This window comes from Hyperolius riggenbachi, chromosome 12, assembly GCF_040937935.1.
Source record: "Hyperolius riggenbachi isolate aHypRig1 chromosome 12, aHypRig1.pri, whole genome shotgun sequence".
Lineage (NCBI taxonomy): Eukaryota > Metazoa > Chordata > Amphibia > Anura > Hyperoliidae > Hyperolius > Hyperolius riggenbachi.
Window position 1 is genome coordinate 99143180 of NC_090657.1, and position 237196 is coordinate 99380375.

Consider the following 237196-nt stretch of genomic DNA (forward strand, 5'->3'; position numbering starts at 1 on the left):
TCCGTATCGGCGGGCATTTCTAAGTCGGGAATTCCCTGCCTTTGCCGTATAAGACGCAGGGACTTTTTCCCCCTATTTTTTGGGGAGAAAAAGTGCGTCTTATACGGCGAAAAATACGGTATGTTTATCTACCAGGGACAGATTATTATTATTATGTAGTTTTTATATATCTTCTGCAGCGCTTTACAGAGTATATATAGTCGTGTCACAAACTGTCTGTCAGAAGAGTTCACAGTCTAAAGGTAGCCATACACTGGTCGATTTGCCATCAGATTCGACCAACACATAGATCCCTCTCTGATCGAATCTGATCAGAGAGGGATCGTATGGCTGCCTGTACAGCAAACAGATTGTGAACCGATTTCAGCCTCAAACCGATCACAATCTGTGGTGGTGCTGCCGCCACTCCCCCCGCCCGCATGTCCACATACATTACCTGCTCCGGCCGGCGCGACTCCAGTCCGCTGTCTTCTCCGCTCTGGTCTGGTCTCCGGGTCCGGCATCCGACTTCTTCCTGCCCGGCAGGAAGTTTAAACAGTAGAGCGCCCTCTACTGTTTAAACTTCCTGCCGGGCTGGAAGAAGTGAAGCATGCCGGACCCGGAGACCAGACCAGAGCGGAGACGGAGCAGCAGTGACCGGGGTGAGTCGTGCCGGCGGAGCAGGTAATGTATTGCCACTCTATTGCATCGGTCGTCAGGCACTCGAACGCCGCTAGCGACGCGCACCCTACTCGCGGGCGATCGACGGTAATTTCCCGCACGGAGCGATCGACGGGATCGATCTATTTCGGGACGAAATAGATCGAAATTTAGCGTGTAGCGTGAACGATGTGACAGCAGATTCGATCCCAGTGATCGAATCTGCTGTCGATCGGCGGGGAATCGGCCTAGTGTATGGCCAGCTTAATCCCTACCATACTTAAATGTCCATTGTATTCTAGGGCCAATTATAGAGGAAGCCAATTAACTTATCTGTATGTTTTTAGGATGTGGAAGGAAACCAGAGTGCCCGGGGGAAACACACACAGACAGGGGAAGCGCATACAAACTCCTTGCAGATCGTGCCCTGGCTGGAATTTGAATCAGGGATCCAGTGCTGCAAGTCCAGAGTGCTATCCACTATGCCACCAACAGCAATAAATAAAACCTTATGTAGGCTGTAAATGTAAAGCGTTGGAACCCTCATCAGTATTTCTGTAGAGGTTTTCCCCTCTTATTTTCAGGGGGATGTCTTATTTTGCCCTGAACAACATTCAACATTTATTCAAATATAGAAACATCATCACAACTCTCCAAACCCTGAATCCCACCATGAATTTCTTGTAAGGCTAGCCACCAGGGGGGTCTTAGTGGGACGATGCCTTGTGATGTGATGTCAGTCGCAATTTAAAATTACAATGCAACGCACCAAAAAGTTGCAATGTACATTAACGCTGCATTACCATTGCATACAGTTGATACGGTGAAGCATACAGGCAATGAAAAGTATGCTTCTCTGTATCTGTTAACATCTGTGTTTAGAGGTTACCATAACACAACAGTTACAACGCAACGTTAACGTCACACTGTGAACGTTGTATAACCTTAACATTGGAGTGCGGTAAACTGTGTTAGAAGACTTTATTAACGCAGGACATTAACGCCCCACTGTGAACGTAGCCTTACTCTTATTTACTTTTTCTATGTGCAACAATCTATATTTACCGAGAGTCTAGCACTTGCCAACCCTTATTGTTTTGGGTCTTGTGGGGTCTTTTGAGTGTGATTCATTTGGGGGCTGGCTGATGGTGTAATGGTTAAGGGCTCTGCCTCTGACACAGGAGACCAGGGTTCAAATCCCGGCTCTGCCTGTTCAGTAAACCAGCACTAATTCAGTAGGAGACCTTTGGCAAGTCTCCCTTACACTGCTACTGCCAATAGAGCGCGCCCTAGTGGCTGCTGCTCTGCTCTGGCGCTTTGAGTCTGCAAGGAGAAAAGCGCAATATAAATGACGAGGAGAGTTGAGCCAACTAACAGACCAAAAAACTATTATGTATAAAAAAATATATAAAAACTTTTATTGGTAATCAAATACAGACTAGATGTGGCCCGAACAGTTCACCCGCGAACGGGAACCGGCTAACTTCCGTGGTTCGCGATCGTGGAGAACCGCAAACTTTTTGGGAAGTTTGGTCCACCCCTATACTACATAATTAGGGTCAACTTTGACCCTCTACATCACAGTCAGCAGGCACATTGTAGCCAATCAGGCTACACTCCCTCATGGAGCCCCCCCCCCCCTTATAAAAGGCAGGCAGCGTCAGGCATTTCACTTACTCGTGTGCCTGCAGTAATTAGAGAAGGGAGAGCTGCTGCAGAGAGAGCTATAGGGAAAGCTTAGTTAGGCTCTTGTAGGCTTGTTAGCTTGCTCCTTGCTGATTCTTATTGCTAAAAAAGCACCCCTCAACAGCTCTTTTGAGAGCTAATCTTGTTCTTGTGATCTATTTTTTTTTGTATGTGGCCCACTTGCATTATATACAGCCCTATCAGTCATTTGCAAATTTAACACAGAACACCTCATCTTCCGCAGCCACCAGTGCTACTCCAAGTAACACATCTGCTACATTTGACACTTCGAAGCAGTTATTTGGTGGGGAAATCACTGATTCACAGCCATTATTGTTACAACAAGATGAAGGCGCTAAGCAAGTTACACCACCTCATATTTCTGAGTTAGGCGACACTATGGACGTAAGGTGTGAGGAAGAAGATGATGAAGTACCTGCTGTTGGTGCAGTTTATGAGGTGTCTGAGGCAAGCGAAGCTGGGGAGGATGATTATGATGATTATGATGATACAAATGCCACGTGGGTTCCTAAGAGACAAGATGACCAAAGGGACAGTTCAGAGGGGGTGTCAGAGAGGAGTAGGAGGAGCCAAGCTCCTGAAAGAAGCAGGGGGGGCTTGTCGTCAGAAACAGCTGGTGGCAGTGTCTGGTGCCATGTATTGCCACCTATGGACAGCCAGCCAACATGCCCTTCAAGTCAGCTGCTGATGCCACCATAGTGCCCACACCCCAGGGTGGCTCAGCGGTGTGGACATTTTTTTGTGTGTATGCCAAAGATCAGAGCAATGCCATCTGTACTCTCTGCCACCAAAAATTGAGCCGTGGAAAGGCCAACACCCATGTAGGGACAACTGCCTTACGAAGGCACATGCAAAAAAGGCACAAACTGCAATGGGAAGACCACCTGAGCAAAAGTAGCACACAAAAGCAAAGCCACCCTCCTTCTCCTCTTCCTCCTTCAGGTGCATCATCTTCAGCCGCTTTCTCCCTTGCACCTTCAGAATCACAGCCAACCTCCTCCACTCCGCCTCTCACCTTGAGCGGCTCCTGCTCTTCTGCCCACAGCAGCAGCCAGGTGTCCATGAGGGAAATCTTTGAGCGGAAGAAGCTAATGTCTGCCAGTCACCCCCTTGCCCGGCGTCTGACAGCTGGCTTGGCGGAACTGTTATCTCGCCAGCTGTTACCATGCCAGCTGGTGGACTCTGAGGCCTTCCGAAAATTTGTGGCCATTGGGACACCGCAGTGGAAGATACCAGGCCACAATTATTTCTCAAAAAAGGCGATACCCAAACTGTACCGTGAAGTAGAAAGGCAAGTGGTGTCATCTCTGGCACAAAGCGTTGGGTCAAGGGTCCATCTGACCACGGATGCCTGGTCTGCCAATCACGGTCAGGGCAGGTACCGATGGCAAGCGGAGAGTACGTGGCTGTGCAGCAGACCTAATTGTGACACCGCCATGGCTTGTTGTAGGCAGGCCTGCTGCCACCTCCTCTCTTCTCCTTCTCCTCCTACTCCTCCTGCTACATCCTCTTCGCTGTCGTTGTCCTCCTCCTTCTTGTCTGAGTGGCAGCGCAACTCTACTGGTGCTGCGATCTCCTCTCCAGCTACACAGCCCCAGCTCCCCAGGGCCTATGCTGCATGCCAGGTACGACGGTGTCATGCCATCTTAGACATGTCTTGCCTCAAAGCGGAGAGTCACACTGGAGCAGCTCTCCTGGCGGCTCTGAACAAACAGGTGGATAAGTGGCTGACCCCGCACCAACTGAAGATCGGCAACGTGGTGTATGACAACGGCAGCAATCTCATTTCGGCTTTGAATTTGGGAAATTTGACACATGTACCCTAGATGGCACATGTGCTCAATCTCGTAATCCACAGATTTTTATGGTTAAGTACTCAGGCTTACAGGACGTCCTGAAGCAGGCCAGGAAGTTGTGTTGGCATTTCAGGCAGGCTTACACGGCCATGGCACGCTTGGCCGATATTCAGCAGAGAAACAACTTGAGGCGTTTGATTTGCGATAGTCCAACTTGCTGGAATTCGACCCTCCTGCTGTTAGACCGCTTGCTACAACAGGAGAAAGCCATCACCCAGTATCTCTGCAACTACAGTAGAAGGACATGCTCTGGGGAGATGAGGATGTTCTGGCCGAAGAACTGGACACTCATGCGAAATGCCTGCAGGCTCATGCGGCGGTTTGAGGAGGTGACAAACATGGTGAGTCGCAGAGAAGGCACCATCAGCAACAGGATCCCGTATGCCTTCTTCCTGGAGCGTGCCGTGCGTAGAGTGGTGGATCAAGCTGTGGATGAGCGTGAACAGGAACAGTTACAGGAGGAAAAGTTGTGGGATCAATTCTCATCAGAACCAGATGTTTCCTCAACACCTGCGGCAGCACAGAGGGGGGAGGAGAAGCAGGAGGAGGAAGAGTCATGTGGGGAAGAGGAGTCAGATGATGAGGTGTGAGCAGGGCCGGCCCGCTCATGAGGCGGGGTGAAACTTTTGCCTCAGGCGGCAAATTTCCAGGGGCGGCACCCGCCCGTCCGTGGGTGCGGGGAGCCGGCCCGCCGAGCTGGAGGGGTAGCTGGCAGGACGGGGGTATTGGGCCAGCGGCGGGGAGGGGGGTCGGACCCCCCCTCCCTCGCCTGGGTCCCCCGTCCTCCGCTCCCCTCCAGCCTAAATAGACACAGCCGTATATGTAAGAGGCACGGGCGGGGAGACACTCACCTCCTCCTCGCTCCAGCGTGCGCTCCACTGACATCACTTCCTGCAACGCTGCAGGAAGTGATGTCAGTGGAGCGCATGCTGGGAAGAGGTGAGTGTCCTCCCCGCCCGTGCCTCTTACATATACGGCTGCGTCTATTTAGGCTGGAGGGGAGCGGAGGACGGGGGACCCAGGCGAGGGAGGGAGCCGCTGGCCCAATACCCCCGTCCTGCCAGCTACCCCTCCAGCTCGGCGGCCCCCCACAGCGGCCTCCCCCCCCCCCCCCCCCGAGGGGGGGGGAGGGGCGGCGGTGGCAAATTTTTTAAAAAAATTTGCCTCAGGCGGCAAAAAGTCTAGGGCCGGCCCTGGGTGTGAGAGAACGCGGAAAAGCCGCCGCGTGTACTGACAGCAAGGCGGCTGATTCCGCGTCCAACGCGGCGGTTTGCACGCGGAAGCTTGCATCTAGTGACATGGCAGAACGCGGAAAAGCCGCCGCACATACTGACAGCAAGGCGGCTGGCTCCACGTCCAGCGCGGCGTTTTGCACGCAGCAGCGTGCAGCTAGTGTGGCTGAGCCTGTTAGTTCACACAGGTTTAGGAATACGCGCACGCGCGCTGAAAGGCAGGACTTTTATGATGGCCAAGGAGATTTCAGCTGACCAGGCCGGTCAGCTGACCTCAGAGCTGGTAACCATTGGTTGATCACTTCAGGGTGGCACCAGAGAGCACTGCGCTATATATGGTTACTGCTGGCCACTCTCAAGTTGTCTGCCGTTGCGATCACTACGTGGAAGCACTCAGACCTTAGTCAGATCCAAAAGTGTGTTTGAACCAGGAGGAACTGGGAATTCACACTGAGCCAGATTACTTGTGTTATTATTCTGTTATTCTTCAGACCAGTTCCAGGGTGTAGCGACCACGGACCTCACACCCAAGACTAGGAAACTTGTACTATCATTCTGTTATACTTCAGACTAGTTCCAGGGTGTAGAGACCACGGACCTCACACCCAAGACTAGGGAACTTGCATTATCATTCTGTTATACTTCAGACTAGTTCCAGGGTGTAGAGACCACGGACCTCACACCCAAGACTAGGGAACTTGCATTATCATTCTGTTATACTTCAGACTAGTTCCAGGGTGTAGAGACCACGGACCTCACACCCAAGACTAGGGAACTTGCATTATCATTCTGTTATACATCAGACTAGTTCCAGGGTGTAGAGACCACGGACCTCACACCCAAGACTAGGCATTGTTTGTTATTTGTTATGACCTGTTGCTTTCCTGACTATCCCTCTGCTTTCTGATTCGGTACCACGCATATCTGATATCACGTTGCCAAACCCTGCCTGACTTGGATACCGAATCAGCCTTCTGTCTTTGTACTTTATCTGTCTGTGTGTTGCCGACCTGGCTTGCCCGACCTCGAGAGCTATCTCTCTCCACTTAAGAGATAGTCTCCAAGATCAGTCAGTGACATCCACCTTCAGGTGTCACTCACTCTCTGGTCCTTCCTACCTTCAGCCTGACTCCACCCCTTGGAGAGTCTCAGGCTGCTGGGAGGTTTCTGTACCCTCCATAGCAGTATCTTCTGTACTGCTTAGGGTCACCTGTTCATCAGGTGGGTTGCTCAAAGTCATACTGTTACACCAAACACTCACCATATATATATATCTAGAGGTGTCCAGAGGTTAGCGCTATATCTGTATTATTGGTGATTCTGCAGATCACCAATAATCAGATTCTCTCTGTGTGTTGACACCGATCGTTACAGAATGGTAGACCAAACCCAAATGGACGCACTCAACAGCCGTCTGGATGCACTCACCACCTCGGTGGAAAATTTCATCCGAGTGCTGGACGATCATCAGATCCAGATCAATGCCTTGTCTGGGTCTGCACAAACCTTACAGACGGCTGTGGATACAGTGCAATCTCCTCTTAGCACAGACATACGCATGTCTGTACCTGAAAGGTTTTTCGGTCATAAATCTGAGTTTCAGAACTTCAGAAATCGAGTGTTATCGTACTTTGAGTTGAGACCTAATTCTTCAGGAACGGTAGCACAAAGAATTACGTTTATTAAGACTCTATTGTCAGGGGATTCCCAGACCTGGGCATATAATCTCCAGCAAGGGAATGAGGCTCTAGCCTCGGTTGAGGCATTTTTTAAAGCCATGGCTATAATTTTTGATGATCCGGACATTGCCTCTACCGCTGAGCGGAAGCTCAAGACTTTGTGGCAGGGCAGGGATCCGGTGGAAGTTTACGCAGCTGAGTTTAGAAAATGGGCAGTTTCAGCTAGATGGGTCTCATTTGCGCTCCTAGACTGTTTTTTATCAGGACTGTCAGATGCGGTCTCAGAGATAATGCTAAGTCATCCTGAGACGAAGTCTGTCGATGAGGCCATATCTTTGGCCATCAGGGTTGATCGTCGCTTACGTTACCAAAGGCAGACTCGGGGTAGGAACAATGTGAGATATGTGTCCTACATTGCACCTCCATCTGTTTCATCTCCACCCGCTTTGCCTCCACCAGAACCAATGCAGATTGGTCGATCGAGATTGTCTTGGGTGGAACGGAGGCGCAGAGAAACAGAGCAGCTCTGTCTATGCTGTGCAGAGGGGGGTCATAAAGTGCAGAATTGTCCCAAGAAGTCGGGAAACGCTGCCGCCTAGATGTAGTCAGAGGTAATACCATAGGCGCGCAGTCATTACCTCTAGATGATAAACATTTGCTCCTCCCTTGTACTATATCTTGGAAGGATAAGACAGAGACCACTGAAGCCTTCATTGACTCTGGCTCAGCAGCCAACTTTATGGATTATGAATTTGTTACGAAATTGGGAATTCCAATTTCCCCATTGAAGCAACCGATTCTGGTCACTGCAGTGGATGCCTCCCCCCTGCAGAGTAACCACCCTCTGTCTCAAACCCCTGAGTTAAGGGTTACGGTAGGGGTGTTACATAGAGAGAATTTGCAGTTTCTGGTGTTGCGAATGACAACCTCCACGATCATTCTTGGTATGCCATGGTTACAACTTCACTCGCCTCAGATCAATTGGGCTACAGGTCAGCTAATGAGCTGGTCTACCCATTGTTATCATCATTGTCTAGAGAAGGTAACCTTGGGTGAAACCAAGATTCACATGGAGGGATTACCAGATCAGTATTCAGAATTTGCGGACGTGTTTTGTCCTAAGTCAGCCGATAAACTTCCTCCCCACTGTCCTTTTGATTGCCCCATTGATCTCAGGTCTGGTTGTATGCCCCCTAGAGGTCATCTCTATAATCTGTCTGGGCCAGAGAAATTAGCCATGCAAGAATACATCCGAGAAAATCTAGCTAAGGGTTTTATTCGTCCTTCTCGGTCTCCAGCAGGGGCCGGGTTCTTTTTTGTGAAAAAGATGGATGGAGGCCTCCGTCCATGCATTGATTATCGGGGTTTAAATAAAATTACAGTAAAGAATCGTTATCCCCTGCCCTTGATAGATGATTTGTTTACCCAGGTCACCAGTGCTAAGATTTTCTCGAAACTGGATTTAAGGGGTGCATACAATCTTGTGCGTATCAGGGACGGTGATGAATGGAAGACGGCCTTTAACATGCCCGATGGGCATTACGAGTACCTAGTGATGCCCTTCGGGTTGTGTAACGCCCCGGCCGTCTTCCAAGAGTTGATTAATGAGGTGTTCAGAGAGGTATTGGGCAAATTCGTCTTGGTGTACTTAGACGACATACTCATTTTCTCGTCCAACCTCTCAGAACACAGAAAGCATGTTAAGTTTGTGTTGCGAAAATTAAGACAAAATATGCTGTATGCTAAATTGGAGGAGTGCATTTTCGAAGTGACCTCTGTCGCCTTTCTGGGGTACATAATTTCGACCTCTGGCCTCTCTATGGACCCTGGGAAAGTTTCAGCTGTCTTGGAGTGGCCCCAACCTGTAGGACTGAAAGCTCTCCAGAGATTCCTGGGGTTCGCCAACTACTATAGGAGGTTCATAAAGGGGTACTCTACGGTGATTTCACCTCTCACCAGTCTCACCAAAAAAGGGGCAGACACTCCCCACTGGTCCCCTGAGGCCCATGCTGCTTTCTCCACCCTGAAGAAACTGTTCTGTTCTGCACCCATACTGAGACATGTTGACATCTCATTTCCCTTTATCGTGGAGGTAGATGCCTCAGAGGTAGGAGTAGGGGCAGTGCTGTCTCAGCGTTCCGGTTTGCAGGGAAAACTGCATCCTTGTGCCTATTTCTCCCGTAGGTTTTCACCCGCAGAGAAAAACTACGATATAGGCAATAGGGAACTTCTAGCCATCAAATTGGCCTTTGAGGAATGGCGACATTGGCTAGAAGGGGCAGAACATACCATTACGGTTTACACTGACCATAAGAATTTGGAGTACATTGAAGGCGCTAAGAGACTTAGCCCCCGACAGGCCCGGTGGTCATTATTTTTCTTGAGATTCAGATTTGTAATCACGTATACCCTTGGTAGTAAGAACATCAAGGCTGATGCCTTATCCAGATGTTTTGAGCCCGAGACAGCACAGCCCTCAGACCCAGAAACCATTGTTCCTCAAAAGATGGTTCTGGCAGCCACTGAGACCTGGAAAGACTGGTCAGTCACGCTGGGTCCGTTCCAACAAGATGTACCAGAGGGGAAGCCTGAGGGAGTCATGTTTGTACCATTGCCTTTTCGCTTACAAATATTGCAGCTGAGCTGTTACATTCCCACAAGAATGCTGGGCATCCTGGGGCCACCAGAACTCAAAATCTCATTGCTAGATGTGCTTGGTGGCCATTATTGGCAACTGACTGCAAGGAGTATGTGAGGGAAAGTGCAGTGTGTGCTAGGAGCAAACCCTCCCGTCAGGCACCTGTTGGAACATTGCAGCCTCTGCCAGTCCCGAGTGAACCATGGACTCATTTGTCCATGGATTTTGTGGGCGAGCTCCCAAGGTCTGAGGGCATGACGGTCATTTGGGTGGTAGTCGATCAATTCAGTAAGATGGCCCATTTTGTCCCCCTGAAAGGACTCCCCTCGGCCCAGGAATTGGCCGATCTCTTCATCCAGCATGTTTTCCGACTGCATGGCATTCCAGAAAATATAGTGTCAGATCGGGGAGTCCAATTTGTTTCCTAGTTTTGGAGGGCATTCTGCCATCAGTTAGACAAGGAACTTTCTTTCTCATCAGGCTACCACCCACAGACCAATGGCCAGACCGAAAGAACGAACCAGTCTCTGGAACAATTTCTGAGGTGTTATGTTGCAGATGCACAAACCGACTGGGTCAAATTTTTGCTGTTTGCAGAATTTGCACACAACAAGCTGAAGAGTTCCTCCTCAGGACTTTCCCCATTTCAGGTGGTGACGGGAAGGTTACCTAAGTTCACCCCATTGCCAGTGGCTTCTACCCCGTTTCCAGCACTGGAGAACTGGCAGAAGTCTTTGAAACAGATTTGGGGAATGGTTGAAAGAAATCTGGGGAGGGCTTTTCAGAACCAGAAAAAACAGGCTGACAAGAGATGTTCCATTGAATGGGATTTTTTTCCAGGAGACTTGGTCTGGGTGTCCACTCGACATTTGGCTCTAAAGCAACTGTCACCCAAGTTAGGTCCTAGATTTGTAGGTCCTTTTCCAGTAACCAGGAAAATCAATAATGTCACTTATGCCATTGATCTCCCTGCCAGCATGCGAGGTGTGAGATCATTTCATGTGTCCTTGCTCAAGCCGGCAGTGCATGTGGATTCCTCTCCCCCCTCCCTGTGTTGATTGATGACCAACCTGAGTATGAAATTGAGAAGATTCTGGACTCACGGCTTGTGCAGAACTCCGTGCATTATTTGGTTCACTGGAAGGGGTATGGCATAGAGGAAAGAACTTGGGTGCCAGACTGTCGTATGCACGCAGAGGAGTTGAAAAAGGAATTCCATAACTTGCATCCTGAAAGCCGGGTAGGAGATGTCCGGAGTCCACTCCTCAGGGGGGGGGGGGGGGTACTGTGAGAGAACGCGGAAAAGCCGCCGTGTGTACTGACAGTCCAACGCGGCGGTTTGCACGCGGAAGCGTGCATCTAGTGACATGGCAGAACGCGGAAAAGCCGCCGCATGTACTGACAGCAAGGCAGCTGGTTCCGTGTCCAGCGCGCCGGTTTGCACGCAGCAGCGTGAAGCTAGTGTGGCTGAGCCTGTTAGTTCACACAGGTTTAGGAATACGCGCGCGCTGAAAGGCAGAACTTTAATGATGGCCAAGGAGGGATCAGCTGACCAGGCCGGTCAGCTGACCTCAGAGCTGGTAACCATTGGTTGATCACTTCAGGGTGGCACCAGAGAGCACTGCCCTATATATGGTTACTGCTGGCCACTCTCACGTTGTCTGCCGTTGCAATCGCTACGTGGAAGCACTCAGACCTTAGTCAGATCCAAAAGTGTGTTTGAACCAGGAGGAACTGGGAATTCACACTGAGCCAGATTACTTGTGTTATTATTTTGTTATTCTTCAGACTAGTTCCAGGGTGTAGAGACCACGGACCTCACACCCAAGACTAGTGAACTTGTATTATCATTCTGTTATACTTCAGACTAGTTCCAGGGTGTAGAGACCACGTACCTCACACCCAAGACTAGGGAACTTGTATTATCATTCTGTTATACATCAGACTAGTTCCAGGGTGTAGAGACCACGGACCTTACACCCAAGACTAGGCATTGTTTGTTATTTGTTATGACCTGTTGCTTTCCTGACTATCCCTCTGCTTTCTGATTCGGTACCACGCATATCTGATATCACGTTGCCAAACCCTGCCTGACTTGGATAGCGAATCAGCCTTCTGTCTTTGTACTTTATCTGTCTGTGTGTTGCCGACCTGGCTAGCCCGACCTCGGGAGCTATCTCTCTCCACTTAAGAGATAGTCTCCAAGATCAGTCAGTGACATCCACCTTCAGGTGTCACTCACTCTCTGGTCCTTCCTACCTTCAGCCTGACTCCACCCCTTGGAGAGTCTCAGGCTGCTGGAAGGTTTCTGTACCCTCCATAGCAGTATCTTCTGTACTGCTTAGGGTCACCTGTTCATCAGGTGGGTTGCTCAAAGTCATACTGTTACATCAAACACTTACCATATATATATATATATATATATATATATATATATATATATATGTATATATATATATATATATATATGTATATAGTGGTGTCCAGAGGTTAGCGCTATATCTGTATTATTGGTGATTCTGCAGATCATCCATAATCAGGTATAGATCTGTATTCTTGGTGATACTGCAGATCACCAATAATCAGATTCTCTCTGTGTGTTTACACCGATCGTTACATGAGGAAGGTAGGTTTTTGGTTTTTTTTAGGAGGAGGCAGCAGAACAAACAACCGCAGCAGGCGTCGCAGCAGGTTTGTGCTGCTCAACGCTCCGGTGGTATTGTTCGTGGCTGGGAGGAGGAGGAGAACTTACCTGATGTCACTGAGGAAGAGCAAGAGGAGATGGATAGTACGTCTGGATCCAACTTTGTGCAGATGGCGTCTTTCATGCTGTCCAGCCTGTTGAGGGACCCCCGTATAAAAAAACCTCACCTTTATCAAAATAAATGAGGCATGGATCCCGGAGGGTTACTGCCCGCCGGAAGACTAAGTCAGTCCCACACACAGCATCTCTCCCTGCACGCCGTGTGAATGGATGCCTGCCCCAAGACTAAGTCGGTCCCTACACAGCATCTCTGCCTGCAGGCCACTTGACTGCCACCACCAACAGGGTCCACCAGGACTCCAGGCGGATTCCAGAATTTTTAAGGCCGCTGCTATAATAATTTTTCTGGTGCGTGTACATGCCTGCCTAATTTTTCTGGCTGCACTGCAGCTGCAACAACAAAACAAAAGGCATGTACATATGTCAATTCCCCTTCGTGATCGTTACCTTGCCGTGGTGAAGGGGCTTGCGTATCACAATGACGCAATGACCGCCGGCTATATGAGTGCGTTGGGGGGAACACCTGACCCAAGAAGATAGATAATAAGGTCGTTGCTTCATTGTGGACAGACCAAATTCGATCACTGTTGTTCTGTCATTCAGCTACCTCAGTCCGACCATATGGGCTTAAAACTGCTATCGCCTGCACTCTGGCCATCGTGCGCACCAGTCCAGCACGGCCGTCACCAGGGGTGAGCCTGGGGTGCCTGGCACCTGGGTGCAAGATTTTCTCTGGCGCCTATGGGAGTGGTTAAATTAACCGCGCCCAACCACATAACCACACCCATGTCCTGCCTAATCACACCCACACCTTCCACCTCTTTACGCATGCGTGTGATACCCCATTCCTACCCCTCTTCCATGGGCTTGCTCCTGGCTGGCTTTGGCTGCCTGCAAGTCTGCTAGTCTCTGGACTGACTCAGGCTGAGAGGCTCTGCGAGTGCGATGCAGTCACACATGCGTATTTATGGCTGCCTGCGGCCACCCTACTCTCGCTCGCTGTCGTCGGCTCCTCCCCCCCGCCAAGCCCAAGCGTGAGGTGGGCTGCCTGTATCTTTCCCGTTGCGCCGCGCAGCCTGCCAGTGTTGCCAACCTTTCACGTTATTTTTTACTGACAAATACCTAAAACTTTACTGACAAAAGATTATTTTTACTGACAAAATTTCCCCACTGAATGCACATAAGAGACTGCTTTTCCCCATGTAAATGCACATAACAAGAGACTGCTTTTCACCAGCAAATGCACATAACAAGAGACTGCTTTTCCCCATGTAAATGCACATAACAAGAGACTGCTTTTCACCAGCAAATGCACATAACAAGAGACTGCTTTTCACTAGCAAATGCACATAACAAGAGACTGCTTTTCACCAGCAAATGCACATAATAAGACAGCTTTTCACCAGCAAATGCACATAATAAGACAGCTTTTCACCAGCAAATGCACATAATAAGACAGCTTTTCACCAGCAAATGCACATAATAAGACAGCTTTTCACCAGCAAATGCACATAATGACAAACAGCCAGTGTCCCCAGAATATATAGCCAGGGGGTATATGTGCCCAGGATATGTAGCCAGGGGGTATATGTGCCCAGGATATGTAGCCAGGGGGTATATGTGCCCAGGATATGTAGCCAGACAGTGTTCTCCCCAGAATTTTTTTCCAGCTGGGTGGCATGAAAAAGTAGCCGGGTGGGTTGAGATGAAAATGCAGGGCAACTCTGCTTACAGCATAGGAGGATGTGAGGAGGTGAGCTGATGACAGCTGGGTGGTCACCAAATCTAGCCGGGTGGAGCACCCGGCTAAAAGAGCCTGGGGAGAACACTGGCCAGAGGACCTATGTGCCCAGGATATGTAGCCAGAGGACCTATGTGCCCAGGATATGTAGCCAGAGGACCTATGTGCCCAGGATATGTAGCCAGAGGACCTATGTGCCCAGGATATGTAGCCAGAGGACCTATGTGCCCAGGATATGTAGCCAGGGGACCTATGTGCCCAGGATATGTAGCCAGGGGACCTATGTGCCCAGGATATGTAGCCAGGGGACCTATGTGCCCAGGATATGTAGCCAGGGGACCTATGTGCCCAGGATATGTAGCCAGAGGACCTATGTGCCCAGGATATGTAGCCAGAGGACCTATGTGCCCAGGATATGTAGCCAGAGGACCTATGTGCCCAGGATATGTAGCCAGAGGACCTATGTGCCCAGGATATGTAGCCAGGGGACCTATGTGCCCAGGATATGTAGCCAGGGGACCTATGTGCCCAGAATATGTAGCCAGGGGACCTATGTGCCCAGGATATGTAGCCAGGGGACCTATGTGCCCAGGATATGTAGCCAGGGGACCTATGTGCCCAGGATATGTAGCCAGGGGACCTATGTGCCCAGGATATGTAGCCAGGGGACCTATGTGCCCAGGATATGTAGCCAGGGGACCTATGTGCCCAGGATATGTAGCCAGGGGACCTATGTGCCCAGGATATGTAGCCAGGGGACCTATGTGCCCAGGATATGTAGCCAGGGGACCTATGTGCCCAGGATATGTAGCCAGGGGACCTATGTGCCCAGGATATGTAGCCAGGGGACCTATGTGCCCAGGATATGTAGCCAGGGGACCTATGTGCCCGGGATATGTAGCCAGGGGGTCTATGTGCCCGGGATATGTAGCCAGGGGGTCTATGTGCCCGGGATATGTAGCCAGGGGGTCTATGTGCCCGGGATATGTAGCCAGGGGGTCTATGTGCCCGGGATATGTAGCCAGGGGGTCTATGTGCCCGGGATATGTAGCCAGGGGGTATTTTTGCCCGGGATATGTAGCCAGGGGGTATTTTTGCCCGGGATATGTAGCCAGGGGGTATATGTGTCCGGGATATGTAGCCAAGGGGTATATGTGCCCGGGATATGTAGCCAGGGGGTGATATGTGCCCAGGATATGTAGCCAGGGGTTATATGTGCCCGGGATATGTAGCCAGGGGGTATATGTGCCCAGGATATTTAGCCAGGGGGTGATATGTGCCCAGGATATGTAGCCAGGGGGTAATATGTGCCCAGGATATGTAGCCAGGGGGTAATATGTGCCCAGGCTATATATATAGCCAGGGGGTATATGTGATCAGTATATGTAGCCAGGGGGTATATGTGATCAGTATATGTGACCAGTATATGTAGCCAGGGTGTATAGGGTCCTCGTTTAGGTAGTGAGTGAGAGGAGCGCACCCAACCCTCCCCTCCCGCCGCCGCTGCTGCCGCTCCCCCCTCACCTTGAAGCAGCTTCAGACCTCAATCAGCGGGCGACCCGACCAGTGAGAAGGCGCCGGAGTCCGGACGCACCCGCTCTATATGCGGAAGTGATGTCACTTCCGCATATCAGTGCGGCGTGCTAGGTCCTAGCGCCCGCCCGCCTGATCGAGGTCTGACGCGGCGGCTAGAGAGAGGGAGGGAGGGAGCGAGGGAGCGAGCGCCGGCGGCCACAGGGGGAGAGCAGCGGCCGGGCGGCGCCTCTCAGAGGCAGGCGCCTGGGTGCCTTGCACCCGCCCAGGCTCGGCCCTGGCCGTCACTACACAAACAGCTGTTTGCAGTGCGTTACACAGTGAGTTTGGTCTGTCAGTGTGAAGCAGTACACTAATTACACTCCCTGATTGATGTATACACATGCAAGATGTTTTAAAGCACTTTAGACTTCAAATTTAGCAATAAAATGTGATTTCTGCCCTTAAAACGCTGCTGTGCGTCAAATTCTGATTTTTCCCAGGGAATTTTGGCTTTTTTCTCACTCCGCCATGTCCCCCTCCAGGTGTTAGACCCCTTGAAACATCTTTTCCATTACTGTTGTGGCCAGCATAAATGTTTCTAGTTTTCAAAGTTCGCCTTCCCATTAAAGAGACTCCGTAACAAAAATTGCATACTGTTTTTTATCATCCTACAAGTTCCAAAAGCTATTCTAATGTGTTCTGGCTTACTGCAGCTCTTTCTACTATCACAGTCTCTGTAATAAATCAATGTATCTTTCCCCTGTCAGACTTGTCGGCCTGTGTCTGGAAGGCTGCCAAGTTCTTCAGTGTTGTGGTTCTGCTATGAACTCCCCCTTCCAGGCCCCTCTATGCACACTGCCTGTGTATTATTTAGATTAGGGCAGCTTCTCTCTTCTCTCTTATCTTTTACAAGCTGGATAAATCGTCCTCTGAGCTGGCTGGGCTTTCACATACTGAGGAAATTCAGACAAGGGCAAAGCTGTTTGCAGGAAGAAAAGAGCAGCCTGAAACTTCAGTGCATAAGAGATGCAGGGGGAAAGAAACACACAATGATCTCTTGAGATTCAAAAGGAATGCTGTATACAGCCTGCTTGTGTATGGATGTATTTTCTATGTGTGGACATACTGTACATCAACCTACTTCCTGTTTTAGTGGCCATTTTGTTTGTTTATAAACAAACTTTTTAAAACTGTTTTTAACCACTTTTAATGCGGCGAGGAGCGGCAAAATTGTGACAGAGGGTAATAGGAGATGTCCCCTAACGCACTGGTATGTTTACTTTTGTGCGATTTTAACAATACAGATTCTCTTTAAAGTCTATTGCAGTTCACGGAAGTTTGCATGTTCGTGAACTTTTGCAGAAGTTCGCATTCGCGATCCGCGAACCGAAAAATCGGAGGTTCGGGCCATCTCTAATACAGACAAACAATTAAAAAATGTGTGTTGCTAGGTGGCCACCGAACACCCAAACTGGCGCTGTCACAAGCATACCAGCACAGCCTAATACATAAATAACAATGGATACCAACAGAAAGCGTTGAAAGTGTTGATTTACAGGCTTGAAATGTCCAATCAGCCTGTGTGACCTAATGTCAAAATGACAATTAATTTAAAACACTGCGCCACAGTTATAAAGGGAATGTCAATTTGTTCACCAGTCCCTGGGATCTCTGCAGAAAGTCCAGAATAGGATACAATGATTTAAAAGGGCTGCTGCGCTCTCCGGACCTAAAATAAAATCAAACTCCACATAGGGTAATAACGTTCAGAGTATTCCAAAAATTCCAATAGCAATGACATTATTATTGACTTCAGTAGAAACCGGTGCATAAACAGAACCTCTGTGCCTGTAATCTCACTCAGTGATCACTCAGTGCCAGTCCCCAAGGAAATATATGCCTAAAGGCTCACCAGATGCTGCCCACCTCCGCTTGCAGGTGGAAACAACGCTTAGATTACACACACACACACACACACACACACACACACACACACACACACACACACACACACACACACACACACACACACACACACACACACACACACACACACACACACACACACACACACACACACACACACACACACACACACACACACACACACACACACACACACACACACACACACACACACACACACACACACACACACACTATGTACCTGATGCCTAACCCCATTTCTCTGCACAATCTACCTGTCTGTGTCTGATGCCTAGCCTTAAAGGAGTTATCAGGCTTTTTTTCTTTTATGAAAATAAATGCTACTTACCCGGGGCTCGTCCAGCCCCAAGCTCCCAGCACGTCCCTCACCGCAGCTCTGCAGTCAGCTGTTCGCTGCCGTTGCCTCCCAGCCCCTGGCGATGACGTCAGGCCGACTGCGCCTGTGCGATCAGATGTGTCAATCACCGCCACATGGACCAGAGCGTACTGTGCAGACGCAGAACTACGTTCCCCCTCAGGCCAGGGTCAGAATGGGGATGATTATCACACAAAAAAAACCTCAGAGGGCACTGGCCTGGGCAGAGAATTGAATTTGACAGCAGTAGCAGGCAGGCAGCAAAGTGTGAGTAACTCAGTGACAAGAAGGGAGAAGAAGTACAGAAACAAAATGTAAAAAAACCACCTTCTCCTCTGGCGACCTGGACCCGACCTCCTCTATCCTCCTGTCTCCTCAGTCCTACACCTCCTCCTCCTCCACAGCAGCAAGCAGCTATAGGTGGCATCTCCGACTCCCAGCACCCCCGAGTGTCCGACTCCTCCAGCCAGGACAGCCAGCCACTCGTAGCCGCAGCTCCAGGCCCCCAGCCCCCCCAGCACAGAAAGCTGAAGAGTGATACAGCTCACTCCGACGACACCTTAGACACAGCAGCACAGGGGAGGACTGTGTCCGACTCCTCCAGCCAGGCCAGCCACACGTAGCTGCAGCTCCAGGCCCTCAGCCCCCCAGCACAGAAAGCTGAAGAGTGAGACAGCTCACTCCGATGACACCGCAGGCCCAGCAGCACGTTGCGGGCGGCAATGGCTCCAGGCGGGGGGGGCGGAGTCAAGCTATTTGTGACCTAAGCTATTTGTGTCCTTGTGTCGCTCACATACACCACAGGCGCAGCCACGCACAAGGGCACACCACAGCCGGCCGCCTCAGCCCCTTCTCTGATTGGATACTTCAACTTGCCGGGAAATATCGTGCAAGGTTGCGATCTCCACTGCGAACCTGTCACCTGTGGTATGTCTGCGGCCATTGCGTACAGCAGCGGCTGGCCCTAATTACTTAAGATTTGGGCGGCCCGGGGGGCAATTGCCCCCCGTCCCCCTGGGCCAGTCCTCCCCTGTTACTCACCATGCTCTCTGCATTCCACTGATGAGATCTCCCTTCAGTCTTGGGCACCTCTAGCTACTTAATACTGAGTTTCCGCTAGCTACCTAATACTTGGGGTACCTCTAGCTACTTAATATTTAGGATACTTCTGGCTACCTAATACTAAGCGGCATCAGTGGCTACCTATGACGGGCAAGGGAAATAAGGGAGAAGTGACAGCTGGCCAATCCAGCACACCTGCGGTGCGGTTTAGTGGCAGTTAGTAGGTCCTTGGAGAATAAAGTATAAGGTGCCAGGACATCTGTGCCTATAGGCTCCTGTGAGGTAAATCTGGGCCTGTAAGCACTGAAGAAGTTACTCTGTAGGAGAGGTGTGTCTTCAAGAACAGGAAAAGGTGTTCAGTTTAACCACCTCGGGACCACACAGCTCTGACCACTTCATTCCTGTGATGACTCTCTGGACTCAAAGTACTCAGCAGCCACATCTGTCCATGTGAGAAGCACTGTACACCATCTGCCCCTCCTCCTTTTCTCACTTAGCCAATTACTGAGGATTCAGCATCCTCAGTGATTGGCTAATAAGGTAAGGGAGTCAGGGCACACATTTTACATTGTTATTGTTCAGCACTGTTAGAAGTGTCTCCAGACCTCAGTAGCTCTTAAAGAGGAAATGCAGTAAAAATAACATAATGAAAAAAGTGCTTAATTCTTACAATAATTATTTATAAATGATTTAGTCAGTCTTTGCCCATTGTACAATCTTTCCTCTCCCTGATTTACATTCTGACATTTATCACATGGAGACATTTTTACTGCTTGCAGGTGATATCTGTGGAAGGAAATGCTGCTTTTTTTCGCATTTGGAAACAACTGTTATTTCCCACAATGCAACAAGGCTGCCACAGTGTGTTGTCAGTACCTAGGTGCTGACATCACACTGTGGGGGGTGGGGGGGGGTTTCACCATATTATCAGCCACACTGAGCTCCTTGATGATCTACTTGAGAAAAAGGTAAAGCTTTGTTGTGGGAAATGGGGTATCAGCTACTGATTGGGATGAAGTTCAATCCTTGGTTACAGTTCCTCTTTAACTCAGTGCTTTAACCACCCTGGCGTTCTATTAAGATCGCCAGGGCGGCTGCGGGAGGTTTTTTTTTTATAAAAAAAATCTATTACATGCAGCCAACTTTCAGTTTCAGAAAGCCCACTAGAGGGCACTCCTGCCACGTACTTCTGATCGCCTCCGGCGATCAGAAGTAACAAGAAGGGCCGCGATGAGCCTGACGTCAGCCGCCTCCGATCCAGCCCTTAGCGCTGGCCGGAACTGATTGGTCCGGCTGCGCAGGGCTCGGGCGGCTGGGGGGACCCTCTTTCGCCACTGCTCGCGGCGGATCGCCGCAGAGCGTCGGCGATCAGGTAGCACACGCGGCTGGCAAAGTGCCGGCTGCGTGTGCACCTTTTTATTTGAAGCAAATCGGCCCAGCAGGGCCTGAGCGGCACCCTCCGGCGGTAATGGACGAGCTGAGCTCGTCCATACTGCTAAGGAGGTTAAAGGATACCCGAAGTGACATGTGACATTTTCTGCTAGGAAAGTGTTTTATAGTTGGAATTTCAGTGAGGGTCACACTGTAGTCACTTCCTGTCTGAGTTAGGACTGAGTGAGCCACTTACATACAGTGGGTTGCAAAAGTATTCAACCCCCTTGAAGTTTTCCACATTTTGTCACATTACTGCCACAAACATGCATCAATTTTATTGGAATTCCACGTGAAAGACCAATACAAAGTGGTGTACATGTGAGAAGTGGAACGGAAATCATACATCATTCCAAACATTCTTTACAAATAAATAACTGCAAGGTGGGGTGTGTGTAATTATTCGGCCCCCTGAGTCAATACTTTGTAGAACCACCTTTTGCTGCAATTACAGCTGCCAGTCTTTTAGGGTATGTCTCTACCAGCTTTGCACATCTAGAGACTGAAATCCTTGCCCATTCTTCTTTGCAAAACAGCTCCAGCTCAGTCAGATTAGATGGACAGCATTTGTGAACAGCAGTTTTCAGATCTTGCCACAGATTCTCAATTGGATTTAGATCTGGACTTTGACTGGGCCATTCTAACACATAGATATGTTTTGTTTTAAGCCATTCCATTGTTGCCCTGGCTTTATGTTTAGGGTCATTGTCCTGCTGGAAGGTGAACCTCCGCCCTAGTCTCATGTCTTTTGCAGTCTCCAAGAGGTTTTCTTCCAAGTTTGCCCTGTATTTGGCTCCATCCATCTTCCCATCAACTCTGACCAGCTTCCCTGTCCCTGCTGAAGAGATGCACCCCCCCTCCCCCCGAGCATGATGCTGCCACCACCATATTTGACAGTGGGGATGGTGTGTTCAGAGTGATGTGCAGTGTTAGTTTTCCGCCACACATAGTGTTTTGCATTTTGGCCAAAAAGTTCCATTTTGGTCTCATCTGAACAGAGCAACTTCTTCCACATGGTTGCTGTGTCCCCCACATGGCTTGTGGCAAACTGCAAACGGGACTTCTTATGCTTTCTGTTAACAATGCCTTTCTTCTTGCCACTCTTCCATAAAGGCCAACTTTGTACAGTGCATGACTAATAGTTGTCCTATGGACAGAGTCTCCCACCTGAGCTGTAGATCTCTGCAGCTCATCCAGAGTCACCATGGGCCTCTTGACTGCATTTCTGATCAGTGCTCTCCTTGTTCGGCCTGTGAGTTTAGGTGGATGGCCTTGTCTTGGTAGGGTTACAGTTTTACAGTTGTGCCATACTCCTTCCATTTCTGAATGATCGCTTGAACAGTGCTCCGTGGGATGTTCAAGGCTTTGGAAATCATTTTGCAGCCTAAACCTTTAAATTTCTCAATAACCTGATCCCTGACCTGTCTTGTGTGTTCTTTGGACTTCACGGTGTTGTTGCTCCCAATATTCTCTTAGACATCCTTTGAGGCCCTCACAGAGCAGCTGTATTTGTACAGACATTAGATTACACACAGGTGCACTCTATTTAGTCATTAGCACTCATCAGGCAATGTCTATAGGCAACTGACTGCACTCAGATCAAAGGGGGCCAAATAATTATGCACACACCACTTTGCAGTTATTTATTTGTAAAAAATGTTTGAAATCATGTATGATTTTCGTTCCACTTCTCATGGGTACACCACTTTGTGTTGGTCTTTCATGTGGAATTCCAATAAAATTGATTCATGTTTGTGGCAGTAATATGACAAAATGTGGAAAACTTCAAGGGGGCCGAATACTTTTGCAACCCACTGTACCTGATATTTAACTCTTTCAGAGAGAGGAACAAAAAAAGAAACACAGCATACTTATTTGTGTGCTAGGCACTGTACATACCCATGTCTATCTCATCATGTCACTTGTCACTTGGGGTATCCTTTAAAACATCCTGCCTAAGATATGATGGGTTATAGAGCATGAATAGTGAGCCTTCACTAGGGTGGCCATCCGTCCGGATTTAGGCCGGACAGTCCGGATTTTGGAGTGCTTGTCCTCCGGCGCAAGGCAAGGAAGGACGGCCAGATGTCCTCCTTTTTGGACGCTGGGCTGTATGGAGGAGGGAAAGAGTGCAGAGAAGAGGGAGCGGTGGGCACAGTGGGAAAAGGGGGACATATCCCCCCCCCTCTCCTCACCTTTGGGCTCCCCCTTCCTCGCTCTACCCTCTAGAACTAAAGTTTTGGGGTGGCTGGCAGCGGGTGGGACTTACCTTGCCTCGCTCCAAGCGCTGCGTAGTGATGTCCAGTCCATGAGTCATTTGATCCTGTTCTTTCCTGTGAGTTTAATGATCCGACTCATCCACTGAACCGAATCAGTTCAGTGGATGAGACAGGAACTGCAGCTAAACACTGTGTGCAGCTGTAGTTCCTGTCTCATCCACTGAACTGATTCGGTTCAGTGGATGAGTCGGATCATTAAACTCACAGGAAAGAACAGGCTCAAATGACTCATGAACCGGACATCACTACTGCTTCGCCTTGGAAGGAGGCAGAGGTAAGTCCCTCCCGCTGCCAGCCACCCCAAAACTTTAGTTCTAGAGGGGAGAGCGAGGAAGGGGAGCCCAAAGGTGAGGAAAGGGTGGGGAGATGTCCCCCCTTTCACCTACCGCTCGCCTCTCCTGCGGGGGGGGGGGGGGGGGGGGGGCGACACCTGGCTAACTATTCTGGGGACACCTACAGACCTGGCTAACTATATTTGGGACACTCATAGACCTGGCTAAATATACTGGGGACACCTATAGACTTGGCTATATATACTGGGAACACTATACACCTGGCTATCTGTACTGGAGACACCTATACACTTGGCTAACTATTCTGAGGGAACCTAAAGACATGGCTACATATACTGGGGACACCTATAGACCTGCCTAACTATTCTGGGGACACCTATAGACCTGCCTAACTATTCTGGGGACACCTCAAAACCTGGCCATCTGTACCGGAGACATCTATAGACCTGGCTAACTACTCTGGGTACACCGTACACCCAAAGACCTGGCTACCTATTCTGGGGACATTATACACCTGGCTACCTATTCTGGGGGCAACTATACTCATGGCTACTTATACTGGGGACACCTATAGACCTGGCTACCTATGCTGGGGGTACCTATTTTGGGGTAACTGCTGTCAGATTATCTGTATTTATGGGGAACCGCTGTTAACAGATAAAGTGTATTTTGGGGAACCGCTGTCAGATTATACAATACAATACAATACAATAACATTTCTATAGCGCTTTTCTCCCATAGGACTCAAAGCGCTTAGGCTCTCTCAGATTCAGTAATTAGTAGGATGAAGTATTCACACAACAAAAGTTATATTTCTGCAAATGCCAAACTGAACAGGTGGGTTTTCAGTCTGGATTTAAACACGTCCAGGGATGGAGCTGTCCTGATCTGTTGAGGTAAGGAGTTCCAAAACGTAGGGGCAGCATGACAGAAGGCTCTGGGACCAAAAGTTTCCAAGTGGACTCTGGGTATGACTAGATTATTAGAACCTGTTGATCTGAGAATGCGGGGATTGCTACGCAGCTGCAACATATCTTTCATGTATCCAGGGCCTAAATTATTCAGGGATTTAAATGTCAGTAGGCCGATCTTGAATAGGACCCTCCATTCTATAGGTAGCCAGTGAAGGGAGTGCAGGACTGGCATTATGTGGCAGTGACGGGGTTGGTTGGTTAGCAGTCTGGCAGCAGTATTCTGTATCAGCTGTAGTCGGTACAAGACCTTTTTTGGAAGGCCAGTGTAGAGAGCATTGCAGTAGTCCAGTCGGGATGTGATGAAGGCGTGGACTAAGGTTGGCAGATCTTCTGGGGGTATGAGGTGCTTGATTTTTGCAATGTTCTTCAGGTGAAAATAGGATGATTTCACCACAGCAGAGATTTGAGTTCTGAAGTTTAAATCCCAATCAATTAGAACTCCCAGGCTACGCACATGATCAGAGCTGCGCAGATCCGTGCCTCCTATTCCCAGTGGTGAAGACTGCAAGTTAAGTTGTTTTGTTATCATGCTCTGCCCTCCTATCAGAAGGACTTCAGTTTTGTCTGCATTTAGTTTCAGCCAGTTGTCATTCATCCATTGCTGTAGTTCACGTAAGCAGGCGTTTATAGTTAGAGTTGGGTCTGTCACACCAGGCTTGAAGGAAAGATATAGTTGAGTGTCGTCTGCATAGCAGTGGTATGTCAGGCCATGTTTTTGGATTAGTTTTCCCAGCGGTAACATGTAAATCGTGAAAAGCAGGGGAGAGAGGATTGAGCCCTGGGGCACCCCATACCTAAGTGATACAGGGGTGGACAGGAAGGGCCCCATAGACACTTTGTGGGTTCTGCCACTCAAGAAGGATTGGAACCACTGAAGAACTATGCCATCAATGCCGCAGTATTCCTGTAGCCTGTTTATCAAGATGTCATGGTCAACTGTATCAAAGGCTGCAGAAAGGTCTAGCAGTATGAGGATGGAGCACTCTCCTCTGTCTCTTGCCATGAGCAGGTGGTTGCATATTTGGATGAGGGCCGTTTCAGTGCTGTGGTGTTTCCTGAAGCCAGACTGGAATGGGTCATAACTGTTGTTTTGTAGGATTTTGGCTTCTAGCTGGAGGTAAACAGCTTTTTCAATTAGCTTGCCCAGAAAGGGAAGGTTAGAGACAGGTCTGTAGCTGGTCATTGCATCTGGGTCCAGGGAGGGTTTTTTGAGGAGAGGCCTGATAATTGCTTCCTTCAGTAAAGCAGGAAATATCCCTGATTTTAAGGAACAGTTATGTATGTTAGGGGCATGGCTGCTGCCAGATTTTGCGTATTTTGGGGAACTGCTGCCAGATTGTGTATGTTTGGGGGACCACTACTGCCAGATTACATGTATTTTGGGTGTTATGTGTATTTTGGGTGATCCGCTGCCAGGTTTCGCGTATTTTGGGGAACTGGTTCCAGATTATGTGTATGTTGGGGGGAACTGCTGCTGCCCCATTGTCTATTTTGGAGGAACCACTGCTATATTATTTGTATTTGGAGGAACTTCTACCAGATTACGTGTCTTTTTGGTGAAATGCTGTCAGATTACATCTATTTTTGGGGGCTACACTATGGCAGAGCTCAAACTTCCTCGGCAGACCATTTACACCACTGCTAAGGTCATGTATATTTGGCCCCACCCACGACTACGCCCACTTTATGCTTGACCATGCCCACTTTTGGCACGCTCAGTATGATGTCCTCCTTTTCAGGGTGTGATGTCCTCCTTTTTGGGGTTCTGCAAGTGGCCACCCTAGCCTTCACCACTAGTGAGCTCTCTAGGCACAGGCTAAGATGGACCAGAAATGTCCCTGCCTATCACCCATTCAAAATTCCTCATATACTGTATTATTGAGCCACAAGCACGTATCAATTCCACTCAGGCCATAGTGGAAACAAAGCATTGTCTGATAATAGTCAATATTATATATTCAATGTACATGTCAATTTGATCAGCTCAATGTAACACATTTAAACTCAGAATAATACACAAAAACATTAAAATTATTAACAAAATACATTACATTTTGTTAACAAAAATAACTAATTTATGGATATGATATACTTTTGATATAGTTTTGTTGAGATCTGAATTATGTTTAATATTTGCACCCTCACTACCTGTATGTGATTTCAGAAAATATAATTTTCCTGACAGTATTGTTTGCTGCATTGATCGGATTGGACATAAATATGTGACAGCAATTTTAAGTTTTGTTTATTGTTAACTTGTTGATTAAATAAAACAAACTCATATAACACACAGGCCTAATGCTGGGCATACACGGTTTGTTTCTGCCACTCGATTCTCCCGTTCAACCGTTTCGCCGCTCAATTCTGCAGTCGATTCTCTTATCTTCCAATCGTTTTTCTTATCTTTTTCCATACGCTTCTATCACAAATCAATCGCCAAAACAACTGAACGGGAGATCGGACATGTCGTAAATTATCTATTGAGCCATCTGTCTGGCTCAAAAACGAACCGTGTATTCCAAGCATCATATATCCTCTCCTATAACAATATACTTTTAGATCTCCTCTCCTGTAGTACGTCCAGGTATGGTCTCCTTAATTATAGTGCCAGCTATGTTGCAGATGTTCAGCAGAGGCTGTTGATCAATGTGCACCATGTTTTAGGTGTGTCTATTAACACAGACACACACCAGCAATTACCGTAATTATTTAATTATGAAAACTGAATCTATATATAATAAAATAATAACATAAGCAGAGGGGCAAGGCTGGCGCAAGTTTGCTGGCACAAATCCTGAGGCTAGTGATGCATCTGTACAGAGTCGGCACTGCATTATCGCCCAAGGGATTGATTACTGATCCGTGCTGGCTGCCTCGATGTGTATAAAGGTGGCCACTAACGCCAACCCAATTCCCATTGAAAAATCGTTTGAGTGATCGGATAATTCAGATCGGGAAAAAATCGTTCACTACACCATCAACGAACCAATCTTTGCTTCCCATGTATCATAACCAACAAGAAAATCCCAATTTGGGTTTGACAAAAATCCAATCGGATGACTATTTTTATAATTGTTCATCATTGATTGTGCCCATCAAAGGAGATTATTTACAACCAATCCGATCAGAATCTCTGATCGATTGAGCGATTTTTCGCTAGAAATTGGACCGGTAGTGACCACCTTAAGACTATACTAAACATACTATTTCTGTTTTTACCTGTAAAAATGTTCCTCTTCTTAATCCAGCCAAACCTGTGTTGAAATCAGTATTAAAGGCTTGTTAGATTTGCAGCTCTGTTCGGTCTCTCTGCTTCACTCTGTACACACGTGAACTAAAAATGTTTATTGAAAAAAGATCAATGACAGATGATAATACATGAGAAAATGTTGCCTAACGACCTCAAAAGATATCAACGAGAGACGTTTGTTTCAATCTGCCAAATTCATCCATAAGGTGTGTATGAGATAGTCAGATATTACTTCACGTTTGTGTGCACAGCACAAGGAAGTAAATGGATTACAAAAGCATTTCTCTTGTCTTTTGTATCAACTTTGCTTGTGTGCAAAATTGTTAGAGCCATGCCCATTTCTAGGGTCGGCCAGGGCGGGACATCCCCTAGGGCGCAACTGGATATACATTATACAGTGGGTTGCAAAAGTATTCGGCCCCCTTGAAGTTTTCCACATTTTGTCATATTACTGCTACAAACATGAATGAATTTTATTGGAATTCCACATGAAAGACCAACACAAAGTGGTGTACCCATGAGAAGTGGAACGAAAATCATACATGATTCCAAACATTTTTTTTACAAATAAATAACTGCAAAGTGGTGTGTGCATAATTATTCGGCCCCCTTTGATCTGAGTGCAGTCAGTTGCCTATAGACATTGCCTGATGAGTGCTAATGACTAAATAGAGTGCACCTGTGTGTAATCTAATGTTAGTACAAATACAGCTGCTCTGTGAGGGCCTCAAAGGTTGTCTAAGAGAATATTGGGAGCAACAACACCGTGAAGTCCAAAGAACACACAAGACAGGTCAGGGATCAAGTTATTGAGAAATTTAAAGCAGGCTTAGGCTACAAAAAGATTTCCAAAGCCTTGAGCATCCCACAGAGCACTGTTCAAGCAATCATTCAGAAATGGAAGGAGTATGGCACAACTGTAACCCTACCAAGACAAGGCCATCCACCTAAACTCACAGGCCAAACAAGGAGAGCGCTGATCAGAAATGCAGTCAAGAGGCCCATGGTGACTCTGGACGAGCAGCAGAGATCTACAGCTCAGGTGGGAGACTCTGTCCATAGGACAACTATTAGTCATGCACTGTACAAAGTTGGCCTTTATGAAAGAGTGGCAAGAAAAAAGGCATTGTTAACAGAAAGCATATGAAGTCCCGTTTGCAGTTTGCCACAAGCCATGTGGGAGACACAGCAACCATGTGGAAGAAGGTGCTCTGGTCAGATGAGACCAAAATGGAACTTTTTGGCCAAAATGCAAAACGCTATGTGAGGCAGAAAACTAACACTGCACATCACTCTGAACACACCATCCCCACGGTCAAATATGGTGGTGGCAGCATCATGCTCGGGGGGTTGCATCTCTTCAGCAGGGACAGGGAAGCTGGTCAGAATTGATGGGAAGATGGATGGAGCCAAATACAGGGCAAACTTGGAAGAAAACCTCTTGGAGACTGCAAAAGACTTGAGACTGGGGCGAAGGTTCACCTTCCAGCAGGACAATGACCCTAAACATAAAGCCAGGGCAACAATGGAATGGTTTAAAACAAAACATATCCATGTGTTAGAATGGCCCAGTCAAAGTCCAGATCTAAATCCAATCGAGAATCTGTGGCAAGATCTGAAAACTGCTGTTCACAAATGCTGTCCATCTAATCTGACTGAGCTGGAGCTGTTTTGCAAAGAAGAATGGGCAAGGATTTCAGTCTCTAGATGTGCAAAGCTGGTAGAGACATAACCTAAAAGACTGGCAGCTGTAATTGCAGCAAAAGGTGGTTCTACAAAGTATTGACTCATGGGGACGAATAATTACGCACACCCCACTTTGCAGTTATTTATTTGTAAAAAATGTTTGGAATGATGTATGATTTTCGATCCACTTCTCACATGTACACCACATAGTATCGGTCTTTCACATGGAATTCCAATAAAATTGATGCATGTTTGTGGCAGTAATGTGACAAAATGTGGAAAACTTCAAGGGGGCCGAATACTTTTGCAACCCACTGTACATATATATATTTACACACACAAGCACACAATCTGGGTGTAATGCTGGGGGGTCATACTTTCTGACCACCCAGTGCAACAAGGCTAAGAGCTGGATAAAAGAAGCGGTTACACAGGCTTCCCAGAGCAACTGCAGATCTGGGCTTCCGATATCGCTACAAATAAAACACAATGGCAGCGCAGTGCGATGTTGCGCTGCCTTAGTTTGCACTGTACTGCCTTAGCGATAGCAAGTATATAGACAGGTACAAGACAGGACTATAGATTGGAGCGTAACTAGTAGCAACCGCAGCTCACAGTCATGTCCACAGAAGCAGAGCAAGCAGGCAGAGCTGGGACAAGGTCCTCCAGCACCCAAGGCTGAGACCCCAAAGTGCTCCCCTCCATCCCTGCCACCCCAGCCATCACACACTGATTGCTATTAGACTAAGAGGTGCCACAGGGCCCACAACCTCCCCAACACCTTAATATGTAGTTATCTGGCTTGCAGTCACTGCCATGTATCCCCTTTTCTTATTTCTTTCAACTTCAAACACAATTAGGAATGACAGCTGAATTAATTCTGCGCCCCCTCTTACACTGCGCCCTGAGGCTGGAGCCTCTCCAGCCTATGCCTCGGCCCGGCCATGCAAGCAGGATAACAACAGTCACCAGCAAGCATCCACCCAGGCAAGACTACAGGATAGAACGTAACTAATAGCAACTGCAGCCTATAATTACGTTCCCAGAAACTAGAGTAGCAGGAATACTACAGTCACCAATGTGGCGATGGCAGAATCCAAGCTATCTGGATAATGGACTTCACTGATCCACCGCGGATGCATCGAACGTCCATCAAGCATGGAACTAGGCAATACACAATAATAAGAAAAATAATAAACCGCTCAACTAACGGATAAATATATATTAGCAAGTCTGCATATATCTATCAAGAACTAGCTAAAGCACAAGTAATAAGGTCGCATAGAACTACAATAACAGAACTATACAGAGTAACAAGGTGCCCAGCAGATCAGCGAACTGACCACTATGACGGGCGGGGTATGAAATGGGAGGCAGAATTTTATGCTGGCATCAGCCAATGGATGCAGGTATGCAAATCTCCACACAGCTGAATGGCAATCACTCAATCTTGAGATGGCTTGATTACCATTTTGCTAGCTGGCTGTGAATGCAAAGGACCCCCATAAGAAATACATGCAGTATTATGTAACAACATGCATGCAGGAAATTGGTGGAATGATGACAGCATCCTGAGCTGCCCAGAACTGCAGAGCGATTGCAAATGACAATGAGACCCATTGCAAATGCACAACCGAATGCAAGCAGATAATTCAGAACTGTCCGTTTGCAGCTCCACTGCAACGGACAGAATATGCTACAGGTGGGATCCTTACACTGGGTCTCCAAAAGAGGCACAAATCAGAATCCTCCCACAAATTCTGCTTCAATGTGACATTTTAAAGATGTGTACTGCAGATAATGTAATGAAAAAAAAAATAGGTATTCAAAATGTTCTGCCTAACAAACAGGAAAAGTACTTGCAGAAGATTCACGACCTTGATCATGACCTCGTTCGGTCATCTGACTGACATCAAAAGTAGCAGATTCCTTGTTATTATTATTTTTAGTATAATCTTACAGTTCTGTCAAGATTTTGTCAGAAATTAAATACATCAGTTGCTGTCAGTTACAACTGAAAAAATAACTAATGAGCAAGGTAATGTCCATGTTTCCTTTTCAAAGTGGAGGATGGAGAATTCCATTGATCAGAGTGGACAAACAGGATGCAGCAGAGCAGAAATAGATTGAGGAGTAGACTACACAGGAGGTAAGTATGATGTGTGTATGTTTATTTGGCATTTTAATTTTCAGCTCAGGGTTGCTTTAACGGTCCCTCAGAGGGGGCTCACAATCTAATCCCTACCACAGTCATATTTCTATGTATGGACCGTGTAGTGTTTGTATGTATCGCATAGTGGATGTATCTTGTTTAGACCTAATTAGACACTGGTGATGCAGTCACAATAACAATGCACTCCTAATACATACATTTCCTGGAAAATTATTATACACTTACTACACTTAGTGCTGACTCACACTTCCAAATCAGTTAAAAAGCAACTAAAGCAATCATGAAGTGAATTATTTAAGAAAGTTACAAACAAAGTAGGAAGCTTCTGAGTAGTCCAGATGCTTCCTGGATTCAGTTACATGCCACCAAACCAGCATTGAATCCCTTTATACCTATTCAACCCAGTAGGTTGAAAAGGTTTCTTCCGGCCGCAAACAATGCACAAGCACTTCCCCATACTGGGCATGTGCAGACTGCACTCACACATGCCCAGTGCCTGGTACAAGCCTTGATGCACCAATGTGCTGAGAGGTAGCTCACCATCCTGGGGCTAGGCGACTATCACTGCCCCTAGAGCATTAATGGGTGGGCTGGATGGGACTGCTCATGTTCATCCAGCTCTCTGTGTTCCTTTGGTGGGCTGGTGAGTGTCGAGGGAGCATAGAGAGCTGGATTGGCAGTCCCATTTGAAGCGATGATGTCAGCACAGCTGGCGAGGATAGACAGGATGGCGAGCACAGGTAGGATGGACAAGGAAAGAGGAGCAGAGGTGGTCAGGGAATGAGGGCCACAGGAAGACTTGCCTTGACAGTTGGTGAACTCGCATGCGCCTTGGGATTTGCAGGTTTGGCGAACGATGGAGAGCCCAAACTTTTGCACCAATAGGCAGAGATGGATTAAGATATGATTGGGCTCTAGTCAAGGTAGTAAATTTTGAGCCCCTTAGTGGTCCTTTTTTTTGGTAAGCTGAAGTGGAGAGTGGTCAGAAGAGGTGGCCGATGGGCCCTTTGACACCCACTAGGCCTCAGGCACCTGCTTAGGTTGCCTGGATGATCCTGCTTTGCCTATAGGCTACCAAGATGTACATTTGGCCCCGCCCAGTGCAGTTATGCTCTAATATCAGAATAAGAATCAGAATCATGTTTATTTTGCCAAGTACAACAAAAGTTGTACCCGGAACTGATTTTAGCACAAGCAGGGTCGGAGATGGTACAGTAACAGAAAGGTGCACACAGTGGATACAGTAGATATTACAGAGTTTATACAGTGCTTACAGGTACATACAGATACATATAGTAGGTGCAGACATATACCTACAGTAGGTACATTGCATATACAGGCATAGAATAAAGGCATAGATAGGAGATTACATAAAATTTGGACCCAGGAGAAGGACCAGGGGGTTGATCTGCTGCCATCTAGGCACTCAAAACGCTTCTGCAGCGATATTTTGAATCAGATTCCCCCCCCATTATGACCTGGGAAAAAGAGAGAGATAGGAAAGACAGTAACCCGAGAGAGGCAAGCACAGCTGAAGTGAAAGGGGCATGACTGGGTGGGCCCTGGGATGGACTGAACAGTCACAATTCTGCTCAGGTGTGAAGTAAATGTGGAGTGCCTGAGGGGATACCTTCCCCCAGGCATTATAAGCAAGGAGCAGGAGAGCTGCTCTCTCTTTTCTGCCTGAATAGGATACAGCAAAACTCTCCTCACTGGAGCTCGAGACTGGTGAATGTTTCAACCCCCCCCTCCCCTGCAGGCCCAGCTAGCAGCTAGTGTTGGGCGAACATCTAGATGTTCGGGTTCGGGCCGAACAGGCCGAACATGGCCGCGATGTTCGGGTGTTCGACCCGAACTCCGAACATAATGGAAGTCAATGGGGACCCGAACTTTTGTGCTTTGTAAAGCCTCCTTACATGCTACATACCCCAAATTTACAGGGTATGTGCACCTTGGGAGTGGGTACAAGAGGAAAAAATTTTTAGCAAAAAGAGCTTATAGTTTTTGAGAAAATCGATTTTAAAGTTTCAAAGGGAAAACTGTCTTTTAAATGCGGGAAATGTCTGTTTTCTTTGCACAGGTAACATGCTTTTTGTCGGCATGCAGTCATAAATGTAATACATATAAGAGGTTCCAGGAAAAGGGACCGGTAACGCTAACCCAGCAGCAGCACACGTGATGGAACAGGAGGAGGGTGGCGCAGGAGGAGAAGGCCACGCTTTGTGAGACACAACAACCCAGGCCTTGCATGAGGACAAGAAGCGTGCGGATAGCATGCTTTGTACCACCATGCAGTCATAAATGTAATAAAGATAAGTGGTTCAATAAACAGGGACCACGCGGCAACGCTAACCCAGCAGCAGCAGACGTGATGGAACAGGAGGAGGCGCAGGAGGAGAAGGCCACGCTTTGTGAGACACAACAACCCAGGCCTTGCATGAGGACAAGAAGCGTGCGGATAGCATGCTTTGTACCGCCATGCAGTCATAAATGTAATAAAGATAAGTGGTTCAATAAACAGGGACCACGCGGCAACGCTAACCCAGCAGCAGCAGACGTGATGGAACAGGAGGAGGCGCAGGAGGAGAAGGCCACGTTTTGTGAGACACAACAACCCAGGCCTTGCATGAGGTACCGCCATGCAGTCATAAATGTAATAAAGATAAGTGGTTCAATAAACAGGGACCACGCGGCAACGCTAACCCAGCAGCAGCAGACGTGATGGAACAGGAGGAGGCGCAGGAGGAGAAGGCCACGCTTTGTGAGACACAACAACCCAGGCCTTGCATGAGGTACCGCCATGCAGTCATAAATGTAATAAAGATAAGTGGTTCAATAAACAGGGACCACGCGGCAACGCTAACCCAGCAGCAGCAGACGTGATGGAACAGGAGGAGGCGCAGGAGGAGAAGGCCACGCTTTGTGAGACACAACAACCCAGGCCTTGCATGAGGTACCGCCATGCAGTCATAAATGTAATAAAGATAAGTGGTTCAATAAACAGGGACCACGCGGCAACGCTAACCCAGCAGCAGCAGACGTGATGGAACAGGAGGAGGCGCAGGAGGAGAAGGCCACGCTTTGTGAGACACAACAACCCAGGCCTTGCATGAGGACAAGAAGCGTGCGGATAGCATGCTTTGTACCGCCATGCAGTCATAAATGTAATAAAGATAAGTGGTTCAATAAACAGGGACCACGCGGCAACGCTAACCCAGCAGCAGAAGACGTGATGGAACAGGAGGAGGCGCAGGAGGAGAAGGCCACGCTTTGTGAGACACAACAACCCAGGCCTTGCATGAGGACAAGAAGCGTGCGGATAGCATGCTTTGTACCGCCATGCAGTCATAAATGTAATAAAGATAAGAGGTTCCATAAACAGGGACCGGCAACGCTAACCCAGCAGCAGCAGCAGCACACGTGATGGAACAGGAGCAGGCGCAGGAGGAGAAGGCCATGCTTTTTGAGACACAACAACCCAGGCCTTGCATGAGGACAAAAAGCGTGCGGATATAGCAGCAATGCTTTTTGCCGCCATGCAGTCATAAATGTAATACAGATGAGAGGTTCAATAAACAGGGACCGGAAACGCTACACCATCCCAGATGTTCATTGGTCATGTTACTTGGTTGGGGTCCTGGAGTGTTGCGTAGTCATTTCCAATCCAGGATTGATTCATTTTAATTTGAGTCAGACGGTCTGCATTTTCTGTGGAGAGGCGGATACGCCGATCTGTGACGATGCCTCCGGCAGCACTGAAACAGAGTTCCGACATAACGCTGGCTGCCGGGCAAGCCAGCACCTCTATTGCGTACATTGCCAGTTCGTGCCAGGTGTCTAGCTTCGATACCCAATAGTTGAAGGGTGCAGATGGATTGTTCGACACAGCTACGTCATCTGACATGTAGTCCTTGACCATCTTCTCCAGGCGATCGGTGTTGGAGGTGGATCTGCACGCTTGCTGTTCAGTGGGCTGCTGCTGCATGGGTGTCAGAAAATTTTCCCACTCCAAGGACACTGCCGATACCATTCCCTTTTGGGCACTAGCTGCGGCTTGCGTTGTTTGCTGCCCTCCTCGTCGTCCTGGGTTTGCGGAAGTCAGTCTGTCGGCGTACAACTGGCTAGAGGAGGGGGAGGATGTCAATCTCCTCTCTAAAGTCTCCACAAGGGCCTGCTGGTATTCCTCCATTTTGACCTGTCTGACTCTTTCTTCAAGCAGTTTTGGAACATTGTGTTTGTACCGTGGATCCAGAAGGGTATAAACCCAGTAATTGGTGTTGTCCAGAATGCGCACAATGCGTGGGTCGCGTTCAATGTAGTCTAGCATGAATTGAGCCATGTGTGCCAGAGTCCTACCAGAATCCTCATCATCCTCTTGTGAGCGTTGTGATAGTTGTTGTGATGCATCATAGTCGTCACCTTCCTCCTGGTCTGCTTCTGCTGACCATTCGCGCTGAATTGTGGAAGTCCAACGTGCACCGCTCTGGCCCTCGTCAGTGGTGGTATGAAATTCCTGCTCCAACTCCAGCTGTTCCTCCTCCTCTTCTTCGTCATAGCTGCTGGGGCCAGCGTTCCCTGAGGCGGATGGCCTGATGTTGGTACCATCACGCTGATCGTTTTCTCCTTCAGATTCCCCCAGTTGCATCATGACAGCTGTTTCCTTGATTTTCAACATTGACCTCTTCAGTAAACACAGCAGTGGTATGGTAATGCTGACTGAAGAGTTGTCACTGCTCACAAGCAACGTGGATTGCTCAAAATTTTGGAGGACTTGGCAGAGGTCCAACATGTTGGCCCAATCGGATCCACAGAAGCTTGGCAGCTGTCCGGATGCGCCTCGGTACTGCGCCGTCATGTACTGGACCACTGCACTCTTCTGCTCACAAAAGCGTGCTAGCATGTGCAGCGTAGAATTCCAGTGCGTAGGGACATCACACAGCAAGCGATGGTGGGGGAGATTGAAGCGCTCCTGCATCTTGGCGAGTGCCCCCGAAGCAGTACTGGAATTTCTACAATGTTTGGCCACTCGACGCACCTTCAACAGAAGATCGGCCACGCCTGGGTATGTCCTCAGGAACCGCTGAACTACTAGGTTCATCACGTGCGCCAGGCAAGGGATGTGTGTCAGCTTAGCCAACCTTAAAGCGCGAATGAGATTACTCCCATTATCACACACAACCATGCCCGGTTTCAGGTCCAGCGGTGCCAGCCACAAATCCGTCTGTTCCTTTATTCCCTTCCAAATTTCCTCCCCTGTGTGCTGCTTATCCCCAAGGCAGATCAGCTTCAGCAACGCTTGCTGACGCATGCCAACAGCTGTGCTGCACTGCTTCCACGATCCTACTGCTGCTGGGTTAGCGTTTCCGGATGAGGTACAGCTTTGAGATGCGTTGGAGGAGAAGGAGTCAGAGAGGTAGGTGCTGCTGTTGTTATCCAGTGGGAGGGACGGCGGTGCAGCTGTTTGCGGCGTGGGCAACACCCGCGCCGTAGCAGGTGAGGAATCGCTGCCAGGCTCCACAAGGTTCACCCAGTGCGCGGTAAGGGAGATGTATCGACCCTGTCCGAACGCACTCGTCCAAGTGTCAGTGGTGAGGTGAACCTTGCAGGCAACGGCATTCTTCAAGCTTCGGGTTATTTTGCTGACCACGTGCTCATGCAACTCAGGCACTGCAGAGCGCGCAAAGTGGTAGCGGCTGGGAACCACGTAACGTGGGATGGCCACTGACATCATACCCTTGAAGCTGTTTGTCTCCACCACTCGATATGGCAGCATTTCGCAAGCCAGAAGCTTGGCTATGCTGGCTGTTACTGCTACGGCCCGGGGGTCATTTGCTGGCAATTTCCTCTTGCGCTCAAACATCTCCGACACAGACAACTGAACCGTAGCGCTGCACACGGAAGGGCTGTTGGTTGTTGTGTTTGATGAACACTGGGAGACCTCAAGAGCACTACTCCGGAAAGTGACAGTGTCAGCGTCGTCTGGTGTTTGTGAATGTTGTGAACCACGCAATGGCTGGGCTACTGCTGCTGCTGAGGCGGGTCTGGTGGTGAGTCTGGTGAACCCAAGGGAGGCAGTGTTGCTGGTACCCTGTCCTGCCGCGTTTGCCCACAGAGTGGGATGTTTGGATAGCATATGGCGGCTCATGCTGGTGGTGGAGAGGTTGTTAATACTTTTCCCCCTGCTCAGGCGGGTCTTGCACACCTTGCAAATCGCCATGGTAACATCCTCAGTGCAGTCTTCAAAGAAAGCCCAGACTTTGGAGCACCTGCCTCCTTGCTGGCGATTTCTGTTTGCTCCTCTTTTGCCTCTCACTTGAACTTCCACGCTTGTGGTGCCTGAAATTGCGCGCCGCCTACCTTGTGGCACAAGGCGAACTCGTGCAGCAGTGGGTTCTTCAACAGACTCATCTGTGCTGCTGCTACGACGGCGATGTTCTCGTTCAGAAACAAAATCTGGGTCTATGTCCACATTGTCCATACCCTCCTCTTCCATCTCCTCAAACTCGTCATATGTCATTGTGGGGGGCCGCCGCCGTGGAGTAGAGCTCCCCAGAACAACCTCTGCGCAGCTCACTCCAACGTCGTCTTCCAGATCTTGTCGGCCGACCTCCTGCAATTGCAACCCCTCCTGCCCAACTTGCTCTGGGATTTGGGTTTCCGAGTCCTCCTCGGACTCGCCTTGTATTTCAGTGCGCGGTGCATTTCCCACAGTTAATGGTTGTGAATCCGGGCACAACATTTCTGGCTGTTCCTCCATTGACCTTTGAAAGGTGGAAGTTTGTTGGGCTGGGAATAGCTCCTGCGAATACCCCATTGTGTCCTGAGGTAATTTATCGGACTGGTTATCTGGCAGTTGTGTGCGTGGTGTCGCTGCCGGTTGTGTCAGCTTTGTGCCCACTGGCTCCTTGTAACTGGCTGAGGACTCGGACCTCGTGCGTGATGTGCTGGTGCTGCTTAACACACTGCTGGACGCTTGAGAGGTCATCCAAGTAATTATCTGGTCCTGTTCTTTTGGATCTGTGAGGGTTGTTGTCCTGGACAACATGGGCGGTATTGAGTGGGTTTTCTTGGGTGCTCCCCTGTGGCCTGTACGTGAACCGTCAGGGGAAACACCTCTTCCCTTGCCCCTTCCTCTTTCACCGGATTTCTTCCTCATTTCACTTATCCTTACAGTACACGCTGACTGGCAGCAGTACAGTGGCAGTACAGAAATGCTATACAGTACCACTATTCCCAGCAGCGACACAGAGCACAATGCTATACAGTGGCGGGTGAGCGGTGTACCACTATTCCCAGCAGCGACACAGAGCACAATGCTATACAGTGGCAGGTGAGCGGTGTACTACTGTTCCCAGGCCCAGCAGACACAGAGTGGAAGTAAACACAATGCTATATAGTCTGGCTGAGCGGTGTACACAGAGTGGCAGTACACACAATGCTATATAGTCTGGCTGAGCGGTGTACACAGAGTGGCAGTACACACAATGCTATATAGTCTGGCTGAGCCGTGTACACAGAGTGTCAGTAAACAATGCTATATATAGCGTGGCTGAGCGAGGTACACAGTGGCAGTACACACAATGCTATATAGTCTGGCTGAGCGGTGTACACACAGTGTCAGTAAACAATGGTATATAGTCTGGCTGAGCGGTGTACACAGAGTGTCAGTAAACAATGGTATATAGTCTGGCTGAGCGGTGTACACAGAGTGGCAGTACACACAATGCTATATAGTCTGGCTGAGCGGTGTACACAGAGTGGCAGTACACACAATGCTATATAGTCTGGCTGAGCGGTGTACACAGAGTGGCAGTACACACAATGCTATATAGTCTGGCTGAGCGGTGTACACAGAGTGGCAGTACACACAATGATATATAGTCTGGCTGAGCCGTGTACACAGAGTGGCAGTACACACAATGCTATATAGTCTGGCTGACCCGTGTACACAGAGTGTCAGTAAACAATGCTATATATAGCGTGGCTGAGCGAGGTACACAGTGGCAGTACACACAATGCTATATAGTCAGGCTGAGCCGTGTACACAGAGTGTCAGTAAACAATGGTATATAGTCTGGCTGAGCGGTGTACACAGAGTGTCAGTAAACAATGGTATATAGTCTGGCTGAGCGGTGTACACAGAGTGGCAGTAAACACAATGCTATATATAGCGTGGCTGAGCGAGGTGCACAGTGGCAGTACACACAATGCTATATAGTCAGGCTAAGCCGTGTACACAGAGTGTCAGAAAACACAATGCTATATATAGCGTGGCTGAGCGAGGTGCACAGTGGCAGTACACACAATGCTATATAGTCAGGCTGAGCCGTGTACACAGAGTGTCAGTAAACAATGGTATATAGTCTGGCTGAGCGGTGTACACAGAGTGTCAGTAAACAATGGTATATAGTCTGGCTGAGCGGTGTACACAGAGTGGCAGTAAACACAATGCTATATATAGCGTGGCTGAGCGAGGTGCACAGTGGCAGTACACACAATGCTATATAGTCAGGCTGAGCCGTGTACACAGAGTGTCAGTAAACAATGGTATATAGTCTGGCTGAGCGGTGTACACAGAGTGTCAGTAAACAATGGTATATAGTCTGGCTGAGCGGTGTACACAGAGTGGCAGTAAACACAATGCTATATATAGCGTGGCTGAGCGAGGTGCACAGTGGCAGTACACACAATGCTATATAGTCAGGCTAAGCCGTGTACACAGAGTGTCAGAAAACACAATGCTATATATAGCGTGGCTGAGCGAGGTGCGCAGTGGCAGTACACACAATGCTATATAGTCAGGCTGAGCCGTGTACACAAAGTGTCAGTAAACAATGGTATATAGTCTGGCTGAGCGGTGTACACAGAGTGTCAGTAAACAATGGTATATAGTCTGGCTGAGCGGTGTACACAGAGTGGCAGTAAACACAATGCTATATATAGCGTGGCTGAGCGAGGTGCACAGTGGCAGTACACACAATGCTATATAGTCAGGCTAAGCCGTGTACACAGAGTGTCAGAAAACACAATGCTATATATAGCATGGCTGAGCGAGGTGCACAGTGGCAGTACACACAATGCTATATAGTCAGGCTAAGCCGTGTACACAGAGTGTCAGAAAACACAATGCTATATATAGCGTGGCTGAGCGAGGTGCACAGTGGCAGTACACACAATGCTATATAGCCAGGCTAAGCCGTGTACACAGAGTGTCAGAAAACACAATGCTATATATAGCGTGGCTGAGCGAGGTACACAGTGGCAGTAAACAATGCTATATATATAGTGTGGCTGAGCGAGCGGTGTACTACTGTTCCCAGCAGCGATACACAATGACTGGGGGGGACCCTGGCTAGCGTGGCTGGAGAGCGAACTACCCTGCCTGCCTACAATTTCTAAAACACTGCGCCACAGGTCATACAGTAATTTACCGCTTCACATATACAGATAATGGGCTCGCTGCACAAAAGTCCAATGGTAGGATAATATATTTCAAAGATTGTTGCTGCGCTCTCCACTCCTGTAAGATAAAACAAACTCCACATAGAGCAGTAACGTTCAGATTTTTTGCATTAATCCAGCACCCACAGTCACCAGTGATTTGTGCTCCAGGTGATTTGTCAGCCTGTCTCCCTCACCCCTCTCGCTATATGCTCACCAGAATTTCCTCAAAAATGAGCCTTGATTACAATGCTGTATCCAGATCCAGTTATCTCTAGACAAATGAGAGGAGCTCCACATAGGGTAATATAGTTCAGACAGTAGCATAATCAAAATACTTTAAAACAGCGTGCTCATGTGTCAACACCCAGAAACAAGTGCTGCTTCACCACAATCCATGCCACACTTCTCACCAGATGTAGCCCACCTTTCTTATCACAGGTGGAAACTGCACTTCCTATAGTTGTCACTCAATCAAGAATCGATCCTCAGTAGTTGAAAAAAGGCCTCTCAAAGGTCCTTCATTTATTGACTGTTAAAAATTTGCTCCATAAAAACATAAAAGAAAAGACAATCGCATATAGCGTATTACCATTGACAGTATCTGTATGCGCATAAGCAATCTCACTTACGCCTTCAGTAGTATATCTCGCTCATCAAATACAGTTGGCTGTCCAATGCCCATCCGCCTGGCGTCCGGGTGCGTGTAACTGTGTCCGCGCTGCCCTATTCCGCCTTCCTCATCAGCCGCAGGGTTCCGTCTCGTGTGCTACAAAGTTGACCGGCCGGTCCGCGCACTTCCTGGTGCCTTGCGACGTCACCGTGTAGTCCCGCCCGACGCGCGTTTCGTCCTCAACGCCAGACTCATCAGGGGCTCCGCCTACTATCGTACGACGTCACTCTACATAGTCCCTGCCGCCTCCTGATTGGAGGATCTCCGCCGTTTTGCTGGATGGGCATTGTTTACAAAATAAAATCTATCCCACAGAATTACATCCTCCTATCCTCTATTGGCCACATTGTTTCCATATATATTCAAGATTTAACCTCAGTTCACTCACTGCCGTGACATATCCATACTTCACCTTGTGACGCTTATTAATATTGTAAGTGTCTATATGCTCCATAGCCTACATGTTCATAGCCATATGGGCCACAGTGCGCCCTCTTGTGACAAAAGCGGAAAACTAACAATAATCATCTTACATTCTATTTTGTGTCCCTATTCAAACCATCCCCTTTATTATTTACTCTATGGTGACCAGTTTTCTGCTTAGTCACCTATAGTTATAAATATGTGTCAATCCCTCTATTGCTTTTATCTTAGTGTTCCATAGTGACCTATATTGATGCCTATATCTTATGTTAATATATTTGCAATACTTATGCACAACTGATTCAGCATATTCTGGCAATACATCAGTGTTTCTCTATTTACTAGTGACCATCCTCCCCACTTAATTTTATATGTTGCTCGTACAAGTGTGTCCTAATATTTTGACATGTTCCAATCCTTATTTTTATATTTATGTGGGGTTATTTAAACAATCCATTGTGTCTTCCAATTAATACTGGTACTCACTTATCCTCTGGTGACCCCTATTTTTCATTCCAGTGTTTAACTTATTGATATGCCCCCTCCCGTGGTAATTTCATTCCTCCATGAGTTTTCTCATATATACTACTCAGCCTTATATGTGTCCCAACATTAGTAAAGTGCTTTGTGCAAAAAATATATTAATATTTGAGTGCTATCTTGAATCCTCACAGTGCTTGTCTCAAACCTAAAACTAAACAATATTATTTGTGTTACCTTCAACTTTACCCCTTTCCCTTTAGGCTCATTAATATTTATAAGATTGCCCATGCCACTTATTCCACTATACCCCTATTCCTTTATGTCACACCAGTGGGTGTCGCCTTTAATCATTGGCAATATGGCAGTTCAGGTCAAATTCAATATTAAGCCCCTGTGGGCTCATGGTTCTCAAATTGAAAATCCATTTACCCTCTGCCTTAGATATTTCTTTGGTCAAATCTGATCCTCTCCATTTTTTCACATATTTTTCCAGGGCCATAAATTTCAGACCTCTTGGATCCCTATTATGATATACCTTAAAGTGCTTCGACACACTGTGGCTTTCTAGGCCTTTCTTGATGTTATTTACATGTTCCCTAACCCGTTTAAAAAATTCTCTAGTAGTTCTTCCTATATATTCCAACCCGCAGGGGCACCACAATATGTAGACTACCCCCTTGGTTCTACAAGTAATACATTGTTGGATCTTGTGTATCCTCCCTGTGTTTCTTGATGTAAACTGCTGCCCCCTTACTGATTGGGCTTCCCTACATCCCAGGCAGCTCCTGCATGGGAAAAAACCCGTCTGCCCCAGCATATCACTAATTGCTGTTCTGGGCGGCTCTAGGCAACTTGTAACCAAGGTGGATTTGAGTGTCGGGGCTAAAATAAGGATTGGAACATGTCAAAATATTAGGACACACTTGTACGAGCAACATATAAAATTAAGTGGGGAGGATGGTCACTAGTAAATAGAGAAACACTGATGTATTGCCAGAATATGCTGAATCAGTTGTGCATAAGTATTGCAAATATATTAACATAAGATATAGGCATCAATATAGGTCACTATGGAACACTAAGATAAAAGCAATAGAGGGATTGACACATATTTATAACTATAGGTGACTAAGCAGAAAACTGGTCACCATAGAGTAAATAATAAAGGGGATGGTTTGAATAGGGACACAAAATAGAATGTAAGATGATTATTGTTAGTTTTCCGCTTTTGTCACAAGAGGGCGCACTGTGGCCCATATGGCTATGAACATGTAGGCTATGGAGCATATAGACACTTACAATATTAATAAGCGTCACAAGGTGAAGTATGGATATGTCACGGCAGTGAGTGAACTGAGGTTAAATCTTGAATATATATGGAAACAATGTGGCCAATAGAGGATAGGAGGATGTAATTCTGTGGGATAGATTTTATTTTGTAAACAATGCCCATCCAGCAATACGGCGGAGATCCTCCAATCAGGAGGCGGCAGGGACTATGTAGAGTGACGTCGTACGATAGTAGGCGGAGCCCCTGATGAGTCTGGCGTTGAGGACGAAACGCGCGTCGGGCGGGACTACACGGTGACGTCGCAAGGCACCAGGAAGTGCGCGGACCGGCCGGTCAACTTTGTAGCACACGAGACGGAACCCTGCGGCTGATGAGGAAGGCGGAATAGGGCAGCGCGGACACAGTTACACGCACCCGGACGCCAGGCGGATGGGCATTGGACAGCCAACTGTATTTGATGAGCGAGATATACTACTGAAGGCGTAAGTGAGATTGCTTATGCGCATACAGATACTGTCAATGGTAATACGCTATATGCGATTGTCTTTTCTTTTATGTTTTTATGGAGCAAATTTTTAACAGTCAATAAATGAAGGACCTTTGAGAGGCCTTTTTTCAACTACTGAGGATCGATTCTTGATTGAGTGACAACTATAGGAAGTGCAGTTTCCACCTGTGATAAGAAAGGTGGGCTACATCTGGTGAGAAGTGTGGCATGGATTGTGGTGAAGCAGCACTTGTTTCTGGGTGTTGACACATGAGCACGCTGTTTTAAAGTATTTTGATTGTGCTACTGTCTGAACTATATTACCCTATGTGGAGCTCCTCTCATTTGTCTAGAGATAACTGGATCTGGATACAGCATTGTAATCAAGGCTCATTTTTGAGGAAATTCTGGTGAGCATATAGCGAGAGGGGTGAGGGAGACAGGCTGACAAATCACCTGGAGCACAAATCACTGGTGACTGTGGGTGCTGGATTAATGCAAAAAATCTGAACGTTACTGCTCTATGTGGAGTTTGTTTTATCTTACAGGAGTGGAGAGCGCAGCAACAATCTTTGAAATATATTACCCTGCCTGCCTACCCAAAGCTAAACCCACAGAGAAATGGCGGAGATATGATGTGGTTCGGGTATTTATTTACCCGAACCACGTGACCGTTCGGCCAATCAGAGCGCGTTCGGGCCCGAACCACGTGACCCGTTCGGCCAATCACAGCGCTAGCCGAACGTTCGGGGAACGTTCGGCCATGCGCTCTTAGTTCGGCCATGTGGCCGAACGGTTTGGCCGAGCACCGTCAGGTGTTCGGCCGAACTCGAACATCACCCGAACAGGGTGATGTTCTGCAGAACCCGAACAGTGGCGAACACTGTTCGCCCAACACTACTAGCAGCCCTGCCAGCCTCTCCCCTGCGCCCAGGCTCTGATACCACAAATACCCCAGCTCAAGCAACCCCCTTTAGCTTTCCTCTCCACGTCCATCCCCCCATCCCCCCCTGGGCCAGGCCTGACTCCAGGCCCCACCAGCTAGGCCCCATTCCTTAATCCACAGGCCCCAACATCCAGCTACCTCTGGACTAGGCCTGATTCCAGGTCCCTCCATCCAGGTCCCCATCGCTTCCATTCACCCGCCCGGCCCCTTTACCCCAATTTCCCCAGCCCCAAGGGCCCTTCAGTCTTTTCCCCCACATCCATACCTCCCCTGGGCACAGGCCCAGCACCAGGTCCCACCAGCAAGGCCCCATTCCTTGCCCTCCGGCCCATGCATTCTCCCGCCCCATCAGCTTCCCCTGCCTCCCATCCATCCATTCTTCCTTCCCGGGGCGGATAGGCTGCAACCACCACCCTGCCTACCTCTGTCCTCAGGCCCAAAGCCCCCGAGCGACCTTGAAGCGGCAAGTCCGAATGCAGTGGCGGGTCCGTGACAATGCCGGCCTGGACGACATCGAAACCAGAAGTACACACCGTGCTTGGTGAACGGAGTAAGGCATTTTATGCTAAGAGTGCATAGTGCTGGTTATGATATATGGGTGCCATGGAGGCACAATGGTTTCTGGGTCATTAAACTAGATGGCTCTAGGGTGGGTCATCGACTGGTTAATGGCACCATGGTCGTCACTGGCAAGGTGCAGTGGCGCAAAGTTTAATGGGTGCCACTGGCGTGGGTCAGTGGCACAAGGTTTTAGCGCAAGCCGGGTGGGTGGTACTGGAGAGGAAAGGCATTGTCACGGAACCTGGCAGAGCGCGGTTACACAAGTTAATTTTAATATTGTTGTTTAATGCATGATTGATTACATTGTTTTGGTTTGTAATGTTTCAAATCTGTATTAAAGCTGTGGCCTTTAAAGTCCAATTGGGTGTCACGGCTTTATTTCAGGTAAATGGTAGGTCCGTCCTGTATGGGCCCTGCCCGGTCAAGAGAGAGAGAGAAGAGAGAGAGAGAGAAAGTGAAAGGAACAGTGAAGTGAGTCCCCTTGGAATCTGATGTAACCTGGCTGGTTAGTGTGCTGGTCCTGCCTTTACCCCCTTGGCTGCATGTAGGGAGTCCAGGATCATGTGCATGGGTCTAGCCATGGGCGAGCAGGGCGAATTGCTTGGGCCCTCCTGAGTACAGACCGCAAGCCTCTACTCAACACACTAATTACATGCCCTAAACATGTGCATAACCTCATACTGTATGTGTGAAGAAGCCAGTAATTGGTGGACAAAGTAGAGGGTAAACAGTCACCCTGGAACAAAAAAACACAGAGACACCAGGAGCCCAAATGGTACGTCACAAATGATAGAAGAAACAAAAAATATGAACACAGGGTACTCAAAAAGGGAGGTTGTAAGGGGGCAACCAACCACTGCAGGCAGTTGAAGATAAACAAACTTGGGGGTCCAGGCTAGCCGGAGATGGTCGCACTAAACATTAGTATTCAGCAGAGACACTTCTTGCTGTATACCAACCAATAAATATTTATCCAATTGACAAATCAACAATAATTCTACTTAAGTCTGTTGGGATCCTCAGAAAGACCAAAAGAGGGTCCAGAGGACATGGAAAAGGATGTTCTTCACTGCAGAACCAAAATAATTATGTGACAAAAGCTACAGAGTACACCCAGGCAACAACCTTAATAGCTCCATCACAATCCAGCAGAGATGACAGCCACACATCTGTTCCCTCCTGGAGTCCTCAATCACAGACCTCAGATCCCAGGGTAGCACCATCAAGGCTGTTCTATGTAACATCAGATCGCTAAACAACAAAACAACAATCATACATGATCTAATAGAGTCTTCTGATCTGGCCTGCCTGACTGAAACCTGGCTTTCTGAACCAGTTGGCCCAACCCTGGAGGCCGCCCTGCCAACAAACTATTCTGTGATACACTGCAACAGGAAATAATGCAGGGGTAGAGGGGTTGCACTTTGCTTTAGATCAGCTTTGAAAATCAGACCACTTACTGTAGGACCTACCAACTCGTTTGAATGCTTGGGGGCACAACTTTCAGCCGAGAAAAACATAAACATATTGCTGATCTACTCAGTGCTCACCAGGAAAGGACCCGGCCTTCCTTAAAGGGATACTGTAGGGGGTCGGGGGAAAATGAGTTGAACTTACCCGGGGCTTCTAATAGTCCCCCGCAGACATCCTGTGTTGGCGCAGCCATTCACCGATGCTCCGGCCCCGCCTCCAGTTCACTTCTGGAATTTCTGACTTTAAAGTCAGAAAACCACTGCGCCTGCACGCCCGTGTCCTCGCTCCCGCTGATGTCACCAGGAGTGTACTGCGCAGACACAGACCATACTGGGCCTGCGCTGTGCGCTCTTGATGACATCAGCGGGATCGAGGACACGGCAACGCAGGTGCAGTGGTTTTTAGACTTTAAAGTCTGAAATTCCAGAAGTGAACCAGAGGCGGAGCCGGAGCATCGGTGAGTGGCTGCGCCAACACAGGATGCATGCGGGAGACCGTTAGAAGCCCCGGGTAAGTTCAACTCATTTTCCCCTGACCCCCTACAGTATTCCTTTAAGGAACTTGTAGATCTCCTATGCAACTCTAACACTGGAACACCCCAGATGGATTGTTCTTGGAGAATTCAATATATGGGTGGATGACCCCCTCTCACAATTAGGAACAGAGCTACCTTGTGCTATAAATAAACTGGGCTTCTCCCAAGCAATCAGCTCTGCCACTCACAAGAAAGGTCACACTCTGGACCTTATATTTCATACTGGACTGTCAATACCCAGTGTGGAAATTAATCCTGTTGCCTGGTCAGACCATCACACTATCCACTTCTCCCTCTCAATACCAGCTGTCAAACACCAGTTCAAGAATCAAATAAAATATTGCCGCTTAAAAGGGCTAACACCACAACATATCCGAGATAACCTCAGCTTTGACAAATTGACTGACTCCAGCTCGGACCCTGATACACTGGTGTTTAAATACAACAAATGTGTGTCCTCCACCTTTGAGACCATTGCTCCTCTGCACACCAAATATCTTACTCCACATCATCATGCACAGTGGTTTGATAGCTCTATAAAAGAGCTGAAAAGACAAGGCCGAAAGCTTGAAAGACTGTGGCGCAAATCTCAGTCCCCAGGAGACAAACATGCGTTAATCCTCCACTTGAAGAACTACCAAAAGGTAATCACTGAGAAAAAGTCATCCTTTTTATCACATGAAAAATACAGAACACCAACACCAGTTTAGCTGCACTCATAAGAGTGAATGGTTCTATCTTATGAGTGCAGCTAAACTGGTGTTGGTGTTCTGTATTTTGGGTGGTTTATTATTACCAGTGCTAGCACCTGGGAGGTTTGATATATATTGTTGAGCATTTGTACATATTTTTTTATCACATGAGATAGCAAATGCAGTTAACAAACCAGCCCAACTGTTCCACACAGTGGAAAAACTCTGCAACCCGGCATGTCAAAAACGTAATATCCAGTCTTCAAAGGACCTCTGTGACCAATTTGCCTATTTCTTCTCAGACAAAGTCTCCGCTATAAGGTCCGCCATCTAACTTACCGCATCTGAGCCTAATATAGCGCCAAAGATCATTAGCATAGACCACGTAACACCTTGGGTAAACTTCAAAGAAATTGATGAAGAAGCCATATCAAGCATACTCCTTCACCTCCGCCAAACTCCCTGCGACCTGGATACTGGCCCAACACAGTTCATGTTGAACTGCCCTGACCTGTTTTTACCGGTATTCCTCAGGGATATTTCCTGTTTTACTGAAGGAAGCAATCATCAGGCCTCTCCTCAAAAAACCCTCCCTGGACCCAGATGCAATGACCAGCTACGACCTGTCTCTAACCTTCCCTTTCTGGGTAAGCTAATTGAAAAAGCCGTATACCTCCAGCTAGAAGCCAAAATCCTACAAAATAACAGTTATGACCCATTCCAGTCTGGCTTTAGGAAACATCACAGCACTGAAACTGCCCTCATCCAAATATGCAACCACCTACTCATGGCAAGAGACAGAGGAGAGTGCTCCATCCTGATACTGCTAGACCTTTCTGCAGCCTTTGATACAGTTGACCATGCCATCTTGATAAACAGGCTACAGGAATACTGCAGCATTGATGGCATTGTTCTTCAGTGGTTCCAATCCTTCTTGAGTAGCAGAACCCAAAAAGTGTCTATGGGGCCCTTCCTGTCCACCTCTGTACCACTTAAGTATTGGGTGCCCCAAGGCTCAATCCTTTCTCCCCTGCTTTTCACGATTTACATGTTACCGCTTGGAAAACTAATTCAAAAACATGGCGTGACATACCAATGCTATGCGGACGTCACCCAACTATATATTTCCTTCAAGCCTGGTGTGACAGACCCAACTCCAACTATAAACACCTGCTTACGTGAACTACAGCAATGGATGAGTGACAACTGGCTGATACTAAATGCAGACAAAACTGAAGTCCTTCTGATCGGAGGGCAGAGCATGATAACAAAATAACTTAACTTGCAGTCTTCACCACTTGGAATAGGAGGCACGGATCTACACAGCTCTGATCATGTGTGTAGCCTGGGAGTTCTAATTGATGGGAATTTAAACTTCAGAACTCACATCTCTGCTGTGGTGAAATCATCCTATTTTCACCTGAAGAACATTGCAAAAATCAAGCACCTCATCCCCCCAGAAGATCTACCAACCTTAGTTCATGCTTTCATTAGCTCCCGACTGGACTACTGCAATTCTCTCTACACTGGCCTTCCAAAAAAGGACTTGTACCGCCTACAGCTGATACAGAATACTGCTACCAGACTATTAACCAACCAACCCCATCACTGCCACATAACACCAGTCCTGCAATTCCTTCACTGGCTACCTATAGAATGGAGGGTCCTATTCAAGATCGGCCTACTGACATTTAAATCACAAAATAATCTGGGCCCTGGATACATGAAAGAAATGTTGCAGCTGCGTAGCAATCCCAGATCCACAGGTTCTAATAATCTAGTCATACCCAGAGTCCACTTGGAAACTTTTGGTCCCATAGCCTTCTGTCATGCTGCTCCTACGTTTTGGAACTCCTTACCTCAACAGATCAGGATAGCTCCATCTCTGGACGTGTTTAAATCCAGACTGAAAACCCACCTGTTCAGTTTGGCATTTGCAGAAATATAACTTTTGTTGTGTGAATACTTCATCCTACTACGAACTAATGAATCTGAGAGAGCCTAAGCGCTTTGCGTCCTATGGGAGAAAAGCGCTATAGAAATGTTATTGTATTGTATTGTACTTTTTGAGAAAAAGGCCCTAGAGGCCAATAAACGGGATCCAAGAGTATCCCCTACCCTGAGCCCGGGAAGGGGGGTATACAATGCACAACAAGATAAAAAGGCATCAAGAAAATTATAAAATGAATTAAAAACAATACATTCAGCTCTTAACACAGTGAGGGCCCTTTTCCACCAGCGCGTTTGCGCTGGCTGAATCGCAAAAACGCAAACCGCTAGCGATTTTACAATCGCTATGGTTTGCTTTTTAACATAGGAATCGCGGTAGGTCATTTCCACTACCGCGATTCGTTTTTGCCGGGAACGCGAACGCGCAGCGGAGCGATATTTGCTGCGATTTTGCTATGCAGTGCATAGCATAGCAAAATCGCGGGTGCGAACGTCGGGGAATCGCCGGTAATTGCGATTCAGCAATCGCTAGCGTTCAGCGTGAACGCTAGCGATTGCTAGTGGAAAAGGGCCCTCAGGCACTTGATTTGGCCTGAGGAAGTGGGCAGAGACCCACAAAACGCATTGTCAGTGCTATTAAAGTTAATTTTATATGAATTTGTCTCCATTATATTGAATTTTTCTCCTAAGGCCAAATCAAGTGCCACACTGTGTTAAGAACCGAAGTTTGAGTGCTCAAACTTTGTCTCTTAACACAGTGAGGCACTTGATTTGGCCTGAGGAAGTGGGCAGAGACCCACGAAACGCGTTGCCAGTGCTATTAAAGTTCATTTTATATGAAATTGTCTCCATTGAGCTAAGCCACCTAAAACTTTATTTATTTTATTGTTTAATTGTTTGTGTAATTCATTTTATCATTCCCTGGGCGCCTTTTTATCCTGCTGTGTCAGTAATTGGGGAAACATGTTACGTATGTCACCTGATGTCACAGAGCCAATACCCCATGCCTCCGCCCACTTCCTGGTGTGCCCTGAGTTTGGGGTTTTGCTCCAGACGCGAAAGCATTGCTTGCTGCTAGCCTTACCGATGCTGGCGCCAGATGCTGTCTTTGCCAGACCAAAGCAATGATGTTCAGGATTGAATAATTATGGTGGCATAAGTACCGTCACTGCTGGATGTAATTGGACTATATGGGCACAGGAGGTTATGCACATGATTAGTGTATGTAATTAATGTGGTGTTCAGAGGCGTGCATATCAGCACACAGGGTTGATCTATAAGTTTGCCTGGCTGTGTTTAAAGTGCATGAGTCACTTGACCCTGAGGGCCCTTTTCAACGAGCAGTTGCTAGGCAATGAAAACACTGTGGATCTCTCACATCTGCTTGCTGCTGCCTGGCAACTGCTTGCTGCTGCCTTGTAACCGCTCACTGGGCGCACAGTTCAGCCGCCTGTAGAATAGAGCCCTTAAGAAAAAAAACAAAAAATGGTACCTACACAGTTTTAAAGGATGCCAGAGCTTTGGTACAAAGGAAAGACTCTGGTACAAAGTGAAGCTGTACTGGATGGGGGGGTCATAATCAAATACTCACCGTGCCTCCCTTTCCCCTCCATCTCCCTCAAACTGTGCCGAGCATGTGCAGTATGTCCAATTGGCTCCCCTGTGGCCGCGTAGTGATGTCACAGGACCACCTATGTCGCCTAGGATAACGGGACTGACCAGAGGAGAACGTCAGGGGACAGGGGAACGGGAGGCGCGGTATTTGATTATGCCCTCCTACCCAGTACAGCTTTGCTTTTTACCTTTTTATCCTTTAAAGTGTACATGAGATGGCAAAAAAGAAAAAGATTTTATACTCACCCTAGGCTTTCTCTAGCCCCATGAGCACCGATATGTCCCTTGCCGGCCTCCCGAGTGCCTCAGTTCAGCCACAATCAGTCCCAGAATCTGGCTCAGTCGCACCAATCGGCTCTTCTGCGCATGCCCGGCATTTCCTAGGATGGTATTAGTGCTGACTTATGCAGCTGTCAGTACTTTTAATTGATTTTAACTCTAGAGGATATATTTGTAGTATTGCAGTGTATTTGTATTGATGGCAAATAAATTATGTAGATGTAATTATTTAAGGCTGTATTTGTAGAACAGTATAATCTTGTTGTAGTAAACTCCAAGGGACTAGGAAAACTGGTGTACTACTATATCAAAAATTGTCCTAGAAATGGCCCAGTATGCCCTGGTATATTCTCCAATTGGAGGTACAGTAGAAGCACTTGCACATTTGGTGGACTGCAAAGTTAGGTATACTTTAGGGTTGCATAGCCAGGCTGGACAAATCACTGGTACAGGCTCCTTAAAAACTGCAACCATCACTGAAAAGAGGCAACCACTTGCTTCCTGTGGATGGCTCCGCTTCCTCTGTGGGTGGGACTTGCAGGATGTGTCCTGGAAAACTTTATTCACACACTTGAACAAATCATGAAGCCTATCTTTAAAATGCAGCCAATCATGATACCTCCACTGACTGGACTTAGCACTCTCCTTCCCACTTTCCTTAGTTTTGCAGTGAGTAGGCCTGCTCTGATCTGCACTACACTGAAAGTAGCCTGTACTGCACACCGCTTGCTACCAGAAGGGTCATCGCTAACAAGGGAAGAGATACCCTGGAGTGTGTACAATTTTGTGGGAGGACTGTGATGATACTTTTATCAGTGACTGCAAAGTGGAAGTGGTAACACTGCATTCTCTTTTGTTTATATTTACATTATTCCTCATTTTACCCCAGCTGCTTATTTTATACAGTTCTGTATATCCAGCACTGGTACCATTCTTCTTGTCTTACAAATGTTATTAAGCATCAGCTTACTTGCAACCAGCCTGAAGAGAGCAGCCAATCATGGGTTTCACGCTGACATATGCTGCATGCACCACCCACTGTTTACTATATCCAAAGTCAGCATTGTGTGGGGGCCCAAAAACACGTTTAATATAACAGAAGATTTATTATATTAGAGTTTACTATACCAGGCGTTGCTCACATAGACTTATAATGGAGATTGGCAAGGACCTGGAGTGGAAGTTTACTATACCCAAATGTTTACTATATCAGAGTTATTATAACAAGATTACACTGTATTAATGTACAGTCCTGGACAAAACTTTTGAGACTGTCAAAAATATTGGAAATTAGAAAAGTTGGTGCTTAGGTTTTTATAATAACAATTTGCATATACTCCAGAAAGTTATGAAGAGTGTTCAAATTAATTGCATAGTTCTTCTTTGCCATGAAAATTAACTGAATCAAAAAAAACAAAAAACCTTTCCACTGCATATCATTGCTGTCATTAAAGGACCTGCTGAGATAATTTCAGTAATTGTCTTGTTAACTCAGGTGAGATTGTTGACTAGCACAAGGCTGGAGATCATTATGTCAAGCTGATTGCTTTAGAATGGCAGACTTGACATGTTAAAAGGAAGGTGATGCTTGAAATCATTAATCTTCCATTGTTAACCATGGTGACCAGCAAAGAAACGCATGCAGCCATCATTGCGTTGCATAAAAATGGCTTCACAGGCAAGGATATTGTGGCTACCAAGATTGCACCAAAATCAACAATTTATAGGATCATCAAGAACTTCAAGGAAATTCAATTCTTGTTAAGAAGGCTTCGGGGCGTCCAAGAAAGTCCAGTAAGCGCCAGGATCGTCTCCTAAAGAAGATTAAGCTGCGGGATCGGAGTGCAACCAGTGCAGAGGTTGCTCAGGAATGGCAGCAGGTAGGTGTGAGCGCATCTGCACACACAGTGAGGCGAAGACTTTTGGAAGATGGCCTGGTGTCAAGAAGGGCAGCAAAGAAGCCACTTCTCTCCCAAAAAAAACATCAGGGACAGATTGATCTCCTGCAGAAAGTATGGTGAATGGACTACTGAGGACTGGGACAAAGTCATATTCTCGGATGAAGCCCCTTTCCAATTGTTTCTGAAAAAGGCTCATTAGGAAAAGAAAAGGTGAGCGCTCCTGTGTCATGCCAACAGTAAAGCATCCTGAGACCATTCATGTGTGGGGTTGCTTCTCATCCAAGGGAGTGGGCTCACTCACAATTTTGCCAAAAAACACAGTCATGAATAAAGAATGGTACCAAAACACCCTCCAACAGCAACTTCTTCCAACAATCCAACAACAGTTTGGTGAAGAACAATGCATTTTTCAGCACGATGGAGCCATATCATAAGGCAAAAGTGATAACTAAGTGGCTCGGGGACCAAAACGTTGACATTTTGGGTCCTTGGCCTGGAAACTCCCCAGATCTTAATCCCATTGAGAACTTGTGGCCATCCCTCAAGAGGCGGGTGGACAAACAAAAACCAACTCATTCTAAGAAACTCAAAGAAGTGATTATGAAAGAATGGGTTGCTATCAGTCAGGATTTGGCCCAGAAGTTGATTGAGAGCATGCCCAATCGAATTTCAGAGGTCCTGAAAAGGAAGGGCCAACACTGCAAATACTGATTCTTTGCATAAATCTCATGTAATTGTCAATAAAAGCCTTTGAAACGTATGAAGTGCTTATAATTATATTTCAGTACATCACATAAACAACTGAAACAAAGATCTTAAAGCAGTTTATCAGCAAACTTTGTGAAAACTCATATTTCTGATAGTCTCAAAACTTTTGGCCAGGACTGTATTTGTAAATTGGTCGATATCTTATATGGTGTTTTTTGATCATTTCAGCTTGATTGGGTAGTGTAAGGCCCCATTCACACTTGCGGTTCGAGTCCGCAAGTGTCCGGGTGCCGCAAAGAAACCGTACGGGTCTCTGCGGTGGCCACAAGGCGGCACAAGTTGCGGATCCGGAATGTATCAGTTCCGGCTACAATAAAGTAGCCAAAATTAGATACTAGAGATGTGGCGAACATCTCCAAATCCCTGGGGCTCTTACTACTTCGCACTGACCCGGAGTAGTACGCCTGCGCTGCCCGGTGGAGTGCGTTCTAGATCGCGCTCCTGTTGCCGGGCACTTTCTGCGCGTGTGCGTGACGTCATGAATGACGTCACGCTCATGCGCAGAGAATGCCCGGCAACAGGAGCGCGATCTAGGACGCGCTCAGCCGGGCAGTGCAGGCGTACTACTCCGGGTCAGTGCGACCCGGAAGTAGTAAGAGCTCCAGAGATGTTCGCCGGGCGAACAGTTCGCCACATCTCTGCTAGATACTTTGCAGTGCCAGAAAGGCACCGCAAGCATGGGGAATACCGGCGTGTATTCCGGGCCCCCCAAGTGGCATAGGACCGGTGCTGGAAGCATCCGGTCCTATTGCCAGTGAGGTGAGAAACATCCGTTTCTCATTGCACAGCATGGGCCGCATGTTCAGGTCAGGATCCGGCCCGGGTCCGCAGCCGCACCGGGACGGACTGAAGAATAGCGCATGTTGGAAAAAAAGACAGATCGTCCTGGAGCTGCGTTCCCGGATCGGATCCGGACGGCGCACCAGTGTGAATGGATACATTGATTAACAATGTATCCATTCACCATCCGCTGTGTACGGAGCGTTCCGGGTCCGGGGAAGCCGGACCTGGAACGCTAATGTGAACCGGGCCTTACATACATATGAAGCACAGTAGGAGCTGGCAAATAAACATGTCAACGTTTGCTAACTCTCTAATGCTGGGAATACACCATACATTTTTACCCCCGATAGATGTGTTCCATAAATAATTTCCGACATGTCCGATATTCCACCTGATCGTTTTTTGGCTCGATTTCTCAAATTCATGGAAAAAGATAAGAAAAACAAGCAGAAGATAAGAGAATAGAGCACAGAATCGAGTGAAAAAACGTATCGTGTACCCAGCATAAGATGAATGAAGCTGTTGCTAATAGTAACAAAGGCCCCAGCTCTAAGCAACTATTTATTCCTGTTGCAAGGTGGGATTTTCAAGAATATATTGTAGCAACAGTACTCTAATCAGGCACACAAAATACTGTCACCATGGCTGCAACGAAAAGCAATTTGAGCTTTCTGTTAGTTTAATATGCTGCAGTTAAATCGGAAAATTGATACTTACCTTCCGTAATTTTCCTTTCCTGGATCAAACGATGGCGGCATACCTATGGGTATTGGCTCCGCCCCCGAATCCTGATAGGACAGATCACCTATAAGTTTTCCAGAACCACCCCCCTCCAGCCATTCTGGTGAATATCAGTCCTCGAATGGACAAGAGGGAGGGATTCGTATGCCGATATCGTTTGATCCAGGAAAGGAAAATTACGGAAGGTAAGTATCAATTTTCCGATTTCCTGGACCAAACATGGCGGCATACCTATGGGATATAACAAATCACACTTGAGGGAGGGAATTCTGCAACAAATTAACACTTTATTCATACTGACAAAAACAGCTCTCCCAAAGTCAACAGATGACAAGGAAGCAGGATCAACATGATAATGTTTTAGAAACGTATTTACAGAGGACCATCCTGCCGCTTTACAAATAGATTCTACAGACACCTTTGAAAAATAGGCCCAGGAAGCAGACATGCCCCTGGTGGAATGGGCACGAACTTCATTTGGAACAGGTAGTTTCTTCAGAATATAAGCTTTCTGAATAGCCTTAACCAGCCAAGAGGCAATAGTCATGGAAGTCACCGATCTTCCCTTCCTAGGACCCCTAAAGTTAATGAACAGGTGCTCTAAATCTCTGAACGGAGCTGTAGCCTCCAAATACACCCTAATAGATTGGCCTACATCTAAGGGATGACAGACCCCATCAGACAAAAGGGTAGGTAGGGAAAGTTCCTGGTTTATGTGGAACATTGAGGCCACCTTTGGTATATAATGAAAAACTGGCCTAATAATAACCCTGTCCTGGAAAAATTCCAATAGGTTGCTGGAGCAACCGAGAGCTTGGAGATCTGATACTCTCTTTCCAAATGCCATAGCGGTTAAGAAGACTGTTCTCAGCGTTAACTCTTCCAAGGATAAGGCTTGCAGAGGGAAGAAAGGCGGTGAAGACATGACCTCCAACACCAAAGAAAGATCCCACTTTGGAAAGAAAGGCTTCCTGGGAGGACGGATTTTCAGAATTGCCTGGATAAACTGCATCACCAAAGGGTGAGTAGCCCATCGATGACCTGTTAATGCTGACAGGGCAGAAACTTGCACTTTTATTGCCGCCACACTAAGGCCTTTTTCCACTCCTGTTTGAAGGAAATCAAGGATGTGCTGGACTTCCGGATTCATGCTATCAAATCCTACTCCTAGTGCGTAACCCACAAACTTTTCCCAAATACGGTAGTAGGTGGAGTTTGTGGAAGGTTTTCTTGCCTTCAGCAGGGTTTCAATTACTTGGCTGGAACACCCGATGTCTGCATACCTCTTCCTCTCAACCTCCAGGCCGCTAAACTCAGCTCTTTGATTCTCGGATGTAGGAGATTCCCCTGAGACAGAAGGTTGTGATTCGTTGGTAACCTGATTGGATCTTCCAAGCTGAGAAAGGTTGCCAGGGCAAACCACGGCCTCCGGGGCCAGAAGGGAAGGATAGCGATGATCGTGCATGACTCTCTGCACAGCCTCTGAAGGAATCTCGGAATGAGAGGAAACGGAGGGAAGGCGTATCCTAGTGTGAAGTCCCATGACTGAACCAGACAGTCCACTCCCGCTGCAGAGAGATGATGAAACCGGGAGAAGAACTTCTGGACCTTCTTGTTCTGCCGCGAAGCCCATAAATCTATTTGTGGCTGACCCCACCTCTTGGTTATCTTGAAAAAGATCTTCTTGTCCAAGGACCACTCGTGGGGATCCGCAAATTTCCTGCTCAGATGATCCACCAAAGTATTCTGCTCCCCCGACAAATAGGTTGCTGACAGGTCTGACAAGTTTCTTATCGCCCAGGTCATGAGATGGGTAGTCTCCTGGAGGAGGGACCGACTCCTTGTCCCCCCCTGCCGTCTGATATAGGCCACTGCTGTTACATTGTCTGTCCTCAGCATTACTGATTTCCCATAGACCAGGTGCTGAAAGGCCTTCAATGCCATGAATGCCGCTCTTAATTCCAGAAGATAGGAAGGTACCCCTCCTGTACAGACCTCCATCTGTCCTGTACATGGATACCGTTGCAATGGGCTCCCCAGCCCCTGATACTGGCATCCGTTGTAATCACTACTGGAGGATCCATCTGAATTTGACGATAATTTCTCAAATTCTGCTCCTTGGTCCACCAGAGGAGGGACTTCTTTACCTCTAGAGGCAGGAAAAACCTCTGACTCAGGTTCTTCTTGTTCCAGTGATTTAGGAAGAAGCTCTGGAACCTCCTGAGAAACCAGTGGGCCCACTTCACCATTGGTATTACCGATGACATAGTCCCCAACAGACTTAGACAGTACTTTGCTGATACACTTGAGACCTGTAGAATCTTCCGAACTTTGTTCTGGATCGCCCATACCTTCTGTTCTGGTAAGCAAATTTGGTTCTGAACTGTCCGGAACCTTGCTCCTAGAAATACTACGTCCTGGGAAGGCAAAAGTTGGCTCTTCTTGGTGTTGACCAGCCAACCCAGATGCCGGAGTAAATTGAGTAAGATCTCTTGATGTTGTAACAAGCTCTGGTAATCCTGGTGGAGCAAGGATTTCGTCCAGGTAGTGATAAATTCTCAATCCCTGGACCCTCAGATACGCAATCACTGGAAGCAGTATCTTGGTGAAGGTTCTCAGCGCTGTAGACAGGCCGAAGGGTAGGCACCGGAACTGGTAGCATCTTCCTTCCACTGAGAATCTGAGGAACCTCTGGAACTCTTTCCTTATGGGGATGTGCAGATAGGCATCTGATAAATCCACAGTTGACATCCAGTCTCCCACCAGTATCATAGATGTTATTGACTGTAAGGACTCCATTTTGAAGTGTTTCACTCTTATATGCTTGTTCAGGAACTTTAGATCGAGAACTGGCCTCCAGCCTCCTGAAGACTTTTTTTTACCAAGAATAGTGGAGAAAAGATTCCCTCCTGACTTTCCTTGGATGAAATGGGAACAATAGCTTCCTCCCTTAATAATGTCTGCACGAAATCCATCAGGACCAAATATCGCTCTTTGTCCTGAGGAATCCTTGTGGATGTGAACCTGAAGTGAGGAGGCCTTCTGCTGAACTTCCAGGCGTGTCCTTCTTTTAGGGTGTTCACTACCCAAGGGTCTTTGATTATTCCCACCCAAGACTTCCAGTAAAGGTGCAGCCTGGCTCCCACTTGGAAATCTTGAGTGGACGTCCCATCAAAAACGCTTTTGACCTTGATGGGCATCGGACGAGGCCTTGTTCTTCAGATTCCTCGCAAAGGTGGCCTGGGTGCCCTTCCAGTTTCTGTTAAACTGCCTATTTGGTCTGTAAGATCTTGATTGTTGAAATCTGTTACCAGGATTCCTTTTAGGCACCTGTTGCCTAAATGGTCTCTGTTTCCGGTCCTGTGGAATCAGACCTGACTTCCCGCCTGTCACCTTCGAGATTGCATTATCCATCTGAGGGCCGAACAGGTATGCTCCATCGAAAGGAATCTTGCACCAGTTTGCTTTGGAAGCTGAATCCGCTGACCATGGTTTTAGCCAGAGAGCCCTTCTGGCTGTCACACTGTATAACATCGACCTTGCCGCAGACTTGATGACATCGATTGCTGCCTCACCCATAAAGTCTCCAGTCAACTTCAGTTCCTCTAGTGCTTTAATTATTTCCTGCTTGTCTGCACCTGAATCCAAGGCCGACTCAATGTTGTCCACCCAAACACGGGTAGCCTTTGCTAAAGAGGTTAAAGCGACAGCTGGTTCGCACACGGCTCCTGCCGCTAGGAAAGCTTTCTGGACATCTATGTCAATCTTCCTATCTGATGGTTCTTTGAAGGCTATAGCATCTTCCATAGGCAGCGTAACATGCTTAGCCAATCTGATGATTGAGGCGTCTACCACTGGCGCAGAATCCAAAATCTTTGGATCCTCTTGTCTTAATGGGTACAGTTTCGAGAATCTGTTATTAAGTGATGCCTTCTGCTCCACCTTGCTCCATTCTTTCATGATCACCTCCTTAATGATCTTCATAAAAGGGAAAGCTTTTGGCTGCTGCTCCAGGTGTGGATAATATCTATCCGGTTCCTGAGCAGAACTTTCCTCTTCCTGCCAGTCAATGGCTGATTTTATAGCGGACAAGAAGGCTGGAACTAGGGTGAAGTTAAAACCTCCCTGTGACCCTTCCTCCTGAGAGAGGGGGTCCTCTACTACAGCCTGAGGTACTGCAGCTGCCGCGGCTGTGGAGGCATCATTCTTTGAAAGGTCTCCTGGACTGCCTGTTGAATAAAGTCCAGGACCTGCTGATTGTCAGTGTCTCTATCTCTCCCTAATTCTGTAAAACAAGACTGACAGACCCTCTTATCAGGCATAGCCGGCTGCGTACATGACCAGCACTGGTTCTGAGTTGGCCTCTGAAATGGCTCAAGGGCATCTGATTCTGGAGAAATATTCCAGTCTTTACGAGCCCTTTTCGGGGATCTGTAGTCATAACGTCCCCTCTCTCTGTATGGAGAATAACGGCTCCGTTCAGGTGACCGCCTTCTTTTATTATTATTATTATTATTTATTGTATTTATAAAGCGCCAACATCTTACGCAGCGCTGCACAATAGATAAATGGGTTAACATACAGGTAGAACATACGGAAACTCACAACAAAACAAGATCATGCAAATGATTTGATAACAATACAGTGTCATAGGTCAAAATAGAGACTGTTCGAGTCTACAAGAGGGGTGGTTGCGAGTAAGATTGCATAATCAAGCTGGATACGTTAGGGAGGAGGGCCCTGCCGGAGGCTTACAATCTAAAGGGTGGGGTGGAGACAATAGGTGTGTCTTTTGAGAGGGGGTCTAACAGAACATATTATGGTGCTGGTGTAGGGGGGTATGCGAGCGTGAAGAGGTGAGTCTTGAGAGCTTGTTTGAAGGAATTAAAGGTGGGGGCGAGTCTGACGGCTGGTGGGAGAGAGTTCCAGAGAGTAGGGGCGGCCCTGGTGAAGTCCTGCAATCGTGCGTGTGACTGAGTTATGCGTGGTGCGACTAGGCGCAGGTCATTGGAGGATCGGAGGGGGCGGGCTGGTATGTGCCTGTGGACCAGATCAGAGATGTAGGTTGGGCAGGTCTTGTGCACTGATTTGTAGGCAAAGCACAGGTTTTTGAAATTGATCCTAGAGTCCCTGGAATGTCTTTGCCTAGATCTCGATCTGGAGCGGTAATCCCTTCTCCTTGAGGAATCTCTGTAATGCCTTCTGCTTCTCCGGCTCCTGCTCCGAGACCTGCTCCTTCGATCTCTAGAAGACTTCTTTCTTTTAGCTGATCTGTTGCGGCAACGATGGCTCCTGCTTCTATCCCTTGATCGTGATCGCGACTGTCGGGTCTTAGATGGGGAACGGTTCTTGGGCACCGCTTGATGACTTCCTCCTTCCCCCGGACTGTGTAAACATGAACAAAACATATATATGTATGTTCCAATTTCCTCCCCATAAATCAATAATCAAGGGGGAACTGCACTCTTTTAAAACACTTTCCCAGAGGAACCCTGTGCCAGGATATTAACACTTAACACCCTTGTGTGTAAAATAGAAAGACTGCATTTAGCAGTCTATACCTCTCAATGACCACCTCCTCTGCATGCCCAACAGCATCCATCTCTCTGTTTAAGAGAAAGGATCAGGCATATTACAACCAGACTGACACAAAGCAGGCAAATAAAATCCATCAAGCAATGTCACCCGCTCTTTACCTTTGTCCAGAAGACCGGTGACCGATTGAATCCACAGGCCGGGTGCCAGAAGTATCTCCCACACGAGAATCTGTAGCCAAGGCTCCAGGAACGTTACCCGCAGCTCACCGCAGCTCCTCCGCGCAGAGACGCCAGGAACAGCGTGCAGCCATTGGCTTGCGCTTCCTGAACGTCCATATGCAGACGCTCGGCCAATCAGAGCGCAGTGACACCAAATCTCGCCTCTCGCGAGACTCTACGTCACTATGCGCGCACAGAGGGGTCAGGCGGCGCCATCACTGAACAGGGCAAGCTGCACCTCCCAGCCGACTTGCTGGTACACACAGAGGACGCCATTAAACCCTGTTTAAGGGTACAGGACGATCCTCTAAAGTGGGAGAGGCTGAACCCGCTGCACAGGTAAGATTAAGCAACCTAAAAGGAAAATAAATGAATAGAAGAAAAAAACAAAACTTTAGAAAACAAATACAGGTGAAACTGTCCATTCGAGGACAGAAAAAAGAATGGCTGGAGGGGGGTGGTTCTGGAAAACTTATAGGTGATCTGTCCTATCAGGATTCGGGGGCGGAGCCAATACCCATAGGTATGCCGCCATGTTTGGTCCAGGAAATCGGAAAATTGATTCAATTGAAAATTGATAAAAGGTGGGATATTCAAGAATATATTGTAGCAACAGTACTCTAATCAGGCACACAAAATACTGTCACCATGGCTGCAACGAAAAGCAATTTGAGCTTTCTGTTAGTTTATTATGCTGCTGTTAAATTGCAATATGACTAGTCTTGAGCACATTTTTTTTTACATCCGACCATGTCAGCTTTGTAACAAAAGTAGTTTTCTTTTTTAAGAATACTTACAGATGGAATTTTGGCAACTGTCAGTATATTGTCATCAGCACAGACAACTTTCTCCATGAAGAGCCAGTGTCTAGGTATTTATAGTATTGGGTAATTAATTAGGGAAAGCCATATTCATTCGAGAGACTTCTTATTTAGAATTATAATATTAATTTCTAATGAATATATTGTACACTTTATATGTGTTCCGTGTGCACTTTATATGTGTCCGGTATTTTTTACCGAAATCCACCAAACTGTCTCCATTCGAAACTGTGTCATTCGTTTGGAATCTATGGAACAAGAAAGCAACGAACGCAGTTGGGGTCAGAAGAACAGCGCGTGTGCTTTTGTGTTGCCTTTTCGCTGCTTTCAGCCTCGCGTGCGCAGTCGCCGCTCTGGCAGACCAACGCGCGTGCGCAGAGTACGGGGAACCATGGTGGCGCTCATGCCCAGTGGAAACCTTCGTGCAGAGTGTGCGAAGGATAGGGGCGCATGCGCAGTGTGCCCGGCAGGTCGGCCGCCCGGCCCCGGGGAGAGCGGCGGCTCCATGGGAGGATGAAGGAGATGGTTGGAGGTTGTTGCGTGTGCTCGGATGAGAGGGGCTGGGCCGAGAACCCGCTGGTCTACTGTGACGGGCACGGGTGCAATGTGGCCGTGCACCAAGGTGGGGGAACTCGTTCTGGGGGAGGGGCAAATGTTGACAGAAGGGGAGGTGGATAAGCACCCGTGGGGCAACTGTTTTGGGGAATGGAAGGGGCGCTAGAGAATGACAGTGAGGGCATCTGTAGGGCAACTCTGCACAGGGGGCATCGGGGAGGTCGTTTGGTTATTGTGATAATGTATGTGTTCAGGTTACTTCTATGTTCTATTTGTCTTGTGTCCTGCTGTGAACTGTCACCTTTCTTCCTGATGGTGACAAGTGTCCAGCAGGAATTGCAATTGCCAGTAGCTTTACCTCTCCAGGTGGCGAAGCTTTGTTTTTTAATGTCCTTCATAAACAAACCTAGCGTGTGACTGAGTCGGTGCTTATCAGTTTCTATTCTTTTGTGCATTTAGGTAAACAAAGTTGCATGTCAAAGGGAGAATAATTTAGTTTGCAAAATTCATTTATATGTATTGCTAGAACTGATGCCAAATATTGTTTGTGCTTGTTTACGTTTAACTACATATAAAAGAGCCATACCGTAACTTAGGGTTTATTGTTTTTTCAAATGTTAATTACTTTTTTTTTTAATAATTTGAAGCTCAAAAAATAAATACATAAACAGATTACAGATCTACACATGGCTGTCCATGTACATCCAATACTGGGATGCAAGTCAGAGGTTGTGCCCCCACCTGGGCCCTTAGATCTGAGGGACCCACATTTACCCCTTCCTCTGATCGCTGTTGTAGCTTTGTATTGCTGCTGTAGTAGTAATGATTACCACTGGATGCACTTTGAATGTTGGTTATCCTTAACAAATCATTCCTTTTATACTGCTCTCATAGTGGCTGTTCTTAAAGAGAACCCGAGGTGGGTTTGAAGAATATTATATGCATACAGAGGCTGGATCTGCCTATACAGCCCAGCCTCTGTTGCTATCCCAAAACCCCCTAAGGTCCCCCTGCACTCTGCAATCCCTCATAAAGCACAGCCACGCTGCTGACAAACAGCTTGTCAGAGCTGGCTGTGTTTATCTCTATAGTGTCAGTCTGCTGCTCTCCCCGCCTCCTGCAGAACTCCCCTCCCTGCTGATTGGAGAGAAGGGACGGGGGCAGGGACCGGAGCTATGCAGGAGGCGGGGGAGCAGTTGAGACTGACATTACAGATGTAAACACAGCCTCACAGCAATGCTGTGATTTATGAGGGATTGCAGAGTGCAGGGGGACCTTAGTGGGGTTTGGAATAGCAACAGAGGCTGGGCTGTATAGGCAGATCCAGCCTCTGTATGCAGATAACATTCTTTAACACACACCTCGGGTTCTCTTTAAAAAGCTGGATTTAGTGGACAGCGGCTGTCCTTGGAAAGCTGGTTTTAGTGGTATCATGTGATTATTATGCATACATGTAGGATGGGGTTTCTGGACAATTTTGTGGGCTAGTATGTTGAGATGAGCCATTAAAAGAGTCCATAAGGAACAGTTCTCCACAGCAATATCTACATTTTGAAGCATTGAATCAGGATGACACCATTTATTGGCTAACATACAGTGGCTTGCAAAAGTATTCGGCCCCCTTGAAGTTTTCCACATTTTGTCACATTACTGCCACAAACATGAATACATTTTATTGAAATTCCACGTGAAAGACCAATACAAAGTGGTGTACACGTGAGAAGTGGAACGAAAATCATACATGATTCCAAACATTTTTTTACAAATAAATAACTGCAAAGTGGGGTGTGCATAATTATTCGGCCCCCTGAGTCAATACTTTGTAGAACCATCTTTTGCTGCAATTACAGCTGCCAGTCTTTTAGGGTATGTCTCTACCAGCTTTGCACATCTAGAGACTAAAATCCTTACCCATTTTTCTTTGCAAAACAGCTCCAGCTCAGTCAGATTAGATGGACAGCGTTTGTGAACAGCAGTTTTCAGATCTTGCCACAAATTCTCGATTGGATTTAGATCTGGACTTTGACTGGGCCATTCTAACACATGGATATGTTTTGTTTTAAACCATTCCATTGTTGCCCTGGCTTTATGTTTAGGGTCGTTGTCCTGTTGGAAGGTGAACCTCCGCCCCACTCTGAAGTCTTTTGCAGACTCCAAGAGGTTTTCTTCCAAGATTGCCCTGTATTTGGCTCCATCCATCTTCCCATCAACTCTAACCAGCTTCCCTGTCCCTGCTGAAGAGAAGCACCCCCAGAGCATGATGCTGCCACCACCATATTTGACAGTGGGGATAGTGTGTTCAGAGTGATGTGCAGTGTTAGTTTTCCGTCACACATAGCGTTTTGCATTTTAGCCAAAAAGTTCAATTTTGGTCTCATCTGACTAGAGCACCTTCTTCCACATGTTTTCTTTGTCCCCCACATGGCTTCTGGCAAACTACAAACCGGGCCTCTTATGCTTTTCTGTTAACAATGGCTTTCTTCTTGCCATTCTTCCATAAAGGCCCACTTTATGCAGTGCACAACTAATAGTTTTCCTATGGACAGATACCCTCACCTGAGCTGTAGATCTCTGCAGCTCGTCCAGAGTCACCATGGGCCTCTTGACTGCATTTCTGATCAGCGCTCTCCTTGTTCGGCCTGTGAGTTTAGGTGGACGGCCTTGTCTTGGTAGGTTTACAATTGTGCCATACTCCTTCCATTTCTGAATGATCGCTTGAACAGTGCTCCATGGGATGTTCAAGGCTTTGGAAATATTTTTGTAGCCTAAGCCTCCTTTAAATTTCTCAATAACTTGATCCCTGACCTGTCTGGTGTGTTCTTTGGACTACATGGTGTTGTTGCTCCCAATATTCTCTTAGACAAGCTCTGAGGCCCTCACAGAGCAGCTGTATGTGTACTGACATTAGATTCCACACAGGTGCACTCTATTTAGTCATTAGCACTCATCAGGCAATGTCTATGGGCAACTGACTGCACTCAGATCAAAGGGGGCTGAATAATTATGCACACGCCACTTTGTAGTTATTCATTTGTAAAAAATGTTTGGAATCCTGTATGATTTTCGTTCCACTTCTCACATGTACACCACTTTGTACTGGTCGTTCACATGGAATTCCAATAAAATTGATTAATGTTTATAGTAGTAATATGACAAAATGTGGAAAACTTCAAGGGGGCCGAATACTTTTGCAACCCACTGTAAGTTAGGCAATAAATGGTATTACCCTGATTCAAAACATATTGCTTTTACTGGGTCAGCTGGATAGGATACTGCTGTACTGGTAAAGGTGCAAATACACGTTGGATTTTTGCAAAGGACGGACCATTTGGACTTTAAATCGGGCGTGTGTATGGTCGGTTGCTCACCTGATAAGACTGCATTTGAACGATCCGCCAAGTGGATCCGTCAAAACCAGTCTTATCAGGTGAATGACCGACTGTACACACGCCCGATTTGACGTTCAAACGCTCGTTGGCAAAAATCTGACGTGTATATGCCCCTTAAGGCTATTGCCTTTGATGTAGAATTTGTGCCTTTGACCAGGCTCAAGCCAATATGCTAAACAGCTGTGTATGAGCAAGGCTCCCTAATGATCCTGGTTGCCCGTGTAGTGCGCCTGAAGCGCTTTGAGTCCACCAGTAGGAATGCGCAATATTCAGTGTCTTGTCTACTGATTGCTAACACAGTACAATACTTCTAATTTTCCAAATGCTTTAGGCATATTAGGCGGTAGTCTACTTTAGGGGACCCAGCAAGAAACCTCATAGGGAAATTCTGCTAACATGACTGGGTGGACAGCACCCTCTCAAACTGCTAGGTTTCTAATAGGTTATAGTAAACTACACCCACAGTATTCAGCCAATAACAACGCTTCCTGCTGTAGAGGGTGCAATGATTGGAGAACTCTGAGGTTTCCTGCTGGGCCCCCTAAAGTAGACTAATGCCCATATTATTACTACAACCTATCTGAAACCTAGTAGTTTGAGAGGGTGCTGCCCATCCAATCACGTTAGGGGAATTTCTGTGTGGACTTTCTCTCTGGCTCATCTCAATTATACTAGTGCCTAGTTTTGTGGTAACAGTACATCAGAGTATTATTGCCAAGGTTGCAATATAGTGCAAGTTGATCTTACAACAGTATTAGTTTTTGAAAATATTAAAAAATGACAACTGAGTTTCTATTTAAATTGTGAAGCTTTTATATACTTTGATCAGTGGCATAATGATAGTTCATTTGGCAAATACAGGATGTTTTTTGTGTGGAATTTTGTACAGTGTTAAATTTATTTCAATGATAAGTTGCATGTTGTTATTAAAATTGTAATATGCAGGGGTTGTCTTATCAAGACAGGTGCTAAAAACTGATAAGTGCTCCATGTAGTATGCTTATCCAATGTTCCACTGCCACCATTAGTAGGTGTTATGTAGTGCGTTGGGTTGTCAGAGTCCTTTGGATCAAATTGCACCGAATGCACTCTGGCGCATAAACTTACAATTGCAGTGTGATACTGCACATTAAAGTGCCTCTCTTACATCACTCCGTAACACCCCGCTGCGACCGTAGACTAAAGGTGGCCACACACGACACAATAAAATGATCCAATTTTACAGCAATTCGGCAATTCGATAAACAATTGGTTGCACAGAGAATTTGAAAGGTTTTTTTGTTTTTTGTTTTGTTTTTATTCGTTCGAGAAATCTGATTGAATTTCCAGTTTTTCTTCAATAAACGATCACGAGTGTTGGATTTTTCTCATCAATTTTATGAAAATTGAGTCATGTAGGATAGATTGTCAGTTTCTTGGTGTACAGACTTTTTTCAGAGTTTTCAATCATTTTTTTTTTTACAATTGGGGAAATATTTAACAAATGTATTCGGTGCATTGGTCAGATTTTTAAAATGTCACAATCAGTAAGAAAAATTGATTGCAATTCTGGAACTGAAAAGATATTTAAAAAATTGTATGGTGTGTGTGGCCACCTTAAGACCTAGTACACAGGAATCACTCCCTATCCAATGAACATTCTAATCAAGTGATTGAATTGTCAAATAATTTGGAAGGAAACCTTGTGCTGACTGTTCAGAAATAATGATAAACAATTGTGTAATCTGTTGTTTATCCATTTAATTGTGGTAAGATATTGCTTGTTTACATATCATGCCCTAACTTTCTGCAAATGATAGATGAATATAGTGAGACAGGAGCAGGGAATCTGCTAGAACCTCCTGTGGACAGCTCATCGGAGCCATCACACGTTTTGAGTGTTGTTATGGCATTCCTACCTCATTGAGACATTGGGGTTGATTCATTAATAACAATGCGCTGGAACAGTGCAAGTTATTTCCACTTTCTCGCAGGGCTGTGGAGTCGGTACAAAAATCATCAGTTTATGAAACTACCGACTCCAGGTACCCAAAATGGCTCAGACTCCTTAGTCTACCTTACCAGGGCTGTGGATTTGGTACAAAAATCGTCCGACTCTGACTCCTCACTTTATGAAATCACAGACTCCGACTCCGGGTACCCAAAATTGCTCCGACTCCAACTCCGACTCCACAGCCCTGCTTTCTCGCTCTAATACACTAGCGTGACTTAATGACCCACGCTTGCACGACACGCGCTAGTGGCAGCGCAGTGTGTGTAATTAAGCAACGGCCGCTGCTTACAAAAGCCGTGTGGTAGTGATGCATCGCTACCGCGATACTTCACTAGCGTGGCCACTACTTTGTTAATTAACCTCCCTGGCGTTCAGTTTCTGCTGGATTTCTGTGCAAAAATGTGTCCAGTTAATAACCATTTTCCTGTAACTTACTTTTGTGTCAATCAAGGGTCTAGTATATATTTTGAGTTTAATAAAAGCTTGAAACACAAAATCTAAACTGAATGTCAAAATTACTCCCAAAAATCTCTCATCATAAACACTTCCAAGCTGCAGCTGCTTAACCTGCACGAACGTCTCTCTCTAATGGAATCTGATTAGAGAGAGATAGATCTGCCAGCTGCCCATACACCACAGGCTGATTCCTGATCGATTGCAGCATGAAATGTCACAGGAATTGGCAGAGCTCCCTGCATCTGCCCCTGCTGCCCTCCTAGTGTATAAATGTACCCCCCTGTGTGTGCATTTATACATTGCCTGTTCTGCATCGGCCACCGCGTGATACCCAATCCGTCTTCAGAATTGTATTTGCGCTGTGGTATTTAGCTCCCCAGTATAGGTATCCAGGTATAGGTACCCGCAATATAGATATTCAGGTATAGGTGCTCCCAATATAGGTAGCCAGATATAGGTGCTTGCAGTATACATAGCCAGGTATAGGTGCCCGCTGTATAGCTAGTCAGGTATAGGTGCCCACTGTATAGCCAGGTGTAGGTGCCCGCTGTATAGCTAGTCAGGTATAGGTGCCCACTGTATAGCCAGGTGTAGGTGCCCGCTGTATAGCTAGCTAGGTGTACGTGCCTGCTGTATAGCTAGCCAGGTACAGGGTGCCTACAGTAGCCAGGTAAAGCTGCCCCAGTATTGCCAGATATAGTTGTCCCAGTATGCCTCCCCCAGGTGCCTCCAGTGTAAAGGCAGCTATAGCTGCCTCAGTATAGGTGTCTCGAGTATAACCAGATGGCTTTATTGCTGCATAATCAAATGTTCCAACATTTCGAGACAACGGCTGGTCTCTTCTTGAAGGACAAAATGCCAAAAAGGTCTGCAAATAACACAAAACCAACAACGAGTCACCTAGAACCAGAAAAATAAACAATAAAAGCACCAAGAACAGATAAGCTCCATAACAGTGGTGGTGATATTCTGCATGCTAACAACTGCGCTATACTGTACACATGTAATCAAAGGTCATAATCTAAAATCCCCAAGTAGTGTGGGTGATGATCCTGTGGTGTGGGCTATACCCTCTAGTGTGCACCGCTTTCCCCACTTCACCTTCCACTATATAGTGAATCTTGATTGATAGCAGAGATCTAGCCTATAAAAACCCAAAAAAGTAGGCAATGAGCGTTCCTATAGATCTATGATGACAGGTCCACTTTTAAAATTGCAGTCATTTTAACTGGGGTGAAGATAAACTCGCATGCTGACAGGCTGCAGATGGAGGTAAGCGTCACAGATGGAGAGTTGTCCTTATATATTTAGAGAATTGTACAAATCCTATTAGATATTTAGAGTAATGTCTTAGCATACAATTTCATTGTAGTAAAAGACCAAATTGCTTTGTTGTGTGATTGTTTTGATTGTGCATTATGTGCTGGCATATGGTGTGCTGTAATGCTGCAAGAGGTGACAGAACCGGTGTGGTTAGCACGTGCTGCTGTCTGTGACATGCGGATGTGGCGTCCTTATAATAGAGCTATAGTTGGCAGGAAACCAGGCTATAAAGAAAGGATATGTCTTGAGGTTATAGTTGCATCTGCTTCGACATAATTCCCGTGTTACGACTGGAAACATCACTAGAAAAAAATGCAGCTTTGACTAAGGTAAAACCACACACAAGATGTGTACCGAAAATGTGTTGAATGTCTGCGTTTATTACATATAAAACCCTTTTAAGTGAATTTGACACCAAGAAGAATGTGATTAAAAATGCACCATTTCATTAACAGACACTCAGGGTGAGACATATGAAGGCTATCATATTTATTTCCTTTTAAACAATACCAGTTTCCTGACATCTGCTGATCTTTCCGGTCAGTAATGTCTGATTTTTTTTTTATCAGAAACACCTGATCTGCATGCTTGTCCAGGGTGTATGGCTATCAGTATTAAAGGAAGAGGATCAGCATGACAGCCAGGCAATGTGCATTGTTTAAAAATAAATGTCAGCCTCTATATGTCTCTCAACTCGGGTTCCCTTAGGAATGTGTAAGGGGCTACAGAGGAGCTTGCTAGGTAAACTGTTACTCTGGGTGCTTCATGTCCTACCCCATGGAGCCATATTAATACATGTCATGCACTGATGAGGATCAACCAATCTGAAACAGTCTATATGCATGTTGGATTATTGTGGCTCTGTATAATTGACAATCTGACTTATTTTATTATGTATTTATTTATTTATTGTGTTTATAAAGCGCCAACGTATTATGCAGCGCAGGCAATTAGTTTAGCTTACAGACAATATTTAGGGGTGACATACATCAATATGACAATACAGGAATACAAGAAAACCAGATCACACAGCACAGTATGAGTATTAGGTGATGCTTAGTCAGTCACTGGAGGGAGCATGGATATTAGGCAAGCTAGGTTCACTCAAATGCATAGCATGGGTGCACAGTAATGGAGGTGCATGATCAGGTAGGACACAAAAGGAGGAGGACCCTGCCCAAAGGCTTACAATCTAGAGGGAGAGGTAGGGACACGAAAGGTAGGGACCAGAGTTCAGCTGCGGGTTTAGAGCACTTGTGAGGGGTGGTAGGCCAGAGTGAAAAACCGAAAAATTGTATACTTACCTTCCGTAATTTTCCTTTCCTGGATCAAACGATGGCGGCATACCTATGGGTATAGGCTCCGCCCCCGAACCCTGATAGGACAGTTCACTAATAAATCTTTGGAACCCACCCCCTCCAGCCATTCTGGTGAAAATCAGTCCTCGAATGGAGAAGAGGGAGGGATTCGTATGCCGCCATCGTTTGATCCAGGAAAGGAAAATTACGGAAGGTAAGTATACAATTTTCCGGTTTCCTGGACCAAACATGGCGGCATACCTATGGGATGTAACAAATCAAACAAGAGGGAGGGAATTATGCAAACAAACGAAATTTTATTCATACAGCAAGAACTGCTCTCCCAAAATCGACTGAAGTCAGAGAGGCAGGATCAACATGGTAGTCATTCATAAACGTATGTACAGATGACCAACTAGCTGCTTTACATATAGATTCGATAGACACTTTTGCAAAACACGCCCAGGAGGCAGACATGCCCCTGGTAGAATGTGCATGTATCTCACTTGGAACTGGCAAACCCTTTAAGGTATACCACTTTTTTATAAGCTTGACTAGCCAAGAGGAAATAGTTCTGGCAGAGACCTTTTGACCCTTTCTGGGACCCTGACAGTTCACAAACAGGTGGTCCGAGCTCCTAAAAGATTCTGAAGCACTTAGGTAGGCCCTGATGGACTGACCAACGTCCAGAGGGTGGCAGATACCTTTCGACAGGAAATTAGGTAAAACTAATTCTTGATTAACACGAAAAGAGGAGGCCACTTTTGGGATGAACTGCAGTACTGGTCTGATGACCACCCTATCTGGAAAAAATTCCAACAAATTGCCTGAACAGCCTAGAGCTTGAAGGTCTGAGACCCTTTTCCCTGAAGCTATTGCTGTGAGAAAGACTGCCTTTAACGATAGATTCTCCAAAGAGGCATTCTCCAATGGATAGAAGGGAGGTGAAGACAGAACTTCCAGGACCAAAGGGAGATCCCACTTGGGAAAGAACGGTTTTCTCGGAGGCCTCATTTTGAACACTGCTTGCACAAACTGAACTACAAGAGGGTGCGTTGCCCATCGATCTCCCGTCAGGGCAGATAATGCTGACACCTGCACCTTTACTGCCGAAACACTCAGGCCCTTTTCCACTCCTGACTGCAGGAAGTCCAATATATGCTGTATTGCTGGAGATAAAACACTAAAACCTTTCTCAGAGGCAAATGCTGCAAACTTCTCCCAGATTCTATAATAAGTAGAATTAGTTGAGGCCTTCCTTGCCTTCAAGAGTGTCTCCACCACTCCGCTTGAGCATCCTAAATCTAAATACCTTTTCCTTTCAGTCTCCATGCAGTTAAACTGAGCTTGTCTGCCCCCAGATGAAGTAGATTCCCTTGCGACAGGAGGTTGTGATCTGCTGGTAGCATCATTGGTTCTTCCAGACTCAATAATATCTCTAGGGAAAACCACGGTCTCCTGGGCCAGTATGGTAGAATAGCGATGATCATGCATGATTCCTTGTAAAGTCTTTGGAGGAACCTGGAAATCAGGGGAAAGGGAGGGAACGCGTAACCCAGGGCGAAGTACCACCTCTGTACCAGACAATCTACTCCCTCTGCCTCTGGATGATACTGGCGTGAGAAGAACCTCTCCACTTTCCTGTTCTGGTAGGAAGCCCACAGATCTATCTGGGGCTTTCCCCACCTCTTGGTAATCTGAAGAAACACTCTCTTGTTCAGAGCCCATTCGTGTGGGTCCGCAAAACGTCTGCTTAGGTGATCCGCCAGAGCATTCTTCTTCCCCGGAAGATAAGAGGCGGTCAAACTGGTTAAGTTCTTCTGTGCCCATAACATCAGACACTCTGTTTCCTGCAGAAGGGAATAACTTCTTGTTCCCCCCTGCCTTCTGATGTGTGCTACTGCCGTCACGTTGTCTATCTGCAACAATACCGATTTGCCGTAGATCAGGTGCCGAAAGGCTTTTAATGCCAAGAAGGCTGCCCTGAGTTCTAGGAGATTTGAAGGCACCCCTGTCTGTCTTGAACTCCATCTGTTCTGACAACGGAACCTTCCACGATGAGCTTCCCAACCTGTCAAACTTGCATCGGTTGTGATCACTATCGGAATATCCGGCAGAATCTGCAGGCTGTTCCTCAAATTCTCCTCTTTGGTCCACCAATAGAGGGACTTTCTGACTTCCAATGGCAACCTCAGTAACTGGAGCAGGGACACCTTGTTCCAACAAGTTAGAAAGAAGTACTGAAACCCCCTCAGGTGCCAATGAGCCCATCTCACCATAGAAATCGTAGAGGATAGAGTTCCCAACAGACTCAGACATTCTTTGGCCAATAACTGAGCAGCTGCCAATACTCTGCAAACTTTTTGCTGGATCGACACCACCTTCTGGTCTGGTAGACAGACTTGGTTTTTTCGGGTTAGGAATCTTGCCCCCAAAAATACCATGTCCTGGGAGGGAAAAAGCTGACTTTTCTTGAAGTTGATTACCCATCCTAGACTCTGTAGACATTGTAGCAACAACTTCTGATGCTGGAGCAACGTTTCCCTGTTCTGGTGTAACAGCAGTATGTCGTCCAGATAGTGGTAAACTTTTAGGCCTTGTACTCTCAGAAAGGCTATTGCCGGCAGGAGGATCTTTGTGAAGGTCCTTGGGGCTGTTGACAGCCCAAAGGGAAGACACCTGAACTGATAATGGTCCTCGTCTATGCAAAATCTGAGAAACTTCTGGTAATCTTCTCTTATTGGAACGTGCAGGTAGGCATCTGCGAGGTCTATTGTGGACATCCAGTCGCCCACAGCCACCATAGGAAAGATAGACTGGAGAGACTCCATTTTGAAGTGTTTTATTCCTATGAAGTTGTTCAAGAACTTCAAATCCAGAACAGGCCTCCAGCCTCCTGACGCCTTTGGAACTAGGAAAAGAGGCGAGTAGATTCCGGTGAAGCGTTCCTTGCTTGGAACCGGGATGACTGCTTTCTCTCTTATCAGTGATTGAACATATTCTCTCAGAGAAGACGACTTGCTTCTGCCCAGAGGAATTTTGGTCGTGACAACCCTGCTCTGTGGAGGCTTTCTGCTGAATCTCCAGAAATGTCCTCTCCTTAGGGTCCTGATCACCCAGGGATCCTTGATTCTTCCCACCCAAGACCTCCAGAAGAGCTGAAGTCTGGCTCCCACTGGCTGATCCTGAGTGGACGTCCCATCAAAAACGCTTCTGGCCTTGTTGGGAATCAGAAGAGACCTTAGCCTTATTTCCCTTCAAAAAGGATGACTGGGTACCTCTCCAGTTTTATCCGAACTGTCTTCCCGGCCTGTAAGACTTTGCCTGCTGATATCTGTTACCAAAGTTCCTCCTTGAAGATTGCTGTCTAGGAGGCCTTTGTCTTCTATCCTGCGGGATTAATCCCGATTTTCCTCCCGTGACTTTGGATATAGCGGTATCCATCTGTGGTCCAAAGAGATGAGTCCCATCAAAGGGAATCTTGCACCAGTTAGATTTTGAGGCTTGATCCGCTGACCATGGTCTTAACCATAAAGCCCTCTTTGTAGTGATGTTCCATAACATTGCTCTAGCCGATGATCTGATCACATCAATAGCGGCTTCTCCCATGAAATCCCCTGCCAATTTTAACTCATCTAGGGCCTTAATTATTTCCTGCTTGTCTGTACCGTCGTTTAATGCAGTCTCAATGTTTTCTACCCATACTCTGGTAGCTTTGGCTAGAGAATTCAGGGCTACCGCCGGCCTGCAGGCTGCTCCTGCTGCCAGGAAGGCTTTTTTAATATCTGTATCCATCTTCCTCTCCATTGGATCTTTGAAAGCTATTGCGTTTTCCATTGGAAGAGTAACATGCTTAGCCAGGCGCATAACAGAAGCTTTTACAACTGGGGCTGAATCAAACAAGGTCAGGTCTTCCTGGCCCAATGGATACAATTTATTAAATCTGTTACTTAAGGATGGTTTCTGTTCCACCTTATTCCATTCATTTAATACCACATCCTTTATGACTTTAATCAATGGAAAGACCTGAGGCCTTTGGTCCAAGTGCGGATAATATTTATCTGGCTCTTGAGACGTATCATCCTTATCTTGCCAATCTATTGCCGATTTTATGGCTGTTAGAAAAGCCGGAACCAAGGCAAAGTCAAAGCCGATAGGAGGTGCATCCGGCTGGGGAGCCGAATCGGCTGCCGGAACCTGAGGAGCTGCTGAGGTTCCCGGTAACTTGGACGCCATACTCTGAAAGGTCTCCTGTACCGCTTGCTGAATGAATGCCAGCACCTGTTGGTTGTCAGAATCCTTCTCTCTGCCAAGCTCCAGAAAACAAGCCTCACAGACTTTCTTTTCTGGTAAAGCCGGTCTAGCGCAGGACCAACACTGGGCTTGAACAGGTCTTTGGAAAGGGGTAACCCCATCCGAGACAGGGGAAGCAGACCAGTCTCTGCGAGATCCCCTCGGGGCCCTATAACCGTAATAGTCTTTATCAGAATAATGTCTGTAAGAATAAGATGGGGAACGCCTTCTTCTGTCCTGCCTATGAGCGGACCTGGATCTTCTATACTGGCGCCTGGGAGATCGCCTTCTTGAAGAGTCCCCATAATATCTATTAGGGCTTCTACTGCGAGAACGACTTCTGTAGTAATAATCTCTTGAAGATCGTCTCTTAGATGCAGCCTTGTCCCTTTTCTCTTTAGACTTTGTACGAGAATTCCTCTTGCTGGAAGAAGGCAACCGCTCATCTTGCGCCTGCGCACTTCCTCCTTCCCCCGGACTGTGGAGACATAAATTAAAGATATGTTCCACTAAGAAAAATTATCCACTTCAAATAGAAGGGAAAGACAGCACTCTTTTTAGAACCAGGGGAAAAAAAAAAGGGGAACCCTGTGCAGGGGAGGTGTAAAATATAAAGTACTACACCCTAGGTGACCAGATCAGAAAAGGCTGCATTTAGCAACCTGTTACCTGTCTTCGATCACCTCCTCAATCTCCACCACTTGCCCAGAAGCTTCCATCTCTATTTAAGAGAACATAAAGCATTGGCTCCATTACTACACATACAACATGTCGTGGGTGCATGAATGCATTGCAAAAGCACCACTCATACCTGGTCCCAGCGATATTCAAGAATATAGCCTCCGGCCACCGCTCCAGACACCTGCTTCCTGAGCCTGTGGCACAGCCAGCCACACAGCAAAGCGGTCCCAGCGCTAAAAAACGCCACCCACCGCTGCACGAGCCGACAAACAGCTTCCTTCTCCGCTACTGGCCGCTCTTTTTACTTCCTGGTGACGTCACCCCGTTGTGCGACTCTCTCCCGGCCAATCGGCGCTGCCTGTGCGAAGTCTCGCGATATGCGAGACTTCACTCGATCTCCTCCTGCGCCCGGACAACTGTAGCGGCGGCAAGTCTTTTAGAATGGGAGGATCTCCCAGATCACTAGTGGGGAGAGAGGACGCTCGTATGTCCTATTTAAGGACCTGAGCGGAGCGCAATGCGGGAGAGGCTGAACCCGCAACCACCTGCACAGGTACCTATAGAGGCAATATGCAAAATAGAAAAAAAGAAAAAATATAAAAGAAAAAAATATCAGTGAACCTGTCTGTTCGAGGACAGAAAAAAAGAATGGCTGGAGGGGGTGGGTTCCAAAGATTTATTAGTGAACTGTCCTATCAGGGTTCGGGGGCGGAGCCTATACCCATAGGTATGCCGCCATGTTTGGTCCAGGAAGGTGAGTTTTGAGGGCCTTCTTGAAGATGTTGAAGGAAGGGGCTGCCCTAATGGGTGGAGGTAGGAAGTTCCATAGTGTTGGAGCAGCTCTTGAGAAGTCCTGGAGGCGTGCATGGGACTGGGTGATGCAGGGGGCGGGAGACATATCATTGCATTCTGGTGGATCTGGAGGTGTGGTTAGCTTACAGGGACAACAAACGTGATTTGCATATTCAGCAGTGAAGCATTGAGACCTCATATGTTCACTCCAATCTCAATTATCGCAAATACCTTCTGTTTTAAAAAGGCAAACTTTTGTCTTGGGTTACCTGTAAAGGACACCCGAGGTGAAAATAATTAAATAAACAATTGTATCTATCCTCCTTCTTTTAAATATGACTTTTTAAGATACTCCATAGTTTTATTTTATATTTAAATCTATTTTTTAAGTTTTTTTACTGTTTTATCTCAATGACACATTCATTGAACTATGCCAGAGCTAAAAATCTATGAACTGTTGACCCCTTGTATCTCTTTCCTGCTCTCAAGGCCATTTTGTGCTAGGAAAGTGTTTTTATAGTTGTAATTTCCTATCGGTGAGGGTCACCCTGTAGTCTGACCCAGACAGGAACTGCACCTTACATACCTGTTGTTTAAAACTCTTTCAGGCACAGTAAGAAAAAAAGGAACACAGCCTTATTTGTGTGCCAGGCACTGTACATACACATCTATGTCATCATGTCACATGTCACCTCAGGTATCTTTTAAAGGGGACCAAAAGTGTAATAAAAGTGGGCATTTAAACTTACCTGGGGATTCTTCCAACCCCATGAGTTCCTCCTGGTTGCTTGGCGTCGTTCCATGATGCTCCATTCATCTGTTGTCCCCCTCTGAATGCTGTATGCGCGGCCGCGTGCCTCCTCCATTGCGCCTCTGTAGCTGGGAGCATTTTGCTCTTGCGCAATAAATAGAAATCCAGTGACCGAGGAGGCATGCAGCTGAGGCCACCCATGCACAGTGGCCTGTGAATGGCCAAGTCAGCCAGTGTATGGAGGGGAACAGCGTAAGTTAAAATGCAAATTGCCTGGCTGTCCTGCCGATGCCTTTTTGCTATAGACCCCGAACAAGCATGCAGATCAGGTTAACACTCGTTCAAAATGGAGGCGGCAGATTAGGATAAAATAGTTAAAAACTGTTTAAAAAGGGAGGAAGTGCCACAAGTAGACACACACGGTCAGTTTTCACTGAAAAAGATTTTATTCAAAATAGACTCCAAAGTAATAGCAATGCGTTTCACGGGCAACATCCCGCTTCATCAGGCAGTGTAAGGAGCTTGTAAAGATCCAGCCAGGTATGAGCGCCTCCGGAGGCGGGAGGCGCTCATACCTGGCTGGATCTTGTATAACCTTGTTACGTCTGTCATTCTTGTATCATTGTATATATTTATTGTCCAGTGCTGCGTAAGATGTTACGCAGCGTAAGATGTTAGCGCTTTATAAATACAATAAATAATAATACTACATTCAAACTGCACTTTTTTAAAGTCGCTACCAAAATCGCAGGAAAACGCTCATGAAATACAAAACGCTAATTAAAAACGCTAGCGATTTGCAATTTGTAGTGGGTTCCAGGCCTGAGTGTTACCTATTATCTTTGATCCGAATCTCTTTTGTGAGTCGAATCATCAAAATGAGTGATTCGGATCGCAAAGGGGGCGGGGCCAGGAGCGGCACGCCCCCTCTCAGCGGACAGCGGGGTCCTGGAAGCAGAGCAGAGATGGATCGCTCAGTTGGAGGGGAGCCAGCCTTGCAGGGACAGGTAGATCAGAGAGAGGGGACATCGGTGCCACTGCCAGATATGTGTAGAGCACACATACTGGCTATAATGTGCTGCTCATTATAGGCTGCCTGTTCCTGTACAGTGAACAAATGGAAAACTTTTGGCTCAGAAGCACAGCTCAGTAACTTTGTAGACAGCGTGCTGGGCTAGGACAGGGCAGGCACTGTGATTGCAGGGCAATATGATCCTCCTGCACTGCTCTAAACAGCTGCACTTCACTTCTCGGAATGCTTTGGGGAATGCTTTCTTTCACTGTGCGACGTTTGCATTCAAAGTATACAGATGAACATATAGGTGAAATATATGTAAAGCATATGACTGCAGCATGTGGGTATTGTGTGCAAACAAACATTTCTGCTCTCTGCCCGTCCCTCCTCCCTTCTCTGTCCACTCCCTGCCCGTCTCTGTCCACCATCCCCCCTTCTCTGTGTGTCCACCCCCCTCCCCTTCTCTGTCCACCGCAGGGAAAGTCCTGTCCTGCTAGTCATTTCACCCCCGAATGCTTCCCCAGTAAAATGATCCGAGATTCGGATCAAAGATCCGGATCTTTTCAATGATCCGATTCGAATCATCCGAATCATTGAAAAGATCCGGACTTCCCAGAAGAGGAAAACACGCTGAAGTAGAGACCTTGTTATTACGTCCCCACATGGATGTACTGCCCACCTGTCTCACCAGTACACCTGTGTCATTATAATTACATTGTGGACCTGATAAAGAGATCTCTGCTTTAATGGCCTGACTTTTTGATTTCTTATCAAAGTGATAACTTCTAGGAAGTGTACATGTGTAGTTACAGCTGTAGTTCATTTTGGAATGGTAATATTAAACCCCATTTCTTAGGGCCAGTTCACACTGGCACTTAAAGAGACTCTGAAGCAAGTCAAAATCCATGTTTTTAACTTTTATTTATGTTAAGCATCCCCGCGGCAGAACGAGGGCTCTGCCTCAATCAGGAAGCGTGCCCCGCAATTAGACAAGGGAATCAACACCATGTTCTGTTATCTATGCAAATGAGGCAGTAAAAAGAAAATGAAATAGGTCAAACCCTTTTATCTGGCTAAGGAAAAAATGCTGATAAGGTTTTAGTACTGAAAAGTTCACAATGTCATTACTTCTGTTTATTTTATAGCTTGGTGAAGATGTTTTTACATCTAAAGGCCCATACACACGCTCAACCAAACCACCTTATTGTCCTCAAATTTTGGTTTGTTAAGCCCCATTTACGACATACAATTTTTTGTCCGCTTCGATTTGATTCAATTTGCCATTGTTTTGCAATGACAAACTGAATCGAATCCCGATCGGACATGTCGGATTGAATCGAATTAATAAATCTAATCGAATCGGACAAAAAATTGTATGGTGTGGATGGGGCTTTAGACAACAATCAGGGTTGTGTACGAGTGGAAAACCACTAGATGAGCAACTGATAACAGCCAGTTTACCCGTTGCAACCGGTCAATCAACTCACATGACTGTTGCGCTGATATTGTGCATTTGGCTACATGTGTACTAGTCTTTTGAGCAACGTGCTCTTGTTTTGAATGCGGGCATGTCGTGCAGTTCGTCGTTTTGCTTGCACGAGCAGTATGTAAAGTTGAGTTGGTCATTTAGTTGGTTGGTGCATGGAAAATACAAGTTGTGTAAAAGATATCTCGTGGAGCTGCAGAGCGCCCTCAGTAGGCAGTGTCAGTGTTAGGGAGTCTTGCCCCAGGACTCCTTACTTAATAGGTGCTGGTTTACTAAACAGGAAGAGCTGAGATTCAAACCTAGGTCTCCTGTGTCAGAGACAGAACCTTTAACCATTACACTATCCAACCAGTCCTGGAGTGGATACCCGTGCGTACGTACGTATACTCCTTATGCCTCAAAACTCTTTTCCCCAAAACTCTGATATCCTTTAAATTGACTTCAGGATTGCTTTATCTCATACGTTTATTTTCAGTTCAGGTTTGCTTTCATTGGAAATTAAATAAAAACAACAACAATTTTTAGATAAGATCATTGCAGTAAGTTTATCTTAATTAAGTTTTTTCAGTGCTTCTCTGTGTCATTATTTTATCTACTCCTTTTTGGCGGAAATAGCTTAGGAAGTACGCCCTGGTGTGTTAGCTTATATCAGGTACTTGATCTATTGTCAGCATATAACAGGAGCACATCCTGTATCGAGTCTTTCAAGCACTCCCTTTCTGCTTTGACTCGATAGACATATATAAGAGCAGTTCTGTATAATTCGGTCACTTTCATCAAATCTGCCATAAAGTTTGTCAATCAAAAACTTGGTTGGAGATGGTGGTAATTTAAACTGAAAAGGATGTGTGGTGCTGGATTGATGGCCACACAGTTTTGTACTGCACTGAAATCTAATCACGATCAGGGCTGGAACCCCCTAGAGCGCTTTTTTGAGTATTTAGGGAGCGCTTTAAATTGCTAGTGATTTCTCTAAATCAGGGGTACCCACCCTTTTTCGGCTCGCGAGCTACTTTAAAATGTGCAGAGTCCAGAAGATCTACCAACATTTAGGTAGCTAGGTATAGGTGCCTTCAGTATAGGTAGATAGGTATAGGGGCCTGAAGTATAGATAGCTAGGTATAGGGGCCTGAAGTATAGGTAGCCAGGTATATTATAGTTAGGTATAGGTGCCTTCAATACTGATAGCTAGGTGTAGGGGCCCTCAGTATAGTTAGCCAGGTATAGTGTAGTTAGGTATAGGTGCCTTCAGTACAGATAGCTAGGTGTAGGGGCCTTCAGTATAGTTAGCCAGGTATAGTGTAGATAGGTATAGGTGCCTTCAGTACAGATAGCTAGGTGTAGGGGCCTTCAGTATAGGTAGCCAGGTATTGTGTAGTTAGGTATAGGTGCCTTCAGTACAGATAGCTAGGTGTAGGGGCCTTCAGTATAGTTAGCCAGGTATAGTGTAGCTAGGTGTAGGGGCCTTCAGTATAGTTAGCCAGGTATAGTGTAGTTAGGTGTAGGGGCCTTCAATTTAGTTAGCCAGGTATAGTGTAGTTAGGTGTAGGGGCCTTCAGTATAGGTAGCCAGGTATTGTGTAGTTAGGTATAGGTGCCTTCTGTAGAGATAGCTAGGTGTAGGGGCCTTCAGTATAGTTAGCCAGGTATAGTGTAGTTAGGTGTAGGGGCCTTCAGTATAGGTAGCCAGGTATAGTGTAGTTAGGTGTAGGTGCCTTCAGTTGGTCAGCAGGCTGCAAAATCGCTAGCTGCATGGGCACCTTTATAGGGTGACAGTACTTAAAACGTAGGAGAAGATTTTTAACTTACAGCAGCCACTCTTGTTGAAAACATTTGCTCCACTTTATTTGAATCAGCCTCAGTTATCAGAAGATAACACTTTAACATTTCTATACACAAACATTAAACACTCACTGAGCACTTAGAAATTCTATACCAATACTGCATCGGGCCTCGCTTTGCCCTCAAATCTGCCTCAGTTCCTCATGTCATGGATTCCACAAGTCTAGTGAATGTTGACGTGATTGCATCACACTATTTGTGCAGGTATGTCAGGTGCCCTTTTGTACTACAAATCCCAAAGCGCCGGCAGTCTAGACTTGTGTGCTGTTTATTCGCGGACCTAAACCCAGGACTACCTCTCTGCTCTAAATGAAAAGCAACATCATAATATCCTATACAGAAAAACATTTCTTTGTTACCGTTTACAGATCTCCTCAGAGATGGTGCTGAACTGTTACTTCCTGGTTTGCTGGGAGCACATGCAGGGTTAAAGAGGAATGCGAGAGAAAGGAGGGGAGACTGTTGCACTCACATGTATTACACAAATGGGAGCAGGGAAATCAAATGCCAAAAGTTCAAGAGATACCCAAGGAAGTCCCGCTGCACCAAATGGTGGGGTAAAATAGAAAATCTTTTATTCTTTAATCCATCATCAGTGTTACAAATAAAAGCTCACGCATATCGGAGCAATAGGTGGCTCCTCAATCATAGCTAACAAATGCATGTGTTACACAGATTTTATAGTGTGTGTGGCCACACCCCTAAGGGTGTCATTCTTGGCCTTAAAGAGACATACATTGTGATTTATAAAAATGGTATGCACCACTACAATACATATGAAAATCCATTTAAAAACACATAAAAAACTGCATCAAATTATAGCAAACCGTTAATCACAATAGCTCTGTCAGGACACCTGATAGCTTACAGAGTAAATAACTACCTTTAGAATAGAGGTAAGGGAGAAAGGAAAGGAAGGGGCAGGCCAAAAGCAGGTTTTTGAAGAGTTTACTAGATAATTGGTCTGTTAGACAAAAATCTGTAATCAAGGGAAGTAGTTCCTTGGCAACCTATGAGAAGGGGAGAGGGAGAGGGGAGGTCTGTAATAGACAAGAGAGGAAGGAACATTGTTTGTTATTTATCATAGAACGTATTAAGATCCAGTCTGGGATTGAGTCCCAAAGGAGAACGTGTCCCCAATTTCCAGATCCAGAAAGCCTCTTGTTTTAATAGCCTTCTATATAAATCCCCTCCCCTTAAAGAGTATGTTACCCTTTCAATGCCTTGGAACCTAAACCCTGACATGTTGCTTGAATGGACATGGAAAAAATGTTTGGAAACACTAGACGCACTAGTAATGTAAGCAGCATTCCTTAGACATCTCCCGGCACCATTGTAGTGCTCCGAGATTCTCTGGTGAAGGGGGCGAGTGGTACAGCCCACATATTGTATCCCACACTCCACACAAGTGATCAGGTAAACAACATTATAGGTTTGGCAGTTAATATACTGCCTAATATCATAGCTGTTATGTCTGGAAAGTGAGATAATTTCACGTGTTTGGCTGTGAACACTACAGTACCTACAGGTGTTATAACCACACCTGTAGGAGCCCTTATGTGTTAGCCAGGTAGGTCTAGGTTTGTCTTGACTCCGAAACAGACTAGGAGATACACTAGTGCCCAGTGTAGGGGCACGTCGTGAAGAAAAGCCACAGCCTTCTGCTAAAACAGCATGAAGTTTGGGATCCGAATGAAGGACAGGCAAGTATTTTTTGATAATATTAACAATTTGGTTATATTCCAGACTGTATGAGGTAACAAAATGTATACCTTTGTTGTGTTGCCTGTCCCTATGACCAGAGCAAGGAGATCTGTTCTTGTTTTATGCAACACCTGATCTCTTGCTCTTCTGATATGATCTCCGCGGTACCCTCGATCAAGAAGTCTCGATTGTACCAGATCCAACTCTTGCTGTAATTTAGCAGGATCAGAGCAGTTCCTTGCTGCTCTGATCATCTCGCCATATGGAATGGATTTTAGTGTATGTTTGGGATGGCAGCTCATTGCTAGAAGCAGTGAGTTGCCTGCACATTCCTTTCTAAATGTTCTATACTGCATCCTCCGCGATGTAGCCTGGCCACTCAAAGTAAGATCCAAATAGTTGATTTCTGTGGCACTATGGGACATCGTGAAGGATAGGTTCAGGTCATTGTTGTTACAGTATGTTAAAAACTTAGGTAGTTCTTCTTCGGGGCCTCTCCACACTAGCAGAAGATCATCTATATATCTAGCATACCAAAATAAAGAGTCAGAAAAGGGGTTGTACTTTTCAAAGATGCAGAGCTCCTCCCACCATCCCATATACAAGTTTGCAAGGGATGGGGAGAACGTTGCTCCCATAGAAGCTCCGCATCTTTGGAGGTAGTACACCCCGTCAAACATAAAGTAATTATGGCTAAGAAGATGATCTACTGCCAGGAGGAGAAAATCACAGATGGTGGATATAAATGACCCATATATTCTAATGTTAAAATCTAGAGCTTTAAGGGCTAGTTTGTGAGGAATAGAGGAATATAAAGAGGCTACATCCATTGTGACCCAAATAAAAGATGTCTCCCATTGTAGGGATTCCAAGCTCAACAATAGGTGTGTCGTATCACGCAAAAAACTGAAAGACAACACAGCAATGGTTGGAGGCACCCGTCCACCCACTGTCCAAGACGCTTTCCCAAGGAACCGATACTGGCCACAATGGGGCAGCCCTTAGGAGGAACCTCAGATTTATGGACCTTGGGTATATGATGGAAAATGGGTATGACGGGCGCCTCCACCAGAAGATAGTCCCTCTCTTTTTCACTGAAAATTCCCAGTGAGACTCCTAAATTAAGGAGTTGTTGAAGCTCAGTCTTAAAACGACAAGTAGGGTCACCAGGTAGGACCTCAAAGGTGGTAACATCCTCTAACTGGCGCAATGCTTCTTTTTTGTAGGCAGCCGAGTCTAGGACCACTACAGCCCCTCCTTTATCTGCATTGCGAATGACTATCGCTTTATTGTTCTGGAGGGAGTGCAGTGCCTCCTGCTCCTGCCGTGTTAAATCGGAGACTGCCCTATTAGCCTTTTTTACTCGCATAAGTTCTTTTTCCACCAAATCTTGGAAGGTGTCCACGATCGGTGTTTTAGCTTGGATGGGATAGAAGCGGGGATTGGAGGTGGCCACGGGACCCGGAGCCGCCCTGGAGACTGGGCCATCACTCTTGCTGGACAGATGTTCCAACACGAGGATGGTAGAGGCCTCCTGGAATGGAGGAATCTGCCCAATCTCCGAGGCGAGAAAAGATGAGGGCCCCGGGGCCACCCCACGCCCACACTCCACAGCATCCAAGTCCTCCATTTCCAGGAAGTGTTTCCTCACCATCAGATTCCTAACAAATTTGTTGACATCCAGCATAGTGCTGAAAATGTCAAAGTGGTGCGATGGTGCATAGGATACACCCCTGGTGAGTAGAGAAATTTGGGCCCGGGAAAGCTCTATGCTGGACAAGCTAATGACATTAGAAACAGCCAAGGAATTAGCTATCTTCCGTTTCCTATGGCCTACCCTCCTAGTCCTTCTCCCCCCCTCTTTTTGTGTTATCGATTGCCTTTCTTTGGTTGCTGGTAGTAAGTCGGCTGTCCTGGAGGGGTTTCCTGTGCAGTCCATCCACGCTGGTTTCCCCCCAACCCCCCTGTTTTGGGGGTGCCAGTGAAAAAGAGAGGGACTATCTTCTGGTGGAGGCGCCCGTCGCACCCATTTTCCATCCAGTGGGTGGACGGGTGCCTCCAACCATTGCTGTGTCGTCTTTCGTGTTTTTGCGTTATACGACACACCTATTGTTGAGCTTGGAATCCCTACAATGGGAGACATCTTTTATTTGGGTCACAATGGATGTAGCTTCTTTATATTCTTCTATTCCTCACAAACTAGCCCTTAAAGCTCTAGATTTTCACATTAGAAAATATGTGACCACAGGAACATGGCGCCGTGAGAGGCAGCCAGGGACACATCGGCTCCCGGCAATTCTTAGATTTTAGATTAGTTTTTAGTTTTAGTTTAGTTCTTAGCCATAGTTTTTAGGTAAGCTAAGCTCAGGCTATCTTAGCCTACCACAATCTCTCGCAGCCACCGGGATCCAGGGCACCCACTCCAGACGACATCCTGCCACCGCTGCCCTCTCTGACCGGCTGAATGCTTGGTGGGGGCGCACGGAGCGAGAGGCCGACCAACCCCAGTCTGGATGACGCGGCCAGTCCCTCCGCTCCCGTTCACTCTGACGCCGGAGGACTGTCTCTCCACAGCGCACAGCGGACCCAGCTGCCGACACTGTGTTCCTGTCCTCAGGAGACCACCACCGACTAGCCGCGGCCCTGCAGGCACCGGAGACCTCACTGACGCCGCAAGATCGTCTCTACACAGTGCAGAGGAGATCCAGCTGCCGGCATCGTGATCCTGCCATCAGGAGACCACCCACCGACGTCCTGCACCGGAGACCTGGGAAAACCCTGCAGCCCACCGCCGACCCCGGAGCGATACACCGCTGCTGCCAGGGGACCACCCACAAACTTTCCCCAGTCCTCCACCGGAGGCTGACGCTGCGACCAAACAAAAACTTCTCCTGCGGCTTAGCCCAGCGGTCTGCAGCCCAGTCTTGCCAGCTTGCCCCCTGCTCCCCTGGAACTCCACCAGCGATCTATCCTTCCACGTGGCTGGCACGTGGCTCGCTGCGGCCTACCGTCTGCACAGTAGCAGCCACCACCACAGGAGCAGCGTGTGTAAGGAATCCCAAGATTGCTGTCCCACAGCACAGGCCGGCACTGCAACCCCCGATTCTGCCTCTCTTAACTGCTGGAGCAGAAGCATGTGAGTAAGGCTATTGCCAATCTGTATTTAGTAGTTCTGCTGAAGCTGCTTGACATACGCGGATGCTCCTTAACCGCATGCCACAAACTGCTTGCTCCTGCTTTCCCACAAAAGAACTTTCTCACACTAGCTCCCAGCCTGCTATATGAACTGTAGTGTGCTCTCTATATCTGTGTTGTAGTGTGCTCTCTATATCTGTGCCTCTGATGCCCCCACCCGAATACTGTGTTCAGGTTCACCCACATTCTATGTTCAGGTCGCAACCTGTTGCAAGTGCCCCAAAACACCTGATGGCCAGTCCCATACCCCCTGCCTCTCATGGCACCATCTCCCACACCAGAGCAGAGCTCCTGAAATGGGAGACACAGGCTCAGGTACTGCCAATTTGGGACACAGTTCGGTCCCAGATCGACAAATGGTTCAACACGAGCAGATTTCGGCCTAGGGGTAGGAGGGCGGGGGCTCAGGTTAGACTTAAAAGGAAGGGCCTGCGGTTCCCTATCCCAGCCATTCTATTAGCAAATGTCCGCTCCTTCCAGAATAAGCTGGACGAACTGCTCCTACTACTTGGGAGCAAACCCTCGATCGAGGGCAACTCCCCGGTCCTCTGCTTCACTGAGACCTGGCTAAACGACAACATCCCGGACAACTCCCTCAACCTACCGAGCTTCAGTCTCTTCCGAGCAAACCGTGACCCCGCTCTCTCGGGGAAAAGTAAGGGTGGCGGAATCTGCTTTTACATCAACGGCGCTTGGTGCTCAAACACAACCATCCTGCACAAAAGCTGCTCTCCAGATGCCGAGATCCTTCTTATCAACTGCAGGCCTCAGTACTCACCAAGAGAGTTCACCTCCTATGTCCTGGCAGGCGTCTACATCCCCCCGGATGCGGACACCAAGATCGCCCTGCGTACACTCAGCGACACCATATTAGTGTGGGAGATTTCTCTCCCGGACTCCCTCTTCATCATCTTAGGAGACTTTAACAGGGCAAACCTTCGCCAGGAGCTGCCTCGGTACAAGCAACACATCACCTGCCCCACCAGGAACCAAAACACCTTGGACCACTGCTACACGGTCCTTAAAGATGCGTACAAGGCTACTCGCCGGGCTGCCCTAGGCAACTCCGACCACTGCATAATCCACCTGATCCCCACATACAGAAGGCTTCTTCAATCCTCCAAGCCGACTGTTAGGACTGTTAAAAAGTGGACTGAGGAGGCCAAGGGTCAACTACAAGCCTGCTTTGACAGCACGGACTGGTCGGTCCTGGAGGCTCCCTGCCTAGATGAATGGACGGAGAATGTCTCCTCCTATATCCGCTTCTGTGAGGAGGCATGCATCCCAACAACGAACATCAAAGTCTTCCCAAACAATAAACCTTGGTTCAATGGCAGGCTACGCCACCTACGGAAAATCAAAGAGGAAGCACACAAAACCGGCACCCCAGAGGAGTTCAGAGAGGCCAGGAACTCCTTGAACCGAGAGCTGAAGGTGGCCAAGCGGGACTACTCAAACAAACTAAGACAGGACCTTCAGTCCAACAACACACGGGAAGTCTGGAAAGGCCTTAGGGCAGCCACAAATTTCAAGCCCCCTCCCCAACACACACTTCCTAGCATTGCGCTAGCCGAGGAGCTCAACAAATTCTACTGCAGGTTCGAGCACCTACCCACCCACTCTGAGGACCTAGCAATCTCACCCCCACCTGAGGAGCCTCCTGCCACACCTCCCCAAGCTGCCACTGCCCTCCAAGCACCGGTAACTATCCGGGAGGCTGATGTACTACTGTACCTCCAGAAGCTCAACACTAGAAAGTCTCCGGGCCCGGACGGCATATCCTCAACCTGCCTGAAAAACTGTGCAAGCCAGCTGGCCCCGATCCTAACCTCTATTTTCAGCAAATCCCTGACAGTGAGCAAGGTCCCTTCCTGCTTCAAGAAAGCGAATATCATTCCGGTCCCCAAGAAGCCAGGTGTCTCGGATCTAAACAATTACAGACCGGTTGCCTTAACCTCAATCATCATGAAAACCTTCGAAAGACTGGTTCTCCCCTATCTGAAGGGGTACACCGTCACCAAAACAGATCCCCTGCAATTTGCATACAGGCCCAACCGGTCCGTTGAGGACGCTATCAACATCAGTCTAGCACACGTCATGAAACATCTGGATAAACCCAACTCCTACGCCAGGATACTGCTCCTGGATTTCAGCTCCGCTTTCAATACCATCTGTCCGGCCATCCTGTATGACAACCTAGTACGACTTGGTGTTGACCCTAATCTGTGCGCCTGGATCAAGGATTTCCTTACGAACAGGTCGCAGTTAGTCAGGATCGGCGGCTGCTCTTCCAGTGCTAGAATCACCAACACCGGTGCCCCGCAAGGATGTGTGCTGTCCCCGATTCTCTTTTCACTGTACACGAACAGCTGTACCTCATCCGCTGACTCTGTCAAGGTCATCAAGTTTGCGGATGACACCACCATACTAGGTCTCATAGATGAAAACGATGAGCACGAATATCGCAAGGAGATTGAGCGGATCCTCAGGTGGTGCAAGGAAAACAAACTTGTATTAAATACGGCAAAAACTGTGGAGCTAATTGTAGACTTTAGAAGGAACGCTCCGCCTCCCAGTCCGGTCTTCATTGATGGTACGGAGGTCTCAAGAGTACACAGCGCACGGTTCCTTGGTACCACCATCACGGATAACCTGAAGTGGGATGCGAACTCCTCCGTAATTCAAAGGAAAGCCCAGCAGAGGCTGTTCTTTCTCAGGCAGCTGAAGAAGTTCGGGATGTCGCAGGAGCTAATGATCAGCTTCTACTCTGCCACCATCGAGTCTGTCCTTTGCTCCTCCATCATTGTCTGGTACTCCGGGGCTAATGCAAGGGACAAACACAAACTCCAAAGGGTGATCAGTGCTGCTGAGAAGATCATCGGGTCACCCCTGCCACCCCTGGACATCCTTCAATCATCAAGAATGAGGTCCAGGGCAAACAAGATCACTCAAGACCCCTCCCACGCAGGCAGTTGCTTCTTCGCCCCCCTTCCTCTAGGTCACTGTTATAGGTCCATCCTCACCAAAACCATGAGGCATAAAAACACCTTCTTTCCCCAAGCGGTTGCCCTACTTAATTCATGCACTCTCCCAACCGACATCCCCTAATCTTCCTCGGCCACCCCCGTGCGGAACACGAGCACGGAAAGAACAGTCTCCGGCTGGCCATGCTGTACCACATGTCATCGTTCAAATGTCTGTTTGCATAAGAATAGACCTGCTCAACTGAACTAAGTGTTAAATTGAAGTCAGGGTGTCTCTGTAGCTAAGATCTGTACCATGTGCTGTTGCCACTGCTGCTATTGACTGTCAAACTGCTGTAGTGTCTATGTAGATATTATCTGTACCATGTTGATGTTGCTAAGCCAATTGCCGTTGTGTCCACAAAAAATTCCGGGTGCGGCTCCTGCCGTACTTGGCGAATAAAGTTGATTCTGATTCTGATTCTGATGGGTCATTTACATCCACCGTCTGTGATTTTCTCCTCCTGGCAGTAGATAATCTTCTTAGCCATAATTACTTTGTTTGACGGGGTGTACTACCTCCAAAGATGCGGAGCTTCTATGGGAGCCAAGTTCTCCCCATCCCTTGCAAACTTGTATATGGGATGGTGGGAGGAGCTCTGCATCTTTGGAGAGTACAACCCCTTTTCTGACTCTTTATTTTGGTATGCTAGATATATAGATGATCTGCTGCTAGTGTGAAGAGGCCCCGAAGAACTACTTACGTTTTTAACATACTGTAACAACAATGACCTGAACCTATCCTTCATGATGTCCCATAGTGCCACAGAAATCAACTATTTGGATCTTACTTTGAGTGGCCAGGCTACATCGCGGAGGATGCAGTATAGAACATTTAGAAAGGAATGTGCAGGCAACTCACTGCTTCTAGCAACGAGCTGCCATCCCAGACATACACTAAAATCCATTCCATATGGCGAGATGATCAGAGCAGCAAGGAACTACTCTGATCCTGCTAAATTACAGCAAGAGTTGGATCTGATACAATCGAGACTTCTTGATCGAGGGTACCGCGGAGATCATATCAGAAGAGCAAGAGATCAGGTGTTGCATAAAACAAGAACAGATCTCCTTGCTCCTGGATCCGGTCGTAGGGACAGGCAACACAACAATGGTATACATTTTGTTACCTCATACAGTCTGGAATATAACCAAATTGTTAATATTATCAAAAAATACTTGCCTGTCCTTCATTCGGATCCCAAACTTCATGCTGTTTTAGCAGAAGGCTGTGGCTTTTCTTCACGACGTGCCCCTACACTGGGCACTAGTCTATCTCCTAGTCTGTTTCAGAGTCAAGACAAACCTAGACCTACCTGGCTAACACATAAGGGCTCCTACAGGTGTGGTTATAACACCTGTAGGTACTGTAGTGTTCACAGCCAAACACGTGAAATTATCCAACTTTCCAGACATAACAGCTATGATATTCGGCAGTATATTAACTGCCAAACCTATAATGTTGTTTACCTGATCACTTGTGTGGAGTGTGGGATACAATATGTGGGCTGTACCACTCGCCCCCTTCGCCAGAGAATCTCGGAGCACTACAATGGTGCCGGGAGATGTCTAAGGAATGCTGCTTACATGACTAGTGCGTCTAGTGTTTCCAAACATTTTTTCCATGTCCATTCAGGCAACATGTCAGGGTTTAAGTTCCAAGGCGTAAAAGAGGAACTTCAGCCTAAACAAACATACTGTCATTAAGTTACATTAGTTATGTTAACTAAAATAGATAGGTGATATAATCTTTTACCCACCCTATTTTAAAAGAACAGGCAAAGGTTTGTGATTTCATGAGGGTAGCCATCTTTTTGGTTGAAAGGAGGTGACAGAGAGCATGAGACACAGTTCCAACTGTCCTGTGTCCTGATCACCTCTCCCAGCTGCTAGGCAACCAAAACAACAACATCAGAAATCCCGTCATGCTTTGCACAGCATCAGGGGAAAAATGCCTGTGCAGTTTTCTTTGATGGGGCGGAGCTTAGCTTCTAAGCATCTAAAAATTAGGCTTGGGCATGAAAAATAAAGTTCTGATGCTGTGAACCTGTTAAAGAAACAACAAGCCTTTTCAGTGCTGCTGAGTAGATTTTTAGTCTGGAGGTTCACTTTAAGGTTCATACACACCTACCAACTATCTGTCTAACTATCTGACAATTGTGGCGCATAAAAGATCGCTGTTGAGCATGTGACTGGGGCTTAACAGGCAAGTTTGGCAGATAATTGGATAGATAGTTGGTAGGTGTGTATGAACCTTTATGCACCACAATTGTCAAACAGCTTTTGTTGTGAAACAAGTTGGAACAACTAAAAAAGTATTTTTTTAATAGTATATAGCTATAGTTCAAAAAGCTGATAAGAAGTCAATCCAACTGTTAGATTGACGTCTTATCAGTCTTATTAGTTGTGTGAACAATAGCAAGGAACTTTTTTTGTTTCACAACAAAAGTTGTTTGATAATTGTGCTGCATAAAAGACCGCTGTTGAGCGTGTGTATGGGGCACTACAGTGAAAAATTGTAAAATTTAAAATATGTGCAAACATAGACAAATAAGAAGTAACTTTTTTCCAGAGTAAAATGAGCCATAAATTACTTTTCTACTATGTTGCTGTCACTTACAGTAGGTTGTAGAAATCTGACAGAAGTGACAGGTTTTGAACTAGTCCATCTCTTCATAGGGGATTCTCAGCAAGGCTTTTATTCTTTATAAAGATATTCCCTAAAAAGGATTCATACAAAGATGCTGGTCGGCTTCCCTGCTCCCTACACAGTTTTTTGGCAGTTGGACAGAGTAACTGCAATTCACTAAGTGCTTTTGAAAATAAATATATCCCTGAGAATCCCCTATAAAGAGACGGACTAGTCCAAAACCTGTCGCTTCTGTCAGATTTCTACTACCTACTGTAAGTGACAGCAACATAGTAGAAAAGTAATTTATGGCTCATTTTACTCTGGAAAAAAATGTACTTCTTATTTGTATATTTTAGTACATATTTTAAATTTTACAGTTTTTCGCTGTAGTGCCCCTATAAGTTTAGGTCCTCTTAAACCTGCCATTGGTGAGCTTCAGCAAAAAATGGAGGTGATTTACACCAGGCTATGTTTCTTTCAGTCTATAACTATCCAGTGTTTATTAGCCTGTGCCCACTGCAGCCTTAGCTTTCCATTCATGCCTGACAGGAGTGGATTCCAACGTAGTTTGATGCCATGGGTTTGTTGGAATTTAGGCATCATTTATCTGGGTGGACTGCAAAGAAGCTGTTGCTCAGGACAACCTTCAGAATTGTATTTAGTGTCTGAAACCTTTTTGTTTAGCTGAGCAACAGTTTAATTTTAGCCTCAGTTTTCTGAGCGGATCAGCCCGCTTGTCCATTCTTTTGCAAATCTCATCTGTTAGTAAAAAGTGTATGTATAGCTTTGTGTGAAAGCCTGAGTTAATTATTATATATTTTTTTTTTTTAGTGTAAGTAAGTTTGCATTAATTAGCAGTGTTAACAGGTTTCTGTGCACTGCAAGTCTGGGATTGAAAATTCCTGCCTGGCAGCATCTAGTTCTCACTGCAAGAAAAGCGGAAGTTTCCTCACCAGCACAAAGCAGACCACCTAAACTAGCCCACCCCCTCCCACTGCAACTCTACAGCTCGGCGGTTTCTGCCTGCTAATTTAATTTTTCTTTTTTATAAGCACAATGGGGAGAGTGTGAACGAAGTAATGCTTTTTTATACACAATGCAAGGTGTAATTAGACAAGGATTGATGATGAGTCTGGTGAACTTAAAGAGACTCTGTAACATGAAAAAGATCCCCTGGGGGGGTACTCACCTCGGGTGGGGGAAGCCTCCGGATCCTAATGAGGCTTCCCACGCCGTCCTCTGTCCCACGGGGGTCTCGCTGCAGCCCTCTGAACAGCCGGCGACAGGCCCGACTGTAATTTCAATATTTACCTTTGCTGGCTCCAGCGGGGGCGCTGTGGCTGCTTTCCTCTCCGAACTACACGGAAATACCCGATCTCAGTCGGATCCGCTCTACTGCACAGGCGCCGGAAACTTGCGCCTGCGCAGTAGAGCAGACCCGACGGCGATCGGGTATTTCCGTGTAGTTTGGAGCCGACAGCCGTCAGAGCGCCTGCGCAGGAGCCAGGAAGGTAAATATTACGTCACGGCTGCACGGAGGGCTGCAGCGAGACCCCCGTGGGACAGAGGACGGCGTGGGAAGCCTCATTAGGATCCGGAGGCTTCCCCCACCCGAGGTGAGTACCCCCCAGGGGATTTTTTGAGGTTACAGATCCTCTTTAAGCTGTAGTGCTGGCCACAAAGCGTTAATTTGTCAGCAGCATGGAGGAGCTGAGTGGGTTCAGGCGAACTTCTCTGTGTTCATTGAAAGGCTGGCTGGTGCCATCTCCCATTTCCTCCCTGAATATTTAGTATGGGTGTTGGGATAGAATGCTGGCCACAAAGAGTTAATCTGTCAGCAGCATGGAGGAGCTGAGTGGGTTCAGGCGAACTTCTCTGTGTTCAGTGAAAGGTTGGCTGGTGCCATCTCCCATTTCCTCCCTGAATATTTAGTATGGGTGTTGGAATAGAATGCGAGTTGGGCCATTAACGCCTAAACAAGGTTCATCAGATAGGACGTCAACTCTGCTCACAGAGCTACTAGGTAATAAAGTGTCATGCAAAAATGATTAATGTGCAATGAAGAACACATTTTGCATCCAAAATCATGTTATAGTCCACAACATGTGTATTAAACATTGAGCTAAGACTTTAATGTGGCAAATTCTCTGCAGTTTTGTAATGCTTCGACTTCTCCTTGCAGCATGCTATGGGATTGTGCAGGTGCCCACAGGACCATGGTTCTGCCGAAAGTGTGAGTCGCAGGAGCGAGCCGCCAGGGTGGTAAGTGTGTTTTGTGTTTGTGTTCATGAATATATCTATCCCAGCCTGCATTGCTTGGTGTTCTTGTTTTGTGGCTTGTGCAATATTGTACCCAGCGCAGTGCCATCTGTTGTAGCGTACTGCAGATGGTGTGCAATCTGAAAGTACATACATTGGTCAATAGAGTTTCATAAATTATAGCTGACACTTGAGCTGTGTGTTATCACATAGTAATGTGCATTTGTATGCATATCACATGTTAGTGTACCGTATATACTCGCATATAAGCCGACCCGCATATAAGCCGACCCCCCAACTTTTCCATGGAAAAACAGGGGAAAATGATTGACCCCCATATAAGCCGGGGGTAGGAAATGCTGGATTGGTGCAGGCCGCGTAATCCCCCCAGTGTGTCCCAGTATAGCTAGTATAGTGCCCAGTATGGGTATGTAGTGCCCCAGTATAGCTAGTATAGTGCCCAGTTTAGCTAGTATAGTGCCCAGTTTAGCCAGTATAGTGCCCCAGTATGGCTAGTATAGTGCCCAGTTTAGCTAGTATAGTGCCCAGTTTAGCCAGTATAGTGCCCAGTTTAGGTAGGTAGTGCCCCAGTATAGCTAGTATAGTGCCCAGTATAGCTAGTATAGTGCCCAGTATAGCTAGTATAGTGCCCCAGTATAGCTAGTAGAGTGCCTCAGTATAGCTAGTAGAGTGCCCCAGTATAGCTAGTATAGTGCCCCAGTATAGCTAGTATAGTGCCCCAGTATAGCCAGTATAGTGCCCCAGTATAGTGCCCCAGTATAGCTAGTAAAGTGCCCAGTTTAGCTAGTATAGTTCCCAGTATAGCTAGTATAGTGCCCAGTATAGGTAGGTAGTGCCCCAGTATAGGTAGGTAGTGCCCCAGTATAGCTAGTAAAGTGCCCAGGTTAGCTAGTATAATGCCCAGTATAGCTAGTATAGTTCCCAGTATAGCTAGTATAGTGCCCAGTATAGGTAGGTAGTGCCCCAGTATAGCTAGTAAAGTGCCCAGGTTAGCTAGTATAGTGCCCAGTTTAGCTAGTATAGTACCTAGTATAGGTAGGTAGTGCCCCAGTATAGCTAGTATAGTACCTAGTATAGTGCCCCAGTATAGCTAGTATAGTGCCCAGTTTAGCTAATATAGTGCCCAGTTTAGGTAGGTAGTGCCCCAGTATAGCTAGTATAGTACCCAGTGTAGGTAGGTAGTGGCCGGTATAGTGCCCTGCTCCCCCGCTGCTATTACCTGCAGCGGCTTCCTCGTCCCCGGCGGCGCTTCCTCTTCCCCGCTCTCATGCCTCTATGAAGAAATCACAGCAGCGCGCCCGGCGCTGCTGCTCTGATGATGCAGGGGGCAGGAAAGAGCGCGGCTCCCTGTAGCGGCGATCTGCATCGCCGTTACCATGGGAACCGCTCTTTCCTGCCCCCTGCATCATCAGAGCAGCAGCGCCGGGCGCGCTGCTGTGATTTCTTCATAGAGGCATGAGAGCGGGGAAGAGGAAGCGCCGCCGGGGACGAGGAAGCCGCTGCCAAAACAAGTAATAGCAGCGGCGGCGGCGGCGGGGGGAGCGGGCAGGGGGGAGCGGGGACCACGGACCACCAGGGAAGACTCGCATACAAGCCGACCCCCCAACTTTTGACCCCCTTTTTGGGGGTCAAAAATTCGGCTTGTATGCGAGTATATACGGTAAGTCTACGGGCAATGTACATTAAAGCTCATATGAACAACACAGAAACACATTGTAGTGCATGGAATATAATAAAGCATGTAAAAGCGTGTGCATTTTTCTATCCTCTTAAAATGTTTTAGTGTGAACAAGGTGCTCTTGAACTGTGATTGTCTTTGTGTTTTTTGTTCTGAACGATGATTAGTGACATACCTTTAAGGTGGCCATACACTGGCCCGATTTGCGGCAGTTTCGACAGCAGATTCGATCACTGGGATCGAATCTGCTGCCAATCGTTCGCGCAACACGCACCCGCCGATCCGATTTCCTCCCGAAATCGGATCGGTCCGTCGATCGCGCCGTGCGGGAAATTACCCTCGATCGCCCGCGGGTAGGGAGCGCGTCGCTAGCGGCGGCCGATCCGATCAGGTATACATTACCTGAGGCTGGCTCCCGGGCATCCCGTCCGTCACTGCTCCCGTCATGGCACCTCCGGCATCCTCGTATAACTTCCGCTGTCATGCCAGTGACAGCGGAAGTACAACTAGAGGGCGCTCTATTTGAACTTCCGCTGTCACTGGTGTGATAGCTTAAGTTCTATGCGGATGCCGGAGCCGGAGGTGCCACATGACAGGGACATCACGCCCGGGAGCCAGCCTCAGGTAATGTATACCGGCGGGGGGAGCGGCGGCAGCACCACCACAACAGATTGTGATCGGTTTCAGGCTGAAATCGATTCACAATCTGTTTGCAGGAAAGGCAGCCATACGATCCCTCTCTGATCAGATTCGATCAGATAGGGATCTGTCAGCTGGTCGATCTGATGGCACATCGACCAGTGTATGGCTGCCTTTACATTGCCTCTGTGAAGTCGCATTCCTCAGATAATCTTACATCTTGTTGTAAATTGACAGCAGTGGCTAACCCTCTGAATCTTCTTCCTTACCTTCTGTCATCCTCTAATATCAACATTTTTATATCAGAGAAATTTAAAGGGAACCTAAACTGAGAGGGATATGGATGTTTCCTTTTAAACAATGGCCTCAATTCACTTACCTTATCTCCAGTCTTTAATAATGTTTCTGAGCTGTTTCTAGAGTTATCAAAATGCTGATAAGGCATGTAGTATTCTCTAAACAATGTACCAGGCTCAGGCAAACCTGAAGTTAACTCTTCTGTATTTGAGTTAAGGAGAGATCTCTAAAGTTAACGTTTCAATCCTCAAAATAACTACAGAATTCTAAAGTTAAAGACAGTTTGTTAATTAGCTGCATGTGAAAATAATTATAGAGGAGGTAACGTAAGGACTGAAGTGATAAGATAACTCTCTACACCTTAATAAGGCAGGCTTCTTTAGTGAATTAACACTGAAAATACCAATCGAAGTGCACTGGTGGTAAGTTTTCTCTTGCCTTATCACCCGCATGATCTTAGTGAATTGAGGCCAATATCAGTTGCTTGTCAGTCCTGCTGATCTCCTTGGCTGCAGTAGTGGCTGAATCACACACCTGAAACAAGCATGCAGCTAATCCACTCTGACTTCAGAGCACCTGATCTGCATGCTTGTTGAGGGGCTGTGGCTAAACGTATTACAGACACAGGATCAGCAGGAGAGTCCGGCAACTGGCATTGTTTATGGCATAAAAGGAAAAAAACATATCCTTCTTCTCAGTTTAGGTTCCATTTAAGATAAACCCTTTGAATGACTTGCCTGGGAAGATCTTTCTGGGAATGGTCAGTGGATTTTAAGGGAACAATCCTTGTACAGACGCACTGCTTGGCAGATTGTTCTTTGCCATGGAAAAGAGAGGGGAGGACAAGCAATAGGTGTCCACCTGTGGGATTTACAATAGAGGAGCAATAGACAATGGTCATGGGTGATCCAACGCTGTAGGGGGTAAAATAATTAATAACAACGCGCTGTGAAGTATCGCGGTAGCGTTACATCACTACCGCACGGCTATTGTAAGCAGCGTCTGTATTTTAGTTACGTGCTCTACACTGCCACTAGGGTGCGTCGCGTGCAAGCAGGGGTCATTAAGTCGTGCTAATATATTAGAGAAAGGGAAAATAACTAGCGCTATTCCAGCACATTATTATTAATGAATCAACCCCTAGATTTCTTATGATCTTTTTACAAAGGATCTTTCTGGCTGACAGTTGGTGGACAAAAATCTAGTGAATTAGCTAGTTAGCTTTAGAAATGAACAGTCAAATGCATAGAATGTAATTTATTAGACTTTACAGAAAGCAAGATTGCAGCCATGATAAAACACACAACACGTTCTGCAGCTTTTTCTGGTGATGTCACGTGACAATGTGCGCAAGTAGAACAATGCTATTTAGGTATAACAGACATCAGATCAAGTGAAGGAAAATATTTAGTTCAGGGTTTAAAGTAGAAGTCTGGGCACAGAATCCAAATACAGCCTGTGGGGCAAAAGCATGAATCTAACCTCTCCAGTGAGTGTGGCTTTTTCCCCCGAGTCCTCTACATTGATCAGGACTCACTTTTATCTCAAACGTTATGTACCCACAGGGGCTGTGCAGGCTGCCACCTCCAAAATGTGCACTAAAAACTCTCTCCTTTTGGGCACCTACACTAATGGCTGTTAATGAGAGCCACCTTGATTAAAAGGGTGGCTCTCAACAAAACTCATTGGAGTGTGTAAGGGGCTACAAAGGACCAAAAAGCCCTCTTACTAAAATGTTAATCAAAACTTAAGTTTACCTTCTTAAAACAGAAGGTAGCAGTGATGCATCGTGGGAGACCTCATATGCTCACTTCAACCTGAATTTTCGCAAGTACCTTCTGTTTTAAGAAGACAAACTTATGTTTTGCTTTTTTTTTTTTAAGGACAGTAAGGAAACAGTGCTGTTGATATATTGCTTGCCTCCTCTAGCCATCCTAAGGCTAAGTACCCTCTAGAAATCGCATGGCTTTTAAATTGAAAAAGCACTGTGTGCAGCAATTTTTAGAAGTTTAGCATTTGCGATTTGCAGATTTTGACGTGCTGTACAGTAAACTGTACAGCGCTTCCAATTAGTGATTTGTCCTTTTAAATAAAGTTTTACATACTCACTGAGTGTCCCAATATCCAGCTTCCGTTCATAGTCCTGGCCCCCAGCAGAAGAGGTCATAGGTGCTTCTCTAGGACTAATTAGAGAAGTGTCTGTGACCTCTTCTGCTAGGGGGTAGGGCTACGTGTGGAAGCCAGACGTCGGGACACTCGGTAAGTATAAAAAACCTTATAGACAAAACGTTTGGGCCCTGTCACTGCATCCCCCAGCTTTGTGGAAAAAAAGTGCATCTTATAGTCTGAAAAAAATGGTAGAATAATGTGTTAACAAGAGTATAGATGTAAAAGCGGAGAGCTGGGACTCTGCACAGTCACCTCTCACTGAGTTTATACAGAAACAAGGATGTTGGTTCAGTAATATGTGACACAAAGGTTGCTTCAAGTGTGGTGTGTGCTGCTGTGTTTGTTGCCAGCATATGTTGGTCAAAGATAATTTTTGTCACGAGGGATTAGGGAAAATTTTAGTGTCAACCAATACAGGCACTGCAGTAGTAATTATATAAAATATTTGGAGGCATCCGGTATGTGGCACAAAGAGCTCACAGATTGAAAGACAGCAAGGGGACAGAACAATTTGAAATTCTAATGTAGCAAAACATTTTTATGGTATGCTTGTTTCTACTGTTACCCTTTCTGAAATGTCATGTGAGTATGAGTATAATGAGATCCTGTCAAACAGTTGCCGTGGCCAAGTTTCCCCTTTGGTGTGTACAAGGCTTTAGGGCCTGTACACACTGCTGCGCTTTTCAAATCGCATGCGCTTTTTAATCGCAAGGTCTTCTGAAAAATAATGAAAATCGTGAAGACCTGTACACACTGCTGCGATGCGCTTTTCCTATTCTCATGAAGGCTTGCGATTTTAAAAATCGCATGCGATTTTAAAAGCGCAGCAGTGTGCACAGGCCCTTAGAAGTTAGTTCAGTGTTTTTTGAGATTTTTGATGCTGTATGTTTAGTTTTACTATTATGTTTCTATTAAACATGCATGCCTGTTTATCAGGGCTGTGGAGTCAGAGTTGGAGTTGGGGTAATTTTGGGTAACTGGAATCTGAGTTGGAGTCAGTGGTTTCACGAACTAAGGAGTCAGTCAGATGATTTTTGTACATAATCCATAGCCCTGATAAGTATTATACTAAGGAGTCAGAGTCGAGGAGTCTGAGTCAGAGTCATTTTGGGTACCTGGAGTCGAAGTTGGTGGTTTCATAAACTCGTCGGATGATTTTTGTACCAACTCCACAGCCCTGCTGTTTTTTAGGCACTCACATTTGAGGTGGAGTTACTCTTACTTTGACATTGAAAATTCTGTAAAGTCATTCCATGACCAAAGTTTTTGTTCACGCTAGAAGGTTCTGGGTTGAGGCGGGCAGACAAGGTCGATTTGCATAATCCTGCATCAACTGAGCATTACAGCCATGGCTAAAATTGTTGGCACCCCAGAATTTTTGCCAGAAAATCAAGTGATTCTCACATAAAAGTATTGCAGTAACACGTTTCGCTATACGTGTTTATTCCCTTTGTGTATTGGAACAAAACAAAAAAGGGAGGGAAAAAGAAAATTGGACAGAATGTCACAAAAAACACCAAAAAAGGGCTGGACAAAAGTATTGACACCCTTAACTTAATATTTGGTTGCACTCCCTGTGGAAAAAATAACTGAAATCAGACGCTTCTTACAACCATCAATAAGCTTCTTACACCTCTCACCCAGAATTTTGGACCACTCCTCCTTTATAAACTGCTCCAGGTCTCCCTTATTGGAAGGGAGTCTTTTCCCAACAGCAATTTTAAGATCTTTCCACAGGTGTCGATGGGATTTAGATCTGGACTCATTGCTGGCCACTTCAGAACTCTCCAGCGCTTTGTTGCCATCCATTTCTGGGTGCTTTTTGATGTATGCTTGAGGTCATTGTCCTGCGGGAAGACCCAAGATCTCTGTATCAAACCCAGCTTTCTGACACTGGGCTCTTCAGTGGGACCCAAAATCATTTGGTAATCCTTAGATTTCATGCACACATTCAAGGCAACCAGTGCCAGAGGCAGCAAAACACCCCCAAAACATAATTGAACCTCTGACATATTTCACTGTAGGTACTGTGTTCTTTTCTTTGTAGGCATCATTCTATTTTCAGTAAACAGTAGAATGATGTGCTTCACCAAAAGGCTCTATCTTGGTCTCATCTGTCCACAAGATAGTTTCCCAGAAGGATTTTGGCTTACTCAAGTACATTTTGGCAAACTGTAGTCTTGCTTTTTTTTAATGTCTCTTTGTCAGCAGTAGGGTCCTCCTGGGTCTCCTGCCATAGCGCTTAAATTCATTTAAATGTTGACGGATAGTTCACACTGACGCTGATGCTCCCTGAGCCTGCAGGACAGCTTGAATTTCCTTGGAACTTGTTTGGGGCTGCTTTGCATTGCAACCTTTCATCAGTTTTTCTCTTCTGTCCACTCTGAGGGAGAGAAGCTACACTGCCATGGGTTGCAAACTTCTTGATAATGTTGCCCAGTGTGGACAAGGCAAATCTACATCTCAGGAGATGGACTTGTTACCCTGAGGTTGTTGATATTTTTCCACAATTTTGGTTCTCAAGTCCTCAGACAGTTCTCGTCTCCTCTTTCTGTTGTCCATGCTTAGTGTGGCACACAGACACACAATGCAAAGACTAAGTGAACGTATCTCCTCTTTATCTGTTGCAGGTGTGATTTTTAAATTGCTCACACCTTTTACTTGCCCCAGGTGAGTTTAAAGGAGCATCACATGTTTGAAATAATCGTATTTATCCACAATTTTGAAAGGGTGCCAATCATTTTGTCCAGCCCATTTTTGGAGTTTTGTGTGACATTATGTCCAATTTGCTTTCCCCTCCCCTTTTTTGTTTAGTTCCAATACACACAAAGGGAATTAATAAGTGGTATAAGTGTGAATAAATAAATATAAGTGTTACTGCAATACTTTTCTGTGAAAAAATACTTTATTTTCTGGAAAAAGGTCTGGGGTGCAATTTCAGCCATTACTGTATTTGTATCTCATTGTATTGTATTTTAGTATACAGGTAGTCCCGACTTACGAACGCCTGACTAACGAACGACCCGCCGATACGAATGGCATGGATTCTCTGTTTCCATGGGAACAAGTCAAAAAAGTAGTTTTTTGGCTTGTTCCCATAGTTTTTGAGAAAATCGATTAAAAAAAAATAATCAAAGAAAAAATGGCTTTTAAACTTGTATAAACAGGCAGAGGTGACACAGAGGGGGACACTGGAGGCACAGGGGGGCACAGAGGAGGTACAGGGGACAGAGATGGCACAATGTTCCGACTTAAGAACAGATTCAGGTTAAGAACGAACCTACAGTCCCTATCTCGTTCGTTAACCGAGGACTACCTGTATTACAATAGTGTAATAATTTTACTGTGTATGTGCTTTTATGTGTTTAAACAAGTGCATTTCAGTGTTAATTTAGCACATGTAACTATTGTCAACTCCTGTACCAATTCTACATTTATTATAAAACTTCTGTTGCTCATGAAATCAAGTAATTTGATATATTATTACATGTGGATATAGTACGTAGAGTAGACAACAACAGCATTGGCACTGCAGTGCCTAAAGGAAGTGGGGATCCAGTAGTTTAGGGATGTTCACCTAGATCAGCTACATGCCCGGCTTCAGTGTGCTCTGGCCATATAGGTAGTGAATTGTGGTAAAGGACAGGAATGGAGGTTGGCACTTCTGCTATGAGAGGAATATGGAGGCTGCCAAATTTATTTACTTTTAGTTTCCTGGCAGACCTGCTGATCTATTTGGCTGTAGTTGTGCCTGAATAACACCAGGAACAAGCATGCAGCTAATCCAGTGGAATGTTATGCAATGGCCAAGTCCATCACCTGACCTGAATCCGACTGAGCATGCATTTCACTTGCTGAAGACAAAGATGATGGGAAAATGCCCCAAGAACAAGCAGGAACTGAATATACAACTTAATGGACTGAAAACGATTTGCAACCAAGTATTAAAAAGTGAAAGCTTGATTTATGATTATTATTCTGTCCCATTACTTTTGGTCCTTTAACAAGTGGGAGGCACATATGCAAACTGTTTTAATCCCCACACCGTTCACCTGATTTGGATGTAAATACCCTCAAATTAAAGCTGACAACCTGCACACCATGTTTGTTTCATTTCAAATCCAGTGTGGTTGTGTATAGAGCCAAAAATGCTAGAATTGTGTCAATCTCCCAGTAACTATGGACCTGACTGTAACTACAGTCAGTTGTGTAGTCACGTGTGTGGCCAGGGATCAGCCTGGTGCATCACTTCGTCCGAGAGCATTGTTCTTCTCACTCACCTGGCTCACACCTGTTCTTACACCCCCTCCATTACGTTAGCCCTCTACCCCCGCATAGTGACATGTCTATACAGCATCACCCTTGCAATGTCTCTCAAGGGATCAGGTTCCGATCCCTGCTGGGCAACATGCCTTGTACTTGTGTACAACGCTCAAGTGAGGCCTCTCTAATCCACAAGGTCAAACCATTTTGCTTCTACAGTTTGGCCACTTGACTTCTCCAACAAAAGGAGCAATATAAGAATATTTTTTTAAGACTGAAAGGAGGAGTGGCACTGCCTACTCTAGCTCTGGAAGTCTGTTAAAGAGGTTCCTGAACAGGTTATTTTAATTAGGTATTTTACAACATTTAACCAAGGCGCTCACCTGAAATACAACTTATTAAAGGGGCACTACAGCGAAAAACTGTAACATTTAAAATATGTTCAAACATATACAAATAAGTACATTTTTTCCAGAGTAAAATGAGCCATGAATTACTTTTCTCCAAATTTGCTGTCACTTACAGTAGGCAGTAGAAATCTGACAGAAGTGACAGGTTTTGGACTAGTCCATCTCTTCATAGGGGATTCTCAGCAAGGCTTTTATTTTTTATAAAGATATTCCCAAAAAAGGATTGAAACAGTGATGCTGGCCAGCTTCCATGCTCCCTACACAGTTTTTTGGCAGTTGGACAGAGCAACTGCCATTCACTAAGTGCTTTTGAAAATAAATATATCCCTGAGAATCCCATATAAAGAGATGGACTAGTCCAAAACCTGTCACTTCTGTCAGATTTCTACTACCTACTGTAAGTGACAGCAACATAGGAGAAAAGTAATTTATGGCTCATTTTACTCTGGAAAAAATGTACTTCTTATTTGTATATGTTTGCACATATTTTAAATTTTACAGTTGTGTCACTTAATGCCAACACAGGACTACAGACAACATGTGCGTTTAAAGTTGCTCTTTAAAGTTCTTCAAACACTGAAAAGGATTTTGATTTAGAATCAACTTTATTACCTCTTTAATTACACTTGCCACTAGTTCTTTATATTTGTACTGTGGGCTCTATATTACAAGAAATTCCAATAGCTACTACGCCTGTTGCCAAGCAGAAAATCTTATGCGCCCATAAATTTGAACAGGTTACCTCCAAATATGTTACATTGCTATGTATGAGGAACCTTCTAGCTTCTCCAGAATCCCTGTGGTGGTACTGCAGAAATAAGCGGAATTCTGCTCCTGAGATTGTAAATAAGCACTTCATGTAACGTATGGAGAATATGAGGGCTTACAAACAAACATGGGCTTTCTTTATTTTTAAACGCTGGCACTCTGACACGTGTTTCTTGGCAGAAGGGTCTGTCTACATGACGTGCATGAAGAAAAGAAGCTAATGCTTCTGTTCATCCTTTCTTGATTCCTTCTAAAGCTGCTCTGGCAAGGGCCAGCCTCTCTCCTGCCAGCATGCTTTCTAAGCTTCCCATCCATTCTGCATGTCACCGCCACTTGTTTCCTCACAGGATGGAGTAGAACAAAATGGAAAACCCTGAAATCAGGGCCGAGAAATGTGCAGCACAAGCTACCCTTCTTTAGCAGCTGGATAAATGAAAGGAAAATTCCACATCCAATATTAAATTGTTATAAATAGTACATCCTTGATGCACAAATCTTTGGACTCAAACTTTGGCCTCAATTCACTGAGATCATGCTGGAGATAATAAGGCAAGAGAAAACTTGCCACCACACAGCGAGAGAGTCATCTTATCTCTTCATTCCTTAAGTTACCTCCTCCGTAGTTAAAGGGACTCCGAGCAGTGCAGAAACTATGGAAAGATGCATATCATTTTAAAGCTCTCTTTCTCCTCTCCCAATGATATATAAACCGCCGCCCTACGCCTTTTAGTTTTCGCTATTTTCGCGATTAAAATTGCCGCGGCCGCAATTTCAATCGTGAAAATAGAGAAAACTAAAAGGTGTTGGGCGACGATTTAGGTGTCGCCAGAAAGAGGAGAAAGAGAGCTTTAAAATGACTAAAAGGCGTAGGGCGGAGGTTTATATATCATTGGAAAGAGGAGAAAGAGAGCTTTAAAATGATATGCATCTTTCCATAGTTTCTGCACTGCTCGGAGTCCCTTTAAGTTACCTCCTCTGTAGTTATTTTCACACGCAGTTAATTAACAGCCTGTCTAGAATGCTGGAGTTATGAAGAGTTAACTTTAGGTTTGCCTGAGGTGAAATGTTTCCTGAATACTACATGCCTTATCACCATGGTGATAACTATAGAAATGTTATTAAAGACAGGAGATAAGCTTAGTGAATTGAGGCCTTTGACACGCCTAACTCCCAGTTTCAGGTAGAAGCATTGTGCCTCTGTTTTTGTGGAAGCAGAATAATTGAGCTGAAATAGGCCTGGTGCACACCAAAAACCGCTAGCAGATCCGCAAAATGCTAGCAGATTTTGAAATGCTTTTTCTTATTTTTATGTAGCCAGAGCCGGCCTTTGGGGGTGGCAAGTGGGGCAATCGCCCCAGGCCCCGCGTCTGAGGAGGCCCCGCACCCTCTGCAGTGCTGGGGAGAGCGGGCAAAACTCACGTGTCTCCGATGCTCCAGCTACCATCTATTTCCTCTCCCAGCATTTGTGTATTGGTAACAGTGCCCCCTATGATGACGTGACCGCATGTCACCACAGGAGGGCACTGTTACCAATACACAGATGCGATGCTGGGTGAGGAAATAGATGGTAGCTGGAGCATCGGAGACACGTGAGTTTTTGCTCTCCCCAGCACTGCAGCCACCTTGCTATCTAACCTGTACTGCGGGGCACCTACCTATCTAATCTATACTGCAGGGCATCTACCTATCTAATCTATACTGCAGGGCATCTACCTATAATATAATCTATACTGCAGGAACCTACCTATAATATAATCTATACTGCAGGGCACCTACCTATAGAATCTATACTACAGGCTGGCACCTATCTAACATATACTGCAGGCACCTATCTAATCTATACTGCAGGGCATCTACCTATAATATAATCTATACTGCAGGGCATCTACCTCTAATATAATCTATACTGCAGGGCATCTACCTATAATATAATCTATACTGCAGGGCACCTACCTATATAATCTATACTACAGGATGGCACCTATCTAATCTATACTGCAGGCTGGCACCTATCTAATCTATACTGCAGGCTGGCACCTATCTAATCTATACTGCAGGCTGGCACCTATCTAATCTATACTGCAGGCTGGCACCTATCTAATCTATACTGCAGGCACCTATCTAACCTATACTGCAGGTTGGCACCTATCTAATCTATACTGCAGGCTGGCACCTACTGTATCTAACCTATACTGCAGGCACCTATTTAACCTATACTGCAGGCTGGCACCTATCTAATCTATACTGCAGGCACCTATCTAATCTATAGTGCAGGCTCCTACCTATCTAATCTATACTGCAGGCACCTATCTAACCTATACTGCGGGCACCTATATATCTAATCTATACTGCAGGCACCTATCTATTCTATACTGCAGGCACCTATCTAATCTATACTGCAGCCACCTTCCTATCTAACCTATACTGCAGGCACCTACCTATCTAATCTATACTGCAGGCACTTACCTATTTAATCTATACTACAGCCACCTTCCTATCTAATCTATACTGCAGGCTGGCACCTATCTAATCTATAGTGCAGGCTGGCACCTATCTATCTAATCTATACTGCAGGCACCTATCTAATCTGTACTGCAGGGCACTACCCTACCTACTCTATACTGCAGGCACCTATCTAATCTATACTGCGGGGTACCTACCTAACTAATCTATACTGCAGGCACCTTCCTATCTAATCTGTACTACAGGGCACCTACCTACCTATCTAATCTGTACTGCAGGGCACCTACCTGTCTAATCTATATTGCAGGGCACCTATCTATCTAATCTATACGGCAGGCACCTATCTAATATATACTGCGGGGTACCTACCTAACTAATCTATACTGCAGGCACCTTCCTATCTAATCTGTACTGCAGGGTACCTACCTACCTATCTAATCTGTAATGCAGGGCACCTACCTGTCTAATCTATACTGCAGGCACCTATCTAATCTATACTGCAGGGCACCTACCTATCTAATCTATACTTCGGGGCACCTACCTATCTAACCTATACTGGAGGCACCTACCTATCTAACCTATACAGAGTGTGGGCTTCCACAACATGTGTATCCACAGCATATATCTCTAGGCCCGCATATGACCTTTGCCCCAGGCCCCGCGTACTCTAAGGCCACCTCTGATGTAGCGTTTCAGCTAGCATTTTGCGGTTTTGGGAAGCGTTTTTGATGTAGTAGATTTCATGTATTGTTACAGTAAAGCTGTTACTGAACAGCTACTGTAACAAAAAACGCCTGGCAAACCGCTCTGAAGTGCCGTTTTTCAGAGCGGTTTGCGTTTTCCTATACTTAACATTGAGGCAGAAACGCATCCGCAATCCAAAATCTGCAGCAGCCCGCTAGTATGCGTTTCTGCAAAACGCCTCCCGCTCTGGTGTGCATCAGCCCATTGAAATACATTACCCTAGCGGATCCGCACCCGCAAGCGGATCGCAAACAGAACCGCTCTGGTGTGCACTAGGCCATAATGTTTGCCATTGATTTCATTATTTAGGCCTGAACTGTATGCATTGCGTTCTCAACAAAACTAGCATTGGCATTTTAAAGCACGCATGAACTGAAAGGGATATGGAGGCTGCCATATTTATTTCCTTTTAAACAATACAAATTGCTCGGCTGTCCTGCTGAGCCTCGTCCTCTAATATTTTTAGCCATAGGTCCTACAAGCATGTTAATCAGGTGTTTTTGGCTGGATTACTGCATGTTTGTTTCAGGTGTGTGATTCAGACACTATTGCAGTTCAGGCATCCTTTAACCACTTCCCAACTGAGGGGTTTTACCCCTTCAGCATCCGAGCAATGTTCACCTTTCAGTTCTCCTTACATTCATTCGCCTATAGCTTTATCATTACTTATCACAATAAAATGAACTATATCTTGTTTTTTTCACCACCAATTAGGCTTTCTTTAGGTGGGACACTATGCCAAGAATTATTTTATTCTAAATGTGTTTTAATGGGAAAATAGGAAAACATTTGGAAAAAAAACATTATTTTTCAGTTTTCCGCCATTATAGTTTTTAAATAATGCATGCTACTGTAGTTAAAATTCATGAAATGTATTTGCCCATTTGTACCGGTTATAAACCAGTTAAAATTATGTCCCTATCACAATGTTTGGCGCCAATATTTTATTTGGAAATAAAGGTGCATTTTTTTCAGTTTTGCGTCCATCACTATTTACAAGCCAATAGTTTATAAAGTAACAGTGTTGTACCCTCCTGACATAAATATTTAAAAAGTCCAGTCCCTAAGGTAACTATTTATGTATTTTTTTATTGTAATTTTTTTTTTTTTAATTACAAAAAAAATTAATTGGGGAGTGTGGGAGGTAATGAGTTAATTTTTTTGTGTAAAAGTAGTCTATTTGTATGTGAAAAATGATTTAGGGTGTAGTTTTACTATTTGGCCACAAGATGGCAACAGTAACTTTTTGTTTAATGCGACCTCCAAGCGTCCTTCCGGACGCTTGGAGGAAGTACTAGGAGGCTGAGAGAGTTTTCTTTTTTTTCACAATGATCGTGCTGCTTAGAGGAAAAGCAGCGGATCATTGCGGGGCTTAGATCAACGAACGGGAATGGATTTTCCCGTTCATTGATCTCCGGGTGAGCGGCCGGCGGTGTGATTATGAGCGGGAGTGCGAGCGGGAGCGCGGACAGCAGCGGCGGGGGGTGCGTATATCTACGCTCCGGGCGGGGAACTGAAGTCCAAAGGAGCGTAGATATACTGTACCTGGGCGGCGAAGTGGTTAAGGGTGAGAGCGATTATAGTGTAAATAAATTGTTAAAGTAACATTAGCTTGCCTTACACTTTTTAGATAAGGCTGCATAACTCTTAAACCATTCACAGCTTTAATAGAGTTATCTAATTTGAGAAAAAAATGCACTGCTTTTGACCTCAGTTGGCAGAACTTGCTGTGCTGTAAATTCTTAGAATGCTTTGATCTCTCTCTACTAACAGAAAATATACAAAATGAAATCAGAAGTCCAATCTGTTATTGTCTCACACTGCACCCTAGTGACAAGTGGACATAAATACACACTACAGCAGTACTAATTAGAAGCAAGGAAATGTAACAAATAAGAAATAAAAACATATCCTAAAATAAATTGGCCTGGAGCACTTGCAAGCCTCTAAATAAATTGGCTGCCAAAGGGTTAATTGTTGGTAGGCAGATTGGAAATTCTCCCAGCAATGCCAGTAGTTTTCTGCAGATAAGCCGACACATCCCACCACTGCTCCACCTGCTAAGGATTAGTATACACAGCCAATCAGATTTAGTGTATGAAGTGGTTTCCAGTTTTTTTCGTAACTCTCACCAGAATAGGTACCGGTAAATAGAGAATGCCTTAATTAAAAATAAAACCGTAAGAACATTATCAAAATCGCCAGAGCATTCTCTATACAGAGCTAATCCTAATTTGGGTCTGGAAATGTCCAGAATCTTCCACAGAACCCCACATTCATTTTATCTCCCTCCGCATTGGTTGCAGCCTACTCATGAGCTATATGAACAGATGTCAAGGGTTTCTCTATCTCAAAGGTAAGAGGAAAAAAATATAGCATCAACACTCTACATTTTTGTCCCCATTTGCTTCAGATGAAAGTCTGATTTGCGCTATACCTTCACAGACACGCAATGGCAAAAAAAAAATCCTAATCCCGGTTTATAGAGCCTCTATGTCCCTGAGGCTGTAAGAGCCAGGCAATACATTTTGATGGAATGATGCTATACTCCTGAGAAGCTCAATAAAATGTGCCCAGCCTCTGACCCCAGGTACTGGGATTGTAAGGAACAAAGAGGCATCGTCCATTTATTCTGGAGTTGCCCAGCTCGAACCCCCTTTTGGAGATCGGTGAAGGAATTTATATCAAAACTTACAAGCCTGAATATCTCCACAGACTGTGCATATTACCTTTTCCACAAAGTGCTTTGAAAATATGAGAAATCCCTTAGTAAACATATAATACATGTGGCACGGATGTTAATAGTCCGACATTTAAAGATCACCCATGTGCCTACTACTATCACAGAGTAGTGGCCCGATCTACAGAATACACAACAGATGGAACAATTGATACAATCTACACATAATCGATAAGAACAGCTTATGTATAAATGGTTTATCTGATATGAATTCATAGAATCTGATGAGTAGAAAAACCTGAACCAAGCCTCACTATCTACAGCCACCTTTTTTGTTTGCTACTTTCTCGTCATTTACTTTAAAGTTTATGCAGTCCCTCCCCTGGGATAGCTCTCACCCCATCATAACCATCTTCCACCAATATCCCACCCACAGGACCACCTTCTCCTATCCTACTTATCCCCATCTCTATCTCATTAATATGGTTTTGGAAATTCGGAAATGCAACAGTACCTTCTAGAGTTCTCCCTCAGGTATTATTCCTTACATGCCATCTTTATAGATGCTGGCTCATACATATGTTTTGAGTTGTTCCCTTCTGAATTGCTAAATCCTGCTGAATACCATAATGCACATAATCATAGGGGGACATCCATTCAATAAACTATTTCAAAAAAACTCAAACTACATGTTGGATTGCCAATTTTGCCTTTGTCGGAATTGTTAATTACAGTATTTCCTTCTGTTTTGAAGAAGGTTTTACTGAAACCCCCTTTTGCTATTCGAGAAATGAATGATTTTCTCTCCAGACTTTGCATTATTCCCTCAGTTTCCCTAAACTACCACAATTACAAAAGTAAAAGATAAAGCAGTAAAATCTTAAAATACCAAGACAACTTTACAATGAAGTCTGGTGCTAAAATCTCTAATGCCAACATGAACAGAAGTGGGTGCCAACACCACCTGGGGGTAAGATTATTCTGACAGCTGCAGGAGTTTGGCACAAGGGGGTTTGACGATGTGGAGGTTTGTCACACAATGTATTCTTTTGACATGCACTGCCAAGCATTTCCACTGCATCATACCTTGATGCTGTCACAATGCAGAGCAATAAGGTTATGCTGCTTTTAAATACTTATAAAGTACAGTCTGTCACAGGAAGGTACAAATGGAAGTACTGTACATATTACGAAGATACCTTCAAGACCATTTTGAAATATGTCAGAAGCAACACAAAATTGCATACTAGCCCTTATGGAGAATTTTTATGTATTTAAGGTCTATAATTTCCCGGATCTGATCTTTTGCCTTTCTTAAATAATGGGAAAACGTGGGCGCTACGTCAATCTATTGGAACCCTGCCCGTTGAAACAGTCACAAAAGATAAGATAAAGAAAGACAGACCATCATGACACTGTAAAGTGTAGGTCTTTCCTACAGAGAAGTTGCAAAAAAAAAGTCAATGTGCCAGTGCGTACAGTCTCCTTTTCCATCAAAAGACACTCAGAAACTGGGGGAACCTCTGGCAGGAAGAGATCTAGTAGACTCAAAACTACAACAGCATCAGAAGACAAGTTTCTTAGAGTCAATAGCTTATGTGATAGGCGGCTCACAGAAGCACAACTTCAAGCACAGCTTAATAGTTATGACAGTAACCAAGTGTCACTTTCAACTGCGAAGAGAAGACTTTGAGATGCAGGTTTTACAGGTTGAGTTGTAGCAAAAAAGCGGCACCAATGGACTACTAAAAACTGGAAAAAGGTGTTGTTGACTGATGAATCAAAAACATAAAGAAATCATGCAGGATATTTGTATGCCATCAAGTAGGCAAAAGGTTGGTTCCTCAGTGTGTGACATCAACTGTCAAATGTAGAAGAGGAAGCGTGATGGTCTGAGACTATTTTGCTGGATCCAGGGTCGGTGACTAGTACAGACCAAAATCGCTACCACGGCATTCAGCAGCAGCGTCCACGGCAGCTTGGTGCAGGTCTTTTTGGCATAGGGTGAGCCGAATGATTGCTCACACTGCTGCCGCACAAATTCGGGGTGGCGCTAAATGCTATCCCCCATCCGAATGGTAGCAACTCAGGAGAAGTAATTCAGGGTCTGGCAATCACCAGATCCCCAAAGCATGGACTATAGCATTACTGCTATACACATGGATTCCATGATTTCTTTATCTTAAATTCTGTATTTGTTCTTTTTTAGAGGCGCATGTTGAAGCATCTATGTATAAAGGCGCATCATTAGTCAGTGAAAACAGAGTAAGTTGTTATGTTTACCAATGTCTGCATCACCTGGAAATGACATTTGACACTGCTGTAGTGCTACTAGAGTTCAGAAGACCATACAAGTAGCAAGACTAGAAGACAGCGCCAGCTCATTCTACATCAAATGCAGCAATGTTCAGACAACACAAATAAGCTGTTTAGTCTCCCATGTTCATTGAAACTATCAGTGAAAGTTCAGCCAATTACATGCGTTGTTGTGTGGTGTGTCTGCATTTTTGTACTGTACACCAGTAATGTCGGTACTAGCACAACCTGATCAATTAAACCCCCTGCTCAGACACGTTTTCTTCATATGAATTTAACTACACCTTGAGGTCCACGATGTCCCTGTGTGTCAGTAAATGATGGCTGTCAGTTCAAGTCAGAGGTAGCAATGAGCCACAAACGCCATCACTAGAGGTACAATCAAGGGGTTGAACTAAATGAAACTAAACACTTAAAACAGTCCCTACGTGTTTCACCTCTTGCAGGGGCATTGTCGGTGATCATCTAATAACCGAGCTAGTGCCAAAGTGCTATACAGAACATCCAAGTGCAATCAAATATTAGACAAACGTATAGTCTCCTCACATAAGCTCCTGAAAAAGCTTCATGATAAAGCTTTACCCGATGAAGCACTGTATTTTATCCTCAGTAATCTTCATCTCCCTGCTCACCTTACTCCCCTATTCAGTCTGAAACCATGCTTCCTGATATGCTATTGGTGCAGCGAGTACTGTACTTGCACCTTTCTTTATTGCTTTAAATGACAGTTTATTTTTTTGCAGAGCCTTTTCATGCATAGTTAAAATAACCTTAAGTTAAATGCTAATTAATAAAAACTGTGCTTGAACTGTGGTGTTAAACAATGAGTGTTTTTATAAATAACCTTGCCAATAAAATTCCTCCTGAGGCATCATCCCTTGACTCTAATTGCCTTGACATGTGAAGGAAATTATTATTATTATATTCTGGGCCTTGCCATTAGAGCGAAAAACAGAAAAGCGACCTCTAGAGGGCAGCTTGAAGGGAGTGACTTATAGCTCATATAAGTATGCTTTGCTCTGGCTGCCAGGCTCCCATCACAGTATTTAAAGTGGACCTGAACTCAGAACTCCTCTCTGCTCTAAAAGATACACAACAGCATAATAACCTTTAGGCTTCTTGCACACAGGGACGTTACAGGCGCACGTTGGTGTAGCCTGTAATGCTCCCCCAACGCACAGCAATGTAACACAAGTGGGCTGTTCACACTGCCCACGTTGCGTTACATTGTAACGCAGCAAAGTGCTGCATGCTGTGCGTTCTACGCGGCTAAGCCGCGTTAGACTGTTTGCACATGCTCAGTCATGTTGGGGAGGAGGGGAGAGCGGCCGGGCGCATGGCTAATTAATATTCACTGCACTCAGTGACGTGCAGTGTTTACTTCCTGGAGTGGCCGCTCTGTGCGGCGATTGGCCGGGCGGGACCACGTTATGCTGCATGCGTTCAAGAGTACGCATCACGGACGCCGAGTGAGCTGCACAACGCGGCTCACTCTGACGTCCACAGCAGAGAGCACCAGGCGTTGCGTTAGGGGCACGTTATGTGCCCTATAACGTCCCCTAAACGCAACGTCCTGGTGTGTAACTAGCCTTAAACAAAAAACATTTCTTTGTTACAGCTGATACAAATCCTAAAATAAATCTGAATTGTTTCTCTTTCTTGATTCATGGAAGCAGACATATTGTTTACAGACTGTGCTTTCAAATAGGGCTTATCTGCCATAGGCAGTCATGTGACACGGGGAGGATCAAATTACAAGTTGTGATTAGACACAAATGAGGGGGAATTAAACAGGCTAAACTCTCTAAATACATTCAGGGACGTTTTTCTTCTGTCCTTTGCAAGAGTTCAGGTGCACTTGAACAGTCTGCTGCACTTAGGTGGCAAGGTAGCCTGGGAAAGAGGGCTAAGGAGGCAAAACAAGATATGTGTAAATATAGTTGTCATTTAACATAGAAAAAAATTGGCAAAGAAAACTATTTGCTGACTTATGTAAAGAAAGCTAAATTTACTATAGACACATAGCAGAGCTATAATGGAGCGAATGTTAACCTTTTCACTTCTTTAATAGCCGTTACTCGATATCGCAGCAAGTTAACTAAACTAGCCTTTCCTTCTTGTTTACAGAGATGTGAGCTTTGCCCGCATAAGGAAGGGGCACTTAAGAGAACAGACAATGGTGGTAAGTTAAAGAAATTTATGTAATTATACTGTATACACCTTATGGTAAATGAAAAACTTACTGATTAAATGTAATACACTCCACAAGATCCGCACCGTCAAATATCCATCTTTATTAATCCATTAAAAGGTTAAAAGCTGTGTAGGTAAATATAAGGTGATGCACAGGCGTTTCGGGCCGTCTCAGTCCTTTCTCAAACCATCACAGACCCACACATGTGTAGGTAAGTATAAGGTGACACACAGGCGTTTCGGGCTGTCTCAGTCCTTTCTCAAACCATCACAGACTCATGTGGGTCTGTGATGGTTTGAGAAAGGACTGAGACAGCCCGAAACACCTGTGCGTCACCTTATACTTACCTACACATGTGTGGGTCTGTGATGGTTTGAGAAAGGACTGAGACAGCCCGAAACGCCTGTGCGTCACCTTATACTTACCTACACAGCTTTTAACTTTTTAATGGATTAATAAAGATGGATATTTGACGGTGCGGATCTTGTGGAGTGTTTGCAAGCACTTGTTACTCCAGAGTTGATCTCTGCACGTCTGACCACCATTGGTGCGGTAGCATTTACTACAAAGTGATTAAATGTAATAGTAAACCGAATGCTGTGGAAAATGTTTATATGTATATATATATATATATATATACAGTACAGACCAAAAGTTTGGACACATCTTCTCATCCAAAGAGTTTTCTTTATTTTCATGACTATGAACATTGTAGATTCACACTGAAAGCATCCAAACTATGAATTAAAGGGACACTTAAGTCAAACAAAAAAAATGAGTTTTACTCACCTAGGGCTTCCAATAGCCCCCTGCAGCTGTCCGGTGCCCTCGCCGTCTCCCTCCGATCCTCCTGGCCCCGCCGGCAGCCACTTCCTGTTTTGGTGACAGGAGCTGACAGGCTGGGGACGCGAGTGATTCTTCGCATTCCCAGACACATTAGCACCCTCTATGCTGCTATATGGTATATGATATATGCTATAGTAGCATAGATGGCGCTATTGTGGCCAGGTACGCGAAGAATCACTCGCGTCCCCAGCCTGTCAGCTCCTGTAACCGAAACAGGAAGTGGCTGCCGGCGGGGCCAGGAGGATCGGAGGGAGACGGCGAGGGCACCGGACAGTTGCAGCGGGCTATTGGAAGCCCCAGGTGAGTAAGGGCTGGTTCAGACGGACGCTTGCAGAGCGTTTACTGCCAGCATTCGGGGCTTGGCGTTAAATGCTCCCATTCAAGTGAATGGGAGAGTTTGTACCAAGCTTTTACGTGCATTTGCACGAACGCGGCGTTCGGGTCCCGATTTTTACTGGCGTTCAAAGAGCCCCTGGAAGCTACATGTTGCTTCCAGGGGCGATTAACCGCGACGGGTAATGTCCCCCTAGGGGAAGAAAAAATGTGACCGCATCCCAACGCAACGCGAACGCTGCTGAAAGCATGAACGCATTGCCGCCGCAATGCCAACGAACGCGACTCCTCCAAACGTCCGTCTGAACCAGCCCTAAAACTCATTTTTTTTGTTTGACTTAAGTGTCCCTTTAACACATGTGGAAGAATAGTACATAACCAAAAAGTGTGAAACAACTGAAAATATGTCATATTCTAGGTTCTTCAAAGTAGCCACCCTTTGCTTTGATTACTGCTTTGCACACTCTTGGCATTCTCTTGATGAGCTTCAAGAGGTAGTCACCTGAAATGGTTTTCAAGATAATAAGACGATGCACAAAAGGCATTATTGTGGAAAAACATTTCTCAGCTTTTATTTACATTTGAGCAAAAAGTGTAATGTCCAAAATGATGCATACCCTTCTCAATAATCAATAGAAAAGCCTTTACTGGCTATTACAGCAATCAAACGCTTCCTATAATTGCAGACCAGCTTTTTGCATGTCTCCACAGATATTTTTTCCCATTCATCTCTAGCAATGAGCTCCAAATCTTTCAGGTTGGAGGGTCTTCTTGCCATCACCCTGATCTTTAGCTCCCTCCACATATTGTTGTTGTTGTCTGCTAACCATTTCTTCACCACTTTTGCTCTGTGTTTTGGGTCATTGTTATGCTGAAATGTCCACTGGTGCCCAAGGCCAAGTTTCTCTGCAGACTGCCTGATCGAGAATCCTCATGTATTGCCCTTTTTTTCATGGTGCCATTTACTTTGATTAGGTTCCTTGGTCCATTGGCTGAAAAACTTCCCCTAAAGCATTAGGTTCCCACCACCATGTTTGATGCGGGAGGGGGGTTCTTTGGGTTGAAGGCTTCTCCTTTTTTAAGCCAAATGAAGGAAACATCATTGTGACCAAACAATGCAATTTTTGTTTCATCTGACCAAAACACAGAAGACCAGGAGTCTTCTTCTTTGTCCAGATGAGCATTTGCAAAGGCCAAGCAAGCTTCTGTGTGCCATATCTGGAGAAGTGGTGTCCTCCTTGGTCTGCATCCATGGAACCCAGCAGTGTGCAGTGTCCGTTGGATTGTCTGTCTTGAGACATTGCCACCAGCAGAGCCCAGATTCACCAGGATGGCCTTGGTGGTGATCCTTGGATTCTTTTTCACCTCTCACTATACTCCTGGCCAGCACAGGTGTCACTTTTGGCTTCCGACCACGTCCTCTGAGATTTTCCACAGTGCGGAACATCTTGTATTTTTTAAATAATACTTTGCACTGTAGCCACTGGAACTTGAAAACATTTAGAAATGGCCTTGTAGCCCTTTTCCTGCAGCCACAATATGCAGCCGCAGGTCCTCACTGAGCTCCTTTGTCTTAGACGTGACTGCCCACAAACCAACTGTAGAGAGCTGATGTTTTTCACTTGTTGATTTAAAACAGCTGTTCCCAATAAATCAGGGTAAGTAAGATGCTTTAGAACAGCTTGGACTATTTGGAATGGTATAGAACTTTGGATTTCCCACAGACTGTGACAGATTATGAAGGGTATGAATAATTTTGAACTGGACACTTTTTGCTCAAATGTAAATAAAAGCTGAGAAATGTTTTTCTTCCACAATAATGCCTCTTGTACATCGTCTTATTATCTTTTGGGAGACACCTATGTCATTTCCCTTCAAAAAATTACTTGCAGGTTGAATAAAGGTAACTTTAAGTAAAAATTTGTTAGGGGTATAAGTAATTATGGGCAGCACTGTGTATATATTTATATGTAATATGTGTGTGTGTGTGTGTACACGTGTTTCTGTCTGCTTATGCCTTGAGAAAGGGGACCCTCTGGGCCCCCGAAATGGTTGTCGGTGGTGACGGTAGATGTTATGTTAATGTGTGTGAAGGTACAATATAGGCTTAATATTAATCTCTATCAAGTCTGAGTGCGGTCCCCATGATTGTTTGGATTACTTAGCCATCGGGATCCTGCACCAGCATCCACTAACTAAAGGAGTGCGGCCCTTTCGATTAGGTCCTTAGACCAGACTCGTTATCTAAAATCATGCATCCAGATCTGTACCATTACCTGCACAGTGAGATACTTTCATCATTCATCTGCCAACCTTTTTCATTTTTGATGGCCTTCTAATATTCACTTTAGGCAATTTTCATTCACATATACATCTCTTTGGCACATTGTGGTATCTGATCTTAATATCTGGAAATATTGTCTTCCCTTCTATCTAACTTTTGTCTTCATTAACTTCATCTATGGAATATGCACTTTAATGTATATTTAATACTGTACATGTACTGTCACCTTAACACAGATGCACCTTATCTGGCTGATTTTATGATGTGAATCATATATATTTATATTATTTAAAAGGTATTTGTATATTTGGATGTTTTTGCTCGCATTGATTAAGTGCTACACCAATCATTTATAATATGCGTACATACATATGCATATGTGTGTCTGCTGTACTTGAGTGTAGCACTAGACTTATTTTGAATCAATGAGAAGCAATCTTTATAGTATCATTTTGGTTCCATTGACTCAGTATTGCACCATTTCCCATGTAGCGTACATGCATGTGTTTGTGATACTTGTGGTGCAATACCAGATTCATTTGAGTCAATGAGAATTATCAGTTTGAGATCAGGTCTATTTGACTAATTGATTTAATTAATTTGTCTCTATTGGACCAGTGCCACACCAACAGCTTACAAGCTTGCATGCGTGCACATTGGTTTGCATATTGCGCAAAAGGTGGATCAGCGCAACACCAGGCCGCCTCCGAATGGCCTCCATCAGAGATGCGCTGAGCCCCCCCCAGGAACTACAAACGCACCTTGAACCCAAACAGAAGCTCTGCATATACACCAAAAGCATGGCTGTTAAGTAGGAGCAGCTGACCAAAAACAAATTACATTAGTACATAGCAAGGAAATGAGCAGCGCTACTTAAAAACAGACTAGTGCCTACCTGCAAAAGAGTGCAAGCCCCACTTGTGGGGTCGAATACACACCGAGCATACACATGACCTGTCTACCACTAGAGGAGGATGTTGGTTTCCATTAACAGCTTGCATGCAACCTATTAAGTACTCGTCCCTCCCACTGCGAAGAAGTCAATCCTCCATGGGAGGGGCCTAACACTAACTAAATCCTAACCTATGTATATGCATAGCCTGGGTGCGGCTAATCAAATAAAATCAAAAATTGAAAATTGCGCAAAAGGTGGATCAGCGCAACACCAGGCCACCTTTTTGGTCAGCTGCTCCCACTTAACAGCCATGCTTTTGGTGTATATGCAGAGCTTCTGTTTGGGTTCAAGGTGCGTTTGTAGTTCCTGGGGGGGGCTCAGCGCATCTCTGATGGAGGCCATTCGGAGGCGGCCTGGTGTTGCGCTGATCCACCTTTTGCGCAATTTTCAATTTTTGATTTTATTTGATTAGCCGCACCCAGGCTATGCATATACATAGGTTAGGATTTAGTTAGTGTTAGGCCCCTCCCATGGAGGATTGACTTCGCAGTGGGAGGGACGAGTACTTAATAGGTTGCATGCAAGCTGTTAATGGAAACCAACATCCTCCTCTAGTGGTAGACAGGTCATGTGTATGCTCGGTGTGTATTCGACCCCACAAGTGGGGCTTGCACTCTTTTGCAGGTAGGCACTAGTCTGTTTTTAAGTAGCGCTGCTCATTTCCTTGCTATGTACATTGGTTTGCATGCCTGCAAAAACTCATGGTGTGACACCATATTTGATTGGCCCAATAGGAGGTATACCGTATTTCGCGCCGTATAAGACGCTCCGGAATATAAGACGCACCTAGGTTTAGAGGCCAAAAACCAAGAAAAAAAACAAAAAACTAAACCTGGTGCATCCATATTTCAGGAGCACCTTGTACATGACCTCCTGGCCTCCCCCAAATGGTGTCCTCATGTGTCCTGCTGTCTGCCCCCAGTGTGCTGCTGTCTGCCCCCAGCTGTCTGCCCCCATGGTCCTGCTGTCTGCCCCCAGCTGTCTGCCCCATGTGTCTGCCCCCATGGTCTTGCTGTGTGCCCCCATGGTCTTGCTGTGTGCCCCCATGGTCCTGCTGTGTGCCCCCACGGTCCTCCTGTGTGCCCCCATGGTCCTCCTGTGTGCCCCCATGGTCCTGCTGTGTGCCCCCATGGTCCTGCTGTGTGCCCCCATGGTCCTGCTGTGTGCCCCCATGGTCCTGCTGTGTGCCCCCATGGTCCTGCTGTGTGCCCCCATGGTCCTGCTGTGTGCCCCCATGGTCCTGCTGTGTGCCCCCATGGTCCTGCTGTGTGCCCCCATGGTCCTCCTGTGTGCCCCCATGGTCCTCCTGTGTGCCCCCATGGTCCTCCTGTGTGCCCCCATGGTCCTCCTGTGTGCCCCCATGGTCCTCCTGTGTGCCCCCATGGTCCTGCTGTGTACCCCCATGGTCCTGCTGTGTGCCCCCATGGTCCTGCTGTGTGCCCCCATGGTCCTGCTGTGTGTCCCCATGGTCCTGCTGTGTGTCCCCATGGTCCTGCTGTGTGCCCCCATGGTCCTGCTGTGTGCCCCCATGGTCCTGCTGTGTGCCCCCATGGTCCTCCTGTGTGCCCCCGTGGTCCTGCTGTGTGCCCCCATGGTCCTGCTGTGTGCCCCCATGGTCCTCCTGTGTGCCCCCGTGGTCCTGCTGTTTGCCCCCAGTGACCTGCTGTGTGCCCCATGGTCCTCCTGTGTGCCCCCATGGTCCTCCTGTGTGCCCCCATGGCCCTGCTCTCTGCCCCCCATGTGTCTGCTCTCTGCCCCCCATGTGTCTGCTCTCTGCCCCCCATGTGTCTGCTCTCTGCCCCCCATGTGTCTGCTCTCTGCCCCCCATGTGTCTGCTCTCTGCCCCCCATGTGTCTGCTCTCTGCCCCCCATGTGTCTGCTCTCTGCCCCCCATGTGTCTGCTCTCTGCCCCCCATGTGTCTGCTCTCTGCCCCCCATGTGTCTGCTCTCTGCCCCCCATGTGTCTGCTCTCTGCCCCCCATGTGTCCGCTCTCTGCCCCCCATGTGTCCGCTCTCTGCCCCCCATGTCTCCGCTCTCTGCCCCCCATGTGTCCGCACTCTGCCCCCATGTGTCCGCTCTCTGCCCCCCATGTGTCCGCACTCTGCCCCCATGTGTCCGCACTCTGCCCCCATGTGTCCGCTCTCTGCCCCCCCCCCCACCCCCGGGTTGCCTGGTGTCCTCGGTCCCCCCTGCGTGTCCTCGGGTCGGGCCTCCCTGTGTGAGAAATAGCAGCGCTTACCTTCTCCATCTTGCCCGCGGCGATTGAAGAGATCCGGCTTCAGTGGGCGGCTTTCTCCAGTGCCGGCTTGTAATGACGCGTCATTACAAGCCGGCACTAGAGGAAACCGCCCACTGAAGCCAGATGTCTTCAATCACTGCGGGCAAGATGGAGAAGGTAAGCGCTGCTGTTTCTCACCCAGGGGGGACCCGAGGACACGCAGGGGGGACCCGAGGTGTGGGTAGAGGGAAGCGGGGAGGAAGGAGACGGCCACCGCAGCACCACAGGCAGGGAATCCCCGACGGCGGGTCGCGGTTCATATCGGCGGGCGTTCGGAAGTCGGGGATTCCCTGCCTTTGCCGTATAAGACGCAGGGACTTTTTCTCCCCATTTTTTGGGGAGAAAAAGTGCGTCTTATACGGCGAAAAGTACGGTATATTATATTTACAGTGCTTATCATTTATATAATTGGTATTAGGGATAGTTGGAGCCTGGGAGGCCATGCCTCATCGTTGTTTTAATTGTTTTTAACCAGTGATTGTTGGTCAATAAAGATTTTGTTACAAATGTATTCAGCGCAATAATTCGATTTTTTGATAATAAGACAAGGGGAGGTTGCTTTGCTCCCTGCTATTTTTGTGTCTAGTAATTAAAACAGGTCTATGACCTCTACTTCCCTATTTATTTCTATTCTATTCTAGTGGATCCGAGATGAACTTTTACTCATTGCATAGTTGTGTTCCTTTCCTATTGTTTATAGGGCATTCCTCAAGCCAAATACTTTTTTGTTTTTGTTTTAATTACTAACTAAACAAGCCACGCCCACAGGTTTTCAGAGAGCCAAGGCACTTTCAGACAGTAGCAAGGGCTCATGGGAGCTCAGTCTGGGCCGGAGGAGGGGGAGGTATTACTAGCCAGAGATTTCAGAGGCAGAGGGGGGGAGGAGGGGGATGAGGTTTTTTTGCTCAAGATGCAGATAAGCCTGCCTCTGTGTAATGTTTACAAACAACATGGCTGCTGTCATTGTATCACAGGAAGAAATAATCATATTCTATTAAAGCTGTTTGCAGCTAGATTTGCTGTTTAAACTATCTAAACTTTAGATAAGATATATAGACAAGTTGCTTGCTATAGTTAGTTTTTCATCTCGGAGCCGCTTTAAGAATAGGGCTCAACCCATAACGGTTGTATCCCTACTAGCTCAATTGTTAGAGTTGAAGAGCTATGGGAGTAGTCACAAGTTTGGCACTATGTGTACGGTGCTGCGGGTATGCAGTTGAATGGGCTGGATGCAGGACTTTATCCAGCTACTTGACGTGCGATACAGGTCCTAAGTGATGTGAGCAGGCAGTTTTGCACCTCACACTGTTTGACTGCCATTGAGCTTCTGAATTTGTAAAGCAGTGGGAAAGACAAGTGGCAGTTATATAAAAGGCGCATGGTAAAATTAGCTTCAGTTAGTGGTAGTAGAATATCAAGAATTTTACCAACACTCTCTTATCCATTGTAGTAGAATATTAGTAATTTTAATGATGTTCTACTTTCACCCTCTGAACCACAATTCCCACTTGAACCATCTGCTATCTATGCCTAGATCTAACTACCCCCATTTACTCCCAACCCTAACCACACCTACATTTACTCCTAACCCTTACCCTCCACTATCTATGTCTAACACTAACCTCCCTCTATCTATGCCTAACACTAACCACCTGTACCTACTCCTAACTGTTAAAAGCCACAAAATATGGACAGTATTACCTGCTATACAAACTCTTGCTACAAATAGCGGGTTCCAGGAAGGTTTGGGCACTGCCATAGGCATCTGTTAATAGCTGCAGCTATAAAAATGGGTGCCTATGTCGGTGCCCAAACTACCCCGGCACCTCCAGTGCCCAAATTTTTTGCTTTGCATCTGCTTGGTTCGGCTTTGCATGTCTAAAACAGCTGAACAGAATTATGAGTGATTATTGGAACTGGGTTCTTCTTAATAATTCTTTCAGGTTGGGCCCATGTGGTGTGTGCATTGTACATCCCAGAGGTTCAGTTTGCGAATGTCCTGACCATGGAGCCAATTGTCCTGCAGTATGTTCCTCATGACCGATTCAACAAGGTAACATTTTATTATAACTTTCTCCTTTACAAAATGTCACTTTACCCAATGATCCCTCCAGCCTGACTGTGGTTACCGTAATTCCACAGACCTGCTATATCTGTGAAGACCAGGGACGCGAGAGCAGGGCTGCTTCCGGGGCTTGTATGACCTGTAATCGGCACGGTTGTCGGCAGGCATTTCATGTGACATGGTAGGTGATCCATACAGCCAGTTTTACTGAAAATAAGAAAGCAGGTCAAAGCAGTTATACCATATAGCCTAGGCTGTGGATTTGGGTTGATCTCTGTAATCCCTGACTTGGGAGTGCCTAAGGAGCTTGCGGCCCTGGGCACTTACCCAGTGGAAGATCCGGCCATGAGACATTATCCTTCTTTCATTCATTTGTGAGTTAGTGATTTGGAGCAATTATAAAGCTAGTGAAGAGTCAGGACATTGAACTTATATCTTGTCCCATGTCCGTATAATGAATGTTTAACCTTTTGGTACCGTACAGCTCTGGCCCTTTAACCCTCCTGGCAGTTAAATTTTTCTGCCAAATAGGCAGAAATCCTTTTTTTTTTTTCTTTCTTTTTTTTGTTTTTGTTTCATGTAAAGCTACCAGAGTGGTAGCTACATGAAACACCACTAGAGGGCGCATGTGTCCCTCTAGTGCGATCGTCGCCGGCATCAATAGCAAACAGGGGAACGCGTATATAACGCTCTTCCGCCGCTGTGTACGGGCGATCGCCGCAGAGCGGCGGCGAACAGGCTGTACGCGCGGCTAGCAAAGTGCTAGCTGCGCGTACAGCACTTTAAATGGGCAAAATCGCCCCACCAGGGGCTGAGATCTCTTCCTGCGTGGCATAGCCCGAGCTCAGCTCGGGCTTACAGCCAGGAAGGTTAAGTACCAGAGCTGTCCTTTCCCTTTTGTGCCTTGTGATTACTGTGATTGGCTCACAGTAATCACAGGGTATAGGGGCCAATGACCGAGATGCGAAAGCTCTGCTGTCACTGAGACAGGTTTTATTCAGGCACTACAGCGGCAGGGCTGCCAAACAGCTGGTATTGCTTAAAATAAAATAAATATGGCAGCCATCATATACCTCTCACTTCAGTTGTCCTTTAAATATGAACTTTTAACCCAGGATTGAACTTCATCCTAATAAGTAGGCGATACCCCCTTTCTCATGAGAAATCTTTACCTTTCTTTAAATAGATTATCTGTATGGTTGATATTTTGGTGAAACCCCTCCCAAAGTGTGATGTCAGGGCCATGGCCCTGACAGTTTGCTGCCTGTGAACCTCATTGCATTGTGGGAAATAACATATGTTTCCAACTGCCAAGCAAGCATTCTCTCCCTCTGTGCATAGAACTCTCAGTAAATAAACATTCCACATGTAATACATTTCAGAATGTAAATTGGGGTGTGTAAACATTTGGGCAAACACGAAAGTAAATAATTTATAATTGAATATTATAAAATATAATCAATTTTATTAAGTATGCTATTTTCACTACAGTTCTATAAGAAATGTAAATTTGTCAGCCTTAATTTGCCTTCATACTTGAAAAAGTGTGGCTGAGGAGAGATTTGGAGAAACAATTTTCAGAGCCATATTATAGATAGATGAGAGACAGTGGTTGGGAGAAACTTATACTTGGTGCATGCTAGAACCAATGATGCTACATTTAAAGGGAATCTGAAGTGAAAATAAAATTATGATATAATGATTTGTATGTGTAGTACAGCTAAGAAATAGAACATTAGTAGCACAGATGTGAGTCTCATATTGTTTTCCATACAGGAAGAGTTAAGAAACTTCACTTGTTATCTATGCAAAAGAGCTTTCCTGAGCTCCACGACCCAACTTGAGTTGGCTACAGTTCTGTTTTCTGAAACACTTATCTTATACTGTCTCTTACTTGTTCTTGTTTTTTTTAAAGTGGAACTGTAGATATGTTTTAAAGACACTGTTTCACTTACCTGGGGCTTCTGCAAGCCCCCAGCAGTTGTCCTGTCCTGCGCCGGTCCTCCACGAGCCTCTGTTTTCCCGCCGCCAGCTACTTTTGGTTACACCGCCAGGCTACTGCGCCTGCACGGCTCTGGCCACGAGTTTCCTTTCTTTGCGTTCCTCGCCATTACAGAGGGGAACACGAAGAAAAGATACGCTTGGCAGGGCTGCGCTGGCCTCGACTTACAAGTCGAGGAACGGAGCGGCGGCGGGAGGAGAACGGAGACTTGTGGAGAACCGGCGCGGGACAGGACGGCTGCTGGGGGCTTGCAGAAGCCCCAGGTAAGTGAAACAGTGTCTTTAAAACGTATCTACAGTTCCGCTTTAAGGTTTTCCTGCCAGGAAGTTCAAAGGGTTATTAGCTCTGCTCTGTTTCATCATTTAAATTACAGAGTGTAATTTGTAAACTGCAAATATTAGAGAATGATGCAGTGTTATAAAAAAAAAAGCTATGTACTTGAAAATAAAAACTAGACTCTTTTATTTGCTACTAATGTTCTATTAATTATCCGTTCTACACATACAATTCATTATCTCATAAGTTGTTTTTTTTTTTTTTTTTGCTTCAGTGTCACTTTAAATGTCTTAGGGGTCGTTTGGCTAACCAATCAGATGTCACCTTTTATTTTTTATTTTTTGATTAGAGATATGACCTTGAATCTGATTGTCATGGTGAGCAAAATAAATGTTTTTGCCAGATTTTACAATGCTCCCTTATTATCCGCGTTTCCTTTCTACCTATCTTAGCGCTCAAATGGCTGGCTTGCTGTGTGAGGAGGAGGCTCAGGAGGTGGACAATGTTAAATATATTGGATACTGCAAGTACCACTTCAGCAAGATGGTGAGAGATCCACAGGTATGACAGCCCCTTACTCCATAGGGCTCTTATGTGTCATTTCTATTGTGCCACTAATACTTCTTTGTCTATCCCAAGTACTTTTGCTGTGCTCATGGCTAATATTTTGGTCTTTAGCATCAAATCTACAATCATTCTAATATGTGTACATGAAAACATGACAAATCGTGTCCTTATCTTTCCTCCTCACGGTTATTTGTGACCGTCTTCTCTCTTCCTTAGAAAGTCTCCCGCCTCCCTTGCCCTATCCTCCCAGGCCGCTGCAGTAGGTCAGACTCTCCTTCTGTGGAGAAACCTCTCCTTTTCCGAGAGCGGCAGAAAAAGGTTTGTACTACCTTGATTTTTTACAAATTTCGCAGTTGTTTTACAAATTTCGCATCTTTTCTTGTAAGAAAATGTGTTCTTCTTCTAGAGTCATAAGGACAGAGAGCGTGTTCGGCATAGGAAGCACCGTGACTCACCCAGTCACATAACTGCACCTCCACTGCTGCCCATCTCTGTAGAGAAGGTATAGGCATTCCTTTTCCTGAAATGTTCATAGTCCCTGGCTTACATCCAGAAGTGTGTTCTTAAAGCAAACCTGAAGTGAAAAAAAAATTGTGATATAATGAATTGTATGCGTAGTACGGATAATGAATAGAACAATAGTAGCAAAGAAAAGTCTCTTATTTTTAATTTCAGTTATGTACTGTAGCTTTTTTTTTTCTTTTTTAACAACATTGCATCATTCTGTCTTATTTTTAGTTAACAAACCACACAATAAACCATAAAACAGATCAGAGCTAATGACCCTTTAAACTTTCCTGCAGTATTACTTTATCTTAAGCTGTATCTCACTGTTTCTTGGTTGTTTAAGTGCTTCAGAAAACAGGACTGTATTTGACCCAAGGTTGGTGGAAGAATTCAGAGAAGCTCTTTTGCATAGATAACAAATTAAGTTTCTTAACTCTTCCTGTGCTGGAAAATAAGACTCCTTTATTTGCTACTAATATTCTATTTCTTAGTTAAACTACATATATAATTTGTCTCATAAGTTTATTTTCCCTTCAGATTTGCTTTAAAACAGACCTAAAGTGTAAAAATAAATTCCACTCAGCACAGTCAAGAGAAGTTGTAATAGAGTAGCATGAATAAATGTTTAAAAACTGACCTTTTGTGCCAGAAAATGCTGGTTTTGTGGTTTGACCACGCCCCCTCCTGGAAAGCTGCCAGGACAGTTTTCTGCCCTTGTGAAGGCTTCTTTAGAAATTGTGCCACAGGAGGGCAGAAAGTAGCTCTTACAGCAGCCCAGTTGTGTCATGGTCTACTCTAGTCAATCAAAGAAGGAGGTGGAGAAGACGAAAAGAGTACTGCCAACCACAGTTTTCACAGTGACAGATGCAATGCTTCAATCAAGCATAATTCACAAATCACGTGTTGGGTGTGGGAACGGTCATAGTAAGTGTCATTTCATTTGAATAAGATTTTTTTTTTAAAGTGTCTTATTCATTTTGAAATTTACACTTTAGGTCCACTTTAAAGGAGAACTTAACCCATCGTTGTATGAGGGCATCTGTGGAGGTGCATGCTGTTATAAGACTGTTACCCTCCTCCTTGCATGCCTTCTTTTATTTCCATTAAGAAAATTCTAGTGTGTAATGTCTCATATCTGCGTATCACTCTTCTACTCTCACCTGGCTGCCGCACTTCCTCTTTAAGATATTGAGGTGCGTATGTCTAACTTTATGCCTGATTGTCTTTTAAACTGGTCGTTTGAACGACTTAAAATGCAAACAACAAGTCGTTCTAACATTCTGTACACACTGACCAACAAAGCAGCTGATATCCTAATGTATATGTCGTTTAACCAACTTGATAATGGACAATGAACTGGATAGAACAATAGACTAGATTAAACGACTAATCAAATAACTGTATGTTTGAACGTCTATTAGTTGGACACAAACAACTAGAAGTCGTTTGTACACATGTATGGACATGTCAGTCGCTTGAACGACAGTTGGTCCAACTGATCCGCCAAGCGGATCGGGCAAACCGGCTGTTATTAGTTGCTCGACACACATCCAAATTGTCGTGCAAACGTCAAGTCGGATGGAAAATCAGGACGTGTGTACCAACCTTTAGACTGGTGAGCAAAAATCCCATAGACACCTTTGATGCCTCAAAGAGAAAGGGTAATCGCCAAAATAAGCAGGGCAGGGCAATGAGCACAAAGATTTGCTAAATGAGAATACCAAGAAGGCATTCTGGGAGGTGACTATCATTGTCATACCTGCACACACCTCTGTCCTGTCATACGACCATGGGTAGTGTTTCTCCTTTAATCTGTCTCAGTGGCTGACATATAAAGCACATTTAAAAAAAGGTGTACTTCAAACATAGATAATTGAAATCTGACACAAATTGCATCCTGATCAGATATAAGACCGCCTTCATCTTGCTATAGTTTACAAAGGTTTCTCTTCCACAGCAATCTCTCTGTACTGATGATCTTTACACAGGTACTGCTGCATTCCACCAGCTACTCCATGCATCTTCCTCTCTGTGGTCAGGTGTAATAGCTTCTCTCTGCTTATCTAAAGCCCGGCAGACACCTTCAATTTTGATTGGCCAATCACTGACCAATTTTACTTCCATGTAATATGAGAGTTTACTAAACAATCTGCTCATAGTATTTAATCACTTCAAACCTCCTCCACTCAGGGGTAAAAATGGGCATGCACATGTGTGTGCCGGCAAAATGGACATCTATTAAACATCCTATTTGCACTAATTAGTGCACAAATAGGACATATTAAAATGTCCATTTTGCCTTAAAGCACTACTGCGCCTATGCAGTCTGTTCCACGTGGCGGTGATTGACAGTGCCGCTCGTGCAGGCGCAGTACAGGTTGACCTGGAGGTCGGCCTGACGTCATCGCCGGGGACCGGGAGGAAGCTGCAGCGAACGGCTGCGTGCAGAGCTGCGGCGAGGGACATGCTGGGAGCTTTGGGCTGCAGGAAGCCCTGGGTAAGTAGCGATTATTTTGTTCATTTTTGCTTGATAACTCCTTTAACGAGATCCTGTAATGGAAAAAAGTCCCTTGCCTCTGGATTCTAACGAGGCTTCCCCCGTCCTCTTTTGTCTCACGGTGGCAGCGCTAGAAGTCCTTGAATGGCGGCCATGTAAATATTTACCGTCCTGGCTCCAGCGCAGGTGCAGTAGCGGCTCTCCGATGGGATCAGGTGGAAATATCCGATCCCAGTTGGGTCCACTCTACTGCGCAGGTGACTTAAGCGGACCCAACTGGGATCGGCTATTTCCTCCTGATCCCATCGGTGAGCCGCTACTGCGCCTGCACTGGAGCTGGGGAAGGTAAATATTGAGTTTCTTTAAAAGCAAATCTAAACAGAAAAAAAAAGTCAAAATAAACATACACAGGTCATACTTGCCTCGCGTGTAGTCTGCTCATCAGTCTCTTTCTCCTCTCCCGCAACCTGTTTGTCCACAGTGATTAATGGAATTCTCTGTCCTCCATTTTAAAAATGGCAGTGACCACATAACAGCTTCCGGGTCAGCACTCTGTTTTAGGACCACTATCGCAAAAATCATAAAATTTAAGATACATGTATAAATAAGAAGTGGGTTTCTTCCAGTGTAAAATGAGTCCTAAATTACTTTTCTCCTATGTTGCTGTCACTTATAGTAGGTAGTAGAAATCTGACAGAACTGACAGGTTCTGGACTAGCCCATCTCCTAATCGGGGGTTCTCAGGGTGTTCTTTATTTTCGAAAACATTTTGTGAATGGCAGTTGCTCTGTCCAACTGCCAAAAAGGTGTGCAGTGAGTCTGGCTAGCATCTTTGTATAAATCCTTTTCAGGGAATGTCTTTTTAATCCTACTAATATAATAAATGGGAAAGTTCGGATGTTTAGATGTTTGGATGTTTGTTACTCGATCACGCAAAAATAGCTGAACGGATTTGAATGAAATTTGGCACACACAGTACATTACCTGGAATAAAGTATAGGATACTTTTTATTCCCATAACCAAAAAGGGGGCGGAGACAAATACAAATTTCACTGCAAAATGTAAACTGCAGCCATTCTTACACTGTTAATGGTAGGGTTCTCAAACTTTGCACAGTTGGTCTCCGGGTGACTGGGATTAATCAGAAAGGTGGGTGGAGTCTATAAAAGCCAATCAAAATTAACCTATTGATTTTCAAGGGAAATATTTACATTGCTGCCATTCTTGCACTGTTAATGGCACAAGCCTCAAACCTGGTACAGTTGATCATTGGGTGACTAGGGTTCAATTTCAGAAAGGGGGTGGAGCCACAAACAGCCAATTAGATTTGTTTCATTTCAATGCAAATTATTGATGCCAAACACCGCAAAGATCACAAACTTGGTAATTGATTAATTGTGCGTTAGGGTTAGAAAAGTGGGCACAGCCAAAATCAGCCAAATACATAAGCGGGCAACGCCGGGTCATAAGTGGGCGGAGACAAATACAAATTTTACTAGGAAAATGTAAACTGCAGCCATTCTTACACTGTTAATGGTAGGGTTCTCAAACTTTGCACAGTTGGTTACTGGGTGACTGGGGTTAATATTCAGAAAAGTGGTTGGAGCCTACAAAAGGCAATCAAAAATTACCTATTGATTTTCAAGGGGAATATTTACATTGCTGCCATTTTTGCACTGTTAATGGCACAAGCCTCAAACCTGGTACAGTTGATCATTGCGTGACCGGGGTTTACATTAATAAAACAGGGTGGAGCCACACACAGCCAATCTGATTTGTTTCATTTTAATGCAGGTTATTGATGCCAAAGACCGCAAAGCTCACAAACTTGGTCATTGAGTAATTGATTAATTGTGTGTTAGGGTTAGGAAAAGTGGGCGCAGCCAGCACCTGCAAAATACATAAAAGGGCAATGCCGGGTCATAACTGGGTGGAGACAAATGCAATTTTCACTGAGAAAATGTAAACTGCAGCAATTCTTACACTTTTAATGGTAGGGTTCTCAAACTTTGCACAATTGGTCACTGGGTGACTGGGATTAATATTTAGAGAAGTGGGTGGAGCCTACAAAAGCCAATCAAAATTCACCTATTGATTTTCAAGGGGAATATGTAATTGCTACCATTCTTGCACTGTTAATGGCACAAGCCTTAAACCTGGTACAGTTGGTCATTGGGTGACTGAGGTTTAAATTCGGACAAAGGGGTGGAGCCACAAACAGCCAATCAGATTTGTTTAATCTCAATGGAAATTATTGATGCCAAAGACCGCAAAGCTCACAAACTTGGTTGAGTAATTGTGTGTTAGTGTTACAAATAGTAGGCGGAGCCAACACCAGCCAAATACATACCTGAACAATGTTAGGAAATAAGTGGGTGGAGAAAAATACAAATTTAATTGCGCAAATGTAAACTGCAGCCATTCTTACACTGTTAATGGTAGGGTTCTCAAACTTTGCAAAGTTGGTCACTGGGTAACTGGGATTAATATTCAGAAAAGTGGGTGGAGCCTATAAAAGCCAATCAAAATCCACCTATTGATTTTAAAGGGGAATATTTAATTGCTGCCATTCTTGCACTGTTAATCACCTGTACCTGGTACAGTTGGCCATTGGGTGATTGGGGTTCAAATTCAGAAAAGGGGTGGAGCCACATCCAATCAGATTAATTTTATTTCATTGCAAATTATTGATGCCAAAGACCGCAAAGCTCACATACTTGGTCATTTAAGTAATTGTATGTTAGGGTTAGGAAAAGTGGGCAGAGCCAACACTAGCCAAATACACACCCGGGCAACGCCGGGCGTCCAGCTAGTAAAGAATAAAGGCCATATTGCGAATCCCCCATGAAGAGATTGACTAAACGTCAAACATCGCTGGACATCGTCCATAGCATCAGGTTAGGCGACCGTAAAATATTGGAAAAATGTACCAATATTTTACCATATTAATTACATGCAGCCTAATAGTAGAATATTAGTAATTTTACATGTATGCATTAAAACTTTCAATAATTTCAAATTAGTGCTCCCCCTTCACATAGGACAAGATGCTGTCTAAACCCTAACCACAATGCTTTGGGCTTGCTGCACCTCGAAAAATAGTGTTACATGCACTTCTAATAGAAATTAAAAACAGTTTGCTAGAGGGCGCTTCCCTGTCCAAATATATGTATATAAAGTCTCTCATAACTGGACAAACTGGGTCCCTTACTTCTTTCTTATTCCAGCTACAGTATACTGTACAAAAAAATCATCCTGCTCACTATACTAGAGGGCAGGACAATTGGTCAGATAGGAGCTGGAGGAGATGTCCTCATTTTAAATTGTCTAAGCGCTTTTGCTGTTGTTTGTCAGTAGATTTCTCTTATATTTTAATAAAAGTGATTGTTTTACACTAAGAAGGCGTGCTTAGTCCATAGATACACGCTCTGATGGTGGTTTAAGGAGCATTGCTGTTACGAGCTGACTGGAAGACGCCTGTATTGAGTACCTACTACCCGCAAATACCAAACGATTGCTGCTGTCTGTGAGCAGCTACCTCGGAGGGTGATTGTGGGACTGTCGGTGGTACACAGAGGCAGTGCAGGGGATGTGCAGAAAGCTCCGCAGTGATATTGTCTTATTTCTTCTGAGGTCACCTTTGAAGAGTACTGATAATAATCTGGATGTGATGGTGATCGTATTGGGAGATTACTAGCTCTGTGGGTTGAGGTAACATAAGGGCCAGGTGAGCGTGCCATTCAGGTGGCGCAGTGTTCTCCCCAGAAATATTTTGTAGCCGGGTGGCACGAAAAAGTAGCCGGGTGGGGAAGTAAGGTCACGCTGGGTGCTGCTGGGTGAGAAAGTAAGAAAACGCTGGAGAGGGAGGGTCACACTAGATGAGGAGATGTCTAGATCATGCTGGGTGCTGGTTTGGGGGAAGGGGGGGCGGGATAACTTGTTTGAGAAACAAAAATCACATTGCCAGCGCTTCCAAAATGCTCTGTATGTATGATATTTTCATACAAATTGCAACTGTATTTTCATACAAATTGCAACTGTAGTGTGAATGCTTCCACAGGGCAACTTTGTCATAGTACTTCTCTTTGCTGGCATTCAGTAAAGCTCTGGACATTCCCTGAAAAGCACCCCAGTGTGAATGGGGCCTTAGTGCCATAGCCCCCATCATCACATATTTGACCAGGCATCATTAACCACTCCCAGCATGCAATGTATGTAACTCCTGCTGCTGTATAGGAGCAGACGAGTGCTGACTAAAATCACACAGGCAGGTGACAATTATGGTGAGAACTCCAGAGAAGACTGTAAAAACCATGCTAGTTAAGCACAATGATTTAGTATTCTGGCTGAACTGGATGGCTGTAAATCTTCTGTTCAACCTGAAACTGTAACTGCTGAGAAAAGACAAGTGAAACATGCTGTACTGAACGTTTTGCCATTCATTTGCCCATACTGAAAGCTGGATATCTCAGTGATTTAACTGAAAACTTTGGGGTCAGTTTGTGATAAAGTGCAGGAAAACAGGAGGCAGAGTGAATGCAGCACCAGGTTCAGGTTACAGAGCCTGTAAACAGCTTGTTATCTGTATTACCAGTAGAAAAAAGAAAATGTGTTGATGTGTTAATCAGCCAGTATTTGATGTTTCTGGACATTGCAGGGAGAGGAGGAGAGTCTGTGCACTGTAGTAGCTGGGGGATGGGGTGACTCACCAACAGGAGAGCAATAGAGCTACACATTCTATTCTGTGCCTGGACTGCAGCTGAAAGCTCCCCCGGTCTGACTGGCTCATCTCTGCTCTGTACTAGGAGCTTTCCCCGCCCCTCCACGCTGCTGATAGGAAGGAGCTGAGGAGGAGGAGGGCGGAGATGTCTCTACATTCCGAGCTGTGCCTAGTGATTCAAAACTCTGTGGCACTGTGCAGAAGAATGATTCAAAATTCTGTGCAGAGGAATGATTAAAAACTGCAAGAAGTTGTGAATCATTCCTCTGCACGGGGTTTTGAGTCTCTGCTGTAGATGGAGCCTAATCACAGCAGCCGGGCGGGAACAGAGACCCAGGTGGGCGCTCCGCCCGGCTAATAGGCTCTGGGGAGAACACTGTGGCGGTTGTGGATGAGGTCACGTGGTGAGGGCTGGTGATCCATTAACTAAACACAACAGGTGGACCACTGCAAAGCAGAGGGTTTTGGCGCACACGGCACTCACTGCCGCAGTAATGCGTGCGTATGTGTCCACTGAGTTGGATTTCCTCCTTCCCTGGTGACAGGATTAAGGGGCCCATACACCTAACGATTTTCCCGCCGATATACAGCAGATTCGATCACTGTGATCGAATCTGCTGTGAAATCGTTGCGCAAACGCTGACAGAACGATCGATGTCCGTCCGAAATCAATCGTTCCCGTCGATTCCCATCGATCTGTCCATGCAGAAGATTTTTCCTGATCGCCGGCGGGTCGGGAGTGCGTCGATAGACTAGGGCCAGTGCAGTGTCAGGGGAGAGTCATAAGTTGAGACACCAGAATATCTGCAGGCATCCTGCAGCTCACTGCACCGCACTCTTTCTTTCCCTGCTACAGTTGACTTTGGATGTAGCAGCAGCGTGTGTACAGAGCATGGAGCAGCTCTGGGGAACTTAACAGAGTCAGGTATGAGCACAGCCCTGTGCCCTGCTGTGTGAATGCTTCACTTTCCCCTTCATTACTAATGTCGGCTGTCCTCATTATTATTTGTATCCAAACTGCTCCTGATCGATCCCGTTGTCAGTCGGATGGGAAATTGCATTATGTGCACCCAGCATGATGTTCCACCATATTATTATACTGTCTTGTGCGTGGCTTTCAGGAATTCCCCCCTTGAAAATCCGGGGCTTGCCCCTGCTCTCCGCTGTCTTCTTCTCCGCGCTCGGCTCAGAGGTCGGCTGGCTTCACTGAACTTCCTGTCCCGGCAGGAAGTTTAAACAGTAGAGCGGCCTCTACTGTTCCCCAGACAGGAAGTTCAGTAAAGCCAGCCGGACTCTGAGCCCAGCACGGAGAAGAAGACAGCGGAGACCGGGGGACACGTGCCGGCGGAGCAGGTAATGTATAGCTGGGGGGGGGGGGGCATTTGTTGGTCGATCTGATGGCAAATCGACCAATGTATGGCTACCTTTAGACAAACTGTGCCAACCGGACTTTGTTTTTTTTCTTTGTTTTTTGGAGGTACTCCATGAATACAATGTAACTGGATTAAGAAGAAGAAGCACAGGACCTGGTTTCTCCAGTTCCGAGAGACCTATATATATATATATATATATATATATATATATATATATATATATATATATATATATATATGGACAGGGATGTGCGCTCTATTGAACTGTTATGATGCTTTAAAACTTGTTTAGTCTAAAGGTGCGTACACACGCACTACATCCGCCAACGACGTGTCAGTCAGACCCTCCCAATGGGCGGGCGTTCAGCCGTCAGTGGCACGAGTGTACGTGCTGTCGGCGAACTGAGCGGATCGGGGCAGCACGGTGGCGTAGCGGTTAGTGCTCCCGCCTTGCAGCGCTGGGTCCCCAGTTCATATCCCAGCCAGGGCACCATCTGCAAGGAGTTTGTATGTTCTCCCCGTGTCTGTGTGGGTTTCCTCCGGGTACTCCGGTTTCCTGTCACATCCCAAAAACATACAGATAAGTTAATTGGCTCACCCCTAAATTGGCCCTAGACTACAGTACTTACACTACATAATACATACATACACATATGATAATGGTAGGGATTAGATTGTGAGCTCCTTTGAGGGACAGTTAGTGACAATACAACAATACAAGATATATATATATATATATATATATATATATATATATATATATATATATATATACTGTACAGCGCTGCTTAAGATGTCAGCGCTATATAAATACTAAAAAATAATAATAGAAATAATAATAATCGTTTAGAAACGGCCTTATCAGTCTGCCGACAGCACGTACACACGTGCTGCTACTGTCGTCTGAACGTCCGCCCAGCGGGATGGTCTGACGGACACGTCGTTGGTGGATGTAGTGCGTGTGTACACACCTTAAAGAGAACCTGTACTGAGTAAAAATATTTTAAATAAACACATGAGGTAACTTCAAATGAGCATTACATAGTTACCTTGCCATCAGTTCCTTTCAGAAGCTCACCATTTTCTTCTGACAATAATCCCTTCCAGTTCTGACAATATTTTGTCAGATCTGAAATATATCAGTTGCTGTCAATAAGATATCAGTTGCTGTCAGTTATAGCTGAGAGGAAAACTGATGTACCAGGTAATGTCCATGTTTCCCTATGGCTCAAGTGGGCGATGTTACAGTTTAACTGTGTGCTGACCAGAAAGCTGTTATGGGTAATGGCCATTTATAAAATGGAGGACGGAAAATTCCCTTGATCACAGTGAACAAACAGGACGCGGGAGAGGAGAAAGACACTGAGGAGTAGACTACATGGAAGGTAAGTATGACTTGTGTTTGCTTATTTTTACTTTTAATTTTGAGTTCAGGTTTTCTTTAAGAAGTGGGGATAGTGCAAGTTCAAAAGGTGCTTATCCGAAGACATGACAACAAAAGTTGTTTAGGTGACACCGTTAATGACAAACTGTACAATATTTCTTTGCAAGTTTTCGAAACTTTAAGTTTCTTCTTCAGGCATGTTTCAGAACTGCATCAGAACCATACCATGGTGCAAAGGTGCTTAGTTTGAGAAGTGGGGAACATTAAATACTATAGGAAAGGGAGAGGACAGTGACCAGAGTTGATTAGTAGATTAAACATCAAATGAGTGCTTTATTTATTTATTTATTTTTTGTTGGAGTCTGTTATATGTCTCCTGTAATCCCCTGCACAGCGGTATGTACTGAGGAGGCGGATAGGATCAGGCAACACATTTTGTTATCAGCTCTGATAAAATCTCCAACTGAGCATTCAGTCTAGCTTTGCCCCAGAATGATTATAGCTGAGTCAATCTTCTGTGATGTCTTTTCAAGCCCAACCCCGTCCCCTCCTATATCTGCTTTCCTGCTGCGAGGATACATAGCAGGAAATCAGAGCCACAAGGGGGCAGGCTTGGGCTTGAATAGACATCACAGAAGACTGACTCAGCTATAATCATTCGGGGCAAAGCTAGACTGAATGCTTATTCGGAGATTTTATCAGAGCTATTAACAAGAAGACTGAGCAGTGAAGGATGAAACAAAAAGCAGAGTAGGTGTTTACTGTCATGTTCCCATTGACATATATATGGTAAAATACATGAGGGTGCTTCCTCTCTGGTTCTCTTTAAAGAGAATCTGTATTGTTAAAATCGCACAAAAAGTAAACATACCAGTGCGTTAGGGGACATCTCCTATTACCCTCTGTCACAATTTCGCCACTCCTCGCCGCATTAAAAGTGGTTAAAAACAGTTTTAAAAAGTTTGTTTATAAACAAACAAAATGGCCACCAAAACAGGAAGTAGGTTGATGTACAGTATGTCCACACATAGAAAATACATCCATACACAAGCAGGCTGTATACACCCTTCCTTTTAAATCTCAAGAGATCATTTGTGTGTTTCTTTCCCCCTGCAGCTATCTTCCACTGAAGTTTCAGGCTGCTCTTTTCTTCCTGCAAACAGCTTTGCCCTTGTCTGAATTTCCTCAGTATGTGAAAGCCCAGCCAGCTCAGAGGACGATTTATCCAGCTTGTAAAAGATAAGAGAGAAGCTGCTCTAATCTAAATAATACACAGGCAGTGTGCACAGAGGGGCCTGGAGGGCGGAGTTCATAGCAGAACCACAACACTGAAGAACTTGGCAGCCTTCCAGACACAGGCCGACAAGTCTGACAGGGGAAAGATACATTGATTTATTACAGAGACTGTGATAGTAGAAAGTGCTGTAGTAAGCCAGAACACATTAGAATAGCTTTTGGAACTTGTAGGATGATAAAAAAGAGGATGCAATTTTTGTTACGGAGTCTCTTTAAGGTTTCATCAACAGGTAGCACTGTTGCTGGGAACAGTCCAATTAGCATATTCTGACCTTATGGTGTATGACAGGATTTTTGCCCTGGGCATTCCAGAAATATCAGTAATGTGAGATATTCTGAACAGTCAGTAAAAATCAGCATTATGCTGATGAGCTTATTACTATACCTCTCCTCCAGTTTGGAATCTCATAGCTGGAATAGCTGGACTAAATTGCAAATCCTTTTGCATTTGACATGCTTAAGACACACATACTACTGTTTGGCAGGAAATCACTTACACCGAATGAATAAAGTTTATTCTAAATAACCATGGCCTAGTGGGCATTGGGCTATGTACTGTTAGGTCCATAAATATTTTGACAGAGACACCTTTTCTCTAATTTTGTCTAGAAAAAAGTTGTGTCTGTTCAAATATTTATGGAACTATCTGTTAGTGTTGAATGAAACGGTACTCAAGCTTTTTGGGTTTCTTGTAATATCGACCTGCCTATGGTTTGACTTGTGTAGGATATTGGCATGAGAGATTGACCTATTAAATGGTTCTTGGATTGATTGTTAACTAGACACCCTATGATCTACCTGAATGCAGTATAGCTTTACCTTGCAGAATGTGAGTCCAGTAACTGAGACAATAGTAGAAGAGGCATTCAAAGGAATACAAATAATTAAAGGACAGAAAAGAGGATCACCTAAATAGATGCTCTGTTACCACAAATTGTGCAGACTTTATTGTGAACGGCTACAGTAAAGTCTGCATGCTGTCTGCAATTGTGGTCACAGAATGTCATTGGCAGTATCGATTGATTTTTTTATCGATTTGATTTTTTTTATGAGCTGTATTCCGTTTTTACTACTGTGTGTTCACTGCTTGGCTTAAAGCGGAACTGAACTCTTGCACAGGAGACAAGGAAACACAGAGAAATCCATCCTATTTATTTATTAATTGTATTTATAAAGCGCCAACATATTATGCAGCGCTGGACCCTATGTGTGTTTATAGAGAACAGCTTGTCTAAGGGCTGGTTCAGACGGACGTTTGGAGGCGTCGTCGCGTTCAGCAGCGTTCGTGTGCGTTTGGATGCGGTCGCGTTTTTTCTTCCCCTAGGGGGACATTAGCCGTCGCGGTTAACCTCCCCTGGAAGCTACATGTAGCTTCCAGGGGCTCCTTGAACGCCAGGGAAAATCGGGACCCGAACGCTGCGTTTGTGCAAACGCGCATAAAAGCTTGGTACAAACGCTCCCATTCACTTGAATGGGAGCGTTTAACACCAAGCCCTGAACGCTGGCTGTAAACGCTCTGCAAGCGTCCGTCTGAACCAGCCCTAATTCTCCTTTATCAGCAAGTAATGAGCCAGTGTAATTTGAGCTGTCAGCTGTCGAATTCTGACCTATCATGTAAACACAGGAGGTTAACAAAGGAGGTTAATTCTTTCTGTGCTCCCAAGAAACCAGGAAGTCACCACTCTGCAGAATCTCAGTAGGAGTTCTGTAGGCTGTAACAAGGAAATATTTTTCTTTAACCACTTCAGGTTCCAGGTTTTTACCCCTTAAGGTTCCCGACAATTTTGACATATTAGCTGTGTCGCTTTTGATACAGCAATAACTAATTACCAATGTCATCACAGTGATACATTGTATTTTTCAGGACATGCTAGGCTTTCTTATGGTAATATTTTTTTCAAGAATTATTTTATTTCACTGGCAATTTGTCAAGAAAAATTAGATGTAAACGCAAAAATTACACATTTTTTCATGTTTCCCCCTTCCTAACGTTTACATGACAAGTGCCACCTTTTTAAAACATCTCAAAATACATTATTTGGCTCATCCTGGTTAAAACAATACCATACTAGTCGGGCATGTAGCACTATTATCAGCCTGTGCGCCTGTAACAAGTGCATGCAATTGCTAGGGCGCACAGTTTGGGGACCCCAGTGTTGAATAGATGCATTGCAAGGCAACAACATTTCAGTGCATCTATGCAGCGTTGGGTCCCCGAGCTGTCGCCATAGTGATCACACTTCTTTGTCTTGTGGTCAGAAATAACACTATGTTGATATAAAACTTGTATTAAACCTCTTACACTAACAAACTTAATTTTGTTTACATATGACACCCGCCCCAGGCCCTGCGTACTCTAAGGCCGCCTCTGCTGGCAGCTCCCAAGTAGTACTTGCTCTAATCTTTGCATTATGACCTCAGTTATCCTTTAAAACCTCCCCTACCAAAAAAAAAAAACTAAAGGCAAATTCTGAAAGCAGTCATGTGTAAAGAATTAGTATGGCTATTGGATGTTAAATTTTCAAATTAAAAAAAAACAAAACTTTTTTGAGCAGCTGTGCACTATATTGCCTAAGACGTATTTTACCTGTTATGTACTGTTAATCAGTCCCGCCTCCTCAAACAGATTAATGGTTTTCACTACAATGCATACACAGCTATTGAGGCATTCAGTGAACTTTATGCTTGGTTGCACCTAATTTACCCACCAAACAGCTGTATTCAGAAAGCGGAGAAATCAGATAGTACTGCAGTTCTACACATTTGGCCCAAGGTGTTCCGTCCACAACAGCGCTTCCACACTCTTTATATTCATGTATCCTCACGGTTGCTGTTAGAATTTCTTCTGTTGAGTCCTGGGTTTTTATTGGACTGTGAAGACTAGTATAGGACGATGTAAACTGCAGGTAACAGTACTGGAGTTCATGTGTATCTTGCACAGGAAGTGATGTTGAGTTTTGTACAGTTGGATTGGAGTTTATGTGAGATGCAAATGATACTCAGTGAAATTCTGTATTACTTTGGTTCCATGCAGCATGAGAGCAGCATAGACAGCTCAGTGGTCGCGAGGTCAGACATTAAAGGAAAGAAGCAGTCCGGTCACCGAGGTCGCAAGACAGGAAGTGGGAAAAATGCCTCCGGAACTGGCAGCACCTCTTCCACAGGTATGTCACTGTGACGGATTTACCTCCAGCAAATTGGCCTCCACAGACAGATCTGTTGTGTGGATGTTGCACATTTCTGTGTCCTTTCGTGTGAATAACAGTTGCTCATTAGTCATAGACACTGTTAAACATAAAAAGTCTGTGACCAGTGCTGTGGTAGAAATTCTTCGTTTCTGATTGGCTTGTTAAAGGACCACTATCACGAAAAATTAAAAATTTGAATTACATGTAAACACATACAAATAAGAAGTACATTTCTTCCAGAGTAAAAATGATCTATGAAGGTTTTTTCTCCTATGTCACTTACAGTAGGTAGTAGAAATCTGACAGAACTGACAGGTTTTGGACTAGCCCATCTCCTCATGTTTTTAAATTTTTTTATTTCACAGCACTAGTGAATGGCAATTGCTCAGACCAACTCCAAAAAATAGTGTGCAAACAGATGGGGGGTGGGGCAGGCGGCATCTTTGTATAGCTCCCTTCGAGGGATTGCTTTTGTAAAAAATAAACAAAATACTAAAAATCACCCATGAGGAGACTGCCTAGTCTGAAGCCAGGAGTAAGATTGTTTGCCAGTTAATGGATGCATGATGCACTATCATAGCCATTACAGACCTGATATAGTGGTAAACACCATGTAACATGTTGCCTGAGTTCTTTATACATTTTTTTTTTTTACTTATTGGTATTGTCCCCTCTTTAGAGGTAAGTTATACTTAGTAACTTGTCTGGGTAATTTGTATATATAATTGATAGATGCTATAGAGTGATTTAGGTGCCTTCTTTTTCAATCTTAAAAAAAAATCATTCATTAACATTTTTCCCAATATACAATTCCCCCCTTTTGTTTAATGTCTCCCCTTCCCTATAAAACATAGGAATATGTTTCAACAAAGGCAAGTAAGCAGGGTGAGTTCACTCTGAGGTGGCCATACTCCTGTCAGTTTTTATTTTTAGACCAGCAGACCTAAGCCCATTACAATAACGGGCTCTAGGCCTCCCTCACAACCCCCCTCCCCTCCTGCCCCAGTCACCGCCACCATCCACCGCATGTCAGTGCGCATGCATGCCTAGCTCCCCGACGCATGCTCGACCATGCACAGCCGCGCTCCTTCTGCACCCGTCGTCCTCTCACATGCGCAGTAGCGCAAAGGCACGGACACAGGGACAGGAAAGGACGCAGGGACACAAGGGGTTTAATTTATAGGATTCAATAAAATAATGAAATTATCAAAATTATTATAATCTAAGGGTCATCATTTTATTTAATTTCATTTATTATTTATAAAAAGTATTGGCATCTCAAAGGATTAATTGACGTAGTAATTGAGGGTCTCTGCTGACCAAGCTAGTATTTAAGCACAGAAAGTTCCATTATGATGAGATGTAAAAAAAATACAAAAATGCTTTTGGGAAATCTACTAACAGTATTATTTTTACTGATGATTATTCTTCATCATCCTCGGTCTGTGTTACAGCGTACCTGAAATGGGTAAAAATGAAAAAAAAAATATACATGCCTGGGGCTTCCTTCCGTCCCCTTTAGGTCAATGGCTCCCTCGCCGTCCTCCTGCCGCCTCCAATCCTCTGATAGCTTGCCTGGTAAGTCCTTGGTCTGTGTTACAGCATACCTGAGATGGGTAAAAAAAAAAATATACATGCCTGGGGCTTCCTTCTGTCCCCTTTAGGTCAATGGCTCCCTCGCCGTCCTCCTCTGCCGCCTCCAATCCTCTGATAGCTTGCCTGGTAAGTCCTGTAGTCGCAGTATTCAATGCATGTACGGCCTGGCCGTGCGTGCACCCGTCTGCCGTGCTCCCTCCAACGGGAGCAGTATGAGGACACACGTGGCTAGATTGCACATGCACCGACTCACCCTGACTGGTGGATTTACTCTGCAGGCTATCGGAGGATCAAGGTGGCCCTGGAGGATGGCTAGGGAGCCATCAGCCTGAAGGGGGCTGCAGGAAGCCTCAGGTATGTATAATTTTTTACATTTACACGTACACTTTAACACAGACCGAGGACTAAGAATAATCATCAGTAAAAATATTACTATTAGTAAATTTCCCACATGCTTTTTGTATTTTTTTTATATTTGATGGGTATACTACAGTGGAATTTCTGTGCTTAAATACTCAGGTCAGCAGAGATCCTCAAGGGAGACCTCCCTGCTGGACTTCTCAGATGATATAAGAAGCCAGTAGATGATACTTATACCTGAGATATCAAAAATGTTTCACCATTTTACAATATTGGACTGTTTAAATCCCCTGGGGGTGGAAATAGTGTATTTTTTCTCACTAGATCTTTTACTGCAGGTAGTGTTTCGTCTCCTCCTGATCTGGTCACTTTCCCAAAATTGGAAGAACAAGAAGAAGAGGAGGAGGAGGAGGAAGAAGAGGATGATAATGATGATGCAGGGAGAACCTCAAGGCCAACATCGTCGTCTCCTCCAGAACTTACTTTCTCCAGCTTCGGTTCTATCATGCGTTTCTCCACTGATCCCTCAGCTCACACCCGACCATGGGACCCCACTCCATCTGAAGCCAGAACACAGAAGTGGAGCAGGGATGCTACAGAGCCACCACGGGATAAGAAGCATAAAGGCAGCAGGAAAAGCAGACATGGTCCTGGAAGACCTCGAGGGAGCAAGAACAACCCTCCACATAGCATTGCTTCCACCACATTAACGATTCCTCCGCGGCATTACACACACCAATCTACCCTACATAGTGTCAGCATGGAGTCGCCCCTTTTATCCTCAGGTAATTATTCAGGTAACACATCTTTCTGTGTCCAGTTGGTGGCTATTCACCACTCTGGTTATTTGTTATCATTCATTTGATTTACAGAGTACCATCGTCTTCTGTGGTACTTCACAATTAAAGGAAACCTGTAGTGTTCATAATACAAAAACAGTTTATGTAGATAAACCAGTGTAACACACAGAACACATGGTGAAATCTACATAAGGATGATCTAGTGAGGTATATTCAGCAACCTTCAGGGCTGTAGATTATTAGCGAACATAAGTCATCTTGTAAACCTGTTCTAGATCAATTAATAGTTGTCTGCCGTTAGGTTCTATCAAACCATAGCAAGGGTTCCTGAAAGGTTAGTGAACTCATGGCTGTACGGTGGATTGCATGCATTGCACAACCATTCCTTTAATAACCTTTCTGCAACTCTTGCTACAGTCTAGTGTGATTTAGGTGAGAATTGCAATCCTTTGTCACCAAAAAGGAGACAGTTCATAGGATCACATCTGCAGACTGGAGAACCCTTTAAAAATCAAAGAGAAAGCCCTTCTCATGCAAGATTGCGGGCTACATCTAAGTACAGCTGTTAATAAAGTGAAACTCAGAGTCATAAATTGTGCCCGCTGTAAGGATATGTGGGGGCGATGAGGATATGTATGGTAATATTCAGAACATGGTGACCATTTTGACTGGTACCTGATGTAGCATCCATTTTAACCCTGGCTTCAAGTGAAATTCATTTTGTTCATTTTCTGTCGGCTGTGTGGGTGAAATACTATCTTATATGTGTATGTCTGTTAGAGACAGTCTGGATGCTGTCTTTGAAACCTGCCACCTGTAAATGTTAAATCTGCATCTCTCTGTAAAGGACTGTGAATCTCATTTGAATAGACCAGCTAAGTTCAATAGCCCACAGACACCTAGACATTGTATGAAGTAGGAAGCAATCTGAATAGGCTGCCGGATTTATTTGAGACACCTCAGGATGTCAGGAAGCTCTTCGCATAATCTGTCTTGTAAAGTTAGATATGTTGGTAGATGGGGGAAATTTATATTTAATATAAATGAAAACCATTTCCCCCAAATGTGCTTGCATACCCTCAAGGGATATGTCAGAGCATAAAAGCCCTGTGCTGCGACTCAGTAAGCGTCTTTTCCTGAAGGTAGCTCTTGAGCTAGAGAAGTCCCTGATTTCTGATCACGTTAGATCAGAATTGTTATAGCACCAATGGTCACAAAATGATGTGCAAGGATCCACTCTGAAACACCGAGTGTCAGCAGTAATTTCTCAAGATCCGCACCATCTAGAAGTCCATCGACTGGATGACTTGCTCAGCTTCTGTTTGATTAATCACTGCAAGCTAGGTGTAACATAGGTGTGCACTTCTCATTGGCTTATAAGCAGCCTGCAGGCTTTATAAAGCAGCAGAGAACTGTTTGGGAGTGAGTTTCTCCATTTGTGTAACTAAAAATGGAGGATAGTGCACAAAGCGAGGACAAGACCAAAGCTAGAAAAGCATATGATTGGTACAAAAATCTTCACTTTATTATATCAAAAGGGATAAAAATCGGTAACTGGATGTTCTCCATTTGTGTGTTTGGTAAGTTTTAGAGCAGTTGGAGACAGGCCTTGGGGGTGGCAGCTCCAAGGGATTGGCTGCGCTCACATATGGTGTTAGATGCTGGTTCTGGGGCCCCGGGCAGTGAGAGTTCCCGGGGCCCCGGGCTGGCTCATGCACCATTGTTTTTAATTTCATCTTTATTCAAGTATCAAAATCCTAAAAACATGATAAAACAGCGTGGGAAAATGGCATATGACGCCTTTCTCAAATCATCATAGACCCACAGGTCTCATCTTTATTTGATAAGCTATTCTTCTGAGTACTGAGCAGAGCTTTACATCTTCTAGTGAGAAACTGCAGTGTAATTGTGTTACAAGTTGAGGGCCTGATTGTGTGCTCGGATTGTTAATCGATACTGTGTGAGATTGCATTGTGTGTGTGTTGCGGTCTCATACTAAAGCCTGTGGCTGACCCAAAATATGTAAAACGCCAGCCTGAGTGCAAGCAGCTCGACAGCAGAGTAGGAATTGTCATAGTGTTTAGCCAGTATCGTTGCGGACGACCACTAGTGGTGTCTGAGTCTTGCAGAGTGTTGTTGAGGGCCGACAGCTTTGTGTTCGCTTGAATAAGGCTGCTCCCCCTCTCAATTTTGGGTCAAAACCCCTGGAGGAACTGTCTCTGCAGGCTTGCCGAGGGGCCGGTTCCTGACACCTGCTACGTTATTCCTTGATAAGCTGATCCCATTGGCTAATTGTCACCATCTCTAGTCATGTGATATTTTTTGACAGAATTTAAACACCTGTCCAGTGGCTGTTTGCCAATGGGAGCACATAATGATGGAGTAAGGACAATTTACCACTCAGGCATGGATCCCACTCTGTAAACGGTTGTGCAGGTTCACCTATAAAATGGCTTTCAATCATTTTATCAAATGGGAGAGCTGGAAATTTTTTAATTTTAATTAATTAAGGCAATTTTTATTTAGTCGCTTTAGATTCGTTTGCTGTGGTTTTAACATCAATAGTTTAAGACTAATAAACAAAAAACTATTCATGCCTGGCTAGTACAGGTCCCCTGTACCTCCTCTGTGTCTCCAGTGTCCCCCTCAGTGTCACCTCTGCCCCCTTACCTGCTTATACAAGTTTAAGAGCTATTTTTTCTTTGAATGTTTTCCATTCAATTTTCTCAAAGACTAGTCCAGTTTGAAAAAAATATATATATTTTTGACTTATTCCCACAGAATCAAAGAATCCATGCTCGTTCGTATCGGCGGGTTGTTCGTAAGTCGGCGTTCGTAAGTTGTTGACTACCTGTAGGGATTTAAACACCAAAAAGTATTGTTACTAGGGAAAATCGTAAACCTGACAGCAGATTCTGCTCTGATGCAGTCCAGTCTGAGGAAAATCACATGGCCAGCTCAGCAGCCAGATAAAATTCTGGTGCATACAAATATCTGGAAAGTGGCTACTGTTATTAAAATAAGAGATATGTCTACACTAATATGTAGTAAGGATACTTTGTGGATTGCGGACTGAAAAAGATGGCGTCTTTACAATATGCAGCTCATAAGGCCACATTCACAGTGACCATTGTGTTCGCTGTGACAGAAGTAACGCAACGGGAATGCGGCGCCGCACGTTACCTGCGCTTTGACTTTCATACAGTGATACAGTCAATAAAAAGTGTTTCGCTGTTAATGCACGTTTTGTGGTAGTGCACTGCATGTTAACTCATGCATTGCGTTACCATGTCACATACCATTGTACCGCAACGTACCAGCCGCACTGTTAACGTTGCTTAAGTTGTGCATTGCAGCATGGCATACCGCACCGCAACGTACCACTGTGACCAGTGACCTAGATCCTATTCACATGTACATACTTGTAAACTGAATGTTATCCCAATAAGTTCATACTGACTTTTACTTGGAAGCAGGAAATTTGTGCGCATCCAGCTAATGGGCAATTTGGGCACTGCTATTGCCACTAATACATAAATATAGACTGTTGGGCATCAGAAGCAGAAATTTGGGCACGGGAGGTGCCAGATAAACAGTGAGCACCAAGGCCGCCTAGCATAAAGCGGGCATCGGGGCCACCCACCTGAATTTTTTCATTTATAGAAATTCCAGCCCCAATTTTTCCTTTATAAAAATGTTTCATTTATAAACATTTTTCATTTATGAAATGTATCGTCTTTGCATATTTCATATTAGCGGGGGCAGTTGAGGTTAGGTGTCAGTAGGGAGGGGGTAAGGTTAGGTGTCAGGAAAGGGGGTTTAAGGCTAGGCATCAGATAGGGGAGTTTTAAGGTTATGCGTGGGGGTTGGGTTAGGGTTAGCCGGCATCGGCGGTGGGTGGCTAGGGTTAGGCGTCAGAGGGGAGAGAGTTCTGTGTGAGAGTAGTTTTAGGTTTAGCTGTAGTAAAATATCTGTAACATTTACTATTGTAATTGCCACTATAAATAGTAGCATATCGGTGTTACTGATATTCGATCGGCTATTACAGTGGTATGCGAAAGTTTGGGCAACCTTGTTAATCGTCATGATTTTCCTGTATAAATCGGTTGTTACGAAAAATACTTCAGTTAAATATATCATACTAGTCTACCTAAGCCCGTTAAAAAACAGGCTCTAGGTAGTGATACTACCGCCACTGCATGTTAGTGCGCATGCTCACACCCGTCTGCCATGCACACGCCCGCCCTGCTCCCTGGCCCATCCTCCTGTCTCAACGGAGGATGAAGCAGGGACAGTTAGGTTTTATTATAGAGGATAGGAGACACACACAGTGATATTTGATAAGTGAAATGAAGTTTATTAGATTTACAGAAAGTGTGCAATAATTGTTTAAACAAAATTAGGCAGGTGCATAAATGTGGGCACCACAAAAAAGAAATGAAATCAATATTTAGTAGATCCTCCTTTTGCAAAAATTACAGCCTTTAAACGCTTCCTGTAGGTTCCAATGAGAGTCTGGATTCTAGTTGCATGAATGCGTTAGTGGATTTTGAGCAGTGTTTAGGGTCGTTGTATTGTTGAAAGGTCCAGCCCCGGCGCAGCTTCAACTTTGTCACTGATTCCTGGACATTGGTCTCCAGAATCTGCTGATACTGAGTGGAATCCATGCGTCCCTCAACTTTGACAAGATTTCCCATCCCTGCACTGGCCACACATAGCCCAAAAGCATGATGGAACCACCACCATATTTTTCTGCAAGTAGCAGGGGTTTTTCTTGGAATACATATTCAACTTCAGCCAAGCGCTTCCTTTATATTATGTGGCAGTCCACTACACCTCCACCAGGATCACCCTGTGAGATCCAAACTCACCAACTGCAGTGGGCCATATATTATAGTGGCCTTGCACGCCTTTGGGGGTATTAGCAGGCTCCCCTCGCCCTCGAACTCTCTTCTTCTTAAAACACCATCAACTTCTCCTCAGTAGTCAGCAGCATACAGATTTCACAAGATTTTACCTCAATGATAATAAAACGCCTTCATTGCACAGCTTGTTTGAATACACTGTACTTTAGTATGATATTACACTCATGTTTTGCGGGGTTTTGTCTCAGGCTATTGGAGTTTCTAATGGGCTCCCCCCTCCCCCCCCCTGCGGCCTCCCGGGCTGACTGCCGTTATGTTGGTATCCAGGGTGTGAGCTCGCTTCCACCGCCGCCAGCCTCCCTCCGCTACACGCGACTCTCCTTCCGCATGTGGCTCCTCCTTAGCGGAGGGAGGCTGGTGGCGGTGGAGGCGAGTTCACACCCTGAATACCAACTTAACTGCGGTCAGCGAGGGAGCCTGCTAATACCCCAAAGGCGTGTAAGGCCACTATAATATATGGCCCACGCAGTTGGTGAGTTTGGATCTCACAGGGTGATCCTGGTGGAGGTGTAGTGGACTGCCACATAATATAAAGGAAGCGCTTGGCTGATGTTGAATATGTATTATTGGAGGAAATGACTAATTCCTAGGAACAGCAGCACACCTTGGGACTCTTGTGCTGGGCCTTTTGTCCTAATATTGAGGACTCTATTTTTTATAAAATATACAGACCATATTGGCCAGACTATTTGATCATAGTGATTTGTATACATATTTTCCCTCTTTTTACATCATATTGATACAATTGTATTCTAAGCGCTGTGTGTTTGTTGCATATAATGTTTTTCTTGGAATGCTGTCTTGATTTTCCTCCATGCATAACTCCCCTTGTTACGCCCAAATAACTCAATTTTAGTTCCATCAGTCCACAGCACCTTATTCGAAAATAAAGCTGGCTTGTCCAAATATGCTTTAGCATGCCTGAAGTGGCTCTGTTTGTGCTGTGGGCGGAGAAAAGGCTTCCTCTGCATACAGCACCTCCTTGTGTAAAGTCTGCTGAATGGTTGAATGATGCACAGTGACTCCATCTGCAGCAAGATGATGTTGTAGGTCTTTGGTGCTGGTCTGTGGGTTGACTCTGACTCTTCTCACCAGTTGTCACTTCTATCTATCTATCTGAGATTTTTCTTGGTCTGCTACTTCCAGCTTTAACTTGAACTGAGCCTGTGGTCTTCCATTTCCTCAATATGTTCCTAAATGTGGAAACAGACAGCTGAAATCTCTGAGACCGCTTTCTGTATGCTTCCTCTAAACCATGATGGTGAACAGTCTTTGTCTTCAGGTCATTTGAGAGTTTTTTTGAGACCCCCATGTTGCTACTCTTCAGAGAAAATTAAAAGAGGAGGGAAACTTACAATTGACCCCCTTAAATACTCTTTCTCATAATTGGATTCACCTGTGTATGTAGGTCAGTGGTCACTGAGCTTACCAAGCCAATTCAAATAATTAGTTCTAAAGGTTTTGGAATGAATAAAATGACAACAGTGCCCAAATGTATGCACCTGCCTAATTTTAGTTAAACAATTATTGCACAATTTCTGTAAATCCAATAAACTTCATTTCACTTCTCAAATATCACTGTGTGTGTCTCCTATATGATATATTTACTGACATTTTTTATCGTAACAACCAACGATTTATACAGGAAAATCATGACGATTAACTAAGGTTGCCCAAACTTTCACATCCCACTGTATGTGGCGCCCATATTTCCTTGCACCTCTTTTTCACACACCCCTTTTATTTCTATTCTTCACTGATATTTTGTTCCTTTCTCCTTTAGGTATTTACACCAGTAATAAAGACCCGATCTCTGTAAGAACGGCGTGCAGCACTCCACTCCCTTCCAGCATCATGTCTCACCAGACCTCCCTCCCTCCATACAGCAGAGCTGGTTCCATAACAGCATCTTCCACAGCCTCCACCACACAGGTCCGAGCTAGCTGGGAAGAAGGATGCCTGTATTGGCAGACTTGTGTTTATTCATATATTTAAATAAGATGAGATACAGCAGTGACTGAGAAAAGTATGGAAAACCATCTAAAGCAATTATATTTCATGTTTTTATGTTGCTGTGGTCAGCAGAATTGTCATTGGTTGCTATGGGAAAATGCACTTTCATCATGAAAAGAAGCAGCAGCTGGGCACTAGCATTCCACGTGCATCAAAAGAAACTTTAATAAATCCGGCTATAAATCATCACAGGTAACTTGCATCACATATACCTACAGTTCCTACCTGATCTTGCACGGAGCCTCTGAGGATGCTCAAATAGAGCGAAACGGTCGCCAGGCTAGCCACTGCTCCCACTTCACCCCACAGCCAAGCAAGATCGGGGTAGGAACTGCATGTATCTGTGATGCAAGTTACCTGTGATGATTTATAGCTGGATTTATTAAAGTTTCTTTTGATACACGTGGAATGCTAGTGCTGAACTACTGCTTCTTTTCATTATGACTATGTTAAGTGTTACTTCTGAGTTCTGAGCACACATTGGGAACATGGTGACTATACCCGATCGGGTCCTCCAGAAATACATTGAACTATCCCATTTTGAATGCACTAGTGATTGTAGTGCCTGTTGCTGTTTCTTGATAGCTAATGGAAAATGCACTTTGCCTATTGTCATAGTGTTCTGCTCTGCTCTATTAATTAAGGTAGATTATAGTTCTGTTCTTAGTCCAGTCTATTCCAAAGAGGATTTCAGCAGCGCACATCAGTGTGCAGTACGCAAGGACATCATGCAGAGCACAGACAGCACTCTCTGATGGGCACATTAATGTGCTGTGCAGTAGTGTGCTCTGATCATACACTGCTGCAAGCATTTCTGTGCACAGTGCAGTGTTATCCCATTTAATGTAACTGAATGAGCACAGTGCTGCAACACAGGTGCCATGTGTTTCTGTAAAACTGCCACATGTGTTTTAGAGCAATGTTAAAGTGTGCCCAGGGCCTTAAAAAAAATCTGAGGTGGGCTTTATAGCTGTATTTATACTTACCTGCAGCTTCTTCCAGCCCCATGAAGTGCGTTGGGTCCCTCTCCGTTCCCTTGCAAATCCTCCCGGGAATCCGGCCAGCTACGCTCTAATGCGCATGCTCGGCTGCGCGCACAACCCCCATCGCGCTCCCACAGCCGGGAACGTTCTGCACTTGTGCAGTAGTACTGCGCAGGCGCATAACTCTCCCATGTATGGGAGCACAACGGGGTGCGCACGCCCAAGCTGTGCATGCACAGAAGCACGCGAGAACAGAGAGGCTGAAGAGGGATCCCACGCACCTCATGGGGCTTGAGGATGCCCCAGGTAAGTATAAATATAGTTATAAAGCCCAATTTAGGTACCCTTAAGAAAACCTATATAAAGTTATGAGAAACGAAACAGAAAGTAATGCCTGTACTTTTAATATGAAAATATGGTTACATACACATAGTTATATAAAACTTCTTATAACTGCTTCCTTCTTTTTATACCAGTGTTGATACAGGGCCTACCTGCAATGTCTTTTTTTTACTACTTGTTCTTTGCTTTGCAAAAATGACAATATGGGTGGCTCATCTTGGAGTTGTCACCCATCTATCCTGAAACCGTCACCGCTTTCCAGTTCCCTTTAATATTAATTTTATCTGACTGGGAGCCAGTGTGCATGCCTATTACTATTCAGAATCTATTTAATATAACACTCCATGGCATCCCAGTTGCTACAGTTTCAGTTGGGAGTTCAGTCACTAGACAACAAAGTGACATGTAAGATGCAGTAGACTCTTCCTGCAGGTGGCTAGCTGTTATTATTCTTCTTAGCTGCTCAAAGCATCATGTCTGTTGTTTCCTTTAGGACACCTAACTATCCAATTTATTGCCGGAAATCTGTGGACTTCAAGCTTCAAGTGTACTTATGTAAATTTTGCTGGGCTGGTTAGAAGGAGTTCATGCTTCTTCACAAAAGGGTTTTCTAACCATGCTCACATTTGATAAAGGTAGTGACTTTTTTTTGTAAAGTCAAAGCCATGAAATGAGAATTGAGATTCTTGAGTGGGACTTAAATAAGACTGTAGGGTAACTCTCACTAATTACTAATTACAGGCCATAAATCTGTTGCATTATAGAAAACTACTTCTGTGTGCAGGTAATAGATAAAAAAAAAGTCAACAGTTTAGGATGGGCGCTTTAAAACATTAAAAGATGGTGCCATTCAGCTGAGGCATTAAAAGCATTAAACTTACATTTTTAGCTTTTAAACATAAAATGAGATTTTTGGAAAGTCATGTGTTGGACTTTAGAGAAGATCGTTTCTTATTTTATTTTCAAGTTTGCTTTAAAGGGGCACTATTGCGAAAAATTTTAAAATTTAAAATATGTGCAAACATAGACAAATAAGAAGTATGTTTTTTCCAGAGTAAAATGAGCCATAAATTACTTTTCTCATATGTTGCTGTCACTTACAGTAGGTAGTAGAAATCTGACAGAAGCGGCAGGTTTTGGACAAGCCCATCTCTTCATAGGGGATTCTCAGCATAGCCTTTATTGTTTGTAAAGATATTCCCTAAAAAGGATTTAAATAATGATGCAGGCCAGCTTCCCTGCTCGCTGCACAGTTTTTTGGCAGTTGGACAGAGCAACTGCAATTCACTAAGTGCTTTTGAAAATAAATAAATCCCTGAGAATCACCTATGAAGAGATGGACTAGTCCAAAACCTGTCACTTCTGTCAGATTTCTACTACCTACTGTAAGTGACAGCAACATAGGAGAAAAGTAATTTATGGCTCATGTTACTCTGGGAAAAACGTACTTCTTATTTGTATATGTTTGCACATACTTTAAATTTTACAATTTTTCGCCATAGTGCCCCTTTAAGGAAGTAGTGATTTTCCTACATATTTGATGTTTTTTCTTTTTATCCTATTAGGTCTTCTCATTGGCTGGCTCCACGTTCAGTATCCCGTCATCACACATTTTTGGAAACCATTTATCCATGCCCCCACTCCTTAGCCAAGCTGAAGGCAATAGAATAGGTAACTGTACATGATATAATTAATGATAATACCGTATGTCTATATAGTAGTTGATATCTGCACTAAGCCTTTGTGTTTTGTCATTCTGATCACTGATTGGTTATTGGTCTCACTGTCTCAATTGTTGTTCTTCTAGATTATCTGTCTATTATACCATTCCCACTGTAAATATATACTGAGGTGTCAAGTGCCTAGCCACCCATCCATAAGATCACACAACGTGGATAGGGATTATAATTAACTACTAAAAAAATTCAGAGATCTAGTCCCAACATTTTACATGCATACTTACAAAAATGTTGCAGATACATGCTTTGTGAAAACAGTAGCCTACATAGTTGATTTGGTTTTTAGGAGTAATCTGGTTATTACTGCGGAATTGATATTTATGAAGTGTTTGAACGTTTGACATGAAACTGAATTCCTGCTGACATAATTTACAGAAATGAAAAACGAGTAATGGATGTCAGCAGTTACTATTGTTTATGTATATTAAAGTGGAGGTGGAGTAACGTAAAAAAAATAAGACTAGTTTTCAAAGAATTCTTAAAGGGACACTTAAGTCAAACAAAAAAAAAATGAGTTTTACTCACCTAGGGCTTCCAATAGCCCCCTGCAGCTGTCCGGTGCCCTCGCCGTCTCCCTCCGATCCTCCTGTCCCCGCCGGCAGCCACTTCCTGTTTCGGTGACAGGAGCTGACAGGCTGGGGACGCGAGTGATTCTTCGTGTTCCTGGCCACAATAGCGCCATCTATGCTGCTATAGCATATATCATATATAGCCTGTCAGCTCCTGTCACCGAAACAGGAAGTGGCTGCCGGCGGGGCTAGGAGGATCGGAGGGAGACGGCGAGGGCACCGGACAGCTGCAGGGGGCTATTGGAAGCCGTAGGTGGGTAAAACTCATTTTTGTTTGTTTGACTTAAGTGTCCCTTTAAGTGTACCCAAAAAAGCCAGTTTTACTTACCTGAAGCTTCTACCAGTCCCCTGCAGTCAACCTGTGCCCGCACCAGTACCCTACGATCCTCTGGTCCCCCGCCACGGCTCCGTTTCGATTTCGGTGACTGAGCATGTCGCTGGCCCCTGCACCTGTGCGGCTTTGGCCGCATGCATCCTCGTTTGCGTCCTGCGTAGGCGCAGTACACCTCTACTGCACCTGCTCAGGACGCCTTCGGGAGTGTGAATAAGGACACGCACAGCCAGGGCCGTGCAGGCGCAGTGGCCAGCGACAGGCTCAGTTGCTGATATCGACCAGCGGTGAGGCACCGGAGGACCGTAGAGTACCGGCACAGGTCGACTGCAGGGGGCGGGTAGAAGCCCCAGGTAAGAAAAACTGGCTTTTTTGGGTACACTAAAGTATCCCTTTAAACTAGTCTCCCCAGGCAGCGTCTGAAGGCTTTAACGTTTTACAGCTTGCTTTAGTGTGCAGTTATTAGTGTCCAGTTATTAGTGTCCAGTTTTGACATATATTTAACTCTGACATAAAGTATCTCTTTCATACAGAGCCTGAAATAGAAGACTGTAGCTTTGTATGTAGAGAAAGCTCTCCAAGAGAAAGCTTATCCTCCATGTAAGTATATGTAATCATTATCATGCATTTATACAGTGATTTCCCTTTTTATAGTGCTTTACAGAGTGCACTGAACAACTTGTGTCACTAAATAAGGAGTTCACAATTTAATCGAATATCCCTTACATGGTTGTGTGTGTGTGTGTGTGTGTGTGTGTGTGTGTGTGTGTGTGTGTGTGTGTGTGTGTGTGTGTGTGTGTGTGTGCGCGAGCTCGTGCGATGAGATTCGAACCTGGACCCCAGCACAGTAAGGGATTAATGGTGGACAGTATTCGTGTCCACCATTAGAATCAAACGCAATCCAGTGGGCAACTCTGTGGAAAACGAGTGCTGTACACTTGGGTATACCTGAGCGGATTATACTGTTGCAATGGGAAGGGGAAGAGGAACAATGGAGCAGTTTGCCAGATCTTTAAACGATCACAGGGGACAGTTGTACACATGCTAGCATACAGCATTTTTGGAGTGATTTCATTTCAATATTATACAATTACAAAACGCAATCACTCCTAAATCGCTTTCCTGTACAGTGATAAAACAGCTTTTTGCTGATCGCTGATGATCAGCAAAACACTACCAAAGTGCCCAGTGTGAACTAGCCTGTACCTCACAGACAGCAAGTCAACATGTGTACCAGACTCTGGGCACAATCCAAATCACTTTTTTGCCAAGTTTTTTCCTAGGTCAGTGGTGGCAAACCTTTTCGAGACCGAGTGCCCAAACTTCAACTCAAAAGTCTCTTGACTCTCGTAAAGTGCCAACACGCCAATTTGAACAAAATGACCCCCCTCAGAAGAGATGACAAATACCAGGCCCTCAAACCTACAGTGACCAGATTTTTGTGGGTTCAACACGGGGCGGGGGGGGGTGTTTGCGGGCGCGCCGGAAAAATGGGCGTGGTCATGACATTGTATGGACGGAGCTAACGTAATGATGTAACAGCGAGGCATAAGAAAGCAGCGTTTCCGCTATGATGTGGTGAAACGAGAATTCGCTTCATGGGTGTGCAGAAATTGTGTGATGCTATTTATAAGTATACTGTAACCCCAAAGCAGCAAATATAGCCAACTATGACCATTAAATAATAAATGCAGCAACAGTTACCCCAGACACCAGAAAATAAATGCAATGTGGGCAGCATTTCACCAGAAAATAAACGTAATGTGGGCAACATTTCAGCAGAAAATAGCGCAATGTGGCAGCATTTCACCAGAAAATAAACACAATGAGGGCAGTTTTTCACCAGAAAATAAACGCAATGAGGGTAGCTTTTCACCAGAAAATTAACGCAATGAGGGCAGCATTTCACCAGAAAATAAATGCAATGAGAGCAGCATTTCACCAGAAAATAAACGCAGTGAGGGCAGCATTTCACCAGAAAATAAATGCAATGAGGGCAGCTTTTCACCAGAAAATAAATGCAATGAGGGCAGCATTTCACCAGAAAATAAACGCAATGAGGGCAGCTTTTCACCAGAAAATAAACACAAGGGCAGCATTTCACCAGAAAATAAACGCAATGAGGGCAGCATTTCACCTGCAAAAAAAAAAAAAAAAAAGAATTTACTCACCTGACAGAAGTCTCCTCACCCGGCTGGCCTCTGGCGTGCAGCTCCCCGGAAGATCCTCCTGCATATCTCCCGCACTGAATGGAAATGGAATAGCAGGGCTACGGGAAGATGGCGCCCGAAGCCCTGTACTGGAAACACAAATAGTCTCCAGTACAGGGCTTCGAACGCCATCTTCCCGTAGCCCTGCTCTGCCTGCCAGAAGACAATGCAGGCTGGAGCGGGGCTGCGGGCTATGAACTGGTGCGGCGTCTATTAGACGCCGCGGCCAGTTCAGTGCAATCATGCGGTGGCCAGATGAGCAGCGATGGCGTGCCTGCAGATGGCGCTACGCGTGCGGGGTCTGGCACGCGTGCCATAGGTTCGCCATCGCTGTCCTAGGTGATAGTTTCACATCCGTTAAGCCGCCAACAAGCAAGAAAGTACAATAATTTTGACAGTACTTTATCACTTACTTTTTGGTACGTTTTAAATTGTAGCGCTGAAAATTTATTTTAAACAGATGAAAAAATGATCTCCTAGGAGAGAACTTAGGAGAAAAAGTGAATTGGATCGTACCCTCTGTTTACACATATAAGCCATCTGTAGACAAAGGAAAAAAACTTCCAGGGGAACTACTGAGGTACTAGCTTCAATGTCAAGCCCACACTGAGGCAGATATAGTAAAACTGGTGCAGTAATGGAAGTGTCTCAGAGCAATTACCGTATTTCGCGCCGTATAAGACGCTCCGGAATATAAGACGCACCCAGGTTTAGAGGGCAAGAATCGGGGAAAAAATAAACTAAACCTGGTGCATCCATATTTCAGGAGCATCTTGTACATGTCCTCCCCCAAATGGTGTCCTCCTGTGTACCTCATGTGTCTTTATCTCCCCCTGTCTACCCCAAGTGTCCTCTGGTCTCCTACCCTGTGTCCTGTGGATTCCCCCCTGTGCCCCCTCGTGTCCCCCCCCCCCCCCTGTGCCCTCTGGTCTCCCCCCTTTGTCCTGTGATGTTCCCCCTGTGCCCTCTGGTCTGCCCCCCTGTGCCCTCTGGTCTGCCCCTCTGTGTCCTCTGGTCCCCTCTGTGCCTTGTGGTCTGCCCCCCTGTGCCCTCTGCTCTACCCCCTCTGTGTCCTCTGGTCCCCCTGTGCCCTCTGGTCCCCCTGTGCCCTCTGGTCTACCCCCTCTGTGTCCTCTGGTCCCTCTGTACCCTCTGGTCTGTGCCCTCTGGTCCCCCCTGTGCCCTCTGGTCTGCCCCCTCTGTGCCCTCTGGTCTGCCCCTCTGTGTAATCTGGTCCCCTCTGTGCCTTGTGGTCTGCCCCCCTGTGCCCTCTGGTCTGCCCCTCTGTGTAATCTGGTCCCCTCTGTGCCTTGTGGTCTGCCCCCCTGTGCCCTCTGGTCTACCCCCTCTGTGTCCTCTGGTCCCCTCTGTGCCCTCTGGTCTGCCCCCTCTGTGCCCTCTGGTCCCCCCTGTGCCCTCTGGTCTGCCCCCTTTGTGCCCTCTGGTCTGCCCCCTTTGTGCCCTCTGGTCCCCCCTGTGCCCTCTGGTCTGCCCCGTGTCCTCTGGTATGCCCCCTCCGGTCTGCCCCCTCTGTGTCCTCTGGTCCCCCCTGTGCCCTCTGGTTTACCCCCTCTGTGCCCTCTGGTCTACCCCCTCTGGTCTGCCCCCTCTGTGCCCTCTGGTCCCCCCTGTGCCCTCTGGTCTGCCCCCTCTGGTCTGTGCCCTCTGGTCTGCCCCCTCTGTGCCCGGTCTGCCCCCGTGTCCTCTGGTCTGCCCCCTCTGTGTCCTCTGGTCCCCTCTGTTCCCTCTGTTCTGCCCCCTCTGTGCCCTCTGGTCTGCCCCCTCTGTGTCCTCTGGTCTGTGTCCTCTGGTCTGCCCCCTCTGTGTCCTCTGGTCTGTGTCCTCTGGTCTGCCCCCTCTGTGTCCTCTGGACTGCCCCCTCTGTGTCCTCTGGTCTGCCCCCTCGTCCTCTGGTCTTCCCCCTTTGTGCCTTGTCGCCCCCCATGTTTCCCCCTGTGCCTGGCTCCCCGCTATGTGTTTATCCTACCCCAGCGCTTACATCGCCGGGTCCCCCCTGTGTATGCAGCGGCAGCGGGCAGCAGCTTACCTCCTCCATCTTGCCCGCGGCGATTGAAGACATCCGGCTCCTGTGGGCGGCTTCCTCTAGTGCCGGCTTCTAATGACACGTAATTGATGACGCGTCATTAGAAGCCGGCACTAGAGGAAGCCGCCCACAGGACCTGGATGTCTTCAATCGCCGCGGGCAAGATGGAGGAGGTAAGCTACTGCCCGCTGCCGCTGCATACACAAGGGGGACCCGGTGATGTAAGCGGGGGGCTTAGGCATGTAAGCGGGGGAAGCAGGATAGACACATAGCGGGGAGCCAGGCACAGGGGGAAATAGGCAGGGAATCCCAGACATAGCGGCGGTTCGTATCGGCGGGCGTTCGGAAGTCGGGGATTCCCTGCCTTTGCCGTATAAGACGCAGGGACTTCTTCACCCCAGTTTTTGGGGAGAAAAAGTGCGTCTTATACGGCGAAAAGTACGGTAGTCATATTCATAAATCTACACTTGCTTTAACCACTTCCTGCCATGGGCTGAAGGGAACAAATGTGTACGTGTGCATGAGTGTGTGCAAGCATGCGCACTTCGACAGAAATGTCGGACTTATATAAATGTTATATTTGCACTGAAGGTTCATAAATAGGAAGTTTATAAATGAAAAAGTTGCAAGGAGTGAGTGCCATCCACTACACCACTGTGCTGCCCAATACTATATGAATCAATAATAGTAATATTCATATTAATTGCAGTTTTCTGTAAGATGTCTAGCTCACCCTCTATACCTTTTTGTTTTTCCTCAGGTCCCCCATAAGTAGCCTTCCTGCTCTGTTTGATTCAGGCGGCCCAAGCAATAGCGAAAGCATACCACAGATCACAGCCAACCTCGAGCAATTGCTTGAGAAGCACGGAGAGGCTGGCGTTAACAGTAAGGATGCTAAATAAATTATTGTGGATATTATATTGGAGCCCATGGATTGTAATACTGTTATTAATATTGCTACAAAAGAGCACCAGAGAGCAGGCAGTTGTGGCTGTTAGATGGATTGCACTCACTGAAAGCTGATGTCAACCAGAGAAGAAAAGCAGTGCTGCCTAGAATCCATATAATAACACTTGGGATTATCTCCATCAGCTGTGTAGGTAATTGGAGCGTTCTCTGATCTAGGAAGGTGGGAACCCTGCCACAACCATGCAGGACAACGTTAGCATCGATCTGTAAGATGTAGCCAGACGTCAGCTACCAATGCTTAGATTGTATTTGCATGTTCAACCAATAGGATATGTTTTTGAGGTTGGTTGTAGATGTAAAATTGAGCAAAGGTGAATCAGCGCATCACCAGGCCGCCTCCGAATGGCCACCAATCGGAGGTGCGCTGAGCCCCCCCAAGAAACTACAAACGCACCTTGAAACCAAACAGAAGCTCGACATAAACATCAATAAGCAATGCTATTACATGGGATCAGCTGACCAAAGTTAATTACATTTGTACATGGTGAGCAAAGGAACAGCGCTACTTAAAAACAGATTGCATCCTTATGACTACCTGCTTGAGAGTGCAAGCCCCACTAGTGGGATAAAATACACACCCAGCATTCAAATAAAATGCACTTGTCTACCATTGGAGGGTGTTGGTTTCCGTAATAGCTTGCATGCAACTTATTAAGTACTCGTCCCTCCCACTGCGAAGAAGTCATCCCCCATGGGAGGGGCCCTAAAACTAACTAATCCTAAATTATGCATATGCATAGCCTGGGTGCGCTACCAAATAAAAATTCAAAATTGCGCAAAGGTGGATCAGCGCATCACCAGGCTGCCTCCGAATGGCCACCAATCAGAGGTGCACTGAGGCCCCCCCCCCCACGAAACTACAAACGCACCTTGAAACCAAACAGAAGCTCTGCATATACCTCAATAAGCAATGCTATTACATGGGAGCAGCTGACCAAAGTTACTTACATCTGTACATGGCGAGGAAAGGAACAGCTCTACTTAAAAACAGATTGCATCCTAATGACTCCTTATGATCCTTGGGGGATGACCTCTGATTGGTGGCCATTCGGAGGCGGCCTGCTGATGTGCTGATCCATCTTTACGTAATTTTGAATTTTTATTTGGTAGCGCACCCAGGCTATGCATATGCATAATTTATGATTAGTTAGTGTTAGGGCCCCTCCCATGGGGGATGACTTCTTCGCAGTGGGAGGGACGAGTACCTAATAAGTTGCATGCAAGCTTTTACGGAAACCAACATCCTCCAATGGTAGACAGGTGCATTTTATTTGAATGCTGGGTATGTATTTTATCCCACTAGTGGGGCTTGCACTCTCAAGCAGGTAGTCATAAGGATGCAATCTGTTTTTAAGTACCGCTGTTCCTTTCCTCATCATGTACAGATGGTTGTAGATGTAACCTTGCACGCTCAATACAACTTTAGCAAATCGACAGTATTTTATGTTTATGTTTATGCTTCTCCTATGAATTGTGCAGAACAGTATGCAGTGTAGACAAGAGATGTATGTAAAGAACCTCAATTAAATGGAACACACACTGAAGTACGGTGAGAGGCAAATTTAGCGCACTTCTTAATAGGTGAGATCCATGACAGTTCTCCAGAGTAAAAGTGCCCCACACAAAAAGCTCAATATAGATGGTGTCCCCCAGGAGATTTCTCTCTTTTTCCCTTTCTTCTCTCTTTTCTTCTTGAATACGTACCTAAGTAGAAGGTAGGCTCTGGATACCACAGAGCCTTCACGATTCGTGATCTGTCTTGTCATTCCTACTCTGTCTCTAGTTGAAGTTGTTTGACCTGCTGATCTCTGGCAGCCTTTGGAACTACTCAGGCCTTCGAAAAGTTCTGAAGAGGAAATGGAAGCGAGGACTGGGAAGGCTGTATGGTATCCAGAGCCTTATCTCTACCTAGCTAGGATCATTCAAAACAAATAAGTGATCATGTGTTTTCTACTATAAAAAGCTGTTTTGAAGCTTCCACTCTGTCCTGAGGGGAGGAACTATGACAGAGGTATTTCAAAGGATAGTGAGTAGGGTCCCACCCATTCCTAAAGACCTGTGTGGGTCCTGCCCCAGAGATAAAGCACACTTTTAAAAAGGGTGATGCGGTAATTTGGGCATCGGAGAAAGAGGCTAATGGAATATCTGTAAAATTATGATATTCCACTACTTAAAGGGAACCTTAACTGTAAAAAAAAAGTGAGTTTTACTTACCTGGGGCATCTACCAGCCCCCTGCAGCCATCCTGTGCCCTAGGATTAGGAGTCGGCCGGCCGCCATGCGTCCGTTTTTACGCATCCCTGCTAGTGCAGGAAGCTATTGCAGAAATCAACAAGTACATTTTTACGCGTTACGGATGTATCTTTACGCTGGTACTTAGGTGGTTAACATTTATTGCGCTTGATTCACAAGAGTGCTATCTGTTAGCACGGCCATTTTCGCAAACGTGAATTTTCCCGCAAAAACGATAAAGATTTTGCGTGAAAATTCGCATTTGCGCGCGAAAACATTTAATTGCGCGCTAAAATTCTCGATCGCGCGCAAACGCGAACATTCGCGCGAAAACAGCCATGCTAACAGTTTGCACTCTTTTGTGAATCAAGCCCATTGATCCTTCTCATCCTAGCGCAATACTTTGGCTTCATATAATTACCTGTATTGGTGAATGTATCAATATTGGGTTCTCTTTTTATGTGTTTTTCAGGATGGATTTTTTGTTGTTGTACTGCTTTTGATTATATATTATTGTGTACTGTTCATTCGAAGTATAGGTATGCAGTGTAGGTGTGTTATGCATGCCATAGAGGAGCATTGTTGATAATTGTTGATTGACTGCTGTCTGCTAAGTTGAATTATATCTTGTGTTTCAGTTGTAGACATGCTACAAGCTCTGCACTCTCTACAGAAAGAGAACCGGTCTCTTCAGGATCAGATCCTGAGTCTCACAGCTCGGAAGGAGAAGCTTCAGCTACTGAATGTCCAGCTCTCTTGCCCCTTTCCTAGCAGTTTACCACCCACTAATATCTCTCAGTGTGAGTTAGTAGTCTGAGGATTGCTTATCTTTTCACTTAGTGCCTGTTCACATACCAGCAGTTCCAAGAAATCCACACCACTTGGTACCGTTACTGCCCGCACTGGCTGTTTGGCTGTGTCAGAATGCAACCCCAATTAGGAGATATAACTGCTATGTACAGTGTACTGCCTTCTTTGGGAAACGATACTTGTGGTTTTGTATACTATTTTCTTGTTATTCTGTTATAATGGATAGCTTGATGTAAATCCATAACATTTGGTTCTCAAGTGTGAATAAGGAAGTGAATCTAACAGTGCACATTAGCAATACTATTTCAAGCAAATTATTATACTTTCAATAAGAACATTTAGATTAAAAGATCATTATAATCATATCTATGAAAACATCCGCCAAGTGGAATGATCATTTCTTTTAAAAAGACTCTGAAGTCTCGCTAAAATCCTGTTTTTACTTAAACTTCATTAGCCCTAATGCCCTACCTAAAACGCTGCATTCCTTCAGCTATAAAAAACCCCGAAATCCCTGGGGGGGAGATTTGGGCAGCTCTTCCTGTAGAGGCTTAGCTTTGTGCAGCAGCTCTGCCTCTACTCCCGTCAATTGGCGCTGATCGCCGCCTCTCCCTGCCCCTCTCAGTCTTCTTTCACTGAGAGGGGCGGAGGAGAGGCGGCGATTAGCGTTGATTGACGAGAATGGAGGCAGAGCTACAGCCCGAAGCTCTGCCTCCCCCAGCAGCAAAATCCACGACCAAGAAAGTTGTGGATTTTTGCCGTGGGATTTGGGGGTTTTATAGCGATTTCAGTCGCGGGGATGCAGCGTTTTAGGTGGGGCATTAGCGCTAATGAAGTTAGTTAAGTAAAAAGGGGATTTTAGTGAGACTTCAGAGTCTCTTTAAGGACAACTGAAGTGAGTGGGATATGGAGGCTAACATATTTGATTCCTTTTAAAGGAGTTATCAGGAGAAAGTTATCAGGTCCTTGGCGATGACGTCGGCCTGTGTCAATCACCGCCACGTGGAACGGACTGCGCAGTCCTCTCCGGTCCACGTGGCGGTGATTGACAGCATCGCTCGCGTAGGTGCAGTACAGGGCGACCTCTTGGTCGGCCAGACGTCATCGCCGGGACCGGGACGGAGCTGCGGCAAATGGCTGACTTCAGAGCTGCGGCACGGGACATGCTGGGAGCTTGGGGCTGGAGGAAGCTCCAGGTAAGTAGCACTTATTTTCTTAATTTTCTCCTGATAACTCCTTTAAACAATGCAAGTTGCCTGTCATCCTGCTGACTTTTCATGCATCAGTAGAGTCTGAATCACACACCTAAAACCAGTATGCAGCAAGTCAAGTCAAACTTTAGCCAGAAACCTCTAATCTGCATGCTTGTTCATGGTCCATGGCCAAAAGTATTAAAGGCAGATATTCAGCAGGACTGCCAGGAAATGTGCATTACTTAAAAGGAAATAAATAAGGTGTCCTTTAAGGAAACTATCTATAATATGATCTAAATCACACACCTGAAACAAGCATGCAGCTAGTCTTGTCGGATGTGTCATAGACATTTGATCTGCATGCTTGTTCTGGGTCTATGGCTTAAAGTATTAGAGGCAGAGGATCAGCAGGACAGCCAGGCAATGGGCTTTTTTAAAAAGGAAATAAACATATCAGCCTCCATATTCCTCTCACATCGGGTTTCCTTTAAAGATGTACAAGTAAACGGAAACTCCACTTTTACTAGCAAAGACAATCATCACCAGATCAGTTGGTTACATTGCAAGTACAGTAAGCACTGACATACCTGCTAGTTCTCTAAAACCAATCCTGTAATGTACTGAAGTAATGTTCTGTCAGGAAGTGGTAAGTCTGAATGATTAGTGTGCGCAGAATTATATCACATCTCTGGCATTCCTACATACAAGGAGTTTTGAATCAGGATGACACCAATTATCAGCTAACGAAGAAAAGGAGTAAGCTTTCGGCTAATAAGCCTTCTTCAGACTCGATTTCTGTATGCTGACAAGATGTTAGAACATTATATCTAATGAACTGCACACCTGGTAGTCGTGAATGCTGGTGCAGGATCCTTAGGCAATCATACTATCAGGTTCCAAAAAAGAGACCGCAACATGTTTGTCTGCTTGATGCCTTGATAAAGGGGACCATGCTGGCCCTGAAATGATCGTCATTTGTACAGTCAATAATTTGTACGTATGTGTATCATGGGACAATACATTTTCACGAGTTCCAGCAAGTCTGTGTGCGGTCCCTTCCATTGGAACCAAGATGTTAGAACAGGGAGCTTATATACACTGGACATTAAAAGGAGATGCATTGTTTTTCTAACATAAATCAGTGTCATTAGATGCCTTAGATTACAACATCAGGAGGGTCTTACAGGGATGCTAGCTCATTTATGACAAATAGATAAGACCACTTGTTTACTTAAAAAATCACATACCACAGACTCTGGTTAATAAGTCATTGTAAAACCAGAGTTTAATAGTTAACCTAGAGAGAACATACATTTTTTGTTATAAGCTAAAACAATTGTGGCATTTAAAACCCATTGTACCAGCACAAGAAATTACAATCCTTGTTTAAACCTTCTTCTACAGTTTTGAACCAATGTATAAATCTTTCTTTATGTGATTTGAAGCCACCCATTAAAACAGTGATTAGAAGATCACTTGAACTGTGTCCACGTAAGCAGAAATGTGTGGGCGCTGGGAGATCAGATTTTTTTTTTTTTTGCTGTTAATACCGAACCTGCTGGTTCATACACTCACATCGAGTTAGTCCTGGTTTTCCCATAGCCCACTGTTTCTCCCACGGAGGTTCAGACCTCTTGGTAGGCCCTACACCAATGACACAGATAGACATGTGAGCATTTAGGGGATTTTCTGCATACCACATCCTATACTGTGGATGTGTGGCTATTAGTTCCAAGGAAAATCAGTATGATTTTTTTACAGTTGTTAGAAGGTTGTAGCAGCTACAGATTGAATAAAAATGTATTTTTTAATCACAATAAATTACAAATGATTTGCATTTTTATGTTACCTTCTGCTTTTTCTCTGCTTGCAGTGAGTTCCCATGAATCCCTCAGTAGTAAGAGTCCTACTTCAAAGAGCAGCTTTCGCACAGAGAATTCTCCGTCTGAGGTGAGGAATAGGGAGAAGATTAGCAGATCAGTGTGAGATAGATAAATATTTATCCTTCTCTATGTTGCTCATTATATGTGTCAGCCTAACTAACTAATCATATCATTATGCAAAAGCCCTGCCCTGTTCCTTTTTCTGTGGCTATTTTCCCATCTATGTCCACTTCTGTATCATCTTCTACCCCCAATATATCTTCATTGCAACTGGAAACCTGAACATAACTATCTGCACACATATCTGTCCTGCTTCACATACCGAATAACATTGTTTTATTAATGTATATTGTTACCAGAGTTTGCTGGTCAGTGCTGCACAATTTATTGTCTCTGTGTCATGAAGGCTACCACCTTGCTGTCTGCAAATTCTGAAAATTACATTACCTGCATCGACACTCTTTTTCTAGCTCTCAACAGTTCATTTCTGCCTTTTTAAAGGGGGCTTGCAACATCTAAAAATAAAAAAAGCCAAAAAATAGTTGGTGCCCCTAAAATATATGTAACCCCCTTTTTTCTAAAATTGATACCCCACTTTTGTTTTCTTTTTACCTGGTCCGGGTGCTTTTGACGAACTACAGGAACTACAGTGCCAGCAGGATTGTGTTTTTTTTTTTGTTTTTTTAGCTACAGTTACAAGCTTATCTCAACATGCAAATAACAAAAATATTGCTGTTTTGGATAAGATAAGGACACTATGACCAGAAGGTAACTTAATGCCTGCCCCTTTTTGGAGAGTATCCCCAATCCATGTGACCAACAGAAAAAAACTACAAATCCCAACAACACTGAATTTACTACGTCTCAAAAGTCTTAAGTAGGGTAACTGTTTTTTGCAGCACACCAGAGGGATACTGGATTACTAGAAAGTACAGTCACTCCCAGTAGCAAGCTCACAAACTTGCACAATCCACCTCTCTTTAGCTCTGGATGTAAACTGTAAGTCCCAGATGAGTTAGTCCTTGGCAGAATATTTGATGAGCAACTTGTCCCAGTAGCAAGCTTTCAGGTCTCCACAACCAGCTGGAGAAAGGGTTAAAAGATCAGCAGTTAGAGCATGGAACATGAAACTTTTTTTATGTTAGGTTAGAGTTTGCTTTCCATGACAATGGTGCCTGACATGAGCAGAGGTCTGCTCTCAGCACAGAACACAGCTAAACTCCTTACTCTCTCCATTCCTCTTGATAGATAGGCCAATCCTAGTGGCTCTGCATTATCTGCTTTTCTGCTGAAAAGTACAGTGAGACAGGGAACAGGAGAGAGGTTTATCTTGCTGAGGTGAGAAGCCCATTCTTGTCTGATACATATGCAGAAATATACACTGAGCTGAACAGGGCATTGCAAATCACTCTCTGACAAGAGACTAAGCAGTTTAAAAAGCAAGACAGAGATGGTCTTAGGCTATGTTCACATTATAAATCACCAGTGCTATCGCAAGCGCTGAGCAATTTATGCTGTGATTTTTTTTAAGAGCTTTTCCCTGCGATTTGAGCGCTTTGATAAGTGCTTTTGCTCAGCGATGATTTTTTTTTTCACTTCCTGACATCAGTCAGCAAGAGAACTCTTTCACCCGGAAATGAATAAATACAATGTGTTTATTCATAAAAGCGCTCGGGAAATCGCTATACAAAGGGCCTTTTCAAGCGCTTTGCGATTTTTCCCTATACCTTCCATTGAGCCAAAGCGCTCAGAAAATGGTACATGTAGCGCGTTTGCGATTTCAATGATATCGAAACCCTTATATGTGAACACTGTCATAGTAAATCATTACACAAGTGCTTTTAGGGTGATTTGCAAAATCACCAGTGCTTAAAAAAGCAGCAAACGCTTATAGTGTGAACACGCCATTACTTCATAAGAATGTACGTATTGTATGTAAGAATGTTAGTATTACTCAGAAGGCAGATTTTCCCAACCATGGCCTCCAAAGCTCTTGGGGTATATCATCCTGCACACACCCGTGTGAACTTGAAATTGACGCCTAGTGATTCTAGTTTTTCTTATTTTAACATTTGTTGCTCATACCACCTCCTCCATCTCCCTTTCCTATTTCAGTACTGATTCTGATCTGATTACAGCTTTTGTTCATTACAGGACCCACACTCTGGCTGCCCCAGCAGAAGCAGCTCATGTCTATCACTTCACAGCACTCCACCCCCTGGACCGCTGCCACAGACATGTCCTCCACTTCCTGCCATGGGAACAGAGCAGCTAATGAATGGGTTAGTACGTGCTGGAGGCCCTTCCACACTAGCAGCTTTACCCCTTCTTGGAGCTCTCGCTGGAAACACTGGAGCACTCTCACTGAATAACCTATTGGCAACTATGAATGGAGGTCTGCAGGGCACGATAGGACAGGCCCAGAATCCTTTGCGCAGCGGGACTGCCAATACACATATTCCAGCCAGGTAAGATGATAAGCTGGTAGCAGATAATTTGAGCTATGGAACTGAGGGCCTGATTCATTAAGCTTAATTAAATTATGTGCCCTCATTACTAATTTGCGGCTGCTCCTAGCATGCACCGCGAGATGTGAACTATCCCCACCACGATACTTCACTAGCGTGGGCGCTAATTTAATTTAGTGGCCCTGTATTTAGCTTTTGTTGATGTCATTAAGCTTATGCTTTAGCAGCGCAGCTTAATGAGTCAGGCCTTACTTAGTCTGTACATGTTGCTTTCTTGCTGTACGTTTCTTGCTGTACCAGTATAAAAATGTGTACACTTGATATATGGTACATCCAGTGTGGTGTGTGTTTTACTATATTTTACATGTTAGTAAAATTCAACCAGTGAAGGCAGAGCTTTACACCCACAAACAATTCGGCAATGATACTGCCATATTATTGAATGTTATGTGGTTTAACGTGGTATGGGGCAAAGAAATACGTGACAATTTTCTTTAGGTTCACCTTATCACAATGTAGCCTTATTCGTTCACTGATATGTATGTATGTATTTGTTATTTTAAACTTCTTTCTAAATTACATAAAACAGGCATACAATATTAATTATTATTATTTATTGTATTTAAAAAAACACCAACCTATTACGCAGCACTGCACAATAGATAAATTAAGTTTACATACAAAGTAGGATGAACAAGATGCTCACAACAAAAAAACAAGATCATGCAAATGGCTTTGATAACTGTAGTTCAGTGTCTTTGGTAAAAAAAAAAAAAAAAAAAAAGATAGTCTATTCAAGTCTGCAAGAGGAGTGTCCGGCAGTGAGGTTGCATGATCAAGCTGGAAAAACTAAGGGGAGGGCCCTGCCAGAGGCGTACAATCTAAAGGGTGGGGGTAGAGACCTAATAGGTGCATCTGTTGAGAGGGTGCCCAGCAGTACATATTCTGGTACTGATGAGGATGGTGGGGTAGACGAGCATGGAAAGGTGAGTCATGAGGGCTCATTTGAAAGAATTAGAAGGTGGGGGTGAGTCTGATGGTTGGTGAGGGCGAGTTCCAGAGAGTGGGGGCAACCCTAGAGAAGTCCTGGTATTGCGCGTGGGACTGTGGAGTCTGTGAGTAGGCCAGAGTGAAAAGGTGAGTTTTGAGGGCTTTCTTGAAGATGTTGAAGGAGGGGGCTGCCCTAATGGGTGGAGGTAGGGAGTTCCATAGTGTTGGAGCAGCTCTTGAGAAGTCCTGGAGGCGTGCATGGGACTGGGTGATGCGGGGGGCGGTTAGGCGAAGTTCATTGGAAGAGCGGAGTGAGCGGCTAGGTGTGTACCTCTGAGTAAGATCGGAAATGTAGGTTGGACAGGTTTTGTGGACAGATTTGTAGGTCAGACACAGTATCTTGAATCTGATTCTGGACTGGATAGGAAGCCAGTGGAGGGATTCAAGGAGGGGATCCGCCATGGTGGAGCGATGGGAGTCGTGGATAATTCTGGCTGCCGCATTCATGATGGACTGCAGTGGGGCTGTTCTGGTGATAGGGAGACCAGACAGCAGGGCATTGCAGTAGTCAAGGTGGGAAATTATGAGGGCACGGATGAGGAGTTTGGTGGTGGCAGAGGTCAGGAAAGGGCGAATCTTACAGATGTTACGAAGGTGGAAGTTGCAGGACTTTGTGAGGTTTTGGATGTGGGGAGTGAAGGAGAGTGCGGAGTCCAGGGTGACACCCAGACAGCGGGCTTGAGAGGTAGGGTGAATGGTAATGTGGTTAACAGTGACATGCACATCTGGGAGGTTTATGGATGTCCGGGGTGGGAAGATCATAAATTCCGTTTTGTCTAGGTTTAGTTTCAGGAACCTAGCGGACATCCAGGAGGAGATGGCTGATAGGCAGGAGGAGACCTTGTCCATGGTAGTGGTGGATATGTCAGGGGTGTGGAGGTAGATCTGGGTGTCATCTGCATACAGATGATAGTTAAAACCCATGGAGGAGATAACCTTGCCAATGGAGGATGTGTATAGGGTGAACAGTAGGGGGCCAAGGACCGAACCTTGGGGGACTCCCACCGAGAGATGGTTGGGGGTGGACGAGGACTCATTGAAGGCGGTCGTGAAGGACCGGTTGGAGAGGTAGGATGAAAGCCAGGACAGGGCAAGATCGTGAATGCCCATGGACTGGAGATGTTGGCAAATCTTATGTAAATGGTATGGGGGAGGGGAGCAGAAGTGGTGGGGTATCGATGGCCCATAACATTGCTAACATTGCACTCAATGATCCAGTCAATTCATGTGATTTGAATGATGCTTGATAGATTTCTTCTAAAATCTATCAAAATACTTGGCCATTTGGTGTAGGAATCAATCATTATCTAATCATATTTTAATCAGATAGGGATCAATCTGCTTGACTTATCAGCCCATAATTAATTTGTGGCTGGCTTCAGAGCTTTTGACATCCATTAAGAGAAGAATGCAAGATAGTGTTTTATACCATACATGTCAAACTCCGTCCAACAGGCCAAATCTGGCCCTCAGAGCCATTAAATTTGGCCCTCAAGTGGTTTCCCCACTATGCTTTATGTTTGGCCCACTCTAGACCACCAGGGAAGCTATATTGGAGGTGAAGCCGTAGAACACCAGGGAAGCCATATGGGGGAGGTAGGGGGAAAGCACTAAACACCAGAAAACTGTATAGGGGAGGGTAGAGGCCTCTAGACATGAGGGAGCTGTACAGGTGTTTGAAGGGGGCCATTAGACACCTGGGAACTTCATTAGCGAGGAAGGTAACCAGCAGACATTGAAATTGGCCTGCGACTAGGTCCCAATGTACAATTTCGGCCCACTTTGTATTTGAGTTTGACACCCGTTTTATACTAAAGTTTACTTCTCTCACTGAGTAAGCATTGCATAATTTCTTTCAAAACATAAAAACACACATTTAAAATTGTGCCTGTAATGTTGTAATCTTACGGAGTATAAAAGCAGAGTATAAAAGCTAAAATTCATATGTTCCTTTAAATAAAACCACTTCCTTTTCTTGGGTTAAGGTGTTGATTTTACTATTTTTTACTCCACAGCCTCTCCCCTCTGAGCACGCTGTCAGAACAGCAGAGGCAGCTAGCACAACAGTTGCAGCAGATCACCACAGCTCATCTCACAGTGGTAAGCTTTATTTCCTGTTCCTCTGAGCATCAGCATGCTTTTGTCTAAAAGAAACCAGAAGTGAGAGAGATAAGGAGGCTTTCATATCTATTTCCTAATAAACAATACCAGTTGCCTGGTATCCTGCTGATCTTTCTAACCTCAGTAGTGTCTGAATCACACACCTGAAACAAAAATGCAGTTCAATTTCAGTTTAAAGCTTAAAGGATTTGTAAGGGGAAAAAAAAGAGCCCTGGAGGGTACTTATCTCTGGAGGAGGAAGCCTCTGGATCCTAATGAGGCTTCCCCTATCCTCCTCCATTTCATCGCTGTCAGATGCCAAAATGTGCTGGGCTCCAGGATCATAACAATCTTGTGAGCCTTTTGGGTTCAGGTGGAAATAGCCGAGCCCAATCGAATCCGTTTTACTGCGCAGTGTCTGCTCTCACAGGATTGTTTTGATCCTGGAGCTGGCAGGATCTTCGGCGGCTGACCGCGTTGGGATGGAAGAGGATGGGGAACCCTCACTAGGATCAAGAAGCTTCACCCTCCCGAAGAAAGAACCCCCCAAGGGCTCTTTTTTCTTTTCTTACACTTCCTCTTTAAGTCAAACATCTGATCTGCATGCTTGTTCGGGGGCTAACTTTCACCTCACCCCAAGAAGTGGGCACTCACCCTTAATTATTAACCCTCAGCTAGATGGGTCAGAAGTGCATCAGGGTCATTTAGGCTACCCCCTGCCTTTATGGACTCTCTGTCACTGCTTCCTCATGTGCTGTAGTCCCATGAATATTGCACCTCAGAATAATGCATTCATAGCCAACATAGAATAACTTGCCTGATTTGTTTTATCACTTAAAGGAGTTATCAGACAATTATAATGAAAATAAGTGCTACTTACCCGGGGCTTCGCCCTGCCCCAAGCTCCCAGCATGTCCCTCGCCGCAGCTCTGCAGTCAGCCGTTCGCCACTGCTGCCTCCCGGTCTCCGGCGATGACGACTGGAGGTCTGCCTGTACTGCGCCTGTGTGAGCGGCGCTGTCAATCACCGCGTCGTGCACTGGAGCGTACTGCGCAGGCGCAGAACTACTGCGACTGCGCAGTACGCTCCGAACCACGTGGTGGTGATTGACAGCGCCACTGGCGCGCAGTACAGGCCGACCACCGGGAGGCAGCGCGGGCGAATGGCTGATGGCGGAGCTGCAGTGAGGGACATGCTGGGAGCTTGGGGCTGGACGAAGCCCCGGGTAAGTATCACTTATTTTCATTATAATTGCCTGATAACTCCTTTAACGTGACTCCTCGGGAGTATTCTTTTGGTATTGAAATACCCAAACGGTTTTATGCTATGGTGGCTATGAATGTATTATTCTGAGGTGCAATATTCATGGGACTACAGCACAAGAGGAAGCAGTGACAGAGTGCCCATAAAGGCAAGGATCAGCCTAGATGATCCCGGAGGCTTCTGACTCATCTAGCTGAGGGTCAATAATTAAGGTTGAGTGTAAGGGTAAGTTTCCACTTCTTGGGGTGAGGTGGAGGTTTGCGACTTGAGTGTTGTAAAGGATCGTCTCTGCCACAGCTGGGTTTACTATAAGGCACTTTAGGCGCGTGCTTACAGGCGCCTGATGATGGAGAGGCGGCTCCTTCCCTATGCAGAGCCATGATGAGAGTGTAAATGAGAGGTTACTCACCTGGCTCTCAACATTTCACTGACGAGATCTCCCTTCAGCCAGGAGCACCTCTAGCTACTTAATACTGAGGTTCCTTTGGCTACCTAATACTAAAGAGCACCTATATCTACCTATGATGGGCATTGTAAGTAAGGGAAAGTGACAGCTGGGACAGCCGGCACACTTGCGGTGCGATTCGATGGGGGTTTGCAGGTTTGTGGAGGGTGAAGTCTAAAGCCAGTAGATCTGTGCCTATCGGCTCCTGTGATGTAAATCCCAGCCTGGTCTCTGCTAAACACCCGCTCACTGCTGGGGTGAAATTGCGGGATCGTCTTTGCATAGACTTGTGTTTATTAGAACCTAAAAATGATAAGTGCGCTATCTAACTTGATTTTATGGTTGTGATTTATAGACTGTTTAGTTTTTACTATTTCTTTTTAATTTGTAGGCAAGGTATGGTAGCCTCCATATCCTTCTCACTTCAGGTGTCCTTTAAAACTAGAGTAACGAGAAGTGTTGCTTCCAGAACCAGTCAGATTACAGCTGTTATTTTTCTGATTCAAGTAACCACACGAGTCTCAACAGCCTGACTGGGACATGGACTACTTTATATTTTTCTGCTCAAGATATTCTTGCTTAAAGAGGAACTGTCGCAAAAATCTTAAAATTTAAAACACATACAAATAAGAAGTACATTTCTCCCAGAGTAAAATGAGCCATAAATTACTTCTCTCTTATGCTGCTGTCACTCACAATAGGTAGTAGAAATCTGACATTACCGACAGGTTTTGGGCTAGTCCATCTCTCCATAGGATAATCTCAACATGGCCTTTAAGGTCCGTACACACGCCGGACTGAAGGCAACGACGGAGCCGCCGTTGCCTTCAGTCCGGCGTGTGTACGGACCTTTATTCTTTATCCTGGCTCTGTACAAATTAACAAGCTGACACATCATTGCATTCCAGCGGTTCTGGAGGTGTGTTTAGCTTCTAAGGGTAACAATGGTTAATTTGCATATATTCAGCAGTGTTGCACTGGGAGACATCTCAAGCTCACTCCAACCTGAATTATCGCAAATTATTTCAGTTTTAAGAAAGCAAACTTTTGTTTTTCTTTATAAAGACACTCCCTGAAAAAGACTTATACAAAGATGCTGGCCAGCCTCCCTGCTCGCTGTACACTATTTTGGCAGTTGGACGGAGCAACTGCCATTTACTAAGTGTTTTTAAAAATAAAGAAAACCTGAGAACCCCCCTATGAGAAGATGGGCTAGTCCATAACTGTCGGTAATGACAGATTTCTACTACTTATTGTAAGTGACCGCAACATAGGAGAAAAGTAATTTATGGCTTATTTTACTTTGAAAGAATTGTACTTCTTATTTGTATGCATTTTAAATTTTAAGATTTTCGCAACCGGTCCTCTTTATGCTAAAGATCACCATTTAGATATATTCTGAGATAAGCCAAGAATTTTGTGGATACAAATAGGCCATATAAATAAGAGACAACCCCTCAAGGAGGCTGTGATCCATCATGAAAAGTTTACTATTGAAAAACTGGTTCAAAGCCCTACCTCACTCTCCCAGATTTTTCATTGTTAGTAAAGGTGAATGTGGACTATGCATTATTCACACAGTTTTCATATTTGATGCAACCATTTCATAGAAATTACCTTTGGAAAAGCCAGTCACGTGTCCTAGAGATTTGTGCAGAAAGTAAAAGAGTGAAAGTTTCTTCATCCGCCCATCCCCTGACCACACCCAACTCTTCCCTCTACTCCAATGTGTGGAACACAGAGGAGGTGGGTAGTCAGCTCTGTGCTCAGAGCAAAGGACTGGCTGGTGCCTCATCCCTGTCTTCTTTGTGTAGGTGATAATAGATGAGGGGAGGAGTTTAGACAGAAAAAGACTATTAATTCTAACTCTAACCAAGCTGCATCTGACATTAGCACAGGAATTCACCATTGCAAACCAGCCACAGAGGCAATTAATAATGCAGAATGGGCTTATGTGCTATGTACAAAAGTTTGCAGATAATTATGTATTCCTCTCTGTATGTGTTGGCAAACACAATACGGAACCAGGGCTTTATCACTTGTATTTAGTCTCTGGTAGATGGCGCAAGTCCCTATACTTTGACTCTTGTGAAGGCTCCCGGGCATTTCTTGTGGTCCTGTGATTCATTGTCAAATGACTGACTTAGTGGCCCTTCAGCCTGCCCACAAGAATTTAGAATCTTGGGGTATTCACCAGAGAGGATGTACATCATGATTGTTTGGATCTGTCTATGAGAGGCCTACACTGTACATTTGGTAGGGGACACACAAGAGGACTTGCATACTAATGGAGGACACACAAGGACCTCTATATTAAAAGAAAGGCATATGGAGGCTTACATACTAATTGTGAACTCAGTACAACCTACACGCTAAATGTGGCACATGTGAGGACCAGCAGATTTATTACAGGCACAGTAGTACCTACATACTCCTCTTTTCAACAGGTGTTGAACTTTAATATTGTTTCAAATGAAAGATCCAAGGTTGGCTTATCTGTGCGTATGTACAGTAGGTGTCTGTAATTCTGTATTAACCCTTGCACTCAAAGCGTATACTTGCAGCAATGCATAACACACAGCAATAAAAACTGCCAAACAAAATGGGAGTATCTTGGAAATGGTACCCTCCTTAGAATTGGACCACTCATACATACAAGCATGCATGCATGCAGACAATTCATGCATATATATTTCATGTCCAGGGTGCCTACACATAGCTTGTACTGCTAGTGAGATCTGAAAACAGGTTTGAGAGCCCTTACTTTATCTGATTTTGAACTACCTATTCTTCCTAAGGGATTGCACTGAATAAATATACTCTCTTTGTTTATTTGTCCCATTTTTGTTTTAACCTCAGGAGCAACAAAATGTCCTTTATCAGCTTGTTCAGCACCTCCAGCAGCGACGGGACCTTCAACGTCTGATGACGTCACCAGCTGCCCCAACTCTGCTTCCTGTGACATCGGCATGTAGCACCATGACATCATCACCTGCCCCACCCATCCTTACTGCACAGGCCCCTCCTTTCCTGGGATCTCAAGGCGAGGTGTGGGTCCAGAAAACAGCATGGATGATGGAATAATAATGTGAGATGGGGATCAAGAGTAAAAACCCTCAAGCAGCTTGAAGTATCATGACACTTTACAATTTACACTCTTTTATGGCCATAACTATTTCATGTGTGTGAAAGCTTCGTACAAGACAGCAGGGGGTAATATGTGATCTTTTAAGCATAGCATATACTATATATTTAATAGATTATACAGTTATAGCACACCTGAAGTGAGAGGAATGTTGAGACTGACGTTTATTTCCTTTTAAACAATGCAAACTGCCTGGCTATCCTGCTGATCCTCTGCATTGGAAGGAAATGACAAGACAAGACAAATAACATTTATATTGCGCTTTTCTCCTGGCGGACTCAAAGCGCCAGAGCTGCAGCCACTAGGATGCGCTTTATAGGCAGTAGCAGTGTTAGGGAGACTTGCCTAAGGTCTCCTACTGAATAGGCGCTGGCTTACTGAACAGACAGCCGATATTCGAACCCTGGTCTCCTGTGTCAGAGGCAGAGCCCTTAACCATTACACCATCCAGCCACTACTTGATAGAGCGCGAAAAACAGATCAATGAAACAACTGATAAATGTGTTGGCACCATCAACACGAACTGATCAATCTAAATGTCGATTGTTCATTAAATTGTATCGTTCATTAGCACCTTTGCTTTCTCTGTTGATCAGTGACGCTATCCTTCAAATTACAGGATCAACAGAGTTTGTATGCCTGAACTGGCAAAGCCAATCTCATTTCAGCAGTCTATTTTTGGGACAGCTGATCCTTTCTGACATTAGTTTTTCTTAATTATGTTCTGGATCCTCTCCATGTTCAGTCTGTAGTTACCAAGTTTGTAATAGCAGTACTTTCAAACAGATTTTAGGTGTAAATGTATTAATAATAAAATAGCATTTTACATGGGCAGGGCAGGAGGTGATAGATGATCAGTGGTTGCTTGGCACTTGGCAGTCACATAATCCAAGTCCTTAAAAATGGTTTGTATAAATTATGCTTTGCAGCAGTGCTGACCTTATGGACATAGCTCTGTATCCTATAATCATCTTAACCATTTCCGGACCATGTTGGTTGAAATTTACGTCCTGTTTGTGGCCGCTGATTTCCTACAGGACGTAGATTTCAACATCCGTGCCACGCGGTCCAGTTGTTACCACCAATCGCATCGCTCTCTCCCCGCTGCAGCTCACTCGCCCTGCTGTCAGTATGACGGCAGAGCTCCACGAGCCGATCAGGAGCCGATTTCATTGGCTGCTGACCCCGTCATCACCGTGAGCTGATCTCATTATCTCACATTGATCACAGACCAATGAAAGCGGCTCCTGACCTTCTCACAGAGTTCTGACATCATAGAGACGGCCGAGTGGGGGGCTGAGGCGACGGGTGAGCGGCATGACGTCGGCGAGCCCCGGTATTTGGTACCAGTAGTCTTTGGTCCTTGACCTCCCTAGCGGTATTGACTGATATACACGTTCATACAAAACATGCTGAGAACAGTATAAACGTGCATACACGTCAATACTCTCCTGCACCAGATACTAGACCCTTGCTTGACACATTTTGGCAAGTTACAGGAAAAGAAAGGTTATGAAAATAAATAGATCACTTTTTGCACAGAAATTCTGGAGAAATTGAACGCCAGGGAGGTTAAGGAGCCAGAGACCTCTGGTAACTAAGTGGTTGAAAAATATGCAGTCTTCCTAATATTCTGCTTTGTGGGCTGCCGCTACCTAGAGTGTTTCTTCACCATACTGCATAGATCAGTCCATCATTTTCAGCCAAATAATGGATGCCAGCAGTGTACAGTGCTCCTGGCTCCACACACAGCTACTCCTAATCCTTCCCAAACATGACCGCACTGGAAGCTGGACCATGACCTTTCAACACCGTTTTTCCCGTTTCCCCTTCTACTTAGCACTGAGGCCCGGAACACACTACGATGGATTCTCCGAATCCATAAACCGCTTGTGAATTCAAAATCACGAAGTACAGTAATTTTGTGCGCAATTCCTGGAGTGATTGAAAAGAAATGCAATTTGCCCCGTTATTCCTTCAATGTGATCGCTCTGGGATCGCTCCTGCACTGGAACCACTATCATAGAGCTTCACTGTTGCAGTGCTTTGCTGATCACCAGTACACACAGGCAAGCAGGACAGGAACGAACAAGTCTTGAACAGCACAGATAGATGGCTCCCATGCAGTCATGCAATATCAATATCACAGCAGTATCACAAGTGCCATCTACAGGCCAGAAGTATAAACCCATGACTGTTGGCAACATGAATCATGTACTCTGTAGCACTGCGGAAAAGCCATCAGTAATATATAGGGCCTAATGATAATTATACATTCCAAATGTGCTGTTTTATAGAGCCATTCAGGACTTATGGTAAGTCAGAGAACCAAGGTTTGTCATTGGCAAGTATTAGTTCTATATTTGGGCGATGAATCCCATACCTTCTCTGAAATCTGAGCAGTAATTGTTACACACACACACACACGTATGTTGGGATTATGATGATAATCATTATTATGATACTTCACACTGCTGAGGAATTCCTGCATTTTCCTGCAAGAGGAGGATGCATGTATGTTTCTGTCTCGTACAGATCTGAATGATCCCGTTTTCTGTTTTATTTTGCAGAGGGGTGGTGAGAAGACTCCCACAAATCATGACAAGGGATGAAGGACGCCTCAGAGTCCACCACATCGAAACTTTCTCTAGCCAACCAAAGGGTACTGGAGCAGAGGAGAAGGTCTTTCCAGAATCAAAAGTAGAAGAGGTTACCCAGAAAGTAGAGCATCGCCAACGCACATCTATAGAAGAGATGAATCTGTGCACAGTACTCAAAGTCTCTGTCCCAGATTCACAAACATCTGTTGAGTTTGTCTGCAAACCATACAGAATGTATGCCTTTTACTGCAGGGTTCTGTTTCTACAGATCACTCTATGAGCTTCCACGTCTTATTATCACTGTCCCCTAGTGGCTGATTCTGGAAGTCATTTCAGTGCGTCTAAATCACACAGGGAAAACCGTGGGCATTGTGTGTATGAATTGCTTGAAGGAAATCTTTGCCCATAGCAAACATTTATTTTCCAGCTTTTATGGTATAAGTCGTAAAAGAAAATCTTTATGAAAACTGGATCACACGTAGAGTGGCCATTGAACAACTGCATCTTTCAGAAGATAACTTGTGATTGGGTACCAGATTCCATGTGGCCATTTTTTTCCTTCGTTTGTCATGAATGAACTCCTTTGTTAGGAATCATGGTCCATGAGATACATTCATACATGCAGCCCCGTGTGTGTCCATGTAGACAACGATTTACATGGCCTGTCTGTCTGCCGGTGTGGCAGTCTGAGCCATCCCTTCTCCTTATTCGCAGTCATCTTTTCCTTTGGAAGTATAATTGTCTGCACTCGCCCCCACATCCCCTTGCCTATTCCGTTCTGTGCCGCCATGGGCGGAGCCTGAAGCACCTTGTGATACAATGTATCAGTCCATGTGAAGGATGAGTGCCGGCAAATTCTTCTTACTCTTGCACTGTCCTTGTTCTCTATGTACATGAGACATTTATTTTATAGATGTGTGCTTTTTTTTATATATATATACATATACATATATATTTCTATATATACATGTATATACGCACATCCATGTTTTTGTTGTTAATTTTACCCTATTTCTGTATCATGTCACTTAATACACAGAGCGATAAATGTAGCGATTTTACATTGTGACTTCTTTAGCACAAGATGTAGATATTTTTGTCTATTTGTGTCTTATTGGGGTACATTTGGAGTTTTTGTAAAAATCCGTTTAACGGGGGCCCGGCGCACTTGTAATATAAAGCTATACACCGGTATGTTAAAAAATAACATATAGTAGCCCCAGACTTTGCACCTTCCAGAAGTCGCATATTGCGTCTCAATGACTGTTTTTTGTACAGAAGTCGAATTGTCTCTTGTGTGGAGGGTTAGCTATTCTGTGGCTGGTGAAGCATGCTGGGAGTTGCTGTCCTGCACTAGTGAGCAAGTCACGTGATCTGATCACACAGCAGTGTGTTACCCGTAATGTCAGTATGTTTCTGTTCGAAGGTTGTGCTTGAGCAACACAAGATGTTCTGTATTGTCACTGTTATAAGACATATCTCTAGGCTGTACAAGTGAAGGCATCAAAATAATAGATGATGTTCGTGGTACTTTCTCTTGAAGACATCCAGGTGCTATTGGGTTTATGGAAGAATTGTGTATCCATTACTAAATACTCACTTCTGATTAATGGCAAATGTTATTTAAACTGGCTTACCTTGTTTTTATATGCATATAAAATTCAACTGCAAGTTGATTAGTCTGGGTGTACAAAGAGAATATAATAAGAGATCTTGCTCTTTTTAAAGGAAACCAGAGCTGAGAGAATATATAGAAGTTTTATACATACCTGGGGGCTTCCTCCAGCCCCATGCGCACAGATCGATCCCACGCTGCCGTCCTCAGTCTTCTCCAGCTTCGGTACCGGGTCCCGTAACTTCAGCCTGTCGCGGCCAGTCTGAGCAAAAGAAGTGCGCCCATATGTAGAGGGCGCACTTCTGTTGCGCAGACTGGCTGAAGTTACGGGCCCGGTACCGAAGAGGGAGAAGACTGAGGATGGCGGCGTGGGACGATCCGTGCGCATGGGGCTGGAGGAAGCCCCCAGGTATGGATAAAACTTTTATAATCTCTCAGCTCTGGTACACTTTAATTACTCATGTAGGAAGAGGGGAACTTCCGTGCAGTCTACCTATACTTAACACATTGTACTGTTTCCATGCTTACAGAGAAGTGCAACTTGTTGTAAAAAAATAAAAATAAAGCTTAATTGCTGATAGTCTGTAGTGTACTGGCAAGCATAAATGGGAATATTGAGAGTTGGAAAGACAGCAGTTCATAAGCACATCAGCTGCGTTAGGAAGTTGTGCAAATTTAAGCTAATGGGAACCGACAAACCGATACGTACCTAAGGAGAGAGAAGGTTCTGGGTCCTATAGAGTCGTCCCGTTACTCTCACAGTCCCCTCGTTTCAGTGATGTCACCCCCCGTTTGAATCCCCCACTATGAGAAGCTTTGGAAGTCTTCGGGAGCCCGAGTGCTCCTGAAGATGGGCGACTCTGTACTACTCATGCTTGAGCGCGCTAGAACAGGTGAAGTTTGGAGCTGCCCGTATTAGGGGAGCATACTGACGCCCCCTTGACTAGTGACATACTCCTGACTGGACAGGAAGTACGTCACTGGGATTCTTGTTAGTCTGCGCATGTGCACCATGCTCCCGCCGTGCACACTTGCTGCATCGCCCATTGACTTGTATTGTTGCATAATTCCTGCAAGAGGCAAGGTTGATGCGGTAACGCGGTGTAGCCATTGCGTCGGCATTGTGGCAATTTGCATACTTCCGGTGCACCATGTCGCGTAGTGTGAATGGTGCAAGTCTCCATAGACTTGTATGACCCTAGCAGTGGGGAATTGGCGCGGAATCGTACCACAGGGAAACGCAGTGCGCAAGTGTGTAAGGGGCCTCAAACAACAAGGGCCTGTAGTTCTTTTCACCTCTGCCAACCGTATGCCCGGGTTTTATACTGTCCTGGGAGTAGCTGGGAGACGGCTTGCGTTACCAACGAGCAGAAGACATGACTCTACTGCTCTAGCCTCATTCCCAGGCATCGGTAAATAACATCAGATAAGGGGCTAAATAGGAATATTTTTAGAGAGCACTGCAGTCATAATTTAAGAATTGATATTCTTCCATAAACCCATTGTTGCTTGGTTCTGATTATTTTCTAGGAAATTACCCAATATCCCTACCAGTGTGAGGCTTTGATTTCTCCTTGATCGACATAACATTTTTAAAAAATAAATATCGATTGTTCTATCGATTGATCAAAACTCAGTGAATGTATGGCTAGCGTACGTTATCTAGGCTATGATGACCTAGATTTAACTCTAGATACAAATCTGGTCCAGCCATGGGCCACCTGGGGTTCTATGGCTTCTATAGCACTGCCAGCCTCTACACTGGTACAAATGGTCTAAGATAAATGTTAGCACTTCTTGTTTTACAGATCTCTTGAGCTAATTGAAAATACATGAACAGGTTTTATATAAATATCTGTGGTCGATCTGAAAAACATAGCCTGTTAGAGAACCTCTGATGGCGTTCATATGTAGCTATGTGCTGTTTACAGACCCCTGATACTATAGAGAAGCATTCACTTTGCCTATTTTACCTTCAACTGTTGAATCAGTTTCAGTTTCAATAATAGACATTTACTGGAATTGGATTGATTATTTGAAGTGAAAACAGACAAAATAACAATGTTTACCTTTATAACACGGCCACAGTAGCAAATCAGCCATCAGGCATAGCGGTGGTAGCTGGTAGTATTCTGTATTAAAGACTTCATTTTCTCTTGGGTATCTCTAGTGTGCGGTTTTAGTTGGTCATGTGACATTTCATGTTAAGGTCAAGAAAACCTAAAATACAATTTGTGTTATATAAAAGAGGTACATTTATCTGTTGAAATATGTATATTTTTATATGATATACAGAGTCCCATACAAGCATAGAACAGATCTGTGGTTGCAAGGCATGCATGGTGCATAATCATTGTGTAATACCCACTTGTACTGGAAAACAGCCCTGACTGATTGACTCCACAAGAGACCTCCATGTGCTATGGAATCTGGCTTCAATATATATAATAATAATCCAAACGTGTGCATAGCGCTTTTCTCCTGTTGGACCCAAAGCACTCAAGAGCTGCAGCCACTAAGGGCACTCAAGGGGCCACCCTGCAGTGTTAGGAAGTCTTGCCCAAGGACTTCTTACTGAATAGGTACTAACCCGGGCCAGGATTTGAACCCTGGTCTCCCGGTTATAGGCAGAGCCCTTAACCAGTACACTATCCAGCCAGATTAACCTGTTAGTGTGGAGTACAGATTTAAGTTCTTATTAAAATGTTAACGAAGCCTCTTTTATATAATGTAATAGGAGTTTCGGTTTAAATGACCTTCTATGTTGCCTGCTAATATATTTCAGAAGCACTGCTGTAGCATCTGTGCTATTGTTTGTGTTACTCAGACTAGAGTCCTTGTCTGTCCCTGTGTTGTAATGGTCAGGCTTGTGGTAACCCTTGTAGGCCTGAGACAGTAGTATCACTGACCTGCTTATTATTCCATGTCTTAGGACTGGTTAGGAATTTGTACGTGGTTAGTAAATACATGGGAATGTTGGGTAAAGTTGTGTCCTGAACACGAGCATAAAGCAAATCTGCCCCAAATCTCAGAAATACAAACTGAAGATATACTGACAAACAAATCATACATGTTACCGTTTCTTAAAAAAACGGATCGGTAATTCCAGATGGATGTTACTAATGCTAACGTGGCCATAAAGCCAATGAAGCCTCTGATCTTTCCTTACTGGACAATGAAAAGGCCAGTACAGAGGCTATGGGAGATACAAAGGGTGGTTCTAAACTGTTAAAGTGTTGATGTCCTTATGCTTGATAGGACCCTGGTCAATAATGCAGTATACACGCAGCATGGATCTCACTCCCATGTTAAGATACTGAGGCATTGTAGAGGGGATGGCTGATGTGAGAATAGGGTGACTTTTAGCACTAAAATGTACAAATATTTTACAGAATTACCACTGTCCAATAATAAAATATCAGTAATTTTACCAACTTTCTACTAAAGGCTGTTTCTGGCTCCCAAATCTCCACAATGCCTTTTTTACACATGCTGATCCCTATTTAAAGAAAATATGGTGTCTGAGTTTTGCCACTGCTTCCAGTGGCGTAGCTAAGGAGCTGTGGGCCCCGATGCAAGTTTTACAATGGGGCCCCCCAAGCACTCTATACATAACAATTGATACGGCGCATCAAAACCTGCCAATGGCAACAACAGTGTCAGAGGTGCAAGAAGGGGATGGGGAATAGCTTGTTAATGATTACCATTATTCAAAGTATCTATAGAAGTGATTATTATGAGCACAGGACCAATAGAGAGCTAATACTGTAGTTGAGGGAGGGCCCTTCGGGGCCCTTCTGGCCCAAGGGCCCCGATGCGGTCGCTACCTCTGCAACCCCTATTGCTACGCCCCTGACTGCTTCTAAAGCGTTTCCTCCCCCATCGCTTGTAAATGATATCGCTACACTTCTTATGTGCAGATGTAGCCAGCCCTCTCCAAAAAGACTGAACGCAGAGAAGTACAAGGCAGTGTGGAGTCATTCCTCAATAATTAACAACGGCAATGCTTGTATATTGCATAACTGACATTTTACCTAGGCTTAATATTAGTACTCTAAAAGTCAGAATTTGCATATGGCTTTATCAGTCTATTTGTCTGGAACTACTGATAATTTTGACATGTATGTTTTACTGTGTCATTGTTCATTTTATGCTCATTTCATGCTGTTCAGGTGTATGGTGGGTTTGCTTTGACCCTCTAGACATGTTTGAATGACTAGAATCTGACTACTCAACAGCTCTATAGACACTTGGCAGTGATAATTCTAATCAACCGTCTTTGATTTGCTAAGAATAATCTTCCTGATCTGGGGAACATAAATGATCAGGGCAATCTGCCCAGGTGACTGGTTTGAGGGTATGTTGGACCTCAGCAATGGTTGCTGAAAGGTCTGTGAATTGGCAGCAGTGCAGTTGTGTAGTCCTGTAATTGGGTAGTTGTAATTATGGGCCCTTTTCCACTACACAGCTGAATCACAAAATCGCAAATCGCTAGTGATTTTTAAATCGCTAGGGTTGTTACTTTATCATAGAAATCATGAGGAGTATTTTCCACTATAGTGATTCGATTTGGAAATCGCAAATCGCAATCGCTTTCTGGAACGATTTTTAGAGTGATAATGCAATGCAAATGAAAAATCGCAATTGCATAATGGAATTAATAAAAAATTGCAATCGCTGGCGTTTGTGATTGCGATTGCTAGTGGAAAAGGGTCCTTTGGGATGTCTTATTGGCAGGTGGATGACACAGGAAGCTCCAAAGCTGCAACGGGTGATAATGTCAGCAGACTTGACTGTAATGTGGCCAAGCTATAGCTGGCTGAATGGAATGCCAGAATAGGCTGCTTCCACACAGGGACGTTACAGGCGCACGTTAGTGCAGCCTGTAACGCTCCCCCAACGCATAGCAGCAATGTAACACAAGTGGGCTGTTCACACTGCCCACGTTGCGTTACATGTAACGCTGCACGTTGTAGTGAAAGTGCAGCATGCTGTGCGTTCTAGCGGCTTTAGCCGCGTTAGACTGTTTGCACATGCCCAGTGGGGGGCTGAGAGGAGGCGGGGAGATGCCGCTACAGTAGCCGCGCACATGGCTACTTAATATGCACTGCACTGGCGGCCGCTGATTGGCCGGCGGGACCACGTGATGCAGAGTGTCTTGCTCCGCATCACGTGGTCCCGCCGGCCAATCAGCGCCACTCTGGGAGACCTTATGCGGATAGAGCCGCCTAACGCGGCTCACTCTACCGTCCTCTCCCGCACCACCATGCGTTGCATTAGGGGCACGTTATGCGACCATAACGTCCCCTAAAACGCAACGTCTTGGTGTGTAAGTAGCCTAATGGTAGAAATTGATCATAGATATAGCTGTTTTCCTGGCATTGTGCTTGAAAGTGACCCTATAGTTGATATGTATGAATCAGCTGTTATATCCTAAAACAGCAAATGTTTAATGAAAGTACAATTGCTTTACAATTGCTTGTTTTTTTTTTTACCTCGGAAATCTGTATTACCCCTCCTGGCGCTCAATTTCTGCTGGACTTCTGTGCAAAAAGTGGTTCAATTAATTTTCATGAAATGTGTGGCTGTAACTTACCAAGATGTGTCAAGCCAAAGGTCTAGTATACATTTTGAGTATAATAACAGTTTCAAACACAAAAATCGTGTCAAAAAATAAATTTAATTTTCCCTTTCTGCCAGGACACAATTGCCCCATTCTCCAACTTTTAGGCAGAAAATGTCCAGGTTTCCAGAGCATGCAAAGACAAAAAAAAAATCACATACAAATGTGAATCTTAATGCGGAAAACGCATGCAGGAAAAAAACGAAACCTGCTGGACAAGCCTGACTCGTCCGTACCGCCAGGGAAGGTTGACCAGCCACAAGAAAAGTGCAGATCAATATGACTACTAAATAGTCTACAACTTAACTTGTTGACTCCCATATGATCACTTCACCCCCTCCCCCCTTCTGTTGACTTCTGTTGGGTCTCTGAACTATGCACAGAATATGACGAGTCATTAGAAGGGAGGAAGTGAAGAGTGATCACTTGGAAGTCTGTATAAGCAAACTTGAGTGGGCTGCAGGTTTTTTTTGTGTTGCTGGATAACACAAATGTGCTTTCTGTGATAAGATCGTCTTCATGCATGACAATGCACCAACTCATGGCATCTGGGCTTTTATAAAACATTGGTTCAGGATATAACAGTGGATTTGATATGCATGGATCACTTTAAGCGTGACAGGCTAAATTTCACATAGGTTTGGGCATATGCACTCTTTCCATAGTTGAATGTGTTGCTGTGTGGGCATCTTGTTTTTATGAAAGGCATGGATGGAACACAAACCAGTACACATTAATAAGTTCTACTATACTATTTATGTAGTATGTTTTGTTTTTTATACAGACAGTTAAGCATTTGTCTTAACTTTACCTTTCTAGATTACACTTCAGAAATGATTCTATACACACATATATATTTTTACTGACAATTCTGTGTACAAACTCTGTTCTCGCTTTTGTTGCTTTTATTGCTGTTATTTCAGAATTACTTATGACATTTAGTACAACCTACTTGGCAGGTGATGTACACATTCTGATCCGTCCCTCACTGGGTACAGCTGTGTCCCTAGTCTTCTTTCCTACAGTTGCTGTGACTCTTTGCTTTTACAGATTGTTTGTGTCTTCAGAGTTTAGTTTGCTGTTGCTCCCTGCATAACACACCTAGGCATTTGTGGCTGGCAGATGCATTGACTTGTAGCTGTGCAGATTGTTGGGCCTCATTTATCAAAACCAGTGCAATGATCAATGGAGCAAAAGCGGACCAGTTGTTCAGTGTTACCTATTAAGCTCCATGGATAGGCTGTGGCTTGAAATGAACAAGGAGCGGGGGTCGACCGAGAATAGTTTAAAAAGAGGTACTAACGACGGTAAGACAGCGATTATCGTCCATGTAGACCGATCCGTCCTGGCGATCGTTTTGCATGATAATCAGTGTTAGTTGTTCATATCGAACGGTAACAAACGATTGCTCCATTCAAACAACTCATGTGTGGCTAGTTACGTACTTCCCGGTTTTCAGTTTAGCATTACCGCTAACGATCCTATTGGTAAACCATCACTATGCTGTTGTTGAATTTAAACATGTTAAGGAGTCTTCTTTTTGTTGCAAACCATTGTAGATCACTTGTTTTACAATGACGGTGATCGAGCCTGTGTAAGGAGTCTTATAATTATGTTTATCTACCAGATAAAGCCTGATTGGTTGCTGCAGCCAATTCCACCTCTGTTGCGATAGTTTTGGTTGCTGTATTTTGAAGGCAAAATTGAAGAAGACGTCAGTCACCAACTATTTTACCACCACGTCACTCTTAGGATCAATAGTCAGTCTGAAACTGGTCAAAGGTCTGATTAGGCTAACAAGGTTCAGTAGATCAATGGTTGATTTATTAAGAAAATCTATATATGGTCTATGGTTGGTCATTGCAATCTGTAGTCTGCACAGATAAACAAGGATCTGCCCTAGTTCTGTAATCTGCCACTTATAGAATTATTATTTTGAGGGAAGGAATGAATTTAAAGCCAAAGTTCACCTTTTTTTTGTTCTTCTTTCCTGTCACGTTTGCTGCACCTTATTTTTTTCTTTTATTATATTTAATTATCTTTTCCTCTGCCTTATCATACACGATTTATTCATATTGCTGCATCATTCTGACCACCACCAACATTTCAAATTTTACTGGGTGCCATATAGATTTACAGAAGGTACATGCTTTCTTGGGTTTATATTGCCATTGTTAAAATACATTTCAAAAGTACCTGACGAGACATAGGTAAAGGTCTCCAACAAGGACAGTGACAACAGTAAATCCAAACTTCGTTTTTTCTTCTTTTGTAAAATGTGGAGGGACATAAACCCTCATCAACTTTTTATTGCTGCTCTTTAACTTCCTGTCTCCAGAATCACAAGGTTTTCCATTATCATCCTAAAGGCCCATATCCACCACATGATTTTTCCGAACTATTTTTCATGACGAGCAATTCTTTCTGTGATAACGCGCAATATTGTTTAATGACGCACGCCACCTTTAGCAAGTGTTCGTTTTTGAGCGAACACCATATTGGACTAAGTCACGTAGTATTCTTCTGTTCCACATTTCAAAGTATCAGGCGTTGTTAAGGAGCGCACACTACACTGCCTGTATCGCACGTAGCGTGCCTGTGGGGGCATTAAGCCCCGCTAGTATAATTAGCATGCGTAAGGCCATTTAACTTGCGCTGTTGCAGCTCGTTACTGTTGATGAATCAACACCATAGTTCTTAAGTGGTGATGGTCATGTCTAAAAGAACTGATGGAGAAGCATGTGATCAGTTTGGTCAGGTGATAGATATGTAAGTCTCTGATATGCTAGTCATGATCATGTGTTAAAGCACAAAGTGATCACAGAAAATCAGAGCTTTGCAAATCTATCAGCTGATCAAACAAATCACATTCTTGTCCTTGAATTCTCCTAGACATGACCATCACTAGTTCTCATTGGGGGTTATACTACTAGCATCTGTTCTTGATCCTCCAGTATCAGCTTTGAGGCGGTAAGAGTACACAAAGCTGCTTGGATTTATTTTAGCACATTCTAGCTTTGGTCACAGGAGTCCAATGACTTCCACCCAAGTTACCAGCTTACTCTGCATTTATCCTGACTACTATGAAGGTAGGAAACCAAATAAAGATTTGTGATTATTATGGCTCATGACCGATGACCTTTCATCATAATCTGCATCCAGCGGAGAGATGAGAATAAATAAGCTCCTGGGAGTAAGCATTACCACCAGTCAGTAATTTGCTGAATGTTATCAAAATATATATGTCAGTGGTTCCAAGGCTTTACATGGTTGCTGCCTCCTTTCTTCCTAGACCACATCCCTAGCGCTTCATCTATAAACACATACTCTGCTCTTTCTTTAGTATGTGGGTAATCCAAATAAGTGGATAAAACAAACAAGCATTCATTCATCCAGTGTTGTTTTGAGCAGCAGTCGAGGAAGAGAGTTCTCAGAGAAATGCTGCTTGGCTCTCAGCCAAGCAGCGTGTTCTGCTCTGTGGAAGGGGAAGATGCACAACTGGCAGCCTGCTGCAGGAACACCCTTTGAACCATCATCCAGCAAGAGCAATCCATCCTGGTGGTCTGACACAGGGGAGGTCAGATGATCGGGAGGTGGTCAGGTGATCAGGAGACACCTGTATGCACTTTAGATGTTCAACTATTTGCAGAGATCACGTTGGCAGGAAGTGTGTATGTAGCTTATTTTTTTTTTTTTTTTACTTCAAACAACATAATGCTAATTTTATTTGTCATAACAAGTGTAGCACATAGTAATGAAGGCTTATTTATGAAGAGTGGGAATGGGCCGTTCTTCAGAAAAGTGGGAAAATGCCTGCTTTTCCTCCAGTATAACCTTTTTTCAGATTGCCAGATTTATAAACCTTGCGGTCGGTCTAAATGGTTGCCACTTTTATGCTAGACAGACGCTTTCTATAGGATTGCTCACTTCCACTAAAGTGTTGTTGTTTAACAATACTTGAGATTGCTGTGTTTGTAAACTGGTAATCAGCCTGATCTCCTCTTTATTGATCAGCAAATAATGTTTTCCACTTTCCCAGTATTGCCCACTGAAGGTGAGAAGCATCGTCTGTGGCAGTTTGCTGCTGATTACTCTAGGAAGTAGCAGTACACAACAGCTTTGGAAGTCATAGGGCCTCACACTGCTTCATTCTCTGGCAGGAAGGGATAGGTGCAGCAGGAGATGAGACTCTATTCACGTCAGTAGAGCTGGAGAGCTGGAGATCGCCACTTTAGGATAATCCCTTTCTGGCAATCAGTGTTGATCGTCAGGAAAGAAAATATGGGCACTCTACTATAAGTTTGGCATTATAAAACTGGAATTAAGATTTTAAACAGCAGATAACAAAAAAGTTGGTATTCTGTATAAGGAATGACCCTCTTTATAAACATGTGATAAACAGGACCCCTAGGGTGTAACTTGCATAGTGGGGTCCTGATCAGTGAAACAATATACATGCATTTTAAGAAAGCAACATGTCACTCCCAGCCCATATAGCACAAGTCAGTGCTTATAGTAAATGAATGCAGAGTATGTTGATCTCTGAAAAATACACTTCTAAAAAGTTCCCCGTGCTTGTACAGATGGGCAGGCAGTGAGTGGGTCTCCCTGGGGACAGCAAAGACCTAGCACCAGAATGCCATTTTTTATTCTACTGAAAAGAAATAGACTTTGTTACTGTCTGCTTCACCATTGGCAATATTTGAATTCACTTCCTTGTCCTACTGATAGGAAGTGAGGATAGATCCCAGCATCCGTGGGAACTTGACAGAGGCTTTCATACTTCCCTATGTTCCTCTCCTATAACCTGTCTGCCTGATAAAAGCATTCTGTACAATCCAGGATGAATTGTGACCATTATCAGCAGAGGGGATGCAGGCTTCTATGCTTTGTAAACATTTCATCTCAGTATTCACATATAAAAAAAATGCAATTTACACAAGTACAAAAAACAGGTCAAAGGATGAGTCAATCATGTTCAGAAGCAATCACGCGTCTTTACATTCCTTAACGTGAACTTTTATAACTGATTTTGTGTATCTGTTAATTGTCTGTTTCCTTTTATTTTGGTTTGTTTTAAAATGCAAACTTGTTCTTGTTCTAAAAGCACCCTCTCTGGGTATGTAAGACACTGTTTTGTATGTTAGTATTATGTAGCATTTAGACATTTTACCATGCTGCTGGACTGGCAATCACCATAAGTAGGAGCTGCAATGTCACTGTTCCATAGCCAGTATGATGAGTCATAAAGCAGACCTATATAGATGTAAGGAGAAATAATCCCCGGTATGGCTTCATACTAGCTGCCGTCCCACTGGCCTGTAACACTTGTTTTAGGAAATACGGCTGCAAATAGCCCTACCGGGCCCTTTAGATTGTTGTAGATCCAGGTATAGAATCATAGTTCCTCGCTCTGTCCTGCCAGGCCTGACCATCCTCCGGCTTCAGCATTCGTGCAGAGTCCAGAGGATGGTGTGGGCGGGGATGGCTGCAGCCTCCACTTGAAGATCAGTGATACAGCCTGATGCAGGGATTACTTATTAAATCGATCGTATTTCAGTATATGAAACCGGTATTAAGGCTGCTTCCTATGCATCCTATCTGTAAAGCCCAGTTCCACAAATGACATCTTCATAAGCTCCACAGCAGGGTCCATAAAATGTTTTAGAATTTCTTCTATGGAAGACCAGCTAGGCTTACTTCCAGGACGGGCCTGGAGTTGGTTTGAAATGCGACTCTTATCAAGCTTTAGGGACCCTCCGGGGCTTAAGAGAGTCCAATTTGAGTACCGTAGCTGTGCAATGCAGTCAGGGTGAGAAGACTGTATGGAACGCTAGCTTTTACCACCTGTGTTCATACTTTATCCACTGTCCTGCACTTTGACTGGACAGTGGACTGACAAGGGATGGATTGAGGACGGCAGTGATTTTCTCTGGACCAGTTCACATTGATCTGTTCCATGTTTGTCTATTGCAGAAAAGTCCTGCTGTTTGCATTTCTGCATATAGCAGATCGATTTCGCATTAATTAGATCAATGGCATCCCTCTGTACCGAAAATGGACCGTGCAACCTGACCCAGCAACAAAGACGAGTGTTGCATTTAATGCAAATCTCACATGTCATATGAACCCAGCCTTATTGCAGTCCTCTGCAGGATAGCCTTAAAGCTGACCTTCACCCCTATAGATGATGCCACGTTAAAGGCTGAAGGCTGTCTTGCAGGACTTGCAGGAACTATTTACGATGAAACTTTTTGTTTAGCACCAGAGCAGTTTTCAGTGCTGTGATTAACTGCTGATAACTTTCTATTCTGAATATTCTGAATCTGAAATTGTTTTTCAATGATGAATAAGGCTTTCTATGTATAAAATGCATAACCAGTTTTAGTAGAATATTTTGAAATACAGTTGCAAAGAACTGAACAAACTGAACAAAGGCGCTATTTTGCAAATTAGCTTCTCACTACTTGAGAACAATGAAGATATTTGAAATATGACCCAGTATCTATTAAGGAATTATTTCATTTTATAAAAATAGGATTTGTATTATTTATTTGTATTTTTTAATGATTTCAAACACCCAAAAGTAGACCACGGACCAATATCACTGCTGTACTGCAGTTTCTTACCCCACACTCTACCAACTCTTTCATTAACCATAATTTTCTTGGAAAACTTGAAAGGCTTTCTAGTCTACAATGAAGCTGACTTTTCAAGGAAAATTGTATTTGGTTTTTTTTTGGTCACAAGTATTTGTGCCTATGCCCAGCCCTCTTATGTTCTGCCGATGAGCAATTAGAGGGCTGGACATTGTAAGGAAGGGCACGTTACAGTGACAGACACTTCTTTTCGGTCTTTTACTGACCTGGCAAATTGTAGTGATCACATTTCACAGCAGGAATCCACTACTTGGCTTCAAACGAAGTCTTTACAAGAGACATAGGATCATTCATTTCATATTTTTATTTAAAATCTTTAGGAAAATATTCTGAAGGTTGTCCTTTGATGTTTAAGGCTAATGCCACTTGATTCGATGTTTGCATTTTGGGTGGAATGAGACCAGGTTAGACACCATCTGGCTCTGAATGATAGATCTCTTCCCATCCAAAGCACATTTCTGATAGGCCTAGCCAAGCTTTTCAGACAAGCATTAAATTCAAAGAGTATATGAAGGTATTAAAGTGAAGCTTTTAAATAGAAAAATATTTACCTCAGTAGTAGGAACTCTCTGGATAGTCCAGAAGATTCCTTCATCCTCCTCGAGCCCACCAATCCAGTGCTGCGACCCTCTAAGCATATCCGACAAGGGCTTGCCTGATATGCTTTTGTGGCTACGCCCTCATCCGTGTACGAGTACAATCTACACCTGCCCAGTAGCATAAACCCACAGCTTTGTGCTACTAGGCATGGGTGGATAAATCGGCACACACACAGCACTGACTGGCTCGTGCATGGACAGTAGCACAGCCACAAAGAAGAAGAGCGTCAGCCGGAAGTGATGGGGTCGAGGAGGACTTGGGAAACCTTTGGACCATCCAGAGAGGTTCCACTACTTAGGTTATCTTCCTTTTTTATCCTCACAGGCTAGCTGTAAGCACAGTAGGTAATGATTGATACTTGGTCTATCGTCGTTTTGCAGAAGGATGTTAAACTTGGACTTTGGAATCCTGGTAGGAAAATGTTCATTAACAGTTCCAGGGGCTGCATGTTAAGCAGTGAGTTTGTTGAGGGTCCGTTTTTGACTTGCACTTAAAGCCACCATGAAATGCTCCTTGCAATAGATTTTGCAATTTACAAGCCAAATATATTCCTTTATATGAATTTCAACCCAATTCTTGTATGTGTAGCAAAGCGTGAACGCATTACTTGATTTTCAGCACTTTTTTTTTTTTTGAGGGGGGGGGGGGGGGGGGGAGGAGTGGGGAAGAGAATAATCCAAAACCTGGAATGGAAACAACCTGCATACACCATGTTAATTTAAATTGTTTTCAAGGTTATAGCTAATTTATATTGTGTATTTTTTATTGAAGCGTAAAATGAAAAAGTGGCAATGGTTGAAGGCTATTTTATTTTTCTCTTTTTTTATGTTACCCATGTAATCTTCCTATGGGATTCCTTGTTATATTTGTAAATATTTTTGGTGTCCTTTTGTCTATATCTGCAGGAATAACTGACATGACTGTTTCTTAATGATTGTTTAAATAAAATATCCGTTTTGCTTTAACATTTTGAGAGTTGATATTGTTTTTTATTATTCAATTATGGAAAGAAAACTTGTAATGAGTGTTTGCAGGGATAGCTATGGGGGTTCTTGTAAACCTGTTAAGTGTACAGCTACTTTCATAGCTATTCTGTACTATATACACAAATTTATGATTATCTTCCAGTCCCATTTTTAGGCTTAGTTTACATTATAAATCGCAATTGCTGAGCGCTTTTGTGAGTGCTTTTTGAAGCAATTTCACCGTCTTTTTTTTTTGATCGATTTGCAATTTTTGTAGGCACTTTAAGTTTTTTATTGTTTTGCGATTTGAGCTTTTCTTTTTTTCAGACAATCAGGAAGTGAACTCTTTGACCTGGAACGGAATATGTTTAATGTAATTTATAATGAAAAGCGCTCACAACACTACCACAAAAGTTTTGGGACAGTGTTCTGTGGACTGATGAAACAAAATTAGAACTGTTTGGGCCCATGGATCAACGCTATGTTTGGAGGAGGAAGAACCAGGCCTATGAAAAAAAGAACACCTTGCCTACTGTGAAGCATGGCGGGGGATGTCAATCATGCTTTGGTACTGTTCTGCTTCTGCAGGTACAGGGAAGCTTCAGCGTATGCAAAGTACCATGAATTCTCTTCAGTATCAGGAGATATTGGATGAAAATGTGATGCAGTCCGTCACAAACCTGAGGCTTGGGAGACGTTGGACCTTTCAACAGGACAATGATCCCAAGCATACCTCCAAGTACACTAGAGCATGGTTGCAGATTGGAACATTTTGGAGTGGCCATCGCAGTCACCAGACTTAAATCCGATTGAGACCCTCTGGTGGGACTTAAAGAGAACCCGAGGTGGGTTCTAAGAATCCTAATAGCAGACAGAGGCTGGCTGTGCATATAATCACCAGCCTCTGTTGCTATATATCGTCCCTCCAGGGCCCCCCTGCGCTCTGCCCCCATAAATCACAGCCGCGCTGTTGACATGCAGCGTGTCACCAGCCGACTGTTTACAATTGCCTATCAATCTCCGCCGCACCCCTGCCTCCTCCATAGCTCCGGTCCCCGCCCGCGTCCCTTCCCTCCCCGCTGATTGGAGGGAAGGGACGCGGGCGGGGACTGGAGCTATGGAGGAGGAGGGGGAGCGGTGGAGATTGATAGGCAATTGTAAACAGTCGGCTGGTGACACGCTGCATGTCGACAGCACGGCTGTGATTTATGGGGGGCAGAGCAGAACGCAGGGGGGCCCTGGAGAGACGATATATAGCAACAGCGGCTTAGCCGCTTATAACCAGGGCTGTGGAGTCGGTCCAAAAATCCACCGACTCCGACTCCTCAGTTTAGGATTCCACCAACTCCGACTCCGACTCTAATTTGCATATTACAATTTTGTTGATTAAAAGTATGTAACATGAAATTCGTCTCTTAACTGCCAACGCTTAGGAATTTTACAAGACAACTGAAGTGAGAAGGATATGTAGACTACTATATTTATTCCCTTTAGACTAAAACTAGTCCTTGGTAAGAGTACTTGTAAAAGGTACAAACCGGAACAAAGAACATCAGGCCCTAGGCAATGTAAGTGTGGGTACATGTAAGCATGATGTGCAGGTACTCTGCAGGGGAATGAGGAGATTGTAAACAGACAACACCTCTGTGTTCAATGTGCACAGCATTCTCAGTGGATTCCCTGCAGCTCTGTGGGGAGTGCATATGTAGAGTATAGTACTACTGTGTAACAAAGTAAACCTGAGACAGATGAAATTAAAGTTTTATACATACCTGGGGCTTCCTCCAGCCGCCTTCAGGATAATCAGTCCCTCGTTGTCCTCCTCCACCACCTGGATCTTCTGCTATGAGTCCAGGTACTTGAGCCAGTCAGGCGTAGTGCGCATGCACACACTCCGCCGCCAGGAGCATACTACACCTGTGCAGCACTATTGCGCAGGTGCAGAATGTTCCTGGCCGTGGGAGCGGCATGCGGCCGGACAGCGCTGACTGGCTGAATTACCAGGACTCATAGCAGAAGATCTGGGTGGTGGACGACAGTGAGGGACTGATTAGCCTGAAGGGGGCTGGAGGAAGCCCCAGGTATGTATAAAACTTTACTTTTCATCCGTCTCAGTTACCCTTTAATTTTTAGTCACCAAACCAAAATTTTAATAACATATCAAATTATTTGATTTCATCAGCAAAGGGAGTGCATACATTTGCATAAATCAGCATCAATGCAGAATTATTTCCATCTCGTTGACCATCTCTATTAGTGACACAGCTACACATCAGGCTTTATTCTTACAGCATAGATGTTATTTAGTATATATAAGAGGTTCCTGTGTACACATCATATATACAGTCACAATCAGATATGTATATCTGTCCTTAAAAATACGGGGACTGCTTTTTTTGAAGCAGCACAAGTAACTAATTTTGATTGGTTTATTTCATTTTTGTGGACTAAGCACAGCTATTATTGTATATATACATTATTTTTAATGACTATTATCTGAGAAATAGAACATTTATCATATTTTCTATTTTAATTACAGTTACAAATTCATTAGGAGTCGGAGTCGGTGCATTTTTTCCCGACTCCGACTCCAGGCACCCAAAATTGCCCGACTCCACGACTCCGACTCCACAGCCCTGCTTATAACGTACAGCACGCAGCACTTTAACTTGACGTGCTGCGTTACAATGTAACGCAACGTGGGCACTGTGAACAGCCCATTGACTTTTCATTACTGTGCGGTGGGCTGCGTTACAGGCTGCACTAACGTGCGCCTGTAACGTCTAACTGTGAAAGCAGCCTTAAAGAGACACTGTACCAAAAATTACAACGTTTTTTTCTACCATCCTACAAGTTCCTAAAGCTATTCTAATGTGCTCTGCCTTACTGCAGCACTTTCTACTAGCACTGTCTCTGTAATAAATCAATGTATCTTTTCCCTGTCAGACTTGTCAGCCTGTGTCTGGAAGGCTGCCAACTCTTCTGTGCTGGTCTGTTTATGCACACCCCTCCAGGCCCCTCTCTGCACACTCCAGTGTGTGTGTTATTTACATAAGCCAGCAGCATCTCTGCTATCTTATCAGTGATAGAAGAGAGCTGGATAAAAATCCTCCTCTGTTAGGCTGTGAAAGTAGCTGGCTGACACATACTGAGGAATTACAAACACAGGCACAGGCAGAGCTGTCTGCAGGAAGCCTGTCACTTCAGTGCATGAGAGAAGAAGGGGACAGAAGGTAAACACACAAATGATCTTTTGAGATTCAAAAGGAAAGCTGTATACAGCCTGCTTGTGTATGGATGTATTTTCTATGTGTGGACATACTGTACATCAATCTACTTCCTGTTTTGGTGGCCATTTTGTTTGTTTATAAACAAACTTTTTAAAACTGTTTTTGACTACTTTTAATGTGGCGGGGAGCGGCGAAATTGTGACAGAGGGTAATAGGAGATGTCCCCTAATGCACTGGTATGTTTACTTTTGTGCGATTTTAACAATACAGATTCTCTTTAAGGTGGCCACTAATAATCCAATCTTTTTCATCCAATTTTACCAAATTTATGTAGTATAAGGGTAAAATGAGTGAATAAATTGAATGGATAATTTGGGCAGTTCCCTTATATTACATAGAAATGGTAAGATTGGATGAAAATGATTGGATAATTAGTGGCCACCATTAGCCAGTTTCCTATACATGCGCACACAGACTCTTCCTGAGTCCTTGCATCAACTTTTGCACCAGACTTTTGGGTAAAACAGTGTTGAAGGCCTTTGCAAAGTCCAAGTATATCACATCTACAGCATTCCCAATATCCACATTAGCGTTCACTACCTCATAAAAGCTGAGCATGTAAAGCTGGCCACTAATGGTCCAATTTCTAGCGAAAAATCGTTCGAGCGATCAGAAATTCTGATCTCGTTCACTACACCATCAACTAACCAATAATTGCTTCCCATCTATCACGACCACCAAGAAAATCCAAATTTTCGTTCGACGAAAATTCATTCGGGCGACATTTTTTTCACTCATTCATAATCGATTGTGTCCACCAATGGAGATTATTTACAACCAATCTGATCAGAATTTGATCGCTCGAACGATTTTTCGCTAGAAATTGGACCGTTAGTGGCCAGCTTTAGTCAAACAGGACCTGTCTTTAGTAAACCCATGCTGATGCTGAGAAATAAGATTATTTTCTACTATGAAGTCATGTATAGTATCTCTTAGTAACCCCTCAAATAGTTTGCATACAACTGATGTTAAAGGGAATCTGTATTGTTAAAATCACACAAAAGTAAACATACCAATGCGTTAGGGGACATCTCCTATTACCCTCTGTCACAATTTCGCCGCTCCCCGCCGCATTAAAAGTGGTTAAAAACAGTTTTAAAAAGTTTGTTTATAAACAAACAAAATGGCCACCAAAACAGGAAGTAGGTTGATGTACAGTATGTCCACACATAGAAAATACATCCATACACAAGCAGGCTGTATACAGCCATCCTTTTGAATCTCAAGAGATCATTTGTGTGTTTCTTTCCCCCTGCAGTTCTCATGCACTGAAGTTTCAGGCTGCTCTTTTCTTCCTGCAAACAGCTTTGCCCTTGTCTGTAATTCCTCACTATGTGAAAGCCCAGCCAGCTCAGAGGACGATTTATCCAGCTTGTAAAAGATAAGAGAGAAGAGAGAAGCTGCTCTAATCTAAATAACACACAGGCAGTGTGCATATAGGGGCCTGGAAGGGGGAGTTCATAGCAGAACCACAACACTGAAGAACTTGGCAGCCTTCCAGACACAGCCTGACAAGTCTGACAAGAGAGAGATAAGTTGATTTATTACAGAGACTGTGATAGTACAAAGTGCTGCAGTAAGCCAGAACACATTAGAATAGCTTTTGGAACTTGTAGGATGATAAAAAACAGGATGCAATTTTTGTTACGGAGTCTCTTTAAGCTTACAGGTCTATAATTTCCTGGATCTGATTTTTTGCCCTTTTTTGTGTTCAAGAAATCTGACCAAATGATTTATTTATTTATTTTTCAAAGATTGGAAGTGGTGGATTTTTCAGATTTTTTTTTTTTTTTTTTTTTTAATACTGAATAATGTAGGGTAGAGTGAAAATGTCTTGAATTATAGATCCCAGCAATTTTCTCATAGGTTTCAATTTTTTTTTCATAATTGGGGAAAAATTTTACACTTGTGTGAAACATTGATCAGTTTTTTCAAATGTAACAATCAATCAGAAAAATTGATTGCAATTCTTGACTTGTGTAAAAATTGTATGGTGTGACAACCTTAAGGGCCCTTTCACACTGGCAGCTGACAATCGGTGAATTCACCGCCTGTCAGCTGCTCTCCTGCACCAGCTGGTAGTGCTTGGTAGCGCTCAGTTCTGGCTCTGTACAGCCCCCCCCCCCCCCCCAGGAGTGAGATCTGAGCGCTGCCACCAGGGCCCATGATGCCCGGTGACGCTGCTTCCTCGGGCGGCATCACGCCTACCCCCTTAATCCCGCCCACCCTCTTGCTCCCATCTTCCTCCTCAACCTTTTTAAAGGAAAGGTCCGAGGTGTTTAAAACTCAAAAATCTACTCACCTCAGGCTTCCTCTAGCCCTTGCAGCCGTCCTGTGCCCTCACCGCAGCTCTGGCGGCTCCTGGTCCCCTCTGGTGCAGATGCTGACCTAGCCAGGTCGGCATCTTACTGCGCTCCAGCGTGCGGCTCATGGAGTCGCAATTACGTCATCCGGGCTGTACTGCACAGGCGCAACTCTGTCAGTGCGACTCTTACGCAGGCGCAGTGGGCATTTGCGCTGGAGGGGACTCCAGGCCACCGGCGGGGAGAGTAGCAGGGCTGGAGAAAGCCCTGGGTAAGTAGATGGTTTTTTTTTTATTCAGTCTTCTTGGATGTGTCCTTTAAAGCAAGCGACAGCCGCCTCCTGCAGCAGCACAGGCTAATCGGGTCCCCCTTACCTGTCCTGCTTGTAGACCTCAGATCTGTGTGACCCACCGCAGCTCCCATAGCAGAGCGTATACCGGAAGTAATACTTCCAGTATCACATGGATCTGAGGTCTACTAGCAGGACAGGAAAGGTGGTCTTGGTGAGCCTCTCCTGCTGCAGGAGGTGGCTGCCACTTGCTTCAAGAAGGTAAGCGGTGGCCGGAGAAGGAGTGGGGCCAGGGCAACCTTGCTGGGGCAACTATACAAGCTACCTATACAGGGGGCAACTATATTGGCTACCTATACTGGGTGCAACTATACTGGCTACCTACCTATAATGAAGGTGAAAATTTTCCGGTGCTGTGCGATCGTTCCAAATCGGGTGGGGGCGCATCCTCAGAAGTTTGCCTCAAGCAGCAAAAAGTCCAGAACCAGCCCTGGCTCCCGCAGCGGCGCTCAGACTCAACGTTGCATTCTTCCACCGCCCAGTAACACCACCGCATGTCAACGATTGACATGGTGTTACAACCGCTGCAATTTGTCTGCATTTAAATTGCACCCGAATTGCTCTGCAATTGCGCAGTTCAGCTGCCCATCTGAAAGGGGCCTTACAAGTACAAGAAATATCATTGCACTTGTAAGCACTTTTTGAATGTACTCTGATAAAGAGGTCTGTGAACTGAGAAATGCATGTCAGACAAAAATATCCATGCAATGTATTCATCCTATATCTAGGATGGACACTGATTTATATTCTTCATGTGCTATACAGTATAATCTCATTATAATAAACACTGGTGGTATAGTAAACCTTCAAAACTAAATGTCCCGGTCCCAGCCAATCCCCATTATACATATATGGGAGCAGGGTCGGCCCTAGACTTCTTGCCGCCTGAGGCAAACTTCGGAAAAATCGGGGGCGGAGAGAGCGGTATTTGACCAAATTGGACGTATACTGCTACAGAGGAGGCAGCGTTAGAACGAGGGGGGCGAGAGGAGCTGGAAGGCTCTATAGGACCCAGAGCCTACCCTCTCCTTAGGTAAGTATCTGGCTTAATATTTTTTCATTTGTCTCCATTCACTTATTCACAGTATAGTATACTTTATGTGCTTGGGTATGACAATTTCTGATACAGTAAACTCTTGATAAACTACTTTTCCTGATCCCTTGTAGTTTACTATAAAGCCCAATCTACACGATACGATTCTTTATACGATTCAATTACAATTCTATTTACGATCCGATTATATCCAACATGTCCGATCGGAATTCGATTCAATTCGATTTGCCATTGTTTTGCAATGGCAAATCGAATTGAATCGAATCCCGATTGGACATGTTGGAATCGGATCGTAAATAGAATTGTAATTGAATCGTATAAAGTATCGTATCGTGTAGATTGGGCTTAAAGGTAGTCTACTGTTCAACGATAAGATCATACCTCCCAACGTTTTGAGATGAGAAGGAGAGACACATAAGCCATGCCCCTGCCACACCCCTGATCACGCCCCATCACACCCCTAGTCAAGCATACCATAAAGATTTCATAAAAAACATATGTTGTTTTATAATTCAAACCACACTGGTCCTTTCTACCCTGGTTTCTTTTCCCTCATAGTAACATTTTAAAATTAGTAATATATCAATTTCAAGGATGGGAATAAAGTTTACAGTCAATCAAACACATTTTTAGTAGAGTAATATATATATATATATAGAAAGAGGGACAAAGTCCTGACAGAGGGACAGGGCTCCCAAAGAGGGACTGTCCCTCCAAAAGAAGGACAGTTGGGAGCTAAGAGCATACGACTCTGTAACAATTCCTTACTTTTTATTTTTTTTCCCCCAGCAGTTACTCTTTCATGTTCAGGACACACACGTGACACTTGGAGGACCAGATATTGTGATCAGTGATTCAGTGAATGGCAATACCATTTCCTCACAGTTCGACCTTTGGAACCACTGGGAAACGGAACCTACTTGTCACAGACCTGTTTCCGGAGGAGTTAGAATTCGGTTACAACAATAACAATGAGGTCGATGCGGGGACTGAGTGCCCTGGTGATTCGGGTATGTAGCGTTCTTCCTGCACGAGGCACGCGTCTCCAATCAGCGCTGTTCAGCTTTGTGTAGCATTGTCACTATTGGGGTTGGTTGCTGATCATTGTACGGCTGTTCGCAAAGCTAGGGTTGGTTGTAGCAGCACCTCTCATATACAACACACACCAACATGTTATCAGCTGCTTATGTGCGCCCTCTGGTGGTGTTTTGTGCGAAATACAGTTGCTGAAAGTAAAAGTAGGTGCCACCTGAATCGATTGTTGGTGTTCCTGTATGTGTCTACATCTACATGGTACAATTTTCCATCAGATCGACAAGTGTTCTGATAAGAAATTGCATCATGTGTAGACGCCCAAATTGTTTCCGATCGATTTTGTGATAAGTACCCAAAATCGATCGGAATCCGATCAGACCGGTAGGAAATGATCTAATAGATCCGTCGATCTGACAGAAAATTGTACCGTGTAGATGGGGCCATAAGCAGGCCATACATACACATTTAGATTGCCACCCAATTGTGGCAAACGGATCAATCACTCTCTGATCTGAATCTGATCAGAGAGGAATAGATTCCTGCCATACACTGCACACAGATTTTAAAATCTGTTGCACTGCATCATTGCGCTGTTCGATATAGTTCAACATAGGCCATCGATCTACCATTGCCTCCCTGCCTTGTCGGATCAATTGAAATGTTCAGTCTGTAATTTTGATCAATGTTTGCCACAAATTCATCTAAATCGTGATCTTTGCATCATAGATAACAGCAGGGGCGTTGCTAGCCCCAAAGATCAGTGGCACGTGCCACGGATGTATTCTGGGGTGCCCCGGATGTCCCTCAGGCAGCGGGCGGCAGTACTCCCCTCCGGCTGCTTGGTCTCCAGATTCTGCAGACATCTTCTCTTCTGGGCTTCTCCCCCTAGTGTCTGAGAATGAATCAGATGCTAGAGCTCCTAGCATCTGATTCTCACTGCCTATTTATGCGATATGCTGCATTTTTTTTTTTTTGTATTAATGGAAAGGGGGGCTTCATACAAAAATTTTGCTGTGCAAGCCTACTTTTGCTCCACCCATGACCACACCCACATTATGGTGCGTGGCCACACCCATTTTCATCGGGAGTGCCCAAAAATGCCTCGGATCTCTTAGGATCCTAGCAACGCCCCTGGATAACAGGCAGATTTGATCATTCTAAAAACTGATGCATGTATGGTCAGCTATAGGCCTCCCCTACAGCAGTCGGGCAGATTGGATCACTGTTGCTTGCATTTCTTTTGTATTCCCTACTTCAGGGTGCTTTTCCCATATCCTCCCATCTCCATAGCACAGTACATGCTGTTCAGATGGGATCTGCACACTGTTTTGTACAGCTGGTGGTATAGCTAGTCATAGAGCCATCCCTTCGCCCAGAAATTTATCATGATGGCCCCCAGCATGCCACTTCCTTTTCTCCCAGAACATGGACAGTTGGATACAGTTTATGAAGGATAACCAGTATAAAAAGCACACATAGGCCTCCATTCACAATACATGTACAGTAAAGAAATTTGTAATGGAAAAATGACCAGCAGCGGTAATTGCCTTTTTTTTTTGCAAACATTTACAAAAATGTTTCCGAGTACGAGTAAAGGTTGGTAAAATAGTGGGGTAACAAGGCAGTAATGGTGAAAAAAAGTAATTAAATGTTCATTAACGATGTGGAATAAGTGCGTAAAAGATCGTTTTCTGTGGAAAAATCCCAAAATCCAGCAAACACATCTCAAAAGGCTCTAGACTACATGTAATTGGATGTGAAGTGAAAAATAGCACAAGGTACTTACAGGTGATAAAAACCGGTAATTAACAATGAAACAATATCGTGCTCTTTTTTTTCATTATGAATTTCATTTTTTGTGGAATTTAAGTTTAAAATAATTTTTTACCAATGTGTTACCGCACTTTTAATCTTTTTTTTTTTTACCGCACTTTTTCATTGTGAATGTGAACATGATCATACTTCAGTCAGTAATTTTCTGACATTTTGTTACTGAATGCGGTAACTCATTGTGAATGTAGGCCATTTTGCAAATCATTGCTACTAAGAGATGAGCGGTGGCCTGGTTGTGGTCATTATTAAAAATGTTCAGAAAGTCTGTGGCACCACTTTTGGTGGGTATGTTTCAAATCTCCTCCACCCCACCGACCCTTTCAAGTAGTTCTTAAATGACCCTGAAGCAAGCTTTATAACAATACAATAACATGTGTAAAGTGATTTTCCCCCATAGGACTTGAAAGCAGTGGTGTATCTAGGTAAGACAGCGCCCATGGCAAATACTAAAAACACACACACACACACACACACACACACACACACGTACACACACACATACACGTACACGTACACATACACACACGTACACACACACACGTACACACACACACGTACACACACACACGTACACACACACACGTACACACACACACGTACACACACACACGTACACACACACGTACACACACACGTATACACACACACGTATACACACACACACACACACACACACACACACACACACACACACACACACACACACACACACACACACACACACACACACACACACACACACACACACACACACACACACACACACACACACACACACACACACACACACACACACACACACACACACACACACACACACGTTAATCAAAGGGCTAGTTCACACTTAAGAGACCCATACACTGGTTGATTTCAGCCATCGATCGATCGATCTGATGGATTAGAAATCGATCAAAATTCCCCATTTGATCGATTTGCGGCCAATTTCAATCGATTTGATCTATCCGACAGGATTAAAATCTAGGTCGATCTGTTGCTGACAGCAGAAAGATGGCCCATAGAGTTGCATTGGATCTAATGGTCCAATAATGCATTTAGATCACGTGTCGAACTCCAGGCCTGGAGGGCCAGATCCAGTGTTTAGGATGGACTGAGAAAGAGAGGAATGTGTTCTACCTGATGGACCACACCTTTCCCGATTCAGACCCATCAATTCATTTGAGCTGTATCAAAAATGTGTGAGGATCTTGGCCCTCGTAGGACCGGTTTGACATACCTGATTTACATCGATTTCCAATAGATTTCATTCTGAGGATCTTGTGTGAGGATCTTGGCCCTCGTAGGACCGGTTTGACATACCTGATTTACATCGATTTCCAATAGATTTCATTCTGAGGATCTTGTGTGAGGATCTTGTCCCTCGTAGGACCGGTTTGACATACCTGATTTACATCGATTTCCAATAGATTTCATTCTGAGGATCTTGTGTGAGGATCTTGGCCCTCGTAGGACCGGTTTGACATACCTGATTTACATCGATTTCCAATAGATTTCATTCTGAGGATCTTGTGTGAGGATCTTGTCCCTCGTAGGACCGGTTTGACATACCTGATTTACATCGATTTCCAATAGATTTCATTCTGAGGGTCTTGTGTGAGGATCTTGTCCCTCGTAGGACCGGTTTGACATACCTGATTTACATCGATTTCCAATAGATTTCATTCTGAGGGTCTTGTGTGAGGATCTTGTCCCTCGTAGGACCGGTTTGACATACCTGATTTACATCGATTTCCAATAGATTTTATTCTGAGGATCTTGTGTGAGGATCTTGTCCCTCGTAGGACCGGTTTGACATACCTGATTTACATCGATTTCCAATAGATTTCATTCTGAGGATCTTGTGTGAGGATCTTGTCCCTCGTAGGACCGGTTTGACATACCTGATTTACATCGATTTCCAATAGATTTCATTCTGAGGGTCTTGTGTGAGGATCTTGTCCCTCGTAGGACCGGTTTGACATACCTGATTTACATCGATTTCCAATAGATTTCATTCTGAGGATCTTGTGTGAGGATCTTGTCCCTCGTAGGACCGGTTTGACATACCTGATTTACATCGATTTCCAATAGATTTTATTCTGAGGATCTTGTGTGAGGATCTTGTCCCTCGTAGGACCGGTTTGACATACCTGATTTACATCGATTTCCAATAGATTTCATTCTGAGGATCTTGTGTGAGGATCTTGTCCCTCGTAGGACCGGTTTGACATACCTGATTTACATCGATTTCCAATAGATTTCATTCTGAAATCTATTGGAGATCTGTTCCTAGTGTGTGGCACACATCAGATAGATTCCTGTCAGTTTGGACTTGATAGGCATCTGCCAGAAATCTATCTGATGGTGGAATCTGCTGCAAATTTATAAGTGTATGCCCACCTTTAGGCCTCTTTCCCAGTGGGACATTGCGTTTGATGCAACGTTACAGTTGCACAATGTGCCCCTAACGCAGAGTAGTCAAAATCCAGGCAGGGGTCAGTGTAGGTGGCAGGCAGTTGCCAGGCAGCAGTGAGCAGTTGTGAGAGTCTGAGAGGCTTTTCACTGCCTATCAACTGCTTATGGAAAAGGGGCCCAAGGCCTCCTTTCCACAAACTGTTGATAGGCAGTGAAATGCCTCTCAAACTCTCTGAACCGCTCACTGCCAGGGCCGGGCCGAGGCATAGGCTGGAGAGGCTCCAGCCTCAGGGCGCAGTGTAGGAGGGGGCGCACAATTAATTCAGCTGTCATTCCTAATTGTGTTTGAAGCAGAAAGAAATAAGAAAAGGGGATACATAGCAGTGACTGCAAGCCAGATAACTAGATATTAAGGTGTTGGGGAAGTTGTGGGCCCTGTGGCACCTCTTAGTCTAATAGCAATCAGTGTGTGACGGCTGGGGTGGCAGGGATGGAGGGGCGCACTTTGGTGTCTCAGCCTTGGGTGCTGGAGGACCTTGTCCCGCCTCTGCTCACTGCTGCCTGGTAACTGCTTGTTGCTGCATGATAACTGCTTACTTCTGCCTGGTAACTGCTTCCTGAGCACACAGTTCAACAGTTTGTGGAAAAGAGGCCTTAGTAAGATACTTATCTCAGTAGGTGGAATCCTCTGGAGGGTCTGGTTTCCCAAATCTTCTACTCCCCTCCTGCGCTTCGACCCACTAAAATTTCTTTGACTTTAAAGAGAATCTGTATTGTTAAAATTGCACAAAAGTAAACATACCAGTGCGTTAGGGGACATCTCCTATCACCCTCTTTCACAATTTCGCAGCTCCTCGCCGCATTAAAAGTGGTTAAAAACAGTTTTAAAAAGTTTGTTTATAAACAAACAAAATGGCCACCAAAACAGGAAGTAGGTTGATGTACAGTATGTCCACACATAGAAAATACATCCATACACAATCAGGCTGTATACAGCCTTCCTTTTGAATCTCAAGAGATCATTTGTGTGTTTCTTTCCCCCTGCAGCTATCTTCCACTGAAGTGTCAGGCTGTTTCTTCCTGCAGAGTGCAGACAGCTCTGCCTGTATGTAATTCCTCAGTATGTGAAAGCCCAGCCAGCTCAGAGGAGGATTTATCCAGCTTGTAAAAGATAAGAGAGAAGCTGCCCTAATCTAAATAACACACAGGCAGTGTGCAGAGAGGGGCCTGGAGGGGGGAGATGCATCACAGAACCACAACACTGAAGAACTTGCCAGCCTTCCAGACACAGGCTGACAAGTCTGACAAGAGAGAGATAAGTTGATTTATTACAGAGATGGTGATAGTAGAACGTGCTGCAGTAAGCCAGAACACATTAGAATAGCTTTTGGAACTTGTAGGATGATAAAAAACAGGATGCAATTTTTGTTACGGAGTCTCTTTAAAGAAAACCTGAAGCGAAAATAAACTTATGAAATGATGAACTGTATGTGCAGTACAGCTAAGAAATAGAACATTGGTAGCAAAGAAAAGTCTCCTATTGTTTTCCAGAACAAGAAATTTCAGTTGTTATGTATGCAAAATAACTTTTATGAGCTATTTGACACACTAGTTTGAATACAGTCCTGTTTTCTGAAGCATTTACATAGCCAAGAACCAGTAAGTGACAGCTTGGGATAAGGTTTTACTGCAGGAAAGTTCAAAGGGTCATTAGATCTGCTTTGTTTTGTAGCTTAAGACACAGTGTGATTTTAAAACTGCAACTGGGACAGTATGATGTAATGTTATTAAAAAACAAAAACAAAAAACAGCTACATAAATGGAAAAAATATAGAACTCTCTTCTTTGCTACTAATGTTCTATTCATTATCCATACTACACATACAATTAATTATGTCATTAGGTTTTTTTCCGCTTCAGGTTTGCTTTAATGTCAAAGATGGCTTGCAGCTGTGTTCCCCTCCGTGCATGAGCGTGGCAGGACTGCACAGGTGCAGAGTACGCCGTGCGCAGCTTTTATCTCTGTACATGAGCAGCTCTGTGAACTGCCTGGGGCCTACGTGGCTGCGCTCTTACAGGAGGGGAGTGTCTGTGTAGTTGTGAATTCCCTGGGGCCTACGTGGCTGTGCTCTTACAGGAGGGGAGTGTCTGTGTAGTTGTGGACTCCCTGGGTCCTACGTGGCTGCGCTCTTACAGGAGGGGAGTGTCTGTGTAGTTGTGAATTCCCTGGGGCCTACGTGGCTGCGCTCTTACAGGAGGGGAGTGTCTGTGTAATTGTGAATTCCCTGGGGCCTACGTGGCTGTGCTCTTACAGGAGGGGAGTGTCTGTGTAGTTGTGGACTCCCTGGGTCCTACGTGGCTGCGCTCTTACAGGAGGGGAGTGTCTGTGTAGTTGTGAATTCCCTGGGGCCTACGTGGCTGCACTCTTACAGGAGGGGAGTGTCTCTGTAGTTGTGGACTCCCTGGGTCCTACGTGGCTGCGCTCTTACAGGAGGGGAGTGTCTGTGTAGTTGTGAATTCCCTGGGGCCTACGTGGCTGCGCTCTTACAGGAGGGGAGTGTCTGTAGTTGTGAACTCCCCTGGGGCCTACGTGGCTGTGCTCTTACAGAAGGGGAGTGTCTGTGTAGTTGTGAACTCCCCTGGGGCCTACGTGGCTGCGCTCTTACAGAAGGGGAGTGTCTGTGTAGTTGTGAACTCCCTGGGGCCTACGTGGCTGCGCTCTTACAGGAGGGGAGTGTCTGTGTAGTTGTGAACTCCCTGGGGCCTACGTGGCTGTGCTCTTACAGGAGGGGAGTGTCTGTGTAGTTGTGAACTCCCCTGGGGCCTACGTGGCTGTGCTCTTACAGGGGGTGAGTGTCTGTGTAGTTGTGAACTCCCCTGGGGCCTACGTGGCTGTGCTCTTACAGGAGGGGAGTGTCTGTAGTTGTGAACTCCCCTGGGGCCTACGTGGCTGTGCTCTTACAGGAGGGGAGTGTCTGTAGTTGTGAACTCCCCTGGGGCCTACGTGGCTGTGCTCTTACAGGAGGGGAGTGTCTGTAGTTGTGAACTCCCCTGGGGCCTACGTGGCTGTGCTCTTACAGGAGGGGAGTGTGGCCACAAGCACCATATTCAACATTATTATTTAATGTTTTCTATGGGTCCCAGCACAGGAACGGAGGGGTGTAAGAAGATCAGGGAAGCTTCTGGAGTATCCAGATGCTTCCCTCTTCTGGGGTAAGTAACTTTTTGTTTTGTATTGTTTCAGGTACCCTTTAAAGTGAACTTAAAGTGAGCCTGAACTCAGAACATCCTCTCAGCTCTAAAAGATATGCAACAGCATAATAACATTTAAACAAAAAACATTTTTCGTTCTACCTGATACAAATCCTAAAATAAATCGGCACTGTTTCTACTTCCTGATTCATGGAAGCAAACATATTGTTAACATCCTGTGCTTTCAAATGGGCTTATCTGCCATCTCTGCCATGTGCAGTCGTGTGACACAAGGGAGAAATCAAATTACAGCTTGTGTTTAAATTTAAATGAGGGGAGATTAAACAGGCTAAACTCTCTAAATACTGGGTGCATTTCTCTATATATTCAGTCCTGTGCAAGAGTTCAGGTTCACTTTAAGGGGGGAAAACGGTTAAAACATATATATTAACCTCGATGAGCTATTGGCTCTGCAGACACTTTCAGGCTCCATTATTATTATAATTATTATTATTTTTTTTATTATTTTTTTTAATTTATATAGCGCCAACATCTTCGGTAACGCTGTACATAGTACAAACAAATAATGGGGAACAAATATACATAAGAAATACAAGACACTGTACAGTCATGACATTGAATAGAATACAAATACATACATAGTTGATGTGTAGTTGGTACATGTACATATGTTAAAATTACAGCAGCATGAGAAACACTAGGAGGTCCCTGCCCTTGCAAGCTTACAATCTAGAGGGTAGTGGGAAGGAAACACAAGGATTAGTGGGTGAGCCAGCGTGCCTTCAGTGCTGCCTATAGCAAATTATAGGCTTGTCTGAACAGGTGTGTTTTCAGAGTACGTTTGAAGGTTTCCAGACTCGTGGCATGACGAACCGGCTGAGGAAGAGAGTTCCAAAGGAAAGGGATAGCCCGTGAGAAGTCTTGGATGCGAGAGTGAGAGGAGGTGATTAGGCTGGAGGACAAAAGGAGGGTCCACGCGGGGAGGTATCTGGAGATTAAAGAGGAAATGTATGGAGGGGATAGCTTGTGTAGAGCTTTGTATGCAAGTGTGAGAAGTTTAAACTGGATCCTTTGGGCAACTGGTAACCAATGGAGGGATTGGCAGAGAGGGGCTGCCTCAGAGGATCTAGAAGAGAGGTGGATAAGACGGGCTGCAGAGTTTAGTAGGGATTGGAGAGGTGCCAGTCTGCTTTTTGGTAGACCACAGAGTAGGGTGTTGCAGTAGTCAAGACGGGAGATGATTAGGGCATGCACAAGCATTTTAGTTGCTTCTTGTGAAAGGAAGGGACGGATTCTGGAAATAATTTTGAGATGGAAGTAGCAGGAGGTAGTTAAAGTGTTAATATGTGGTTTAAAGGAGAGCTCAGAGTCTAGAGTTACCCCTAGGCAACGAGCTTTGGGGGTTGATGCTATTGGGGTGTTATCTACATTGATTATGACAATGGGAGGTGGAAGTATCACAATCTCAGTTTTGCTCATTGAGTTTAAGAAAGCGGGATGACATAAATGTAGATACAGTGGATAGACATTCGGGGACTTTTGATAGTAGTGTGGAGAGGTCTGGGGCAGAACAAAAAATTTGGGTGTCATCAGCATAGAGGTGATATTGAAACCCAAAAGAGCTTACTATCTGTCCCAGGCCATGGGTGTAAATGGAAAAGAGGAGGGGTCCAAGGACGGACCCTTGTGGTACTCCCACATACAGTGGGCGCGGAGAGGAGTTGGTATTGGCATATGAGACCATGAAAGAACGTCCAGACAGGTAAGAGTTGATCCAGGGGTGTGCTAGGCCCTTGATTCCCAGTGTTGAGAGGGTCTGGAGAAGTAGGGTATGATCAACAGTGTCGAAGGCGGAGGACAGATCTAGGAGTATTAGTACCGAAAATCTGCCTTTGGCTTTAGCAACTAGGAGGTCATTGGCAACCATAGTGAGAACGGTTTCCGTAGAGTGTTGAGGGCGGAAGCCAGACTGGAAGGGGTCCAACAGGGAATTAGCAGAGAGAAAGTTAGACAACTCTTGAGTAAATGTGGCGTTCCAGCGGTTTGGAGGCAAAGGGAAGGAGAGAGACTGGGCGGTAATTAGAAAGGACAGTAGGGTCTAAGGAGGTTTTTTTTTATTAGGGGTGTTATGATAGCTTGTTTAAAGAGAAACTGAAGGGAAAAAAAATTATGATATTATGATTTGTATGTGTAGTACAGCTAAGAAATAAAACATTAAGATCAGATACATCAGTCTAATTGTTTCCAGTACAGGAAGAGTTGAGAAACTCCAGTTGTTATCTCTATGCAAACAAGCCATTAAGCTCTCCGACTAAGTTAAGGTGGCCATACACTGGTCGATTTGCCATCAGATTCGACCAACAGATAGATCCCTCTCTGATCGAATCTGATCAGAGAGGGATCGTATGGCTACCTTTACTGCAAACAGATTGTGAACCGATTTCAGCCTGAAACCGTTCACAATCTGTGGTGGTGGTGGTGCTGCCGCCGCTTCCCCCCCCCCCCCCCCATCCCGCATACATTACCTGCTCCGCCGGCACGACTCCCGTGTCTCCGCTCTTCTTCTCCGTCTCCGCTCTGGTCTCCAGGTCCAGCATGCTTTACTTCTTCCTGTCTGGGGGAAGTTTGAACAGTAGAGCGCCCTCTACTGTTTAAACTTCCTGCCGGGACAGGAAGAAGGGAAGCATGCCGGAGACCAGACCAGAGCGGAGACGGAGAAGAAGAGCGGAGACCCGGGAGTCGTGCCGGCGGAGCAGGTAATGTATTGCAGCTCTATTGCGTCGGTCGTCGGGCACTCAAACGCCGCTAGCGATGCGCTCTTTACCCGCGGGCAATCGACGGTTATTTTCCGCACGGCGCGATCGACGGGATCGATCGAAATTCGGCATGTAGCGTGAACGATTGGCAGCAGATTCGATCCCAGTGATCGAATCTGCTGTCGAAACGGGCGCAAATCGGGCCAGTGTATGGCCAGCTTTAGTCGTGGAGAGGGCTGTTATCTGACTTTTATTATCTCAACTGTAAGTGAACTGTTTACTTTTTCTCTGCTAGAGGAGAGGTCATTACTTCACAGACTGCTCTGAAATAATCATTTTGAATGCTGAGTGTTGTGTAATCTGTACATATTATAGAATAATGCAATGTTAGAAAAAACACTATATACCTGAAAATAAAAGTATGAGAATATTTTCTTTGCTGCTAATCTTCTAGTAATTATTCATAGTACACAACCAATTCATTATATCATTTTTTTTCGCTTCAGTGTCTCTTTAAATGAAGAACTGAAAATGCCAGTTGAGATGGAAAGGTTAAACCGTGTTGTTAAAGCAGGAATGAGGGGGGGGGGGAGAGGAGAGCTGGGGGATAAGATGAGAGGGAATAGGGCCCAAGGCGCATGTAGTAAGATGAGCCCTAGAGATTAGTGAAGAAAGACGCTGTTCAGTTAAAGAGAACCCGAGGTGGGATTTACTTATGCTAGTCGGGCACAGAGGCTGGTTGTGCACACTAAACACCAGCCTCTGTTGCCCCATGGTGTGCCTCCAAGACCCCCCTGCGCGCCACTATAACCCCCGCAGTGCTGGCGACACGCAGCGTCTCGCCAGCACAATGTTTACCTCTCGCCTGTCTGTTAGCGCGGCTCCCCCGCCTCCTCCGTATCGGCGCTACCCGCCCGAGTCACTTCCCTCCAAACAGCGGGAGGGCAGGGACGCGGGTGGATAGCGCCGATACGGAGGAGGCGGGGGAGCGGTGCTAACAGACAGGCGAGAGGTAAACATTGTGCTGGCGACAGGCTGCGTGTCGCCAGCACTGTGGGTGGGGGGGGTATAGCGGCGCGCAGGGGGGTCTTGGAGGCACACCATGGGGCAACAGAGGCTGGTGATAGTGTGCACAACCAGCCTCTGTGCCCCACTAGCATAAGTAAATCCCACCTCGGGTTCTCTTTAAGGCGGAGAAGATTGTTAGCAGGGAGGAGGTTTGAGTGAGTGAGTGAGTGATTGGTTATGTGGAGAGGGATAGTTGATAGTAGGGGAGCTGCCGGGCAGAGAGGAAAAAGGAAGAGGTGATTGGACCAGTGAAGAGGGTTGCTTTTGAAAGCTGTTCTGTAGTGATTCAATTTTGCTCACAAAATATGCTGCAAAGTCTTCTGCAGACAAGCATGTGGTTGTAGGGAGAGGCGGGGCGTGGAGAAGAGAGCTGAAGGTGTTAAAAAGTTGTTTAGGGTTATGAGATTGTGAAGAAATAAGTGTAGAGAAGTATGACTGTTTTACAAGTGAGAGAGCGTCCCTGAGCTGGAGCAGCTTTTTTTTTTATAGTGGACGAAGTTGTCTGCATTGGAGCTTTTCCTCCACTGCCGTCCTACTGCCCTGGATTGTCTTTTCAGTTGTTTGATGGGTTCAGTCAGCCAGGGCTCTCTGTTGATGCGGCAGGGGCGGAAGTTGGTGAGAGGGGCGGCTGTGTTCATGACAGCAGTTACTGTGGTGGATTAGTAGATGGATATTGTCTCGGGGTCAGTGTAGGAAGACAGGGAACCCAGGGGTTTTAGAGAATCAGCTAGGAAAGAGAGGTTGAGGTTGCGATAATTCCTGCATAAGCGTGATGGCTGCACTACAGTAGCTGGAGGAGGCAGGGAGGGGCTGATTGTAAGTTATGAGATTGTGATCTGAAAGTGGGAATGAAAAGTTGGTAAATGTGGAAACTGGGCAGAGCCGGGTAAAAACTAGGTCCAAAGTGTGGCCATCTTTGTGGGTGGAGGTTGAGGACCACTGGGAGAGGTCATAGGATGAGGTGAGTGAGAGGAATTTTGTGGTAGTGGAACAGTTAGTGTCTAGGGGATGTTAAAGTCCCCCAATGATGATGGAAGGAATGTCGGTGGATAGAAAGTGGAGGAGCCATGTGGAAAAGTGGTCAATGAAGGTGGAGGCTGGTCCAGGAGGACGGTAGATTGCACAAGGCCTCCCCTCCATCTTGTTTCTGTATCCTTCATCTGCAACCTTGGTTGGCGCATGCACAGTCCATCCACTTGCCTCCTGTATACGCATGCCCAGGATTAGTATTGGTGTTTTTATTCAGCTTGTTGAATTTGGAACACCCGAATACTCCTGAACTCCACATTTCCGTACCAAACAAGCGGACAGAGTCGGGGAAAGTTCATTACTTGTGCTGCACATTTTGCATGACTCCGATGCTTCTTCATTTCAAAGCCAGAAAGAGGAAGTATCGGAGTTATGTGAATTGCAAGTGAACTCCCCATGACCCCCTCCGCTTGTTCAGTACTAAAATGGTACTGAAGTGTGGTGTTCAGGAGTATTCAAGTGTCCTGAATTTAGTATGCCGAATTCGAAACACCAACACAACCCAAGACTCTCTCGGTTTTGGGCAGGCGCACTACACAGGGGCCATGTGGTGCGGACTGAGCACGTGCCAGTCTCTGACAGGCCCCAATCACAGCTATGAACGGGGCAACAGCTGCAGGGGACACGGGAGGAGATGGTAGAACCAGGCACATCCTGGGATCTGTGTACTCAATCCAGCCATGTGTGGTGGGGAAGTCTGCTTATTTGTTAGCTGTGGCCCCACACTACCCGGACATTACATCTTCAAGCAGCACTCCAGTGCAGAACAGAGGGGGCTACTGGACTTTGGCATATAGATTGTGTGACATCATTCTCCTGGAGTTGGTGAGACTTCCGTATTATTGCTGCAGCCAGGGGCGTAGCAATAGGGGTTGCGACCGCATCGGGGCCCTTAGGCCAAAAGGGCCCTCCCTCAACTACAGTTTTAGCTCTCTATTGGTCCTGTGCTCATAATAATCACTTCTATAGATACTTTGAGTAGTGGTAATCATTAACAAACTGCTCCCCATCCCCTTCTTGCACCTCTGACACTGTAGCTGCCATTGGCAGGCTTTGGTGCACCGTATCAATTGTTATGTATAGCGTGCTTGGGGAGGGGGGGCCCAGTGCAAAAACTTGCACCGGGGCCCACAGCTCCTTAGCTATGCCACTGGCTGCAGCTTTACTTGGGCATCACACTGCAGCACTTTATTACAAATGCTGGATCCAGCAGCAACTTGTGTGAGTGCATACATTGCACGATACATACATAGACATAGGACTATGGTAGGAATTAGAATATGAGCCCCTCTGAGGGACAGTTAGTGACAAGACTACATACTCTGTGTAGTGCTGCGGAAAATGTCAACGCTATATAAATAGTAAATAATAATATTAATACTAGGGAGTCCTATAGCATAACACCTGCCTCTGTGGGTTGGTTATAAGGTATTTCATGATGGTAGCAGGTATGTACCAAATTCCGGCTACTAGACTTGCACATATTACCTGATGAAGTGGTTAATGGACTGCAAAACGCATCCTAGTGCCTAATAAGCGGCTTGCAATTTTTAGCATTGCAAGGGTTAATAAGCCAGTGCTTTATCTGTACAGTTGGACACCAGTGACCATTATATTTTTTCTTCCTTCACAGACATGCAGCACTGTCCCGCCGGCTCCAGTTATTGCAGCTAAACATCCATTTAAGGTGGAACTAAAGGCAGGAAAATTGTACCCATGGTGCAGCTGCGGGCACAGCAAGAAACAGGTAACTGCTCAGCCCCTCCCTTTACCCATCCACGGGCTGCTTTATAATAAATGGAACCAAAGGGAAACCAGTTCCTAGGACAATCAGGTTTCAAACCTCACAGGCCATTACTGTATTGGCCTTTGTCAGAGGCCCTAGCCAACCATAGACTAAAGCTGTGTACACAAGCTAGATACTTGGCCAAGGCGGCCGATAACAACCTCCTCTGATGAGAATACAGTGTGTATGTGTGTACAGCAGCACCCTATCCTCTCGGCTGCATGGCCAGCAATCAGCCTGGAGGATGATGGAAGATATTCACACACAATATACAGCATTAAAGGGGCACTATGGCGAAACATTTTAAAATATGTGCAAAGAGAGAAAAAGTAGTACTTTTTTTTCCACAGTAAAATGAGCCATAAATTACTTTTCTCCCATGTTGCTGTCATTTACAGTAGGTAGTAGAAATCTGACAGAAGCGACAGGTTTTGGACTAGTCCATCTCTTCATAGGGGATTCTCAGCAAGGCTTTTATTCTTTATAAAGATATTCCCTAAAAAGGATTTAAACAATGATGCTGGCCAGCCTCCCTGCTCACTACACAATTTTGTGGCAGTTGGGCAGAGTAACTGCCATTCACTAAGTGCTTTTAAAAATAAATAAATCCCTGAGATTCCCCCCATTAGTCCAAAACCTGTTGCTTCTGTCAGATTTCTACTAGCTACTGTAAGTGACAGCAACATAGGAGAAAAGTAATTTATGGCTCATTTTACTGTGGAAAAAACATACTTCTTATTTGTCTATGTTTGCGAATATTTAAAATTTTTACAATTTTTCGCCATAATGCCCCTTTAAGAGACTAAAGGTAAAAAGAGCCCTGGCCAGTCAGACTTAGTCTAAATTATGGGATAGGACAATAGGTAAAAGGAAGCTGTTTGGGATGGCTTGACGAATATAACTGCAGCTGCGTGTCCTAGCTCCCGCTCACGTCTCTGGGAGCTTACTGTGCAGGCGCAGTATGAGAACTTTTTTGTACTGTGCCTGTTCAGGAAACTCCCAGTGACATAAGCGGGAGATAGGACATGCGTAACCACACAAGCGCAGTTGCACTCTTCTGGTTAGATGAATAATTGGTCGGTGTCCAGCGGCAGGTAACGGAGGATCGTATAGGATGGCGCAGGACAGGTGCAGGGGGCTGGTAAAAGCCCCAGGTAAGTGTCCGTTTTTGTTTTTAAGACGAACCACAGAACCCCTTTAACCACCTGGGCGTTACGGACGAACTCAGCTTGTCCAGTAAGGTGGATTGCTCAGGCCCTGGTGGGCCGATTTGCATTCTTTTTTTTTTTTTATACACGCGGCTAGTACTTTGCTAGCTACATATCTTACCCGATCGCCGTCACTACCCGCCACGAAAGAGGCCCCCCCGCAGACCCCTTGCGAAACCTGGCCAAAGTGAACACAGCCTAGTTGTATGTTTGGCACTGTACATCCACACATCTATCTCATCAGATCACCTCAAGTACACTTTATTAAAGAGGACCTGTAGTAAGAGAAAGAGGACTTTGACCTGTATTCCCTGGTAGAATCACCTACTACCAGGTTGTCATGCTATTATTTTGGAGTCAGTGGTGTCTGTATCAAATATAATCAGCTAAGTCAGAATATCTGATTGCTTAGGATCAGTCCTCATTCACACTGGCCAACAAATGTAGGAATTTTGTGCATAGGTGCAACACATGAAAGCACGTGTCGCTATAGCACGTACATCGGTGCCTTTTACTCAATTGACCATGATGGGAAAATGCATTCGTTATGCGCTAGATGTTTGTGGGTGTGTTTGGTAACATGAAAGTCTATGGACTGTCATATTACATGCGTTGCAGACATTGTGACTGACCACATCAGCACATAAGTGTGAATGAGCCCTTATGCTGGATCCACACGGTGCGTTTGCGCACTCTATTTCCCGTCGATTAGTTTATTTCCAACATGTCCGTTTTGGATTTCGATGGATCGTCGATTCGGCATACTTTGCATGCGAATCGACCTAACGATCCATCGAAATCCAAATCGGACATGTTGGAAATAAACCAATTGATGGGAATCGAGCGGGAAATCGAGTGCGCGAACACACAGTGTGGATCCAGCATTAGAGGCAGAGCATTAGTACAAATGCATGGCAAGTAGCACCGTTGCTTAATAATATGGGCACTTCCAATAACCCTCCACAACTAATTGTGTTTTAACACATTTTGTTAGTTATACATTTGCTTTTGCTCTACTCTTCAGCCTTTCTGTGATGGCTCCCACCTGAAGGCAGCTCCTGGTCTCTCTCCACTACGGTTCACCCCAGAAGAGGACAAGAAAGTGTGGCTCTGTGGCTGCAAACAAACCAAGTCTCCACCTTACTGTGACGGCACACACAAGCAGAGCCATGTGCAGAATGCACCAGTGACACCTCAGTGAAAACAACACCAGGCCTCTTACATGATTAAGTATTATCAGTGATCTCCACTCATCTGCGGGATTCCTGCTTCCAGCCAAGCTGTGTCTGGAAACAAATCTAAGTTCCACCCAGAAAACTGTGTGTATAGTAAAATGAACAAAAAACCTTTTCTGCTTGTAAACAGTCACAAAATAGGTGAAGGGAAAGTCATTTGACCTCAAGTCATGTGTATGTAGCTTAAAAAGAAACCGTACCAAGGATTGAACTTCATCCTAATCAGTAGCTGATACCCCATTTCCCATGAGACATCTTTCCTTTTCTCAAACGGATCATTAGGGGGCTCTGTATGGCTGATATTGTGGTGAATCCCCCTCCCACAGTGATGTCAGGACCATGGTGCTGACATCACTGTGGGAGCCTTGTTGCATTGTGGGAAATAACAGCTGTTTCCAACTGCCAAAAAAAGCAAGCAGCATCTCCTTCCACTACCATCACCTGCCAGTAGTAAAAATGTCACCATGAGATAAATGTCAGAAGGTAAATCAGGGAAAGGAAAGATTTTACAATGCAAACACTGATTGCTTCATTTTTACAATAATGATGTATAAATGATTTACTTTTGTTTATTGCGTCATTTTCACTGGAGTTCTGAAATTTGCAGATGAGTGAAAAATACATAGAAATCTAAATTGTGTTTATTAATTTATCTTCACATGTGCTAATATGCTACACTTCTCCCCACTGTCGCCAAAGCCTAGGACTTCATTAATAGAGACGATTCGTTTGTTCTACAGAAATTATCCATAAAGGACAACTGAAGTGAGGAGGCTGCAATATTTATTTCCTGTTAAGCAATACCAGTTGCCTGGCTATCCTGCTGATCCTCTGCCTCTAATATGTTTAGCCATAGACCGTGAACAAGCATACAGCCGATTAGATGTTTCTGACATTTGTCAGATCTGACAAGATTAGCTGCATGTTTGTTTCTGGTGTGATTCAGACACTACTGCAGCCGCAGGACAGCCAGGCGACTGATATTGTTTAAAAGGAAATAAATATGGCAGCCTAAATATTCTTCTCACTTTAGTTGTTCGATAAAGCGGATCCAAGATAAAAAATTTACTATAACAAGTAACTTGTCTATAGATCTTATCTAAAGTTTAGATAGTTTACACAGCAAATCTAGCTGCAGACAGCTTCAAAAGTTTGATTTATTCCTGTGAAACCATGAGGGCAGCCATGTTTTGTTTGTCACAAGCTGAGGGCTGGCGATGCTATCAGCTTGCCTTTGTGTAAATTCAGTCCCCTCTCCTCCTCCTCCTCTGAAATATCTGGCCAGTAACCTCCTCCTTCTGCCCAGACTGAGCTCCCATAAGCCCTTGCTACAGTGCCAAGGCATTGTGAAAAAGCTGTGGGTGAGGCTTGTTTAGGTTATAGGGAATTAGAGTATTAAAACAAAACAAGTATTTGGCTTGAGGAATGCCCTATAAACTATATGAAAGGAACATCATTATGCAATGAGTAAAAGTTTATCTCGGATCCACTTTAAAGAGGAACTCCAGTGAAAATAATGTAATAAAAAAAGTGCTTCATTTTTACAATAATTATGTATACATGATTTAGTCAGTGTTTGCTCATTGTAAAATCTTTCCTCTCCCAGATTCACATTCTGACTTGTATTACATGGTGACATTGTTACTGTGGGCAGATTATGGAGCTGTTTCTAGCTGGTCTGGCTTTAACAGACAGCTATTTCCTGTCTGAACATTGTTACATTGTGACAGTTTGCCCAGAGTACCGTACGGTACCAGAGCCTCTTGTGGGAGGGGTTTCAGCACAAAATCAGTCATACAGCGCCCCCTGATGGTCTGTTTGTGAAAATCATTATTTTTCTCATGTAAAAGTGGGTATCAGCTACTGATTGGGATAAAGTTCAATTCTTGGTCGGAGTTTCTCTTTAAGGAGAATTAACAGAAGTATGTAGCTGATTTTAAAGTTTGTTATTGGTTGGTTTTGACCATGACCTCACCTTTACTTCCCTTGTGTGGACTAAAACAGGAAGTAGAAGAGAGACTTGATCATATCCAGCCAATCAAGTCACATGCTGCTGTATGACTTCTCAAGGATAATTTCTGCAGAATAAACTAATCATTTTTGATGCTTAACAGAGATAGCAGGAGCAGATATTACCAAACCTGTGTCAGTGTTGCTAAATCCAAACTTATATAATATGTAGTTCAGACTTGGATGTGCAACTATATACCTGGTGTCCTTTGGGCTTCAAGATTGCTGGTCTGTGCTTAAAGTGATACTGTAGGGGGGGTCGGGGAAAAATGAGTTGAACTTACCCGGGGCTTCGAATGGTCCCCCACAGACATCCTGTTTTGGCGCAGCCACTCACTGATGCTCCGGCCCCGCCTCCAGTTCACTTCTGGAATTTCTGACTTTAAAGTCAGAAAACCACTGCGCCTGCGTTGCCATGTCCTCACTCCTGCTGATGTCACCAGGAGTGTACTGCGCAGACACAGACCATACTGGGCCTGCGCTGTGCGCTCTTGGTGACATCAGCGGGATCGAGGACACAGCAACGCAGGCGCAGTGGTTTTCAGACTTTAAAGTCAGAAATTCCAGAAGTGAACTGGAGGCGGGGCCGGAGCATCGGTGAGTGGCTGCGCCAAAACAGGATGTCTGCAGGGGACCATTAGAAGCCCCGGGTAAGTTCAACTGATTTTCCTCCGACCCCCCCTACAGTATCCCTTTAAAGGACACAAGGTATATAGTGGCACATCGAAGTCTGAACTACATATTATATAAGTTTGGGCTTCAAGATTGCTGGTCTGTGCTTAAACTTATATAATATGTAGTTCAGACTTGGATGTGCCACTATATACCTTGTGTCCTTTAAGCACAGACCAGCAATCTTGAAGCCCATGTTATAATATATAAATACCACCTATTTCTGGAAAAAAAAAAAGTTTGACTCCACCCCCTCCCTGCTTCCAAGCCTTGGTATTGGTCCAGCATCATGATTAATGACCTGTTTCTTTAGACAGAGTTTAGTTGTGAAACAGCTGTAAGGTAGGAGGGAGCGCTTCCCATCGGGGGCCTCCTCTGGCTAATCCATCTGCCTGAAATAAACTTTTTATGGTATATATGCATTGGTGCCCGCCCTCTTCTCTGTCTAAAGAAACGTGGATGTTGTGCTTTGGCGGTGGCACGATGTTTAACCATTTCAGCCTGCAGGGATTTTTCACCTTATGGACGAGAGGAATTTTCACCTGTCAGCGCTACTCCCTTTCATTCCCCAATAACTTTATCAGTACTTATCACAGCAAAATGATCTATACCTTGTTTTTTCCGCCAGCAATTAGGCTTTCTTTGGGTGGTAAATTATGCTAAGAATTATTTTAATCTAACTGTATTATAATGGGAATAATAATAAAAAAATAAAAAAAATGCATTATTTTTCAGTTTTCAGCCATTACAGTTTTAAAATAATTAATGCTACCATAACTAAAATCCACACATTTTATTTGGCCATTTGTCTTCGTTATTTAAATGTTAAAATTATACCCCTAGTTTAATGTATGGTGACAATATTTTATTTGAAAATAAAGGTGCACTTTTTCAGTTTTACATCCATCACTAATTTTTAGCCCAATATTTATTCATTTTATGTCCTCTTGACATAAATAACCATTTATTTTTATTCCCCAAAGTTAGTAGGTGTGTTATACTATTTGGCCACAAGATGTCCCTACTGTGCAAAAATCCCATTAGCGTACAATGTACGCTAATGGGGATACAATGTATCACTACATTGTAACCAGGGAAGTGACGTAGGCTTCCATCGGAAGCCTCCGATCACAGCAGCGGTGGGGAAGTTATGAATAGAAACATTGTTTCCATTCATAAATTTAACGATCGGGCGGCGGAAACCGGCGGAAATCGCGGCGGGAGATAGCGCGGCGGCTCCATTTACAGAATAAACACTGTTTTTTAACAAAAACAGTGTTTATTCTCGGCGGACATGCTCGGATTGGCACAGGGGACTTTTGTCCCCTGCAGCCAATCCCCTCTGCTAGCACCAGCAGCGCGATCGCGGGCATCTGCCCGCACGATCGCCTGCAGACCACCCAAACTGCTGGGACGTGACTAGCGCGTCCCTGCGGCTCTAGCACTTGCCGCTGCGGACGTGAAGTTCACGTCCGCGCGGCTGAAAAGGTTAAAACCATATAGTTAAAGTCAATCCCAGTCCTCCTGAATGCTGATGTGCTGGCTAATACTCTCTCTCTCTATGTGAAGTGAAGTAATTACCTAACTGTGCCACTGCAAGGGGGTGGGACCAGACTTGACTGCCAAAGAGTCAATATTCCATATTAAAACACTTTGGGCTGTCAGAGAGAAAGCTAGAATTAGATGCCACGAGTTCAGCAAATCTGTAATTGTTGATCCATTTTTGTGTGATTGTCTTTCTATGGCTTGTGTCCCTTAAATGGAATTTATACTCCCTATGAATGTTTATAATGTAATAAGTACATTCAGGAAAAATAAATGTTTTTCTTAAGCTATATAATGGTGTGTAAAGAGATTTTAAACTGGATGAAAATTAGTACAGGAATTTATGGTCACTAAAGATAGTCAGTGAGCTGCTCCTTTTTCTAGTTTCATGCAAAATGTATCCAGCATGAAATTGGCATAATAAAGTGTCAGGGAGTACATTCAATGCGTTGTATTCTAAACTGTATAGATTTACATTACATGCAACCATCTTAGTGCGTCACTGACCATCTCCTGTCTAGGTGGTATTGGACTTTGTTACCGTGTGGCACCTTGTTAAACACATTTGCTTACTTTGCTTTTATGAGCCGATAAAACACCATCTTGCCACTAAGGATAATTAATGAGATGCAAATATTTCAGCATTCATGCATATTTTATGTAAATTGTTGTGCAAATATATGCAGGTCCATTTTCAAGCTGCATATATTTGCATAAAAATGTGCATATATTACATAGTTATTTTGGTTGAAAAAAGACATACGTCCAACGAGTTCAACCAGTACAAAGTACAACTCCAGCCCGTCCCCCACATACCCCTGTTGATCCAGAGGAAGGCGAAAAAAAAACCACAAGGCATGGTCCAATTAGCCCCAAAAGGGAAAAATTCCTTCCTGACTCCAGATGGCAATCAGATAAAATCCCTGGATCAACATCATTAGACATAACCTAGTAATTGTAGCCATGGATGTCTTTCAACGCAAGGAAAGCATCTAAGCCCCCTTTAAATGCAGGTATAGAGTTTGCCATAACGACTTCCTGTGGCAATGCATTCCACACATCTTAATCACTCTTACTGTAAAGAACCCTTTCCTAAATAAATGGCTAAAACGTTTTTCCTCCATGCGCAGCTCATGTCCTCTAGTCCTTTGAGAAGGCCTAGGGACAAAAAGCTCATCCGCCAAGCTATTATATTGCCCTCAGAGGAGATCTAATTAACATGTATAAATACATCAAAGGCGTCTTTTCTCTAGACTAAATAAACCCAGTTTATCTAACCTTTCTTGGTAAGCGAGACCTTCCATCCCACGTATCAATTTTGTAGCTCGTCTCTGCACCTGCTCTAAAACTGCAGTATCTTTTTTGTAATGTGGTGCTCAGAACTGAATTCCATATTCCAGATGTGGCCTTACTAGAGAGTTAAACAGGGGCAATATTATGCTAGCATCTCGAGTTTTTATTTCCCTTTTAATGCATCCCAAAATTTTGTTCGCTTTAGCTGCAGCGGCTTGGCATTGAGTACGATTATTTAACTTGTTGTCGATGAGTACTCCTAAGTCCTTCTCCAAGTTTGATGTTCCCAACTGTATCCCATTTATTTTGTATGGTGCTAGACCATTAGTACGTCCAAAATGCATGACTCTACATTTGTCAACATTGAATTTCATCTGTCATGTATGTGCCCATATAGCCATCCTATCCAGATCCTGTTGCAATATGACACTATTTATGTACATAAATCTACATGAACACTGAAATATTTGGATCTTATTGATCATCCCTATTTGTCACCAATCTTTGCCATATGTAGAACCGAGCTGAAATGGTATTTCTCTCACAATTAGGAACATTCCCAGTTTAGTAACAATCAGTGACAAACTCTGATAATCTTGTATGCCTTTATTAATCACAGGAAGAGACACCCCACAACCCCAAAACCCACCCACAATAGGAACACAAAACCTTTTGGGGGAAGAGATTATGGAAAGGGGAACCCTATTGTGCATTATTCTGTAGTGACCATACTCTGTTGTACTGAAGAGCACCTGTAACACTTACATTCAGTAAAGCAGCAAAGCAGGACAGCACCCCCTGGAATGCATAATGTACATAACTGCACCATCATTTAAGGAACACTACAGCAAAAAAAAAAAGTGTAAGTGGTTAAAATCTGACAGAACTGACGGGTTTTGGACATGTCCATCTCTTCATGGGGGATTCTCAGGGCATTATTTGTTTTCAAAGGCATTCCCTGAACGGCAGTTGCTACGTCTAACTGCCAAAATAAGGTGCAAGCAAGAAGGGAGGCTGATAGTTGCTAAGGCCAACTGTCAAAAAAGTAAGATGACATTTAAAGTGAACCTGAACAGCAGAGTCAAGTTATTTAAAATAAACACATGATGTACTTGCAAATCAATATTGCATATTTACCTCACCATCCGTTCCTTTCAGAAGATCACCATTTTCTTCTAACAACAATTCCTTCCAGTTCTGATAAGATTTTGTCACAACTGACAGCAACTGATATATTTCAATTCTAACTGAAAGGACAACTGATAAACAAGGTAATGTCCATGTTTCCCTATGGCTCAAGTGGGCAATATTACAGTTTAACAGTGCTAACCAGGAAGTGGTTATGGGGTAATGGCCATTTTCAAAAAGAAAAACCGAGAATTCCATCGATCACAGCAGACAATCAGAACAGAAGAAAGAGATGGAGTATACTACATGGAAGGCAAGTACGATGTTTGTATGTTTTAATTTGACTTTTAATATTCAGTTCACTCTTGCTTTAAGGAAATGCTTTTAAAAAAACACAAAAACATTTCCTGAGAATCCTATACCAGGAGATGGACTAGTCCAAAACCTGTCAGTTCTGTAAGATTTTAACTGCATAATTTTTTCGCTATAGTGGACCTTTAAACTATGGTTCACTGTCCCATTTCTGCACAATCCTGTCCATGAAAGTAAATACAGTTATAACAGCATAACCATCCCATAGAACAGGCCTTTTACATGACCAATGCCCAACAGCAATTACTATTCAGGTTTTTGACCAAGGTTTTTTGAGAACTCTTAAAAATGACCAATAACAATAGAATGCATTTCACAAGAACCCCCACAGAATGGCTGCCCATGCATACGCCACCTTTGCACTGTGATGAGCAGCAGCTAACACTGTGGTGAATGTGTTCATAGCTTGCCTCCAGTATGGCCTACTCACATGAACCTACTCTCCCAATAAGCCTGGTATCATCTGTCTGTACACTAGCACTAGTCAATGAAAAGGAAGCTTGTCATGCTAGGAGGTGTATACAATGGGAGAACCACTACTACAATACAAAAGGCTTGATGGACTAAGGAGGATCTGCTGAACTGGAGGAATCTGAAGATTAGTGGACAACAAAGCGAAGTGTGGTCCAGTATTAGTCGAGCAGAAATGCAGACCTCAAATCAACAATTGTTGGTTCCGATAATACCTTTAATGAAACTGTACATGGTATTGCAAGCTTTGGAAATATGTTTTGATTCAAAAGCTTGCAATAAACCATGTACAGTTGGTCATTAAAGGTATAACAGGAATCAACATTTGTTTGATATCTGCATTTCTGGGCAACATTAGTGAACCAGCACAAACATTGTCATATTACCCAGGGGAAGATAGAGTGCTAAATAGTTACTTAACTAACTTGTGTGTGTTAGTAGCCAAGAACTTTTTTGTTTTATTATTCTTTAATCCACTTTCCTGGGTTTATGTAAAAGCAACTTTAGGATATAACTGCAGCAGCACAAATTCTACTTCACTAAATAGCAAGGATTGCAGGAATCTTAGAGAGGTTACCCACAAGAGTCCACTGTAAAATACCAACAGAGGTTACCAGATTTACAAATATATGTGCTGCAGCCTATTGCTATTCAGGACGTAGGAGAAAGACCTTACAGGACAACTGCCGTAAGAGGGATATGGAGGCTGCCATATTTATTTCCTTTTAAAGAATACCTGAAGTGAAAATAAACTAATGAAATAAATGATTGCATCTATCTTCCTTCACCTAAAAAATGACTTAAGATATCCCAGTTTTATTTTAGGTTTTATCTCAATGACACATTCATTGAAGTATGCCGAAGCTAAAATCTATGAACTATTGACCCTTTTATCTCTTTCCTGCTCTCAGAAGCCATCTTCTGCTAGGAAAGTGTTTTATAGTTGGAATTTCTTATCAGTGAGGGTCACATTGTAGTCACTTCCTGTCTGAGTCAGGACTGAATCAGCAACTTATATACATGATATTTAACTCTTTCAGCCCGAGAAAGACAAAAAAGGAACACAGCAAGACAAAAGAGAAAGACAAAAAAAGGAACACACCGGTCTATCTCATGTCACACGTCGCTTCGGGTATCCTTTAAGCAATACCAGTTGTCTGGCTGTCCTGCTGACCCTCTGCCTCTAATGCTGGGTACACATCAGTGCAGTTTCTAGGTTAAAATGCACCCAGGGCGAGGGTGTAAAAATTGTGGCCCCCCCCCCCCCCCCCCAAGGTATGGGTGCCCGCAGTATAGGTTAGCCAGGTCTAGTTGCACTTAGTATAGGTAGCCAAGAATAGGTACCCCAGTATAGGTAGCCAGGCATAGGTGAGCCAGTATAGTCCCCCCGCTATAGGTTAGCCAGGTAGGTGCCTCCAGTATAGTTGCCCCCAGTATAGGTTAGATAGGCAGGCGCCCCCGGTATAAGTTAGATAGGTAGGTGCACCAGTAAAGGGTAGCTAGGTGGGTGCCTCTAATATAGGTAACCAGAATAGTTGCCCCCAGTATAGGTTAGATTAGGTAGCTGCCCCCCAGCGTAGGTTAGATTAGGTAGGTGCTCCCTATAATGGAGGGGGGAGCCGGAGCCGCGGGGAGGGCAGCCCGACCTCTCCCTCCCTCTCCTCTCCCGGGAGCCCTCCGTGCTCCCCCCTCAGATGCAGAGAAATGCGCAGGGAGCGCTGTATACAACATACCTCCCTGCATTCTAAGCGCTGCTCTCTCAACGCCAGTCTATTCCTCTCTGCCACCTATACAATGATACACCCGCTGCTTCCTGTTTAGCCGGAAGCAGCGTGTGCATCATCGTATAGGTGGCAGAGAGGAAGAGACCGGCGTCGAGAGAGCAGCGCTTGGAACGCAGGGAGGTGTGTTGTATACAGCGCTCCCTGCGCATTTCTCTGCATCTGAGGGTGGACCACGGAGGGCGCCCGGGAGAGGAGAGGTCGGGCTGCCCTCCCCGCGGCTCCGGCTCCCCCCTCCCAACAGCGCCCCAGGCGGCGGCACGCCCCGCACGGCCTAAGAAACGGGCCTGGTACACATTATGAGATTTTATGGTCGATTTACTGTCAGATCGATTTATTTCCAACATGACGGATTTGCTTTCCGATCGATTGCCAAGCATTTTCCGATCGATTTCCGTTAACTTTAATAGAAAATCGATCGGAAAATGCTAGCAAATCGATCGGAAAGCAAATCTGGCATGTTGGAAATCGATCTGACAGTAAATTGACCATAAAATCTCATAGTGTGTACCCAGCATTATACTCTTATGCTAGGTACACACCATATAATTTTCTATAAGATTTTCTGTAATTAGATTATTTTCTGTAAAGTACTGGTAGAAACTGGTCATTCTCTGCTGCATTGTCTTCTGGTTATCTCCTGCTGAGTAGAAAAAGGCTTAAGGTGGCCAAACACTGGTCGATTTGCCATCAGATTCGACCAACAGATAGATCCCTCTCTGATCGAATCTGATCAGAGAGGGATCGTATGGCTACCTTTACAGCAAACAGATTGTGAACCGATTTCAGCCTGAAACCGTTTACAATCTGTTGTGGTGGTGCTGCTGCTGCTGCCCCCGCCCGCATACATTACCTGTTCCGCCGGCGCAACTCCAGTCCCCCGGTCACCGCTGCTCTGTCTGCGCTCTGGTCTCCAGGTCCGGCATGCCTCGCTTCTTCTAGCCCGGCAGGAAGTTTAAACAGTAGAGGGCGCTCTACTGTTTAAACTTCCTGCCGGGCTAGAAGAAGTGAGGCATGCCGGACCTGGAGACCAGAGCGCAGACAGAGCAGCGGTGACCGGGAGACTGGAGTCACGCCGGCGGAGCAGGTAATGTATGCGGGCTCTATTGCGTTGGTCGTCGGGCACTCGAACGCCGCTAGCGATGCGCTCTTTACCCGCGGGCGATCGACGGTTATCTATCTGGCAGGTAAATCTTACAGAAAATTGTATGGTGTGTACTAGGCATAAGCTATAGACCTATAGACCCTGAACAAGCATGCAGCAGATCAGGGGTTTCTGACATTGTAAGATCTGACAAGATTATCTGCATGCTTGTCTCTGGTGCGATTCACTACTTCAGCCAAACAGATCAGCAGGACTGCCAGGCAACTGGTATTGTTTAAAAGGAAATACATATGGCAGCCTCCATATTCTCACTTCAGTTCTCCTTTAAAGCTGAAAATTACAGGCATTATTTCCCATCTGTTCCAGAGATTTGGCACATTATGAAGATGAATGCAAAGCTTTTCTTCTATATGTTCAAAACAGTTGCTGTGAACATCAGTCATAATCTCAAATACAGATGAGATCACCATTTATTATATACATTTGAGCAAGCCACTAGTAAAACCTTAATGCTGGGAATACATGGAAATTAGCTATAGAACCGTCTAATCAGCTAAAAAACGAACCAACATGTTAGATCTCCCTTTCGATTCTTTTGCTGCTCGATTTCTGATAGAAGTGAATGGAAAAAGATAAGAAAAACGAGTGGGAGATAAGAGAATAGACTACAGAATCGAGCGGCAAAAACGATTGAGAGCAGAAACGCACAGTGTATTCCCAGCATAAAGGGTGCTTGAACTGAAATGTAATCATTAACATAAATGTTGTTACTTGAGGCTGGGAGCTCACTAGGCAGAGCAGAAACCTGCCTTTTCTGCAATGTGCATGTTTTTTTTTTTTTTTTTGCTGCGTTTTGTATGAGTTTGCATTATTTTCTCTATTCAAAATAAATACAGTATCAGATTGGTTAAAAAAAAAAACAAAAAAACGGTAAAAATGCATTCCTCTCCATTGAGATAATTGGGTGTTTTACATCCATTTTTGAAAATTATGCAGCAAGTTATGCGTTTTCAAAAACACACTGCAAAAAAACATGCATTTTTACCTGCAGCCCATAGACTTTGATTAGTGTCTGCCTATTGTGTTCCCAGCCTGAAGGTTTTGGAAATCCTTTCCATTCTCTATGGCCACTTGTTCTTTATTATGACATTATTTGAGTGCCAGTCAGTCAAATCCTGTAGGCTAAATGCACACTGAATCTGCCGGGATGCACATGCAGCACATCACAATAGATTATAAAAAACAGGCGCATTCGGTAACATGCACATCGCAACACATGGTATCTGGTCACCATTGATTTGTAATGCGGGCATAATATGCACTGTGTCCAACAGTGCACACCGGGGCTTGCACAAATAATGCGCCAGTTGTAGGAACCGTTAGTAGTTGTAGGATTCATGCGCATTTATACACACAAACAGAAGGAAGAGAGCACCGCTCCAATCAGGGAATGCAGCATGCCAGGTCTCTCCCGAGTACCTCTAAGGGCTGGAACCCACAAGAGCGTTTTTTTGAGCATTTTGGCAGCGCTGCGATACGCTAGCGTTTTGCCAAAACGCTCAGCTGATGTTAATGGATGGGGCAACTTCCACAGGAGCGTTTGCGTTTCCCAGAAACGCAAACGCAGGACATGCAGCATTTTGGGAGCGTTAGCGCTTCAATGTAAAGTATTGAAACGCTAGCAGAAACGCTCAGCAAAACCTAAACTGAGCGGTTCTGCTAGCATTTTGCGGTTCAGCACACTGTAACAAAATGAAAAATAATTCACAGGACCAATCAGGATAAAAACGCAAAACGCTAGGCACCCGCTGGGGAAAAAAATACAATGTTGCAAAACACAACCCAAAACGCGCATGAATCCGCTTGCAAACCGCTCAGACAAAACGCTAGCGGTTGCGTTTTGCGTTTGCGTATTTCAGTGGGTTCCAGGCCTAAGAGAGTACAGACCAAGTACAACAAAGGTGGCCAGCACCGCTGTCTGTATTTTAAGCTTTTATTTGCACCCAGTGGCAGCTGTGACAGACCGCTGTTTCGGTTTGTAAAAACCCTTTCTCAAAATGCTGGTAGCCATGAATTGTGAAGCACATACACCTTTAAATACCCCCACCCTCTGTGGGTGGGGCCCTAGAGCGGACCTGATGGGGAACACTATTGACTTCTAAAAACTTCAAGGAACACCAACAATTATTTAAAACTAAGATTTTAGTTCAGATACACTTTAAAGAGACACTGAAGCGGAGAAAAACTATGATATTATGATTTATATGTGTAGTACAGCTAAGCAATAAAACATTATGATCAGATACATCAGTCTAATTGTTTCCAGTACAGGAAGAGTTAAGAAACTCCAGTTATCTCTATACAAAAAAGCCATTATCTCTACGACTTTTAAAAGTGGTGGAGAGGGCTGTTTTCTGACTTTTATTATCTCAACTGTTAACTATTTACTTTTCCTCTGGGAGAGGAGAGTTCATTAGTTCACAGACTGCTCTGAAAGAATCATTTTGAATGCTGAGTGTTGTGTAATCTGCACATATTAGAGAATGATGCAATGTTAGAAAAAATACTATATACTTGAAAATAGAAATATGAGAATATTTTCTTTGCTGCTAATCTTCTAGTAATTATTCATAGTACACAACCAATTCATTATATCATTTTTTTCGCTTCAGTGTCTCTTTAAGGCTGGGCGCCCACTGTCAGCAGTGTTTGGCAATCACTAGCGATTTCACAATTGCCAAAGTACAGTATTTTTGTCCACTATTCCAGAGCAATTACGATTTTGCCCTTATTGGCACAAATGCAGTTGCTCTGGAGAAATAGCAAAAAATACTGTAGGCATCACTTCTGCAATGGCAATGCTGCTGTTGGCTCACTGCCATGGCCTTTCAATAGCCAAGCACTTTTAAGAATCGCCAGGATTCCTAGGTAGCATTAGTTGCTAATGAGTCTTTTTACTTCTGTAATTTTTTAGAAATAGAATGATCTCCACTCAATCTGGACATTTGATTTTTGCATTCAACTTAGTGTAAATCGCCCTATTAGTGCTCTGAAATGAATAGGTCTCTCCCCTCCCCCTTTACAAAGGTTTATAAATACTGTATAGTGAAGCTACAACATATGCAATTTCTGACATAAAATGAGGGCATGGATTATTTTTATCAATGTTATGGTTAACAGAAAGTATATAAATATTTATAATTTAATTTTTTTTACTAGGTTAGTGGTTCTCCCATTGTGTTTTGCTGCAAAATAAGCTTTATACCCTGGTTCTGTGCTAATAGAATTTTCTACTTTAGGCCTAGTTTACGCAGGCTGTTAACTACAACACTGCATTTTAATACTTCATAACCTCTTGTATCATACCACAATTCATGGTAGTGTGCGAGTATGCACAAGAGTGATTATGTAGTGTTGCACTTTAAGGGAAAGCAAGGTGAGAGGGATATGGAGACTTCCAGATTTCCTTGTAAACAATGCCAGTTGCCTGGCAGCCCTATTGATCTTCTGGCATAAGAAGTTTTTCTGGATTTGCCATATGCTTGTTCCAGGGTTTTGACTCAGAGTACCTGATCTGCTGCATGCTTGTTCAGGGTCTATGGCTAAAAAGGTATTAAAGACACAGGTGCAGTAGGATAGCCAGGCAACTGGCATTGTTTAAAAGGAAATTAATACGGCACCGTCCATATCCCTCTCACCTCCACTTTCCATTTAAAGTGGGACAATTTAGCTATTTTTCGGTACAAATAGTTGCTTTTTTTTCCCCTTTGTAACACCACCCCTCTTTATGTATATCCTTATACAGTAGAATTACTAGTTTATTAATTACCAGGCTGAACCCCCAGTGTGATTATAGCAGAGAGGGCCGAGTGGAAGGAGGTTCAGAAAGCACGCTTCCCGCTCCTCCCAATCACCTCCTTCATAGTGGCGGGTCGCAATAAAAATGGCCGAAGCGCGACAGAAATGTACCCAAACTGCAAAGCTTTCCACTGGCTTGAACATAGCACTATCCTCCCCAGAATCTTATCCAGCCGGGTGTCTTTAAAAAAATGGCCGGGTGGGGCAGAATGGCAAAGCAGGAATTTTTGGAGCCTTAATGTTTAGTGCCAAAGCTTCACCCTGAGCCATCAATTGGCTCACACTGCGCCAAGAAGTTTACGGCATAGGAATAGAAGGTGACAGCCGGGATGCTCACAAAATTAGCCGGGTGGAGCACCTAAAAGAGCCCGGGGAGAACACTGCATAGTGTCAGTCACGGTCACTGTTTTTGCAAGTGAAAATCCACATAATTTGGGTTAATTTTTGAGTGACCCGCCAGTGCTTACCTAAAATAGGTTCAAGAGTCTTAAAAATGAATTCTGGGAAGTGACAGATGCCTAAAATATTAATTTCCATAACTATAGCATTTTAGGCATTAATACTACTGGTTTGAATGCATTATAAACACTACCAAGCTATGAGAAGTGCTTTAAAAAAAAAAAACCCTGGGCAAACATTGTAGCTGCTTTTCCAGGCATTTTAAACAAAACCATCAATGTAAATGAGGCTTAAAGGACAACTGTAGTGAGAGGTAGTTCGAGACACCCATATTTACTTCCTTTAAAAGAGACTCTGAAGTCTCTAAAAAAAAATCGTTTTATTTCACAAACGTTTTATATCTTAGCCCTAACTAAACCGCTGCATTCCCGCCGCTGTGAACTAAATCCTCCAACTCCCTGGGGGCAATCCGGGCAGCGCTTCAGTGAGAGGCAGAGCTATGAGCTGCAGCTCTGCCTCTCAGCGCATCTGTCAGCCCGGATCGCTGCCCTCCTCCGCCCCTCTCAGTCTTCCTTCACTGGGAGGGGTGGGGGAGAGGCGGAGATCCGCCGCTGACAGACGCGTGTGAGGCAGAGCTGCAGCTCATAGCTCTGCCTCCCACGGAAGAGTAGAGGGCAGCAAAATCCATGACCAAGAAAGTCGTGGATTTTGCAGGGGAAAAGGAGGGCGAGTTAGGGGGATTTAGATAGATTACAGCGGTGGTTTAGTTAGGGCTAAGATATTAAACATATTTGTGAAATAAAGAGACTTTTTTTTTTAGAGACTTCAGAGTCTCTTTAAGCAATACTAGTAGCCTGGCTATCCTGCTGATCCTTTGCCTCGAATACCTTTAGCTATAGACCCTGAATAAGCATATGCAGATCAGGTGTTTCTGACATTGTCAGATCTGACAAAATTAGCTGCATGCTTGCTTCTGGTGTGAGTCAGACACTACTGCTGGCAAACAGACAAGCAGGGCTGCCAGGTAACTGGTTGGTATTGCTTAAAAGGAAATAAATATGGCAGCCTATATATACACCTCTCATTAGAGTTGTCCTTTAAAGGTAACTTGAATTGACAGAATGGAGGATGCCACTGAAAGCTTCCTTCTAAAATACTAATTGCCTAGCTGTTGCGCTGATCCTTTTCCGTAAGGAGTCACTCAGAGCAAATATGCTCTTCAGGCTGCAACTCCAAAAAAAACTGCTGTGGTCCAGATGCCTTCACAACACTAAGCAATTGGTATGTCTTAAAAGGAAATAAAGATGGCAGCCTCCATTTTCTCCTCACTTCACATTTACTTTAACTGGCCCTGTGAGGACAGATGTGGGAGCCATTTTGTAAGTAGAGATAGTTGCAGTTTTCACTACCTTTTTTGCAAAACACGCGTCAAACATGTAAAATGTATCTACTGTATGTCCCAGCAGGTATTCAGGTGACCAGAACTCTGCCAGTAGGAAACCAACATGTGAAACCAGTAACAGCACTGTCCCTGGTTCTAAGTGCTGAGGGAACTTCTAGCCACATGACCACTACATCACAACACCCTCTGACCCTCTAGTGGTCATGTGACTGGAAATTCCCTTTATGTTGTTACATGCTGTATTAAGAGCCAAAAATTACGGCAACTATGTAATGGCTTGTACAGTTACAGGACTTGCACAGAATTTACCCGCAACT

General features: G+C 44.9%; 2 protein-coding genes and 1 long non-coding RNA gene across 5 annotated transcripts; 2 read left to right on the forward strand and 1 right to left on the reverse strand.

Annotated features, from left to right (window-relative positions):
- The first annotated feature begins 63289 nt into the window (after positions 1–63289).
- On the forward strand, positions 63290–182549 carry MLLT6 (MLLT6, PHD finger containing). Of its 3 annotated transcripts, none has more exons than XM_068262709.1 (20): positions 63290–63461; positions 95449–95528; positions 116101–116155; positions 124808–124917; positions 125007–125110; positions 127660–127768; positions 127991–128092; positions 128181–128276; positions 142587–142716; positions 145035–145481; positions 152205–152353; positions 155325–155430; positions 156932–156998; positions 161413–161537; positions 164492–164653; positions 167730–167806; positions 169894–170207; positions 173273–173357; positions 177925–178153; positions 180781–182549. In XM_068262709.1, exons 1-19 carry the CDS (start codon positions 63290–63292, stop codon positions 178147–178149), a joined length of 2715 nt encoding a protein of 904 aa, XP_068118810.1. In that variant the 3' UTR covers positions 178150–178153; positions 180781–182549. The 3 variants fall into 3 exon arrangements, with proteins under 3 accessions (XP_068118810.1, XP_068118809.1, XP_068118811.1); XM_068262708.1 differs by having other exon boundaries at positions 177925–178113; XM_068262710.1 differs by lacking the exon at positions 128181–128276 and having other exon boundaries at positions 63315–63461; positions 177925–178113.
- On the reverse strand, positions 142415–204275 carry LOC137541429 (uncharacterized). The gene is made up of 4 exons (XR_011025161.1): positions 204037–204275; positions 184495–184645; positions 167706–167801; positions 142415–142912 (listed from the first exon to the last, which is right to left on the reverse strand). It is a non-coding gene; the product is annotated as an uncharacterized lncRNA (long non-coding RNA).
- Positions 204172–221478, forward strand: CISD3 (CDGSH iron sulfur domain 3). The gene is made up of 3 exons (XM_068262711.1): positions 204172–204278; positions 218248–218361; positions 220633–221478. Exons 1-3 carry the CDS (start codon positions 204240–204242, stop codon positions 220807–220809), a joined length of 330 nt encoding a protein of 109 aa, XP_068118812.1. The 5' UTR covers positions 204172–204239; the 3' UTR covers positions 220810–221478.
- Positions 221479–237196: the final 15718 nt, after the last annotated feature.

Coding starts and splice junctions, on each gene's coding strand:
- MLLT6 (XM_068262708.1), top strand. CDS start 63,290: ATGCGCAGTGTGCCCGGCAGGTCGGCCGCCCGGCCCCGGGGAGAGCGG. Junction 127,769..127,990: donor AGATGGTGAGAGATCCACAG/GTATGACAGCCC, acceptor TCTCTTCCTTAG/AAAGTCTCCCGCCTCCCTTG. Junction 142,717..145,034: donor TGGCAGCACCTCTTCCACAG/GTATGTCACTGT, acceptor CTTTTACTGCAG/GTAGTGTTTCGTCTCCTCCT.
- CISD3 (XM_068262711.1), top strand. CDS start 204,240: ATGAGGTCGATGCGGGGACTGAGTGCCCTGGTGATTCGG. Junction 204,279..218,247: donor TGAGTGCCCTGGTGATTCGG/GTATGTAGCGTT, acceptor CTTCCTTCACAG/ACATGCAGCACTGTCCCGCC. Junction 218,362..220,632: donor GCGGGCACAGCAAGAAACAG/GTAACTGCTCAG, acceptor TCTACTCTTCAG/CCTTTCTGTGATGGCTCCCA.